The sequence below is a fragment of the Capricornis sumatraensis genome, chromosome 3, assembly GCF_032405125.1.
Source record: "Capricornis sumatraensis isolate serow.1 chromosome 3, serow.2, whole genome shotgun sequence".
NCBI lineage: Eukaryota > Metazoa > Chordata > Mammalia > Artiodactyla > Bovidae > Capricornis > Capricornis sumatraensis.
In genome coordinates, this window is record NC_091071.1 from 154,325,899 (window position 1) to 154,614,256 (window position 288,358).

Here is a 288,358-nt window from a genome sequence, read left to right on the forward strand (position 1 = left end):
GGTTTATGGCTCTCCTGTGCATGCTAAGTTTCTTCAGTTGTGTCTGACTCTTTGCAGCCCTATGGACAGTAGCATGCCAGGGTCCTCTGTCCATGGGATTCTCCAGGCAAGAATACTGGAGTGGGTTGCCATCCCCTCCTCCAGGGGATCTTCCTGACCCAGGGATTGAACCTGCATTTCTTATGTCTCCTGCATTGGCAGGTGTTTTCCTTACCACAAGCGCCACCTGGGAAGCCCCGTTATGGCTCTCCCAGGAATGCTTCAAAAAGGATTCCTGGAGATATCAAAATACAAGACTAACTCATTTACTTTTCAATAATAAAAAGTAGGTATAATTTATTTTTTGAAACTTCACTTAATTTGAACCCCTAATTCTATTGTTAATCCCTGTCAGTTTCCCTTATAATTACAATCTGCTAAAATTTCAAACAGGGGGTTGTGAATATCTTTTAAATTCTTTTACATTTTCAAGAGAGCTGTTATTCAAGCAGACTGAATTCCACCAACAGGAGGAAACATGGAGGCAAGGAGTCAAGCAGACCAGACATGGCGTGAGAATGTTATAGGGATAAACCCATAGGCTGGGATGCCATTCCTAAAACATACCTGATATCATTCCTGCATCCTGTGTCTGAGTGATCCTAAGCACAGTTTTTAGAATTCTTTGCAACCCAGGCGGCTGTGACTGTTCGATTATCCTGGGCACCATATATAAAACTTATTTCTCATTCTTTTTTGGGGGGGATGGGAGAATTTGTGAGATAAAAGACAAAGTCACAGCCAGCTGGATCAAATACATTTCTGAATACTCACTAAGCAGGTGGCCCAGAAATCCTGTTCTGAAAAATCCCTTAGACACAAATTTTCCAAATGAAAAAGCTAAGTTTCACAAGGGTGTGCCTTGACAAACACCAATATAATTGATGACAACCATAAATAGCATGTTTCAATGGCATCACCATGTATACCAGCCCACCCATCAATCAGAAGCATGCATCTGCATTTTAAAATGTGCTTATAATTGCTTATTATTCAAGTTTACCGTTAGGAAAGCACTCTTGGTCCTATATACTGTGAGTAATTGAGTCTCTACTATATCTTGTTAAATGATTTGCATGATCTAGACCCCGAGGTCCTACCATGACAGTTTCCTCTTTTCCCACTACTGGCTATTCACAGCGTCCAAAGACATGACAGAGGCCCCAACTGTGACACCCTGGATCACTGCCAGGCCCCAGGCATTGAGGCCACGCTTGCTGCAATTCTCTTTGGCTAAGTTAGACACATACTAAAATGGATACAAGGATCCCAAAGAAATTGCATTGCAGGACACTTAAACGAAGGCAAGTGAACACAAGGTGGACAAGGGAAAGCTTTCAAAACCTTGAAATTGAATTTGGAGTCACTAATACAGCTGGGAAATGATAGCACTGAATGTCTCAAGGTCACTGGTGACAGAGAAGGGGACTTTATTTCAAAGAAATTGCCCTGCCTGCCTAGATAAAAAGGAGAGACATATACACAGCAAAGAAAAGGAACAGCTGCTACAGAGCCGTAGCAAGAGGGAGGCTGCAAAACAAATTATCAGTGGGGAAGGGAATGAAGAACACCACACATTTCTGCCATCCTTGGGCCAGAATAGCTCTCCTGTCTCACTCACAGGACAAAAAGTAGGCTGGCTCCAAATGTCTGTTTAGACCCAGTAGAGCCATTTGCAAGAACGGGAAAAGCTGGAAGATAACATGATGTTTTCCACTGCGCCAAATCAGTGGCTGTAATACACCTGCTGCTGCTGGCTCATAAAGTCTGAAGTGTGTTTTCAGCCATTTTGGACCACACGGTTCCCACAGTCAGAGGCTCCTCCCCAGAAACACCATTTTCTGCTACCTGCGGATCAGACATCTAGCAACTTCCAGACAACAATATAAACAGACCGAAAGCTTCCTTGCTTCTGGAGGGGATATAGATGATACTGCAGAGCCAAGATTTTCTCCTATGCTTTCTGCTGGAAATTTTACAGTTGTAGGCTTCCCATTAAGTCTATGATGTGTTTTGAGTTCATTTTTTTTTTGTCTGTGGTGTAAGACATGGTTCCCACTTTGAATTTTCATATGGAACTCCCATCATTCCAGCACCGTTTGCTGAAAAGACTATCCTTTCTCCAATAAATTGCTTTTTCAACTTTGAAAAGAATCAATTAGCCTCTATGTGTTCATGTCTGGTTTTGGACTCTATTGCATTCCACTGACCTATACCTTTATCCTTTTGCCATTAACTCATTGGCTTGATGACTGTAGTTTATAGCAAGTCTTGAAATCAAGTAATGTGAGTGATTCAACTTTGTTCTTTTTCAGAACTGTTTCGACTGTTTTATTGCCTTTGCCTTTCCAAATGCATTTTGAAATCATTTTGTTGATTTCCACAAAAAAATTTCTACTGGGATTTCTTTACTGGAATTATATTGAATTTATACATTATTATTATTAGAAATTGCTTCATGAATTCAGTTCAGTTCAGTCACTCATTCGTGTCCAAATCTTTGTGACCCCATGGACTCCAGCACACCAGGCCTCCCTGTCCATCAGTAACTCCCAGAGAGTTCCTCAAACTCATGTCCATTGAGTCAGTAATGCCATCCAACCATCTCATCCTCTGTCATCCCCTTTTCCTCTCAACTTCAATCTTTCCCAGCATCAGGGTCTTTTCAAATGTGTCAGTTCTTTGGACCAGTGGCCAAAGTATTGAAGTTTTAGCTTCAACATCATCCTTCCGATGAATATTCAGGACTGATTTCCTTTAGGAAATCCAAGTCCAAGCGATTCTCAAGAGTCTTCTCCAACGCACAGCTCAAAAGCATCAATTCTTTGGCACTCAGCTTTCTTCATAGTCCAACTCTCACATCCATACATGATTACTGGAAAAACCATAGCCTTGACTAGACAGATCTTTGCGGGCAAAGTAATGTCTCTGCTTTTTAATATGCTGTCTAGGTTGGTCATAGCTTTTTCTCCAAGGAGCAAACATCTTTTAATTTCATGGCTGCAGTCACCATCTGCAGTGATTTTGGAGCCCCCCAAAATAAAATCATTAACCTATGGAATGTGTGTCTCTCTAAATAAATCCACTTCTCACCTATCAGTTTATCTCTCAATGAATTCTTTCTGTGATGAGACATTGAGAACCTGAGGCTCAAGGTTCACTGGCAGTTGAATCTTCCATCATCTTGGACCCAGTTGGTTCTAACCAGTTTTTGTCATATCATATTTTGAGACCAGGTGTGTGATCATAATTAAAAGACAGTGAGTTCAAGTTCCCAGTCTGGATTTTAATTGGGTTCAAGTCTCAACCTGAGGTGTGTGGTTTCATCACCACACATAATATTAGCTGACTCTTTGAATTAAGAAAAAATATTTTAAAATTATAGCTAGCCACTCCTTAGAAACTGTCACAGGTGCCTTGCCACCATGCTTATGTTCTGTTAAAGCAAACTTAGCATCTAGTTCAGGGGCAAAGTAGAGGAAGAAGATATCAGATGCAGATATAATTATATGGGACAAAGTCATCAAAAAAGGAGAAAGCATAAACTAGGCATATGCCTAAGGGAATGGGCGGAAGAAGAGTAATAGGGACTCTGAGCAAGCAGATAAAAAGGAAGATCATTGTGCTGTTGACTGCTCATTATAAAATCCCAGCAGGACCTAAAGGGAATGATTGTGTCTGAATTTGTTAAGAGGAAGATGGTTTAATGGACAGTAAATTACGGAATTACTGGGAAAGGTAATCTGAACAGGAATAAGGTCAAAGATCTAAAATTAAAGTTTCCTGCAGGCTCCCACACAGAGTTAAAATTCCATTAAAAGAAATCCTGTTACAAGAATATTTTTCATATTAAACCATGCTTCATGATCTTGTTTTATGAAACTAGATCTTATTTGCTTGAAAAAAATCAGTTGCCTGTCTTTAGCTAACTAAATTCTTATTACCACTTGAGAGCAGGTGAGCTCTCTCAGAAAATCTTGAGCTTATACACACTGGATGGTCCCATACTTTCATGCCAATTTTTCTATTTTTTTTTTATTATTACTCTGTATTTTATCTTAGCACTGCAAGGGCACTCTGACCTCTTAATCCCTTGAGGGCTACAATTAACCAGAAACACTCTTGACTGAAAAAGGAATTGAATGGGAACTCTTCACAGGTCTTCGGTCAATCACTTAAGAAAATCTATTTCATTTAAGTCATTCCTGGAAATTTTTGTATTACTTAATCATGTTGTACACCCTTTTGCTTCTCTCTCATGATGCAAAGACACACATGTTAATGTGAAAGAAGCATATCCACTTACTAAAGAAATAAAATTTTTTAAATGACAAATGTCTTAGTTGTAATATTAATACTGATTTCTTGTTCTTTCTTTATGACACCTAAGTAACATATTTACATTCATAAATTATTGAAATTTCTATATGATTAGCAATAAAAGGTCCTTTTTAGGGGAAAAAAAAGTCTTCCCAATGGAAAGCAAAAGTTTTGCCTTAAAAGTGTAAAAAATACACTCCCTTAGCAAAGTGAGATAGCAAGTCCATCGTGTTGGACAGAACACTGGACCAGACTCATAGGCTCAACGCTTGTTGGTTACTTATAAGTTGTATAATATTGGGTGAGTCATTGACTATTTCTGGGCCTTGGATATCTTTGTGACATGAAATAGAGATAATAATAATGATTACCTCATGCAATTGTGGGACTTCCCCGGTGGTGTTAGTGGTAAAGGACCCACCTGACAATGCAGGAGACTTAAGAGATGTGAGTTCGATCCCTGGGTTGGGAAGATCCTCTGGAGGAGTGCATGGCAACCCACTCCAGTATTTCTTACCTGGAGAATTCCATGAACAGAGAAGCTTAGGAGGCTACAGTCCACAGGGTCGCAGAGTTGGGCATGACTGAAGTGACCTAGCACACATGCAAGCGACTGCAGTCGTGATTAAATGGAATAATGGGTGGAAAGGTCTTGGTAAATACTCTAACACTCTGTAACTGTAGTCTGTCTGTGTGTGATTGTTTATAAAATTTTAGGTCTGCTCGGTTTTACCCTCAAATCCCCATCCAGACTATACTGATGCCTTCATGCTGGCATATTTTCTACAACAGCTGTAATTAGGTTATTAGGAGTTGTCATTCCTCCTACCCAGTGAGAATGACTGGCTGTGTGTAGCCCCTCAAACCCTCCAGGGAGGGGGAGTCAAGGGGCTGGGTGGATGGTGAGAGACATTGGCCCCGTAGTACATCACGTCCTCCATCTCAGGCCGTGACAGCGTTCAACTCCAAAGAACATCAAGCCAACTATTTCTTTCATCTTCAGGGCAAGATGTTGGCTGCCTTAAGATCACAGATGTTATTTATAGGGTTGAGAGCAAAAATGATCAGACACACTAATATGTTTTCATCAGCTTTTGAAAGAGACCCTTCCATCCACACCTTCCTCTTCCAAAATATACCCCCTGGTTATGTACCAAAACATGCCATTAAAGAATAAGTTTTTCTTTTTGCTGACAAACAAAATCAGATGCTAATCAATAGGAATTCAGTTGGCAGAGACTGTCTTGCTCATCAGTGAAATTACATCTGGAGCTTGTTGGCTTGATGGTAAGAAACCCTTCTGAGAGAATGAAAGCTAAAATGAAAAAAATATGTGCTCTGTCACTTATCATAGGAAAATGTAAACAACCGTAACATTCAATCAATCAAGCAAACAAACAAAAAAACCCTCAGTTGTTAGGGTGTTACAAATCAATTTTATCATTCTGTGCCCCCTTCCAATAAAATATGAGTAAATAAAATATAATAGATTTGTTTATTCAAAATTTAAATGTTCTTCACTGGTGATTACTCTCAAGAATAGTTGAAGCTCAGATAGGTCTGTCCTGTTGTGTTTGTGACCACCTGTTTCACTCAGAACTAACCCTTTCAGTCATATTCAAAAAAGTTACCATTCTAGTTCTGTAGCTATTGTCTACCCTTTAAAGGAAACACACAAAACATTAGCATTTCCTAACAATAAGTCTCCCTAGATGGCCTCAGGAAGGTAGAACAGCGTCATCCATCAGTGAAGATCCATCTGTCAATTTGTAGTTCTAGGGTGGTTTCGACAGTTTTGTGATTAACCAAACTCTTAACACTTGAAAAGGATATTGCTTCCCTATTCTTCTTGCCACCAAATGTTGTGAAGACAACAGAGTGAGAAAAACAAACAAGCATAAGCACAGTCTATAATAGGATCATGATTAAACAGGATATAGTAGTAGTTCTCTGGAGAAGGCAGAGGCACCCACTCCAGTGCTCTTGCCTGGAGAATCCCACGGGCGGAGAAGCCTGGTAGGCTGCAGTCCATGGGGTCGCTAAGAGTCAGACACGACTGAGCGACTTCACTTTCACTTTCCACTTTCATGCATTGGAGAAGGAAATGGCAACCCACTCCAGTATTCTTGCCTGGAGAATCCAAGGGACGGGGGAGCCTGGTGGGCTGCCGTCTATAGGGTTGCACAGGGTCGGACACAACTGAAGCGACTTAGCAGCAGCAGCAGCAGTAGTATTTCTCCCAGAAATATTCCTAACATCACTATAAAGTGTGTTTTGTTTCCTTCAGATAAATAACCAGAAGTGGTACTGCTGGACAGTACCACAGTTCTATACAAGTTCTGTTTTTAATTTCTTGAGGAACCTCCAAAATGATTTCCATAATGACATTATCAATTTGCAGGCCCACCAATGGGGTACAAGTATTCCTTTTAATCCACATCCTCACCAACACTTGCTATGTATTGTCTCTTTGATAATTGCCATCATAACAGGTATATGGTGATAACTCATTGTGGTTTTGTTTTGCATTTCCCTGAGGATTAGTGATGTTGAGCATCTTTTCATGTACCTATTGGCTCTATATATCCTTTTTGGAAAAAATGTCTATTCAGTCTCTTTTTGCATTTATTAATTGTTTTGTTTTTCGTTACCAAGCTGTATGAGTTCTTTGTATATTTTGGATATTAACTCATTGTAGGATGTGCAATGCAACGTGCTCAGTCACTCAGTCATGTCCACCTCTTTGTGGCCCTGTGGACTATAGCTCACCAGGCTCCTCTGTCCATGTTCCAGGCAAGAATACTGGAGTAGGTTGCAATGTCCGACTTCAGGGGATCTTCTCGACCCAGGGATCAAACCCATGTCTCTTACATCTCCTTCAACTGGCAGATGGATTCTTTACCACTAGTGCCACCTATGTGGTTTGCCAATATTTTCTTCCATTTCACGGTCGTCTTTTCATTTTGTTGAGACTTCCTCTGTTGAACAGAAGCTCTTTAGTTTGATGAGCCATTATCTCAAAGAAATATCTGTATGGAATTCTCCAGGCAAGAATACTGTAGTAGATCTCCATCCCCTTCTCCAGGGGTTACTCCCTATTCAGGGATCGAACCCAGGTCTCCTGCATGGTAGGCAAATTCACTACTATCTGAGTCACCAGGGAAGCCCATGTATATATATACATTCAACCTTAAAAAAGAAGGAAATTCTGTCATTTGTTACAAGGTGGATGAACTTGGAAGGCATTACACTAATTAAAATAAGCCAGGGAGAGAAAGGTAAATACTTCATGATATCATTTATATATGAAATCCAAAATAAAGAATGTATAGAAACAGAGCGTAGAAAAGTGGTTGCTAAGGACTGGGGTTTGGGGGAAATAGAGGAAGTTTGGTAAAAGGTAAAGGATACAAACTTTCATCTCTAAGATAATAATGGCCTGAGGATCTAAAGAAAACATGACAATAATCGATAGCACCATCATATAATTGAAATTTGCTAACAGAGTAGAACTTAATATTCTCACTAAAAAAAGGTAAATAGGTAAATATCTGAGGTGACTGATGTGTTTATAAACTCACCATGGGTTTATTTATTTCACCATATATACCTATATAAAAGCATCATATTTCATGCTTTATATATATTACAATTTTACTTGTCAATTATATCTCAATAAAGCTGAGAAAAAGAAAACTGCTTTCAGTTTGTCAAGCTTTAAAATAGAATGTTGAATGCTCTGGGCTCCATCCTTCCTTCCCCCCTTCCTTCCTTTCTCTCTCCATCCTTCCCTCCCTCTCTACCTATCTTCCCTCATCCTTTCTTCTTGTCTTTCTTCTTCCTAGCTGAAGGGTCGCCCAATGCTTTCACATATGTCAGTTTACCTTACCTTCACAGATGTCCTAAGAGATAGGACCACTAGAATGATATTTGGGTATTACAAATAAGATTAGTGATCTTTTTTCAAGATGAACCGTTTTATAGTTGACACATCTGATGTTCGAACCCAAATTTCCTGACAACAAATGCGAGATCTTTTTTTCAGCATTTCTGACCACTCAATTGTTAGGTCTTTCCATGTGGCTCGGCCTTCCCTTGTGGCTCAGGTGATAAAGAATTCACCTGCAATACGGGAGACCTGGGTTCAACCCCTGGGTTGGGAACATCCCCTGGAGAAGGGAATGGCTACCCACTCCAGTATTCTGGTCTGGAGAATTCCATTGTCTGTATGATTCATGGGGTTGAAAAGAGTTGGACACAAATGAGTCACTTTCATACATGTGTCCCTGTGGCTCAAATAGTAAAAAATCTGCTGTAATGTGAAAGACTAGGGTTCAATCCCTGGGTCAGGAAAATACCCTGGAGAAGGGAATGGCAACCCATTCCAGTATTCTTGCCTGGAGAATTTCAAGGACAGATAAGCCTGGGGGGCTATAGTCCATAAATCCCAATTGCTATTTAATTTAGATATTAAATGTCTGTCTATTAGTCAATCCAACCCTTACGGATGCATTGGGTAGAATCAGTTTAAGTGTGAAAATCTAAGCAAGCAAAAAAGGATATTGAAAACAGTTTCAAAATTCTGGGAGAACTACTAAAAATATCAACAAGAATAAGCATTTTCTAGCTTAATCTTTCATATAAATAGATGCTACTGCTGACAGTGTTTCTTCCAGAGCTGGACTTCCCACTGTCAGCAAGATGCATGCTGAGATATTTACAGTGATCATGTTTTACATCACACCATCTACATCCTCCCTGGCTTTCTCAGCATTTTCTGAGCAGGATGGGATAAAAAGCTGGTATCATGTAGCTATGACCTCAAAAGCCCCAGGCTGGGCATTGTCAATATGGCATGTTTTCCAGCATTTGGTTCTTTGAATCCGTGCCTTGACAACTATACAGATTGCTATGCACTGGTTTGTGTAATTTAGCACCTCTTCATATTAAACTTATAGACAAGGACAGAGGACACACGTTAAAACTGAGTTTCCAACCGTCCTCACTCTGCACAGTCAGTATTGATTATCTCCTTGCCTGTAATAAGCCAAGAAGGACCACCACTATGGCTGGCCTGAATGCCCCAGTGATTTAGATTCACTGCAACACCACCAAGCTGTGTGTGTGTGTGCCCATTACTGCTTTCAAGTGTTGGGGGAGGTTATCAATACTTTCAAGAATCTGAACTTCAAGTATATAAAAAACACTTCTTAGGAAGGAGAAACAGCGAAAAGGAAAGAGAAACTAAAGGGGCTTACCAGCATGAGCAGAGATGGTTAGGTTTGCACAGAAGTTAAACAATTAGAAAATGAGTCTTACAAAGTCTGATATCCCTCTTGGACCATTCATTTCCATTCTCCTCTCTGCCTTTGCTTCACTTAAAGTTCTTCTTCAAAGGCTCTCACCTGTTCAGTCTCTCAAAAACCTCTGCTTAGCAATAAGTTAAGTTAAGTCGCTCTGTCGTGTCCGACTCTTTGCGACCCCACCAGGCTCCTCCATCCATGGGATTCTCCAGGCAAGAATATTGGAGTGGGTTGCCATTTCCTTCTCCAGGGGATCTTCCCAACCCAGGGATCAAACCCAGGTCTCCTGTATTAGAGGCAGACTCTTTAACCTCTGAGCCACCAGGGAAGCTATACTGAAATTCACCATCAATAGTGAGTTAGCCAGGAGCCACAGGCTGCCTTTCTTATCTCCAGACTGATGGCGAAGCAAATTTATCTTTGTGCTTTGCATTGAATGCAACCTCCACTCTGCAAATCTTGATGATTCCTTCTGTGCTTCCAATGCCTTGTTTGTGTTCCTTTCATAGCATTCATTTGCCCTGGATATGTTATACAAGCTGTTGCTTACATTTCTGTCTGCCCCCCACTCTTAGTTCATAACGTTCCTAAGGCAATGACTGTGACCTTTCAGAAAATTGAGCTTGGTATATTTGGACATTAATGTAGACATAATGTATCTCTATTGCAAAGAAATAGAGGAAAACAACAGAATGGGAAAGACTAGAGATCTCTTTAAGAAAATTAGAGATACCAAGGGAATATTTCATGCAAAGATGGGCTCGATAAAGGACAGAAATGGTATGGACCTAAAAGAAGCAGAAGATTTTAAGAAGAGGTGGCAAGAATACACAGAATGACTGTACAAAAAAGATTTTGAAGACCAAGATAATCACAACGGTGTGATCATTCACCTAGAGCCATGCATCCTGGAATGTGAAGTCAAGTGGACCTTAGGAAGCATCACTATGAACAAAGCTAGTGGAAGTGATGGAATTCCAGTTGAGCTATTTCAAATCCTGAAAGATGATGCTGTGGAAGTGCTGCACTCAATATGCCAGCAAATTTGGGAAACTCAGCAGTGATCACAGGACTGGAAAAGGTCCATTTTCATTCCAGTCCCAAAGAAAGGCAATGCCAAAGAATGCTCAAACTACCACACAATTGCACTCATCTCACACGCTAGTAAAATAATGCTCAAAATTCTCCAAGCCAGGCTTCATTAATACATGAACCGTGAACTTCCAGATATTCAAACTGGTTTTAGAAAAGGCAGAAGAACCAGAGATCAAATTGCCAACATCCGCTGGATCATGGAAAAAGCAAGAGAGTTACAGAAAAACATCTATTTCTGCTTTATTGACTATGCCAAAGCCTTTGACTGTGTGGATCACAATAAACTGTGGATAATTCTGAAAGAGATGGGAATACCAGACTACCTGACCTGCCTCTTGAGAAACCTGTATGCAGGTCAGGAAGCAACAATTAGAACTGGACATGGAACAACAGACTGGTTCCAAATAGGAAAAGGAATACATCAAGGCTGTATACTGTCACCGTGCTTATTTAACTTATATGCAGAGTACATCATGAGAAACACTGGACTGGAAGAAGCACAAGCTGGAATCAAGATTGCCGAGAGAAATATCAGTAACTTCAGATATGCAGATGACACTACCCTTATGGCAGAAAGTGAAGAGGAGCTAAAAAGCCTCTTGATGAGAGTGAAAGAGGAGAGTGAAAAAGTTGGCTGAAAGCTCAACATTCAGAAAACAAAGATCATGGTATCTGGTCCCATCACTTCATGGTAAATAGATGGGGAAACAGTGTCAGACTTTATTTTTGGGGACTCCAAAATCACTGCAGATGGTGATTGCAGCCATGAAATTAAAAGACACTTACTCCTTGGAAGGAAAGTTATGACCAACCTAGATAGCACATTCAAAAGCAGAGACATTACTTTGCCAACAAAGGTCCGTCTAGTCAAGGCTATGGTTTTTCCAGTGGTCAAGTATGGATGTGAGAGTTAGACTGTGAAGAAAGCTGAGCACTGAGGAATTGCTGCTTTTAAACTGTGGTGTTGGAGAAGCCTCTTGAGAGTCCCTTGGACTGCAAGGAGATCCAACCAGTCCATTCTGAAGGAGATCAGCCCTGGGTGTTCATTGGAAGGACTGATGTTGAAGCTGAAACTCCAGTACTTTGGCCACCTCATGCGAAGCATTGACTCATTGGAAAAGACTCTGATGCTGGGAGGGATTGGGGGCAGGAGGAAAAGGGGACGAGAGAGGATGAGATGGCTGGATGGCATCACCAACTCGATGGACGTGAGTTTGAGTGAACTCGGGGAGATGGTGATGGACAGGGAGGCCTGCCGTGCTGCGATTCATGGGGTGGCAAACAGTCAGACACGACTGAGTGAGTGAACTGAACTGAACTGAATGTATCTCTGAAATCTCGAACAGGGGTTCTTAACAAGGCAATTCAGTCCTCTGAGCTGCAGATAAAGACGGGGGCATTAGCCATATCTGGAAACATTTTTGGTTGCCACAACTTTCAGGGGAGGAATCCTAGTATCAACTAGATAGTAGAGGGCAGGGCTACTGTTAAATGTGCTATAATGCACAGGATAGCTCCGCTCTAGAAAGAAGTATCAAGCTTGAAATATCAATAGTGCTGAGGTTGAAAACCCTCGCTAACCAAGCAAACTATTATCCCCAAATAAATCTATATATGTGCCTTCAAATGGGTTGTTTTTCTTAGGTAGACCTGACCAATATATCTGTCACAAGCAGCATCTTAACCCAACCCATAACATTTCCATCATACAATATCTTCTTTCCCCCATCTTAGTTCCTTTAATCTTTATAATCAGTTGTAAAGTTTACTAGGTAGATTTTATTCTCCTGATTTTAAGAAACTTGAGACTACTAACAGGTAATCTGTAAAGGTTTTGAATAGTGATGTTACAGAAGATGAAGGCGATGGCACCCCACTCCAGTACTCTTGCCTGGAAAATCCCACGGACGGAGGAGACTAGTAGGCTGCAATCCATGGCGTCGCGAAGAGTCAGACACGACTGAGCTACTTCACTTTCACTTTTCACTTTCATGCATTAGAAAAGGAAATAGCAACCCACTCCAGTGTTCTTGCCTGGAGAATCCCCGGGACGGGGGAGCCTGGTGGGCTGCCGTCTATGGGGTCTCACAGAGTCGGACATGACTGAAGTGACTTAGCGGTGGCAGCAGCAGCAGCAGCAGCAGCAGATGTTCCAGAGTCCTTTGTACTGCAAGATCAAACCAGTCAATCCTAAAGGAAATCAACTGTGAATATTCATCGGAAGGACTGATGCTGAACCTGAAGCTCCAATACTTTGGTCACCTGATGCGAAAAGCCAAATCATTGGAAAAGACCCTGATGCTGGGAAAGTTTGAAGGCAAAAGAAAAAGGTGGGTAGCAGAGGATGAGATGGTTAGACAGCATCACCAACTCAATGAAAGTGAATTTGAGCAAACTTTAGGAGATAGTGGAGGACAGAGAAACCTGGAGTGCTGCCATCCATGGGGTCACAAAGAGTCAGATACGACTTAGGCACTGAGCAACAGTGAAGGTTTCATAGCTAGGGAGCTGGCAGCAGAACTTGAATCTAGGACTTCTGACTCTGTAGTCATGAGAAAAAGAGTAAAGACACAAAGGCATAAAAATTCAGGGCATGTTGGGAGATCAGCCAGCAGCAAATGCTGCTAAATCCTAGGGTACAAGAAGGTGAAATCGCCCCTTAATCTAAAGCTGAACTGGTTTGAGGTCAGATGGTTGAGGCTCCTGAATTATTCTTAGTCATTTTGAATTTAACAGAAGTGGAGGGTTGGGAATAGATAGCAGAGTTGTTGGTTAGAAATTCTCCTTGGAAGGATCTGTCTGGCAATTGATGGGCTGCTTGGAGAAGGAATTATTTAGAAGGTACAGCAGTTTTTCCAGTCCCATTTGTGACCACAAGGGGTGAATGACAAGCAGCCATATACATCAACTCTTAAAAGTTGCTAGAAACTGTCACAGTCCACTCCAGAGAATGTCTATATGTTTAGAGGGCAAATAACCATCTTCCGGAAGTTTTTGTACACACTGTATCTGTGCTACCGCACACTGAACCAAAGACCCAAATCCTTGGACTTCACATTTAAGACCAATAACATAGACATATATAACCTATAGACTTACATGTGCCAAATGGAATTAAACTATTTCCAGAATTTGAAAGCAACCTGGAGAGACTTATTTCCACTTAAAATCCTTGAGCCTTTCTGAACAAAGTGACCCACTGCTGCCTCTGAGAGGATGAGGATTTAGAAAACATATTATAGGTGAAGGTTATCAGGGGGTTTGTTCTCAATAAATCTGAGCTTGGTTTTGAGTTTTGAGATGAAAAATATTCTAAGCAGCTAGAATTTCAGGGGGGCGTATACATGTTCTCAAAAGAATAATACACAAACATGGCTCAGGAGCCTCCCACCAGTAATACCTGGAGTGAAGTGTATTCTTCTTGAATGCATTTCTTCCTAACCTCTCACAGATGAAACAAAAGCCAGTGTCACCGGTGATCTATTTCTCATATAACTAGTGGTGACAGCTTGTTTTGCTTTTTTTTTTTTGGCCTTCTTTTTAAACATCAGACTAATCCATCATGAACAGCAACTCCTTTCATTGTATAGGCCTTTGAATTTCAGAATGCCTAATTTGTTTATTTAAATGAAAAAAGTTTCCGAAAGAAAGCAGAAAAGCTAAGAAAAGGTTTAGCTTCTCCCTGGCAGCCAAATATTCATTTTGCCTCTGGGATCTCCATTTTGAGAGCTGTCAAGGCAGAATTATTTTGTAAAAACCTCATTTAGAGGAAGGGTCTCTATTGAATGGCCAGAGGACTTTTCTGCAGGTCACAGCCATTCTGACCTTCCAGTTCTTTGGGCATTTTTACAGCACAGCATTTCTTCCCAAATCTCTTAATATTTGAGCAAATATTTACTTCATACATCATTGCTTTGGTTGTGGCATCTAGGATAGAACTGGAAATGATTTAGACAAAAGAGATGATACTCATCAATGAGTATGTGTCTCTCTTTTGAGTTACAAAAGATCTCAATTCTTTTTTCAAGTTTATTTTTAATTGGAGGATAATTGATTTACAGTGTTGTCTTGGTTCCTGCTCTACAAAAATGTGAATCAGCCATAAGTATACATATATCTCCTCCTTTGTGAACCTCCCTCCCACCCAGAGTACCAGAGGACTTGGAAGAAACTTAGATGTCCATCTACAAATGAATGGATAAAGAAGCTGTGGTACATATATACAATGGAATATTTTTCAGCCATTGAAAAGAATGAATTTGAGTCAGTTCAGTTCTAGTGAGGGTGATGAACCTAGAGTCTGTTATACAGAATGAGGTAAGTCAGAAAGAGAGAAAAAATGGTACTGATAAACCTATTCGCGGGGCAGGAATAGAGACACGGATATATAGAGAACAGCCTGCAGACACAACAGGGGAAGGAGAGGGTGAGGCAAACTGACAGAGTAGCACTGAGACAGATACATCACCATATGTGAAACACAGGGACTCTCAATTCTTTTATACAGTATTAGCCTGGAAGGGAGAAAATTCCTGAGGTAAGACTTGTCTTTTTGGACATGTCACAAGAATGTTCCAGAACACTGTACAGTTGAATCCCTGTCTGTGAGTACTTCCCTTTAGGAAAGCATTCTTTCTGTTTCAACACCAAACTTCAGAAAAACTTCTGTCAGGATATATCTGGCATACTGGGGAAAACCAAAACTAAACAGATCTGTGGATTATGTGTCAACAGTTAAGACTTCGCTGCTGCTGCTACTGCTAAGTAGCGTCAGTCATGTCTGACTCTGTGTGACCCCATAGACAGCAGCCCACCAGGCTCCCCCATCCCTGGGATTCTCCAGGCAAGAACACTGGAGTGGGTTGCCATTTCCTTCTCCAATGTATGAAAGTGAAAAGTGAAAGTGAAGTCGCTCCATCGTGTCCGACTCTTCACGACCCCATGGACTATAGCCTACCAGGCTCTTCTGTCCATGGGATTCTCCAGGCAAGAACACTGGAGTGGGTTGCCATTGCCTTCTCTGAATTAAGACTTTACTGAGTTCCTATTAAGAGCCATTCTCTGTAAAGATTATACTGAAATGTGACCTGCAGTTATACCGTCCTTAAGAAGTTTAGGAGTGTTGGAGGGCAACATGCAAATTTACTCAAAAAAATTGCAGAGGGATAAACAACAGTGTCTGATTAAGGGAGAGGAGATACTTGATGTGGGGATTAAGCGTGCTTTTATAACTTAGAGCAGAAGGAGGTAAATGAAGGTTGACAAGCTCAGAGAATACCTCCTTGAAGAGATAACACTTGAACTAGGTTTTAAGTCTTAGCATCTGAGTATATTACAGTGAGGAGATGTAATTTCAAATTTGGAGAGGAACACAAGCAAATAAAACGCTGAGAAGACATAGTAGTATTACACACTAAGAAAGTGGCAGTGTAGACAGGAAGTCTTTCAGACAAAATTCAGTTCAGTTCAGTCACTCAGTTGTGTCTGACTCTTTGAGACCCCATGGACTGCAGCATGACAAGATTCCATGTCCATCGCCAACACCCGGAGCTTACTCAAACTCATATCCATTGAGTTGGTGGTGCCATCCAACCATCTCATCCTCTGTTGTCCCCTTCTCCTCCTGCCTTCAGTCTTTCCCAGCATCAGGGTCTTTTCAGATGAATCTGTTCTTCACATCAGGTGGCCAAAGTATTGGAGTTTCAGCTTTAGCATAAGTCCTTCCAATGAATATTCAGGACTGATCTCCTTTAGGATGGGCTGGTTGGATCTCCTCTCAGTCCAAGGGATCAAGAGTCTTCCCCAACATCACAGTTCAAAAGCATCAATTCTTGTGCACTCAGCTGTCTTTACAGTCCAACTCTCACATCCATACATGACTATTAGAAAAACCATAGCCTTGACTAGATGGACCTTTGTTGGCAAAGTAATGTCTCTGCTTTTGAATATGCTATCTCGGTTGGTCATAATTTTTCTTCCAAGGAGTAAGCATCTTTTAATTTCATGGCTGCAGTCACCATCTGCAGTGATTTTGGAGCCCCCCAAATAGTCTGTCACTGTTTCCATTGTGTCCCCATCTATTTGCCATGAAGTGATGGGACCAGATGCCATGATCTTAGTTTTCTGAATGTTGAGCCTTAAGCCAAATTTGTCACTCTCTTCTTTCATTTTCATCAAGAGGCTCTTTAGTTCATCTTCGCTTTCTGCCATAGGGTGGTGTCATCTGCATATCTGAGGTTATTTTATTTATCCTGGCAGTCTTAATTCCAGTTTGTGCTTCCTCCAGTCCAGTGTTTCTCATGATGCATTCTGCATATAAGTTAAATAAGCAGGGTGACAATATACAGCCTTTGCACACTTCTTTCCCAACTTGGAACCAGTCTGTTGTTCTAGTCAAGTTCTAACTGTTGCTTCCTGACCTGCAAACAGATTTCTCAGAAGGCAGGTCAGCTGTTCCCATCTCCTGAAGAATTTTCCACAGTTCGTTGTGATCCACACAGTCAAAGGTTTTGGTGTAGCCAATAAAGCAGAAGTAGATATTTTTATGGAACTCTCTTGCTTTTTTGATGATCCAGCAGATGTTGGCAACTTGACCTCTGGTTCCTCTGCCTTTTCTAAATCTAGCTTGAACATCTGGAAGTTCACATTTCATGTACTGTTGAAGCCTGGCGGGGAGAATTTTGAGTATTATTTTGCTAGTGTGTGAGATGAGTGCAATTGTGAGGTAATTTGAGCTTTCTTTGGCATTGCCTTCTTTGGGATTGGAATGAAAATTGACCTTTTCCAGTCCTGTGGCCACTGCTGAGTTTTCCAAACTAGCTGGCATGTTGAGTGCAGCACTTTCACAGCATCATCTTTCAGGATTTGAAATAGCTCAATTGGAATTCTGTCACATCCACTAGCTTTGTTTGTAGTGATGTTTCCTAAGGCCCACTTGACTTTGCATTCTAGGATGTCTGGCTCTAGATGACTGATCACACCATCGTGGCTATCTTGGTCATGAAGATCTTTTTTGTATATTTCTTCTATGTATTCTTTCCACCTCTTCTTAATATCTTCTGCTTTTGTTAGGTCCATACCATTTCTGTCCTTTATTGAGCCCATCTTTGCATGAAATGTTCCCTTGGTGTCTCTAATTTTCTTGAAGAGATCTCTAGTCTTCCCCATTCTATTGTTTTCCTCTATTTCTTTGCATTGATCACTGAGGAAGGCTTTCTTATCTCTTCTTGCTATTCTTTGGAACTCTGCATTGAAATGGGTATATCTTTCCTTTTCTCCTTTGCTTTTTTTTCTGAAAAAACCTAGGGTTTAAGTATAGTAGAGTAGAATACAAGATTGCAGAATTTAGCAGGAACAAATTAAAGCCCCTTGAAATCTTAACAGAAAATTTGGACTTGATGTCACATGCAATCGAGTTATTGTAGATTTTTGGCAGGAAGATCCATGATGAAAACAGCACCGGTGTACAAAGTTGATTTGGCAGGGCATCGGTTGGGAGATAGGTTAGAGAAGGGAAGATATACAGCACTTGTACAATGACTTGTGCTCATATTCATTGAAGAGGAAGAAGGAAGGCAGGGATAACCTGAGATCCCTATTGAAGCCTTGGTGACTGATTGAGGGTCAAAGGGTTGAGCATCATTGAAGATGACTCCAAAACTAGAGGTTGGACTATTATAATCCATGGAAGGAGCTCTTCCACAGGTTCAGAAAAAAAGCTCCTGTCTCTCCCCAGAAGAGATCTCCTTCAGTCTTAACCTAAAGAGAATGGGGAATGAAGAAAAAAATCAAATGCAAAAACTAGCTATGTCTCAAAACTGTTGGAAGACTAAAAGGTTGTTTCTGAAGAATAAGTCCTTTCAAACAGAATACATTATTGATTTTAGTTCTTTTTTAAAATTCTGTTATAGCAATGTTGGTATATATAATTTTTGAGAAATAAGATCAGTTTAGAGATAAAACACAGCACTTCATTCTTAATGCTTCCTATTGTTGTAATAGAGCTCTTGCCTGCATAGGAACCAAACCTCTTCCTTGGTCTATGTTGTCATAGCCTCCTTCCACCTCTTATATCCTTATAATGGGCTTCCACAGTGGCTCAGATGGTAAAGAATCCACTTGCAATGCAGGAGACCTGGGTTCAGTTCCTGGGTGGGGAAGATCCCTTGAGAAGGAAATGGCTATCAACTCCAATACTCTTCTGGCCACAAACACCAAACCCTCTTTCACACAGTGCACGGAGAACTGAACAGGCTTCCTTTGCAACTACCCTCACAACTCATCCTACCAAGGATCCTTACATCTACTTTCAACTGGGACAATCTACTGATGTTGTTGTTCATTGCTCAGTCATGTCCGACTCTTTGCGACCCCAAGGACTGTAGTCATCCAGGCTCCTCTCTCCATTGGGAATTCTCCAGGCAAGAATACCAGAGTGGGTTGTTATGCCCTCCTCCAGGGGATCTTCCCAACCCTGGATGCAAACCCAGGTCTCCTGCATTGTGGGCAGATTCTCTACCATCTGAGCCCCTGGGGAAGCCCAAGAATACTGGAGTGGGTAGCCTATCCCTTCTCCAGGGGATCTTCCCAACCCAGCAATCCAACTGGGGCCTCTTGCATTACAGGCAGATTCTTTACTGGCTAAGTTACCTCAGAAGCCCCAGGTGGCGCTAGCGGTAAAGAATCCGCCTGCCAGTGCAGGAGACAAAAGAGACAGGTTTGATCCCTGGGTGGGGAAGATCCCCTGGAGTGGGAAATGGAGACGTTCTTCATTATTCTCGCCTGGAAAATTCCGTGGACAAAGAAGCCTGGCGGGCTACATACATAGGGCCACAAAGAGTCAGGCACAAATAAACTGCTGAGGATACACACAATCTACTGCCAGTTAACTAGAAAGTAAGCTAACATACAATCAGTGTCTTGCTGTGCTTTGTCTCAATTCTTTTCACTCTAATCCAAGGAAATCATCTGCATGAAGTTGTTTAGTCTCTAAATCGTATCTTTCGCAACCCCAGGAATGGGAATAAAATGCTTGGAACTGACTACTCTGGCCTCTTGGGCTGCATAAGGCAGTAGAAGGTAAATTTGGATATAAATATAACTTTATACACATAACAGGCTGCATTCAAATATTTACATGCCTCTCCTAATTGCTTATATTTATTGTGTTGCTGAAACTGCATGTCTATCCCATTGTTCAAACACCTTCACATAGGACCTTTTAATGGAATACCGTGATTGCAGTGAGTTGTAATTTATGAACTTTCCAATCAAATTAATGACTTTCCTAATAGGAGAGGAAGATGAGCAGAAGCAAATAGCATAGAGGAAGAGCCCTATGTTTGGTGCAGAGATTGAACCCATGAGAAGCTGGAATACTCACGGTAATTCTGATTTTATTGATGGTGTTCTCACCTGTATCTCTTGCTTTAGCAATTCTCTCTTTCCTGATTTAATCCAAGAGAAAACTGCCCTTAAATATGTGGGCAAAATTTAATCTGTAGACATTGTAGCTAAGCTTCTTCCTTGTGGAAATGCCCTTTGCCCAAATGAATCTCATTTTCAGCTGCTGAGTGCCAAAGCCTGGCTGCTATAGCAGAGAAGCTCAGAACATGATCTCAGGCCAGTTGGGAAGATTACTGAAGTCTGAATTCTGTCTTTGCTATTTCTCAGGTTTGGGATTTTAGTAAAATCACTTAATAGTTTCAATTTGATTTTTCTGTAGCATTAAGATAGTAATAATTACTTGGTTGCTGTGAGAATTAAATAGGAATATAAGTAAAGAATGTACACAACATCCAATACATATTTAGCACTGAATAAAATATTACAACTTATCATTGCGCCCTGTGACCTCTCTGAACCTGAGTAACATCTTTATCATGATAAATGCAAATATCTTAAGTTTGTTCTGGAAAAAAGAAAACACATGTTATTTTCCAACAAAGTCCCTCTTATTACTGTATCTATGTTGACTAATAATAGAATCAATCTCCCAGCTGATTTCAGGTTAAGAATTATTGAATATTTTAATAGATTTTCTTTTTAGTCCCGACCCACCCACCAATCCCCACCCATCCTCCAACCTACTTAATCAATTCTCTGTCACAGCCAGTTTTTCCTTAAAAAAAAAAAAAAAAAAAAAGTGGTTTATGTTTCCTTTAAGATTTTGTGAAACCATGAACCTCTCCAAAGAATGATGTATCTAAGTGTACAAAATTTCATAGGCCATTTTTAGGATTAACAGACTCCCCAGATCTCATGTAGGCACCTTCTAGATGTCTCGGGTCTCTAGGTTGGGAACCCCAGGCCCAAAATATTTTTTTTCAGTCTAGATGACCCTTTCCTTTTTTCTCACCTTCACTCTAGTTTCAACCCTCAGCATCTGTTGCCTACATACAACTTGATCTCCAGACTCCTCTGTGTTATTCCTCCTAGCCAGGCACCATACTGCTTCTTGAATCTTTTGTCTCTAAAATGACATTTTGTCACTCAAATTGTTTAAAAAAATTTTTTTTAGATTTTTGATACACAGCGGTCCTCAAAACTTTACTATGGATAATGAACTGAAGAGATTCTGAATATGGACCTGGCATGGATTCCTGTGATTTACATCAAACAAATGCGTAGTGATTCGAACACTAGTAGTCCCAGATCACACTCTGAGAAACATGATCCAAGATGATCTCTTGGGGCTAATCTCATTCATCATTTGTTTAAGCTTCCACTGTACTTTTCCTAACTGAGTATGTTTAGAACTCATCCTTTGTTTTCAGTCTACCAAACTCTACTTCCACAACTTTGCTGAAAACTGTTTATTCTCTATTGCTTCTCTCTTCTATGGGTTCTTTAATCATCATTTCCCCTATTAAAAATGTATTCACACCCTATCCCAATGCACCATTAGAGCACATGGTAGACTCTCCCTGAATTATTGTCAATTGTACGCAAGTTGGGCTTGGAGAATGGCATGGAGTAAAGGATATTCAAGCCCTAAGATCTAGGATTCTTTTGGATCCTCCGTTTAAAAAATGTAAGATATCACAAAAATTGCTTGCATCTCTTTGAGAAAAAAAAAAAGATAATGCCTTCTTTCCCTGGTAGCTCAGATGGTAAAGAATCTGCCTGCAATCTGGGAGACCTGGGTTCAGTCCTTGGGTAAGGAAGGTCCCCTGCAGAAGGAAATGGCAATGCACTCCAGTACTCTTGCCTGGAAAATCCCACAGACAGAGGAAACTGGAGGGCTACAGTCCATGTGGTCACAAAAAAAGTAGGACACAACTTAGAGGCTAAATAGCATATGTGCAGAAGCCTTTTTAAAATTGTAAACTTTACCAAAAGGTGTCCCTTTTGAGCTTCTGGATTTAGTTTTGTAAAAGAAAAACCAGCTGGTAATAGAATGACAGTTCTTCATTTACTTGTACTAATCAATTTAGATTCATGAAGTCAGAGGATATTTTAAGTGCTTCATGTACCATCCATTTCCTTCCTGCTACATCAACCAAGTTATGGATCTTACCTCTCCTCTTGAGATTTCCCCTTTATTTGCATAGAATTTTCCCTTTCCTTAGAAAAGTAAAGCCTAGCATAATCTACTCTTTATCACAAAATTTATTGAAATACAGACATAGTGTGTAACTACCCTCCCAACTCCCCAAACTACAAAATAAAATGGAATTGATTAGTGATTGACTTCAAAGTGAGTAATTGAGCTTTAATGGGTTTATAAAAGGGATTGAAATCAAGGCAATAAATTAAAAGCAAAATAAAAGAGTAAACAAGAAAGGATGTTTTACAACTTGGTTCCATTACAGTCCATGCTAACCAGATTAAAAAGTAATTGCCATGTCAAGAAAAATTATAGTGGCCTCTGCAAAATGAAAGAGCAGTGGCTTCTTTTTGTGTAGGGTGTAAAACAGACAGAATGGAAAGGAAAGGAGTGCAAGGCTTGGGGAGAGTGTAGACTACTTTTTCCTGATGGTCATTAATTATGCTTTCAATATCTGAAATCTCTTCATAGAAACAGACATTATCATCAGCATATGCTAATGAGCAGATGGATTTCAACTGAACTCTTGTATGTCTTCTATTATCTTTGTATTGCCTATCAGGGTATACTTATGACTGTGTGGTTTATATTTTAAAGTCCCTAAATCAATGACATTGAAAAGACAGAATATTCTCAATAATTTATGAGGCTTTTTTTAACAGACAGTTTTTTTTTTATTATTATTAAAGAGGGTTACATATTATCTGAAATAAGAAGCACTGATGATTGGAGACTCAAAAGCCACCATAAAATAGAGAGATTTCACAAGTAAATTGGATGTAGTTATGTGTCTACAAGCCTTGATGATACGTCATGGGGCACTTAGGGAATTGAATGCCCAAGACCACAGCTCATTATCTCTGAGAATTCATGGCTGGCTGGTGAGAAGCCTAAAGAGTGGCAAAGGGCAGATGTAGCAGCAATTTTTTAAAATAACTGTCACTAAAATCTCCACAGCCTGAGAACCTATTCTCAAATACATCTGAAAAGATATAAGCACCAAGATTCAAGATGGAGAGTATCCATTGATCAATCTGATAAGCAAAACTATGTGACTTGAAGTGTATATAGGGGATTGTGTGTGTGCAAGGTCAATGGCAAAGAATTGGAATTAGCCAAACTTCTCCACAGACACATCTATCCATTACTTGGGACTTCCAAGTTAGACTGGGAACACTTGTGTGAGATTCCTGGAAAAGTCAAGGTACTCTAATGAAGAATCTATTATGAGATAATATGAACGCTTTCCAAGAGTGCAAAGATCAGCTCTCCAAGAGCTGGAGAATCTTGACCACTAACAAAGTCTTATGAATCACATAGAGATTGATTACGTCAGTAAGAAAGGAGAACAGATCTGTTTGTATTATTATTATTTACTAAATGAGGACTAACATTAGCATGTATTGTGAATTTACTTTAAGAAGCTGTAATCTTGGCTAGATTGAGTTTAATAAAATAATTAGGCAGATGTTTAGATAATGACACAGATTAATCACCCCCTGAAAGATTGGTCATTATTGACATTTAATATCTTTTTTATAATCCTTCTTTGAGTAGATCTGCGATTAAATTTAAAAGATCAACTGTTACTCCAATGTCATACGATAGAGATTTCTTTTTCTTGTATTTGTATTTAAATAATTTAATGTGTTTAATATATTTTCCTCTCTTCAAGCTCTATTTATAAAGCCCATGACCACAAAAGAAAAGGCATGGTTCAAATTGATTTAAAAACTTGGAAAGAATTTTATGTCAAGTTGAAGAATTGTTTATCTTTATTTCCATAATGCACTTGTTTCTAGTTTGAGTTGTTTTAATCAAATTTATTCAGTCAAAGTTAGCCCAGTTCCTTAAATTATTACAGGATTCAAAATACATATGTATGTACATTTTTAATTTTGTAGATACTACAAAACATTGATTTAGAAAAAGACCAATGATTTAATTAAAAATGAAATAATATAGGACCTAGTAGGAAAAAAAAAATGAATGGTTCTTAAACATGTTAAGATATTCATTAAATTCACCAAAGATAAAATAAAAGCAAAATAAAACTACGCTGGGTGGGATATTTTCACATATCTCAGTGACAAAAAAATCCAAAAGTTTTATAGCATGCTTAGTTTGAAAACTGTGGGAGAACAGAAGTATTTGGCCATATCTAGAAAAAAAGAAATCAGTGTGAAAGCTTTATGGAGTTTATACCATAGATATTTTCATGCATGAGTAATAAATATTTTGAGGGTAATTCATTGTGTAATGGTTATTATTGGCAAAAAACAGAAACAACAGTAATGTCCATCAAGAGAGTACTGATAAAATAAATAATGGTAAATTCATATATTGGACTACTATGCAACTATGCAAAAGAGATAAAAAGGAAATCAATCTCCAAGATAGATTGATAAAAATAAAATTAGCAATGTGAAGAATGGCTTATATAGGAAGATATCTTTTGTGTACAAATGAGTAGAAATAAAACTGTATCTTCATATCTGCATGTATGTACCTAGAAACCCTGAAAGGATATACATACATTCATTGCAGATACATGGACAGGTAGAAGAAGTAAGATATGCTTGAGAGTTCTAGTACAGTGTATTTTAAATGACAGCAACAAATCATTTTGCTGTTTTGCTTATGATAATTGAAAGACAAATAAATCTTAACTTCTTAACTTAGGAACTGTTAGGTTTTGGTACTTTGCTAATTCAAACTTAGATTCTTCACCTGATTCAAAGTGTACTTAATTTGACTCAATGGAATATTACTCAGCCATTAAAAAGAATACATTTGAATCAGTTCTAATGAGGTAGATGAAACTGGAGCCTAATATACGGAGTGAAGTAAGCCAGAAAGAAAAATACCAATACAGTATACTAATGCATATGTATGGAATTTTGAAAGATGGTAATGATAACCCTATATGTGAGACAGCAAAAGAGACACAGATGTATAGAACAGTCTTTTGGACTCTGTGGGAAAGGGTGAGGGTGGGATGATTTGGGAGAATGGCATTGAAACGTGTTTATATCATATGTGAAATGAATCACCAGTCCAGGTTCGATGCATGAGACAGGGTGTTCGGGGCTGGTGCACTGGGATGACCCAGAGGGATGGGATGGGGAGGGAGGTGGGAGGGGGTTCAGAATGGGGAACACATGTACACCTGTGGCGGATTCATGTCAATGTATGGCAAAACCACTACAATATTGTAAAGTAATTAACCTCCAATTAAAATAAATAAATTGATATTTAAAAAAATTTTGACTAATTCATTGCTGGTCCTAAAGATTGCTCTAGGAATCTAAATTCCAGCCCTTTCTTAGTCTTTCATGAAGTCAACTTATTGTTCTTTAAAGACCCAGACATACATAATTCTATACGGTACAGTGTATGTTCAGTTGCTCAGTCATATCCAACTCTTTGCTACCCTATGGACTGCAGCCCACCAGGCTCCTCTGTCCATGGGATTTTCCAGGCAAGAATACAGGAATGGGTTGCCGTTTTCTCTTCCAGAGGATCTTCCCAACCCAGGGATTGAATTCATGTCTCCAGTGTCTCTTGAATTGGCAGGTGGATTCTTTACTCAGTGAGCCACCAAGGAAGCCCATATATAGTAGACACCTACTTTTTTGTGAGGGTATGTTCAGGAGGCCATATTGAATCCCCAGCTTCGCAAGTGTAGAACAGTCTGCCTTGTTCTGGGACTTTCTCCTGCGTCACATTTCCACTAATATCTCCTGCATTCTACACATATCCCTACTCCACAAAATAATTATCTTTACAATTTCTGATAAACATTCATCTCTCCCATGATGATCACTTCTTAGTTTAAACTAGTCCCTGAGGTATAACCTCCCAGTACCCTCTACTTTTCCTTTCTAATATTTGCACTTCCCAAGTTATTTCTGTGGTTATCTCCTTAATGCTAATCCTTGGCCCCCAAATGTAAATTCTATGAGGTCAGAGAATATCTCTGTTTTGTCTCTTCAGCAACCTCTAGGCTTAGCACAAAGTCATTCAATCAATATGTGTCAAATTAGTGAAACTGTTATAAATGCACCCAACTGAAATTTTTATTATAAATAAAGTTATTATTTTTATTGTTAGCTACTACATAACAATGCATGGAAGGCAACAAAGTGTAGTATGAGGTTGCATTTCAGGAAGATCTGAGTTACTTCAAGTTAGCATTGACATTAGTACTTAATCCTTAGGCAATTCGAATTTCCTAATCCTCAGTTGTTTTTTCTATAAAATAAAAAAATAAAAGCAGTGATAGTAGCCATAGAGTTATTTTGAGGATTGAATGAAATCAAGAAGGCAAAAAACAGCACAATGTCTGTCCCAAGGCAAGAATTTGACTATATGATCCGTTATGGTTATTATTATCGTTCTTGAGCTTAAGAGTTTGGCAACTAATGCTCTGTTGTTTATTAAATATTTATTAAATTCCCAGGGATATTTATTAAATTCATATGATTTAAATTTATGGCACAAAAAACTGAAAAAAAACTTTTTGGGCCTTTGACTCCCTTCCCAAACAATCAAAACCGAGAGTTGCTGTTGTTGTTTAGTCACTAAGTCATGTCTGATTTTTTTGTGATCCCATGGACTATAGCCCACCAGGCTCCTCTGTCTATGATATTTACTGGAGTGAATTGCCAGTTAAAGATCTTCCCAACCCAGGGATCGAAACTGAATCTCCTACACTGGAAGACAGAGTCTTTGGCACTGAGTCACCAGGGAAACCCCTAAAACAAGAGTATTAAGTCTATATATTAAGTGCATACATATAAAGGATTGGGCTTTCCTGGTGCTTAGAGGTTAAAGTGTCTGCCTGGAATGCGAGAGACCCTGGTTCGATCCCTGGGTCAGGAAGATCCCCTGGAGAAGGAAATGGCAACCCACTCCAGTACTCTTGCCAGGAGAATCCCATGGAGGGAGGAGCCTGGTAGGCTACAGTCCATGGAGTCACAAAGAGTCGGACACGACTGAAAGACTTCACTTTCTTTCTTTCTTTCTTTCTTTCTTTCTTTCTTTCTTTCTATAAAGGATTGACTGTAACTCACTGATATTCTCTGAATTATCTAGCAATTAATTGAAGATTATATGTGATTCTAAATGAATATTTTCAACATCTAGGGTGAGAATTTTCTATGGTGAAAAAGTTATTCCTCTATAAGGGATTAATTCCACATATTTCCTTTATTAAAGGTAAAGTATAATATTTCAGAAATAAGTATTCAATAGAGTTCTCCAATAGAGTAAATTAAAGTGAACTGTAATTTTACTATTAATATTTGCATTGACCCTTTCCAGGAACTCATAAACACTATGTTAAGAAAAGAAATAGAACTCAGCCCCAAATTTTTGTCTTCCCAGGTGATACAGTGGTAAAGAATCTGTCTGCCAGGGCAGGAGATGCAAGAGACATGGGTTCATTCTTGCAGTTCAGTTCAGTTAATTTCAGTCACTCAGTCATGTCCGACTCTTTGCAACCCCATGGATTGCAGCACACCAGGCCTCTCTGTCCATCACCAACTCCCATAGTATACTCAAACTCATTCCCATTGAGTCGGTGATAATATCCAACCATTTCATCCTCTGTCGTCCCCTTCTCCTCCCACCTTCAATCTTTCCCAGCATTAGGGTCTTTTCAAATGAATCAGCTCTTTGCATCAGGTGGCCAAAGTATTGGAGTTTCATCTTCAACATCAGTCCTTCCAATGAATTTTTAGGACTGATTTCCTTTAGGATGAACTGGTTGGATCTCCTTGCAGTCCAAGGGACTCTCAACAGTCTTCTCCAACACCACAGTTCAAAAGCATCAATTATTCGGTGCTCATCCTTCTTTATGGTCCAACTCTCACATCCATACATGACCACCAGAAAAACAGTAGCGTTGACTAGATGGATCTTTGTAGACAAAGTAATGTCTCTGCTTTTTAATATGTTATCTAGGTTTGTCATAACTTTTCTTCCAAAGAGTAAGCGTCTTTTAATTTCATGGCTGCAATCACCATCTGCAGTGATTTTGGAGCCCTCCAAAATAAAGTCTGCCACGGTTTCTCCATCTATCTGCCATGAAGTGATGGGACCAGATGCCAAGAGCTTTGTTTTCTGAATGTTGAGCTTCAAGCCAACTTTTTCACTCTCCTCTTTCACTTTCATCAAGAGGCTCTTTAGTTCTTCATTTTCTGCCAAATGGCTGATGTCATCTGTGTATCTGAGGTTATTGATATTTATCCCAGCAATCTTGATTCAAGTTTGTGCTTCATCCAGCCCAGTGTTTCTCATGATGTACTCTGAATATAAGTTAAATAGGCAGGATGACAATATATGGTCTTGAGGTACTTCTTTTCCTATTGGGAACCAGTCTGTTGTTCCATGTCCAGTTCTAACTGTTGCTTCTTGACCTGCATACAGATTTCTCAAGAGGCAGGTCAGGTGGTCTGGTATTCCCATCTCTTTCAGAATTTTCCACAGTTTATTGTGATCCACACAGTCAAAAGCTTTGCCATAGTCAATAAAGCAGAAGTAGATGTTTTTCTGGAACTCTCTTGCCTTTTTGATGATCCAGTGGATGATGGCAATTTGATCTCTGGTTCCTCTGCCTTTTCTAAATCCAGCTTGAACATCTGGAAGTTCACAGTTCACGTACTGTTGAGGCCTGGCTTGGAGAATTTTGAGCAATATTTTACTAGCATGTGAGATGAGTGCAACTGCATGGTAATTTGAGCATTCTTTGGCATTGCCTTTTTTTGGGATTGGAATGAAAAGTGACCTTTACCAGTCCTGTGGCTACTGCTGAGTTTTCCAAATTTGCTGGCATATTGAGTGCAGCACTTTCACAGCATCATCTTTTAAGATTTAAAATAACTCAACTGGAATTCCATCACCTCCACTAGCTTTGTTCATAATGATGCTTCCTAAGACCCACTTGACTTCACATTCCATGATGTATGGCTCTAGGTGAGTGATCACACCATTGTGATTATCTTGGTCATGAAGATCTTTTTTGTACAGTCATTCTGTGTATACTTGCCACTCTTCTTAATATCTTCTGCTTCTGTTAGGTCCATACCATTTCTGTCCTTTATTGTGCCCATCTTTGCATGAAATGTTCCCTTGGTATCTCTAATTTTCTTGAAGAGGTCTCTAGTCTTTACCATTCTGTTGTTTTCCTCTATTTCTTTGCATTGATCACTAAGGAAGGCTTTCTTATCTCTCCTTGCTATTCTTTGGAACTCTGCATTCAAATGGGTATATCCCATTTGAATATTTCCTTTACTCCTTTGTTTTTTGCTTCTCTTCTTGGGTCAGGAAAAGACCCTGGAGAGGAAATGGTAATCCACTCCAATACTTTTGCCTGGCGAATTCCACAGACAGTGGAGCCTGGCAGACTACAGTCCATAGGGTTGCTAAGAGCCGGACATGACTGATCACAGCGATCACATTTTTTGTGTGAGTCTGTGAATTTTCTTTTGTATGCATTCTTCCTCAAAAGCCAAACCTAACCACAACTGCAAATGTGTTAAGAGAAGATGTGAAGTAGTGGTTAAAATCAGAAGCTGGATTCAGGACATTTAATCCCAGCTCTACCCACCACTTTCTAACTGCGTGGGCTGAGCAAGTTTTTTTAAAACCACACTGCCCTTCAGTCTCTTTGCCTGCAACAGGGAGTTAAACGAAGATCTTTGGATTGCTGATTATATGAGGCAAAGCACCTAAAAGACTACCTGATAAAGAAATGCTAAGTGCAGGCTCTTATTTCCATGTGAGAAGTCTTATCACTTCCCTATTTCTGTAGATTAGACTTCAAAGCCACATTTATACATCCAGGAATTACAATCCAGACCTGAACACAGTTCTTTTTAATTTTTTTAAGTAATTTTATCTATTTTTTAATGGTTGCATTGGGTGTTTGTTGCTGCATGGGCTTTTCTCTAGCTGCAACAAGCAGGAGCTACTCTCTAGTGCTCAGGCCTCTCATTGTGATGGCTTCCCTTGTCGCAGAGCACGGACTCTAGGGTGCAAGGACTTCAGTAACTGAGGTACACAGGCTCTGTAGTTGTGGCTTCCAAGCTCTAGAGCTCAGGCTCAACAGTTGTGGCACAGGGGCTTAGCTGCTCAGCATGTGGGATCTTCCCAAATCACAATCAGAAATGGAACCTGTGTCTTCTGCATTGGCAAGTGGATTCTTTGCCACTGAGCCACCAGGGAAGCCCAAACAGTTCTTTCATCTCTAAGATTCACATTTGTATTTTGTTTGTTCATTTTTTTACACCAATTGTTCCTTAGTCTAACCGATGTATTCTCATCCTGGGCAATACTGCATTAAAGTTGCAAAATTTGAGTCTTTGGAAGGAACCAAAAATTAGTAGCTATTAAAATGGTTTGTGACCTTTGGAAGAGTCATTGTATCATCAGCAGATAACAGTATATCAGAGCTACAGATATACAGTATTAAAATTTCATGTTGTTGTGCTTAGTCATTCAGTTGTTTCTGGCCCTTTGTGACCCAATGGACTGTAGCCTGCCAGGCTCCTCTGTCCATGGAGATTCTCTAGGCAAGAACACTGGAGTGGGTAGCCCATCCCTTCTGCAGAGGATTTTCTGGACCCAGAGATGGAACCAGGGAATCTCCTGCATTGCAGGAGGATTCTTTACCAGCTGAGCTACCAGGGAAGTCTTAAAATTTCATGGATGGGAGCAATTGAAGGAAAAATGTCTAAAAAAGCTGTTTAGGGGGATGAAAATGAAGACAAGCTGAGAAATACTACACTAAGGGTAGAATGGGGTCACCTATTTCAGAATTTCATGCCATGCCTGATGAAAGGTACATGCCTGCCTCTGCTATCCGCATCTCCTCACCTTAGAAAGTCTAGGGTGAGGCCACGGAAGTCTGCATGAACACCAACCTCAGCTTGAGGACTCCCCCCACCCCCAGTCTGTTCCAGGTCCTCTGAACTCCTCCAGCTCCCACACAGCCCTGGATCATGCCTGCCCTTCTTCCTGTCTGCTGTTTGGTGCTCTCCTCTCTCAGTGGATGTTCCAATGAAGGCAGCATCACCTGGAAGTGCTGTGATAGGACCACATGCTCTAGTGTCACCGTTCAGTATTACGTGGGTTTCATTACTTTTAAAAGGGTGACAGATAGGATTTCAAGGCATGTACCCTGGAAAGGAAGTCACCCCCGGAAGATCAGACGAACGATGTAAAACAACTGCTTCTGCTGGTTCCCTTTTGTTCTCCCTCAAGAGTGAACTAAAATCATTTTTATAACCAGCTTTTCAAACTATTCAGTTGAAAATATTTAAGAAAGTTACATCTGTGAAAAAGAATGTGGGGCCTTTATAAAGAAGAGCACCAACGTTGCAGGGAGGGCCAGGGGGTCAAATCTGCAGGGAATATACAAGCTGTGACAAAGGTTCTTCCTGGAGACAAATCTGAGGCTGGGTCCCAGGAGACTGGGTTTAAGTCATGGGTTGGCTGCCAGCAGCTGAGAACCTTGGGCAAGGTCCCTTAACCTCAGGTGGCCTCAATTTCCTCTTCTGTGAAGTAGGGAATTGGAGTGGAAGGTTTCTGAAGTCCCAAGTAGATCTAAATTCTCTTTTCATTCAAATTAATCATCATAGGCCACCAGGCAGGTAAATTCCTGGCGGGAAAGGGAGAGCTGAGCAATTAACCAGAAAGGGAGAAGATATTCTTGGTAGCAAACTACAAAATTAATAGCAGGTTTTTTTCTTCTTTTGAGTTTTCACAGAATGGGAGAATGCAAGAACAGAGAATTGCAGGAAGCATTGGGATAAGGGGAAGAAAAGGCTACCCCTGAACCTAGTTGGGGACCCAAGTGGGTAGCGGGGAAGCTGAGACACATATTTGGGCCAGAGGGCTGGAAGAGGCCAAACTCAACTGTAGTTCACAGCAATGCATAGTCTGTATGAAAGTTTGGAAGGTTTTTTTTTTTTTTTTCCTCTATCTACCCTTGTTGGAGAGCTCAAAATGTTTCTCCACTGTGGTTAGAGCAGCTCTCAAGCATCCCTGAAGCCAAATCCCATGTTTAAAAATTAAAGAATAAATTAATTTAAAATATCATGTATGTATGCACACATATACACATTCATATTTCTATAGTTATATCCATGAATATACCTATGTAAGGAGGGCATGTCAACCCACTCCAGTATTCTTGCCTGAAGAATCCCCAGGGACAGAGGAGCCTAGCAGGCTACAGTCCATGGGGTCACAAAGAGTTGGACACAACTGAGTGACTAAGCACAGCATATAGCCATGTGTTAGGAAAGACTATGCTTTCCTTAGAGAGCAGATATACTTTTCCCTTGTGAAATGCAAAACTGATCATTCTTGCTTCTGGGCTTTATCAACAGAAAATGGGAACCAGTATTCATATCTCACCTTCAACAGTGTGGTTCTCTAGGCCCTGCACATCTACATTCTGATTCCACCCGCTCCTCCCCGCACCACCCCATCTTCCCTTCCCTAATCCTAGCCCTCTGCTGGGGCCCTAGCCCCGTCCCAGCACAGTTGCCCTTCCACCTGCCACCTGTAAGGGAGCATGTTAAAAGCTATTCGCCTATTCCCTTTGGGGATATTTGTTTATGATATTGTTTAGTAACATAACCCATTTTCTGTAATTGCTTCTCCTGCCACTTCTAGCCAGAACTGTCTACTCATTTCCACTTCATGCCTTCCTATTTGTATTTCTCCTCTGTTCATGGAATTTCCCAGGGAAGAATACTGGAATGGGTTGCCATTTCCTTCTTTCTCTAGGGGATCTTCCCGACCCCGGGATTGAACCTGTGTCTCTTATGTTTCCTGCATTGGCAGGCGGGTTCTTTACCATTTGTGCCACCTGAGAAGGACCCAAAGTCATTTGTATTTAGCGATCCATGATTTTTATCCACTTATATTTTCCCATTTTACAGTAAAGATCCTTATTAGACATCAAAAATCACTGGTGAAATAAGGTAGAGAATCGATAGTCAAAATTGAAAAACATATTTTAACTTTTCATGAAGAAAATTTCAGATATAAATAAAAATAGAATTCCCATGTACCCAATCTCATATTCCTCAATTAGGAATTCATGTCCAATCTTGCCTTGTCTATAGACAACCATTACAGAATGTTGCCCCACTGCACTGTTTTGAAGCAAATCTCATTTGTCATTCCATTTCATTTGTAAATGGCTTGGTAAAAATCTCTAAAAGAGAAGGATTTTCTAAAAATAAAATTTTAAACAGGAAGTATAAATTGACTATGGAGAGGACAGACAAATCAGGAGTTTGGGATTAACATATATGCACTACTATATGTAAAAGAAATAAACAAAAATCTACTATATAGCCCAGGAAATATATTCAGTATCTTGCAATTACTTATAATGGAAAAGAAAAAGACTATATATACATGCATATGCATATATGTATAACTGAATCACTTTGCCATACATCTGAAACTAACACAAAATTATAAATTAACTATCTATACTTTATTTATTGAATGCTTCCCATATGCCATGCCTTAAATATTAATTTATCTAATAAATTTAATGTCATGTAAAAAGAACAGGGACTATTATTGGATGGGGCTTTTGGCTCAAAACTAGTGATTTCAGAGCCATGAACAAAAACACCAATAAACTCAAGATAAGAAGAAAATTTCTAGTAAATTACTTGCTTACGAAACTGGGGAATAATAAGATTATGCTAAGCAATGATTAATAACACTTGAAATTTGGTTTGTAACAGGTAGAGAAAATTTGACTACCTTAATAGCATCAAAACTTGTCCTCAAACCACAGTGCCACACAACAACAGGGCTTCCCAGATGGCACAGTGGTAAAGAATCCAATCACCCTGCCGGTGCAGGAGATGCAGGAGACTCGGGTTCCATCCCTGGGTCAGGAAGATCCCCTGGAGTAGGAAATGACAACCCACTCTAGTATTCTTGCCCAGAAAATCCCATGGACAAAGGAGCCTGGCTGGCTACAGTCCATGGGGTCACAAAGCATCAGACACAACTGAGCACACACACATATATACACAACTGTACACACACTAGCAGACCAAAGTTAAAAAGACTGACAATGTAAAATTCTGGTGAATAAGAAACAGTCCTTCCTTAGATTGCTGGTGTGAAGGTAAAATGGTAAAAGCATCTTGAAAACCTGCTTGGTGGGGTCCTATAAAGTTAAACATAACACCTACCCCACAGCCCAACAGTTGCACTCTTAGGTTTTTACTCAAGAGAAGTAAAATCATGTCTATGATGAGAATTGTTCAAGAATGCTCAGATAAGACTTTTCGAAATAAAAGAAACCTGAAAACACCTCAAAGGCCCATCAATTGCAGGATGTATAACATATCCATACCATGGAATTCTACTTAATAATAAAAAGGAAAAACCACTGATACATGTTGAATAACAAAGGGATAGTTACTCAGATAGCCCTCAGATAAATTTGTCAAAATTCATCAAGCTATATACTTAAGATTTATGCATTTTAAAAACTTATAAACCATACTATAAATGACAATAAAAAATAACTTCAAGAGAAAACTAGCTTATTTGGAAGAATACATCGATTTAGGGCACAAGGTAGAAAGTGAACACTTATTTTCCTTTCACTCTATCTTTTACTTCCTGTCCCATGTGAGACATTGGTGTCAGTGCACCCCGACTTTAGAAAAAAGAGGAAAATTGCTCCACAAAATGAAATGAGCATTCAGGAGGGAGAAAACAAGAGAGGAAAGAGAAGAGGAGAGATGGAGCCCAAAGCCAGGTTTATGGGCTGAAAATACACCTTCTTGGCACCGCTTGATGTTTAATAAAATTTACTAAACAGGAAGATCTTTGGAAGTGACTTTATTATTGTTCTAGAGACCAATAGTGAGTCTAGATTTCACTCAATAATGAGGAAGAAAAACAGCTCACGAGGAAAGCAGAGTCCTAGAGGCAGAGGAGACAGGAGCATATACATAAAGAACAAGTACAGGGTTTCAGGCTTCCTGGGCTGTGCAACTGATCAGAGCAATTTGAGCTATAACTCAGGTGATGTGGAGGCCTCCCAGAGGAGATGTGGGTTAATGCATGACACCTAATTGTGCCTAGCTTTTCTTATGTCTTTGAATTATGCTTTTTTTTGTGGTCTTCAATCATGTTCTTCAAGGGTTTCAATTATTTTAATAGAGTTACTTTTTAAGAAGAAGTTATGCTTGATAAGGATTACATATATGTCAGATTCTCTAAATAATTCCCTATCATAGCATCAAACATCATAATCAAAGCTGCAATTCCCCAAAGCATAAAGATTCCACTAACTAAAAGCTAAATGCCTAGAAAAAAAAAAAAAGATATCTTTGTATTGGTGTCATTAAATCCAAATCAATAAAGTCTCAGTATACAAACTGTACAACATACTGTTTTTAGATTCTATAGATTATCTGACTTGAATAAGCTTGAGTAGAGATGCTCACTGGAGTAAGATCAAAAGCAATAATGAGAAAAGGGGCCTCAAGAAAATCACATTGGTCAAACCAATATGTATTTACTATGGCTCTTGTCTTTGAGCACAGAAGAGAATTGAGAGTTTTTTCAACTTTGTTAAATTGTGTATACTCAGTATGCAAAAAGTTGTACCTATTTAATACATTTTGAGGTGCTTAGATATATGCATAGACTTGTAATACCATCACTGCAAACAAGGTAAAAGACATGCCTATCTCCTCCAAAAGATTTCTTGTCTTCCCTTTCATTGTATGTGTGTGTGTGTGTATGTGTGCATGTAAGAACACTTGGTGGGAGATCTACCAAAGTAACAAGTTTTTATTAAAAACAATTTTTGGCAATAAGTTTATTTTTAATTTGAAATTAAACATAAGAACTATTTAAAAACAGAAGTCATGTCTTTTTTCCTTTCTGTCCTGCGTGTTATGCGTGCGTGCTAAGTCACTTCAGTCATGTCCAACTCCTTGTGATCCTATGCACTATAGCCCACCACACTTCTCTGTCCGTGGGATTCTCCAGGCAAGAATACTGGAGACGGTTGCCATTTCCTCCTTCAGAGGATCTTCCACACTCAGGGATGGAACCCACATCTCTTACATCTCCTGCAATGTCAGGCAAGTTCTTTACCACTAGCACCATCTGGGGAGCCCTTTCTGTCTTAACAATCAAATAAAGAGGTGATGGAATTTCAGTGGAGCTATTTCAAATCCTAAAAGATGACGCGGTGAAAGTGTTGCACTCAATATGCCAGCAAATTTGGAAAACTCAGCAGTGGCCACATGACTGGAAAAGATCAGTTTTCATCCCAATCCCAAAGAAAGGCAATGCCAAAGAATACTCAAACTACTGCACAATTGCATTCATCTCACATGCTAGTAAAGTAATGCTCAAAATTCTTCAAGCCAGGCTTCAGCAATACGTGAATTGTGAACTCCCTGATGTTCAAGCTGGTTTTAGAAAAGGCTAAGGAACCAGAGATCAAATTGCTAACATCTGCTGGATCATGGAAAAAGCAAGAGAGTTCCAGAAAAACATCTATTTCTGCTTTATTGACTATGCCAAAGCCTTTGACTGTGTGGATCACAATAAACTGTGGAAAATTCTTCAAGAGATGGGAATACCAGACCACCTGACCTGCCTCTTGAGAAACCTATACGCAGGTCAGGAAGCAACAGTTAGAACTGGACATGGAACAACAGACTGGTTCCAAACAGGAAAAGGAGTACGTCAAGGCTGTACATTGTCACCCTGCTTATTTAACTTATATGCAGAGTACATCATGAGAAACGCTGGGCTGGAAGAAGCACAAGCTGGTATCAAGATTGTCAGGAGAAATATCAATAACCTCAGCTATGCAGATGACACCAAACTTATGGCAGAAAGTGAAGAGGAACTAAAAAGCCTCTTGATGAAAGTGAAAGAGGAGAGTGAAAAAGTTGGCTTAAAGCTCAACATTCAGAAAACGAAGATCATGGCATCTGGTCCCATCACTTCATGGCAAATAGATGGGGAAACAGTGGAAACAGTGGCTGACTTTATTTTTTTGGGCTCCAGAATCACTGCAGATGGTGACTGCAGCCATGAAATTTAAAGATGCTTACTCCTTGGAAAGAAAGTTATGACCACCCTAGATAGCATATTCAAAAGCAGAGACATTACTTTGCTGACTAAGGTCCGTCTAGTCAAGGCTACAGTTTTTCCAGTAGTCATGTATGGATGTGAGAGTTGGACTGTGAAGAAAGCCGAGCACCGAAGAATTGATGCTTTTGAACTGTGGTGTTGGAGAAGACTCTTGAGGGTCCCTTGGACTGCAAGGAGATCCAACCAGTCCATTCTGAAGGGGGTCAGCCCTGGGTGTTCTTTGGAAAGAATGATGCTAAAGCTGAAACTCCAGTACTTTGGCCAGCTCATGCGAAGAGTTGACTCATTGGAAAAGACTGTGATGCTGGGAGGGATTGAGGGCAGGAGGAAAAGGGGACGACAGAGGATGAGATGGCTGGATGGCATCACCAACTCGATGGACATGAGTTTTAGTGAGCTCCAGGAGTTGGTGATGGACAGGGAGGCCTCAGTTCAGTTCAGTTCAGTTCAGTCACTCAGTCGTGTTCGACTCTTTGCAACCCCAAGAATCGCAGCATGCCAGGCCTCCTCCCTGTTCATCACCATCTCCCGGAGTTCACTCAGACTCATGTCCATCGAGTCCGTGATGCCATCCAGCCATCTTATTCTCGGTCGCCCCTTCTCCTCCTGCTCCCAATCCCTCCCAGCATCAGAGTCTTTTCCAATGAGTCAACTCTTCGCATGAGCTGGCCAAAGTACTGGAGTTTCAGCTTTAGCATCATTCCTTCCAAAGAAATCCCAGGGTTGATCTCCTTCAGAATGGACTGGTTGGATCTCCTTGCAGTCCAAGGGACTCTCAAGAGACTTCTCCAACACCACAGTTCAAAAAGCCTGGAGTGCTGCAATTCATGGGGTCACAAAGAGTCAGACACAACTGAGTGACTGAACTGAACTGATTGACTGGAAAACATAATATTTGAACCTCACTGGGGTTTTAACCACTGGCTCTAGAGCAGATTTCTAGAACTTACTCCTGTTGCATAATTCCAACTTTGTACCCTTTGGACAATTCTATTTCCCTCTCCCCCATCTCCTGACAATCATTCTTGTACTCTCTGCTTCTATGAGTTTGGTGATTTTAAAATATCCCATACAAGCAGAATCATCTTCATGTTTTCTTTAAAATTGTTGGCTTTATATTTCTTCTCCTGGACTCGTTTCATTTTTTAGCTTCCTATAGACTGATACCATAAGAAAGCCTGGTTTAGTTCTGAATCTCTCATTGAAAGCATTTGCACTCATCTAATTAATTGACCCAGTGAGTGCTACCCACACAGCAGGACAACTCTCACTTTTCTCTTAGATAATTGCACAGTGCCACCACGACACTGTTGAGTTTATCATTCACAAGATTATGGATTAAGGGGTGGAAATTCTCAATGAAAGATGATTTATACACTCAGAACCCACCTTTATTTATAGCACTTGAAAACACAAAGAAATGCAAAAAAAATTTTTTTTCATGTTCACTGTTGCCATTCACTGACCTGCTGGTTAGATCCTCCTATAAAGGAACCATTTATGAAGGAGAGACCAGGAGCCCATGGGAGTTTTATGTCAGAAGGAGCCTCATCAGCCTTTTATACTTATACTGAAGGGCATATTAACAACAGTAAATCTTGGCCTCAATGACTTCATGGCTTCACAATAAAATAGTGTAAAAGATTTTTTCAGAAGGCAAATAAAAACTGATCAGAGACCATGAAAGGCAGCCTCCACCACCACATTTTTATTGTTTTAAGCTCTTTTCTTGGCATGTCAACCATTAATGAAATGAACGCATTTCAAATATTAGACAATTCTATTTGCACCAAAGAGTCCCCTCTTACATAAAACTGAAATTGAGATCATCTTATGTTTAATAGAAACAGACATGTATTTAAAATGAGAAGTGCTGGAAGTGGAAAACCTATAAAAATGGATTTTATTTTTATAGGAAATAGAAGTAGTAGAAAGTCATTTTAAAAGAAATTACCTAATTGATGGGAGTCTGGGTTATTTTATTCACTTCTTTACACTTACATGAATTGTCCAATTTTCCTCCAATAAATATTTTACTTTCACAGTAAGAAAAAAGAAATGTCAAAGAATGGGCAAATTATGATACATTTATTTAATTAATATGCGGAGTTGCAGCGATGGGGTTTACTGCAGGCATCGGATCTGTCTTCTCCTCTGGTTGGGAGGAAGCCTAACAAAACATCCCTAAAAGATAAAGACTAGTCCGCTCTGGAACCTGTTTGAGCCTCAGTTTCCTCATACATAAAACAGGGGAAATGAGAGTACCAGTGTGGTAGGACTGTCAGGATTGAATGACGACCTATGAAAAGCATTTAGCACGAGACTTGACACAAAGCAAACACCCATCATAGCTCAGTTCTTATGAGTAGTTCTACCAATAAGTCTAAGCACTTCCCTGGTGGCTCAGATGGTAAAGACTCTGCCTGCGATGCAGGAGACCTGAGTTGGATCCCTGCGTTGGGAAGATCCCCCAGAGAAGGGAATGGCAACCCACTCCAGTATCCTTGCCTGGAGAATTCCATGGGCAGAGGAGCCTGGTGGGCTATAGTCCAGGGGGTCACAGAAGGTTGGACACCACTAAGTGACTAACACTTTCAAAATTTGTTTTTTCTTCCTGCTTTAGTTTAGAGCACTTTTTTTTTTTTTTTCTGTTTTTAGGTGGTGTGTTTTGTTTTGTTTTGTTTTCACTTGTTACTTTATATTGGAGTATAGCTAATCACCAATGATATGATCGTTTCAGGTGGGCAGCAGAGGGACTCAGCCATACATATACATGGACCCATTGTCCCCCAAACTCCCTTTCCATCCAGGCTACCACATAACATTGAGCAGAGTTCCCTGTGCTATACGGTAGATCCTTGTTGGTTATCCATTCTAAAAATAGCAGTGTGTACATGTCTAAACTCCTTAACTATCCCTTTTTCCCATCCTTCCCCGCTGGGAACCATAAGTTCACAGAGCAGATTTCTATCTTGAATGTTTGTCAATAGCTAATCTCATTGCAACTTTTTTGTAGGATATGAAATTCTTTGCTTAATAGAGTTTTATTGGGCTTCCTTGGTGGCTAAATTGGTAAAGAATCCACCTGCAATGTGGGAGACCTGGGTTTGATCCCTGGGTTCAATATAAGAATTGTATTGAATACAAGAAAACACATGCATACACACAAATATACACCCAGCACACAATTTTGTGTAAAAGTTCAGTGATTTCATTTGGGAAGTCCAAGTCTGGAAGGAGGTGGTTGAGAGATCAAAGACAATTGACTAAACAACAACCACCAAGGGGGCTGATCAAGGACTGTATGAATGGAAGCTTCCTATACCTTGGGTGGGGTGTCTCAGGTCAGGGCAGGTCAGCAAGACAGACAATAAGTGCATGTGCATGAAGCAGAGGAAAGTGGGGAGAAATAACCCCAGTGATGTGGATGACTACAGAAGATGCTCAAGATCTTCCCTGGGGAGCTGCACACACAACTGGTCCAGGCCTGGAGAAGATGAAGGAGGAGATTCAGGAGGAAGCACAGTTGTGAATATTGGTGTTGGTCTTTGCCAACAAGGTAGACCAACAACAGGTCACAATATCCAAGGACTTTAACAGCACCTGACAGCTTACATTGACCTCTAAGAGCCATGGTTACTGCTTCACATCCATCTTCCCAACCTTAAGCACATTTTTCTTGAGGTCTGTCCTAACCCAGATACTCTGGGAATGGGGTTCTTGGATACAAGTTTCTAGTTAGCTAAGCTGGCAGCATAAAAAACCACCCCAGGTGGCCTTCTTTGTAGATGTAGATCCTTGTAGATCCAATGTTAATTTTGATCCAAGTTCAGTTGATTTCTAAAACCATTGGCTCTAGATTTAATTGACAGGATAGAAGGATGATTTTCTTTGTTTTTCACAGTGATAATCTCAGACCCAATGAAATCGATCACATCTCTAAACCTCAGCAGAGAATTTCAGTGCAGGTATGACTGAAGGACAGTCAGTCACTCATGCCCCCACAGCTGTTCAGTTCAGTTCAGTCGCTCAGTCATGTCCAACTCTGCGACCGCATTGACTGCAGCACACCAGGCCTCCCTGTCCATCACCAACTCCTGGAGTCCACTCAAACTCGTGTCCATTGAGTCGGTGATGCCATCCGCAATCTCATCCTCCATCGCCCCCTTCTCCTCCTGCCCTCAATCTTTCCCAGCATTAGGGTCTTTTCAAATGAGTCAGCTCTTCACATCAGGTGGCCAGAGTATTGGAGTTTCAGCTTCAGCATCAGTCCTTCCAATGAATATTCAGGACTGATCTCCTTTAGGATGGACTGGTTGGATCTCCTTTTTGTCCAAGGGACTCTCAAGAGTCTTCCCCAACACCACAGTTCAAAAGCATCAATTCTTTGGCGCTCAGCTTTCTTTATAGTCCAACTCTCACATCCATCCATGACTGCTGGAAAACCCATAGCCTTGATTAGAGGGACCTTTGTTGGTAAAGTAATGTCTCTGCTTTTGAATATGCTATCTCGGTTGGTCATAACTTTTCTTCCAAGGAGTAAGCGTCTTTTAATTTCATGGCTGCAGTCACCATCTGCAGTGATTTTGGAGCCCCCAGAAATAAAGTTAGCCATGGTTTCCACTGTTTCCCCATCTATTTGCCATGAAGTGATAGGACCAGATGCCATGATCTTCATTTTCTGAATGTTGAACTTTAAGCGAACTTTTTTACTCCCCTCTTTCACTTTCATCAAGAGGCTCTTTATCCACACTGATTTTCAAACAAATCACCAGAGGTGATCACCGGTCCCACAACAGTTTCTCAGCTCTATGTCTAAGGAAGGCATCAAGAATGTACATTTACACCAAGTCCCAGGTGATGCTGATGCTAATACTGATGCTGATCCAGGAACCCCACCTGAAAAACCACCACTCCCAGTGATAGTTCAGAACCATGTTCTGCTTCTTTAGGGAAATTCCCAAAATTCAGATAATTATGCCCACTCCACATCACTGAGTCAAGTATCTCCATTAGGAGAAGTGGGTGCGTATTTTCTTTTTTGAAAAAGTTTTACAAATGACTGTGATATGCACATTTATTTTAAAATTAAAATTTTGGAACTTTTTTAGAGCTTATTTTCAACATGTTAATAGCTGTTCTCGGAAAGAAAGGAAGCTTCTGTAACCAGATATGGTGTGAAACATAGAATTCAAAGGTGTTAAGCTGTTTTCTATGCAGAACAAATATATAGCTGCTACTTACATAGCAGTTGGTGATATCAGGCACTCTGCATTAACTAACTGAAACAGCAACCTCATGTAGAAAGTACAGTTATTTTTATTCCCATTTTGCAGATGAGGACACTGAGGTGTGAAGAGGCTAATAACATGCCCTAGGTAATAGCTAATAAGTAGGTAAGCCAGGATAAAATTCAGGATAAAACTCAGAGTTAAATCTTGACACCATGCTATAAAAATTTACCCAAGCTCTTAGACACAAAAAGTACCTCGGTAATCTCCATGAATAATAGGTAGTCTTTTCCAAACTTGTTTAATTGTAGATCATTTCCCCATGCCCTTTTTGTTCTGGAGAAGTTTTCAGAACCAGTGCTCCTGGAAAGCATTCTAGGAAGCATTGCTTTACCAATTTTAATATTTATTCTTGGATTAAACTAGATTATTTAAGTGTTAGTCATTCAGGCAAAAACACTTCAGTGTTGAATAAAACTTATCTACCTAATAACTAGGCTCTGGTGAGGAGCCATTAGCTAATATTATGAGCTACAATGAAAGCATCAGCCTATGAAAATCATGAAGTTTTTTGCATTTCACTGCATCTTGGTTATGTGGTTCCAGGCTTGGTCCCAGAAATAAATGTGCCTTTTCAAAGCTGAGAATCTGACTTGTTTTTATCTCAAGGACATTATGAATCATATAACTCCTTGTGATTTGCCCCTAGATTTTGCTACTGAAAGATAGCTTCCACTCTTACAAGCATGTAAGGCACTTATTATTAGCAATAATTAATACTAAAACAAAGACCTTTTAAATCAGAGACCGAAATTTTCTAGTAAATGACCTTGGTAACTGAGCAGGGAATGGGGATTGGAGAGTGGTGGGAAGACAGGGTTGGTAGAAATTTTATCTCAAAAAACAAAATTAAAATTATAAAAGTTTATGCTGTCTAAATTTGACATACTTAGACACTATGCACTGATTTATTAAACAAAACCCAAAGGTTATGCTGATGATCTACTTGGCATTTTATTCTGATAACATTATATGATAGCTTAGTAAGACATCTTTCACATTTGACTTTCATAGTAAGATGTAGAAGGTCGTTTCTGCAGAAATATTCAAGAGCTTCATCGATTTTCCCAAGGGCCTTTCTTAATCCTTTGATATTCAAATCTTTCGCTTTTGAAGTGTACACCAGTGATGTCTTCCTCATCCACTTCTCCTTATTTAGTTGTTAACTAACCTAACTCTGCCAGACTCTCATTTGCCACTGGCTTGTAATTCGAGAGGTTATCTATTCTGACTTTCACCTACTTCCTGAAGTCCTGCATCTTTTTTCAAGATTTGTAAATTCACTACACAAAGCACTCTGTTTTCATTGAACGATTGCAATCATCAGGAAGAGATGAGGATTCACCTGGTGAGGGTAGATGCTAGGGGTAAACAAAGAGACCCTTTTTCAGAGTGGGCACTCATTAGTGAATATCTTCAGGCATAATCTGCTTTCCTTATGCAACTCTTTGTTAATGAAAGGGGACTTCGTGAATGAATGTAGATCATAACAACCCCTTGCATGTAAAATTTCATCATATGTATGTTTGTGTTTTGACTTCATCCATGTCTTCATTTATGACCTGACTCTTGTATTCCTTTTATATTTCTCAATCGATTCTAATTTATGTTATTTTGTTCTGCTTTTTTTGTGTGTCTTTGTAAGTAAAAGCATGGCACTTTTCAGAAGAGGTGAAAGTGGAATAAGAGGACTAAGTAAGTAAATATTACACGTTTTATATAATCTCTTCCTTCACACTGTTATTTAGAGCCACATTTCCAAGGGTTTTGACTGACACCCTTCACATCGTGATGCCTTTGAACCGTGACATAGTAACCAGGCACCATTCAAGTTTTATATACCCAGTTAAACTTCGTGACACTTGGTTTAAGAGCCTGAACTCTCATCCTTCTGCTTCTGTTTTCCAAATATTTACATAGATCTTTATATTATTTAAATGCGAGCTAGGTCCAGCTGTCAGCAGTTGGACAGCCATATCTAGAGGAAATGAAGTATAAAATGATTTATTCTGGCTCTTTGTCCAAAAGACAAGTGAGAAACATTTGAACAAATACATGTAATCCTCACAGCTAATTATGATTTTTCTCATTGCTATTTTAATTATTTTTTTAAATCCACATTTTCTTTCATCCCTCATGGCAGTTTCATTGTCATTAAAAGTACTGCTCTTTTGTGTGTATTCTCTATTCATATTCATGAGGTCAAGACCATTCAACCCACAATAATTGAGCAGTCTGATTGGCTGAATGTCCCACAGTGGTTGAGAGTGATACTGATTAACAAAAGGCACCAACGCCTCTGCCATGATAGGAAGTATAATTATGTGGGACCCTAAATGGGGACTCCAATCATTTGACAATGCCCATTGGACTCACATAATATTAGTACATTATCTATCATCTTACTAAGATTGAGTAGTATTTAATTATTCCCTTTTAATGGGGATTATCCCCAATAAATATGTCTCATACCTATAAATCCATCTTTTCTGGGTTTTCTAGAAAGTGTGTTTTTTATTGAGTATAGAAGTCAGACATTAGTATATCTAAAATGGCTATTATCAAAATTGGTAAAATATTTTCAGGAACATCACAGTACATATGACAGTGCTGAATTTCATATAGACTGTTTTACTGCAGGCTAGTGACTAGGACTGTCTTTTTTTCTCATGGTTTCTTGCTTTGAGCTCCAAGGGAGATTCCTTCTTCTTCTTTTGATACCTTGGAGCCATGTAATCTTTTTGGTACAACATTTAACTTCTCTGGATTTCTGATTCCTTATCTGTAAAATGGGAGAGTTTGGGGAAAATGGTTCTGAAGACTTTTCCCAGCTTTAGAACCCTGTGATTTCATATAAATGAATGGCTATTATACTTCATGAATGGGATTTTGTCAGGATATCACAGCCTGCATGGTAACTGATACAGTAGAATTCAAAGTGGAATCTGTGAACATCAGAGGCATATAAAACCATGTCCTTGAGTGTGAGAAAAACTGTTTAAAACATTATTTATTTGCATCTAAAAAAATTATCTTTAAATATTTTCTATTATGTATTTATGTTATATATACACTGAGAGTAATGAGAACAATATATTTCAAACACTGTACTAAGGGCTTTAAAATTATTAATTTTATGTAATCCTTAGAGGATTCCATGAGGTGGACACTCTTACCATTCTGATTTTACTTATGAGAAAATTGAGACACAAAGATTGTGAAAATTGCCCAAGATTATACAGAGTTGAAATATTCGAACTGAAATGTGAACTCAGGTATGAGTTAACCTCCTACCCAGCTACCATGCAGTATTAGTTATAAAATACAAAATAAACAGACAAATAAATCAATTCTTCTACTCTAGGAGGTATGAGACTCTAAGATGACTGCACACACACCTCCCCCCACTATTATCCCTGATCGCTCTATTCTCAGGTTGCATAATCCTCTCTCCCTGAGGGTCAGACCTGTGACTTAATTTTAAGGAAAGAAAAGGCCAAAGGTGAGGATTTGCCACTTCTAAGATTTCATTGGTGGCCAGGAGGAGACACCCCATGTCCGAGGTCAGGGGCAGCCTGGAGAAGCCACCTCGCGCCCGAGGCCAGGGGCGGTGACCCTGAGGAGCCATCCTGCGCCCGAGGCCAGGGGCAGCAGCTGGGAGGAGCCACCCATGCCTGAGGCGAGGGCCTGTGGCCGGGAGGAGCAACCCGAGGAGCAGTGGCTGAGCAGGCACAGGAGGGCCTAGAGGAGCTATCCCACATTGAAGGTCAGGAATGGCGGCAGTAAGGAGATACCCCTCATCCAAGGTAAGGAGCAGCTGTGCTTTGCTGGAGCAGCCATGAAGAGATACCCCATGCCCAAGGTAAGAGAAACCCAAGTAAGATGGTAGGTGTTGCGAGAGGGCATCAGAGGGCAGACACACTCAAACCATACTCACAGAAAACTAGTCAATCTAATCACACTAGGACCACAGCCTTGTCTAACTCAAGGAAACCAAGCCATACCTGCGGGGCCACCCAAGATGAGTGGGTCATGGTGGAGAGGCCTGACAGAAAGTGGTCCACTGGAGAAGGGAATGGCAGCCACTTCAGTATTCTTGCCTTGAGAACCCCATGAACAGTATGAAAAGGCAAAATGATAGCATACCAAAAGAGGAACTCCCCAGGTCATTAGGTGCCCAATATGCTACTGGAGATCAGGGGAGAAATAACTCCAGAAAGAATGAAGGGATGGAGCAAAAGCAAAAACAATACCCATTTGTGGATGTGACTGGTGATAGAAGCAAGATCTGATGCTGTAAAGAGCAATATTGCATAGGAATCTGGAATGTCAGGTCCATGAATCAAGGCAAATTGGAAGTGGTCAAACAAGAGATGGCAAGAGTGAACGTCGACATTCTAGGAATCAACGCACTAAAATGGACTGGAATGGGTGAATTTAACTCAGATGACCATTATGTCTACTACTGCAGGCGGGAATCCCTCAGAAGAAATAGAGTAGCCATCATGGTCAACAAAAGACTCCGAAATGCAGTACCTGGATGCAATCTCAAAAACGACAGAATGATCTCTGTTCATCTACAAGGCAAACCATTCAATATCACAGTTATCCAAGCCTATGCCCCAACCAGTAACACTGAAGAAGCTGAAGTTGAATGGTTTTATGAAGACCTACAAGACCTTTTAGAACTAACACCCAAAAAAGATGTCCCTTTCATTATAGGGGACTGGAATGCAAAAGTAGGAAGTCAAGAAACACCTGGAGTAACAGGCAAATTGGCCTTGGAAAGTGGAATGAAGCAGGGCAAAGACTAATAGAGTTTTGCCAAGAAAATGCACTGGTCATAGCAAACACCCTCTTCCAACAACACAAGAGAAGACTCTACACATGGACATCACCAGATGGTCAAACCAAAATCAGATTGATTATATTCTTTGCAGCCAAAGATGGAGAAGCTCTATACAGTCAACAAAAACGAGACCAGGAGCTGACTGTGGCTCAGATCATGAACTCCTTATTGCCAAATTCAGACTCAAATTGAAGAAAGTAAGGAAAACCACTAGACCATTCAGGTATGACCTCAAGCAAATCCCTTATGATTATACAGTGGAAGTGAGAAATAGATTTAAAGGCCTAGATCTGATAGATAGAGTGCCTGATGTACTATGGAATGAGGTTCGTGACATTGTACAAGAGACAGGGATCAAGACCATCCCCATGGAAAAGAAATGCAAAAAAGCAAAATGGCTGTCTGGGGAGGCCTCACAAATAGCTATGAAAAGAAGAGAGGTGAAAAGCAAGGGAGAAAAGGAAAGATATAAGCATCTGAATGCAGAGTTCCAGAGAATAGCAAGAAGAGATAAGAAAGCCTTCTTCAGTGATCAGTGCAAGAAAACAGAGGAAAACAACAGAATGGGAAAGACTAGAGATCTCTTCTGGAAAATTAGAAATGCCAAGGGAACATTTCATGCAAAGATGGGCTCGATAAAGGACAGAAATGGTATGGACCTAACAGAAGCAGAAGATATTAAGAAGAGGTGGCAAGAATACACAGAAGAACTGTACAAAAATGATCTTCATGACCCAGATAATCATGATGATGTGATCACTAATCTAGAGCCAAACATCTTGGAATGTGAAGTCAAGTGGGCCTTCAAAAGCATCACTATGAACAAAGCTAGTGGAGGTGATGGAATTCCAGTTGAGCTGTTTCAAATCCTGAAAGATGATGCTGTGAAAGTGCTGCACTCAATATGCCAGCAAATTTGGAAAGCTCAGGAGTGGCCACAGGACTGGAAAAGGTCAGTTTTCATTCCAATTCCAAAGAAAGGCAATGCCAAAGAATGCTCAAACTACTGCACAATTGCACTCATCTCACATGCTAGTAAAGTAATGCTCAAAATCCTCCAAGCCAGGCTTCAGCAATATGTGAACTGTGAACTCCCTGATGTTCAAGCTGATTTTAGAAAAGGCAGAGGAACCAGAGATCAAATTGCCAACATCTGCTGGATCATGGAAAAGGCAAGAAAGTTCCAGAAAAACATCTATTTCTGCTTTATTGACTATGCCAAAGCTTTTGACTGTGTGGATCACAATAAACTGTGGAAAATTCTGAAAGAGATGGGAATACCAGAGCACCTAACCTGCCTCTTGAGAAATTTGTACTCAGGTCAGGAAGCAACAGTTAGAACTGGACGTGGAACAACAGACTGTTTCCAAATAGGAAAAGGAGTACATGAAGGCTGTATATTATCACCCTGCTTATTTAACTTATATGCAGAGTACATCATGAGAAAAGCTGGACTGGAAGAAACACAAGCTGGAATCAAGATTGCCAGGAGAAATATTAGTCACCTAAGATATGCAGATGACACCACCCTTATGGCAGAAAGTGAAGAGGAACTAAAAAGCCTCTTGATGAAAGTGAAAGAGGAGAGCGAAAAAGTTGGCTGAAAGCTCAACATTCAGAAAATGAAGATCGTGGCATCTGGTCTCATCACTTCATGGGAAATAGATGGGGAAACAGTGGAAGACTTTATTTTTGGGGGCTCCAAAATCACTGCAGATGGTGATTGCAGCCATGAAATTAAAAGACGCGTACTCCTTGGAAGAAAAGTTCAGACCACCCTAGATAGTATATTCAAAAGCAGAGACATTACTTTGCCAAAAAAGGTCCATCTAGTCAAGGCTATGGTTTTTCCTGTAGTCATGTATGGATGTGAGAGTTGGACTGTGAAGAAGGCTGAGTGCCGAAGAATTGATGCTTTTGAACTGTGGTGTTGGAGAAGACTCTTGAGGGTCCCTTGGACTTCAAGGAGATCCAACCAGTCCATTCTGAAGGAGATCAACCCTAGGATTTCTTTGGAAGGAATGATGCTAAAGCTGAAACCCAGTACTTTGGCCATCTCATGTGAAGAGTGGACTCATTGGAAAAGATTCTGATGCTGGGAGGGATTGGGGGCAGGAGAAGAAGGGGACGACAGAGGATGAGATGGCTGGATGGCATCACCGACTCGATGGATGTGAGTCTGAGTGAACTCCGGGAGATGGTGATAGACAGGGAGGCCTGGCGTGCTGCAATTCTAGGGTCGCAAAGAGTTGGACACGACTGAGTGACTGAACTGAACTGAACCTAAGATTTCATTTGCCAACAGATTTGCTCTAACAGATTCTCCCCTTTGGTGGCTCTGAAGAAGCAGACTGCCATGCAGTGAGCTGCCTACGGAGAGGGTCACGTGTCAGGGAACCAGAGGTGGGGGTGGAGGGTTCTAGGAGCTGAGAGTGACTTCCAGCCAATAGCTAGAAAAAAAGTGAAACTCTCCTTCCTACAACCACAAGAAATCAAATGCCTCCAATAAAATCACACGAGTGAGAAAGTGGATTTTTCCCCACACTAGTCTTGAATGAGACCATAGCCCCATCTGAGATTTCAGTTGTTGCCTTGCACAGGACCCAGACTCCTGACTCACAGAAACTGAGATAATAAATGTATATTTTTTAAATGTTTAAGTGTGTGCCAATTTGTTACACAGCAATAGAAACCTTTTACAGGAAAAACCTGCTCATGTTTTTAGCCTAAAATTTTCCTGAACTAAAGAACTGAGTTTGCAATATTAAAGGACTTTACAAGCAAGATTCATAAGATACTTGCATAGACATATTCTTATAAAATGACTGAATCTCGGGGATAAAGAGATAGTTTTACACTTTTTATGGAGAGAGAACAAATTACTTTAAAAAAATAAAGGCTTATCACAGACCATACAACAGGTTCCCACTAGCTATTTTACATGTACACACAGTAGTGTATACACGTCAATGCTATTCTCTCAATGCGTCCCACCCTTTCCTTCCACCTCTGTGTTCTCTTTGTCTGTGTCTCGATTCCTGCCTTGCAGATGGATGAGGGGCTGGGGCTGGATGGCTCAAGAGGGAGGGATACATGTATGCATATAGCTGATTCACATTTCTGTACAGGAGAGACTAAACATTGTAAAGCAATTATACTCCAGTTAAAAAAATACTAATACAGGCTTTACCTGGCACCACACTCTAAAGGCCACACTACCATCTAGCTCACTCAGGTACACTATTCCCAGCCAATATCTGAGTATTGGCATCAATAATACAGAATATCAGAGAGAGCTGTGAGGGCTTTCTTCCCTATATGCTGAGCTGTCTCATCAGGAGGAAAAAGGCTCAGGCATTTATTTATTAAAAGATGTACTTAGAGAAATAATTTTTTAATAAATGGTGCCAGCATATTATCTATGTAGAAGCAAATTAAATTATACCCCAATCAGACACTGTAAAATAGTACATCCTAGACATTTGTATGACTGAGAAAGACATATTGAGATATACACCATGATGGCTACTTGTAACTTCAAAGAAGCAGGCATAGAGAAGGCGGAATAGAATAGATTGCCTTTGTATGTCTTTAAATGGCATGAAATAACTCATTAACATAAGTATATTTCAATTTAGTTTGAAATATATTTAGTAAAAGTTTAAAATAAAAAAGAACAAGGTTTATTTTGCTTCCTTGCTTAAAAAAACACATACATGTTTCTCCTTTCATTTTGTGCTTGGTGTTTTAATTCACTTCATTAGAATTTGAAGATTGCAAAAGGAGTTCCTGGTTATGGAAACAAGTCAGTCTATACAAAGATGATCTCTTCTTTTTCTCAGTCTGCTTACTGACAATTCTCCTTGTTTCATTGTCATTGGAAACTCTTCAGCATATATTTTTCTAACTTTATATCCACACAAGCATAGAGCATAGTGGGGGAAAAATATTTGGAAAGTAAGGCGTAGGAACTTAATGCGCTCATTACTGCTGGATATCCCTGCTTCTTAATCCTTTCAGTGGATGGAGCTAAGAATTAAGAGTTGTAAATTACGAATTCATATTGATACTTTCAGATGAAGTGCTATAAGATCCTTTCTTATCTCTTCATCCACATGTATATCTCCTTCTGCAGTTAGAATGCTGACTTCTAATAACATCAATGCATTTATTTATTTGCTTTGTTCTATAATACATGAGAAATTGTTTCATATTTACAACACCAATACTATTATCAAAACAAACCTTCTAACTAAAGTTCAAGGTTTCTTTGCAATTCTTTTTAACCTTAGACTATAACCTATTAAGGGTATACAATTAGATTATTGTGTGTAAACATCTATTTGGATTAATTATTTTATCTGTGTGATTATATTATCAGTTTGAAATATAGTTAGCTTCATTTATTTCTGCAAACATTAAATTTTAGAGTTGGCCCTTTTATCTTTTTTATTTACTGTGATTTTCGAGCATGTAAAACATTTGCACATTTTGAAGGTCAAAACTATATTAAAAACATATGCTGAAGATATCTCACTACAATCCCTGGTCATTCTTCCATGTGACTACTTACTCCCATAGATGAAACCATTTTTAGTCAGAATCTGAATTATCCAACCTATGTTTCCTTTAGCAAAAATAAAAGCCCACATGTACACATACAAAATTATTGATTTTTTTTCTGTTTTTTTTTTCTTGTATAAAACATAGCATAATAGGTGTTTTATTTTGTACTTTGTTCTTTTATTTGACAATTTGTTCTGGAAATCATTCCATATCAGTTCACAATGGCTTTCCTCATTTTCACAACATCATGATGCACCATAGATAATAGATGTTCATATAGTGATACATTTTATCTGAATTCAAACAGAGATAAATTTTAAAGTCCTAGCTGGAAAGAGAGAGAAAATGAAATATCAGAATAGTTAGCAAGTATAGTTATACTGCCGGTGCACAAGGAATGAATATACTAGTGGGAACCACAGGATTTGTGACCTAGAGACATGAGTTTTTATGCCTACAGTTCTTAGGTCTGTTTGAGGCAGAGAGTTGAAACTTAGCATCCCCTCCTCATATAATAAGGTCAAGATCCTCATAGAACTGTACTCTTTATAAAAGGATAGACCAGAGAAAAGTTACTCATTGGCTTAGATGGACAACCAGAAACTTTATGTTTGCCTAGACATTATACACTCTTGTTCTTTGATAAGCCTTAAGTGAAGAATTTAACTTAAAAATTGATACTTGAACAGTAATAGCCAAGGTAGATCCTAGGAGAAGTAATATAAAACTCATTCTTAAGATATAATTCCCCAAAAAGGTCACAAAGGATATTCCCAGAGGAAGGTTATGCTATGATAAAAGTAATTACAAAACCTGCTCAATAAATAGCAGGACTAGAATCTAATGAACTTCAGATAATAGAACAAAAATTGAAAGGGAGTATCAAATAAGGATATTTAAAATGACTGAAGGCAGAAAAGAGTCAAGAGTCTAAAAATGTATGAGTATCATAAACAAAATACCAGTAGAAAAAGAGCCAAATGATACTTTTAGATATAAAAATCTGAAGTCCTTGAAATGAAAAATTTAGTAAATAGGTTGAACATAATGATACAAAGAGTGAAAACTGGAAAAATAAATATAATTACACAGAATGAAGTTCAGAGAAATAAAGAAATAAAAATTATAAAAAAGAAGATATATGTAGGATCCATTAGTGGCATTTCTGAAAAAAAGAGAGCAAAGATAATTTTTAAAAAAGGTAATTTTCAAAGATAAGAATGAAACATTTCCAAAACTGATCCAAGAAATTAATTCTTAAATTAAGGAAACAAAATAATTTGCTCGAAGGACAAATGAATAGTAATCCATACCTTGACTTCTAGTAACACTCCAAAATACCAAAGGTAAAGGTCAATCTTAGAAGCAATGATAAAGAACGTGTGTGTGTGTGTGTGTGTGTGTGCGTGTGTGTGAGTTAGTCAGGTATGTCCAATTCTTCACAACCCCATGGACTGTAGCCCACCAGGCTCCTCTGTCCATGGAATTCCGCAGGTGAGAATACTGCACTGGGTGCCATTCCCTTCTCCAGCGGATCTTCCCCACCCAGGGATCAAACCCAGGTCTCTTGCAATGCAGTCAGATTTGATACTGTCTGAGCCACCAGGGAAACCCATAAAGAAGATAGACTACCTTCAAATAATAACTGAAGAATGACTTGAAAGAAAAAGCATTATCAGTTTTCAAAGCATTTTAAGAGATGCAGAAAAGCAATACATCATGCTAAAAAATATTATAAGAAAATTCCAAACTGATATGCCTCTAATAACACAGGCTCAAAAAAGTAAAGCAAAAATTGAGAGAGTCATGAGAGGAGATTGACAAATCCACACTCACAATGGGACATTTTAACATAACTATTTTAGTAATGCTGCTGCTGATAAGTCACTTCAGTCATGTCTGATGCTGTGCAAACCCATAGACGACAGCCCACCAGGCTCCCCCGTCCCTGGGATTCTCCAGGCAAGAACACTGGAGTGGGTTGCCATTTCTTTCTCCAATGCATGAAAGTGAAAAGTCGTTCAGTCGTGCCAGGCTCTTAGCGACCCCATGGACTGCAGCCCACCAGGCTCCTCCATCCATGGGATTTTCCAGGCAAAAGAGTACTGGAGTGGGGTGCCATTTCTTTATCCAATGCATGAAAATGAAAAGTGAGAGTGAAGTCGTTCAGTCATGCCAGACTCTTAGCGACCCCACCAGGCTCCTCCGCCCATGGGATTTTCCAGGCAAAAGATCAGACACGACTGAAGCGCCTTAGCAGCAGCAAAGGTAAATTAAATATTGGTATTATTTAATAATACAATCTGTAAGCCTGTCAATAAATATTTATGAATACTGCTCCTAAAAATTAGAGAACATGTATTTTTAAAGAACATTTGGAACATATCAAAAAATTGAACGCACATTATACCACAAAGGAAATCTAAAAAAATATTGAAGAATTCATACCTTAGAGACTACCATGCTCTCTCAAAAGCAGTAAAAAATAAATGAGAGAGAAAGAGAGAGAGCGATCCTTGAATAGAAGTTTACCAAGATAGAGAAGAGGTAGGGAAGACTTGGAGAGCAAAACTATTCGAGGCCTAGAGAAAAGCTTAGTGGATCTCCTTAAAGTGACAGGGAGACCAGTGCAGCTGGAATTCACTAGTGAAGGAGGAAAGGCAGAGTATCGCATCGCTGAAAAGATCATTAGAAACGAGACTAAACACCTGCTTGCAAATCTTTTTTTTCTAATGAAGCAAAATTTGGGGTTTTATCTGAAAACAATGGAAAGGCACTAAGAGATTTAAGAAAGGAGGCAGACATGACTTGATTTGGATGAGGAAAACTTGTTTTTTTATGCTGCAGGGAAATTGGATGAAATCAGCTAAGAATGGAGGTCAGAGATCAGTTAGGACCCAAAGTCATATTTCAGGCAAGAGATGATGGGGCTTTGGACTAGGATGGGAGCAAGATGGAGTGAAAATAAAAAGGGATAGATTAATGTGAGAGATATTTAGGAGATATTTACAGGATTCAGCCTTCCATATTCATAGTAGGAGAAAGGGCCAGAAGTGTCCAATTTGTTGAAATGAATACCAAAAAAGAAGACCGCCAGATGTAGTGTTCCACAAACAGGGTGAAATTTTTCTTGCTTCTGGGCCCTTTGTTTGGAACACTGAACTTCTTGCTTTTCTTTTAAATATACCACTCATCTCCTGCAAGACCCAGAGGATGTCTGATTTCTTCCATTAATAGTAATTTATATTCCTACAGCATAATCTGTCCTTTACAGTTTCTCTTAATTGTTGCAGGAATAGACTCAAGCCTGAAGGTCTACTAATGAGACAAGATGCTTAGCAATGTGAACCTGGGAAGCTGAGTGTTGATTCACAGTAAGCACTAAGACATTTCCCAAACATACCAGAGTTGTTCTGTTACTTAAGTCTAGCAACAAGGCGCACATATACCCGCAGTCTCCAGAAACACTGAGAGGGGACCAGAGACTATAAAACCCCTATTAAAATGACAAAGAGCTTCTCAAAGGACCTATGGGTTTCTTTCCCTAAGTGGTAGTAGCAGCAGCTTCTGGGCACCTTCAATTGAAAGCTGCCCTCTCACTTGCTCTGTGCAGTAGCCATCTGTGCATACTTAATTAATTTGTTTACCCATATTAAAAGAGCTCATATTCTTTTTGTGTCTTTTGACATTTTAAGGCTTCAGCTGGTGTTAAAAGAACTGCTGAGGGATTTATTCATGTGCAATCAAATCCTTGGAACTGCCTGCAACTTTAAACCATTTGGATCTCTACCTATTTATCCAACTGATTCGTGATTCTTCTTTCTCCTTCCATGTCTATTAAGTTTGATAGTCTCTCTCTCTCTCTTTTTTTCTTTTTTTGTTGTTGATTATAGTTACCTTTATGTTGCTTCTTTTTTGTGATAACAGGGAGTGATTCATTAATTGGAAAGCATCATGCCTGGGCTCAAATCTCTCCCAGTGGTTTTCCATCATACTTAGAATGATAATGATGGGTTATAAGACCCTGGGTTTCCCTGGTGGCTCAGTGGTAAAGAACACACCTGCCAGCGTAGGAGATGTGTTTTTGATCTCCGGGTCAGGAAGATTCCCTGGAAAAGGAAATGGCAACCCACGCAAGTATTCTTGCCCGGGAAATCCCATGGACAGAGGAGTCTGGCAGGGTGCAGTCCATGGAGTCGCAAAAGAGTCAGACATGACTTAGTAACTAAAACAACAACATAAGACGCTACCTAATCTGACCTTTGACCATGTCGTGAAGCTCATTTTCCTCTTAACTTTCCGTACTCTAGCCAGGTTGCTTACCTTCCTGGAACACAACAAACACATACACCCCTCAGGCCTTTGTAATTTCTGTCCCCTTTTCGTGGAGACTCTTCTTCCAGTATTGACATGGATGGCTATAGTGAATATCCCAGATGTCCACTAATCTCTGGTTCTCTTTTACTTCCAGATACACAAAGGGTTACTTTGATGATAGACCCATGACTTGTGAACAGAAGAGGCATGTTACGTTTAAGTAAAGGCTTTGGTTGAATTTAGTTGTGCTGCTTGACTCTCCAGCCTTCTGCCCTCTCGTCATGGTCAGAAAGGCCACCTATTCTAGGTGGCACTGCTACAAGACGGCAGAGCCCATCAGCCAGGATGACCTCATGATGGCTACAGAATCCTCAACAACCCAAGCTGGACATCACTGTGGGTGAGAGACAAATTCTCCTTTGTTGTTTTAAATCACTGAACAAGTCCTTTGCTGTTTTAAACCACCACTGAAGTTCTGTGTTGGTTGGCTACTCCAACATAACCAAAACTTCCCTGATTGGTAGATCTCATTTAAGTCTTTGCTTAAAGATCATCTGGTCAAAAGATCTTTTTATCCAAAATACTGGACTTCTCTCTGTTTCTCTCTGTGTATCAACTTGGCTTTATTTTTCTTCACTAGATCTATTTTCCTCTAGAAAATAGAATGGAAGGTCTGTGAAGGTAGGGAATTTGATATGCTCATTGATGTATTTGTATTTGCTCATTGATTAACATTAAGAATAGTCCCAGGAACATAGTAGATAATTGATAGTTATTTGTTGAATACATGAATATTTGTTGTAAAAAGTAAAATATTACAGATAAGTTGAATTTAGAAAGTAAACATGTAATTCCTTCTCCCAGAAATAATTACTATTTTTTATAGTTTTTTTTCTAAATCATGTCCCATTTGTATACTAACTCATGTCTAACTGCATGGAATATACTGTTTATTTTTTAAATTAAAATGGAATATGCCTTCCTACATAAATTCTTCTGAAACTTGTTTTCCCATATAACAATTACTCATGGATGGTTTAAGACAATGTTTAAAGATTTCTCACTCTTCTAAACTACTCAACAGAATTCACCTTCTTAATAACTATTAGTTTCCCAAGTTTCTGAAGCCTATTATTCATCTATTTCAAATAAAATCTGTTGCATTCCTACCTTTGCAGGATATGGATATTCAACTATAAGTAAAAAGACAAGATTCTTACATTCAAGGAGCCTATGTTAAAGTTGTAAGAGACAGAAAATAAGCACAAGTAAGTCAAAATATGAATACTTCAGGTGGTTGAAGCCCATCCAGGGACATAAAAATAAACATGGGAATGTGGTGGAGAGTGACTGAGGACAAAGATGGTCAGACAGTTTTCTGGAGGGACTTTTAAGCTCAGTTCAAAGGTGAATGGGAGCTAGCTCTATATATATTCAGGGAAGAGAGTTAGTTCCAAGCAAAAGGCACTTCCAGGTAGACTTGCCATGTCTGAGGAACAGAAAGGCCAGTCCAGCTAAAGTGTGGTTTGCGAGCAAAAGCATCACAGGGAGCAAGGTCAACAAAGAAAGCAGTGATAATGTGGTACTCATAGTGGAAATAAGTGAAAGTGTTTGTTGTTCAGTTGTGTTCGGCTCTTTGTGACCCCATGGACTATAGCCCGTCAGGCTCCTCTGTCCATGGGATTCTCCAGGCAAGACTACTGGAGCGGGTAGCCATTCCCTTCTCCAGGGGATCCTGTGTTGCAGGCAGATTCTTTGCCCTCTGAGCCACCAGGGAAGCCCAAAGCTTAGTTGATGAGTTGTGTCTGACTCTTTTGTGGCCCCCATAGACTGCAGCCTGACAGCCTCCTCTGTCTATAGTGGTACATATAGTAGGTGGTGGTAAAAAATATAACTGACATTCTTAGTTAACAGCAATACATACAATTTCAAGGTAAAATCCTACTAAATATTCAGAATGGGAAAAATTTCCCATTTGAGTCTCTACTTATAGCATGCCACAATATATATTGAATCCAAAGTCTGAACAGAACCTTAGAAGGTTTCAGCTCTTTTATAAGGCACCATTAAGGTGGCCATAAAATGTTTAGCCCTTAAAAATATTTTCTACAGCTCAGCAGTATGTCTGAGATAACTTTAAATGTTAATGAAATGTTTCATAAGTCCACTGTTTTTTAAGGCTGTTAGGGGTTTAAGGAACTTCTTAAATATCATCTCATAAAAAAAAAACTAACAAGATTAACTTACATGGAGAAACTACATCACAGCAGACCTAGTATATGACTCAAATTCAATCATTATTTTCTTCTGAAAAAGAGACAGGATTGATTCTACTCTGGCCTTAAGTGGGTACTTGAAAAGGTCTATTTTTTTTTTTTCTCAAATAAAAACATATCAGTGGGAATAAAATTCTTTATAGCCTATAATTCAGGAGTGAACTTTTATGGAACTCTTTGGCATTGTGGATATATGTCCAATGGAATCACATATAACTGAAGAATCTAGGTTGTTTAGTTCCTGGTGATCCATTAGGGTAAAATTTGGGGCAGTGGAAACCCTATTGCTAGACACATCCTTCTATTCAACTTTAAGCAGGGAAAGGGAAAGAAAAGCCGCACTTTCTCATAGATACATTTTTTGTTTGTTATTGTTAATTATTTATTTAATGTGCTTTTTAATTTCCTGTGATGACAATGTTCTGAAGTAACACTAAACAACTAAGGGAGGAGGTATAGAAGTTTAACCCAGAACACTGAAGCAGAGTAGCTGCTTCAGGAAAGTCAAATACACTTACCTTGAATTGCAGGAGAACCGGATTCGATCCCTGGATCGGGAAGATCTCCTGGAGAAGGGAATGGTAACCCATTCCAATGTTCTTGCCTGGAGAATCCCATGGACAGAGGAGTCTGGCAGGCCAGAATCAATGGGGTCGCAAAGAATCTGATACAACTGAGCAACTAAAGCACACACGCAAATTCATAAAATCTTTCATTTCTCTGGGAAAAGTTTATGTGGATTTGCCTTGTTTAATTAACTTCCTTTAGTACACATTACCCCTTTCACACTGGGAGATGTATGTGAGTTAAATCAGGGCAGCATGACAGTAGTTTCTTCAATGCTGAAAAAGCAAATTGCTCCATTCAATTACCCAATTCCTTTCTTGCTGGGCCAATACACACAATCAAGTTAAAACTTACAGGAGACGTAAATGTCATTCCTTCTTCCCCAAAGGATATTCTGACTAAGAACTCTTATTTCCCTTTTGGTTTGGTTTGGTTTTGCTGCTCACATTGAAGTAATGAAGGCGACATTCATCGTCCCTTGCCATTTAATAGAGGTAATAATTGCTAGCCAGCATGGACTGTGATGCTGAAACCAAGAAAAAGCCTTTTCAATCATGGCTCCTGCATTTCAATCCAAGCCCCCGCTGTAGAACACTGGAGAACAAGGTGTAAATCAGTTTAAAAACATAGTTCTGCATTCAAAGCATTGTGGTTTACAGCTCTCAAATGACCTCCATCTATCTTCCTTAGCTGTAGAGGTGTATAATTGAACTAAAGAGAGCCTTGAGTAATGAGGTTGAGAGTGGCAGCTCCGTTGCTGTGGCTTAATAGTGTAACTGCCGCATGGTTTTTTATCTCCTAAAATGTAACAAAATAGTCCAGGAGGCCTGATTCTTCAGGGTGACACTTGCCGAGAGTCTATATTTTAAAATAAAAATAGGTTTTTTATAAGCCCCAAACTATAAATCTCTCTGTACAAGAGAGTTCCCCAAATACAATTATGTAAGCCATTCTCTGCTGGAGCAGAGACTGACATGAATACATGCAATAAGCTATACTTCCTTTTGTGGGGAAATCATTTTTAAGCTTTTATTTTTCTTATGCAACAAATGGCTCCTTCTTGGGGGATTGGAGAATGATAACATTCTCATGTTATGTACTGCTGGGAGCTATAGCCAAAAGACACATGTTATTTCAAGTTTTCTTTTTAAGAAAATTTTATTTGGTTTAATCAGGGAAACTCAGGAGATACTGCTCTTAGAGAATCATTTTTTCCAAGGAACAGTTCACTTGCAAATGTATATATATATTTTCTTTTCAGTATATATATTTTACATGCATTTATCAGGACCCAACCATACACAAATTACTGTGTGAGTGGTTTAACAGAGCCTAAAAACTGAACAAAGACATAACTACCTCCTCATGGACTCCTCTGGAAGTATATTATTGACTGAACATTAAGAATGAGCTTATTAACATAGTCATTTCATATGCATCCATGGATACCATGGATGACTTCAGGGGTTCTGAAATGTCTGTTGTCCCCACAAACTAGACCCTAAAAACTGAAAGAAAAAAAAACCAACAACAAAACTGTTTGCTGACTATGCTTGAAATTCTATCAGTTGGATATTCAATCCAATTGTACAAGATATTCCTGGCTAACATGCAAACTTCACTAGCAGGAGTAAATCATTAAATAATAGTAACAGCAACAACTAATATTTGCTGGTAGCTTACAATGTTCTGTAGAGTTCTAAGTATGGTATATCATGAACTCTTTTAGTCCTCAAAACAACCTATTACTTATCATTTTACAAATGCAAAGAAACTGAAGCAAGATCAGAGAAGTTAATTTGCCCAAAGTTGTAATTAATGTAAGGCAGAGCCAAGATGGTCTGACTTCAGCATCCTTGGTCCTAATCAGTCTATTGGTGTGGACAAAATGATCAGTTATATTAGTCGGAAGAGACAAGGAGAACTCGGAGCGTTGAGAGCAATGATGCTGGCACTGTACAGAGACTTCCTTCAGCACTTAAAACTCAGTCTGAGTAATATCACCTGGTAATATCACCAAATTTTCCTTGAAACTAATACCATGTCATTTACACCATTGTATACTTTGTTGCTCATTCATGTCCAACTCTTTGTGACCCCATCGACTATAGCCCACCATGCTCCGCAACGCGCTCCTCTAAGGGATCTTCCCAACCCAGGAATCTAACCCAGGTCTCCTGCATCACAGACAGATACTTTACCTTTTGAGCCACCAGTGTGTCACAGAAAGCTGTTGAGGTCAAAATTATTTTTATAATGATACATGTTATTTACATTTTCACTTTGTTGATATTTCAGTGATGATACAAAAGCAAATGGTGGCTCAAATGGCTGACAACTCACCATGAATGAAGGCAATGGAACCAAACATTGAATTCTTCTCCAACACACATTTGCAATAAAAATGCGCCAGTTTCACTATGGACTGACCTTAGTGAAGCAGTGAAAATTATTACTATTATTTTTAATATTGACCATAAGTCCATGTACTTTTAAAATAGTTTCTGTAATAAATGGGGAATATGCATAAAACACTTCTGCTGAGTAACCAAAGTTCTATGGTTGCCTTAAGGAGAAACACTCACATGATTATGTAAGTTACAAGTGAAACTAGCCATTTTTTTCATAGAATACTTTTTTCACTTGAAAGAACTACAAACACATCAACTTGGATACCGTAGATATGTTATCTAAAATGAACACCAAGGAAAGTAACTGACAAGATTTGATGCCAATGACAACATTTGAGATTTTAAGTGAAAATTAAAACGCTGGAAAAACTTGTGTTGGCCTTTGGGAGCTTCTCAGTTTCCTAAGAGTTGAAGACTTTTCTGGGGAGCTCAGTGGTGGGATCAACAAATGTGACTTTTTAGTATTGCAAAATAGAACATGTCAACAACTAGAAGATGTGCTTACATATGTATCCCAAAGTTCATGGCAGCACTGTTTACAATATCTAGAACATGGAAGCAACCTAGATATCCATCAGCAGATAAATGCATAAAGAAGTTGTAGCAACTATACACAATGAAACATTCAGTTCAGTTCAGTCGCTCAGTCGTGTCCGACTCTTTGTGACCCCACGAATCGTAGCACGCCAGGCCTCCCTGTCCATCACCAACTCCCAGAGTTCACTCAAACTTATGACCATCAAGTCGGTGATGCCATCCAATCATCTCATTCTCTGTCGTCCCCTTCTTCTGCCCTCAATCTTTCCCAGCATCAGAGTCTTTTCAAATGAGTCAGCTCTTTGCATCACGTGGCCAAAGTATTGGAGTATCAGCTTCAACACCAGTCCTTCCAATGAACACCCAGGACTGATCTCCTATAGGATAGACTGGTGGGATCTCCTTGAAGTCCAAGGAACTCTCAAGAGTCTTCTCCAACACCACAGTTCAAAAGCATCAATTCTTTGGTGCTCAGCTTTCTTCACAGTCCAACTCTTACATCCATACATGACTACTGGAAAAACCATAGCCTCGACTAGACGGACCTTTGTTGACCTAATGTCTCTGCTTTTGAATGTGCTATCTAGGTTGGTCATAACATTCCTTCCAAGGAGTAAGCGTCTTTTATTTTTATGGCTGCAGTCACCATCTGCAGTGATTTTGGAGCTCCCCAAAATATAATCTGACATTGTTTCCACTGTTTCCCCATCTATTTCCCATGAAGTGATGGGACAAGATGCCATGATTTTCGTTTCTGAATGTTGAGCTTTAAGCCAACTTTTTCACTCTCCTCTTTCACTTTCATCAAGAGGCTTTTTAGTTCCTCTTCACTTTCTGCCATAAGGGTGGTGTCATCTGCATATCTGAGGTGACTGCTATTTCTCCTGGCAATCTTGATTCCAGCTTGTGCTTCCTCCAGCCCAGCGTTTCTCATGATGTACTCTGCATATAAGTTAAATAAGCAGGGTGATAATATACAGCCTTGACATACTCATTTTCCTGTTTGGAACCAGTCTGTTGTTCCATGTCCAGTTCTAACTGTTGCTTCCTTTTCTGCATACAGGTTTCTCAAGAGGCAGATCAGGTGGTCTGGTATTCCCATTTCTTTCAGAATTTTCCACAGCTTATTGTGATCCAAACAGTGACAGCAGAGGAGGCAATGGCACCCCACTCCAGTACTCTTACCTGGAAAATCCCTTGGAATGAGGAACCTGAAAGGCTGCAGTCCATGGGGTCGCTGAGGGTCAGACACGACTGAGCGACTTCACTTTCAATTTTCACTTTCATGCATTGGAGAAGGAAATGGCAACCCACTCCAGTGTTCTTGCCTGGAGAATCCCAGGGATGGGGGAGCCTGGTGGGCTGCCATCTACGGGGTTGCACAGAGTCGGACGACTGAAGTGACTTAGCAGCAGCAGCATACAGTCAAAGGCTTTGGCATAGTCAATAAAACAGAAATAGATGTTTTTCTGGAACTCTCTTGCTTTTTTGATGATCCAGTGGATAGAAACATTACTCAGCCATAAAAATGAATGCATTTGAGTCAATTCTAACGAGGTGGATGAACCTAGAGTCTATTATACAGAATGAAGTAGGTCAGAAAGAGAAAGACAAGTAACATATGTTAATGCATATATAGGGAATCTAGAAAGATGGTACTGATGAACCAATCTGCAAGGCAGCAATGGGAACACAGATCTAGAGAACTCATGGATACAGTAGGGGAAGGAGAGATTTGAGACAATAGCACTGAAACACATGCATTACCACGTATAAAAGTACTAGGTTGGTGCAAAAATAATTTTGGTTTTGCATTGTTGAACTTTGCCTTTTGATTTTGGAACACATTCTTAAATAAGTTTGGTTATATTATTTTAAAAAGATGTCCTTAACTCATTGGTCCATTTCTTCTAGGTTATCAGTGCATAATATTATATGAATGATGTTACAAAGCCATGCACAATAAGCATGAGTCATACAGAATCATACAATGTATGACATTAAAGAATCATTCATGGGTGAGAGATCCATGAATGGTAGGTCTCTGATGTAACACAGTATGAATAGCGCATGGATATGATTTCAAATTCCACACTGAAACTAATCTTGAAGAAACCATCATCTGTTGAGTTTGACTAATGTGTAAAAAAAGAAATTCACAAGTGTTCAAAAAATCCATTAAAATGCTTCTCCCTTTTCCAACTACATATCAACATGAGGCTGAGTTTTCTTCATATGCCTCAATCAAAACAACATATTGCAACACATTACAGAAGCATATATAAAAATCCAGCTATCTTCTATCTAGTCAGACTTCTAAGAGGTTTTCAAAAATGTACAACAACGCTGTTATTTTTCAGTTGGGGGGAACATAGTTATAGATGTCATATCTATATAGTTACAAATTGAACCATGAACTTCCAAATGTTCAAGCTGGTTTTAGAAAACGCAGAGGAACTAGAGATCAAATTGACAACATCTGCTGGATCACAGAAAAAGCAAGAGAGTTCCAGAAAAACATCTATTTCTGCTTTATTGACTATGCCAAAGCCTTTGACTGTGTGGATCACAATAAACTGTGGAAAATTCTGAAAGAGATGGGAGTACCAGACCACCTGATCTGCTTCTTGAGAAACCTATATGCAGGTCAGGAAGCAACAGTTAGAACTGGACATGGAACAATAGACTGGTTCCAAATAGAAAAAGGAGTACGTCAAGGCTGTATATTGTCACCCTGCTTATTTAACTTCTGTGAAGAGTACATCATGAGAAACGCTGGGCTGGAAGAAGCACAAGCTGGAATCAAGATTGCCGGGAGAAATATCAATCACCTCAGATATGCAGATGACACCACTCTTATGGCAGAAAATGAAGAGGAACTAAAAAGCCTCTTGATGAAGGTGAAAGAGGAGAGTGAAAAAGTTGGCTTAAAGCTCAACATTCAGAAAACGAAGATCATGGCATCTTGTCCCATCACTTCATGGCAAATAGATGGGGAAACAGTGGAAACAGTGTCAAACTTTATTTTTTCAGGCTCCAAAATCACTACAGATGGTGATTGCAGCCATGAAATTAAAAGACACTTACTCCTTGGAAGAAAAGTTATGACCAACCTAGGTAGCATATTCAAAAGCAAAGACATTACTTTGCCAGCAAAGGTCTGTCTAGTCAAGGCTATGGTTTATCCAGTAACCATATATGGATGTGAGAGTTGGACTGTGAAGAGAGCTGAGCGCCGAAGAATTGATGCTTTTGAACTGTGGTGTTGGAGAAGACTCTTGAGAGTCCCTTGGACTGCAAGGAGATCCAAGCAGTCTATTCTAGAGATCAGTCCTGGGTGTTCTTTGGAAGGAATGATGCTAAAGCTGAAACTCCAGTACTTTGGCCACCTTATGTGAAGAGTTGACTCATTGGAAAAGACTCTGATGCTGGGAGGGATTGGGGACAGGAGCAAAAGGGGACGACAAAGGATGAGATGGTTGGATGGCATCACCAACTTGATGAACATGAGTCTGAGTGAACTCTTTGAGTTGGTGATGGACAGGGAGGCCTGGCGTGCTGCAATTCATGGGGTCGCAAAGAGTTGAACATGACTGAGCGACTGAACTGAACTGAATAATTTTATTGTTACTTTTAAGTGAATTATTAGTAAGTAAATAAATTTTGTTTTCTGTTTTAATTTTGAAGACAGTAAATATCAACAGATGTAATCTACATAAAAGTCCTTTGAAAATAGCAATATTTTTTTAAGAATATAAAAGAATCCAGAGACCAAAAAGTTTTAGAACCACCAGAGCATCTTTTAGGATGGATTTGGCTTCTGACAATAGAATGTCCAAGTGACAGCAGCTCAATGGATAGAAAATATTATTCTCTTTGAAGAGTTTGAGCCAACTGTGAGAGTTTAGAGGGAACAGACCTGCACACAAGCTTGTCCCCTCAACTTCTGATATCCACTGCAGGTTTGAAGGGTTCCTAAAACCACCCTTAGTTTCAATAATTCACTAGAAGAACTCACAAAACAGACTAAAGTATAATATTCACAGTTTATAATAAAAGAAAGCCAGGTGAAAATCAGCCAAGGCAGGTCCAAAAAGTGGAGATTTCAGACATCCTCTCCCCATGGAGTCAAGGACAGTGATAACTTCTCCTGGCCACTGTGTGAAAACACCTACATATTACTACTAATTAGGTGAAGCTCACCCAAGGCTCAATTTGCAGAGTTTTCAACAGGACCCAATCATTCACTGCCCATGTGGCTGGTTTTCACTATCCAACCATTCCAGAGATCAGGTTGATACATTTCATCTCTGGTCCACTCAGAGGTAGAGCTGATACCACAATCTTGACCCAAAACCCCCATTGTATACCACATTATTATACAGCTAAAAATCAAAGCCCTCAGACAAAGAGAGATACTTAAAGCAAGCATGACAGGACTGGTTCAGCATGTTAGTGATTGTCTCAAGGACCCAGGGTCTGATGTTTACTCTACCGTCACCAATGTGTTGGCTTTTTCTAGTTCTTGTCACTTGGCTGGTACATAGCAGCCCCAATCAGGGGTTTTGTCCTCTCATAGCACTTAAAGGGATCCAGGAATGTGCGTGGGAGGTGTGAGAAGAGGAAAAACATCCCCAGAAGCCTCCCAGTAGTGGTGAGAATGATGCCCTCGGAGCTTCAGAGTGCACCTGAGAAATGCTTCCAATGCTTCTGATGTCATTTCCTGGGGAAGCAGGGGAGTGATGGTTGACCTGGAATGATCATGACTCCTCTCCCACTGAATTCATTGCACTCACAGCAAAATCAGTAATTCAAAGCGAGAGATTTGCATACAAATCTCCTCAGGGACTTTGTTAAAATGCAGATTCTGATCCAATAGGTTTGGGATGGAGCCTAAGCTTCTACATTTCTTAAAAGCTTCCCCATAATTATAACGACTGCTCTTTTGGTAGCAGGGAATTAGGAGACAGTGCTTGCTACAGAGAGGCTCATGCAAGGATACAGTGTGGCTCCCATATGAACAGATTTGTCCCTTGAACCACTACTCCATGGATTAAACTAGACCATAGAGTTATAGATGATAGAATTTCATATCTATCTATAATAGTCACTATAAAGAAGGCTGAGCACCAAAGAATCGATGTTCCCGATTTCTGGTGCTGGAGGACTCTTGAGAGTCCCTTGGACAGCAAGATCAAACCAGTCAATCCTAAAGGGAATCAATCCTGAATATTCATTGGAAGGACTGTTGCTGAAGCTGAGGCTCCAATACTTTGGCCACCTGGTGCAGAGTCAACTCATTGGAAAAGAACCTGATGCTGAGAAAGATTGAAGGCAAGGGAAGAGGGAGACAGGATGAGATGGTTAGATAGCATCATGGGCTCAATGGATATGAATTTGAGTAGACTCCAGGGGATAATTAAGGACAGAGGACCCTGGTGTGCTACAGTCCACAAGGTCACAGAGAGTCAGACGTGAATCAGCAACTGAACAACATCATGAATGTTATAGATAGAATTTAGAGGTTTTTATGTACCGAGATTTTACACTTGCTCATTTAATCTTCCTAACAATTACATGAAGCAGATATTCTTTTGATCCCTACTACCTATCTGAAAAAATAAACATTGAAAAAGTTTTGATAAATAATTCTCAGTAAGGCTTGAAATAAGGCTTGAAACCAAATCTTTTGGCATCCAAATCCTAAATGCTATAACACTAGAATATCGGCAGTCACTCTTATCGAACAGGTTTAAAAACAAGTGGACATACCTGAGATTTCATAGTTAGTGACAGAGATGATCCTTGATCTCTACCCTATTCCCATGGTCCTCCTTCAGTCCCCCCACAATCCCTATCTTTCATGCAGTTTATCAGCCTAACTCCTACTATAACACACAAAAGGATTCTAGTATCAGTTCAGTTCAGTTCAGTCGCTCAGTCATGTCTGACTCTTTGCGACCCCATGAACCGCAGCACACCAGGCTTCTCTGTCCATCACCAACTCCCAGAGTCCACCCAAACCCATGTCCGTCAAGTTGGTAATGCCATCCAACCATCTCATCCTCTGTCGTTCCCTTCTCCTCCAGCCCTCAATCTTTCCCAGCATCAGGGTCTTTTCAAATGAGTTAGCTCTTTGCATCAGGTGGCCAAAGCATTGGAGTTTCAGCTTCAACATAAGTCCTTCCAATGAACACCCAGAACTGATCTTTAGGATGAACTGGTTGGATCTCCTTGCAGTCCAAGGGACTCTCATGAGTCTTCTCCAACACCACGGTCAAAAGCATCAATTCTTCGGTGCTCAGCTTTCTTTGTAGTCCAACTCTTATATCCATACATGACCACAGGAAAAACCATAGCCTTGACTAGACGTACCTTTGTTGGCAAAGTAATGTCTCTGATTTTGAATATGCTGTCTAGGTTGGTCATAACTTTCCTTCCAAGGAGTAAGCGTCTTTTAATTTCATGGCTGCAGTCACCATCTGCAGTGATTCTGGAGCCCAGAAAAATAAAGTCTGACACTGTTTCCACTGTTTCTCCATCTATTTGCCATGAAGTGATGGGACCAGATGCCATGATCTTAGTTTTCTGAATGTTGAGCTTTAAGCCAACTTTTTCACTCTCCTCTTTCACTTTCATCAAGAGGCTTTTTGGTTCCTCTTCATTTTCTGCCATAAGGGTGGTGTCATCTGGATATCTGAGGTGATTGATATTTCTCCCAGCAATCTTGATTCCAGCTTGTGCTTCCTCCAGCCCAGCATTTCTCATGATATCTACCTTCTATTTGAAATAAAACATATTTTTTTCTAAACTGCATATCCCATATATTTATCTTTTAAATATAATTTGACTTCTTTCTATACCTTCCCATCATGTTTCTGAACCTGACAGAAATTGCAATTCCTTTAAGAAATATGTGTTCTAAGAAATTGAACACAAATAAGTGCCCATGGCATGGGCTTTGGGTTTTTCAGTTGATTTGTCTGCACTTGTTCCCTTTTATTCATTTGCTCATTCCTTCTTTCCACAAGTATATGCTGAATAGCCTCTGTGTGCTGAACATCATTCTAGATGTAGACAATATGGATACATCTTAAAACAGTTTTTAAAATCAGTAGAATAAAAAAAATATATTTTATTGAAAAATTTGTCACTGTTTTGAGGATGGTTCCCCACCCTTTTAGACATAATCACTTTTTTCATAGACTTCAACCAAGGAATAACCTACAGGGAGGGCTACATCAACTATAGCTTCAACAATCTTTCCTCAGACACTGATTCGTACAAAAACTAGGCAAAATGGACAAGGAAAGAAAGGGTGTGGTCTTTCTCAAGGACACAACTATGTATGAAGCTGCTTATTGCAGCATCCTTCTCTAAAAGCAACATATGCAAAAAATGACTAGTAGCTTGTATGTCTAATGATAGTGAAATGCTTAAGTAAATGATAGCATATCACCTTGATTGGCTTTCATATTATAAAATAATTACAAAGAATAATGATGAAATCTAACAGCATTATGAAAAATATTTAAGACATGAAAAGTATGGCAGGTGGTTAAGATATATAATACTAGGTGGTAAGCATTATATTATTTTCTATATTGTTGCATATTGTTTGATGTAGTTCAAAACAAAAATGGAGAAAAATTAACTAATGAACTGAAAAGCAGATATGGTTTGCTAAAGCTCTATTGTCTAGAGAATTCATCCTACCATCCCCATCCCCACTAAGACTGTCTTAATTCCAGCCTTACTACATCTTACCTAGGTTATTGTAACAGTTCCTTTACTCATCCATGTGTTCAATTAAAAAAAAAAATTGACCAGGCTCTGGAGCTACAGAAATGGAAGACTTGTACCTACCCCAAATTATGTAGACTAGGTTTTAGACACTGTTGCTTAATCTCCCAGCCTCTGACTTCTATCCTGCCTCTAGGAATGATCTTTCTAAAATACCACTTTGATCATGTTTAGAATCCCTTACAGGTTAGCCATTGCCTGTGCATAAAGTCCAAAGTCCTCTGTGTAATGTATACCACCCTTGTCATATGATTGCTCCTTGCTTTAGTTAAATCTGTTGCTTCTGTTCTCCATCCCAACCTAAGTACCACGTCCACTAAACGTCATGCCATTCAATGAGTGCAAAGGACTACCATCTGCTCACTCACACTTGCACTGCTCTTCATTTTCACTCAGAAGACTTCAGAGCCCTTACTCACCAGGTCAGCTATAATTCAGCTCCAGAATTCACCCCAAGCTGAGTCTTCTAGGATGCCTCCCTCCCTCCAGACTGGGTCAGCTGTTCCTCTCCCCCAGTATTTTTCTCATTAGTAAACCAATACCAACCAATATCATTGTGATTATTATTCTGTGCTCCATTTATCTACTAATTAATGCTCATCTTTGGGTCAGGGACAGTATGCCTCATTTCAGACAGTGTAATGACTACACAGGGATTTTGGAATCATAAAGCTTAGGTTTGTATCCCAGCCATCTGGTTACTCTAAAATAACTGAGTTACTGTGTGTGATTAAATAAGATAATATAGGTACAACATATAGGGTTCACTCAACACATTTAAGCTATTATTATTTCTATTGCTTTTTAATCCTTCTTCTGTCTCCATGGTAAATAACAAATACTCAATGAACAATTGATGAATGAAAGTGTGAATGAAGTAAATAGTTACATCCTAATTTGGGGATGATTGCTTTTGATCTGGACATTTTGACTGCTGCCTTTGTCCTTTGAAAAATACCTGGAAAGGGCATCCCAAAGAGAAGGAGCCATTGAAAAGGAAAAGATTATAAGAGAGGAGAATGATCAAGGGAAAGAGATACTGGGTGGAGATTCACAAGTTGGGGCAAGAAGGAAAAAAAAATGGAAGAGGATAATTGGAAGGTAATTTAGACTTCTGAAGCTCGCTAATTATAGTGTTGTCATTTCCTATTTGCAGTAGAAATTTGTGGAATTATCTGTACAGCACTGCCCTCTCTGCCCCTTTCTTCTTCCAGGAAATGTCTGTCTCTAATCTCTGACCAAACTGGTTTGAGATGGGTTCCTGACCCAGGCTGAGTCAATGAGCCCAGAGTTGTAGCATATAACATCCATGACTATATGGGTCAGTGTATTCATGCAGACTGGAGACACATAGGCTGCCATTCTGGGAGGACAGAGAGAAGAATCAGATAACCCTGACATTCAAGGAATTGTTTCTCATCGTTTCAGATACACATGTTCCCATGAACCCTGTCACTCAGGCAGTCTATGAAATAAGCAAGCCTGAATCCTTCCACTGACTTCTTTTTGGTTATACTGGTTGAGTTTCGATTTCTGTCACATGCACTCAAAAAACTAATAACTAAATTTTGTCTATTTGGGTTCATTTATGCCTCCATATATCTTCTGTTCTACTCACTCTAAACTACTCTGCATACCCTTAGAAAAATAGCTCATGCATTTTCATGTGCCTTTGCCCTCTTCTAAACTGCTATTTCAGTTCAGAATTATTTTTCTATGAAGATCCTTTCTTTCCCCAAGGCTGAAGTCCAATACCACCTACTGAACTAAGCCTTCCTTATCACACTTCTCATAGCACACACCCCTCTGTGCTGCAGGCAAAGGATTCCATTCTTGCCCAAAGAGGAACAGATACAGCAGTGGGGTTGGCCAGGTGTCATGTGATGCACATACTTAAGCAGAACAAAAAAGTATACACCAAGTCCAAAACAGAAAAAAAAAAAAATCCCAAAGACCTTTGCCCAGCACAGGCTCACAGGCAGCAAGAACTCTGTATCTCTGTAAGGAAATGATCCAGTTCAGTTCAGTTCAGTCGCTCAGTCATGTTCGACTCTTTGTGACCCCATAACTGCAGCACACCAGGCCTCCCTGTCTATCACCAACTCCCAGAGTTCACTCAGATTCACGTCCATCGAGTCAGTGATGCCATCCAGCCATCTCATCCTCTGTCGTCCCCTTCTCCTCCTGCCCCCAATCCCTCCCAGCATCACAGTCTTTTCCAAGGAGTCCACTCTTCACATGAGGTGGCCAAAGTACTGGAGTTTCAGCTTTAGCATCATTCCTTCCAAAGAAATCCCAGGGCTGATCTCCTTCAGATGGACTGGTTGGATCTCCTTGCAGTCCAAGGGACTCTCAAGAGTCTTCTCCAACACCACAGTTCAAAAGCATCAATACTTCGGCACTCAGCCTTCTTCACAGTCCAACTCTCACATCCATACATGACCACTGGAAAAACCATAGCCTGGACTAGATGGACCTTAGTCGGCAAAGTAATATCTCTGCTTTTGAATATACTATCTAGGTTGGTCATAACTTTTCTTCCAAGGAGTAAGCATCTTTTAATTTTATGGCTGCAGTCACCATCTGCAGTGATTTTGGAGCCCCCAAAAATAAAGTCTAACACTGTTTCCACTGTTTCCCCTTCTATTTCCTATGAAGTTATGGGACCAGATGCCATGATCTTCGTTTTCTGAATATCGAGCTTTAGGCCAACTATTTCACTCTCCACTTTCACTTTCATCAAAAGGCTTTTTAGTTGCTCTTCACTTTGTGCCATAAAGGTGGTATCATCCGCATATCTGAGGTTATTGATATTTCTCCAGCAATCTTGATTCCAGTTTGTGTTTCTTCCAGTCCAGTGTTTCTCATGATGTACTCTGCATACAAGTTAAATAAGCAGGGTGACAATTTACAGCCTTGACATACTCCTTTTCCTGTTTGGAACCAGTCTGTTGTTCCATGTCCAGTTGCAACCCGAGGAGTGGTGGCTGCACGGGCATAGGAGGGCCTAGAGGAGCTATCCCACGTTGAAAGTCAGGAAGGGAGGCAATAAGGAGATACCCCTTGTCCAAGGTAAGGAGCAGCAGCTGTGCTTTGCTGGAGCAGCCTTGAAGAGATACCCCACGCCCAAGGTAAGACAAACCCAAGTAAGATGGTAGGTGTTGCAAGAGGGCATCAGAGGGCAGACACACTGAAACCATACTCACAGAAAATTAGTCAATCTAATCACACTAGGACCACAGCCTTGTCTAACTCGATGAAACCAGGCCATGCCCCTGGGGCAACCCAAGACGGGCGGGTCATGGTGGAGAGGTCTGACAGAATGTGGTCCACCAGAGAAGGGAATGGCAAGCCACTTCAGTATTCTTGCCTTGAGAACCCCATGAACAGTATGAAAAGGCAAAATGATAGGATACTGAAAGAGGAACTCCTCAGGTCAGTAGGTGCCCAATATGCTACTGGAGATCAGTGGAGAAATAACTCCAGAAAGAATGAAGAGATGAAGCCAAAGCAAAAAACAATACACAGCTGTGGATGTGACTGGTGATAGAAGCAAGGTCCGATGCTGTAAAGAGCAATATTGCATAGGAACCTGGAATGTCAGGTCCATGAATCAAGCAAATTGGAAGTGGTCAAACAAGAGATGGCAAGAGTGAATGTCGACATTCTAGGAATCAGCACACTAAAATGGACTGGAATGGGTGAATTTAACTCAGATGATCATTATGTCTACTACTGCAGGCAGGAATCCCTCAGAAGAAATGGAGTAGCCATCATGGTCAGCAAGACTCCGAAATTCAGTACCTGGATGCAATCTCAAAAACGACAGAATGATCTCTGTTCATCTACAAGGCAAATCACTCAATATCACAGTTATCCAAGGCTATGCCCCAGCCAGTAACGCTGAAGAAGCTGAAGTTGAATGGTTCTATGAAGACCTATAAGACCTTTTAGAACTAACACCCCCAAAAGATGTTCTTTTCATTATAGGGGACTGGAATGCAAAAGTAAGAAGTCAAGAAACACCTGGAGTAACAGGCACATTTGGCCTTGGAAAGTGGAATGAAGCAGGGCAAAGACTAATAGAGTTTTGCCAAGAAAATGCACTGGTCACAGCAAACACCCTCTTCCAACAACACAAGAGAAGACTCTACACATGGACATCACCAGATGGTCAACACTGAAATCAGATTGATTATATTCTTTGCAGCCAAAGATGGAGAAACTCTATACAGTCAACAAAAACAAGACCAGGAGCTGACTGTGGCTCAGATCATGAACTCCTTATTACCAAATTCAGACTCAAATTGAAGAAAGTAAGGAAAACCACTAGACCATTCAGGTATGACCTCAATCAAATCCCTTATGATTGTACAGTGGAAGTGAGAAACAGATTTAAGGGCCTAGATCTGATAGATAGAGTGCCTGATGAACTATGGAATGAGGTTCGTGACATTGTACAGGAGACAGGGATCAAGATCATCCCCATGGAAAAGAAATGCAAAAAAGCAAAATGGCTGTCTGGGGAGGCCTTACAAATAGCTGTGAAAAGAAGAGAAGCGAAAAGCAAAGGAGGAAAGGAAAGATATAAGCATCTGAATGCAGAGTTCCAGAGAATAGCAAGAAGAGATAAGAAAGCCTTCCTCAGTGATCAATGCAAAGAAATAGAGGAAAAGAACAGGATGGGAAAGATGAGAGATCTCTTCAAGAAAATTAGAGATACCAAGGGAACATTTCATGCAAAGATGGTCTTGATAAAGGACAGAAATTGTCTGGATCTAACAGAAGCAGAAGATATTAAGGAGAGGTGGCAAGTATACACAGAAGAACTGTACAAAAAAGATCTTCACGACCCAGATAATCATGACGGTGTGATCACTAATCTAAAGGCAGACATCTTGGAATGTGAAGTCAAATGGGCCTTGGAAAGCATTGCTATGAACAAAGCTAGTGGAGGTGATGGAATTCCAGTTGAGCTGTTTCAAATCCTGAAAGATGATGCTGTGAAAGTGCTGCACTCAATATGCCAGCAAATTTGGAAAACTCAGCAGTGGCCACAGGACTGGAAAAGGTCAGTTTTCATTGCAATTCCAAAGAAAGGCAATGCCAAAGAATGCTCAAACTACCGCACAATTGCACTCATCTCACATGCTAGTAAAGTATTGCTCAAAATTCTCCAAACCAGGCTTCAGCAATACGTGAACTGTGAACTTCCCGATGTTCAAGCTGGTTTTAGAAAAGGCAGAGGATCCAGAGATCAAATTGCCAACATCCGATGGATCATGGAAAAAGCAAAAGAGTTCCAGAAAAATACCTATTTCTGCTTTATTGACTATGCCAAAGCCTTTGACTGTGTGGATCACAATAAACTGTGGAAAATTCTGAAATGATCAAGAATGATCTGAGTGAGTCAAGGCATATTCTCCTGTAACCATTGTTGTTGCTGTTCAGTCACTCAGTTGTGTCGAACTCTTTGTGACTCCATGGACTGCAGCATTCCAGGCTTCCCCATCTTCTTTGCTCCAACTCATGTCCATTGAGTCGGTGAAGCCATCCAACCATCTCATCCTCTGTTCCCCACCCTCCTTCTCCTCCTGCCCTCAATCTGCGACCATGCAGGGTCTGATAGGACTGCATGTCTGCACCTGCATTTTCCAACATGGATTCTATGGCTTAAGACATGATATTCATAGGAAGCAATCCCACAGCAGCCATGAAATGCAACCAGCCTCTGGGCTGTACATTCTAAGTGAAACTTTTTGTACAGGACAGTAGAGGCTTTTAATTTTTTTTTTTTTTTTCAAAAGCACCTACCTTTATGGACTTCTACTCTTTTTCTAATTACCTCTCTTTTCCTGGCAAACCTTGATAATCTAATATAGCAGTCCTCAGAAGAGCCACAAAAATTATCATTAAAATTGATTAACAGCAGTCATTTCCCACGTCCCAGGGAAAATTGTTTATAGATATCATCTTTTCCATTTTGAGTATTCCTCCACAACTTGGCCTAGAACCTTTGGTACCTGGTCTCATTGGTCCCTACTAGAGTGTAGTTTACTGTGATGTCTGATTTACTGCAGACATATTTATTTTGTAATATAAACTTGATTACCACATGGAGTTCTTTAAAAATCCCATTACTTTGGGTGGCTGTGCCAACTGAAATTGTTCGAAACACAGTCTTGGTGGAGGCTATTTTAGCTGTTGTTCATTTCATTTAGCTTTCTAAATATTTGTATGTTTTACAGGAATTGCCCCAGTGCTAAGGGAGAATCAAAGTAGTGGAAAAATTATAATCTGAAAGATTTTTCTTCTCCAATACTTTGACCACCTGATGCTAAGAGCTGACTCATTGGAAAAGACTCTGATGCTGGGAAAGATTCAAGGTAAAAGGAGAAGGGGGCAGCAGAGGGATGAGGTAGTTAGATAGCATCAGCAACTCAATGGACATGAGTTTTAGCAAACCCCGAGAGATAGTGGAGGACAGAGGAGCCTGGTGGGCTACAGTCCACGAGGTCACAAAGATTCGGATACAACTTAAGCACTGAATAACAACAGATTTCTCTGCAAGTCTTCTGACTTTAAATCCTCTTCTGTTTCCTCCAGCTGCCTCTAGCAGGAGCTTGAGAAAAAGATCTAGAAAGGAACTGCCCTTCTTCCAAAGCAACTCCATCACCTTCCACAGTCAAATCTCTGCTCCTTACTGGGATGGCCTTATTCACAACCAGGTAATCATTGGATGTGGTGATGTCATACAGTGCAAACTGAAGGGAGTGATTCTGCAGAAACAACTTACTCTAAGAGAAGAACAGATTTTTTTTCGAGAAGGTAAGAAGCTTTGTATCTTAAGAAGCCACATCAGGTCACGTAGGAAAGACACATTTCAGGACCAGAAAAGTCAGAGGAGTATGCAAGGCAGGAATTGTCCCACTGAATGAGCTGAATGAACTAGGTATTCCAATATCTTGTAAGAGAGCAAGACCACCGTTGGTGTATCCAGGGAATTGGGGGCACAAACAAGGAAACAAGTGGACTCTCGTTAGCAAATGCTGTAAATGCTTCAGTAATTTGAGCTCTGAAAGTGTCCTGCAAACTTTCCACTATAGCCAGAGCCCTTTCTTCAAGTCAAATCCTAGGAAATGATGCAACCAGAGCTATTTTACGTGAATCAAGAGGTGATGACTTAAAGTTTCTCTTTTGGTTTATTTTATGTGGTCAGCATGACTAGTGTGTTAACCTTACCACAGAGTGCCCAGATATTTCATTAAATATTATTTCTGCATGTGTCTGAAATGGTATTTCTGGATGAGGTTAGCAATTGTGTCAGTAGACTGAGTAAAGCAAATTGTTCTCCCCATATGGGTGTGCTTCATCTACTGAAGCCCTGAATAGAACAGAAAAGGGGAGGTAAGAGGATTCTTTCTCTTTCTGCCTGACGGTCTTTAAGCTGAGATATAGGTCTTCTCCTGTCTTCATACTGAGACTCAGACTGGAACTTAGACCATCAGATCTCATGGTTATCAAATGTTTAGTCTCCGACTGGATGTATACTCCAGCTCGCTGACTGAATATTTTGGAATCTCTCGGCCTCCATCATCATGTGAGCTGATTCCTTATAATCAATCACTTATCACTTGGTTCTGTTTCCCTAGAGAATCCAGACTAATATATCCCCCTAATCTTCCTCCCCATTTCCTCCCCTACTCAACCTCCCCAGGAGCTAGTTATGAGCGTATTCAGGCAGATTTCTGCATGGAAGCTCTAGCCAAAGAAATGTGATAAATTCCTAGAATATATACCCGTCCTTCATGTAAAAGCAGCTTCTGGCATGAGGATTACACTACGATTTACTGAACTTGGTTCATCTATCTCCCTGGATTACCTTTGACTGCCTGTCAACCCTGGAAATTATTTACCTCCCCTGAGTTTAGACTAATCCTTAGTTTTCTCCCTTTCATTGCCACACTGCTTATTCACCTGTCACATGGCAACTATATTTCTTTTAGCTTCAGGGAGTCTACTTGCTTTGAACCTACTGGGCAGATTATAGGGTCTGAGTATCTTCATTTCTGGGAATTCCACAGCCTCCTTGTAGCCATTGGAGAAATCTGGTCAACAGATTTCAGCTTTTCAATTTGGTTTGTCTTGCATGTTTCTTTAAGTCTGAACCTATCACTATATAAACATAAGCAGAGAAGTTATGGGTTCACAGCATAATTTTCCCAGTACGGCTCTCCAAGGGAGAATCCAGGTGGTCACCATAAAGACCAGAAGTCAGGGGTGTAGAAGGAGAGTTTTCATTTCTTGGTGATATTGGGGGATAGGAAGTGAGTGTTGGACTCTGTTGTCAAAACATAACCTTGTTCATCAGTCTTGACCTTCCTTACCTCTGGCACCCAGCTCAAGCCATCACAAGGTTCTGTCAGTTCTACCAACTCAATGTCTCTCCAACTCCCCAACTTTTCTCTCTTTGCTACTATAGGGAAATCACACCTCACTTGAGGATTAGGATCTAAATGGTTGAGGCTTGATGTAAGTCATGTAGAGTTAGGATTACTTTGGATAATTGCTCAGGAAGACACCCCCATGGAGAAAGACATACTGCCTCTCAGCAAATTCAACACAGTTCATTTTGTCTCTAGTGTTGAAACAAATTGTTGTTTCTTCAATTAACCAGTAGACGAAGACATTGATTTGTATTTAGGGGCTGCGTTGGGTGAACAGACATACATATATGAACACCAGAATGGCATTTAACATGATGAGCTGTCTGGGCTTTCTCTGGTGGGTACATACTCCTTCTATGGGATGAATGAGTAGAACTGCTACTATTTCTTTTTTTTAAATGCTATTTTTCAAGACTTCGCTGGCGGTCCAGTGAGCAAGAATCCACAGGACTGCGGTTTGATCACTGGTTCGGGAACAAAGATCCCACATGTTGCAATGCCATGCACTGCAACTCCTGAGCCCACGCACTTCCGCATGCTGCAACTGAGACGCTATACAGCCAAATAAATAAAGAAATAGATACTCTTTTTTCAAAAAGTGCCATTTCTCTGTGTCTGACTTTTTCTCCAATTCCCTCCTCTCACTTTGTCACTTCAAGCGTATCGTTGAACTCCATTAAACACATGACAGCACTGAACTGTGTTTATTTTAAGGCACCCACATCTCTTCACTGAATGACAATGAAAGTCTTCCAAGTAGACTCTCATCCTCCAATAGTAATTTTCCTCAAAACGTTCACCACGTTGCAGTCAAAGTGATACTCAAAAGCACAGATGTGACCGTGACTCACTCTCACTTCCCTGCATAAAATTTTTTGACTGCTTTCTCAGTGTTCTCAGAATAAACATGACTTCTCAAGCATGACATCAGAGCCCATTACTATCTTCTCCCGGTTCTTAGCATGTCTCTTCTCTCAGCACCCTTCCACCTATCCTGCTGCTGCTTCCAATGAAATTGAACTACCTGCACTTGTAAAAGGGTAACACTTCCCCTTACCTCTGGGCCTTTGCACATGCCTTCCGCCTCTACCTTTGCCTAACTAACTTCTTCTCATCCTGGAGAGTCATAGACAACATCTCACCTGGAACCTTTTCACATACCTATAGTACTGCCGTCTCTCCTACTAGCTAAGCTCCTAACGTTTCTTTCTCTCTGTCTCTCTCTTTGATTTTTTGGCTGCCCTGTATGGCATGTGGAACTTCCCAAGCCTGGAGAAACAGGGATCAAACACATGCCCCCTGCAGGGGAAGCTCAAAGTCCTAATCACTGAGCCACTGGGGAAGTTTCTAATCCATGGCTGGCCACTCAAGGTCCCCAGCAAAAGCAATCACTTCTTATTTTTAATACTCTAAGGAAAGTGAGAGACTTAGAAACTGCTTTGTTCCATGGGGCCATGTTGTTGGTTTGCTTTCCTGTAATGCCAGCTCATTTACAACTCAACAACAATAATTATTTTAATTACAACAGCAATAAAAACAATGATATTTGCAGTGTACATGCCAGGCCTCTTTTAAGATATCTATATTGGTATGCAATAAATATATTCATTTATACGTATGCATGTGTCTATCTGGGAAAAGGAAATGGCAAACCACTCCAGAATTCTTGCCTGGAGAGACCCATGGACAGTGGAGACTGGCAGGCTATAATCTCTGGGGTTGCAAGAGGTCGGACAGAACTTAGCAACTAAACCACCACCACCATGTGTTTATATATTTTATACATTAAATCTATCTGTATTTACTCTTTTAATAGGCACAGAATTGCTATTATATTCTCATTTAACGGATAAGGAACCTGGGTCACAGTCGATGAATTAACTTGCCTAGTAGAGACAGAGAGCACACAAACTGCTTTTCAGTAAATCCAATGCAGTCAGTCTTCCTTCCAGTACTGGAAGAAACTGAAAAAATCAGGATGTTCACCCAGGATGTCTGGTTCAAGAACATGCTCAAGCATTGTGCACTTGGCATCTCTCATTTGTTTGAACTAAATTCTAGTAGAGATTTCAATTTGCTATTCTTTCCAATTGATGGTTACCACCTACCCTGCTCAGTGGAAGTCCATGCTGCCTTGAAAAGAGAAAATATTGGGGGGAAAAAAGCTTTAACTTTAAAAGACTTATTATACAAGCACAAATAAATTGCTCCACATGCACCCCCAGCCCAGTCACCACTGTGTTTACAGTAACCAGGGGCCTTTTTACCCCAACAGTCTCTCTTTTAAAAAATTGTTGAATTCCACCCACGAACCATGCTGCACATTTCCCTGGACTCCCCTGGTCCAGGCATTATGCTATTTGTATTCATTAAAACTGATTAAGGTTTTCTTCATATTTATCACCGGTTTGACTTCCATAGCTGAGGCTTACTCTGCTATCAGCAGGATTTCTCTTTTCCTTTGGAAATTTTCAAAGTGAAAATGCAAGAACACAAATGAATTCTGGCAGCTAGAAGTCCTTAATTTAGTGTGTGGGTTCCAGTGAGAGGAGAGGAGCTATATTTTAGGATAAAACAATTAGATAACCCTGAATTAAACCTATGGTATACTCATCACATTCTTTTCTTGGATTCATGTGCAATGTAAATGCACTTGACGTGATCCAATTATATCTTAAGTTCCTGGTTGCCAACGCTAATCGAATAACAGAAGTGCAATACACCAGTCATATTTACAAAAGTTGTGTAGAGCTATTAAGCCCAGAAAGGGCATCTTACCTCTAATTGTGCATTATGGGCCATGTGGCCCCTACAAATCATAAGGAGTAATCATTAAAATGTTAAAACACAATTATGAGTTCAACAAAAGGTAGGGACTCTCCATTACATTTTATTAATATTGAAGGAGCAAGAAGAGCATGAATGGACCCAGGCCATAGCATCTTTTTTTTTTTCTGGTCTGTTGTGTGACTCCAACCTCAGGACCCTTACTTACTCTGATTACCAAATACCTATCTGAACAGTTTCACTACAGAGAAAGGCATCCTTCTTGGGATTTTTCTGTTAGAGTAAGTAGAAGACTTCAGTTTAAGAAGAGTATTATGTGTATATTCAGGGCCTTTCAATTTCACCTCTCAGCAAACTGCCCACTTTGGCTGGAGACAACGGTTGTCACCTGAAGTTTGAGATGTGCTTGCCCTATACAGGGACACAGGGTTGCTATTAGGGCTTCCCTGATGGCTCAGACAGTAAAGAATCCACCTGCGACCTGGGAGACCCAGGTTCAGTCCCTGGGTCAGGAGGATCCCCTGGAGAAGGGACTGACAATTCACTTCAGTATTCTTGCCTGAGAATTCCACGAACAGAGCTACAGTCCATGTGGTCACAAAGAGTCAGACACGACTGAGCAACTAACACTTTCACTTTTTAAAATTTTTTCCATGGTTGGTTGTTACTAATACTTATAAGGATGTCTTGAAGGCTGTTTCTCTTCAGCACTCTGCTACCAAACATGCCTCAAGGAAAAGAGAAATCTGACAGCAAACTGTCACTTTCTGGAGTCCATGTAATGCTTTGCTTGGGTTTGTATATAAAGACAGACACAGGCACAGTGTTGCTTTTCTCAGAAGTGAATTCTTCCTTTAGCTTGCACTTCTTCACTAGAGGGAACTTTCTTTTTCTCCCGATGATGCTTCCTGAATGACTTAGATTCCAAGAAATTGAAGCTCTATAATTTGGAAATAAATCCTTCCCGTCTTTCAGACTTGGCAGTAATCTTACCTTTCTGTCCCTTAAGCACCTGGCTATTATAAATTCTCGTTAATCTGATACTCTCTCTCCTCTGTTGGAACTTATTCACTTTTCAGGTATTTGCATCTTCTCTTTCCAACTAGACCATGAACTCCTTGAAGGTAAGGACTGGTGTGTTTTGCATCCCCACAGTGCCTAAGCTCAGCACCTAACATATCACAGGCCCCTTACCTTTTGATGAATGAATTTGCTAGGAATTCATTAGTCAGGAAGAGCTACTGGCTGAACCAAATGTAAGCTCCAACTTGGAGCCACTGTGTCTTAGATTAGGGCTTCTCACACTTGACTCTGCACATCGATCACCTGGGGATTCTGTTAGAAAGTAACTTCTGATTCCTCGGACTATGATAGTGCCTGAGATTCTGTGTTTAGCAGGGGATGCCAATGCTGTTGTTTTGAGGATCTCACTTTCTGTAGCAAGATCTTAGACATGAAAATTAGGCATGAATAAATCATTTAGAAACCATTTCTTTGCTTTCTATGCTTTTTCAAAGGCACACATGGATCACATTTCTGGTTGATGTGAAGCTATGCCACTTAGAGACTTTTAGAAATATTCAATAACCAATAAAAGGTCTTCTATACAATAATAATAGCTAGTGCAGCAGGGTAATTCACCAAGGTATAATTTGCATCTGTTCCCCTTTGTTTTTCATTCATTTGTTCTGAGCAGGTAGTCAAGCTCATTCAAATTCTTTACCTCTGAGACTTTGAGAAGCAGAGGGTGGGAGAGTCAGGGCTGCTGAAGGCAACCCTTCCTGTCTCTTTTGAAATCTGAGTGATTGAAAAGATCTTTGGGGAGGGGGAAGGGAGGAAGAAGTCTGAATGATTGATAAGACCTTTGGGGACTGGGAGGAAAGGAAGAAAGAAAAACAAGAAGAAACTTGCCCCCAGAGTTGAGAAAAAGAAGGAAAACTGTATATCTCATAAATTTAAGAACTACCTGGGAAATGTGACAGACTAGCTACAAGTGGCACCAAGGGGGCAAGACACCAGGTGCGGGGCTCCCACTTAGCCGGGAGCCTGCGCTGTGGGATGCCTGGAAGCCACAGTTTTCTGGGATTACTTGGGCTCTGAAAATGGGCATCTCAGTAACAGCCAGAGTAGATTAATGCCTGGAAGGGCCTCCAAAGCTTTGGAACTGCATAACGGCACCATCACACAAAAACGCTGAATTCAATAATTGGCTAAAAATGTCAAAAAGGAAAAAAAAAAAAAAAAAAGGAAGAGGCTCATAATAATGTTTGGGCCTACATGACTTAGTCTCAAATGGTAAACAAGTGCGTAAACACATTTCTTGTTAACCTAGCAGATGAAGTTAGGAACGGGTTTAATTTGATCTTAAAGAAATAGATCAGGGAGATGTTTTTCCTTTAACCAAGTGTGTAAAGCAAAATTCATCCTTGATGAAACATCTATTGAGTGATGATTTAAAGATGAGATGAAATCATGTCACCTCACCACACCCCCACCCCCCGCCCCAGCAAACACAAACCTTCCTCAGTCAGCTTTCAACTCTCCAAAGGCTTCTTATTCCATTCAGAATAAAATCTGAATTCTTTTCCATGAACTACAATGCTCTGTGCTCTACATTTGCACCATCCAGGATGGGAGCCTTGGCCACATTTGGCACCTGAGCACTTTGAAATGTGGCTGGTCTAAAATGGGATGTGCTGTAAGTGGAAAATGCCCAGCAGGTTTCAAAGAGGAAGGAAGGAAAGAAGGAAGGAGGGAGGGAGGAAGGAGAATATATTCATACATTTCTGGATAATATCTTCTACAGTGATTATGCGTTGCAATGATGTGTTGGATATATTAGGATCATTTCTCCTGTTTGTTTTTAATTTTTAAAAATGGAGCTGATAGAAAACATAACATTGTATATATAGCTCAGATTTTACTTCTGTTGTATCACACTCTTCTCCAGGCCCCACCCTCCCTGGACCTCCCTCCCACTTCTCGCTCCTTGGTTTCCCTGCAGGCATCTGCCAGCAGAGACAGGGCAGAGGTGTGGTTCGTTGTGTCTAGAAGCTGTTCCCCACAGATTCCTGCCTGGCTTTCTCATTTTATTCAGCTAGAGATCTGCTCAGAAGTCACCTCTTCAGGGAGATGTTTCCTCACCATTCGATCTAAGCCAACTCATATCCTTCTCAATGTCCTGGACCTTCTTTGCTTTCTGCACACAGCCTTATAAATATTACCACTTGTTTCCGGTCTCACCCGACTAGGATGTGAGTGTCCGTTAACCTGCAGTTACTAGGAAAGTGCCTGGTGTGTAGTGGGTACATGATAAATATTTCCTCAGTAGTGATTAAGTAGTGATTCAAAGTGAGCCCTTGCAATAGACTAGTCATTTTGCCCATAGCTTTAAGTGCTTTTTTTGTACTTAATTCTCACAGTCTGACCATCTTGTTGTTGTTCACTCGTTGAGTTATATCAGACTCTTTGCCACCCCATGGACCTCCAGCACCCCAGACTTCCCTGTCCTTCACTATCTTCCAGAGTTTACTCAAACTTGTGTCCATTGAGTTGATGATGCCAACCAATCATCTCATCCTCTTTCTCCCCCTTCTCCTTCTGCCCATAATCTTTCCCAGCATCAGGGTCTTTTCTAATGAGTCTGCTCTTTGCATCGGGTGGGCAAAGTATTAGAGCTTCAGCATCAGTTCTTCCGATGAATATTTAGGGTTGCTTTCATTTAGGATTGACTGGTTTGATCTCCTTGCTGTCCAGAAGACTCTCAAGAATCTTCCCTAGCACCAGAGTTTGAAAACATCAATTCTTCAGCACTCAGCCTGTTGCAGGAAGAGGGACCCCTTCCAGGGCCCAAAACTGGGCTCTTGTCTAACACTCAGAAATGAATTGTCCGAGGAGACACATGTGCTGACAAAGCAAGAGATTTTATTGGGAAAGGGCACCCGGGTGGAGAGCAGTAGGGTAAGGAAACCCAGGAGAACTGCTCTGCTGCCTGGCCTGCAGTCTCGGGTTTTGTGGTGATGGGATTAGTTTCCGGGTGGTCTTTGGCCAATCATTCTAATTCAGAGTCTTTCCTGGTGGCTCACACATCGCTCAGCCAAGATGGATGCTAGCAAGAGGGATTCTGGAAAGTGGACGGACACGCAGTGTCTCCTTTAGACCTTTCCCAAACTCTTCCGGTTGGTGGTGGCTCATTAGTTCTGTATTCCTTATCAGGATCTCCTGTCACAAAACAACTCACGCAAATGGTTACTATGGTGCCTGGCCAGGGTGGGCAGTTTCAATCAGCGTGCTTCCCCTAACAAGCCTTCTTTATGGTCCAACTCTCACATCTGTACATGACTACTGGAAAAACCATAGCTTTGACTATACCAACCTCTGTTAGCAAAGTGATGTCTCTGCTTTTTAATATGCTGTCTAGGTTTGCCGTAGCTTTTCTTCCATGGAGCAACTGTCTAACCATAAGTAAATACCATTTCAATCCTAATTTTATGAACAGAAAAACAGGCTTCGCAAAGTGAATAATAATAGTTTAGTGTGTCCCAAACACTTTACATGGATTTGTTTCTTAAGTCCTGAGAGGTGGGCACTATTATTTTCTATTTTTACAGGAGGGAATCAAGGCATGGTTGGATAAGTAACTTGCCTGAGATTAATAATCAGCATGCGGCAGGACTGAGAGATAAATCCAGGCAGATCTCCTCCAAGAACCCAAGCTCTTCTGCTCCAGGCCAAGTTCACACATCAGTGAGTGCAAAGCATCTCTGACTAGCCTCCTGCTCTCTACCCTGGATACAGACATAATGTAACCTAGTAGGACTCCATGGGGTCTTCCCCAGGGCAGACCCCTCTCCCATATCCTCTGCTTTATCTCCTCTCTGAAGTACCTAGATAACAGTATTTGATGCAGATTTCTTGAGTTGTTTTGCAAATATGATCACCCCCCTACTCAGTGGAACGTGTTAACTATTTAATGACTATGAACACATAGCTCCTGTAGCACAGGCCTCCTGGAGCCTAAGGACGGATAAATTTCACCCCTGTGACACCACCCTCTTCCCTCATCATCAGTCAGTTCAGTTCTGTCACTCAATCGTGTCCAACTCTTTGTGAACCTATGGACTACAGCACACCAGGCTTCCCTGTCCATCACCAACTCCCAGACCTTGATCAAACACATGTTCATTGAGTCGGTGATGCCATCCAACCATCTCATCCTCTGTCCTCCCCTTCTCCTCTCACCTTCAATCTTTCCCAGCATCAGAGTCTTTTCCAATGGGTCAGTTCTTTGCATCAGGTGGCCAAAGTACTAGAGTTTCAGCTTCAGCATCAGTTCTTCCAATGAATATTCAGGACTGATTTCCTTTAGAATGGACTGGTTGGATCTCCTTGCAGTCCAAGGGACTCTCAAGAGTCTTCTCCAACACCACAGTTCAAAAGCATCAGTTCTTTCTTTATAGTATTCAGCTTTCTTTATAGTTCAAACATTCACATCCATACATGACTACTGGAAAAACCATCATTTTGACTAGATAGACCATTGTTGGCAATGTCTCTGCTTTTGAATATGCTGTCTAGGTTGGTCATCGCTTTTCTTCCAAGGAGCAAGCGTCTTGTAATTTCATGGCTGCAATCACCATCTACAGTGACTGTGGAGCCCAAGAAAATAAGGTCTCTCACTGTTTCCTCTGTTTCCCCATCTATTTGCCATTAAGTGATGGGACCAGATGCCATGATCTAAGTTTTTTAGAGAATTGTGCATGATCTGATCATGCACCCAACAACGCCCCCTCCCTCACCTGGCTTTTAAAAATGTTTTACAAAAACCATTCTGAGAGCTCAAGGCCTTTTGAATGGCCATGTCATATCCTTGCATGGCCTTGCGATATCCTTTCTCTGCTCCAAACATCAGTGTTTCAAATTGTTTGGTGTCACTTTGCACCAGGCACACAAAACTTTCATTAACAATGATCACCTTCTGGCACTTCTACCAATGCTTACCCCTGCTTAAACACTTTTTCAATTATCCAAATTCACTACCTAAAAAACTGAAGATCTAATTGAAAGAAAGCATGACAGTGTTAGTCGCTCAGGCATTTCCAACTCTTTGAGACCCCATGGCCTGCCATCTTCCTCTGTCCATGGGATTTTCCAGGCAAGGATACTGGAATGGGTTGCTGGTCCCTTCTCCAGGGGATCTTCCTGACCCAGGGATCAAACAGGGGTCTCCTGCATTGCAGGCAGATTCTTTATGGTCTGAGCCACCAAGGAAGTTCAAAGACCTGGTTCAGTTCAGTTCAGTTCATTTCAGTCGCTCAGTCGTGTCCAACTCTTTGCGACCCCATGAATTGCAGCATGCCAGGCCTCCCTGTCTATCACCAACTCTCGGAGTTCATTCAGATTCATGTCCATCGAGTCAGTGATGCCATCCAACCATCTCATCCTCTGTCGTCCTTTTCTCCTCCTGCCCCCAATCCCTCCCAGCATCAGAGTCTTTTCCAATGAGTCAACTCTTCGCATGAGGTGGCCAAAGTACTGGAGTTTCAGCTTTAGCATCATTCTTTCCAAAGAAATCCCAGGGCTGATCTCCTTCAGAATGTACTGGTTGGATCTCCTTGCAGTCCAAGGGACTCTCAAGAGTCTTCTCCAACACCACAGTTCAAAAGCATCAATTCTTCAGCGTTCAGCTTTCTTCACAGTCCAACTCTCATATCCATACATGACTACTAGAAAAACCATAGCCTTGACTAGTCCTGGTTAGGCTCCTCAAAACTTAAATATGCTTCCCTGTGCTTTCTCTTTTGGGGAGTACCACTAATTTACCTAATTTTCCAATGCTAAAACCTCAGGCATTTGTGGCTTATTTCTCTCACTTGTTGCTCTTCCTTGGATAATTTACTCTTCCCAATGTTTTGTTTTTCTGTCTTTCTTTCAATCCCTACTGCCACTCACCAGGTTCAGGATTTTGTCAATGCAGATCTGGGCTTTGGGTAAAAATGTGTTAATTTTTCTGCTTGTTGCCACTCTCTCCTCTTTAAACTCATTCTGATGAATGATGGAAATGTGATGGAAATGAATGATAGAAATTAGAATTAAAAGATTTCCACCCGTTGCTGTCTTTTTAAAAGTTTTGAGTGTGTTCCTACTGCCTGAAGGATAAAGTCCTTTGAAGTTCATCCATTCAATGTCATTCAATGTCATCCCCAGTTAGGGCTAACCTGTTTTTCAAACTTTATCTCCCACTACCACCATATCTGACCTTCTTCTGCAATCTGGCTGCTTTATTCCCTGTCAGAAAAACATCCTTTGTATCTTCCCACCTTTGCACTATTATTCTTGGTGTCTTCTACTCAACGTCCATTTCACATTCTTTAATACATTCTAACTCGAATCAAACTCTTCTATACAGCTTTCTCTGGGCATCTCAGTTTGAAATGTCATCCCTTCCTTAAGCTCCTTTACCAAATAATGTTTGTCTAATTTACTCATGAAATTTCTCAGATTAAACTTAGATTCTTTGCATTGAAGTTTTAATTCCAATTCCATTGCCAAGCATCTCATGCCACGTGTCCAGTTAATGTTCCAATAAAAATAATTTTGGAATTATCTATGTTAATAGGGAGCATTCAATATCAGAAGAGTTTCTGAATGAAAGATCATATTTAAGTTTGAGAAACTGGCATTTTTTTTTACCTTGGAGATGCTTTGATTTTGTGTGATGGTTTATTCATGAGATGTTCCCTTTCTCTCTATCTCCTTCTGTAACAAGATTGGAATCAGAGTGATCTTATTAATAAATTGTTTTTTCTTCACTCTAATAAAACTGAAAAGAAGTTAGTGGATTTCTTATAGAATATTTTTCCATTGTTTCCTTTTTCACTTTCATACAAATGAAAGTTCTGAAAGCTAAACATTGCAACATTTTGTTTACTTGTAGAAGCAAAAGAGTTTAGAAACCAAATTGTCCAACTTCCTAATTTCACACACACACACAAAAGTGAAGATTAGACACAAAGCCCATGGCCAATTCAGAATCTGAACCCAGATTTTCTGAATCCCAGGACATACTCTATTTTACCTTATATGTGTGCTAAGTCACTTCAGTCATGTCTGACTCTTTGCAATCCTATAGACTGTAGCCTGCCAGGCTCCTCTGTCTGTGGAATTCTCCAGGCAAGAATACTGGAGTGGGTTGCCCTCCTCCAAGGGACCTTCCTGACCCAGGGATCGAACCTGTGTCTCCTGCATCTCCTGCACTGACAGGATAGTTCTTCAGCATTAGCACCACCTGGGAAGCGTGTATTCTACTTTTCACTTCTCACCTGGAAGACTCCATCTAATGATTGATGGATCATCTAAATTCATCTTATAGACATATTTTGTTTTGGACCTCTGATTGTAATCTTGCAACATTGATCATTTGCAGTCAGTATACAATTTATACAGGCTACAACAAATTTCCACATACATTATTGAATGAAATACTCACAACTGTGTTGTCAGCTAGTTTAAAAGCAGAAGTGAGATGGGCATCAGATGTGGCTATTTAAGAAGTCCCTTTAGAACAAATGTATTTCTTCTTGACTCCTTGATCAACAAAATGCATCAGGTATCTATTTTGTGGGGATATTACTTGCCCACAACTCTCTGAGACAAAATAACGATGCTACAATGACAGGGTATGTATGTAAAATGTCAAATTGTGGTTCTGTACATCAGTAGAAAAGGAAGTTAGGTGCTGGCATTTATTGTAAGCTTCTTCATAGAGGGGAGATTTAGGCTGTACCTTGGAGCCCCAGCAGGATTTATATAACAGTGATGCCCAAATGGAATGTGTGCATTCATTCTTTTTTTCGTATAAAATCTGTACTTCATAAAGCATTCTGATATTCTTTAGCCCATTTAATCCTTTTGAGATCCTGACCCTTAAAATGAACAGTTCTCTTGGGGTTAAGAGAGACATTGTAATCTCTGAGTATTAGCTATTCTATAGAAAATTCTGTCGACTGCTGGCTTCCTCTATTAAGGTGAAATTAAATTCTCAAAAAGTAGGGCATGGATGGGGGAAGAAGGGATTGGCTATGCTCATTGTAGCCCAGGGTCCCTTGGCTCAACTTTGTCATTCTAATGAGGCAGTCACCTTCTAAAGGCAGTAGGTTTAAGCCATGGAATGAAGCCTGCTATTGTTACCTGTATATACTAAACTCATGTTACATTACCAAAGTGCTGGGTCAACAATCAGAAATGAGTTCCTTCATCTTTTATTAATGTGAAACTTGTCTTGTCCTTGGCTAGAAATGCCAGGATGAGGCATCATTTTGCAAGATGTCGATTTTATGAGTTAGATTTTTGGAAAGGACTTTCAAAAAGTTTATGGCAGAATAAACAACCTTTCCAAAACTGGATAGGGCTTCCCTGATGGCTCAAACAGTAAAGCGTCTGCCTGCAATGCAGGAGACCTGGGTTTGATCTCTGGGTCAGGAAGATCCCCTGGAGAAGGAAATGGCAACCCACTCAAGTACTGTTGCCTGGAAAATCCCATGGATGCAGGAGCCTGGTAAGCTATAGTCCATGTGGTCGCAAAGAGTCAGACATGACTGAGTGACTTCATTTTCACTTTTTTTCTAAAACTGGAAGAGCATCAGACTAGTCTAGAAATGGTTACCTGACACTTCTGGGGCTGCTCCTATTGACATAGCTATCAAATGGCTAGCTATAGGGCTGGTTTCTATGGTTGCAGAGCGAAAGATGCATTTTCTATTATGTTTTTCTAGCACAATGTCTTTCTAGCAAGAAGAACAGCCAAGCCTGTTGGAGAAATTTCAAATAGCAAATCCTGACATAGAGCCAGGTATTGAGAATGGGTTGGAAAACAGAACCACAAAGCTGCACATGCATGGGTATGGGATTCAGAAGAGAATGGATCAGGTGTCTGGTGAGCAGGTGGCCTGAGCCAACTTGGATGTCCTGGAGCAGAAGAGCCTGCACAGGATGAAGAATAAGCCCAGGTCCTTGGATTAGTAATGGTTGCCTTAGCCAGGCTCAGAAGTCATGACGTGAACGGCAAAGGAGCACTTCTCTATAGGCTGATCCTTGGAAAACAGTCATGAAAAAAGTCAGTTCTTGGCTGTAGGAGGGCTGAGTGAAGCAGAGAACAGATAAATGAGAGAGACCTCATCACCTACTGATGATGGGTCACAATAGTCAATTTGTTTATTGAGAAAAACACACTTTGTACCCTTTCTCTATGGACTGCTTTCACTTCCAGCCCAGACCTACTACACAGGTGTGATTAAAATTTGGTGGCCCATCTTATTCAGAGAAACACCCATACTATGGCCAGTCTTCAATGACTTCATGTCAGGATTTCCCAAATGGCTAGTGATATTCCAGACTTGAGCTAAGAATGTGGTTCCAGGGGGAAATTTAAGGACTGTATTACTTAGTACATTGGAATTGAAATTTACTAAATAGGACATCAGTGCCTTGTAAGAGTTAACAAAATCTCCCCAGTGCCTTGCTTAGTTATACCGGAATAATAAGGCTACCTATCCCTTTTAATAAACGGAATGCTAAGATTATGATGTAACAAGACATCAAAGCCCTACTGTACAGTCACACCCTGATAATAGTTTTGCTTCTTTATTAACACTGCTTTGAGATTGAGGGCAATAACATTCTTGAGAAACATTGATGGACATTTTTGAGATTGTGTTAAAGTAGCCAACACATTCATATCACCTCAACAGTGTTAGAATTTTCATTACAAGAAAAAAAAAGCTAATCACTGGGAAACTATACATGATATCTAAAGAGAATGTTCTTATTATTTCCTTTTTCATGTTACAAATGTATGAGAAATGTCCTTTAAGGGCAAACTATTGACCTAAGTTATAATTTAGATTTCTAGGGCTCTGGGGAGCTGTCTTTCAGGCAAGACAAATCACAGTGCTTTTCATTTCCTTTTTTTGGTACATCAGCCAAATATACTGAACACCCATTGTGTGCAAAGGCTTGTGTTCTGCCAATGACTTCCTTTGCTTAGAAACAAAAAATAATCCATAAATGGGCTTCCCAGGTGGTGCTAGTGGTAAAGGACCCTCCTGCCAATACTGGAGACACTAGAGATGTGAGTTTGATCCCTGAGTTGGGAAGATCCCCTGGAGAAGGGCATGGCAATCCACTCTAGTATTCTTGGCTGGAAAATTCCACGGGCAGAGGAGCCTGGCAGGCTACAGACCATGAGTCCACATAAGAACCAGACATGACCAAGCAGCTGAACAATTGTAAATAAGAAAGGTATAAAAATGACGGTAAGCAGCCGCACACAGGGCTCACTAGGCCACTGTACTGCAGGGCATGGGGGCACTGAAGTGGTAGGGATGGAAGGTCATGCCACATTGCTGCCATCTATGTGGCACCTAGAACTGATGACACATACTTTGGACCAGAGAAATATCAAAGATTAAAAAAAAAAGAGAAACTGTCCTTGACTGAACAGCTGACCCTAAATATGATCTGTTCCACAGGAGAAATGACCCTCTTCCACCAAAGCCCCTTTGTATTTGTACTCCGGAGGGAGTCACACATTTACTCTGTTCTCAGTGTCCTTGCTAACCCTGGTTGTATCCTTCACCCCTGCAACAGTGTGTGTTGGGGGGGCATGGCCATACAACTTTATAAGAAGTAAACTGTTATATACTGAGGACCATTTAGAATTTAGAGTCAGACAGAGTTAGTGAAAACCCTGGATACATTTCTAACCTAGAGGAAATTGAGCAAGTTTCTTAACCCCTCTGTGTCTCAGTGTTCTCATCTGTAAGATGGGAACACCAACAGCTATCACATAGCATTATTATGAGGACTTAATGAGAAGCTACATGGATCAGAGGTAGCCTGGCATATACTAAATTATCATTGTGTGTGTGTGTGTGTGTGCTCAATTGTGTCCGATGCTTTGTGATCCCCTGGACTATAGCCCACCAGGCTCCTCTGTCCATGGAATTCTCCAGGCAAGAATACTGGAGTGGGTTGCCATTCTCTTCTCCAGGGGAATCTTCCCAATCCAGGGATCAAACCGTCATCTCTTCCTTCTCCTGCACTGGCAAGTGAATTCTTTACCACTGCACCACTTGAAAAGCCTAATTATCATTAAAGGATAGCTATTATTTATTGACTCTTTGAAGGGAAAATATGCTTGAAAGCCATACTTGTCAACTTAGAAATGAATTTATAGCAAACAGCCCCCACTTTTTTTTTTTTGGTTTTGATACTTAGGTGCATGCTGAGTCTCTTCAGTTGGGTCTGACTCTTTGTGACACTATGGCACCGGGCCCTCAGTTCATGGGATTTTCCAGGCTAGAATGCTGGGGTGGGTTGTCATGCTCTCCTCCAAGGGATCTTCCTGACCCAGTGTCCTGCAACACATGCAGATTCTTTACTGTGGAACCACTTGGTTTTGAGGACACTGTCAAATACACCTGTGAGAATGAATATGCAAACAGACCATAGCCAGATTATATATAAATATAGAGCTCTGACCTACAACCCGCAGTGACTAGACAGGAAAGCAACCATTCTATAGTATTCAGTCCAAGAAGCCAAACTATCATCTGGAACAACTAGTCCACAGAGCGCAACAAGAGTCCCTGTAACCATCAGCTCAAAAATGAAACAGGGCACACAAAGCCAGTGCACTGGGACAACCCTGAGGGGTGGGATGGGGAAGGAGATGGGAGCGGGGTTCAGGATGGGGCACACATGTACACCCATGGCTGATTCACGTCAGTGTATGGCAAAAAAACACTACAGTATTTTAAAGTAACTAGCCTCCAACTAAAATAAATAAATTAAATAAATTTTTAAAAAGTTCAATCTTAATGAATAATTAACAGCTTCCCTAACTTTTGCCCCACCCTCTAACTTAGAGCCAACTGGAAAAAGCGAAATATGTACCTCTAACCAACCATGTGGAACTTCCTGTTTCTAGTCTGCTGGCCTCTGACTTCCTCAGGCCAACAGCCTCCAGGCAGGGCACATCTGAAGCCTTCTCTTTTGTCTTGTTCACTCTAAAGCTTCCCCACTCCTCTGCTTGCCTTTGAGTCTGCCAGACGGAAGAGGTGGTGACAGACTCCCTTGCTATGCAAACTCTGAATAGATAGCCTTACTTTTTCTCATCCGAGTGGTCTTCACTTATTTCCACACACCTCTCACACCACAGAGCTAGACTGTCATAATCACGGCTAGCAACTGAATCTGCTCTGGGCTCATGTCTACCACCCCAATGTCTAGCACAGTGTCTGATTCACAAAGATGTGAATGGATGAGCAGAAAGTCCTCTCTTCAAAACCAGTAAGATGGCCTCCAGCATACAAGTGAAGGAAATGAAAAGTGTGAAAAAGGACGGGCTTTTCATATTCGAGGAGGTCATTTAGGTAAAAAGAATCTGGGGAAGATGCAGCTCTTCCGTGATGTGACCATTCAGTTTTGCTCTAATCACTAAGTTCTGGGAGCCATGTGGGTCCCTTATCCATAACAATAAGACAACAGTAATGCCCACTTGTGAGGGATTTCTGAGGCTTTAATGAGATCTGGTGCATCAAAGAACTTGAATGAGTGTCTGAAGAATGAAGGTAGCTTGCTTTTCTCTTGTATCCTAATGTCCTGTTGACATTTGTTACTATATGTATAGACTGTTGATCCTTGAACAACGTGGGTTTGAACTGTGCAAGTCTGCTTATACATGGATTTTTTCAATAAAGAACTACAGCACAACACTATCCAAGGTTGGTTGAATCTCAGAACTATGGATATGGAGGGCTAAGTGGAAAGATACACTTGGCTATACTCTTTCAGCAGTGTGGAGGGTGGTTTTCCAACCCCCACATTGTTTAAGGGTCAATTGCAAAATTTTTAAAATACATAGCTTGAAAAAACACGACAAGCCATTCTTAATTTGGCAATGCTGTATATACATTGATTACTTTTTTGAGATATACAAAGTAACATTTTATTTGAATATTCCATATTGGGTGTATATTATTAATTCAACAATAAACAACATTAACATTATGGAACTAGACTTTTGACATATAAGAGACAGAATTATCTAATGTGGATTTGAACATAATTTATTTATTTCAGTTCAGTTCAATTGCTTAGTCGTGTCCCACTCTTTGCAACCCCATGAAATGTAGCACACCAGGCCTCCCTGACCATCACCAAACCCTGGAGTTCACTCAAACTCATGTTCATTGAGTTGGTAATGCCATCCAACCATCTCATCCTCTGTCGTCCCCTTCTCCTCCTGCCCTCAATCTTTCCCAGCATCAGGGTCTTTTCAAATGAGTCAGCTCTTTGCATCAGGTGGCCAAAGTATTGGAGTCTCAGCTTCAACATGAGTCCCTCCGATGAACAACCAGGACTGATCTCCTTCAGGATGGACTGATTGCATCTCCTTGCAGTCCAAGGGACTCTCAAGAGTCTTCTCCAACATCACAATTCAAAAGCATTAATTCTTCGATGCTCAGCTTTCATTATAGTCCAGCTCTCACATCAATACATGACCACTGGAAAAACCATAGCCTTGAGTAGACGGACCTTTGTTGACAAAGTAATGTCTCTGCTTTTTAATATGCTGTCTAGGTTGGTCATAACTTTCCTTCCAAGGAGTAAGCATCTTTTAATTCGTGGCTGCAATAACCATCTGCAGTGATTTTGGAGCTCCCCAAAATAAAGTCTGACACTTTCCATTGTTTCCCCATCTATTTGCCATGAAGTGATGGGACCAGATGCCATGATCTTAGTTTTCTGAATGTTGAGCTTTAAGCCAACTTTTTCACTCTCCTCTTTCACTTTCACCAAGAGGATCTTTAGTTCTTCTTCACTTTCTGCCATAAGGGTGGTGTCATCTGCATATCTGAGGTGATTGATATTTCTCCCAGCAATCTTGATTCCAGCTTGTGCTTCTTCCAGCCCAGTGTTTTTCATGATATACTCTGCATAATTTATTTAGTTAGCAAATGTTTGTTGTGAACCTCTATTTGCAAAGCATCATAGTAGGCATATAAAGTTATAAAAGAGACTGGCCCCTGCCATGGAGAAAATTCTTTTAAAATTTTCTCATGAAAGCAACTCGAGTCTTGAATGAGGAAAGTGGTAACCGATATGCCGCTGAGTGCAAAGTGACGAAAGATTGCTTCCTATAGTGATAAGGAGGGAAGATTTCATATAGGAAGACATGAGTTTGTGTGCGAGGTTGATTAGGGCTTTTAATACAGAAATAAGGAAAGAGTGCTAAAAAGAGGGTGAGAGAAAGAGTTCAGAACAAGCAGGAATGTGCAACAGACTCCTTTGTTATATACTTCAAAATACTAGCACCTCCTACCTCATAGCATTTATTACAACTGTAATGAATTTACTATTTGAGCATCTTTTAAAATGTCTCCTTGTAAAACATAAGCTTTATAAGTACAGGGACTATGTATGCCCTTTTCACTAGTATATACTTAGTATCTACACAGTTTTGGAAGTATAACTGATTCTCAATACAAACTAGTCAAATGGAAATGGAAGGTACTTGTGAATGGCTAAAATGTAGGGTTAATTTACAGAAACATAAGTGACCCCCTCACTTACAACTTAATTTTGATTCTGGGTAACAAATGGCAACTTCCTTTAAAATAAATGAAAGTTAAACTCAACGCATGTAGGGGTGTTTTAAATGGAATAGTTACAAATTGAGGTATGCTAATATAATAGTCTTTCATTTTTTATCAACCTGTATGCAGGCCAAGAAGCAACTGTTAGAACTGGACATAGAAAAACAGATTGATTCAAAACTGGGAAAGGGGTACATCAAGGCTGTATATTGTCACCCTGCTTATTAAACTTATATGCAGAGTACATCATGAGAAATGCTGGGCTAGATGAAGCACAAGCTGCAATCAAGATTGCCAAGAGAAATATCAAACCCTCAGATATACAGATGACACCACCCTTATGGCAGGAAGAGGAACTAAAGAGCCTCTTAATGAAGGTGAAAGAGGAGAGTGGAAAAGCTGGCTTAAAACTCAACATACAAAAAACTAAGATTATGACATCTGGCCCCATCACTTCATGGCAAATAGATGAGGAAACAGAGGAAACAGTGAGAGACTTTATTTTCTTGGGCTCCAAAATCACTGTGGACAGTGACTGCAGCCATGAAATTAAAAGACGCTTGTTCCTTTGAGAAAAGCTATCACAAACCTATACAGCATATTAAAAAACAGAGACATCAGTTGCCAACAAAGGTCTGTCTAGTCAAAACTATGGTTTTTCCAGTGGTCATATATGGATGTGAGAGCTGGACTCTAAAGAAAGTTGAGCACCGAAGAATTGATGCTTTTGAACTGTGGTGCTGAGAAGACTCCTGAGAGTCTCTTGAACTGCAAGGAGATCAAGTCAGTCAATCCTAAATGAATCAATCCTAAATATTCATGGAAGGACTGGTGCTGAAGCTGAAGCTGCAATACTTTGGCCAACTGATGCAAAGAGCCGACTCATTTGAAAAGACCCTAATGCTGGGAAAAATTGAGGCAGGAGAAGAAGGGGATGACAGAAGATGAGATGTTTGGATGGAATCACGAACTCAGTGGATATGAGATTGAGCAAGGTCCTGGAGATGGTGAAGAACAGGGAAGCCTGGCATGCTGCAGTCCATGGGATGGCAAAGACTCAGACATGACTGAGTGACTGAACAACAACAACTTTTTATTAATGAACTCAGCTTAGTTTTGGAGCCCATGTTTCTGCTTGCTCAGTCACTCAGTTGTGTCTGACTCTTTGTGATTCTATGGACTGTAGCCCACCAGACTCCTCTGTCCATGGGATTTCCCAGGCAAGAATACTAGAGTGGATTGCCTGTTGCTTCTCCAGGGGATTTTCCTGACCCAGGAATCAAGCTGTATTTCTTGCATTTCCTGCAGTGACAGGTGGATTCTTTACCACTAGCACCACCTGGGAAGCCCCATGTGTCTGCTTTGGAATGGTAAAAAAATACTGCCCATTCAGGGTAATTGAGTTCATTTCTGATTTGACACCCAGCCTCTGCTGGAATCCCATGGACAGAGGAGCCTGGCTGACACCTTGGCTGCAGGAGAAGGCCCAGAGCACAGATTCACTCATCCTTGTGCTACCACCCAATTCCCCCTGGCTCCCACTGACCTCCAGGTGAGGTGTACTTCACCTTTCCTGACCTTTGGATGGCAGCCTCTGTTGTCAACACCCTAGTGTTGGTGGCTGGTGCAGCACATGAATTATTTTGGTGTGATCTCGACTTGAAAGTGCTTGTTGATGCTGCTGTATTCTTTAGGCTTAGTCTGGTCCTCCAGCCAAATGTTAGCTTTGGACTGTCCCTCATGCTACCTCTGTCCTGTGCTAGGACAGTGGAGAAAGTTTATGGCATCCTGTGGAATCTTGCTTCTCTGCCACGATGAGCATGGCAACCTTGAGTTAAGGCAACAGACTGTCATGATGTAAGCAGGATGGATCATTTAGCTACAACATGAGGGCAAGCTACATAGAGTTAACCAGACCCACAGACAATTTTGTGAGAAAAGGAAATAAAAGATGTTTTAAATTTATGTATTACCACAACATAACTTAACCTGCCCTGACATATTACAGTGTACTATCCAAGTCTTTTATTTTCTGTATTTTTTTTTGCTTCAACATGTGGCACCTTGCTGACCTGGAAAGACTGCCCCTTCCAGGGTAGCCAGTTCCTAGAGATGTAGACAAATCACCCACGAGCATCTTTTCAAATGCAAATCAGCTAATCCAAAACCCAGTTCCCAACTACCTCCTTTATTGGCTCTTATAGGCAGAACCACTATCCATCTGCCCTAATCACCCCAGGGTCAGCTGCTAAACAACTAGGAACAGATTCTATTCCCCAGAGCATGCTGAATTCATTTCAACTAGCCAATACTAAGCCCTGCTTGCTTACCCTGCTTCACCAGTTCCTGTTTATGGAACCCACATGAAAGTCTAGGACCCACAATTCTCCTCCCTTTCTGAACAACCACAGTTCTTTATCCTGCGCACTCCCCCAGCCATGGAGCGGCATGCCACAGTTTCTAGGAAACTGTAAGTAACAAATTAACTTTTCAGCGGCAATCATTTTCTTATCTGTTGGCCATACTCTATCTTGTTTTGTGTTAGTAACTATATTTGAAAACATAGAATGACTATTTTCACCAATAGGATGGTGAGCAACTTGACTGTAGACACACAGCATACTTTTCTTTAATTCAGTGTTTGTCATATAATAGGTTCTCAATAACTACATATTGCATGAACTAATGGCAATAATATAATCAATATGTTCAATATATTTTCTTCAAGGTAGGAGCATAGCAATGATAAAACCTTTAGGAATGCCCACATTTGAAGGTGGTTGGGGGAAAGCAAAGGTAAAATGCTATGAAGAAAACTATTATATCGTAGAGTCACAGATGCCAGACAAAGAATTTTAACAAGAAATGGTGATAAACATGCAGAGATGTTAAGGCGGGTGGTAACGAAACATAATAGCAATAGTGAACATAAGTGTTGAGTATTATGGGTACTTTGAGGCAACAATGATGGACTCATCATCATCATCCTGTCCCATGGTCAATTTGGAAATAAAGAAACATTGCCTTTGGTAGTTAAATTTTAAGATCAATATGTAATGGATCATATTATAAGCATGCAAATTAAAATGTTTAAGTGGCAGACAGACAACAGACAGATGAAAACAAATAAATGCACTATTACAAATTGTGAAAATTGCTCTGGAGGAAAATGTGCAGATTGATATGACAGTGTCATAAAAGACTAAATTTAGATTGATGTCAAAGAAGTTTCCTGAAGTGACATTAAAGCTGAGGCCTAAAGAACTAACTATAACTCAATTGAATATATTAACATATCTAACAAGCGAAGTTGGGTGTACTCAGCCATGGGAACACAGAGATGAAGAGTCACAGAGGAGAGGTCTTAGTCTCCAGACTTGGGGTGTGGCCACAGCCATCACTCGCATGCTGGCAGATGCAGCTTTCCCCTGGAAAGGTTTCCACTCTTAACCCTTAGCCTCAGCCATTAAACCTGAGCTTCAGCCATCAGACTTTAAATTCATCTACCACCCCCTATTTTGAATCCATGCCAAAACTTCTGATTATAATTTGGCTTCCCATGTGGGTCTGTTTAGGGCAGAAGGATGCACAGATCATGTGAAACTTGAGTTATTTCTGATTCCTAATGGTAGGTTCTCAAGGCTAATTAATGAAATCAGTTCTGATTGTGATTTGGCTTTGTATGGAAATGACAATGGGGAGAAAATGATAGAAACAGATATTTTGTTTCCTCTGCCTATTGAGTGTGTCACTGCAGACAAACAAACTGGTGTTCAGATTCCTCCCTGAAACTCAGGATCATGGAAATGAGCTTCAGTCAAACAGCACTTTGGGTCCTCATTCTCAAGAGATCCCTGAAGCCTCATAATAGTCAAAGAGCCTTCAAAGTGGGAAAATTGACCTTGGGACACAAGTGACCTACTTGAGAAGTCCTATCTCTCATGATGACAGCTATTTCCACCTTTCCACCACTCAATTCTTCTACTACCAGGAAAACAATGGGGGTAAAAATCAAATTATGTATGCTCAGATAGTTAGTTGTTTGGCATTACAGAAGCTACAATAGAGATTTGATGAAAATTTATCACCTATTAAGATGCTTTCAAGGCTCTTAGATGAGATATAAACTAAGGTCATTCTAGCCTCTGAATGAATGAATGAATAATGATGTGTTTTGACTCAAGATGTTTCCTCCCTTCTGATGACTGAGACTGTCTAGGTGCTAACATTCTCATTCCATCAGATGAGGTCATTCCCACATCCTTAGGATATGTTCTTCATATAAATGGACTTCATCAAGGATCATCCACACATCTCTCAGAAATATTCTGACACATCAGGATCCCAGCAGAGAATATAGCTTGGATCCAAGCTACCCTGCACACTACACAGTAGATCCCAGTTCACTTCAGTCACTCAGTCATGTCTGACTCTTTCCGACCCCATGGACTGCACCATGCCAGGCTTCCCTGTCCATCACCAACTCCCGGAGCTTGCTCAGACTCATCACCATCCATTGAGTCAGTGATGCCATCCAACCATCTCATCCTCTGTCCTCCTCTTCTCCTCCTGCCTTCAATCTTTCCCAGCATCAGAGTCTTTACCAATGAGTCAGTTCTTTGAATCAGGTGGCCAAAGTATTGGAGCTTCAGCTTCAACATCAGTCCTTCCAATGAATATTCAGGACTAATTTCCTTTAGGTGGACTGGTTTGATCTCCTTGCAGTCCAAGGGACTCTCAAGAGTCTTATCCAACACCACAGTTCAAAAGCATAAATTCTTCGGTGCTCACCTTTCTTTATGGTCCAACTCTTATATTCATACATAACTACTGGAAAACCCATAGCTTTGGCTAGATGGAACTTTGTTGATAAAGTAATGATTCCAGGAGCAAGGCTAAATAGAAAAGTTTAAGATCTAAGTAAGAAAGTAGCTCAGTCATGTCCAACCGTTTGCAATTCCATCAACTGTGGTCTGCCAGGCTCCTCTACCATGGAATTCTCCAGGCAAGAATACTGGAGTGGGTAGCCATTCCCTTCTCCAGGGGATCTTCTTGACCCAGGAATCAAGCCCAAGACTCCTGAATTGCAGGCAGATTCTTTACCGTCTTAGTCACCACGCAAGCTTGATGGTAATTACAGAATGTATAGAAGAAGAGGCAAGGCTGGATAACAGAGACTAAGGAATTAGGACATTGAGAAGTTGGTTGAACGCACATGTAAGTGGTAAGAAGCAGAAAATTGCTGAATGGTCAGTTTGATATCTGGGAAAAAAATTGAAAGTTGAAATGAAAATTTCCTTTTTTTCGCTGGAATGTCCAAGTGGTGGATGGTTCCCGTGGATGTTGGCAGATGGTGCAGACCACTGAATTTCACTTTCCTAGAGTAAAATTCCTAGGGCTTGGCAGCATTACACTATGTCCATCCCTGATTCAGTAAGTGATAGCTTTTATTACTGAAAGTGCTCTGTCTTATAACGTATAAATGGTAAAACAGCAGCATACATAATGCAAATAGATGGGTGAAATTAATCTCATATGGCACGTGAAGAGGCAAGAGATGCCAACACAAATCACCACTCCAGAGCCCTGACGTCTTGCTGCCCTTGGAATCAGTGACACAGATTTTGTTACAGGTGAAACTGCAACCTAACAAGATCCTTCTGGTGGGTTTGGTCACTAAGTCCTCTTGGATGATCTATTCATAACACACGATGCTGAATTCTATGTGCTGAGTAGTCACCTCCGAATAAAGGATATTTTAATGATTCCCATCAATTTTTAAAGTTCCATTCAAGCGGATAAATACATGGCTATATATTTGACTCTTTTCCTTTCTCTGCTGCTGCTGCTAAGTCGCTTCAGTCATGTCCGACTCTGTGCGACCCCATAGACGGCAGCCCACCAGGCTCCCCTGTCCCTGGGATTCTCCAGGCAGGAACACTGGAATGGGTTGTCATTTCCTTCTCCAATGCATGAAAGTGAAAAGTGAAAGAGAAGTCGCTCAGTCGTGTCCGACTCTTAGCGACCCCACGGACTGCAGCCCACCAGGCTCCTCCGTCCGTGGGATTTTCCAGGCAAGAGTACTGGAGTGGGGTGCCATTGCTTCCAGTTACATGTGCTTTAATTTTCTTTCTGGGGGTCCCGGAGGCTGCTCTCCAGGCGGAGGCGCTAGTCTGGGCTCTCCTGCAGCGGGCCCCCCACGGCAGCCCTGGAAGGGCCGTGTCCTCCTCCAGGCCGCCGGTGCCTTCCACGAGCTCCTCGTAGGCGATCTTCTCGGCGAATGGCCGCGGCCCGAGCAGCTCCACCATGTCGGCCCGCTCCTTTATACAGCACTGGTGACCCTCCAGTTTTGAGTTTAAGTTTATGTAGTAGAGATATGAAATTGACTACAGGTTAAGAAGTTATTTACGTTTAGTAGTAGTAGTAGTAATGATAATGATAAAGGCTTACATTTGTAGAATGCTTACAATGTGCAAAGTAGCTGTCTAAATGCTCCAGGTGCATTACCTTCCCTCCACCCTTCCAAAACCAATGAAGAGGTACCTTTATTTCCATTTTAAGATAAGAAGCTAAATCTTCACTCTGGGAGTAATGTATGTGTAGAAATAGAAATCTGAATCCAAGCCTATCAGACCTCAGAGTCTGGTTCTTGATGTAATATTGCTCTTCTTTTCTTGACAAAATGAGAGCAAATATCTCCAGTATTATTGTTTAGCTTTAGGTCCCATTCTTGAGAAAACAGAACCATTTAAAATCTGCTAGGCTTAATCAATAAATATTTCTTGAACCTCTAATATGTATTCAGCAAAAAGAAAAAGTATAAGAAATGATCAAATAAGTCAGATTTCTTACTGCTAAGCCACTGCAGAAGTCCAAACTTGTATTACATGAAGTAAAAACTATGAATAAGGGCTCAACAATTATATTCCTGCCAAATTAGTTTTTTCCCTAAATTAGAAGTAACTTCAGGCATAGGTAAAATAAAATTCTGTGTCTTAAAAAGCAGAAAGCCTTGCTGGTCATCAAGTTGGTGTAAATCCAAGCAGTGATTCACAGTGAATAGCTGATCAACAAGAATTTTCTTAAGTAACTTTCCAGGTACTGCAAATTGAGACATCCTTTGGCTACCATGACAAATAAGGCAGAATTGAGTAAATGGCTGGCATGTGACACAAAGGTGGCCATGCACATTTTGTCAAAACCCTACCATTCAGCAGCAAAACCCCCAGGCTGAAGAATCTGAATGAATACAACAAAGGGTGAACCCACTCCTGCAAGAGCAACTGTGATCCCATCTCAGCTGGAGTTCATTAGATTTAAGGACGAAAACAGTCATATTTTCTGAAACACACAGTAACAAGAAAAGCCTAATTAGAGAGCAAAGGGTAGAAGTTTAGCAGCTCTAATAAATATGATGTGCTGAATGCATTATCTATTTGGCAGAAAACAAATTATGGAGTCATCTGCAGTATTCAGACATTCTAATTTGTGGCAGCCCATTTGAGGGAATGCTTTAACCCAGCATCCTGAGATCATAAAGCACATTTTAACAAGTGCAATCATATACTTCTGGAATGGAGAGAGACCTTTAAGGAATGAGTATTTTCTGGAATATATTGAGGCCGTTTTAAAGATTAATTACTATGAATGTGTATAAAACATAAATACTATTCCAGGAATTTGATATTACAAATGATGGGGGAAACATCTCTTTATATTTTTCTCCTGAAATACATGGAAAATGGTTCATTGGAACATTGTTTATTGGACTCGTTTGATATTTGATCCGTGTTGCTTAAAAATCCTTCATTTGTTTTTTGTTGAGCTCAGAAACCCAATGGTCAGTTCTCCGATCCCATTCTTTCCCTAACTCTCCCCACCAATTAGGCTTCCACAGCAGTGTCCTAATTTATGGTACTGTATGGATGTGAGAGTTGAGCTATAAAGAAAGCTGAGCACTGAAGAACCGATGCTTTTGAACTGTGGTGTTGGAAAAGACTCTTGAGAGTCCCTTGGACTGCAAAGAGATACAACCAGTCCATCCTAAAGGAGATCAGTCTTGGGAGTTCATTGGTAGGACTGATGTTGACGCTGACACTCCGATACTTTGGCCACCTGATGCGAAGAGCTGACTCATTTGAAAAGACCCTGATGCTGGGAAAGATTGAGGACAGAAGGAGAAGGGGACGACAGAGAATGACATGGTTGGATGGCATCACTGACTCAATGGACATGGGTTTGGGTGGATTCTGGGAGTTGGTGATGGACAGGGAGGCCTGGCGTGCTGCAGTTCATGGGGTCTCAAATAGTCTAATACGACTGAGTGACTGAACTGAACTGAATGCTCCTTCTGGTGTTGAACTGAACAGTTTTAGCACTGGCTTCTTGTCTCTATCTGAAAAAAAAAAAAAAAAACTTTCCGCAGATCCTGGTTTGTTCTCATGGGTCAGGCCTAGTATCTCTTCTGCAGGGATGTCCTCTCTGACCACTCTTTAGTGAACTTTGCCACAAGACTCTTCTGCTCCTATTTGCTTCATGGCACTTATGACTATCTGAAATTAACTCACTAGTTTATTTATCCCCTGTCTCTCCTATTAGGAGGTGTGTTCCATTGAGCAGTGACCTTGTCTTGCTCATCATCTTTGATCTCCACTGTCAAAAACAGGACATGGCAGATGGTAGGTGCCCACCATATTAATATAAATATGAATTAGTGAGTGAAAAAATGAAATGAAATGTAGGTAAATTTTAGTCTAGGAATGTGAAAAATAATATAATTTCACAGATGTGTTTTTTCACAAGACGTATTTTTGTTCATAATTTGCTTAGGAAACATTACTTAATAGTATCAGTGCACCAAGTAATATTTTCTTATGTATAATTGCAAAAAACTTGCCTTTGACTGGCTTAAAAACAAATAATATCTTCTTGTGTATAATTGTAACAACTTGCTTTCACAGGTTTAAAAACCCACTGCAAGTTCATCTTTTTCTTGCCAGTGGAAAATAAGGTCCAGATTGGCCCCCCTTGTTCCAGCCACGGCACATCAGAGACAAAACCAAAGTTTGGATTCAATAAGTTGATTTCCAAACCCTGCATTTGTCTTCCCACAATTTTCCCTGGTTGGAAATACACAAAACGGATGATAATGAAGAAATAGTCATGCAATATCTCAGTGACTCGTTAATAAGGATAGTTAGTAAATTTGCCTTGAGGTATCAGTTTTTAAAAAGTATTGGTTTTTTATTCTTTTTGTAAACAAAGTGAACATTCTCTTGCCCTCTATTACAATATATGCAAATTAAAAAATTGATTCCCATTGTAATAGTTTTTATCAAATTAACAAAATGACTTTCAGTGAGTGAAAGACAGTCAAGTGTTCACATTAAAGTATAATTACTGGGCAGTTCATTGTTTACACAATTGCTATAAATTGAGACATTCCACTAAATATGTGCTTGGTATACAAATCACATTTGTCTAAGTTACATATAAAATATGCTATTTCCCATCGTATTATGCTGCCTTTGTGATTACAGAGAGAGTCAAATAATGAACTACTTCTCATACATATAAAGCCAACTTCAGTTGCTTATTGGAAATGCTAGTAAGTTGGTCATTTTTCTTCATACTGCCCACAACATTTCAATCACACAGGTACCTAGTGACAAGCATTTTACCAATAGTTATAGGAAGTCTCTGGAATATTTATCTCATGCCAAGACAAAAGACTAACATGAGTTGTCATTTTTATTGACTTCACAAAGGTCAATAAAAATCATTACATGCTTAAAAGTTTCAGTCCCTTTGGAAGTCCAAGAAAATAGACTCAATTTGTTTTGTCTTAGCCCTTTACCTCCTTGATTATACCTGATACTGGCAAATCCTTTCTCAGCATATATACTCCTACCTGCTTTTAGCTCTAGTCAAGGTTCATATTCCATCTTGCATTCAGTTCAGTTCAGTTGCTCAGTTGTGTCCAGCTCTTTGTGACCCCATGAACTGAAGCACACCAGGCCTCCCTGTCCATTGGCAACTGCCAGAGTTTATTCAAACCCATGTCCATTGAGTCGGTGATGCCATCCAACCATCTCATCCTCTGTCATCCCCTTCTCCTCCTGCCTTCAATCTTTCCCAACATCAGGGTCTTTTCCAATGAGTCAGTTTTTCGCATCAGGTGGCTAAAGTATTGGAGTTGCAGCTTCAGCATCAGTCCTTCCAATGAATATTCAGGACTGATTTCCTTTAGGATGGACTGGTTGGATTGCTTGCATTAAGGGGAGCATATTCATGGAGAAGGTTTAGGTTTTGCTCATTTTAGCACACCCTGTGGTCTGAGGCCATAGCTGCATGCAATTGATTTGACTGTTTTAGCTTCATGGAACCTCTAACAACTTAACATAAACAGTTAGCAATTGGGCAATTTACTATCTTCCCAATAATAATAATATAGACACTTAAATCCATTATGCATGTGTGGATGTAGCTAACGGCTTTGTCTACACCATGATTCTTGGATTCCATCACATATTTCCTCAAACAGTACATCAAATACTCTAGATTTCATAAAGATAGTCTTGTTTAAAAAAATCACAAACAATGCACAAAGAATAAATTAATACTTAAGGAAAACCATTAAAATTTAGCAGAAATTTTAAAAATTATGTAAAATAAGGTTGCATTGTATGTAATCAAATATACATCTATAATTTTATCAATGAAAGCATAGCATTCATGTATGTCTACACAATAACTTGTTTAAGCATTCTGTTTTTAAACATTAAATTGTCACCATGTTTTCTGTTGTTTCTATTTCACTTTCATAAACAATGCTGCAAAAGCATTCTGAGAGATATATGTTTCAGCATATCCACAGTTACTTACCTTGTGTTATTTTAAAATGAGATATGGTGCACATAATCAAAGAATTTATGTGACCTAGAAGTAAAAGAGGTATTACATTGTAATTATGATCTTTTCAGTGATTAGGAATTTTAGCTAATAATAGTAACAGTAGCAATTATTATTTTTCCTGTTGCTATTATTTTCATTTTTTGAACACTCAGGTGCCAAGTACTATGCTAAGTACTTTAAAACAAAACCTAACTTAATACTTATAATACTTTCATGAAGTAGGTATGGTTATCAATAATTTCTGAAAAAGAATTAGCAAAAGCAATCTGAATACATCACAGGCTTTAAGTAAGCCATCTTAGTATCAAAATATTGCTTTTATCTCTTCAGTTGTTGACATTGTCTATATTGTACATAGCCACGTATACAAACTTTAAATTATGGAAAATTCAAATATAGACTGGTCTCCGTTTTTCACCTTTGCTTATGTCCAGACTTTTTGTCACATAACTTTGTAGTACTCTCCCCCCTTGTCTGTATGACTTGCTGAAGCCAATAGAATGAAGCTATTTTTAACCCTAGTCCTCAACAGGCTTAATATGTTTCATTTGCCTTCTTGCACTTCTATCAGGAATAAGACATTCCTGACTATCCTGTTGAAGAATGAGACTTCTAACTCAAAATGAGTCACCTCAATGCTTCAGCCATGGCCATCCTAGGTCAGACAGCTGATCAACAGCAGACATATGAGTAAGCCCAGCCAAGATGGGCAATGCCACCTAGACAATCCACAGTTGATCCCAGAAGTGTAAGCAACATAGATTTGCTATTATCTGCTACTGGGAAGTTATGTGGTCACTCGTTATGATGTACTATTAAAATATCTAACTGATACACTTAGCAAAATAGAGATAATAATATAACACATCACCATATATCAATCACTCAGCTTCAGCATTTATCTATAGATGGCCCATCTTGTTTCATATACACCTCACATCCATCTTAATATTTTGAACCAAATGTCAGACGTATACTTTCAACCATAATGCTTCAGTCTGTATCTGTAAAAGATATTCTTTTCAAATATATATATAACCAAATGCCATATCACATCAAAATAATAATAATCTGTTAATATAATCAAATATCCAGTGAGAATTACAAATTTTTGCTGATAACAGTTTTTATAGTTGCAGTGTTTGAGTCAGGATACACATCTTTAACCTGTTATGTCTGTTAAATGTGTTTTAATCTATAAGTTTCTCCAACTTTTTTCTTTGCATTTTATTTGTGAAAGAAACTAGGTCATTTGCTCTTTAAAATTCCCACATTCTGCATTTTGTTGATCATATTCCCTTGGTGTTATTTACCATGCTCCTGGTCCTCTTTTATTTCCCATAACTGGTAAATTTTTAATTAAAGTATAGTAGATTTGCAATATTATGTTAGCTTCATGTGTCCAGCATAGTGATTCAGTATTTTTACAAATTATACTCCATGAAAATTATATGATAATGGCTATAATTCCCTGTGCTGTGCAATATATCCTCGTTGCTTATCTATTTTATGCATAGTAGTCTGTGTCTCTTAATTCCATATCCCTAATTTCCCCCTTCCTCCTTCCCTCACCCTTTTGGTAACCAATAGTTTGCTTTCTGTATCTGTGAGTCTGTTTCTATTTTACATACACAATAATTGAATTATTTTTTAGGTTCCAGATATAAGTGCTATCATACAATATTTGTCTTTCTCTGTCTAACTTATTTCACTAATCATAATATTCTCTTAGGTTCACCACATTGCTGCAAATGGCAGAAGTTTTTATTGTTAAGTAATATTTCATTATATTTATATATTATATATATGCTATATATGTACATTATATAATTATATATATATATACATTAAGCACATATATATATGCTTAGTTGCTCAGTCCTGTCCGATTCTCTGCAATCCCATGGACTGTAGCCCACCAGACTCCCCTGCCCATGGGGATTCTCCAGGCAAGAATACTGGCGTGGGTTGCCATTTCCTTCTCCAGGGATCGTCCTAACCCAGAGATCGAACCCAGGTCTCTCACACTGCAGGTGGATTCTTTACCATCTGAGCCGCCAGGGAAGTATACATATATCACATCATCTTTATTCATGGATTTGTTGATGGAAATTTGGATTGCATCCATACCTTAGCTACTATAAATAGTGTTGCTATGAACATTGGAGTACATGTATCTTTTTGAATTTATTTATTTATTCCCAGGTACTTTCCAGGTATATTTCTAGGTGCTCTCATTTATTTCCAGGTACATACCTAGAAATAGAATTGTGGGATCATATGGTAGTCCTAATTTTAGTTTTTTTCAGAAAACTTCATACTGTTTCCCACACTGACTGCACAAATTTACATTCCCAGTAACAATGTACAAGTGTTCCCTTTTCTGCGCATCCTCTCCAACATTCATTATTAGTAGACTCTTTGATGATAGCCATTCTGACAGGTGTGAAGTGATATCTCATTTTTGATTTGCATTTCTCTAATAATTAGCGATGCTGAGAATCTTTTCATGTACCTGCTGGCCATCTGTATGTCTTCTTTGGAAAAATCTCTATTCAGGTCTTCTGCCCAATTTTTTTTTTTATTGGATTGTTTGCTTTTTCGATATTGAGTTTTATGAGCTGTTTATATATTTTTGATATTAACCCCTTGTTGGTCATATCATTTGCAAGTATTTTCTCCCATTCCATCCCATTTCACGTTGTTCTGTTGATTGTTTCCTTTGCTGTGCAAAAACTTTAATTTTAATTAGGTCCTATTTGTTTATTTTTGCTTTTATTTATTTTGCCTTGTGAAGCAGATCCAAAAAAGGTGTTGTCAGAGGGTGGTGTGTTTCTGTTTTGTTCTAGAACTTTTATGATTTGATGTCTTACATTTAGGTCTTTAATCCATCATCAGCTGGTAATTTGATCTAAGGATTCAGCTAGTCTCAAATTTCCTTTTTAGGCAACAATATTTCAGAGTTGGTTATAAATTTATTTTATATCACATGGGGAGCTTATGTCTGGTTCTCTCTTTCTGAGGTGTGAATACTAAGGAAGGGGTTCAGGTGTTACAGGTTATCTATCCTTTTAAGAATCTCCATCATCATTTCATCTAACAGTCTTAGTAGCTTTTAATAGTTATCTAATCTATTATTTCATTCAGAGATGTCAGTGGTGATATTTTAATTGTATTATCCCTTATGCATTTATTACCTAAAATTTGTCTGTGAAAAAGAACTTTATCTCCAGGACTAGTTAGATATTCTAGGGTACAGATTGCATAGATTTTATTCTTCTCTTTGATTGACCAGTTTTCAGAAGAATAAATTGGTTCCTACAAATTCTCTAAATATGATTAATGAGTTTTAGTGCTTTTGAGAATCGTAATTAACTCAGTGTTGTTAGCTTATTTTGCATATTTCAACCCATCAGAATTACATAGGCATTTTTTTAAAAGGAGGAAAATTTTATAAGCATTATGTCTTAATTCTTCTATATCACCACTTCTAATATGATTTGACTTCAATCAAGCGTATCTTTAAAGAATATCATAAGTAGGACTACTAATTCTATTTTCCTATTTTTTAGCTGTAAAAGTATATTCATTCTGCTGTCAATCAGTTTTCTGGATATGCATTGTGAGTAGCAATGTCTTCTCTTGGGGATATTTTAAAAAATTATCTATTCAGAGAACTTGTTAATTGACTTAATATTTATTGAGTGCTATATAATTCAGACATCATCACCATGGCATGTCACACAAGGGAAGATTTTGTTTTTTTCTTTTTATTTAGAAATCTATTTGGGCATTATAATTTTAAAGAAAGTGCTAGGGAGAAGATCAGAAATGATGTATGTGTTTTTGTATGTGTGTGATTCCAGTGAATAGAAGCAATTGATTTACAATATGACTTTAGACCCCTTTAAGATATTATGACCCCAAGGTCAAAGAACTCTAAAATTTCCAAAATGTGGTCCTGGCAAAATTTAATTTATTGCTAAAGTGGTGAAATTTAATTTATTACTAAAAGGAGGCAAAATAGAGGACTAAGCTACTTTTTACATCTCCTTCTATCAGGAAAAAAAGTATGGTAAGTAGAAACTGGCTGTTTATTTTTTTCTTTATTTTTAACTTAAGTATAGTTAATTTTAGTGAAGCTCCCTGTTGGCTCAGACAGGGAAGAATCTGCCTAAAACAGCAGGAGACCCAAATTTGATCCCCTGGAGAAGAGAATGGCAACCCACTCCAGTATTCTTGCCTGGAGAATTCTATGGACAGAAGAGCCTGGCGACCTACAGCCCATGGAATCTCAAAGAGTCAGACATGGCTGAGCAACTAACACTTCACTTCGTAGTTAATTTACAATGTTGTGTTAGTTTCAAGTGTTAGGCAAAAAAATATAGACAGATAGATATATTCTTTTTCAGATTCATTTCTACTATAGGTTATTCAGTTCAGTTCAGTTCAGTCGCTCAGTTGTTGTCTGACTCTTTGCAATCCCATGTATTTCAACATGCCAGGCTTCCCTGTCTATCACCAAGCCCCGGAGCTTCCTCAAACTCATGTCCATCGAGTCAGTGATGCCCCTCCAACCATCTCATCCTCTGTCATCCCTTTCTCTTCCTGCTTTCAGTCTTTCCCAGCATCAGGGTCTTTTCCAATGAGTCAGTTCTTTATCACAAGATATTAAGTATAGTTCCCTGTGCTATACAGAAGGCCCTTGTTGGTTACCTATTTTATATATAGTAGTGTGTGTCTGTTAATCCCCAAATCCTAATTTGTTCCTCGCCCTGCTATCCCCCTCAGTAAATTTGTCTTCTGTGTCCCAGTCTAGCGTCTGTTTTGTAAGGAAGTTCACTTGTATCATTTTGTTTTACATCTCACATATAAGTGATGTTGTAGGATGTTTGTCTTTGACTTACTTAACTTGGTGTGATGATCTCTAGGTCCATCCATATATTGCTTCAAATGGCATTTTCCCATCCCTTTTCATGGCTGAGTAGCATTCCATTGTGTATATGTAAGTATACATACCACATCTTCTTTACCCATTCATGTGTTGATGGACATTTAGGTTGTTTCCATGTCTTGGCTATTGTCTAGTTCTTAAAATGCAACTTACCACCCTCTCCTATATCAGGATACTCTCCTAATGTGTCTAGTTTCATTTTCAATCCTTTACCTTTCCTATTTTGTAGGGACATTTAGCTAACAGGATCAGTTTATACCAATTCATTTACCAGTGTGCCATTTTGGTCTGAAAAGCATTTTGTTTCCTCTCGGTAAAGTGTAGCTCATTTAACTCTATACTAAACTTGTCATGAGACTGAAATGATTCAATTTTCCTTTGGGGATTATAGGCAGACATTTACATAAACAATATGTATTTATTGTAGAAATATTGGAAAATACTAAATAAAGAGCACACAGAATAAAAATCATACCACTCTGAGTTACTGCTCTTATCACACTGAGGTTTTCTTTCCTGTTCTTTTTCTAATGTAATATAGTTTTTGACCGTCTATCTTAATTAATTACTAATATTAGATGACAAATAGAATTTGAAGCTTTGCTAGTAGTCAGTAATACTTCCTCCTTCACATATAATTACAAGGCTGTCTGATGATAAAACCTAAAATGTGTCGTATGGATACAGAGGGAAGATCTGGGGATATAGGTAGAAATTTCAGAAAGTATAGTTTGGATCCATCTTAAGTGAACTTGGCTTTTCTAACATTTTAAGATCACAAATAACTGGTATGCTCTGCCAACTTGTACTGATTTGTGAAAAAGAATTGTTAACTTTTAAGAAATTTTAAAGCAAGGAGACTGCCCTCAGACTGCCATTAACACTGACTGTGGTGGAGGTATTCACACTCTGGAAACTGCTGAACGCTATAACCAGAGCTTCCTACTCTATCTCCAGCATATCCTCACTTACAGAGCTTAGGAAAGTAATGTATATGACTGAATCTGACCAGGTATATAAGCAGGAGTGGTCCAGACTGTGGCAAACTGGAGAGTTCTTTCCACGTTTCCATGTGCAAAAGTGTTCTTCAATCTCACAATTTTGTGGGAAAACCCAGAAACATGGACTTTTTAAAAGCGTGAAATGCTCTGAACTTTAAAACACTCTTACAGAGAGGGAAAAAATTATCATTGATAGCTAAATACAAACTATGGGCCACCAGTTTTCAAATCTTGATGACAAATTGTGGTTTCTTTTATCTGGCTATATTCTAGCACAGGATGAGTGTTCTCTTGTCAGGCATGGTAAAGAGAGGATTCTGGCTTTGAATAGGGATTGACTGCATGATCTGTCCATTTCTTTCCACTGAGAAGGTCCTTCCCAAATCAGAACCTCCATTACTTTATGACTCTACACTTTGAAATGACTTTTATTTTGTGGGGGCAGCAATCACTTACAGCCACACGATATTTAATTGTGGCTATGTCAAACTGCCAGCTTTTGCATCAAAGGATGCTAAAATTCTGGGAGGTTTGGAGACTTTTGATATTATAGAATCTTAAAATATCAGGGCTGGTAGGGGCTTGATAAATCAATCAGCCTGAGGATTATTAACCCAGAATCCATGACTAAGACTGGATGGTAGTTGTGAATCCCTTGAAGTTTTCTAAGAAAAAGGTCCATGGATTTTACCCACCACTTAAGTATCTATGATTCCCCAAATGAGTGAGAACCATCCATGTATCAGGCTTCTCCAATCATTCAACAAATATTTATTGAGTGCTAGATATTTGTGAGATTCTATGAATAAAAGTTAGCAAGCAAGCAAATAGACACCATTATCTCAATTTAAAGCATAAAAGAGAAGACACACAACTAAATAAGCGATTATAATAAACCATGACTATCCTATAGCAAAAGAAGTAAACTGGGTAACTATGTTTGCCTGGGAGGAGTTGGGTGAAGTGTTGTCAGAATGGAGGATTGAAAGAAGTAATATTTAAGTTAATATTGGGAGGATGAATAGTAACTAACTGATTGAAGAGGTGATAATCCCCCCCAAATAGGTAAGAATCAGAGGATATATATTATGCTTTCACTTAAGAAACTGAGACCCAGCAAATCTTTCTTAAGTGAACAGAATCAAGTAGATAGCAAAGAAAAATTCAACAGTAAGTGTATTAAAAAACAATGACATCACTTTGCCAACAAAGGTCCACATAGTCAAAGCCACAGTTTTTCCAGTAGTCATATATGGATAAGATAATTGTACCATAAAGAAGGCTGAGCACCAAAGAATTGATGCTATCGAACTGTGGTATTGGAGAAGACTCCTGAGAGTCCCTTGGACAGCAAGGAGATCAAACCAGTCAACCCTAAAGGAAATGAACCCTGAGTATTCATTGAAAGGACTGACGCTGAAGCTGAAGCTTCAATACTTTGGCCACCTGATGCAAAGAGCCGACTCATTGGAAAAGCTCTTGATGCTGGGAAAGATTGAGGGCAGGAGGAGAGGAGGGTGACAGAGAATGAGATGATTGGATGGCATCATCGACTCAATGGACATGAGTCTGAAAAAACTTCAGGAGATAGTGAAGGACAGGGAAGCCTGGCGTGCTACAATCTGTGGGTTCACAAAGAGTCAGACATGACTGAGTGACTGGACAACAACAAACCAAATAATGAAAACAGAGGCCCCTCTGTTGTAGAACACTGACGATGCTCATTTTCTTCTCACCAGGGCTTATCCACTTATGTTGGCAATTGGGAATGAAATGTCCCAACATCATGAGGGAGATCAATCAACCCAATGGGGCCAGTTTTTTCATAGATTATGGTTTGACTGATCTGGCCTCTACTTTGCTATTGAAATTGTTCCTGCCCCTTACTTGAGGCTTACTCTTACCCATCATGCATTTAAGCAAGAGATATGGAACTTAGCGGACCCTACCTTTATGGTCCCAAATCCTTTCCTTATGTAACCAAGTAGGATCCTACAGGGACTTCCCGGAACAGGCCTCCTCATGACCTCCACCAGCCTCCTGTTTGTAGAAAAGCTTTAGTGTCCCACACTTCCCTTATGCCTCAAAAGTCTGGTTCAAGAATTAATATGGAATCTAAAATATGCCACAAATTAACTTAGCTCTCTGTATAGAATGTATCCAGTTCAATATATGTATTGAATACTGGGTTTGTTACTGGGAAACATTATTTGTGTAATCTGCAATTCTAAAGGACTTTTGAGGTGAGTACTTTGCTCAGTCTTCTTGACATTTTTCTGCACATCAGGTCTTTTCAGCCCTGTTTTTAAAAAATGCAGTCATAGAAATATTCAGTCTCTATTCTTTTTGTTCTTCCTCATGACACAAACTATATGTTACCCCCAAACCGTTAGGGTACTCACTCTTAAGGAAATAAATATTGATAATAATAGTACCTGTATGTTACATAAAAGTTTTTCTGTTGTCTTTTAGATCATTGGTTACTAAGCATCCAGAGACTCTAAAGAAATGCTTTATTCACCTTCCCCCAAAACTAGCTAAATGTTTGGTAACAGCCTAATTTTGGGTGCTCATGTAACTTATCCCAACTGGGACTGTTTTCAAAATGAGAGCAGGGGAGGGACTATGGAAAATTACACTGGTCAAGAGGTATAAATCAGAATACATACTCACTTTACCCTTAACTCTAGGCAAATGAGACAGAGAGGTCCTTAATTAACTTTCTGAAAGCTGTATGAGGGGGAATCCAAGAATAATCATGATGCTTTTTTTCCTTGTTTTTTCCCCGCCTGGTGAGATAAAGGAACTCACACACTGTTGTTGAATGGTAGCCCTCAGAACTGTTGAATGTGACCTGGTTAGGGAAAAGGGTCTTCACAGATATTAAGTTTCTTGAGATGAGATCATTCTGGATTATCCAGATGGACCCTAAATCCAATAAATGTCCTTATAAGAGACAGAAAGGGAAATGACACTAGCAGAGGAGAAATACATGTGAAGAGAGAGGCAAATATTGGAATTATGCAGCCATGAGCCAAGTATACCTGGAGCTACCAGAAGCTGGAAGAGGAAAGGAAAGAGTCTCCCCTAGAATTTTTGGAGGGAACATGGCATTACTGACACTTGATTTTAGAATTCTGCTTTCAGACTATCAGAGAATAAGTTTCTGTTGTTTTAAGCCATCAAGTTTGGGGGACTTTGTCACAACCACCTTAGAAAACTAACACACAGGCCCATCCTAAAATAAAGCACAGAAGAATGCTTGGAAGATTAATGTTCATTGAAGTCTGGGGTTACAGAGCTTGGTGCCTGCCCCATGCCTCATCAAGGAGAGGAAGAGAAAGCTGCAGTCAGAGCAGTCTGCGCTTTCCACTTTCACAGAGGGCAGGCCAAGGATCATGCTGTCTTTGGACTAAGTGAAGACTTCTAAGGAAAACCAGGTTAGACTTGTAAGGAAAGGGCCATTGGCAAGAGACTGCAACCCCAGGCATGTTCTGTTAGGGCCAAGGCTGAGGAAGTATGTTAGCATTTACTGCTGTGTAACAAATTATCCCCCAAATTAAGAGTATAAAGAAGCAAATTAATATCTCACAAAATTTCTAAGGCTCGGGGTTTCTTTGAGGTTGCACTGGAGTTATCAGCTGGGGTTACCATTATCAGAAGTCTTGACTGGTCTTTAGGATCTATATTCATCCTCTTTCACATGGCGGGAGCTTCCCTGTTGGCTCAGCTGGTAAAGAACCTGCTTGCCAATGCAGGGGACACAAGAGATGCAGATTTAATCCCTCTGTCAGGAAGATCCCCTGGAGAGGGAAAAGGCAACCTGGTCCTATTCTTGCCTAGAAAATTCCATAAACAGAGGAGCCTGGCAGGCTGTAGTCACTGGGGTCGCAAAATAGTCAGATGTGACAGAGCACACACACACACATTCATCCTCACCCACGTGGCTGTCAGAAGGCAACTTCAATGCCTCCGCTTATTGGCCTTGCCATAGAGTTGCTTCATCTTGGGAGGTGACTTTCCTTGAGGCAAGTCATGAGACAGAGGAAAAGACCAAGATGGAAGCTGCAGTGCGTTTTATAACCTAATCTTGGAAGTGATGTAACGTTATTTGTCTTGTGTTCCATAGTAACCCTGGTACAGTGTGGTAGGAGGCTCCCCAAGGGAGTGGGGATCACTGGAACACATCTGACTAGCTATCAAGGGTAGAGTTGTAAGAACCCAGGGAGAATGGTCTGTGGGCATCAGGGATTGGTGTAGTCAATGGCCAAGAGAGAATTAGAGATGGTACCTGCTAAGTAAAAGAGCCTCCACTTTTCTCTTTAAAGTCTTAGTCCTGCTATTCCCCTCCCTGAGAAAGTCAAAAGCAGCAGAGATAGTTGAAAAGAAGGTAAATCAAAGAAAAAACAGTCCAAAAATGCCCTTTACTTAGATGTTCAGCAGAAATAAACTGATGGGTAAGTAGAATGAATGTGATGAGAAGGTGAAGTTTTGTTTGCTTTGTTTACTTTATTATGTAAAAGTAGGGAAGAAGGCATAATGAGTCCAGTTTCAGTGGCTGTTCACCTTTTGCTCCACTTCTCTTGTTCCTGGACATTTTCTCTTTCCCTTGTCGTATTCATATTCTCTCATCCTCTACAATGTCTTCTATAGAGACATCTATGTTTTCTGATAAACAACCCAAAAGTCTTCCTCTCTTCTGAACTTATGGTAAGTTTCAGTAGAGCCTGGAGCCCAAACCCGAGGCCCTCATGCTTACCTCTTCCATTATCTGGAGGGTCCCAATTAATGTCATTGTTTACTGTCCAGGTTCTAAAAAAGGAACAGGAGAAAGAAAAGGACAAGTCAGATGATGGATGTCAGCAGGCAGGTTCAGATGCAGCCTCCTTGGACTAGGGAGGGAGGTTATGGGCAACCTGTGCTTAGGCCCAGTGAGAGTTGGACTATAAAGAAAGCTGAGTGCCGAAGAATTGCTGCTTTTGAACTGTGGTGTTGGAGAAGACTCTGAGAGTCCCTTGGACTGCAAGGAGATCAAACCAGTCATTCCTAAAGGAAATCAACCCTGCATATTCATTGGAAGAACTGATGCTGAAGCTGAAGCTCCAATACTTTGGCCACCTGATGCAAAGAACTGACTCATTGGAAAAGACCCTGATGCTGAGAAAGATTGAAGGCAGGAGGAAAAAGGGAGGACAGAGGATGAGATGGTTGGATAACATAACCGACTCAATGGATATGAGTTTGAGCAAGCTCCAGGAGTTGGTAATGGACAGGGAAGCCTGGCATGCTGCAGTCTGTGGGTTCGCAAAGAGTTGGATATGACTGAGTAACTAAACTGACTGTGCTTAGGCTTGTCCAATACACAGTAGTGCTGAAAAGCCTGGGAGAAATTTCTTATTCAATGTGCCAAGATAAATCAGAATAGGCTGAACAATGAAAAGAATTACAAATGAAAGACAAGAGTGGGTGTTCATCCCAGATCTGCTCCTAGTTTGCAATGTCACCTAGGTCAAGTCATGTCGTCTCTCTGGTCTCCACCGTCTTCTTTTGCAAAAATCAGCAGGTGAAATTGACAAGTGAATTCTAAAGTTCATCTCAAACAACATCTTTAGATCTTTTTATTACCATTGCTATTATTATTGTTACTATTAATGCTGTGTGCTTAGTCACTCAGTTGTGTCCGACTCTTTGCGACCCCATGGATGTGGCCTGCCAGGCTCCTCTGCCCATGGGGATTCTCAAGGCAGGAATACTGGGTGGGTTGCCATGCCCTTCTCCTGGGGGTCTTTCCAACCAGGTCAAACCCAGGTCAAACCCAGATCTCCCGCATTGTAGGCAGATTCTTTACCATCTGAGCCACCAGGGAAGCAACTACAAATATTATCATTATACTAAGAAGCCTTTTTAATATTTTTTCCTAATCACTGTTATGGAACATATTTGTTGAGCTGCTGTATGTCTATCTATCAGTGCTTATACATAAAAATGAGCAAGGATTTTCAGTCCCCAAGAACTAAAATTTTCCCTTTTAGGGATATCACCCCCATCAAGAATGTATGATCTAGAATTTATAAGGTAGAATAAAGTAGAAACTAAGGCAAAAATTAATTTTTCACATTAATAATTTGAAAAAATAGAGACCAAGAAGATTATGAAACTGTTCAGTCAAATAAAGTGAGGTTCTATTTTTATTGCTAAGTGAAAAAAGTGAGTATAAGATGCAGCAACATGTATGATGATACAACCCCATTTATATAAAAACAAAATTTTAAAACACTGTGGTTTTATATACCTTCTTATGTGTGTTCTTCTGTCTAACTTTCTAAGTGAAAGGTATCATGTCACATACCAGCTCTGTGACCTTGAGCAAGCTTCATATCATCTCTGTGCTTCAGGTTGTCCATTCTCCCCCATTAGTGAAGAGAAATAGTAATGGTAAATGCTTTCTGGGATTTTGTGAAGATGTATAATTCGATCTAGGTCAATAGTTCAGATTATATCTGGAACTTGGTCAGTGCTTTAGGTTTTGGTATTATTCTTTTCTCTATATTTAATGAATAGAAAAAAAGTCTGGAAAGGTATTTGCCAAACTATGTATGGCAATCATCTCAGGACAGAAGGGGATGATTGGGTAGAGAGCTAAATGTTCGATGTCACCTTTTACCCTGCAAAAACAGAATTGTTAAACTATAAATTCAGAAAATATATTCATGTGATACATAATTTTAAAATATAAAAATAAAATATTTGCTCTAAAGACATGTCCTCTCAGTGATAACCTTCTATAAATCTTTCTTCTAATACTTACTGGACCTTTATTGCCACTTATCATCCATCTGCTGATACTAGCCCTTGTTTTATAATCTTGTACCATGAGTTTTCTAAGTAAAAGTTTTGTCTTTCCAAGTAAATTCTTAGCTACTTCAATGCCAGCACTTATCTCTCACCTCTGTAACCCCACCATGATAAGTGCAATGTGGCAAATATAGTCAATATCTAGGTTAATTTATGAGCCACCTCTTAAATCCAGACATACAGAATAGACCGACTCGTTTTAACTCAGTTTAGGCACTAAATCCTCAAGTTTGCTTTACCATACTGGCTTCTCCGAGTCTCTAACAGAATCCCTACTGCAACAATCTAGCTTCTAGGTCTCCATTAACAGTAATAGTCACAGTTAACTTTTCGATAGTTCCTATAAGTATCAGCCAATGTTCTAGTTTAGTTGTTCTAAAACTTGTTGTTCTTCAGCCCCCTTTACATTCTTCTTTGAAAGGATACCAAAGAGCTTTTGTTTATGCAGGTCACATCTATCATCATTTGCAATATTATAAATTAAACCTGAGAAAACTTCAAAATATCCATTTGACAATGAAAGTATTCGTCACTCAGCCATGTCCTACTCTTTGTGATCCCATGGGCTGTACCCTGCCATTCTCCTCTGTTCGTGGGATTCTCCAGGCCAGAATACTGGAGTGGCTTGCCATGTCCTTCTCCAGGGCATCTTCCTGGCCCAGGAGTCGAACCTGGGTCTCCAGTTCTGCAGGCAGGTTTTTTTTTAATTGTCTAAGCCACCAACTTCCAGATAAAATGATGATAAACATGTCACATTTATATTTTAATAAAATAATATATCTTTAAGACAAAAAATAGATTTCTATAAATCTCTTTGATGTCTTAATAGAACACATCTGGGTTTTTCCATCTTTTCCTACATTCAGTCCATTGAGACATCACATGGCTTCTTAAAAACTGTACTGTACACTCATGAAAAAATAACAGGGAAGAGGCATATATCATCCTAATACTGTTATAAAAATAAAAAGAGAGTTAAAATGTAAATATTTCTTAACATTATTATGAAAATAGTTTTGAGCTTGCAGATTTCTGAAAAAATCTCAGGGACACCAGGGAGTCCCCAGGCCATGATTGAAAAGATCACAATGGCTATTCTAATTTAATCCTCAAAAATATTCTGAAAAGTGAATAATATAATTTCTTGCACAGACAAGGATAGTAATGCTCAGGATGGTCAGGGAAGTTGCCTCAAGTTTATTGTAATTAGTATGTGGAAGAGTCAGGATTGGAGACCAGACTGAAACCCTTAACCACTAGGCTAAATGGCCTTTATTGTAGCCTGTGCCTACCTGCAGGTCCTGCTACACTAACCATATTGAAATTAGTGATTGCCTTTGTCTGTCTTACTCACTTAACAGTTTATTATCTGTCTACTTATCTGTCTCCCTACTTTAAAGTCACCATTCATAATTCATCTTTGTATCTCTTTTCCTGACAGTTTCAAGTAATATAAGTTCAGTGAATGGATGAGTAAAAGCATGAGCTTTTTTACATTCACACAAGTAATATATGGACTGAAAGATAACTTCTTCAATGGTGATCCCAATCCCTACTACTGCCCCAACTATGTGACACATGATTTCTTGTCTTAAAGTTAGGAGCAGATGTAGGTAGGCTAGCCTGTGCAGTAGTTTCTAGAGTAAGTGGTGCTGGAAATGCAGTCAGAGAAAGGAGAGATGGAAGGCTGTTTCAATACCCTGCCTATGATTCAGAAATACACCAATTTATTTGAAGTTCACATTCTTAGCAGAATATCATTTGCTTTTTCAGTATCTCAGTATTTGTCAGATGGCTCCAAATTATACATCATCTTATGTTTAGAAGGTCTGTTCCTGACTTTCAGTTCAACTCCATAAATATCTGTGGGTCCTTTGTGCATTCAGGTGTGAACATCAATTATTTAATAGAACCAGAACTTCAGGAGTAGGAAAGACAATCCTTGAGCTCATATATCTGACAGTACTTCATTATAGTCAACCTCATTCAAATGCCAGTGTTAGGGAACAAACACTTTGTTTATACTTTATGGTGGATTGATTATTGAGAGTGATATCTTGTACATCACCACAAATATGGGGGTCTGATGCCAACCATAGGGTGAAACATGGGGCTTCATGGATTGGAGTTTTATTTTATTTTATTTTATTTGTGTTTTGCTTTGTTTATTTTTTCTGTTTTTTCAGTTCAGTTCAGTCACTCAGTCATGTCCGACTCTTTGCAACCCCATGAACCACAGCATGCCAGGCCTCCCTGGCTGAACTCCCGGAGTTCACCCAAACTCATGTCCATTGAGTCGGTGATACCATCCAACCATCTCATCGTCGGTCATCCCCTTCTCCTCCCGCCCTCAATCTTTCCCAGCATCAGGGTCTTTTCAAATGAGTCAGCTCTCTGCATCAGGTGGCCAAAGTATTGGAGTTTCAGCTTCAACATCAATCTTTCCAATGAACACCCAGGACTGATCTCCTTTAGGATGGATTGGTTGGATCTCCTTGCAGTCCACATGGGTTGGAGTTTTAATCACGAGAACCACATTTTAGCTCAGCCATTGTTTTACCTTCCCACTCTCATGTTTTCTATAAGAACATGTGAGTGTGTAAAACTGACAAACAGGAGAAGGAAGAGAAAGAGGAGGAACATTACTTTAAATCAAATAAGCTACCAAATAATTTACTTCTCCATGTTATTCTCAAAGAATATGCTGAGTCCTCTCCTGTCAAATTCTTATTCTCACTGCAAGCACCCTGAGTCTTTTTTAAATCTAAGTCATGTAGATTTAGACCTGTAAGTACTCCAGGATTAGCAGGAGTTTTATTAATCTCATCCTTCTGACAAGGAAGGAGCCCAAAGGAACCAGAGTCCAAGGTGATAAACTTTGGCTAGATAAAGGTGGATCAGCCAAACTCAGAGGATCTAGCAGGTCCAAAAGTTGCCATAACTGTAGTTCTGACAATCTTTCCAGCCCATACACTCTCATACAATCTCAGGACAGAATTGAAGCCAACAAGGCAAATGTCCCTCCCACAGAGAAAATCCCTCTTTGTGGGAGCAATTGCCCTCAGTACATATAGCCAGATGATTTACTTCCATCTGCACCACTTTTATCACCTCCTGCTCTGCAAAAGATGAAATGCTGACCACAGTCCATTTAGGGTAAGCAGAAACATCCTCTAAGCAGAGACGAAAAAGTGGAGCCTCCGGATGATCACCTACTAGGGAAAGTCACCCTAAAAATACAACTCATGACAAAAAGATGGAGAGTAACGTGATGCAGAGATATGGTAAACAGAAACAACCAACTAGAAATAAATGACTTGGAAAAGCATTATTTGATGAGAAAGTGTTGTTAAATATTAATAAGAAAAAAATGTGTAAATGATTTCTGCTTTATGATGGTAATTCACTTAAATTTATATAATCCAAGAAGACAGAAAAATAAGTGGATATTTTCATAGGAAATGGTCATTTGACAAAAATGCACATTACTTATATTTTTACCTTCTGCTAAGATACAAGACATACAGTCATACTTTGCTGAACAGTTTTGTTCTGAGCAATGTGTTTTGGAACAGAGAATGTATGTGATGAGTAATATGACCTTTTATACCCTATTATCTGTCTCTTTTAAAGTTCAACAGATGTATTACCACAATTAAATATTTCCACCTAAAATACCAATTTGGGGGGAAATTACCATATTCATTATGAAACCTTACCACTTTCTAATTTCTCTTGTCTGGAAAGATCTGAGCATCCTATGTTTCTGATATGGCCCAGAATTTTGAGCCGTTGGACCCCTCCTTCCAGCAGGAGGTATTTCAATAGAGCACTCTTGGCTGTCTGTCAAACTATACACTCAGACGACATCCAAACACCCCAACTTCTGATGATTTTCCTACTCTTCCATTTCAAACCTCACCCCTCACATTGGACTTAATGCTTATCCCTGCCATCCTAACCATGATTCTGCTGCTGTGTTGCCTCAGTGAGTCAATCAAGATGCTGAAGCATAAAGAACAAAATGACTCTGACTGATTTCAGTAAAAAAAAAAAAAAAAAAAATCAATGTATACTGAGTAGCTTACAGAATCTCTGAGATGTCTGAAGGTCTGGAGATGATGTAGGGAAATCTAATGTCTAAAATCATGGTGCAGAACTAGTCTGGTGAAGACAATTCTGCTACTCCCAGCACTGAATAAAGGATGCTCCTGTTACAAGTCAATGTGGCTGAGCCTATGAATAATTTCCACCACTGCCATGTCCCATCACTATTCAGTAAGTGTCAGGGCAGCTGGGCAAAAAGGTTTCTGACCAATCATAAGATGGGGTATCTTGACCACTTGATTTTGGGGGTTTCCCCAAGGCTCATATGGCCACGTACTATGTGCTACGTGCTAAGTCACATCAGTCGTGTCTGACTCTTTGTAACCCGATGGACCGTAGCCCTCCCAGGCTCCTCTGTTTACGAGATTCTCTGAGAGACAATACTGGAGTGGGCTGCCATTTCCTTCTCCACATATGGCCACACCCTCTAGTAAATGCCCATACTAGCAACAGAAGCAAGAGACACTGGATCCCAATGCATTATTCTTAAAAGAGGGACGTTTGGACCAGACAAGGGCTCAAGGAGACATTAATAAACTAGTTTCTGGTCTTTTTTCTCCATTCTTCTTTTCTCTAGGTTTCCCTTTACTTTTATCTCATTTTCTTTTTATACCAATTAATCATAGTTGTGCTATTAAGTAATGGTGGACTTCAGCTTCTGTAACTTAATCAAGACAACAGACCTACCAGTCCTTTCATTAGGATTTCATTTCAAGACACATCCCCACCATCACACAGCTCTTCTGCTGAAGCGACACTAATGAATCATAGTGTTGGAACCTTGTTTCTTCTTGGCAGAGTTTGAGTTTGAAGGTGATAAACCTCTGCATTTTATTACCCCAATCCCCATGGCGGCAGCAAAACCTTGGAAGCACTGGTTAAGAGAGATTTATGGATTTCCTGAATGACTGCATCTGGTTTCTTAGAATGGCTTTTTTCTCTAGATTAGTTTTAAAGAATCAAAATATAATGCCTACATACATACAACTGATGAACCAAGGAAACAGGGGCAACAAGAGAAAATAAGCAGATAAGCCCAAATCAACTCTTTTAGGACTTTTTAGTTGCAAGTAACAGAAACCCAACTCAAAACAAGTTAAGCAAAAATAGGAGTTTGTTGATTTACATGATCTGGAAAGAATATGGGTGAACAGGCATGTCTGAACCCAGGGACTCAGGTGATATTTCCAGATTGTCTTCTGCCTCACAGGTTTGCTGCTTGCTGTGGCTGGTTTCAGGACGTCCCATGTGTGTTGTGGATATTGGGGGAAGTGTGGCCACAGAAGCCTTAGGTTTACATTATCCCAGCTTAGTTACTCCACAGGGAAAGGGGAATTCCCAAGATCTGTCTAGAAAATCTCGGGGAAGGACTGATTGGTTTGGAGTAGGTCACATGCTCATCCTTGGACTTATCCCTAAGGTCAGGGCGAAGAGTCATTTTGATTGGTCTAACTTGTGTGATATTCTTATATCTGTGGCCCGGGAATGGGAATATATAATTGGAAGCCTCACTCTAACTACCTAGTGGAGGGAAAGAGTGTTCCTTCTGAAAGGAGCATCATCCAATGAAACAAGATTCAGTTCTAAAAGATAGGGGGTAATGAAGAGTGACACAATGAAACACCAAGATGTCTGCTCAGTGGTGTGTTGGTAAAACTTTACCTACCATCCTCCTCTCCCACAGAAGAAGCCCTGACTTGTAGTATTTGCCAATCTCTGTTGAGTGAACATTGCTACCTTAGCTAGAGTCAAGCTACCCATGTGACCTCACTGGATGTAGAGTTGGGAAGATAATCACAACAGCATGCCATTTTAGTTTTTCCCCTAAACAGATACAACCTAAGTAAGTAACCCCAAGAGGCTAAATCATAGGACAATGCAGTAAAGTAATTGGGAGCAACAAGTTTGAGCATTTTTTTACCTTTGTTTTTGATATAATCTATTTAATTGCAAGTTTATATAATTCATTAGATTTGCCATGTTCGACAACTGGTTCACAGATTTCCTGAAAATTTAACACGTGGCCATGCAAGCTGGCTGCAGTACGGCACGTGAGATTAAAAGAAAATTAATCCTCCATTCATCACACCCTCCCTTTCCCTCTTGGTGTCCATATGTCTGTTCTCTGTCTGTGTCCCTATTTCTGATTTGTAAATAAGTTAATCTATGCCATTTTTCTGGTGACTGAGACAGTAAAGAATCTGCCAGCAGTTCAGGAGACCTGGGTTTCACCCCTGGGCTGGGAAGATCCCCTGGAGGAGGACATGGCAACCCATTCCAGTATTCTTGCCTGGAGAATCCCCATGGACAGAGAAGCCTGGAGGGCTACAGTCCATGGGGTCACAAAGAGTCAGACACAACTGAGCGACTAAGCATTCGCACATACTATTTTTCTAGATTCACATAGATATGTAAATATGTGATATTTATGTTTTACTTTCTGATTGGGATTGACATATATACACTGCTGTTTATAAAACAGATAGCTGATGAGAACCTTCTGAATAGCACTGGGAACTCTACTCAACGCTCTATGGTGGCAAACAGGGGGTATAAGTATACGAATAGCTGATTTACTTGCTGAATATCAGAAACTAACACAACATTGTAAAGCAACTAAACGTCAACAAAAAATAAATTAAAATCTTTTTAAAAGCAAAACTAGTCAAAATATGATGTCAAATTAATTGAAATTGTCACACACACACAAGGATAGAGGCGGTCACAGTTAATATACATAACGAATACTCTACCCAAGATAACCCTGAAGTTCCTTCCTTCCTTCTCCCCTTTCTCCTTCCTTCCCTTCTTCTTGCCTTCCTTCCAGACTTATTGATGGCTTACTATGTGTCTAGCACCTTATCAGAGATGGAGTTGTAATGTGGTGTGTAAATACAAGTACCACCATAACAGACCAGATGAACATATGTACATATGTCTTATACATCTGAAATGTTGCCATTATTAAAAATATTATGTGTCTTATAATTCTCACCATCTGTAGGATGTGTATTTCTTATTGCACAGATGGCTTATCTTGAATTATCCATAAATTTCCTTAAAGCAAGAAGAGTTGTTTCCTATTTTGGGTCATATGGCCTGAATTTCAAAAACCCTTCCCCAGAAATTATTATACACTGGCAAAGACATCTGGTCACTTACCTGGTATATATAAGACTCCCCACGAAGTCCACTCCGACGCATGGTCCCATATGCCAGATTTGACAAAATAGTTCTTGCTAAGCCAGGAGGTACCTGGTGGACTGCTTGAATCTTCCCACGTCCTGTATGCTCTAATTTCCTCAACTTCTTCCCATTTACTCAGAAGTCACTTGCTCTGGCCTCACAGCAGCCTAAATCTACGCTTTCTTGCTTCATTTGTTCATAAATAAGCACAGTGATTTTTTTTTTTTTTGGTTCTTTTACATGATGTCCTCAAATGCTCTTCTAACCGCAAGTTTATTCCATTATCTAGAGTTATTTTCCTGCTATGCATTCCTGTTTCTGATTTCTAGATAGACCTTTGGAGAAGCAGTGGGTTCTCAGTTCCAGCTGAAGTGTGCGTGCTAAATTCCTTCAGTCAGGTCCACTCTTTGGGACCCCATGGACTGTAGCCCCCAGGCTCCTCTGTCCGTGAGATTTCCCAGCAAGAATACTGGAGTGAGTTGCCACTTCCTCTTCTAGGAGATCTTCTTGATCCAGGGATCAAACCTGCAACTCTTATGTCTCCAGCATTGGCAGGCAGGTTCTTTACCATTTTTTACCACTAGCACCACCTGGGAAGACTGGCTGAAGCAACTGAGCCCAAAGATTAAAGACAAGTTCTGGTTTTCTGTGTGTTTCTTTTCTAAGAATCTTAAAGTAAAACAAAGGAATTATAAAGCTCTCTCAAAACTTTGCATCCCCCCGCCCCCGCCCCCACAATAGGCTTCTCTGGTGGCTCAGCTAGTAAAGAATTCACCTGCAATGTAGGAGACCTAGGTTCAACCCCTGGGTTGGGAAGATCCCCTGGAGAAGGGAATAGTTACCCACACCAGTATTCTGGCCTGGAGAATTCCATGGACTGTATAGTCCGTGGGGTTGCAAAGAGTCCGACATGACTGAGCGACTTTCACTTTTCTTTTTCCTCCCATAGAGTAGGATTTCTGGACTTACTGTATAGCTAAACAATTTATCTCAAGAGCTGGTTGAGAATTCCCATCTTTTCCAGGGAAATAAGGATAGCAAAGATGTCTGAACCTCTCAAGATCTAGACCCCAAGACCTAAAGGACCCTAGGTCTCCACAATGGGGTAGAGATTTGAGGCCTGATTGATGTCCCAGGACAAAAATTACACCTTCATGTGTGGATACAAAAATTTTTTTGCATGCTTATTTTATGCTCATCTTCACAAAAGGGTAGAAATGGAAACATGTTTGAGTGGATAAAACTAGAGGGCACATTTGTTATCAAGGAATAATGAATATCAAAATGAACTTCCAAGGCCCATCACGCAATCAATAGATCTCTACTTTTCCTTCCCTTCATATTTTCAGTTTATAGTAGCAATAAATACATTGGTGCATGAAATTTACTAGAGTCTAATGATCAGCTGGCAGTTCTGACCAGGAGCTGAACTGCGTAACCTCATCCCTTCCCCACTGTCATCAACCCAGACAATGCCGCAAGCTTGGTTATTAGTCCTCAAATGACATTTAATTATAGTTCTAATTGAAGGTCTCACGGTTATTCTTCTAAATTGAGGTATGCTCTGTGAGGTCTTTGTAAAATGATTCAAAATCCATTAAGCAGTTGAACCTTGCATCTGTGCTTTTGGTTTATCTCTCTGGGTAACAGAAACTGCTTGGCTTAGATTTCATTTTCTAAACCTTTTCCTTCAAACTTAGGAAGTAACTGAACTATGTCCTTCATTGCTGAACCCCAAATGCATCAGAAAAAACATCATCTGCTGAAAGGTATTTTCTACAGAGAGAGTCAAGTGTACATGTAGCATATGTGCAAAGAGATGTTCATTCTGCATCCTGTTTGGATTCTAATCAGACACAAGAGTGAAGAGTCTGACATATGGTTATGAAGCTGATCAAACAATGTTTTGGATGTTGCATATTTATTATTGCTCATCATAGTATCATATTGGATATTTATTGTTCCATATTTATCATTGCTCATCATAGTATCACATACTTTCTTTTCTATCTTTCATTTTCTCATAAATTCTTTTTAATAACTACTTCTTAAGCATAGTGACCATTTTTCCTTAATAAAATTGTTTTTATGCTCTTATTTTGCATAATCCACATTTTTGTGCTCTTTTTGATGAAAGTTTCTGATATAAAAATTGACTACCTGTGTCTTGTGTTTCACTTCAACTTGTCAGCTTTAGACACACCAAATTATTTATACAAAATGATACATTTTTAATGTATTTTTTCTCTGTAAGCTCCATGGGGAAAAAAGGAAGTTATCTATCTTTTTACTAACGAGTTCTTATTATCTAACATGGGTTTGACACTCAGTTCAGTTCAGTCACTTAGTCGTGTCCGACTCTTTGTGACCCATGGATTGCAGCACACCAGGCCTCCCTGTCCATCACCAACTCCCAGAGTTCACTCAAACTCATGTCCATCGAGTCGGTGATGCCATCCAGCCATCTCATCCTCTGTCATCCCCTGCTCCTCCTGCCCCCAATCCCTCCCAGCATCAGAGTCCTTTCCAATGAGTCAACTCTTCGCATGAGGTGGCCAAAGTATTGGAGTTTCAGCTTTAACATCTAGCCACTCAAATACTTGCTGAATGACATTTGGCTGAATGCATATAGGTTTGATATTTTGTAATTATGTTGACCTGCTATATATTTATTTATGGTGTCCAATCAGTCAGGATAATCAGCGCCAGTTTTTATGTCATTTCTTCTATACATATATTTTATCTGCTCTATTGAAGATGAATTTTAAGATAAATGGAGGCTAAGATAGAAAATAAAGTGATTCTACTTAAAATATTGTGAAAGAAAAAGAATGTGGTTTCCTTGGCAGAGAATTTACACTTCAAAGGATGAGTTTTCACATTTAAAAGAAGAAAATTTTGCACCTGCAGCCTCCCTTTTGTTTGACTCTTTATAAAACATTCAAATGATTTTTTTCACCACTTACTCTGATGATGGACAAGTCTCAGCTTTCTAAACCTGTCAAGTGGGGTCAAGAGTCATATCTCTTCCATAGCGTTATTGGGAAGATAAAGTGAAATCAGGGTTTCCCTGCTGGCTCAGACAGTCAAAGAATCTGCCTGCAATGTGGGAGATCCGAGTTCGATCCTGGGTGGGGAAGATCCCTTGGAGAAGGGCATGACAGTCCACTCCAATACTCTTGCCTGAAGAATCCCATGGACAGAGGAGCTTGGTGGGCTACAGTCTAGAGCGTCGCAAACAGTCAGACATGACTCAGTGACTAACACACACACAAAGTGAAATCAGAGACTTGATTCTTTCTACCTGGGCCAACCACATAGGAAGGACTCCCCACAAAGCAGCTACTGTTTTGCTTCTCTCTCCTACTTCCTGCTCGGCAGCACTCGCTTCCTGACCTGGCATGATCGACAATCATGGCAGACTGTGGACCGATGAAAGTGGTTCCCTGTATCGCTGGTTGGAGGTAAGAATAGCGGATGATCTGCGGTGAAACAGAAAACTTATAGCCTCAAATCAAGAGAGGAAGGTTTCCTTTTACCTATTGGCAGCAATACCTGGGCAATTTCAGGCACCTTGAAAGTGTGTTGATTCTAATGGAATCTCCAAGTAGCTATCTTTTTTTTTTTCTTTTTAACTCACTGTTATAAAAGAATGTGAAACCCTAATTAGCCCGGGGAATTCAGCACTTTTGGAATGACGCAGTTAGTTCTTGCTCCAGCCTCTGCATCTGCCATCGCACAGACAGGATTCCAGCAGCATCCGTCCAGAGAGGCTGCAAGATCTTAGCTCCCCACTTTGACAGCGTTGCTGACAGTTTACAAAGCCAAGGAGCCCAGAGGAGCAAAATGGAAAAGATTATTTGAAATCTGCTTCTGTGATCAGCAGAGACTTCACAGGAGGAAGGGCATCTTGTCCTTCCCCAATCCCACATAAACATTCCAGCAGGTACACAGGAGAAGGACGTGTAATTTCCTCCTGGCCTTGTCAGATCCCTGTTGTCTCTGCTTCTGACGGCTTTGGTCTCGTGGCTTAAGGAAAACGAAGCTTAACACTTTCCCTGTAAATCAGGAAAGCAACTGGTGCCCCTGAGGAGCTGAGCAAAGGTGAGATTAAATTGTAACCCAGAGGCTTTATAAAATAAACTGAGAGGGTCATTTACAACAGTGACATTTTTCATCTCTAGGAGGATTATGCCTACGGGTCCTGCCAGAAGGACCACGTGACAATCTACTTTGTGTCAGATCAACACTGAGACCACAGAATAGTTGATCGCCTCTTGTTAATTTGAATGAAGTGACCAACCATTTGCCATAGAATTATTTCCCTTGTCTAAATAAACAAAATCTTAGAGACCTGGTTATATTTAGATATCAGAGATGAAAAGATAGACTTTGGTTCTTCATTCTGTTTTCATTGTCCTTGGATAGAGGAGGCCACGGAGGGTAGTACACATCTTAGGATTTGAACTCAAAAACCTGCTCTTGAGATGCACATTTACTTATAAATGTGTGATTTTAGATATGTTACTTAAGTTCACTGAGTCTCTGCCTCTTCATCTGTAAAATAAAAATGGCAACTGCCCTTACTACCAACACCCCAGATTGCTGTGAAATGAAAGTAGTGCAGGAAATCTGGGACTGAAAGTAGAAAGCAAGTAGATTATCACTGCTGCTATTAAGAGTGAAAATTAAACTATCTTCTTTAAGTAACATATAAACATTTAAATTAGTATTTGTTGATCAACTTTGAATAACAGATAGTTTTCAGACTCAGAGAAATAATAGTATGAATTTTAATTTCATCACATATAGCTGAATGACACAGGGTACGTGATCTAACATTTCGGGGGTCTCGGCTTCATCATCTGTAAAGTGGGACAATAATAGTGACAGAGTTGTGATGAATAATAGTGACAGAGTCATGGGGGTTCAGTGATGATACACATATAGGCATCTGGGCTGAAATCAGTTCTCTTTGCCTGTTACCTAAATGACACTGATGTGGGCCCATAAGATAGTGCCAGTGTTACAAAGAACAGCTGTGTTGCAAACGTGAAAACAGATAACAGTTCTCCTGATTCAGACTCTGAAATACCATTTTTCCCTCTTCCACTTACCCCTCCTTCAAAACTAAATGCTAAGTGCTTATCCTTGGCAATCACAACTGAACAAAAAAATCTAAGCCATAACAGTGGACCAGGGGACCAGCAGGGAAAAATTAGGAAATTTTTCTAAAAAGTTCAACATGCTTCCAAAATGCTAAAAAGATATGGCCAGGCTGAGAAGCTCAACTCCATCAGTAATTGTAGGACATAAGTAAATACTCACACACCATAAAATAGCTTTGTTATTCCAATAGATATTATGGACTCTTTGTTGTATGATGATGTGGGGAAAAAAATTCAGTCATTTTTATCTGGACATCATCCTCTGTTTTGTTTTCTGTATTTTCAGGTTCTGGAAAGACAAAGCATTTTCATGTAGCTTTGCTCTCTGACATATTGATATAAAGACTGCATCAGGGCTATTCCCCAAATTCAATTTCTGAGCTCATTCACATTTACTCCTAATAAATTTAGATAATTCAATTACTTGTGCTGTTTTTAAATGGCAGGCTGAAGTAATTTGCTTAATTCCAATTTTGATTATTCTTTTTATTTAGAGGCAAATTTGTGGAAAATCTATCGCATCAGTGCTGGTTGTGGGGAGAGGGGGAGGTGGTTAAACCATTAATGAGATTAAATCAATTGGCTTTTAGATACTTTTCTTGTTGGTATGCAACAAATTAGACCATTTTGGCACAGGAAGGTTTGGCCTTGCCTACATGGACAATCATCTGTGACCCTGCTCTTAAAACTTTCTGCTGATCTTGAGTGCTCTTAGTAAATCTCTGTTAGTGTTTATAAAGTATTTAACTCTCTCTTTTTAGAATTCCCTTATTAGCCTCTGCTGGTCTAGCCTATAGTATTTAGATTTGGGGTCAGTGATGATTGCCAAAGCAGAGAAGTTAGTGATTAGTTCTGAGGGAGGAGGTAGGCAGAAAAATGAAATTTCTATCAGAATTTCAAGAATTTGAAATGTTTGAAAGGGCAGTGCATAGAAACTCCCAGCCCTGTAGGTCATCTTAGGTGGGATGGAAAGATTGAATCAGTGCTGACAGCACTTTTTACCTCCTTTGGAAACCACAAGAGTGTTTTGGACTTTTAAAAGCACCATTTTACAAAGCATAAGAAACTGCTAAGGTAAGAAAGGAGAGTCTTTTCTGTAAGAGTTCTGATTATTTTCCAGTCTTAAACTTAGGAATAATGGCATAGGAATTAAAAATTCTCATTTAGCGTTTGCATGAGTATGGTTTAGATTAACAAAATTTGTGACTTAAATGGCTAATTTTCATTAGAACCTGATGGTGTGATGACAGCCAAGATAAGGATGACCTTGAAGGCAAACTTGTATGTATGTTGTCTTTTGACTATTCTTTCACCTATAAAAGAAACTTATTTTTTTACTGTTTCCAGATCTTTCATTGTTCTGTGCTTTTGAATTGACAGTAAAAAATGTCACTTAGGATGCAAAATCTTCTTAAAAAAGAAATCATAGCTATGTACTTGGCTTCTGGGGTTGAAAGATAATAATGATACCCCTACTAGTGGTGGAAATAGTTGTGATGGTAGTTAACACAGAGCGCTTGCTACATGCCAACACCCCAGAAAGAAATTTCAGCTGGCTCTGGAGCTGACTTTGAAGCCTCTCACAAAGTTTGGGCTTGGCTGGGCTGAAGTTGTTACTCAAGGTTGAGAGGAAAGAGAAAACAGACAGAAACCACTATCACTGAACACTGGCAGTAGACACACAGGCCAGCCCATTCCCACTGCTTTACAGACATGGTCATATTTTATTCTTACAACATCCTAGAAGGTAAGTACTCTAGATCACAAATCCCAACCACAGTCCTGAAATCCAAAAGATTCTGAAGCACAAAAGGGTTTTATTGGTTCTGTGGTCAACTCATTTGACAGCAAGATCTAACCTGAGTTGATGTAAGGCTGATTTACAGTCTTTATTCCAGTTGGTGTGAATATCCAAATATTTCACTGTAGATTCAGCATAATTAGAGGCTGTCTGTGCAAACTCAGTGAGCATCTATGTAAAATACAGTATGTGAGCATCACGAACTATCTATCATCTTAAAATTCTGACATCTGAAATACTTCTGGCTCAAAGATTTTGGAACGGGACTGTGAACCTAATTTATAGATGATAAAATTGAGGTTTTGAGAGGAGATTTAGAAAACTTCACAAGGTCAAAGAGCTTTGGTGTACACAGTTATTTCCCCAATAAAACATATGCAGACCAAGCAATTACTGGTGGAACTGGGGGCAACTGGTGAGGGTGAGGGTCATGTGGGGACAAAGTTAGGGACTTACTTTTGTTTCCTAAAGCTTAACCACTGCTCTGACTGTAACCAAAGATTATAAATGGAACAACACAAAACAAACATAATCAACTCCAGTGGCATGATCTGTGATAGCAAGGAGTGGATTATAAATCCTGCTTGAACACTTCCGTAACCATCACTGCTGGGTCTGGACAGTTTTCATCACTCAATGAGAGCCATTTCCCTGTAACTTATACTCGTTCATCCTAGTTTTAGCATCTGAAGGACAGGGATAAGGAAAGAGATGACTCTGAGTTATTTGATAAAAGATTTTTTTTTATTTAAAGGATTAGAAAACCTACACAAAATAGCTTTCTGAGTGGGGGTGAAGAGGGGTTCTTAAAAGTATACAGGATCATCTTGGCTAACCTGATTCTGGACTTTCATAAGCTGGAATAACATCAATTGTTTTTGTCTTCATCACTTTCTCTGTGCTTCACTCTTATCTCTTCTCCCTAAACATTTGGTTCTTATTTTTACAGGCTGGATTCATCCAACAGACTCCAGTAACACTGACTTGCCATTAAGCCAACTCTGATCTTGAAGTCAGTTCCACTGTCCACAGCCATCTGACTAGAGTCTCTTTCTTTGGGTTTTTGAGAAAGGTAATCTTAAACATGTGACCCCTGACACAACTGGTTGGATCCAAGAGAACAGGGTCTTCATATGTAAATGTAGCCTCCAAGTTAGCCTTACTCAGCAGGTGTGTATTTCTGGTATAAGTGCCGATAGGAAGAGGGGACCAGGGCTAAATCGTGCCCTAAATTACATTTCCAGTATTTGTGCCAGGCATTCTCCTGGAGACTTTGCCTTCTCTAGCACATTAATTTTTTTTTTTTTTTTCTAGAACAACACAACACAAATTCACTCCTCTTTCACTTTACAGATCTCAGCTGTCTCATCCCACCTAGGTGCTTGCCGGTCTGAAGCACCTCTTTCATGTAGCATGTTCTCTACCAGTTACTCTCCAGCTGTCCAGTGCTGCAGAAACAGTTAATATAAACTTCAAAAATCATGTTTTAACCCTAAATGGAGCATCTTCAGTTATGACAAAATACATTTATGTTTTCCAATCATGAAAAGCTTCAGATTCTACAAATGATTTCTGAGTAGGTATCAATTCCATTTGTAGACATTTATAGATGATCTTTGGGCTTCCCTGTTGGCCCAGATGATAAAGAATCCACCTGCAATGCAGTGTACCTGAGTTCAGTCCCTGGGTTGGAAAGATCCCTGGAAGAAGGCATGACAACTCACTCCAGTATTCTTGCCTGAAGAATCCCCATGGACAGAGGAGCCTGGCAGGATACAGTCTATGTGGTTGCAAAGAGTCAGACATGACTGAGCAACTAAGCACAGCATATAGATGATCTTTACAAAATTTTACATTCATTTTTTAAAAAATAATAAAATTTCTGATGTATTATGACAAAATACAAGTGAACTATTTTATGATAAGAAAAAAATCCTCAAAGTCTATTTTATTCTCTTGCTTAGACCACATTCAGACATCTGCATTACCACAAAAAAAAAAGATCACAATAAAAAGATGTGTATTTTGCTTTAACTTTTTGAATGGGTCACAGGCAGGTGCTTGCTGTTACTGAGGCTTTGCTACTTCTGGGTCATATAAAGAAGCTTATGTGAAAAAGAAATGATTGTTTTGGTGTCATCTTACTCTGGCTTACTCTAGAGGTGAATGAAGTCTTAAGAACAGAAAAAAAAAAAAAAAATCACTTAAATGGCCTTGAAAACCCATCTCAAAGAGCTTGCAATTTGTTACCAGGCATTCTCTTGGCTCTCTTGCTAAAAGCTTTTCTCTCATTCACTTGTTTATTCCTCCAAAGCTTAGTTTGTCATTTAAATCAAAATGATTTAGATGAAGTACTTGATCCGTGAGAATAAATTCACATGTTTTCTCCTGCATAGAATATCTTATTTTTTAAGGTGATAAACTTAAAAATATGTTCAGTTCAATACCTGTGCTTCTCATTTCTCTTTCTAGATGATAGCGCGATGTTATGTCATCTGCTGGTAAATCACTGCAGCATTTCATTCCAGAGGTGACAGGATTTTTAATGGTCCAGAAAATGACAACACGTATATCAATCCCTGCGCATCTCACCTGCACTCAGGTACAAGGCAGTGCGGCCTCTTCACTGACTTTTCTCCTCTTTTTCCCTAATGAGTTTGGAAGGAACTGTTTTGGGTTTCTTTGCTTAAGATTCCTATTGTCTTACCTTAAGGAGCCGAAAGAGATGAAAGGTCAAAATTACAATAAGTATATTTACTTATGGATGTGTGAGACTTGGCAGATTATGCTGTGAGTTAGCAATTATTACCTAGTAAAAATGGTTATAGTATTGAATTAATGTGGATCGAAGAAACTCTGTAGCATATAAGGCCAGCACAAAATACTTCTCATAAATTTAACATGTTCAATTTAATTTTTAAACATTCTTGGAATTAACATGACTGCCTGTCAAGGTATCTGGAATTGGGGAAGTTGGTGAAGTTGCTTGATTCAGCAAGAATCCTCTTGTGTGTTGAACTATCAAAACATCCATGCAACTAAAGCCATGTTTAATACCATACTATATTTGCCTGATAAATAGCAGGGATCAATCAAGTTTAAGTGCCCTATATTGGTGAATATTTTATAAAGAAAAGAATTCAGTAAGAGACATCCATGTTCTGTATGTAGATATGACCAAGAAAATATTATGAAAAGTTAAAAAGAGAAAGAGAAAAGTACAGCTATCTTTCCCCGGTTATTCCATATCCACAAATTTCATAAACGTAAAAAAAAAGAGCATGTGTTCTTGCATGTACTGTCCACTTTAAATAGAAAAAAACATAGGGAACAACATATGATATATTCAATAACAGCAGATGAAAAAATAGGTTCTGGTATATCCACATAATGGGAAAATATGCAGTATGAGAGAAACATGATGATGTAAAAAATACTTGATGGTGTGATTTAGTAAGTGATGAAAGTAGGTTTGTAGAGTATTATGTTATATTTTAGCATTTTAGTAGAGACAATATATGTACTCTATAATTTTTATGCATGAGTATATGTGTAAGTACAGTTATAAAGAGATATTTCCTAAAATGTTAACAGCAGAGATCTCTGGATGGTGAGATTATCAGTGATGGCCCCTTTCTTTTTGTTTCTGGTATGTATATTTTCCAAAAGGAGAATGACATATTTCTTGTGTAAATAAGTTGAAAAAATTAAAATCAGGAACAAAGCAATAAATGCATTATCATCAAACAAAGGAAGAACACAAACCAAAATGCTAATCATGGTTATTCCTAGGAAATGGATCATGAATGCTTTTATTTTTCTCTTTCACTCATTTATGTTATCAAAGTTCTCCATAATAAATATACATCGGCTTAGAAAAAAGTTAAAGAAGATGTGGATAGTCTGTATTTCTCTGTTCTCAGTGACTTAAATTAGCAACCCATGATAATCATAAAAATAATAAGCAGGATTAACTGTAAGATGTAATAAGGAGTTTGCTTAGAGGATATCAATTACCATGGGAAGAAATATTTCAGCACTTGCTTTGGAGCTAAGCCTTCCCTGAAGTCTCAAATAACAAAAGATAGTTTCTTTTTTTAATGTGACTTTTACTTCTTGAGCCATGGTTCACACACCCATGACTCATGTGGTCTCACGTTGGGAGAAAAACTGATATGAGTTATGTGAGGTGAAAGCTAAAAAGAAAACAAGATATAGCTATTGACCTTGAGGAGGTTACACTTTGTTGAGGCAAAATTTGACTACAGAAATGATTAGGGTTTTATGTGTGGCTTATGGAAATTAGTTATGTTAGGAGGGCATAATTAGACAGCATTTCAAAGTAACAACTAAACAAGGACATATAAATATAGCAGAGACCAGAGTGAGGAAGAGAGGAGGGTCCCATGCTACCTTAAGGAAGCTCACTGCACTGCTTAAATCCATTGTAAGCAGGTCAATAATCAACTTTCGCTGACTTAATGTCATACCCAAGAGAATAGGAGATGGGATGTGATTAGGTTCAGAACTATGGAAAATATGCCAAGATTCACACTAATGTGAACGCACTTCTGTCCTCTATAAAATAAACATTTGCTGAATACCACCTTTCATCACTTTTAATCTGGAAACTAGAGGCAATATGCCAACTAAAACAATAAGGGCTTCCCTGGTGGTTCAGATGGTAAAAAAATCTGCTTGCAATACGGAAGACCCAGGTTTGATCCCTGGGTCAGGATGATCCCCTGGAGAAGGGAATGGCAACACACCCCAGTATTCCTGCCTGAAGAATTTCATGGACAGAGGAGCCTGGTGGGGTACAGTCTACAGGGTCGCAAGGCATCAGAGAGGACTGAGCCACTAACACTTTCACTTTCATCACTATCACAGACTCATGTCGCTATGCTTTCATTTAAAGAATTTTTCAAAATTAGTCCAAAAATAATAATGGATAAATGCAGAACTGAATTCTGAAATGCATATATAGCAAAGACCAAAGCAAGGAAGAGAGGAGGGCCCCACGCTACCTTAAGCAAAATTAAGCAAAATTTAATTGAGTGACTACTAGGTGTTCACATGGTCCTAGGCTCTGATAGAACAAAGTGTCTAGCCTTGCAGAGCTCACATTCCAGTGTCTGTATGTGGTAAGGTATGTATGAAAACAAAGATGTGTTTATGGTATATGCTTTATGTGATAAGTACAATGGAAGAAATGAGATAGGATGAGGAGAATGAGATCATGGTGGGAAACAGGAATATGATCACCTGGAATGGTGATTTTAAGCAGAGATCTGAAGAAAATGAGGAACAAGATGATCAGATATCTTAGAGTATTCTAAGCAGGGGGAACAGCAAGAAAGAGGTCCCTGAGATGGAGGTGTGCTTCATGGGTTCCAGGAATGCTTATGTGATAGGAGTTGAGTGACTAAGGGATAAAAAACAGGAGATGATTCAGGAGGTGAGGAGAATAGAATTGGCCTTCATGCTGAAGGGTTGTGAAGGCCTTAGATGTTAAGCAGAAGAATGACTGGATCTGACTTGGATTTCAGGAGGGTTGCTCTAGGAATTACGCGGTGGGTAGACAGTAATGAGTACAAGGGTGAAGACAAGGCTGGAGGAGGAAACCCAGTTCAGTTCAGTTCAGTTCAGTCGCTCAGTCGTGTCCAACTCTTTGCGACCCCATGAATCGCAGCACGCCAGGCCTCCCTGTCCATCACCAACTCCCGGAGTTCACTCAGACTCACGTCCATTGAGTCCGTGATGCCATCCAGCCATCTCATCCTCTGTCGTCCCCTTCTCCTTCTGCCCCCAATCGCTCCCAGCATCAGAGTCTTTTCCAGTGAGTCAACTCTCCACATGAGGTGGCCAAAGGACTGGAGTTTCAGCTTTAGCATCATTCCCTCCAAGGAAATCCCAGGGCTGATCTCCTTCAGAATGGACTGGTTGGATCTCCTTGCAGTCCAAGGGACTCTCAAGAGTCTTCTCCAACACCACAGTTCAAAAGCATCAATTCTTCGGCGCTCAGCCTTCCTCACAGTCCAACTCTCACATCCATACATGACCACAGGAAAAACCATAGCCTTGACTAGGCGGACCTTTGTTGGCAAAGTAATGTCTCTGCTTTTGAATATGCTATCTAGGTTGGTCATAACTTTTCTTCCAAGGAGTAAGCATCTTTTAATTTCATGGCTGCAATCACCATCTGCAGTGATTTTGGAGCCTCACAAAATAAAGTCTGACACTGTTTCCACTGTTTCCCCATCTATTTCCCATGAAGTGATGGGACTGGATGCCATGATCTTCCTTTTCTGAATGTTGAGCTTTAAGCCAACTTTTTCACTCTCCTCTTTCACTTTCATCAAGAGGCTTTTAAGTTCCTTTTCACTTTCTGCCATAAGGGTGGTGTCTTCTGCATATCTGAGGTGATTGATATTTCTCCTGGCAATCTTGATCCCAGCTTGTGCTTCCTCCAGCCCAGCGTTCCTCATGATGTACTCTGCAAATAAGTTAAATAAGCAAGGTGACAATATACAGCCTTGACTTACTCCTTTTCCTATTTGGAACCAGTCTGTTGTTCCATGTCCAGTTCTAACTGTTGCTTCCTGGCCTGCATACAGATTTCTCAAGAGGCAGGTCAGGTGGTCTGGTATTCCCATCTCTTGAAGAATTGTCCACAGTTTATTGTGATCCACACAGTCAAAGGCTTTGGCATAGTCAATGAAGCAGAAATAGATGTCTTTCTGGAACTCTCTTGCTTTTTCCATGATCCAGCGGATGTTGTCAATTTGATCCTTGGTTCCTCTGCCTTTTCTAAAACCAGCTTGAACATCAGGGAGTTCACGTTCATGTATTGCTGAAGCCTGACTTGGAGAATTTCGAGCATTACTTTACTAGCGTGTGAGATGAGTGCAATTGTGTGGTAGTTTCAGCATTCTTTTGCATTCCCTTTCTTTGGGATTGGAATGAAAACTGACCTTTTCCAGTGCTGTGGCCACTGCTGAGTTTTCCAAATTTGCTGGCATATTGAGTGCAGCACTTTCACAGCATCATCTTTCAGGATTTGAAACAGCTCAACTGGAATTCCATCACCTCCAGTTAGGAGGCTCTTATAAAGTTCTGGACAAGAAATGTTGAAAGCCTAGACCATGGCAATAACAGGGAGAAAAGTGAGAAGAGGCTTGAATCTGGATAAGTTTGGGGGATTTGCCAGTATATGTGGGATGTTAGAGGTGCTTCTCTGGAGAAGGCAATGGCACCCCACTCTAGTACTCTTGCCTGGAAAATTCCATGGACAGAGGAGCCTGGTAGGCTGCAATCAATGGGGTCACTAAGAGTTAGACATGACTGAGTGACTTCACTTTCACTTTTCACTTTCATGCATTGGAGAAGGAAATGGCAACCCACTCCAATGCTCTTGCCTGGAGAATCCCAGGGACAGGGGAGCCTGGTGGGCTGCCGTCTCTGGGGTCGCACAGAGTCAGACACGACTGAAGAGACTTAGCAGAGGGGCTTCTCAGGTGGCACTAGTGGTAAAGAACCTGCCTGCCAATGCAGGAGACGAAAGAGATGCAGGTTTTGATCCCTGGGTCAGGAAGACTCCCTGAAGAAGGGAATGGCAACCCACTCCTGTATTCTTGCCTGGAGAATGCCATCGACAGAGGAGCCTAGTGGGCTATGGTGCACAGAGTTGAACACGACTGAAATGACTTATACGCAGGCACATGGGATGTTAGAAAGAGTCAAGGGTGCCTAGAAGGGTATTGGTCTAAACAATTGAGAACTTGGGCTGCCAGGTATTCAGGTGAGATGGGGAGAAAGAAATTTTGTGTGACTTCTTAAAATGAAGCTAAAGACTTTAAAGGCATTTTCCAGCTTGTGACAACTGGGTTGCTCTCTAAAGTTCACATTCAAGGGTACTGTTCTTAGACTCTGGGAAGAGGGGTCCTTGCCCAAGGCTCTGCTCTGGTTTTCCTTCAGAGAAAACCCTACCCTTCCCCATGGGGTAAGTGGTCCATGAAGCCAAGGGGATATACCCATCCAGAGTCCACCCTTCTTCTAGAATATGCTCCAGGTAACCAGAACTCCCAAATTCTCTGCTCAGTGGCCCCAAGCCCACTATCAGGGCTGATGTGAGCTTCTTCCCATGGCCCTCCCTCTGGAGCAGACCACACTCTGGTACACACCCCTCTAAACCACTGGTTCGTGTTTGCAACGTGTTTGGACAGAACTGGGTCTCCACATAAGTAGCCATGAGCTCCTCAAGATGCAGCTAGAGTCTGGGATGAGAAGAAGAGGTCAGGAAAGCGGGCTGATTGCCACAAGTTGGGGCAGAGTTTGCTCTTCTTGCCCTACCAGCTTAGAACTCAGAGTCAGCTTTCTAGATTATAATGGTATAGAAACAGAACTGATTTTCTTAACAGTCCATGAACTTGATTTAAAATATAGATTTCAATATTTTTACTGCATATGCATGCCACTATGTAGGTGTGGGAAACTTACAAATAGGATTAAGCAGGGTCCTTGTCTTTAAAGGTGTTCCTGGGTCAGTCCTCTGTCTTACCAGACATTGTGAAGCCTCCTGTCTTGGGAAACACCCTGAGCATGTTGACACCTCCATGTAATAATTGCCTGACTTCCTTCTCTGGTTGTCTCACCAGCCTGTGAGCTCCTGAAGGGCAGGAAGTATGCTTTAGCCCTCCTTAACTCTGTGGAATATGATAGAATGACAAGCTGATGGGTAATGTTTACAGGGGAAAGGAAGGGCAGGTAGGCTAGGAAAGAATATAGGAAAGAAACAATCTGATTATCAAAGACCTAGTAGAAGAGATTAGACAGGATAGTGTCACCCATAACTGGAGGGACACAATGATGCATGCTCCAGATAAACTATGTGAAATTCTAGGGCAGCTCAGCAGTGAACATGGTCCTTTAATGCTTCCTACTGGAGTGGTTCAGTGGCCAGACCATACAACTGACCTAGGAAGAGTCAGGTAACCTACCTGTGCTGGTCCTCCATCTGTAAAATGGGGCTCATCCTGCCTCACAGAGGTGTCAAGAGGATACATGAGATAATATATGCAGAAACTCTTTTACTTTTTTAGAAGAAAGACACTATATAAACCTAAGGTATTATTATCATTCATTTTAACTTTGGAATAGCATCATCCTGTCATTTTTGATTCCATAATTACAATACATCAGGTAAGCATGGATTTTAAAATCAAGGGAGCACTGTACAATGAAGGGAGACATGAAAACTTTGTCACATGAGAACAGCCCTGACAACTTCAAAAGTGCCTTAGGGCTGCATCTATTTCCATATTAATGCAAGCCACATACATCATTAAAGAGAAATGCACACATGTAGTAGTGGCTAGACTGTATCTCTCATTTGACAGATACACAAAAATCATCTGTTCTGGCTTTGTAGGAATGAGTAACCACTAGCAACAAGCTTTCCTTCTTGAGACAAGGGAGTGAAAGTGCTTTTGGTTTGAAGCTGTGAACCACTACTGGCCAGCTGGGACAATCAGAGTTCCCTGATTCTAAAGCAAAATTTGAAATCTCACAATACTTAACATCTAGTTTCCTTTTAGATAACCACGCAGCCTGGTCTTGAAGTCTTTTTTTTTTTTTTTTAAAATATGGCAATTCTTAGAAGCTCTAAATTCTAGGTACTGCAAATTTAATACCTTTTTCTAAAGAAAATATTTTATTTTTATTTTTATTTATTTTGGACATGGACCATTTTTAAAGTCTTTAGTGAGTTTGTTTCAAATATTGCTTCTATTTATCTTCAGGTTTTTGGTCACCAGGCATATGGGGTCTTAAATCCACGACCAGGGGTTAAACCTGCACCCCCTGCATTGGAAAGTGAAGTCTTAGCTACTGGACAACCAGGGAAATTCCTAAAGAAAACATTTTAGACAGTTTTGGTCAACAATGTTTTTTGTTTTTTTAAATTTTTGTTTGCCTTTGTCCCTACAAATGGGCTTCCCTGGTGGCTCAGACAGTAAAGAATCTGCCTACATTGCAGGAGACCTGGGTCCCCACAAAAGCCCAAATATTTCTGTTAAGTGGGATAAAAGTAAGCTCTCTAGTGTCACAATTGGGAGACCTTAGTTCTACATTGAATGATCTCAGCCTTATTTCCCCACCATGTCAAAAGCAAGGATGGGACTGAAGTCCTGCGGTCCTCTGGCTTGGTCAACAGAAAAGGACAACACCCTGTTTAAGACATATGGGTTGATGGTGTAGGGACTAGAAGAAAGATAACCTTTCCAGCTGCCTTTCAGTCCTTCTCATCCTTACTCAACTATGTTTTGTGTGTCTGAAGTTAATTCTTGGAATGACATCAACTTAAACGATATAGGAGAAGATGTCAATTGCTTCTTGCCCTGGTTTAAACCAAGGAGTGTTATACAGCTTTAATTAACAGTGAGATGTCATTGTTTCGGCTGGAGATCAAGGTATAGACCCCGAGGTACCATTTTGGCATTCATTGCAGAGACTGTACGGTGAGGTCACCTCTGATATTACTTAGGCAAGACAGTGATGCTGAGCTGAAGTATATGTGGGAAGTGAGATGAGAGCACTCTTCAGAAGTCAGTGTCTTCACAAGGATTCTTGGTACCTGCTCTGCTCTGTGAGTTGAGCCCAAGATGTTACAATTGGCCCTGTCATGCCTCTGTCTCTCTTTCTGCTGAGCCCTGTGGGTCAGAGGCCACCTGTTCTTGAATTCAAGCACTGGATATATAATGTGCATTGAGCATCTTGCTATCAGAGCTCCAGTGGCTCAGGAACAAATGTTTCCCTTGGCCTAATTGGTGGGGAAAAACGTTATTCCACAGTGAGTCTGCTGAAGATATATATGGAGCAGAAAGCCTGTGGATTTTATCCTTCAATTTCCCCCCTTAGTTTCTTATTTACAAAATTCAGCAACAGGGTTCCCAGGTGGCTCAATGGTAAAGAATCTGCTTGCCAAGGCAGGAGCTGCAGGAGTCACAGGTTTGTTCCCTGGGTCAGGAAGATCCTTTGGAGGTGGAAATGGCAACCCACTCAAGTATTCTTGCCTGGAAAATTCCTTGGACAGAGGAGGCTGGTAGGCTATAGTTCATGAGGTCACAAAGAGCTGGATACAACTAAGCTTGCAAACAAGGAAGCTTTGCATTTTGAAGGAGAGATAACGGGGGAATTTGTGCTAATTTGGATTTCTTTTATAGATGACCCCAGAAAATGCTCTTGATTAGAAAATGGTATTAGTAATAGAAACAACTCTTCAGTTTTCCCCATATGGGAAGATCAGTGTAAAAAAAAAAAAATCTGATGGTACAGTCTAGGTATTCTCCACTGATCTAGATATGAGATCCATTAAACTCATTACATGCCAGACATGGTGAAAGGAATGTTTACAGGCATTTTTTCACTCACTTCTTATAATCTTGTGCTGTAGCCTCCATGATAGGTATGAAAACTCAGATGAGGAGTTCATAAATGCCACAAAAGGGATTAGAAAGTAGGACTTTTTATTCCAAGGTCAACATACCCTTTCCAATATATACATGCTGTCTGGAACAAATCATAATTCACTCTAGAGATGTCTCACTTTAAAACAGAAATTTTCCCCAGAAACTGGAGACCAGGTAGGAAGGGGTGGTAAGAAGGGGAAGAGGCTTAAATCCTAAATGAAACCCAAATATATCTCGACAGCCTTGAGACCAGTCTCTGTCCATTGACGCATCACCCAGGACAACACACATCTGATCTCAGCAGTCTTGACAAAGAGTCTAAATCTTTATATTTGGTTTTCTTGAAAGAGCTGTGCATGCTAAGTCGCTTCAGTCGTGTCTGACTCTGTACAACCTTGTGGACTGTAGCCCACCAGGATTCTCTGTCCATGGGGATTCTCCAGGCAAGAATACTAGAGTGGGTTGCCCTGACCTCTTCCAGGAGATCTTCCCAACCCAGGGATCAAACTTGCATCTCTTACATCTCCTGCATTGGCAGGCAAGTTCTTCACCACTAACATCACCTGGGAAGCCCGAAAGAGCTACATATGAGCTTAAATAGCACGTGACACAGTGAAACATCCTAAAATTCCTAAGGACACATCCTTCTGCTAAGAGGCTGACACAGAAGCTTCTTTTTGCATGTGTTTGTCTATGTCAGTTTCTCTATGTGTGCATTTCTTTGTGTCTGTCTTTCTTTCTTCCTCTGATTCCACCATCATGCCACTCGCCCCTCCTGTTTTCCCACCCAGCCATTTCACTCATGTAATCCACTCCAGCTCATGACCCCTGGCTTCCTGCAGAGCCCCCAGGGAAGTCCTGTGAACGCTATTAATCTCGTGGAGAAAAGGCCCTGGAATTTTAGTGAATCAAACTCTCCATCTCATTATATAGGTTAATAAGCTCCTAGAGCATGTTCAGATCCTATGAAATATTAACGACCTGACACAGAAGTTGTAGGCTGAGGATATCTGATGCTTTGAGCAGTAGGAGCCTTTGCCAATTGAACATCCATCAGAAATTAAAGCAAAGCATTTTTAAATGTATAATAAAAATCAGTGGGAAAATATTTGATTACTAAATGTCTGATATAGGAAGCAAGTTGTGGACAGAAAATGCATTGCCATTTAAAAAAAAGATAGATGTCTAAATATACACGTGAACTTCCTCCTAGGGAATAAATGGCGTGTGTTGGTTATACAGAACAAAACAGAAAGTCAAACTGGAAGTCAAGTAGTAAGTTGTAAGGTTAACGTTTAGTGACAGCCGGTCTTTGCAGTGTCTGATAGGCAGTAGGTAATATAAATAGCAATTACCTTCCAGTTCAGATTTTGGTAGAAATCAGGTATCTTTTTGAGAGTGCAGCTCTAAAGCAAGGCTCCCACAGAAGCTTTCAAACAATAGAGAGGTTTGAACACAAAACAAAAGTTCTTTCAACACAGATTTCGATAGTATGGGTTCCTTGAAAATCAAGGTAGATTTAGTGTTTATACCCTAGTGTCCGGCACCAACCTCTTGAGTTAAAAATAGCAACCCTGAGCACTGAAGAAATCAAAGCATTTCTCTCTTTTCTTAACGGGCTTTTCTTTTCTTCTTTTTAAATTCTTCTTTTTAACTCAATTGCTGCAGTATTGCCATCTGAGGAGGGCTACCTTAACTGGTCCATGTAGAGTAAGACAGAAGCTGAAGCTTTCTGGCAAATTCAAAACTATGCAATCTATTTACGAGTGTACCATCACTTTGCCCAGATAAGCCCTGCACAGCCAGGTATCCTCCCTACTTACAAATTCCTGAAAGAATTCTCCAAAGGACTTTCCTGGCCAGGGTTTTCAGAGCCGAGGTCAAAAGCCACCGGTTTCCTGCCATTTACATAGCCTCTCTGTCAAGTCAAAATTCTTACTTTTGGGGGAATTATTTGAAGACTTTCATGACTATGCAGGCTCCCTGTACATTTGAGAAGATCCAAGATTGTTAGATGTTAACAATATCTAGTCAAGGCTATGGTTTTTCCTGTGGTCATGTATGGATGTGAGAGTTGGACTGTGAAGAAGGCTAAGAGCTGAAGAATTGCTGCTTTTGAACTGTGGTGTTGGAGAAGACTCTTGAGAGTCCCTTGGACTGCAAGGAGATCCAACCAGTCCATTCTGAAGGAGATCAGCCCTGGGATTACCTTGGAAGGAATGATGCTAAAGCTGAAACTCCAGTACCTTGGCCACCTCATGTGAAGAGTTGACTCATTGGAAAAGACTCTGATGCTGGGAGGGATTGGGGGCAGAAGGAGAAGGGGACGACAGAGGATGAGATGGCTGGATGGCATCACCGACTCGATGGATGTGAGTCTGAGTGAACTCCGGGAGTTGGTGATGGACAGGGAGGCCTGGCGTGCTGCGATTCATGGGATTGCAAAGAGTCAGACACGACTGAGTGACTGAACTGAACTGAACTGAACAATATCTTTCTTCTTATGCAGATTTTAGAAAATGACTGAGTTCCAGAATAAAAAGTTTCAAGAAAAGATGACAATAAATTATAGTACATCAAGCAGATTATTAAGCCATCAGCTTAATAATCCTGGGGCTCTAGATCCCCAGGTCAGGGAAAAAGAGTCATGACACTGTAGACTAATGGCAGGGTCCATAGTTCATAGGCTGACTGCATGATCTATGTTTGCAGGTAGGGAGAGCCATGTAACACAGTGCTAGGCAATGGAATGCAGGCAGAAGTATCATGGGCAATGCCAGAAGGTCTGAAAGATTTTTCTTTCTTAATAAAAGACAGTATAACTTGCATCTGCCTTTTGTCCCTGCTATGAATACAGATTCTGTGCCCAGAGACACAGCAACCATTTAGAGACCATGAGGGAAGTTTCAAGACAATGATAGACATGCCACCTCTGACATCATAGAACTAACACCAGCAGCTATCTCCTTCCAGGTACTTTATTAGGTAATAAGCAAAAGATGCTATTTTCATTAAAAGAAAAAAGTCATAACTATATGTGGTGATGGTTGTTAACTTACTCTGGTAATCATTTAGAAATATGTATGTCCCATCATTTTATTGTACACCTAAAACTAATACAGTGTTACATGTCAGTTATATTTCAATAATATATAAAAGATATATATATATATATTTTAATAAAGAAAGAAAACAATCCCTATCTATCTGATCTACTCTGTGATGGTTTTCTACTTTTTGATCCAAACTCATTCCTAGAATGGATACAGTGCTCTGCCTAATACTTAGCAAGACGCATTACAACCAGCAACTTGGAGTGAAAACACAGGAAACTAGCTTAATAAAAATCATTCTGAAACATGCTACACCCACATCAGTTGGTTTCCTGAACTTTAGAACCACATACCACACTACCTGGGATTCCCAGGTGGCAGAGTGGTTAAGAATCTGCCTGCCAATCAGGAGCTGCAGAAGATTCATGTTCAACCCCTTGGTCAGGAAGATCCCCTGGAGAGGGATGTGACAACCCACTCCAGTATTCTTTCCTGGGAAATCCCCTCAATAAGAGGATCCTGGAAGGCTATAGTCCATAGAGTGGCAAAGAGTCAGACATGACTAAGCATGCGTGTACCAGGTAAACAGGTAACCAGGTAACCACCACACTACCTAAGGGGTATCACTCAGCACATCAAACACTTTTTGCACCAAACAGAATCCTTTTTTATCCTTAACTCTGCCCCTTTGAGTTTCTAATTTCAATTAATGGTGCCATAGTCCCCAACTGTTGTACCACACTCAGCTGTGCTCACCACACTCAGTTGGGCTTAAGCAGAGCTTTAAGGTCTTCATCAGAGACCGATAACCTTCCAGAATATTTTCTTTTTAAATCTGGAGACCAGTCACATAATAAGCAGAGAAAAAAATCCAGTAACTTGTATGACTTGTGGTTCTCTCATATCCCAGACTCAAGCATCAAAAAGAAAAAAGGAAGAAAGAAGCACCCACCCCATGCTGTCTGGCTCACCCTGGTACCACTGCCCACTTGGCTTCAGTAAGAGGAAACCTAGAGAGGGCAGGGAAGATGGGGAAAAATTATTTCTCAACAAGGAGCTATGTGGGAACCCAAATATTAAGTATATGTTGTTGTGCTTTGTTTTATTCCAAAGAACACAGCTTAATTCTATGCACAAAGGACATTCATATAAGTCCCTCCCTAATTAGGACTCGTCATTTGGAAGTGGTTGAGACTCAATTCCTAACAGCTATTGCAAATAAGGAAAATGCTTTGGTTTACCTAAATGATTCATGGCAAAGGTGGGAGCAGAGCTGGCCCTAGGGCTGACTGGAACCAGGCATCAACATACCTAGAACGGGCTCTCCAGGCCCCATCGTTCTCTCAGGGCAGCAAGACTGCTTCACACCACAACTCTGGGTCACCAACTTCTCAACTCAAGCCTGGAGAGGGAAGGGAGACTCTCACCCCACCAGTTCAATCAAATCCCAAGAAAAATGCAGTAGGAGTTTTCGGGGGTCTTTGAGGCTAATCTCTGTACTCATGAAGAACTGTTTGAAACTACTTGGTTTCTAAGATATTCAATATACTGAAGGAATGAAGTATTTTTTCTTTAATCTTTTAAGTTCAAACTATACATCTTATTATTCTATCTATAAGCCTAATAAATTTTTAAGGGGTACTTTACAGTTTGGGCAGTTAAGTTCCTTTAAATGGTCTAAACCACATTTAAGAATGTGATAGATATGATTTTCTTTTTAAGTACTTCAAATGCTTGGCTAACAAGCAAAACTTTCCCAAGGACCTAAGCAGTTCTTATAAATCTAATAAATTAAAGTTTTAAATATCATGACCCTAAAGTTCTCTTAAATCTTCCAATACTGTTTACAAACTCAGCCAACTTCTCTTGGCAATTCCAACTTTAAAGCGTTAGTCTGAAGTCAACCACTTAATTAGAAATTTAAACTAGAATCACATGGCTAATTACAAGGGTGAATAGGCCAGAATCTCTTAAACTTTAAAAACACTTCACAGATATTGAGGTTCTATTAGCAGACATATTGGGATTGTCTTAAATTCAACACAGAAATGTCAGAAGTGTGGATTTTACTTACTTCATCTTCTCTGTAGGTAATTCTGAAAACGTCCAAGTTTGGAAAACACTTACCTGATAAGAAAGCAGTTTTATAATTCCTGGCAAGTCAGAGTTACCTTCTCACTGGTTGGTCTTTCTCATTAATGAGAGGTTTAAGTCCACAATGAGTTTAGAAGCTAAAAACTATGAGTCCTTGCTTTCCTTTCTCAAAGTCAGTGATCCAGGGATGGTAAACCCAGGCTCCACAGATGGGATCCATTTAGCTAACAGAGCCTCCTGAGGAGCGCTAAATGCTTAATTAATTCATTTGTAAATTTCTTCACCTGTTTTCACCAGATTTGAATCCAGGGATTTAGTAATCTCTCACCTAGACTGTTTCATCCCTTGAATGGATTCAGCTAATCTATGTAGGATTTCATTTCTGTCATGCTTGCTGATGGGCTACAGCTGGGAAGGCCATTTAACAACAGAAAGAAGGAGAGTTTTGGCTGATTTGGTCCCATGCTCATCCACTGAGCCTCTTAATTTCACGGCTGCAATCACCATCTGCAGTGATTTTGGAGCCCCAAAAACTAAAGTCAGCCACTGTTTCCACTGTTTCCCCATCTATTTGCCATGAAGTGATGGGACCGGATGCCATGATCTTAGTTTTCTGAATGTTGAACTTTAAGCCAACTTTTTTACTTTCCTCTTTCACTTTCCTCAAGAGGCTCTTCAGTTCTTCTTCACTTTCTGCCATAAGGGTGGTGTCATCTGCATATCTGAGGTGACTGTTATTTCTCCCGGTAATCTTGATTCCAGCTTGTGCTTCCTCCAGCTCAGCGTTTCTCATGATGTACTCTGTATATAAATTAAATAAGCAGGGTGACAACATACAGCCTTGACGTACTCCTTTTCCAATTTGGAACCAGTCTGTTGTTCCATGTCCAGTTCTAACTGTTGCTTCTTGACCTGCATACAGATTTCTCAGGAGGCAGATCAGGTGGTCTGGTATTCCCATCTCTTCCAGAATTTTCCACAGTTTATTGTGATCCATATAGTCAAAGGCTTTGGCATAATAAAGCAGAAATAGATGTCTTTCTGGAACTCTCTTGCTTTTTCTATGATCCAGCGGATGCTGGCAATTTGATCTCTGGTTCCTCTGCCTTTTCTAAAACCAGCTTGAACATCTGGAAGTTCATGGTTCACGTATTGCTGAAGCACAGCTTGGAGAATTTTACACATTACTTTACTAGTGTGTGAGATGCGTGCAATTGTGTGGTAGTTTGAGCATTCTTTGGCATTGCCTTTCTTTGGGATTGGAATGAAAACTGACCTTTTCCAGTGCTGTGGCCACTGCTGAGTTTTCCACATTTGCTGGCATATTGAGTGCAGCACTTTCACAGCATCATCTTCCAGGATTTGAAACAGCTCAACTGGAATTCCATCACCTTCACCAGTTTTGTTCATAGGGATGCTTTTGAAGGCCCACTTGATTTCACATTCCAGGATGTTGGGCTCTAGGTGAGTGATCACACCATCATGATTATCTGGGTCATAAAGATCTTTTTTGTACAGTTCTGTGTATTCTTGCCACCTCTTCTTAATACCTTCTGCTTCTGTTAGGTCCATACCATTTCTGTCCTTTATTGAGCTCATCTTTGCATGAAATGTTCCCTTAGTATCTCTAATTTTCTTGAAGAGATCTCTAGTCTTTCCCATTCTATTGTTTTCCTCTACTTCTTTGCATTGATCACCGAGGAAGTCTTTCTTATCTCTCCTTGCTATTCTTTGGAACTCTGCATTCAACTGGGTATATCTTTCCTTTTCCCCTTTGCTTTTTGCTTCCCTTCTCTTCACAGCTACTTGCAAGGCCTCCTCAGACAGCCAGTTTGCTTTTTTGCATTTCTTTTTCTTGAGGATGCTCTTGATTCCTGTCTCCTGTACAATGTCACGAACCTCCATCCATAGTTCATCAGGGACTCTGTCTATCAGATCTAGTCCCTTAAATCTATTTCTCACTTCCACTTTATAGTCATAAGGGATTTGATTTAGGTCATACCTGAATAGTGCAGTAGTTTTCTCCATTTTCTTCAATTTCAGTCTGAATATGGCAATAAGGAGTTCATGATCTGAGCCACAGTCAGCTCCCGGTCTTTCTTTTGCTGAGTGTGTAGAGCTTCTCCATTTGGCTGCAAAGAATATAATCAATCTGATTTCGGTGTTGACCATCTAGTGATGTCCATGTGTAGAGTCGTCTCTTGTGTTGTTGGAAGAGGGTGTTTGCTATGACCAGGGTGTTCTCTTGGCAGAACTCTATTAGCCTTTGCCCTGCTTCATTCTGTATTCCAACGCCAAATTTGCCTGTTAATTAAAAGACGGTTAGTCCTTGGAAGGAAAGTTATGAGCAACCTAGACAGCATATTAAAAAGCAGAGACATTACTTTGCCAACAGAAGTCCATTTAGTCAAGGCTATGGCTTTTCCAGTGCTCATGGATGTGAGAGCTGGACTATAAAGAAAGCTGAGCACAGAAGAACTGATGCTCTTGAACTGTTGTGTTAAGACTCTTGAGAGTCCCTTGGACTGCAAGGAGATCCAACCAGTCCATCCTAAAGGAGATCAGTCCTGTGTGTTCATTGGAAGGACTGATGTTGAAGCTGAAACTCCAATACTTTGGCCACCTGATGTGAAGAGCTGATTCACTGGAAAAGACCCTGATGCTGGGAAAGATTGAGGGCAGGAGGAGAAGGGGACGACAGAGGATGAGATGGTTGGATGGCACCAATGGACGTGGGTTTGGGTGGACTCTGGGAGTTGGTGATGGATAGGGAGGCCTGACATGCTGCGTTTTGTAGGGTCACAAAGAGTTAGACATGACTGAGGAATTGAACTGAACTGAACATTCACTGAGCCAAGTGTGGTGAACATCTTTTTAAGCGCCTTTTGTTTGCGAGTCCACAGAGAGGGTAGTGAGAGAGTAGTGAAATCACTGCTTACGGAACCCCAAGTGGCTCCTGCAATGGTTCCCCTCTACCCACCCTACTCACCCATTCCCCAAAGTGTTACAATCTGCAGGCAGTGTTAATTTTCTCAGAGGCAGACCTAGATTGCATGCTCCTCTCTGAAATCCTCCCATTGACCTTGATCATCAACACTTGTGGATCTCAGTGGCACCCAAGGCCTCCAGTGACGTGGCTGCTGGGCCCCTTTTCAGCCTCATCTCTTGCCATGTTTCCTGCCATTTCTTATCTTTCAATCCTTCTGACAGATACAAATTATTATATTACCTAAAATTTACTAATTTAGGCTTCCCTGGTGGCTCAGTAGTAAAGAATCTGCCTGCCAATGCAGGAGACATATCCAGACTGGTAAGATTCCCTGGAGAAGGAAATGGCAACGCACTCCAGTATTCTTGCCTGGGAAATCCCACAGACAGGGGAGTCTGGCAGGCTACAGTCCATGGAGTTGCAAAGAGTTGGACATGACTTAGCGACTAAACAATAACAACAATTTACTGATTTACAAGGCTCTACAAAGCCTATGAGCTCTTACGCCTTTCTTCTTCATATATTCCAGTCCCTCCACCTACAAACCCAGCTTTTCCTGCCAAGTATGCTATTAAACTTCCATTCACACTTCTGGACTCATTCCCTTGACACCTCTCTTCCCTCTTCAGGGGCCCACAGCATCTCCATGCTCCATTATAACACTCATCACAATACTGGCAATTATTCGTCAGCATATCAACTTGCTAATTAGACCACCCTTTCCTTAAACACAGGAATATATCTTATTTTTCTTTGTATCACTAGCAACTTCCACAATACCTTGTATATAGGTGATCACAATCAAGACCTCCATTGTGAAGCCTCTGGAACTAATTTAATTGTGAAATGTGAGAAGAATTAATACATGTTATCAGTTCAGTTCAGCCGCACAGTTGTCTCTGACTTTTTGTGACCCTATGGACTGCAGCACACCAGGCTTCGCTGTCCCTTACTATCTCGCAAAGTTTGCTCAAACTCAAATCCATTGAGTTGGCGATGCCATCCAAACATTCTCATCCTCTGTCACCCTCTTCTCCTCCTGCCCTCCATCTTTCTCGGCATCAGGTCTTTTCCAGTGAGTCATCTCTTTGCATCAGGTGGCCAAAGCATTGGGGTTTCAGCTTCATCATCAGTTCTTCCAATGAATATTCAGGGTTGATTTCCTTTTCAATTGACTGGTTTGATTTCCTTGCAGAGTAAGAGATTCTCAAGAGTCTTCTCCAGCACCACATTTCGAAAGCATAAATTCTGCATTGCTCAGCCTTCTTTATGGCCCATGTTATACTGCACAACCAAAGCTCATGACTCTATATGTGTGCCTGCAAGACAGACGAAGAGAATTTAGGAACTATAGTTAAATCAATGAATGACCACAGAACTGACAGAAATCCATCAAGGACTTAAGAATTAAAATCCTTAAAGGCACAAGCAAGTTGGGGCATGAAATATTCAATGCCTTTTAATTTTTATATACAATTTATTATTTAGATAGGTGGTATAGCAAACTGACAAAATATTTATTCTGTTAAAAAAATACGCTTAGGAGAAAAATTACACTCGAGTTCCAAATGATGTATCATATTTAATATAACTTTTATTGAACTATTATTCACTTGAACTATTGAACTATAATTTCAATAGTTGAACTATTATTCACTGCTTTCATTTGTTTTCACTGAAAGTTGTTGTTTATAAGTTTTCCACAAATGTAAGGCAAATACGTAAAATGAATGAACAGAGGTCAGATATCACATAGTCAGGCCACCCAAGACGGCTGTTTTCTTGCTCACTGTACACCCCCTGCTTGACCAGGACCTGCTTCTCCTACACCCTGCTCATATGATTGACTTTCCTACATACTTGCCTCAGGCTCTAGCTAGTGATTCTTCTAATCCAGGGGGAGGTGAGGACCATGCCCCTCTGCTGGTTTCCCTGGTTACTGATGAACCAACCTGAGGTCAGTTCCCCCTATAACTGGTAATTTCCCCTTTCCCTCCCCTCCCCACACCAGCAAAGACTCTCCAGCATGTTCTGTCCCTCATCCACTGCACGTGGCGGGGAGTTACTCCAGGAACGCACTTCAAATGTGTAAGATTCTCCATCCATTAAACCTTGATGTCTCTGTTTCTGACTCTGGGCTCTTTTCTTCAGGTTTAAAGCTGGGCAAGTACGGGCCTTTTAACTCCCATCTAAACAATAAAATTGTTTCTGCTTAGTCACTAAGTCTAAGTCGTGTCTGACTCTTGCGACCTCATGGTCTGTAGCCTCCTAGGCTCCTCTGTCCATGGGATTTTCCAGGCAAAACTACTGGAGTCAGTGGACATATCATCCTCCAGGGGATCTTCCTGACCCAGGGATCAAACCTGCATCCCTCCTGCATTGGCAGGCAGATTCTTTTTCACTAAGCCACTTGGGAAGCCAAATAATATTAATAGCAAATACTTAAACGGTGCTTACTATGGGCCAGGTGTTATTCATCATATATTAGTTAACTTACTCCTAACCGAAATCCCAGAAGATAGGTGCTACTAATTTTCCTCCTTTTAAGGAGTGAGAATGTAAGGTATAGAAAGGTTATGTAATTCGCTTGTGCCTCTAAATAGACAGCTTACCAGTTTCAACACTTGGTGCTCTGTCATGAGATGGAACCAGGTAAAAACAAACCAGGAAATGAAGACAAAAATAGAAAGAATGGATGGGGGAATCCAGGAAAAGAAGCTTCTAAGGAATAAGACCTTTTCATGATGGTATTTATTAATATTGCTTGCTGTCTGTGGTCTTATTTGGATGAACATGGTCAGTTTGATGAGAGTACTCACGCAGGTGCTAATGAGGGAGGACCAGATCTTCCTTAACATTTGACCAGACCCATTCACAGCAGCCCATGTAGGGTAGCTGTCTTCTAGAGGGTTTGCCAAAAGCACAATTAGCAATCCCAACCACTCTCTCCTGAACAGGAGGATTTTTATTAGCTTTAACTGGATCAACTGGTTTTAGCTGGGATATATTACACCAGCAGAGACCAGCTTCCAGCCTGTAGTGCCCTTGGCTGAGCATCAGTATCCCTCCAAACACTTATCTTGTCATGTCATTGCTGCGCTGTCACAGAGTCCTGCATCTCTTCACCAGGGTCAGAATAAGAGGGGATGTCAGAGCATGAATGGATCCCTGGTTTCTGACTCTAGCAACTTCTGTCTGTTTCTTTGTTTGAGTCAGTTGTGTAGCTTCTACAGAGCTGACAGACTGTCACTCAAACTGATCACTCTTTCTGTGGTCAGTCCAAGCTTGTGACACAATTGTTAGCAAGCAAGACAGGAACAGTAAAGTCGCTCTTGGCTCGGCTTCTGGCGTCAGGACTCTTTGGGATGGGTCCCTACACTTGCGACATCAGTTGGCACCAGGAACTGAAACGTGAGGCAGGGAATTAAGATTTTAGAAAATGAAGAGAGAGCTTGGGGAACAATGCCTTCCTGTTTTAATCATGTGCTGGCCCGTGGCCCTGTTGTCTCTTTAGTTTGAGAAACAAGTCTATTTCCCTGGTTACAAATGCAGGGTGGATATGCCTTTATGGGTTGTTAGGATGAAGAATGCTGTGTGTGTGTTGTTGTTGTGTTTGAAGGAGGTTGTACAGATTTCTGTAATTAATAAATGCCACAAACTGATAACTGTACTATTATAAGTTGCCCCCTTTCTTGCTCTTGGACATATTCCCTTATATTTCTTAATTATAGGTCCACTTTGAGAGTATATTGCTTGTAAGACTTACTGAGCAATTTTGTGCAAATATCTTATTCTCTTGCCCTTAGTTACTTCACATATAAAATAAAGGGTTTGTGGCAAATTGTCTTCATGATTCTTCTAGCTTCACAGTTCTACAATTTGAGATAATCAATAAATGCATGCTGATTGGTTAGAAATGTCTTCCATTTGCAAAACATTCACCATCCAAGGACTAATTTGTTTAGAAATAACCCTCTCCAGGGGAAGAAAGAAATGTGTCACACTATTTGTGATAAGCTGTTTGCTGATGTTTCTCTGGCTAGATCCTAACACCAAATCAATTGCCACTAAATGTTGCAGATGAAGCATAAAGTAAGAAGATAACTCCTCTGTTAAAGGGAGCATATAGGTATCTTCCCAGGTGGCACAGTCGTAAAGAACCTGCCTGTCAATGTGGGAGACACAGGAGACGCAGGTTCGATCCCTGGGTCAGGAAGATCCTGTGGAAAAGGAAATGGAAACCCACTCCAGTACTCTTGCCTGGAAAATTCCATGGAGAGAGGAGCCTGGTGGGCTACAGTCCATGAGGTTGCAAAGAGTCAGACATGACTGAGCACGCACTCATGCGTAGGGATGGAGAAGGGGTCGCCCCACTTTCACCCATCTGTGCCCGTTCACTTCTACTGGAGCATCTAAGATAGTCACTGGACAGTCCATCACTAGATGTCTCCCCTCTGGAATGGGTGAGTGTTCTCGAACTGCATCCTCTCCTTTAGTTTTCTGATGAACTCAGATTCAAAGTTAATCCTCTGATCAATAGAGACATTTAGCAAAAGCTGCAATGACTTACAAAAATGGCACCATGGTGTGTCTATCCTTTCTTGGCCATTGTGATGTGATTACTTTGCCTTATTAAAGAAGTGATTCTGACTCTGACCGAGTTGATTCCAGGGACAGAAACAAAGTGCACAGCATTCTTCTGGAGCCTGAGCCACTGCCTTCGCTAGTTTGGCTGCCTTCTCTCCCCCGGACTTCTGCTTTATACACTTCCCACAGCTCTGACACCTCTATTCAATCTGTCTTGTCATTCTTGGCTAATAAAACTGGCCTTATGCCAAGTCAACCATCCTCTCAAATCCGAGGTGTCCCATCTCATCATGTTTTCCTTTTATCACTTAATAAAATGCAGTACTGTCCGACCAATTTTGTGTGTTTCTTTGTTCTGTCCTACAAATACAAACCTCTTCCAACTTAAGAACGGACCATTTTCTCAACTATGATATTACTTCTCACTTTCCTACAGCTAAGGAAGATTCTAAAAAGAGATTTTTTTTTTTAGTTGTGTGGCTCTTTATTCCCTTTGAATATATTCAGTCACTAAGAGAAGAATTCTTCTTTATAAACCCATCAATTTGCTTAAGAACCTCATCTTCCACTGGGACACCCTGTGTCTTATTAGGAGTATTTCAGTTTGCACTAAAAACCAGATGTTCAGCTTCTCACTCTGCTTCCTCCATTACCTTCTGAGCCAGGAACTCTGTACTGTTGAGTCCCTTTTGCCATAATACCCACTGGATTTTTAAGATTAGATTTGCATACATACATATGTATAAAATGTTAAATATGAAATCATGTACAATGTTTTGTGGGGTTTGTTTTTGTTGAATTTAGCGCACGTTTTTTGTTCTTTTTCATTTTCCTCAGTCCCCTCTGTTATTCTCACCACATCTTTCCCTTCCACCCTGCTCCTGTATCTTGTTGAAACCACATATACAGATCCTTTTATATTTCTTCAAGTTTATGTAGTTATACAAATATGAATGTACATATAGCAATATAGCAGAAATTAAGGCTGTATTAGCCAAGGTCTCAGCAGAAAATAGATGGCAATTCTCAATTAAGATCATTCAAAGAGAATCTAATAATGGGATTACTTTAAAAAGTACAGAGTATCAAAAATCTGTATTGATAATTTATACTGATTGGAGCTATACCTTAGGGCCGTTAACATCCCTAAGACAAAGGAACAGGGGGAGTAGTGTTCAGAAATTACAGGAAAGTCATAAAGAAAGGGCTGTCTTGAGAGAAGCTGTGATATTCAGAGATTCAGCCAGTCCGGACTTCTGCCTCCTGCCAGGAATTCTGATTGGCTGACAGGAAGTTATCAGTTTCAGAGAACCCAATGGTCTGGTCCATAAAGATCAGCCTCTCAGGGTGCAGATCAGAGTGGAAAAGGTTAAGAGTTGATGTGAACGGGAGGAATGGAGACTCCCATTTAGGATTGTCTTTGTTGCTATTATTTGTTTCTAAAAATGAGATTATGTTATTCATACTTGGCTACATTCACCTTTCTCCACAACACTTAGCAGATATCCTTCCAAATTATGTATCGTAGCTTCCATTTATTCTTTTTAATGGCTGCATAAGAGTTTGTGATGTGGAAAGTTCCAAATGCATTCAAACTTTTGCCATAATGAACAATGTTGGAATATGTGTGTAAATATGTGTTTGCATGTATATATGGATGTCATGTATGCATGTATGTGTGGGGGTGTGTGTATATATATATATATATATATATATATATATATATATATATAGTGAGAGAGAGAGCTTTTCACAGGCTTTAACTTTTCACATTAGCAAAGTACATGAGTCCCCTTTCCCCTTCATCCACTCTGGAAGTAGGTGTCAGTCTTTTTAATTCTTACTAGTCTGAACATAGAGCAATGCCTTATTTTACTCTCTATCTGGTATGTTCCTAACTGCACTTGAATATGTTTTCATATGTTTGTTGGCTATTTAGGGAGACAATGGGATTTTCTAACCCATGGGCTCTTTGCTGGTAGCCCTTTCTAGGACTGTGACTCTCTTTCTGATATTTGTGCTCAGATGGCCATATCTGTCTCCACCTCTGTTCACCTCTGTGGACCAGATTTGCCAGTGATCAAATTTTTATTTGTCTACATACTTTGCTTTCTGTCTGTTGATGTTAGCCTTCTCTCTGCTGTCCATAAGCAAAGATGAGGAGTTTATTCTCTTTGGTGTGGGGACTGATACTCCAGTTGGACTTTGACCTAAAAATATTTGTCTTCCTTTAAGCATCATACAGATGATCCCTGAAGTAGTAGCTCTAAGGCATTGCTTCAGTTCAGTTCAGTCGCTCAGTTGTGTCTGACTGTTTGCAACCTCATGAATCGCAGCACGCCAGGCCTGCCTGTCCATCACCAACTCCAGGAGTTCACTCAAACTCACGTCCATCGAGTCGGTGATGCCATCCAGCCATCTCATCCTCTGTTGTCCCCTTTTTGTCCTGCCCTCAATCCCTGCCAGCTTCAGAGTCGTTTCCAGTGAGTCAACTCTTCGCATGAGGTGGCCAGAGTACTGGAGTTTCAGCTTTAGCATCATTTCTTCCAAAGAACACCCAGGACTGATCTCCTTTAGAATGGACTGGTTGGATCTCCTTGCAGTCCAAGGGACTCTCAAGGGTCTTCTCCAACATCACGGTTTAAAGGCATCAACTCTTCGGCACTCAGCTTTCTTCACAGTCCAACTCTCACATCTATACATGACCACTGGAAAAACCACAGCCTTGACTAGATGGACCTTTGTTGGCAAAGTAATGTCTCTACTTTTTAATATGCTGTCTAGGTTGGTCATAACTTTCCTTCCGAGGAGTAAGCGTCTTTTAATTTCATGGCTGTAATCACCATCTGGAGTGATTTTGGAGCTCAAAAAAATAAAGTCTGACACTGTTTCCACTATTTCCCCATCTATTTCCCATGAAGTGATGGGACCAGATGCCATGATCTTCGTTTTCTGAATGTTGAGCTTTAAGCCAACTATTTCACTCTTCTCTTTCACTTTCCTCAAGAGGCTTTTTAGTTCCTCTTCACTTTCTGCCATAAGGATGATGTCATCTGCATATCTGAGGCATTGCTTACTTACAGCCATTTCTCTTTGTCGGCTGTGATATGACTTAATAGCATTGAAGCTTCACTCATTTGAAATGAATCCTAAAGAATAGAAGGGAACCAATACTCTGTGGCCACCTGTTGTGCCGACTGCTGTGCCTGTGTCACCTCACTTATCCTACCCAGAACCTTGAGAGAGATCAAGGCATAATGAATACGAATGTGAATCCAAATCAGATGAAGATCTTGTTAAAATTCAGATTCCAAATCAGTGGGAGGGCCTGAGAATCTGCATCTCCAGAAACTCCCTGGGGTGCAGAGGCTGCAGACCCAGGGACCCCCATTTAGAGTAGACAGAAGACAGATGATAGAAGCATCAGTAGATTGAGCAGCCTACAGGTACACTGCTGCTGCTGCTGCTGCTGCTGCTGCTGCTGCTGCTAAGTCACTTCAGTCATGTCCAACTCTGTGTGACCCCAGAGATGGCAGCCCACCAGGCTCCCCCCTCCCTGGGATTCTCCAGGTAAGAACACTGGAGTGGGTTGCCATTTCCTTCTCCAACGCGTGAAAGTGAAGTTGCTCAGTTGTGTCCGAATCTTAGCGACCCCATGGACTGCAGCCTACCAGGCTCCTCCATCCATGGGATTTTCCAGGCAAGAGTACTGAGGTGGGGTGCCATTGCCTTCTCTGACAAGTAAACTAAGCTACTGTATAACTGATAAGTAGAGAACAATAGTAAAACACAGTCTGCCTCGTCCAAAGCTTCTGAAATCAAGCTGACCCATCAGAAACCTTGTGTGGATGGCAACAGTTCACTTGTCTTTCTTCTAGAAGATTCTAAATTCCTCTAGGGTAGAGGCTGTTTTGCTTGTTTCAGTGCCCCTGGTCTTGCATGGTGTCTGGCACACAGATATTTGCCAAACAATGAGTGGCAGATTAAGCAAAAATGTGTGGGACCTGCAATAGACCTGCCAACTTCAAACTCAACTGTGCACATCAGAGGCAGCAGAAAAGAAACTTCTAACACCTGGGCCCAGAGCAGAGAACCCCTGTGCTGGAGCTCTCCCAATGGAGAGCATCACTTTGCTCTGAGTATCTTTCCTAACTACTTCCCCACTCAGTAAATCACTGAGAAACTAAGACCATGAAGTAGTTCCTGGCCATTGACCAGCAACACAGGAAAAGATCATCCTCTTGGGGATAAAAGTAGGCAAGGCAAGCCAAGGTGAGGTGTTGTCTAGAAGAGTTTCATTTGGGTATCCTTCCCTGGTGGCTCAGATGGTAAAGAATCTGCCTACCATGCAGGAAACTTGGGTTTGATCCATGGGTCAGGAAGATCCCCTGGAGAAAAGAATGGCTACACACTCCGATATTCTTGCCTGGAGAATCCGATGGACAGAGGGGCCTGACAGGCTGCAGTCCATGGGGTCACAAAGAGTTGGACATGATGGGTGACTAACATTGTGCCTCTGAGCACCTCTGAGTACAGATTTAGTAAAGCAGACAGAGCCTTGGCTTCACGAAGCTCACAGAGAAGCTTTTATAGCAAAGCCAAGAACAGGATAACAAAATAATAACAACCACTTACAAGACCACGCCAGGTCTTGTGTAAGGACCTGGCCCCTCATATACATTATCTCATTGTATTTAATCGTCACAGCATCTTCCCTGCGGTGGACGCCTTCCTCAGTGTGAAGATGAAACAGTGACACACAGGGATGGTAAGTAACTTGAGCAAGTCAAACGGGTAGTTAGGCCAGAATCAGGATTTACATTAAAGTCCATCCAATTCATTCTGGTTTTCATTCAACAAGAATTAATTCCATGCCTGTTCTGGGCTTGGTAACACACTGTGTGTACAAAGCAAGTCTTCTACTACACTTGGATAGTTTTCCTTTCTTCCCTTATTTTTGGAATCAAAGTAAAGTATCTCAGGTTGATTCCATCTACATATTTAAATTAAAGAGAGATAGAGAAAGACACTAATTGGATATCTCATATCCCCCAACCACATTATTCCTGAGTTAAAAATATATATATATATATATATATATATATTACCTCATTTGAACCAACTTACCTGGATAAAGGGGCTTCCCAGGTGGCTTTAGTAGTAAAAAACCCGCCTGGAGATGCAAGAGACAAGAGACGTGGGTTTTATCCCTGGATTTGATCCCTGGAGGAGGCATGGCAACCTACTCCACTATCCTTGCCTGGAGAATCTCATGGACAGGGAAGCCTGGCTGTCTACAGTCCATGGGGCTGCAGAGTTGGACACAACTGAAGTGACTCAGCACACTCACATGCATGTGGGTAAAACTAGAATTGCCAACTCCTTCACAAAGAGGTGGACACCATATCTGTGTGTGTGTTCGAGAATTTTCTGGGAGCTTTTAAGAAACTTTATTTGGTAATAATATAACGCATACTGAATAAGTGAAGAAATTTCAGTCCTTATCTATATTAGTACAAGAACTCAAAAGCTGTGTAGCTGTGTAGGAACACACCCTCTCTCCCCCTCCCAGAACACCCTCAGGGTAGGCTGCAGAGGAAGGGTAAACTATTAACTTCCAGTGAAAGGAAGCTTAAATTACAATGCCAGCCCTGTACGGTGCAAAATTTGCTGGTTGCCTTCCTAGAGAACAATCCCCATTGGCTGAGTCCAGCTGGGAAATTGGGAGCAGCGGTGCAGGAAGCCTCACTCAGCATTCTGGATCCTTTATAACCTTCTGCTTTGTGAACCACAGGCTCAGACACTGAAGCAGCAGACCTCGCTGAGGCCACGCCCACGTCCTTCTCTTATCTTTTCCCCAATGTGGCCGAGTAACCACGGCGACCGGGAGGACCTGACCGTGGGAGGAACAATGCTAACTGAATGTTTGTTCTGTCACTGTGTTCCACTGGGTGGCAAAGAGCTTTACAATCAATATAGTCAGGGACATCATGTCAATGTATTCTGAAGGCAGCTCACGGGAAGAGAAGGCGATGCTCCTGACTCAGGACGACCCGTGAATCTGTCCAGGAATCATCCAGCTGAGAAAACAATCTGCCTTTCAAGTCACTGATAAATTCTTTCCACTTAATCTTTATTTATGGAACAGTGTTAATGAGCTGTGACTATCTCATGTAATTATCTTAAAACAGAATTGGTACTGAATGCTGATAAAGGCAATCTCAAGAGACAATGGTAGGTTTTGTTAGTTTCAAGTATATTATTTACACTAAACAGAGATGAATATGGTAAAATAAGAATTTGTTGACACTGTCATCCATGCTCCAGATTGAAACTAGAAGTTAAAATGATGATATAGGAACTTCCTACATGCTCTAGGTGACTTGCAGTTGCTTTTTGTGTTTCCAGATTGCATTTTTTTTTTTAATTTGGAGGATTTTTAAATTAACTCTATCCAAGTAATTTGTCAGTAAAATACTTATTGCGGATATGCCATCTTCAGTTGTGAACAATACACAAAAATACAAGACAGGATCCTATCTCCCAATGAAGAAATTATAATTTACTTGGGGTGTGTGGAATATGTGTGTAAATCTTAATCAGAGATACTTAGTTACCTTATCTGGGCAATAACTTTTACCCTTGACTCCCATCAAGACCTGAGAACATTCTCATCATTTGCAGATAACTAGAAAGAGGAACCGAGAAGGCAATGGCAACCCACTCCAGTATTCTTGCCTGGAAAATCCCATGGACGGAGGAGCCTGGTAGGCTGCAGTCCATGGGGTCGCTAAGAGTTGGACATGACTGAGCGACTTCACTTTCAGTTTTCACTTTCATGCATTGGAGAAGGAAATGGCAACCCACTCCAATGTTCTTGTCTGGAGAATCCTGGGGATGGCGGAGCCTGGTGGGCTGCCATCTCTGGGGTCAGACTGAGTCAGACACAACTGAAGTGACTTAGCAGCAGCAACAGAAAGAGGAAAATCTCCATTTCTCTGGGAACATTCAGTTTTTATATATTACTTGATTTTTTTCATTTGGAAATCATGGCAGAATTAAGTTGCACAGAGGTCTCAATAGGTCATAATAATGGGTTAAAACTAACAAGGATGACTTTAACAGGCAGTTCTGTGTTTCAGGCTTCCCTTGTGGCTGAGCTGGTAAAGAATCCACCAGCAATGCAAGAGACCTGGGTTCAATGCCTGTGTTCAATCCCTGGGTTGGGAAGATTCCCTGGAGAAGGGAAAGGCTACCCACTCCAGTATTCTGGCCTGGAGAATTCCATGGATACAGTCCATGTGGTCGCAAAGAGTCAGACAGAACCGAATGACTTTCACTTTCTGTGTTCCAGAGGATTGATGAGATTCCAGGCTCTGTGAAACCAGAGATGGAGCGTGTCTATTTATCAAGGATCCATTTCTCTAGCACCCAGCCCAGTGTTTCTGACAGAGTTAACACTAATAAACTTTTGCTGCATAAATGAACTTGTCCAAGTTACACAGTCAGTGAGTAAGATTTCACAATGGTTGATTTTGATGCAAAGGAAATATTTAACAAGGTGGAAATGCCTGAAAAAGTCTCACTAAGGAGAAAGACTTGGTTAAAAAACAGGCTTTCAGTTCACTCTAGAGTATTTTTCCATTAATAGGTTGGCCTACTCTGGATTGAAACCTATTACTGAGTAATAAAACTAACTTTGTGGTTCAGGATGGGCATTTCTAGTGTGGAAGAGAAGGGAAAGAAAGGAGGCATGGATGCATCTAAGGTGGAAAGGAAGGGGAAAGAATTTCTCTACACTTTTATTTCTACCATACAAGCATAGATGGTGTGTATACACAAAGCATATAAATGTTATATATTGCAATATTGTATGTGTGTTAGTTGTTTAGTCATGTCCGACTCTTTGTGACCCCATGGACTGTAGCCCGCCAGGCTCCTCTGTCCATGGAATTTCCCAAGCAAGAATACTGGAGTGGGTAGCCATTGCCTGCTCCAGAGATCTTTGCAACCCAGGGATTGAACCCGAATGTCCCACATTGCAGGCAGATTTAGTGATAACCAAAATATTTGGAGCAGTGTTTCTCAAGAAAGGAATTTGATGGTGGGTTAAGAAAGAGGGAAGAGTTTAGATGGAGTGGCACTAATGGTAAAGAACACGTCTGCCAATGCAGAAGTCATAAGAGACCCGGGTTTGATCCCTGGATCAGGAAGATCCCCTGGAGAAGGGAATGGAAACCCATTCCACTATTCTTGCCTGGAGAATTCCATGAACAGAGGAGCCTGGCGGGCTGCAGTCCATGGGGTCACAAAGAGTTGGATGCGACTGAGCTAATAACACTTTCACTTTTATAGGGAGAATAGGTTAGGCCAATAATGTGGAAACTACAAGTAATTTGGTCTGGCTACAGGACAGGGTGCCTGCAAGAGGGCAGGGAAGGCTGAGGCTAGAGGAGCAGGCAGGACACAGCTACAAAGAGGATTCTACTCAGGTAAGGAAAATGTAGTTTATGCTGAAGGAATACTCATCAGAACAGGTAAAAGAAAGCTACTGAGAGTGACCAGGAGAGTGGGAAGATAGGGAAGAAACATTGCAGAAGTCAACTCCCCACCACAGTTAAACACAGTAATAATGAACAAGAAGATCGTATTTGGTAGGGAAGATGTCAGTGATTTTTTTTTCTCTTATTTTTTGGGATGGGGAGCACTAAGATCTTGGGCTTCCCTCTTGACAGTGGTAAAGAATCCACCTGCCAATGCAGGAGATGCAAGAGACATGGGTTTGATCCCTGGGGTCAGGAAGATTCCCTGGAGAAGGAAATGGCAACCCACTCCAGTATTCTTGCCTGGAAAATCCCATGGACAGAGAAGCCTGGTGGACTACAGCCCATGGGGTTGCAAAAGAGTCAGACATGGCTTAGCAACTAAACAACAACAATAGCTAAGACCTTCAAATAAGAAATACATTTCCCATGGCAACTCATAAATCAAACAAACTTTTCATGAAAATTTTTATTAGCAATAACAGTATATATTGTTACCATGTGCAAGGTACTCTGGCACCGTTTTTTCTTCTGTTGTGTTCTGTTTATTTTTAAAATTCTAGTTGAGGTCTGCTAAGTTGATGTCCCACAGAAGTAATGGCTGGTGACGAATAATTTGAAAATGACTGCATCAGATCACTGTGACTGTGGAATATGGTAACCATGACAGATCCACATCTAAAGATAGTAAGTAACGTTTTCTGTTCTATTTTTATATGTCCTGAAAGCTAGGTTTGACTTTGCAAAGCCCAGATGATAACACTTACATATGTATGTAAATAAGTTAAAGTAAGAATTCTACTCAGTCCGGTCTCCACTTCAGTCTCAGACCCTTTCTAGAAATGTGCTTTAAAAAAACATTCATACTGGTAGTTGTAAAACTGCTTTGTGAAACTTCTTGTTTCACAAGGAATAGTACCCAATCACAAATATTTTGAGGAACTGTGGAGGTGCTGGGAGGGAAAGGAGAGTAGAGTGTCTAGATTAAAATACTTCATTTGGGGGACTTCCCAGCTGGTCCAGTGGTGAAGATTCCATGTTTCCACTGCAGGGGTAGTGGAATTGATCCCTGGTCAGAGAAGCAAGATCCCACATGTTGTGTAACCAAAAAAATAAGTAAATAGGGCCAAAATTCTAGAAATATATTATAAATAAATTAAAGACTTCATTTTAGATAATGAAAACCAAAAGCAATCCCCACATTTCAAAGAAAATCATGAATGACTTTTCTCTGTCTTAGAAAGGAATTCCTTTATGGCTCAGCTGGTAAAGAATCTGCCTGCAATGTAGGAGACCTGTGTTGGATCCCCAGGTTGGGAAGATCCCCTGGAGAAGGGAAAAGCGACCCACTGCAGTATTCTGGCCTGGAGAATTCCATGGACTGTATAGTCCGTGGGGTCACAGAGAGTTGGACATGACTGAGAGACTTTCACACTTTCTAAAATCACTTCTTGAAATAAATTAGACGAGATGGAGATGATTCAGCACTTCAGTTCTCCATAAACTTTTTGTGGGTTGGATAGGGCAGACCTGGATTCAACAGATAATAGAAATCTTTCAGCTGACTTCTAGAAACAAAAGGATTATCTGATACATCATTGCTTCTGAAAAACATGCCAACAAAACACATCTAACTGGGAGGCTTTTTCCACTGTAGCCAGGCACTTCTGTCCCCTTATGTTAGTCCTATGTTTACCCAGTGACAGGTTTGTTCTTGCTGAAGCCAGTTGCATTGGTATTACTGTTAGAGTGGAGTTCCTTTTTTATTTTTCCCCACTCTTTGATTCCATAAGGAGGGAATTTTTTTCCCTTCCACACTCTCCAAACATCTCTCCTCTTCTTCATTCATTGTGCCCTTTGGGAAGTAGAGTAATTTACAAATGGAAAAATTGGGAGGAAAAGTGCTGGTTGGCTCAACTTTACTTTTCTCTCTTGGATCAACATACCTAGTTCTGCCCTTGAAGGACCTCAGTGTCTGTGAGGGAAGGTTCTTGGGGCTTCTTGGGGCTATGTAGTTGTGTCTTCACCTAATAGCTGCACCATCAATGAGGCTACTGTCTAGAGTTTAGTCCTTCATCCTGGCTTATATCATTATGAAAGTGATATTCTGACCTCAATATTTGCTCTTGGTTTTATTTTCAACTTATTTGGAAACTAGATAGGAAGGAGGGATGCTAATTATTGAGTCTACTTTTGTATACTCCTGTAATTTTAATTACATTATTTAGTTCAACATTACTTAAATAGATGAAATGTAATTTGTATTGTTTCAATTAAGTTGAATATGTTGAAAAGACTTGACAAAGGTAAGTCACCTAACAAATGCTACTGACTTAAGTATGAGCATGACAACTGTAAAAGATCATTTAAAATTATAAAAATCTAGAGTTCTTTATTCATATTACTCCTCTAGTGTCTTACAGTTATTTTTTTTCAATCTGAACAAACTGAAACTGGAACTCATGTGCTATGCTTTTAATGATGTACTTTTTACAAGACAAACCAAACACAGAATTCCAGCCTGCTTACCCAAATGGAAAGGAAAAAGCCTTGACCTTTCATTAAAAAAAAAAAGAAGAAGAAGACAAGAGTTGCACATGTATGAGTCAAACAACATGTTTATCTTTTTTAAAAATAATTTTTATCTTTAATATTCTTAAACAATATATATTTTGCACCAGGAAACTTCTATAGTTTTTGTTTAAAAGCTAGAGATGTTTTTTTTGGGGGGAAGGCTTTGAGAATATAGCAAAAGCTATAGATCTCTTTCTGCCATAGAGATTATATACACACAAAGTCATAGCTCACGGATCTCATGAATCCTGCCTTTGATTGAGTTCCTTGAAAAACCTCCCATCTCTAGGTGTTATTGACGGCTAGACTAATATTTGCCAATGTTGCAGGATAACCATCAAATAAAATAAATGTGATCTAAAGCCAAAGAATTAGAAATTTGACACCTACTTTATTTTGGACTCATCTGCCTATATATCTAGAGGACTATTTGAAGGTCAGGCACCACATTTAAAAGGATACTCAAAAGCTAGAATTTACTTAGAAAAAAAAAAATGTCTAAGATAATGCAGGATGCAGAAACTATGCCACATGACTACTGGCTGGGAAGGTTTATTATAAGGAAAAATTACTTAGGGATGAAGTATCCATGTTGACAGCGGACTGGGTTGAAGGCATGCACTATTCTGTATTGTTGCAGCAGGTTAGAACATGCAGCAAGACAACTAGCTACTCTCAGGCAGGTGGGGACTTTGTGTGAGAATCCCTCCTGTTGGAGGAAGGAGTGATTAATAAACTAATCAACAAGCATTGATAAAGAGCCTACTATCTGCTCATGATTTTAGATTGCCTATCTCTTCGATGAGGTATAATTGTGTTTTAAATCATTCTCTAGAGTTCTGAAAAACTGAATGTACAATGTTATAAAAAATTGCTTTTTCACTTGCATAGTTAAGTTATATATTATTCTCCATTTTTTTAAGTTATGTAAGTATTTCAGTCAAAGGCTTCTATAATATTGCATTGATTTTCTAGGTATTGTGTTCTTGATTTGTCTATTCAAAAGAATTTCTTGATTTTTCCCCGTTTTCTGGTCAATTCTTAAGCATAATGATAAAACTGGTTTTACTTTGCTTTAGACGTTCACCAGTCTTTTGATCTGCACAGTAACCTTTTTTTTCCCTCCCACTGTAACCCCATTTTCATGGAAATATTGCTGTACAGAAGAGGGGATTTATTCTTATTTTTACTATTTTAATTTTCCAGTGGAAATTGGATAATACCAAATGCTTCCCCTACCCCTCCCTCCTCTTTTTCTCTTGTCTCTTACCCTGTCTTTCCCTCTTTCCCTGTAACTTGTGCCCAAATTCTTCCAGTATAACTGTTTAATCAGTTTTTCAGAGTTCAGTATAAAATGAAAATCCAGAACCCCTTGTTCAAAAATGATTAAGAATTTCGATATGGAAGCAAGAGAGCATTAAACCAAGCTCAGAGTATTAAACCAAGAGTTCAGTATAAAATGAAAATCCAGAACCCCTTGTTCAAACATGATTAAGAATTTCAAGATGGAAGCAAGAGAGCATTAAACCAAGCTCAGAGTATTAAACCAAGAGTTCAGTATAAAATGAAAATCCAGAACCCCTTGTTCAAAAATGATTAAGAATTTTGAGATGGAAGTAAAAGAGCATTAAACCAAGCTCAGAGTATTAAACCAAGAGTTCAGTATAAAATGAAAATCCAGAACCCCTTGTTCAAAAATGATTAAGAATTTCGAGATGGAAGTAAAAGAGCATTAAGCCAAGCTCAGAGTATTAAACCAAGCATGTGCACATGCTGTTCATCCATGAAGCCAGCCCCATTTATAATTACAAGTCATTTGTTGAGTGACTTCTATATTCTAGGCACTGGGAAAGCTAACATCCATTGTCTCATTTAATCTTCCCTGAAATATTGTAATCTTAATTTTGTGAAGAAGAACACAGAGAGTTACTGGAGGGAGAGTTTTATAAGGTCATAAGCATATGAAGTGGAGTTTGGGGATTAGAACTCAGAGCCCCTCTCAATAGAGAATTAGGAGAGATGGAGAGAAAATGTGAACAGCTGAAACCATCAGTTCCCTCAAAGTTTTAGCAAATAGCTGTTCTGCATGCATAAAATCAGAGCATGTTAATTTCCAGGGAATCAAACAAAAATACAAAGATGGACCCATACGTTTTAGGCATATGCAATAAAGCAGAGAATGATATAACACGAAGATGGTGTTTTTATCACTCATAAAATAATCTTGGTGTAGTAAGAATTCTGCTACTGAGGAAAGGTCAAAAGTCCATTCCATCAATGCATTCTGTCAAACAGGTCTACTCTCCCCAGCTCAGCAATGGCATCCAGACTATTCCAGTCCTCCTGCCTACCTCCTTCCTCCCAGAAAGATTTGGCTACTCGTAAGAGTCACTCCTGCCAGCTCCCTAAGCCCCCTTTTCCTTACTACAGAGGAAAAGCAACTCACTGGATTGGTGGGTAAAACATCAGTCCACATATGGGAGCTGGAGTCCATTTATCTAAAGGCCATACACACTGGAGACTGATTCTCTTTGTTCCACACCTGTCCTGGACAACTGGTGATCTTAGATATTTATTTCTTTCCAGACTAAAACTCTCCTTGCATGAACTCTTTCTTGAGGTGCACAGTTGAAGCAAGCCTTGTGGCTACACATGTGAAATAATATTTTCCTATCAACATTATCAGTAATAAAACAAATTAAAAAATCTTAATCTCTTGATCTTTATCATCTACTTATGAATGCTATTGTACTAGAGAAAAGGAAAGAATAGTACTTTTTGTCTTCCCAGTGATTCCCTTTCTACATACACACATATATACTCATACAAACATTCCTCTTTCCCAAACTCTTAAAAAATATTGCTTTATTCAGATCTGTCACTCAGAACTGCTGGATACAAAATTTCTTCTGCAGCAATTGGTCCATTCTGTTACGAAGAGTCCTAAATCAGAGAGACTTGGGTTTCTGGACTGAGCTCTTTCATTAATGGGTTATCAGGCTTCTCACAAAGTACTCCCTATCTGTGAGCCTCCATTTTTTCATCTGTAATAAAAAGTGGCATCTGGTGATCTGGAGAGTTTTTTTCCACCCCCGGCATTCTCTGAATCACTCATTCAAGGTCAGAGTCTCAGAATCTTTAAAGATGGCAGCCCACAGGATCCCATAGCAAATTAATCTGAACTGATACAATTATGTGACAGGAATGGAAGAGAAGACTTCAGCTAGCATGTACACTTAGCAAATGTCATTGGAACATAAAGTTATCTGAACAGGAATGACTTGAAGGGTGCAGACTTAGGGCAGCACACATGAATGACGTTGTGATGATTCAGGAGGAAGATATTTTGATAAAGACTGTACACACTGCTATTTTTTAAATGGATAACCAACAAGGACTTATTGTATAGCACGGGGAACTCTGCTCAATAGTCTGTAACAAGCTAATTTGAAAAAGAGTGTGGTTGTTGTTCACTTGCTAACTCGTGTCTGACTCTTCGTGACCCAAGGAATACAGTATGCCAGACTTCCCTATTCTTCACTATCTCCCAGAGTTTGCTCAGATTTATGCCCATTGAGTCAGTGATGCTATCTAACCATCTCATCCTCTGTTGCCCCCCTCTCCTTTTGCCTTCAATCTTTCCCAGCATCAAGGTCTTTCCTAACAAGTCAGCTCTTTGCATCGGGTGACTAAAGTATTGGAGCTTCAGCTTCAACATCAGTCCTTCCAGTGAATAGTCAGGGTTGATTTCCTTTAGGATTGACTGGTTTGATCGCCTTTCTGTCCAGGGGATTCTCAAAATTCTTCTTACATGTATATATAAAATTGAACCACTTTGTGGTACACCTGAAATTAATGCAACATTGTTAATCACCTATTGGTGGTGGTCGCTAAATCGTTCCTGTCCAACTCTCTGTGACCCTATGGACTATCGCCTGCCAGGCTCCTCTGTCCATGGGATTCTTCAGGCAATAATACTAGAGGGGATTGCCACTTCCTCATCCAGGGAATCTTCTCAACTCAGGGATCAAACCCAGGTCTCCTGCATTGCAGGCAGATTCTTTATCTACTGTACCACTAGGGAAGCCCTAATCAACTGTATTCCAACATCCAAAATAAAAATAAAATAATTTTTTTTATTCCAATATCCAAAATAAAAAGTTTAAAAAAAGACTGGATTTTATTGAGTTTCCAACATCGCACAACATATGCGATCAATTAGGTTTTCAGGTCCAGTAATGCTATTTTCTTTGAAAAGATTAATTAATCACTTTAATCACCCACTTTTTAGATATTTTGTGGATGGCAGGCATGTTTCTACACCTTGGATTAAATTCATGAACAAGATAGAGTCTCTTATAAGGAGTATGTATATTCTAGAGAAAATAGAGTAGAACCCAAGAAGGAGAAAGGGCAGAGCAGAGGCTGGGAAACAGAGAGAAGCTTGGCTGAAGTTTAATGAATGTGAACAGTGTGATGGTTAATTTATGTGTCAACTTCACTGGGTCACAGGGTGCCCAGATGTTTGGTCAAACATTATTTTGGGTGTTTCTGTGAGGGTGCTCAGAGATGAGATCAAGATTTAATTAATCTATGGACCATAAATAAAGCATACTGTCCTCCAAAACGTGGATATGTGGAAGCTAAATAGCTTCAGTCATGTTCGATTCTCTGCAATGCCATGGATTGTAGCCCACCTGTCTTCACTATCCATGGGACTCTCCAGGCAAGAATACTGGAGTGGGTTGCCATGCCCTTCTCCAAGGGATCTTACCCAGGGATCAAATCTGGGTCTTCTACATTGCAAGCAGATTATTTGCCATCTGAGCCACCAGGGAAGCCCCCCAGTGTGTGGATAAGCTGCATCTAATCAACTGAAGATCTGAACAGAACAAGTCTGGCATCTTCTACACAACAAAGAACTCTTCAGAAGACTGCCTTTATCTGCAACATCAGTTCTTTTTGGGTCTGCAGCAGTTGGCTTTTGAACTCAGATTAGAACATCACTTTTCCTGGTCTCCAGCCTGATGGTCCTCGCTACATATTTTAGGCTTGTCAGCCTCCACAACTGAGTAAACCAATTCCATATACTAAATATCTTTCTCTATAAACAGACATCCTATTGGTTCCATTTCTCTGGAGAACTCTGACACATAAAGGGACAATAAAAATGAGGTGGAGAGATAGGGGCTGTGCCAAATGGGTCTTTTTGGACACGGTTTGGAATTTGTATTTTAAATAAAGGGTTAAATTATTAAGGGTTGGCATTGGAGGGTTTTTAGCAGAGGAATGTTAATATCTTGTGTACACTGAGCTCATTCAAACTGCTGTGTGGAGAGTGCAAGCATTGAGGGAGGCAAGCATGAAAGTGGGGAGACTGGAGACAGAGTTACTACAAACATCCAGGCAGAGGATGATGGTATATTTAATGGTTAGGCAGATTCTTTGGAATTAATCAGAAATTGCTCATATTCTGGAAATATTCAGGACTGAGTTCTGACAGGACTTTATATTTTGGATTTTACATTTTCAAATTTGAAAAACAAAGGATATTTTCTGCTGTCACAAGAATACATAAACAGCAGATAAGGAATTTGTGACTCTGGCCCAGAAAGAATGAAAGTCACTATGTAACAATATACTAGAGAAAACAAAATTAAAGTTTGTGCTTATTAATACAAAGTAGAGCTGCTACTGCTACTGCTATTGCTAAGTCGCTTCAGTCGTGTCCAACTCTGTGCGACCCCATAGATGGCAGCCCACCAGGCTCCTCCATCCCTGGGATTCTCCAGGCAAGAATACTGGAGTGGGTTGCCATTTCCTTCTCCAATGCATGAAAGTGGAAAGTGAAAGGGAAGTTACTCAGTCGTGTCTGACTCCTAGCGACCCCATGGACTGCAGCCCACCAGGCTCCTCCGTCCGTGGGACTTTCCAGGCAAGAGTACTGGAGTGGGGTGCCATTGCCTTCTCCAAGCTAAGGATAATCAAAAAGCCCATGACTAGTCCTCGTACCTTTGATAACACCTGTGACCCAATTTCATCATCTACAGAATAAGTACACAGCAGACAAAGTTGTTGTAAAGATTAATACTTGCATTGGGCTTCCCTGATGACTCAACGGGTAAAAAATTCACCTGTGATGCAGGAGACCTGGGTTTGATCCCTGGGTTGGGAAAATCCCCTAGAGTAGGAAATGGCAACCCAGTCCAGTAGTCTTACATGGAAAATCTCATGGACAGAGTATCCTGGCAGGTTACAATCCAAAAGGTCACAAAGAGATGGACATGACTGAACAACTAAACACAGCACACACAGGACTTAAAAAACTCCAGGCATGCAGTGATCATCATGTATGTCTCACTTGTTACTATTATTGCTATCATCATCATCACCATCATCAATAGCCATAATTGGTAAAAATCTGGGTAAAGTCCACCTAAGAATCAAAACTCAAGCACTGTCCCAAAGTAAGCAAGAGTTCTCTGGGTTAATTCTGAGCACACATTAAAGAAAAAGCTTATGTGAACAGCACAGACATACTCATACTGAACACCATTTTCCCAGAAATAAATAGGTCAGCCATCATTGACTCCTATACACACAAAAAACAAGGTAAGCAAGTTCTCAAGTAGGCTGGAGAACCCTTAACCCTTAGACACGATTCTGATAAAAAAAAAAAAAAAAGAATTACTTAGAATAATGATAGTAAAACCAATCAAGTACCTATGGTGTGCAATGCACTAGCCTCTTTACATTCATACATACTCATTTACTTTATTGATAATTTAATTTTAGTAAGGACCCAACAGGATTCTGCATCAGAAATGAAGAAACCAGGCTTAAAGAAGTTGCGTATCTTACACAAGATCTCATGCTAGTAAATGAAAGACTCACACTTTTATTTCAAAATCCATGCTTTACATATAAGGTTGGAAAGAATGGAAATAACTTATAAAGAGAACAAGAAACCTCATTTCTTGGTTAACAGGAGAGAAAAAGCCTTATCTGCTGTGCTCCTTCAAATAAAGATTGAAAATATGAAATACAGCCTCTGACTTTGTGCTTCACTGGCCAGAAAAGCTGCCATAAACTAAGGCAAGAGCCCTCAGACATTTATTCTGCCTCAGAGGTTCCATCACCCTTCCTCCCTTCCTCTCCTCACTTCCCAAATAACAACCACAAAGAAAAATAAACTGTCAAATCACACCTCCACCCCTCAAGCACACTCAGATGTACACTCCTGACCCATTTGGTGGAGTGGAGGTGTCACTTTGGGGAGTAGGGGAGTAGTCGGAAGGAAGGAGGGCAGGGAGACTTAATTAGACTCTGTTAATCACCCAACTAGGTGCTTTGTCTTTTTTCAGGGGATACTTATATCCACAAAGAGCTTTTACTTGATACAACAAAGATGGAGCATAATCACAACCCCGTGGGAGCTGGAAAGACCTTTCCCCTTTGTGATCAAGAAATGTTTGGTTGAATTTGGAGCAAGAGGGTGAGATCAGTATCTTTCACTCCCTTCTGAATGTGGTAAGAGGAACTGGGCAATGGTGATTTTAAGACGGTACAACATCCTTTGATTTGTTACGTGGTACCTTTGGGCATTCAGCTAGAAACGTGGCTGTAGGACATGTGAGCATGCGTCTTCACAGGCAGGTCTGCTGGGAACTCCCACTGGGGGCGTGCAGGGTACCAGGTCAGTCTTTATTTGCCTGGGCATGGCATTTGGGAAATATCATACACCCTCTCACAGTCCCCAGTTAATTGAAGCAGAAACAAATTGTTCCAGGGCTACTCCAGCCCTATTCCTCCTTCCCTTTAGACCTTTTGACATGAACCTCAGATAATTCATATATAGTCACATTAACGTTTAAGGAGCATTACCTTGGATCATTAAGGGACAAACTGGGGTCTGTTAGAGTGGGCATAACTTCCAGCAATAGGGTAGTGAAAGATGCAAAAATTCTTCATCAGCTATAATCTGTGAGGGGCCAAGAAAAACACCAACTCCTATTCCACCTCCGCCCAAGAATGTGGTGGACTAAAATTACTGATTTGTCAGTAATAAATAAATTGGCTCACTAACCATTGAATAAAACAATATGCAGGTGAACAGAGAAACAATCTTATATATACCACTCTTCTAAAGATGGTTTGAACCATTGGTACCAGAGAAGCAAATTACCTAACAAACAAAATCATCACCTTTCTTCTTCCCCCAGGAAACCAGCAGGATGGTTTTAAATGTTAGTATCAACACCTCTGATGCTCCACTCTACATGGTTTCTAAAACATTCATGATTATTACATAACAAAATCAGTACCACAAAATAGGAAACACAGCAGATTATTATAGTTTTCCAGATTAGTGTATGTTTTATGATGGGGTAAGTAGAAAAGAAGGAAAGGAGGTTTCTAGGTGTGGATGATGGAAGGAAGGGCAAACCTCAGGGCAATGTCTCTCTGAACAGATGTAGGTAGGATGATATCAGTACATGCAAGCATTTTATAAGACACTGATACACACTCTATCTCATCTTACTCATACTGAAGACTTATAGCCATTATCTTTATGGATCCCACCATTTTACCAACAAAGGAAATAAACAAGGAGAGGTGAACTGACTTGCCTAAGTTGACAAAATTAATAAATAGTGAAGTCACTCCTCACAACCAGTTAAATAAGCAAAACGAGAGTATTTTACACTGTACAGCAAGAGGAAGTGGTGTGTCTGACTCTGCCACTGTAAGGATTGTAGCCCACCAGGCTCCTCTGTCCACAGAATTTTCCAGGCAAGAATACTGGAGTGGGTTGCCATTTGCTACTCAAGGAGATCAGGAATTGAACCTACATTTCTTGGATCTATCTGCCTTGGCAGGTGGATTCCTTACCAACTCTGCCACCTAGGAAGCCCTCAAGAGGAAGTGAAGGAAAGTAGAAAGTAGACCAGGAAAGAGAATAAAGGAAAGGAAGGAAGAAGGGAGGAAGGAGAAAAAGGGAAGATAGAAGGAAAATTGTTCTTTATTGTAATTTTAAAACAATTTTTTAATTGCACTTTTCTGACATTTTGACTAGTCATTTTATCTCCCTTGCCTTCTAAAATGATCTTTTGCAACTCAGTTCTACTTCTTGTCATTGTTACTTGACATAAAAATATTTTTAGGAACTCTAATTACTAATTACACAGGAGAAGAAAATAAAATTCCAAAGGCTTTGATAAATGTGCACATTTAGCTCAATTGGTAAAGAATCCACCTGCAATGCAGGAGACCCCAGTTTGATTCCTGGGTCAGGAAGATCTGCTGGAGAAGGGATAGGCTACTCACTCCAGCACTCTTGGGCTTCCCTTGTGGTTCTGCCTGCAATGTGGGAGACCTGGGTTTGATCCCTGGGTTGGGAAGATCCTCTGGAGAAGGGAAAGGCTACCCATAGTATTCTGGCCTGGAGAATTCCATGGACTATCCACTCCCCTGGTGGCTCAGAGGTTAAAGCGTCTGCCTCCAATGCAGGAGACCGGGGTTTGAACCCTGGGTCAGGAAGATCCCCTGGAGAAGGAAATGGCAATCCACTCCAGTATTCTTGCCTGGAGAATCCCATGGATGGAGAAGCCTAGTAGGTTACAGTCCACGGGGTCGCAAAGAGTCGGACACTACTGAGGAAACTTCACTTTCACATTTTAACTAAACTTACGATGCACTCAAATTCAAAGTGCTTTCCAAAATCTCATTTCTGCCACAGCTTGTAATTTTAACCAGTGTAAGGCTGTTTATCTCAAAATTTTGATTGCATTTTTAATTGGGGTATAGTTGCTTTATCTTGTTAGTTTCTGCTGCTCCACAAAGTGAATCAGCTACATGTATACATTTATCCCCTCCGTCTGGTAACTCCCTCCCACCCTCTCATCCCACCCATCTAGGTCACCACAGAGCTGAGCTCCCTGTGTTATACAGCAGGTTCCCACTAGCTATCGATTTTACCCATGATGGTGTGTATATATCAATCCCAATCTCCCAGCCCATTCACCCTCAATTCCCCCCTGTATCCAGCCTGTTCTTTACAGCTGTGCCTCTCTTCCTGCCCTGCAAATAGGTTCACCTGTACCATTTTCTAGATTCCATATGTATAAGTTAATATATGATATTTGTTTTATCTTTGTAACTTACTTCACTCTGTATGACAGTCTCTAGATCTATCCACAATAAGACCTAATTAAACTTAAAAGTTTTTGCACAGCAAAGGAAACCAGAAGATTAAAAGACAACCCTCAGACTGGAAGAAAATATTTGCAAACAAGGCGAGCGACGGGGATTAATCTGCAAAATATACAAAGAGCTCATGAAACTCAATATCAAAAACAAACAACCTAATTAAAAAAAATAATTTGAAGACTTAAACAGATATTTCTCTAAGGAAGATATACAGATGGCCAAGAGGCACATGGAAAGATACTCAGCACCAATAATTTTTAGAGAAATGACTGGATTTTATCTTAATTGATTTTGAGGTTCATGTCCTCACAGTGGTAATTCAGGATCTGACCTGAAGAGGGAGAAACATATGTATGAACTTCCAAAGAAATCCCAGGGCTGATCTCCTTCAGAATGGACTGGTTGGATCTCCTTGCAATCTAAGGGACTCTCAAGAGTCTTCTCCAACACTACAGTTCAAAAGCATCAATTCTTCGGCACTCAGCCTTCTTCACAGTCCAACTCTCACATCCATACATGACTACTGGAAAAGACATAGCCTTGACTAGACGGACCTTAGTCGGCAAAGTAATGTCTCTGCTTTTGAATATGCTATCTAGTTTGGTGATAACTTTTCTTCCAAAGAGTAAGCGTCTTTTAATTTCATGGCTGCAGTCACCATCTGCAGTGATTTTGGAGCCCAAAAAAAGAAAAGTCTGACACTGTTTCCACTGTTTCCCCATCTATTTGCCATGAAATGATGGGACCAGATGCCATGATCTTTGTTTTCTGAATGTTGAGCTTTAAGCCTACTTTTTCACTCTCCTTTTTCACTTTGATCAAGAGGCTTTTTAGTTCCTCTTCACTTTCTGCCATAAGGGCGGTGTCATCTGCATATCTGAGGTTATTGATATTTCTCCCAGCAGTCTTGATTCCAGCTTATGTTTCTTCCAGTCCAGCGTTTCTCATGATGTACTCTGGATAGAAGTTAAATAAGCAGGGTGACAATATACAGCCTTGACACACTCCTTTTCCTATTTGGAACCAGTCTGTTGTTCCATGTCCAGTTCTAACTGTTGCTTCTTGACCTGCATACAGATTTCTCAAGAGGCAGGTCAGGTGGTCTGTCCTCAGCACCTGGCAAAAAGGCTCGGCATTGTATTAGTTGCTAAAAGTAAATAACTTAATCTTTGCAGCTTTATACCTGGTAGAATGCCCATTTTACAGAGGAGAAAACAGATTCCCCAAGTTAAAGTCACTTGCCCAAAGCAACACAGAATACAATGGAACCCTGATCGAAACCTGAAACCTGTGGCTTTGCTGTGTAATGGGTAAAGTACAAAAATTACATCTTGATGAAGGGAATGAACAAAGAATCAGATGAATAAAAGAATATGTATTTTACCCCAAGGTCAGCCACTGTAGTAAAGCCATCAAGGAAAAAATCTGTGCCAGTTTGATATCTCAATTGTTTGCTAGAATCATTTGAAAGGAGGTGAAGCTGCCAGAGGGAATCACCATGAGAGATACTGACAGGGACCCACAAGAGGAGCGTTGCTTTCTTAACTTCTGCTACATCAAAGTGCCTCCAAAGAATGCAGGGACTCCATCTCATGCTCTGTCCCACCAGGGCAAGTGGCCAGCTGCCAAGCTGCTATAAATCTGCTTTTTAATTTAACCTTCTACTTCTTCTCTTGGCCTTACCATTGGGATTGCTGCACAAACAAGTAAACCACAAGGATCCCCTCTGTGATTATTATCACAGGAAGAAATTCAGAGGATGAAATAGAAAAGACAAAAGCAACAGTGGGGGCAGGGGAAAGGCTTGTTTCAGGATTCCAGGAGGGTCTTTATAAATAATTGAGAGAAAGAAACAGGCTAAACTGAAAATAAACGTAGCATACAAAATTATCAGTGTTACTCTACGAGGAAAATGTTTAAATACAGCCAGAATCCTTGGAACATAACCAGAGGACTCCTGTTGTCTCCGATGCAATTCACAATAAATGGCTCCTGTGACTCCAACGTGCCAATTAAACAGTTTGTCTTTGCCTCAACCTTAATTTGGCAGACAGTTCTGTTGTAAATCTGTGTACTGGGATGGAGGAAAGTTGTTTCTCAGCTGCACCCCCCAGAGTTTACTCTTTGCTCAACACAAAATGTAAATATGTCATTGCGTTGACTGGAGTCAAATGAAAGATGCCAAATAGAACGAAATATTCAAGTCCCAGATTAATTACTGCTTGAAATGTTCTAATTTACTGCCCATATTTTGTGCATCAGAAGAAGCAAAGGGATCTGTGGCCCTTGCAGCTGCTGAGCTACTTCAAAACTTAGAAGGGAGAAGTCTGGGCACTCAATGGAGTTGTCCTTTGGTCAAGATCACATTTCTAGAAAATGCCTTTTCTGAAAACTAGACGATGTCCATTAAGAGGTAACAGGCTATTGTGTTCTAAGTACAAAATTCAGTAGCCACTGACGTAATTTAATCTTTCAAAGGTCAGAATCATATTTAAATGTATTTTCTAACGTGTTTGTTTTTCTATTTATTGACTTGGGGATTAGCTATAAGAAACTTAAATGGCTACCAGCTAGCTGGAATTAGGTTGGCAGATTTGGGGGGATAGTTCCACTGTAAGAAGCTAAAAAAAAATCTCTAGAACTCAGAGGTCCTTATTCTGTACTGTAGGTAATGATGATTCCCTTACTAAAAGAAAAACTGGATAACTTCCACCAGACCACCTAAGCGTAGCAGCTGCAGTGAATGCTAGCAGACAGTCAGCTTAAATGGTTTGAGCCCTCTTACACTATTGGACTGAATCTCAAATCTCTATGCAATCTGTTCTCATCCATAACCTAAAGGCCTGGTTTGGGACAGACATGAGGGAGGATAATCTTGAAGGAGGAAATAGAACAGTCTCCGTCTTGAAACCTGAACTACATTTTGGGCAGGACTGTGGACTTTGAGCTATATGCCCAGTATCTATGGAAATGACATACCAACTGGAAAACCAGCACCCCCCACCCCCAAGGAAGAGCCCCAGGGCTCTCCATGTCTGAAAGAATACTCTAATTATCTGTGTGACTGAATAGAATCATACATTCTATTATGCTTATTGGGGTATGACCACAAGCCTATTGATAATTGTCCCTGTTAACTACCTAGGCGTAAGGCTTATGAATCACAGGTTAACTTGGATTGTATCTTTCTTTTTCCTTTGTTCAGACTAGTTTCAGTGAATTTTGGGGAGGTAGGTTTGGGCACGTTCGCTTAAGGTATATAAGGTTTTCACAAAAACTGGTCGGGGTCCTTGGCTAAGAGGAGACTCTGTCTTGGGCCGCCCATGTAATAAACTGCACTCCACTATCTGCATTGTCCTTCTGAATGAGTTTGTTTCTTGGAACACATGGCTACAACAATCTAAACTAGGCCTTACTTGTAGTTTAATTCAACATTCTAAAATCATTCTTTAGGTAGGTCGCCATCTGCTTGGGAAATAGATGAAAAGTGACAATAATAGGTGAGCTGCACCAGACAATACTACTTATATAATTCCCTCTGCTTTAAATAAATTTTTATTTTTGAAAAGTTATATTTTTGCAGAAAACTTGCAAAGACAGTAGAGAGTTCCTGTACATCCCTCAGCCAGTTTATCTTGAAGTCTAGTTAATAATCATAAATCAGTGTTATTTCTTTCTTTCTAATGTAGCACAGTTATGAATGATAAACTGATAAACTGGCTGAGGAATATACAGCAACTCGGTACTATCTTTGTATGTGTTCTGCAAAAATATAATTTTTCAAAAATAAAAATTGAATTTTCCACTTATATCCTTTTTCTGTTCCAGGTTCCCATCTTGGATGTTTCATTGCTTTTATTGGTCTTGTCTCCTTCATCTCCTCTGGGCTGTGACAGTCTCATCTTTCCGTATCTATTGTTTGGAAGTTAGTCTCTAAATCCAGTTCAAAGTTGAGGGGAGGGGAGATGACTAAATTTTATCTCTTGGAGTAGGGGGTATCCATGCACATTATTTTGAATTCTTCTATAAGGCAGATTCATCTTTTCCCACTCACTTATTTATGTATTCAATTATTTATTTATATCACTATAGACTCATGTATATTTATTTTATACATTGGGTTTTTTTTTTTTTTTCTCATGTATATTTATTTTGTACTTTGGGTTATATTTCCACACTTGGGTATTTTATTTTCTTGCTCAAATTTCAGCTTTGGGCTTTGGGAGCTCTTTCAACTGGCTCTTGTGTGGCTTGATCTGCCCCTACCCTTTAACTTTTTTTTAGTACTTCCTTGCTTTCTGGTCCTACAAGTTACTCCAGGATCATCTTATATTTTCCCTGTCCCAACCCTAGAATCAGTCATATCTCCATGAAACTTTGGTTTCATTTATTAAAGAACAGAATTTTGAAAGCAAGATCTGGGTGCTGTATGTGCATACTCATTGCTATTGGGATATTGTTGCTTCCAGCTAACAGAACTAGGTCATATATGTGTATATTCCAAGGCATGCTGTGCTGTGCTTAGTCTCTCAGTCATGTCTGATTCTCTGCAACCCCATGGACTGTAGCCCACCAAGCTCCTCTGTCCATGTGGATATTCCAGGCAAGAATACTGGGGTGGGTTGCCATGCCCACCTCCAGGGGATCTTCCTAACCCAGAGAGTAAACCCAGGTCTCCCACAATGCAGGAGGATTCTTTCCATCTGAGCCACCAGGGAAGCCCAAGAATACTGGGTTGGGTAGCCTATCCCTTCTACAGGGGATTTTCCTGACCCAGGAATCGAACCAGGGTCTCCTGCATTGCAGGCAGATTCTTTACCAGCTGAGCTACCAGGGAAGCCCTATATCAAGGCATATGTGTACTCATATCTCTAACAGTTCCTGTATCTATTCATCTGCTTATGAAAGTGAAAGTCACTCAGTCTGTGTCTGACTCTTTGCGTCCCCATAACTATACAGTCCATGGGATTGTCCAGGCCAGAATACTGGAGTGGGTAGCCTTTCCCTTCTCCAGGGGATCTTCCCAACCCAGGGATCTAACCCAGGTCTCCAGCATTGCAGGCAGATTCTTTACCAGCTGATCCACAAGGGAAGCTCTCATCTGCTTATATATTAAGTCAAACACGAGTCTGTGCTGATGTCCCAGATCCTGAAGCTAATACCACATGGTATATTCTGAGAGTCTCTGATTTTGCTCATCTGTAACTTCCCTCTATCAATTATCCATTTATGTGTTCAGTCTCTGTACATGTGTAAAGCATTTCAGAATCGCTAACCCATATCACCAGAAGGAACAAATTTACCAGCTAGAAACCAGTGTATCCTTACAGTTCCTAGTTAAACCTCTGCTTCTCAGAGTCACTTAAGTCAGCTCCTTTATCTCCCCCTTCTTCTATAAAGTTATGTCATGCATTTGTAATCCAGTGAGATTTATATGCCATGGTCTAAACACCATTCTGGTTGTTGGTGAGTAGAGGGAGATGGGAGAGTTTGTCTTTGTTTTCTTTAGCTGCATACATTAAAGTTCACACTTCGTGATTTGCAGTTCTGTTGCATTGAGGGAATTATTTTCTTTTCCTTTTGTTTTAATTAATTATTTTAATTGGAGGATAATTACTTTACAATATTGTCATGGTTTTTGCCATACATCAGTATGAACCAGCCACAGGTATACATGTGTCTCCCCGTCCTGAACCCCCCCACCTACCTCCCTCCCCACTGTATCCCTCTGGGTTGTCCCAGAGTACTGGCTTTGGGTGTCCTGCTTCATGCATCGAACTTGCACTGGTCATCCATTTTACATATGGTTATATTCATGTTTCAATGCTATTCTCTCAAATCATCCCACCCTTATCTTCTCCCACTGAGTCCAAAAGTCTATTCTTTACATCTGCGTCTCTGGCTGCTCTGCACGTAGGATCATCATTATCATCTTTCTAAATTCTATATATATGCACTAATATACAGTTTTTGTGTTTCTCTTTCTGACTTACTTAACTCTGTATAACAGGCTCCAGTTTCATCCACTTCATTAGAACTGACTCAAACATGTTCCTTTTTATAGTTGAGTAATATTCCATTGTGTATATGTACAACAACCTCCCTATCCATGCATCTACCAATGGGCATCTAGGTTGCTTCCATGTCACAGCTACTGTAAGTAGTACTGCAATGAACATTGAGGTACATGTTTCTCTTTCAACTCTGGTTTCATTGGTGTGGATGTCCAGCAGTAGGACTGCTGGGTCATATGGCAGTTCTGTTCCCAGTTTTTTAAGGAATCTCCATGCTATTCTCCATAGCAGCTGTACCAGTTTAAAACAGATTCAAGCTTCTACAATGAGCCAGGACAGTAGGGGTAGGTTTTGAGAAATATTCTTAACTTGTTGGAGACCTGCCCCATCATCCTTATTACAATACCAAGGAGAACTTAACATCCCATCCAGGAGTGCTGTGAAAATACACATTCATGTTGGTATACCACTCAAGAGGAAGGCAAAAGAGGAGAAGCTAAAAATACTGAACAAACATTAGGAGCTGAAGTGTGTTACATAAGATGCTACAGAAAAATCCAAACAAGCTTTTTGGCCAACTCAACAGTATCCCAGAAGAACATGACATTACTTTTTTTTATTATTAAACTTTATATTTTGTATTGAAGCTTAGTTGGTTAACAGTGTTGTGATAGTTTCAGATGGACAGCAAAGGGACTCAGCCAGACATACATGTGTTGTTGTTCAGTCAATCTCTCATGTCCAGCTCTTTGCAACCCCATGGACTGCAGCATGCCAGGCTTCCCTGTCCTTCACTGTCTCCCAGAGTTTGCTCAGAAACTCATGTCCATTGAGTCAATGATGCCATCCAACCATCTCATCCTCTGTTGTCCCCTTCTCTTCATACATGCAATTATTATTTATTAAATAAGTTTCATGTGTCAAGGTGAAGGGCACAGAGTGTAAAGACAGTCACTGAAGCAAACTTCCATGTTTTCACCTATCAACCAAGCACTCTAGGTTGTTCTCTGAGAACTAACTCCCCAGAAAACACCTCCAGGTGCTTCGTAAGCCGATCCCTCTCTTCCAAGTGTGCCTATCCAGGGTGCATGATCATGCTCCATGTCTTGTGCATTTTTCACTCACACTGTTCCATACCTTCCTGCTTTGGATGTGCTAAACCTCCTGCCTGAAGATCCTTGCTTCTGTTTTAAGTTTTGGCCACAAGTCTTGTGGGATCTTAACTCCCAGATCAGGGATCAAACCCACACCTCCTGCATTGGAAGGCAAAGTCTCAACCACTGGACTGCCAGGGAAGTCCCAATGAGTATTTATTGAAAGATTATTTTGTGCCAGGCTTTATATTATGTTCTCTTGGGGAACACAAAGATGTATGAGTCACATTCCTACCCTTGGGACCTTGTAATCCAGAAGGGAACCCAAGGCATATCCATAAAATCTAAGGTACTGGATTTGCCTAAAAGTAGAGAAGCCAAGGGCACATATGAGCAATGGTTGGGATGTCCACAAGATAAGGGAGGGACCATGAAGAAGGAAGGCTTGCTGACAATATTGGACATTTTGCTTACAAGGCAGGGTAACCAATGAGGTGAGGCTTGCATAACAGACTGAAGAAGTTGGATATTTTCTGTAGCCAGTGATGAAATATCAGAGGTTGTTAAGCATAAAACTTAACTGTGAATTTCACTCTCTTAGTAGAATAAATCAGGAAATACTAAATATTATATATGAATATGCTACTAACATCTTCAGTTCAGTTCAGTTCAGTTCAGTCACTCAGTCATGTCCGACTCTTTGCAGCCCCATGAACTGCAGCACGCCAGGCTTCCCTGTCCATCACCAACTCCTACAGTCCACCCAAACTCATGTCCATCAAGTCGATGATGCCATCCAACCATCTTATCCTCTGTCGTCCCCTTCTCCTCCTGCCCTCAATCTTTCCCAGCATCAGGGTCTTTTCCAATGAGTCAGCTCTTCGCATCAGGTGGCCAAAGTATTGGAGTTTCAGCCTCAACATCAGTCCTTCCAATGAACACCCAGGACTGATCTCCGTCTTAACCTTGGCAATTAGAACACAAACTTCTTGAGGGAATGATTTTTGGACTTCTATTTTTTAAATCCTCCATAATACATATTGAATTATAGCTAAATGGTGGCTTCTGAATTAATGAATCTTGAAATTCAGCAATGATAATAAGAATAATAACTGCTGATATGTATTGAATACTTATACTGTATACCACATACTGTGTGCTGACAGTACTGCTTTTAGACCTGGGCATCCCAGGTGGTAAAACATCGATGGGGCAAGTGCAGGGGTGCTGTCAGAGCCTGCACCAATCCCTAACCCCTAAACCACCCACATTCCTGCCTTCATGCTCATTCTCTGGGTACCAAGTAAGACCCAGAAATGAACTGCTCAGATGGTCTATACACACATCAAGGTCCAGCTTGGCCCTCTTCGCTAGATTCCTTCTCCTGAAGCTGAGAGGCAGCCGAGGGGAAACTTTGCTTTTTGGTGGGGGTGGGTGACCAATAGGACAAAGGGCAACTAGCAGTGGAGTGGGAAGGGACAGCTCCATGGGTATTACCTTGAGCCTCACAAATACATTACCAACAGGTCAAGTGCTCAAATTATCACACTTAATCCTTAAAACAGTCCTATAAGGTGTCCACATTATACAGATGAGCAGTAGAGAGGTCAGGCAGCTTGTTTAAGGGAACAAGGCATATAAACAGAGGAAGATGGGATGCAAGCCCTGATCTCTTTAGCTGTGAACTTGAGGCTTTAACCATTACACTACACTGTGCCGTCTTGTCCAGGGCCGCCATGTTGCATGACTCCATTTCCTGTGGTTTTCAACGAGTGGAATTCTGGAGCGGGTCACTGCACAACCAGCGTGTCTGAACCAGAGAGCCTGGCTGTGAAAAGAGCAATCGCTGATTCACAGCATTCAGCCTATTCACCGTGCTTAGCCTCGTTTCTCACCTGCCACTCTGGCCCCTCTTCTCTTTTGGATTTGTCCTCAGCCAGCAGCGTGAGCTCCAGTATTCACAGCATCTGCGCTTCTCAGCTCTCTAATGCACATGCGTGTACTTTAGACTCCATGTGTCTTTCAATCATGAGGTTTAAAATGGGTAAGCTCATTCTCGGCAAATGGCAGGTATGCCTCTCCAGGTGGGAGGGCATGACATTTCTGCCGCGTGCCACCTCCTCCCCACCCCCAACTCCCCCACAAAGGAGTATTTTAATAGAAGGTTAATGGAGGGCACGCAGAACAAAAAGAAAACGCTGTCATCATTATTCCACGTTGTACTCTAATAGAGGTCAGCTCTCTCGAATTTTTTCCCCCTATCCATCCTTAAAATGAATTATTTAGCCTATGAAAACAAAACTAGTTTATTTATGATGACAGAGAAGCTGTAAATGTGCTCCTGATCTGTGCATTGACTAATTAGATTAATTAAGCCAGCATGCATTTCAGAACAGGCAGGCAGGTGGCAAATAACATTTGAGATGATTTATATGATATATTCCATCAAGCTCACAGTTGATAAATAATATCACATTCATTCCATTAAGATATCGAAGTGGAAAAAGAAAATAGTGCATTTTTGGCTCTGGGCTGTTATGGAAAGAACAACTCTTGAGGTTACTACACTGGACCTTATTTACTCTGCTCAAAACAAGGAGTGCGGGTGGAAAAAGCCAAATCTCAAACCCAAGTTTGTCTCCTTGGTCCCTTTCATTATGCAAAGGTACTACTTTGCCTGGCAGTAGAATTGAATTTTTGGAATAGAGATGAGATTTGAATGTCAATTAAGCCGTTACTGCTTGCTACTAACTTTTGCTAGAAGCTCCCATACTCTGGTCCTGTACTAATCAGCCAGCTTCCAGTGTGTACTCTCGGTAAATGAGTGTGAAATTGGCTGAATAGAAAATCTTTCCTTCTGTGGTCTTCAAACTTCAGCGTGCCTAAGAATCACTGGGAATGTTTGTACAAGTGCAGACTCGGGCCCTACTCCCTGTAGGTCTGGATGGAGCTAGTAATCTGTATACCTTTAATCAACACCTTGGATATGGATATAACCCCATTCTAACAAGCTCATGTGCAAGAACTGAATCCTGGAATGTGACCTGTGGTTTTTCTGGATTCTCAAGTTCATTGAATATATTAGACTCACTTAGAGTTGTCAGCATTTCTCAGCATATAGTCAAAGGACCATTTGCATTAGAATTTCCTAAAGAGGCATGGTGAGAATTCAGATTCCTGGGCTTCACTTAAAACCTACTGAATTTGAATTTGTAAGAGTTTTACAAGAGAGTATGCATGTTAGCAAACTACCCAGGTGACTCTGATGCATACTAAAATTTAAGAACTACTGCCTTGGAGAAATGCTTGATGTAGGTCTAACAAAAATTGGCAGTCTCCTCCCTGTAGTCATGGGTTTGCTTAAAAGATGGAGATGTATGTCTTTCTCTGTCTGGCTCAGTAACCTCTCTAAGAATAGTCTTAGACCTAAACAGAAGGTAGTGCTGGAATTGTCTGCTCTCCAGGGTTACCTTTTGGTTTTCTAACCCTTTTTCGTTTATGCCCTGAGGGGCTCTGCAGAACTGCTACCATCTTGATGAGGACAATTCTGGAGTTGCCTCTAGGTCACTGGGAATGCTGCAGGTAAATGGGAGGTCCCCTTAGCTACTGTCCCTGGGATATAGTGGTGTGTCATGCAGGTGCCATGGCAAAGACTAATAGCAGAAATTGCCACGTGAGACAGACCCCAATCAAAAACTGACATCCTCCCCAGCCCAGGGAGAGATGATAAGCCTTCCTATTACAGCAGAATGGCAGGCAAAGAGGCAGAAGAGAAATAAGCAGCAGCCCAGTAACCCAGGAAAGGCACAGCCCATACTTTGCAAGCATATCAGACAAAGCAAAGCCTTTATCAAAGGCCTATAATAAATCTTTATTTAACCTTTGTGATATCAGCTAATGAGAGAGAGAAAATCTGAAAAGTGTAACAGATTTAAGATGTTATCATCTGAGACCAGGGCAGACAAGGATGGGATGGATAAATGAGAACGTTGGAACCTAGGAGGAGAGGACTTTGCTCAAGACCAGAGCACACTGACTAAAATCATCATTCGCTCTACGGTGAGAAGGACAGGAAACTGACTTCAGAGCTTCTTTTATATGCTTAATGATTCTTGGAATAATTTATTTTTCCCGTTGCTGTATATTGTTTTCTCCTTCCATTGTGTAGATTCAATCAATAAATCTTTTTTTTCTTAGTCCCCAAAGAAAGACTCTTGTCTATGTATATAGGGATCCTTGTTATTCAGTTGTGTCCGATTCTTTGTGATCCCATGGACTGCAGCATCCAGGGCTTCCCTGTCTTCCACTATCACCTGAGGTTTGCTCAAACTCATATCTATTGAGTTGGTGATGCCATCCAACCATCTCATCCTCTGTCGTCCCCTTCTCTTCCTGCCTTCAATCTTTCCCAGCATCAGGGTCTTTTCCAATGAGTCAGCTCTTCACATCAGGCTGCAAAAGTACTGGAGCTTCAGCTTCAGCATCAATCCTTCCAATGAATATTCAGGGTTGATTGCCTTTAGGACTGACTAGTTTGACCTCCTTGCACTCCAAGGGACTCTCAAAAGTCTTCTCCAACATCACAGTTCGATGCTGTGCTCAGCCTTCTTTAAGTGCTCAGCCTTCTTTAAGGTCCAACTCTCACATCTTTATATGACTACTGGAAAAATATAGGGGCCTTAGATGGATAAATCCTCCTTGATGGATACAGAGGAGATCCCAGTTCGCAGAGTGCACAAAGCCTTGTCCGCAACATTCCTCTGGAGCATCTTTCTGAATGAGTGAGCTACATCTTTGTAAAAGGATGATATCATTCAACTCTGCAAAAGTACATCCTGGTGTTATGCTGTGCTTAGTTGCTCAGTCATGTCTGACTCTTTGTAACCCCATGGACTGTAGGCCGCTAGGCTTCTCTGTCCATGGAATCCTCCAGGCAAGAATACTGGAGTGGGTTGCTATGCCTTCTGGGGGATCTTCCCAACCCAAGGATCAAACCCAGGTCTTTCACATTGCAGATGGATTCTTTACCATCTGGGCCACCAGGGAAGCCCAAGAATACTGGAGTGGGTATCCTATGCCTTCTCCAGGGGATCTTCACAACCCAAGAATTGAACCAGGGTCTCCTGCATTGCAGGCAGATTCTTTACCAGCTGAGCTACCAATGCCAAACCTCAAAAATCATTTTGTTAAGATGGTCTTTCTTAAACTATAATTCCCAGATTATATGCAGGTAAACAGTTTTCCTTCATAATGAAGTTTCTGTTAGCAATCAGTTCCTGAGTGGTCTGCTCTGCTGTATCTCCTTATAACAGTGGTTTGCTTTACCTTAGACCATCTGACAGCAGAGGCAAATGAAATCAGTAACAAGCCCAGTTGGGGTTTTGGTATTTATTTTTCTATCAAGGGCACATGATTTTGTCATATCTTCTCATTTGCTAATCTCAATAGGCTCCCATCTCCTTATGACTTTGTGTATGTTTTAAGTTTTATGTTCTTCCTGTTTCTAAGATTCTAAGATGACTCTTAAATGTCTGATAATAAAAGATGCAGAAGTTAGATTTATTTAAAAGTAAGGAGAAAATGTCAACTCTGGCTATAGAAAGTGCATTGCTAATCCAAAGGCCATTCATTCTTACTATGATTGAATATTAAATTTAGCTATAAACTTCCTCAAAGCCAAAGCAAATATGAATGTAAGATGTGTTACGTAATTCTTATTATTTATAGAAAATATCTAGCAATCATCTAAGGTGTGTTTGTGTGCTAATTCACTTTAGCCGTGTCCGACTTTTTGCGACCCTATGGACAATAGCCCTCCAGGCTTTTCTGTCCATGGATTGTCCAGGCAAGAATATTGGAGTAGGTTGCCATGCCCTCCTCCAGGGGATCTTCCCAACCCAGGGATCAAACGCACATCTCTTATATCTCTGCATTGCACGTGAATTCTTTACCACTAGCACTATCCAGGAAGCCCTATTTAAGTTATAAAACTATTTTTAATCAACTTTATTGAGGTATTATTTATATACAGTAAGTTCACCTATTTAAAGTGTCACTTCAACAAATGTTTGTAATTATGTATGTAATCATTATCACTGTCTCTAGAAGCTCCATCATCCTAAACTGTTCCTTCTGTCTCTTTGCTTTGCCAGCAATCTCTTCTCCTAACCCTTGGCTCTGGAAACTGTTCTGCTTTCTATCACTGTGTTTTTTCATTTTCTACTCAGTTCAGTTCAATCGCTCAGTCACGTTCGACTCTTTGTGACCCCATGGACTGCAGCACGCTAGTCCTCCCTGTCCATCACCAACTCCTGGAGTCCACTCAAACTCATGTCCATTGAGTCAGTGATGCCATCCAACCCTCTCATCCTCTGTCGTCCCCTTCTCCTCCTGCCCTAAATCTTTCCCAGCATCAGGGTCTTTTTCAATGAGTCATTTCTTCACATCAGGTGGCCAAAATATTAGAGTTTCAGCTTCAGCATCTGTCACTCCTATGAATATTCAGGACTGATTTCCTTTAGGATGGACTTATTGGATCTCCTTGCTGTCCAAAGGACCCTCAAGAGTCTTCTCCAACTTCACAGTTCAAAGGCATCAATTCTTTGGCACTCAGCTTTCTTTATAGTCCAACTCTCATATCCATCCATGACTACTGGAAAAACCATAGCCTTGACTAGACGGACCTTTGTTGGCAAAGTAATGTCTCTGCTTTTGAATATGCTATCTAGGTTGGTCATAATTTTTCTTCCAGAAGCAAGCATATTTTAATTTCATGGCTGCAGTGCCATCTGCAGTGATTTTGGAGCCCCCCCCCAAAATAAAGTCTGTCATTGTTTCCACTGTTTCCCCATCTACTTGCCATGAGGTGATAGGACCGAATGCCATGATCTTAGTTTTCTGAATGTTGAGCTTTAAGCCTACTTTTTCACTCTCCTCTTTCACTTTCATCAAGAGGCTCTTTAGTTCTTCTTTGCTTTCTGCCATAAGGGTGGTGTCATCTGCTTATCTGAGGTTATTGATATTTCTCCCGGCAATCTTGATTCCGGCTTGTGCTTTATCCAGCCCAGTGTTTCTCATGATGTACTCTGTATATAAGTTAAATAAGCAGGGTGACCATATAAAGCCTTGCGGTACTCCTTTTCCTATTTGGAACCAATCTGTTGTTCCATGTCCAGTTCTAAATGTTGCTTCCTGATCTGCATACAGGTTTCTCAAGAGGTAGACCAGGTGGTCTGGTATTCTCATCTCTTTAACATTTCATGCAAAGATGGGCACAATAAAGGACAGAAATGATATGGACCTAACAGAAGCAGAAGATATTAAGAAGAGGTAGCAAGAATACACAGAAGAACTGTACAAAAAAATGATGTTTATGACCCAGATAATCACCACGGTATAGTCACTCACCTAGAGCCAGACATCCTGGAATGTGGAGTCAAGTGGGCCTTAAGCAGCATCACTATGAACAAAGCTAGTGGAGGTGATGGAATTGCAGGCGAGCATTTTTCACAATATCATGTAAATGGATTTATACAGTATACGGTCTTTTATATCTGTTTTTTTCAAGTAATGTAATGCTTTTGAGCATTATAGATGGACAAATCACATTATTTCACTCATTCATTAGTTGATGTAGAATTTTTTCCCAATTTTTGGCCATTACCAATAAAGCCACTGTGCTTCCCTGGTGCCTCAGATGGTAAAGAATCTGTCTGCATGGTGGGAGACCTGGGTTTGATCCCTGGGTTGAGAAGATCTCCTGGAGAAGGGAACAGCTTCTCACTCCAGTATTCTTGCCTGGAGAATTCTGTGAACAGAAAAGCCTGGCAGGCCACCGTTCATGGGATCACAAAGAGTTGGACACAAGTGAGCAACTTTCACTTAAGAAAATAAAACCACTAGGAATTTTCATGAACAGGTAACTGTGTAGACAGACACTTTCACTTCTCTTGGGTAAATATCTAGGAGTTGCTCCACACCTTTGATACGCTTGGTATTGTCAGGTTTTTTAGCTATTCCAGTGGATGTTGGTTGGTATCACCTTGGTTTTCATTTGCATTTCCCTAATGACTAACAAGAGTGAGCATCTTTTTGTATGCTTATTTGCCATTCAGATATCTTTGGTAGTTTCTGCTCAAATTTTGGCACACTTCTTATCAAGTTGTCTGCCTTCTTATTTTAAAGTTGTGAAAGTTCTATGTATTCTGTAATTTATATATATTCTTGATTCAGTTCTTCATCAGGTATATGTTATGCAAACATTTCTTCCCAGTCTTATTACTTGCCTTTTTACTTCCTTTACAGTGTCTTTTGAAGAATAAGTGTTTTAATTTTGATAAAGTCAACTTATCAATTTTATTTTAGTTCACACTTTTTGTATGTCTAAGAAACATTACCTAGTCCAAGACACAAAGATTTTCCCTATGTATTTTCTAGAAATTTTATGTCAGTCCAACCTACTTTTTCCCCTTATTGTTTCCCTTCTGTTTTCTCTCAATTTCAGTTTATTCTTACTATTTGAATGAAAGGGAACAGTGTTAGAATTAAGGAAATCTCAATAAAGCATGGACTTGAGCTAATAATAATGATCTATGTTGGTTCATTCATTATACAAAGATACCATACAATCTTGTCAATTTTTATGCAAATTTAAAACTGTTCTAAACACAGAGTTGATCTTTTGAAAAAAGAACAGTGTTTTCTGAACAGTGGACATGTCTGAAACACCTGGGTTACACAGATATTCCTGTTTCTCAGTTTTTCTTAGCTCCAGTTATGTTTGCCTTCACATGTTTGAAGACAAATAGAAACAGTGGGATGAAGAATTACCATTGTGTATTGCCCTACAGAGATGCAGCCTGGTGAGAAGAATGTGGTGGAAGAGCATGGTACATGCCAGATGGCAGCCCATGATTTATGATAATTTCCTTGTTTATTTTTTAAAGCAACCAACTTCCCTATAAAAGAGCCAAAAATTATATCATTTCTTTCTCTTTTTAGCTTATTAATTCTTCAAAGCTGTAAACCAAGCCTTCTCATTCTTTTTTGCAGCACAAAGTACCTTGTACTCAGTAAATAGCTCGGTTTGAATGAATGCCATAAATAAAGGCATTGATGAACATACAGCAGTCTGTGCATCTAACATAAGAAAATATGTAATAGTCAACTTAGATTCTCATCAATTAAACATAACAAATGCTTGTTACATCCCCTAAAAAATTAACTGTTGTTAAAATTACTAAGGCAATTAAGTCTACATCATGAATTCATCATAATGAAAGAGCTTCTCTACCCAGAAGAAAATAAAAGGTTTTTCAGTTCAACGAGCAAAAAAAAAACCCATATTTTTAAAGATTACTTTTCATCTTTTTGACATCCTTGTCACTCAAAGTCAGAAAACTTGATTTAGGGGTTTCAAACTCTGTCACTTAGAACAAATTTCATGCTGTGGATGTCTATGCAGAATTTCAGTGGTAATGTTTTCCTGGCCAAGTTATTGCAGCCTTCATAAGAGAATTTTCAGCAGAGACTCTGGCAGGTTCTAAATGTAGAAGATTGAATATTGATGTAATGTCAAAAGAGTTCCATAATTAAAGGTGTTTCTTTTTAGCATATCCCTCCATCTATTCATTAATTCAACAAATATTTATTGGGCACCACCTATATGTCAGACACTGCACGAGCAAGGCTTTTCTCTTTCCTGAATCAGATAGTAGCAACTGAAAAAATGAATGAGCACCTTAATGAATAAGCGATGCCTCCATATTACTGCACTGCTTCAGAGCCCATTGAGGGTGATTAATGTCAAGGGAAAGATTGAAAAGTATCTCCAAACTTACTGATTTAGAAAAGCTTCTTTTCCTTTCATGATCTCCACTCCTACAATTTTCAACCTAGAAAGGGAGCTGAGTAATCTTCTGCACTCTTGCCTTGTTCTCTTGTCTTTCAGTCACCTCCTCCAAACACCAAAAGGGCTTTCCCTTCCTGTCTGTTAGGAACTGCTCTTATGTCATATCCATCTTTTGGGGGACATGAGACAGGCTGGTCTGTTTTTTATTGTTTTTTTTTCTATTGGTTTTCTCCTTTAAACTTATGTAGAATAGAATGTACAGAAACTAAATAGTATAATGAAACCTCATGTATCCATCACATAATCCCCCCAAAACCATGAACCCAAGGCCAGTTCCATCTACACCTTCATCCACTACCCCATCCTTGTACTATTTTGCAGCAGATCCCCAGCACCTGATATTGTCAGTTGTACCCTGGACTTGATAACAGAAAGATTAGACGAAGACTTCAAATTTCTGAAGGAGAAAGGAAAGTGCAAAGTGGTTCCAATAAAAATTATTTGCGTACAGTACGATAACCTGAAAAGTGAAAAGGTTAATAAATCACCTCCTTTGAAGGGAAATGGCTGAATACAGCCCTGGGAATGTCAAGGTCTAGGGACCAGAGAGCAGTCTGAACTTCTTGTTTTTGATCTGTTTCTATCTCTTATCCTTGCATTTCTCTCTTTATTGGCTTAGTTTATCCTCAAACATACTCACTCTTGCCTGGCGGCTCAGTTGGTAAAGTATCCACCTGCCAAAGCAGGAGAGCTGGATTCAGTCCCTCAGTTGGGAAGATCCCCTGGAGAAAGGACTGGCAACTCACTCCAGTATTCTTGCCTGGAGGAGCCTAGTGGGCTACAGTCCGTGGGGTCGCAAAGAATCGGAAACGACTGAGAGACTAACACTCCCCATGTGGAAGGGACCATATGACTATAGGAGCCATCTCTGAACTTACACATTAATAAGCCCATGACTCTGGAGGGAAAGACAGAGTCATCCCTGACAATTTCAGTCTAAAAAACCCAAGGGGGTATCCTCAATGGTCCCAGATGAAATTATGTGCTTTTTCCTTGACCTGTCTGTCACTGAGTTCAGAGGAATAGGATACTCTGATGCAGCTTTGGCCACACCTACTTCTCCTTCACTGGTATTAACAGGGTGGGTACAGAAGAAAGGAAGGAGGCACAAAGACTGTATCTTAAGAAGGAAAGGGACCTGCCATTTATTGGGTTTCTAAAATGTGATAGGAGATACCATATTTTTTTATAAACTAAGAATTCCTAAAAGATAAATATAATTATCTGCCTTTATCATCTTTAGAAACATTCATTTTTATTTATTTTATGTCTTTATTTAATGCCATGCATAGCATGCAAGATCTTAGCTCCCAGACCAAGGATCGAAGCTGTGCCCCTGCATCAGGAGCGCAGAGTCTTAACCACTGAACCACCAGGAAAGTAGCTATTTGCATTTTTGAATGAAAGAAGGAAAATTCAGGAATTATGCAGCTTGCCCAAACTTTGGCTCTTTTTGGTATACCCATGTCTACCACTCGTGCTATTCCTGAGTTATGTGTTTTAAAGTATGTGATGAGCACACATTGAGTCAAGAGGATGTTTCAAGAGAGAAGAGATTTTGATGGCTGTGAAACTTAGACCCAGGAGGCAATATAAAACCATATGACCTTAAGCAATTTACTTACCTTCTTCTCCATGCCTCAATTTTCTACTGCATAAAGTCATTGTAATAATAACCACGTAGGTTGCAAAGACTGAGAAAAGAGATGCATGTAAAGTATCTCATACAGTGCCTGGCTTAACATATGAAATAAGTAAATGTTTGCAATTATTAGTAGTGTAACTACAGCCCAGTGCTCAAGATGAGTACAAAGAAATGATTATCAAAAGCAAAAAGAACTCTGGGGTCACCAGATGTGATAAATTTCCATGACTGTGAAATGCAAACACTGCATTTTTATTATTTCTCAAAAGGTAAGACCCGAAATATATAAGGACGTTTTTATTATTTTCTATTATCAATTGCATGCACTTTCCCTCAAATCTGGGAGTCTACTGGAAGTTCAACAAGGGAGGATAACAAGGTTACTTACTAAAAAGGGAAAAAGTGAAAAGCACAAAAAACCTCACTGACCTAGAAAGAGAGATGTTAGAGTGGTTTTGTCAAATTAGGGTAGATATCATTTCCCTTTTCTGGTTCTTGTTTAAAAGGGAAGCCGATAAAATTACCTTAAAGAGGAAAATCGTCCCAATGAATGGTTTTAGCCTTTTAAATCTAACATCTAATGATGTGACAACAGCATCTCTATTTGCTGAAGACCAGAGAACTGCCACTGCTGTTACAGCTGGAAAAGTTTGGCAGTGAAAATAGAAAGAAAATTCTCAATGAATACCACCCTAGGAATATATTCAATCTTCTAGATAAAACTGTCTCTGCCTCCATTTGCAGCTTGCCAAACATGATTCTTGTCATGAAAGATACAATTCACTCTAGAAGGGATTGTGATAGAATGGCTCAAAGAAATTTAAGTCAATGGAATACAGAAATTTCAAACAGTTCCATTGTGAGGTTTCTGGAACTAACAAATATCTGGTGACAGGAAGATGTGGATGGTCTTAGGTATATATGGCACCTTTCCTAGCTGCAGATACTTGTGCTGTCCCATGGAGGAGAGTGAAAAACTCAACATTCAGAAAACGAGGATCATGGCATCTGGTCCCATTACTTTATGACAAATATAAGGGGAAAAGGGGGGAACAGTCACAGATTTTATTTTCTTGAGCTCTAAAATCACTGTGGATGGTGACTGCAGCCATGAAATTAAAAGATGTTTGCTTTTTGGAAGGAAAGCTATGACAAACATAGACAGCATATTAAAAACCAGAGACAGTCACTTTGCCAACAAATATCCATTGAAACTATGGTTTTTCCAGTAGTCGTATATGGATGTTAGAGTTGGATCATAAAGAAAGCTGAGCTCCAATACTTTGGCCACCTGGTGGGTAGAGACAACTCATTGGAAAAGACCCTGATGCTTGGAAAGACTTGAGGGCAGAAGGAGAAGGGGGTGACAGAGGATGAAATGGTTAGATAGCATTGCCGACTCAATGGACATGAGTTTGAGCAAACTCATGGAGATAGTGAAGGACAGGGAAGGCTGGCATCCTGCAGTTCATGAGGTTGCAAAGAGTCGGACATGACTTAGTGACTGAACAACAGCAACAAATCCTATGGAACTGAATTTGTTTTATCTCTGATCTTGGCCAGATTGAGTCATGAAAATTTACTCAACAACCTGAACCATAAAAACAGAAAATCTGATAGGGATGGTCAGGTAAAGCAGAATGTTTTTTATTTCCTACTACTATCCCTTCTTTTTGTCATCTAGTGAAGGTAATGAAGAGGAGATCTGTAATCCACAGAGGCACCCATTAGCAAAGGCATTCTCTGTTTTCATAGTGTTGTTTGTTAAGGCACTTCAGTCATGTCATGCTCTTTGTGACCTCATGGACTATAGTCAGAAGGCCACCAGGATCTTCTGACCATGGGATTCTCCAGGCAAGAACACTGGAGTGGGTTGCCATTTCCTTCTCCAGGAGATCTCCCTGACACAGGGATTGAACCCAGGTCTCCTACATTGCAGGCAGATTCTTTACCTTCTGAGCCATAAGGGAAGCCTGGAAGAATTATTAATATTTTTCCAAATCTGTGATTCTAAAAGGAACAAGTTCCTTTAAAACTCTATAGGGTGAGCAGGTAGGTCTTGATTCCATGCTGACTTTTAGTGCTTCACAGATAATGAGGAATTTCCATACAAAGTACTGCCATCCAGAAGGAAAAATCCTGGGATCAGTCTGATTTTGACCTAATCCCTCACCTCTCTGGTTATTCTCAGTTCTTTCACTCCTGTTTCTATTCTGATACCAGGCTGTTTATCTCCAATTTGAGCCTTGGCAGTGGTGATGTCCACACTGGGGGGCCAGATGATTTCTTTTGCCTCTCAAATTTTCTCTGATCTTGGCAATAACCTAACTCTGAGTTGCCTGGGCAAACTGCTCTACACTTCCCACTCTTCCCTACATTTCAAATCTTTTTGAGCTCATGGCCCATTGAGTGGTCAAGTGTTAAACATGACTAAATAATATTAGGTTTAGCTACAAATTGGTAAGGCCAAGCATGTACTTTTTTATAGTTCTTTTATTCAATAATGGCATTACTAACAATTTCTTTAAATTTTTTATTATGGAAAATATCAAAAGTACATAAAAGTAGAATGGGATAATGAACTCCCTTGCACCATTGGACAGTTTCACAATTACTTTTTAAGTTTATGACTATAAAAATAGTTGCATAACTAGCAAATTACTTCAATGCCTTACAATTACATTTTGACTAAAGCCACATTTGCAACTTGGCAACGTTGGCAGCCCTGCCTTTCAAGATCGTGTCCTGCCTTGCTCAGTTATAATGGACCATTCCTCCTAGCAGATTTAGCCTGAACTGCTTAAGCAAATCTACCAAAGATATTGTGTGTTTGCTCTGTTTCTTAAAAATAGAAGGTGATTTAAAAGGTCATAAAAATGTTCATTCATGAGGTCAGTGCATGTAGTTATCCTTTTTGTCTCTGATAGCAATTTGGCAGGAGAGCATGTTTATTGCCTCTGATCTCAACCATAAAAAGGCCAGGGAGGTAACACAAACCATGCCAACCTCCCTTCATAATTAATTATACAGCCCATCCATGAGCTTATCTAAACATATTTAGAAGCCATTTCTATTTCTAGCCTGTACAAGTTCTGAAGGAGCCTGGTAGAGGCCTTGGAGGAAGCAGTTAAAACAGGAGGTGGTGGGACTGATAAACACACATTTTACCCTGCTAAACACAATTTTGGTGAAGTGGAATTCAAAATTGCACAGCAGAATTAGCAGTTCCGCCAGTACGACTTTCTCTTTATTACTAACGAGCTTATAACCTCAACCAATAAATCCTCACACAGTCAAGGGTAAGTACATCTTCAAAAATACTGAAGTTACTATCAGGTATTTTATAACTCATAGCATAATCCAGACTTGCTGGAGATAGCATATGTATATATAAGAGCTCTTCCTGTCTTTAGCTCCAATAACCTTAGTCTGGACATTTATCTTTACTAACTTAAAGGTGAATTTTATGTATGTGTAAATCATACATACATATCACATACATATATCATATAAAAGTGTGTATATACAGATTTTTAAGGTAAAATCAGACATACTTGCTGGGTTGTGTTGCCACTTGAGGTTAAAAAATATTTTTTCTAAAAGATCATTTTGATGTGGGTCACTTTCAATGTCTTGATTTAATTTGTCACAGTATTGCTTCTGTTTTATTGTTTCTGGTTTTTTGGCCAAGAGGCATCGTAGCTTCCAGACCAACGATCAGACCCACATCTCCTGCATGGGAAGGTGAAGTCTTAACCACTATACTGCCAGGGAAGTCCCTAAAATATGGTTCTGAAGATGATGTTTTTGCATCTTCTAAAAGGCTCATTGGTTTTAGGGAACTTTCCTGTTGGTTTAGATGGTAAAGAATCTATCTGCAATGCAGGAGACCAAAGTTCGATGCCCGGGTAGGGAAGATCCCCTGGAGAAGAGAACAGCTACCCACTCCAGTATTCTTGCCTTAAAATATGGTTCTGAAGATGATGTATTTGCATTTTCTAAAAGGCTCATTAGTTTTACAAGCAAAACCTTTGGTGCTGCCCCAGAAGTTGGTCTGTGTTCCCTTCTTTACCTCAGCCTTTTCTCCATGTATCACATACCCTTCTTTAGTAGGATGTGGTGGAGGAGTAAAGGGCTGTCAGGAGATAAAACTGGGGTGACTGAAGGCATAGTTCAGTGAAGTCTGAGTCCAAGAAGAAGAGCCTACCGTATTGTCAATAAATTATGAAGGATATCAGATAAAAAGAACAAATATCGATGCATTCTGTGTGATTACATTTTGTATTGAATAGTTAGAAAAAGTAAAAGATAAGACTAATAATGTCTTATTTCGAAGACAAATTTCACATTCTACAAACTTCCCCAAATCAAAAATATATTCATTACAACTTGTGTTTATGTTATTGTCACTTAAAAGTACTATTTTCATAGATGCATCAAAATAACTGTCACTTGTCCCCAGGTTTAGTCTGGAACCATGTGAGCTTGAAAAAGGGCCTCCCAGGTAGCTCAGTAGTAAACAATCTACCTGCAAATGCTGGTTCAATCCCTGGGTGCAGAAGATCCCCTGGAGAAGGAAATAGCAAGCCAATCCAGTATTCTTGCCTGGAAAATCCCATGGACAAGGAGCCTGGTGAGCTATATAGTCCATGGGGTCACAAAAGAGTTGAGCATGACTTAGCAATTAAACAACAATAACAATGTGAATTTGAATGGGATTGGAAGGCAGCCTTCGAACCAAATGCAAAGTTTTGTTTAGTTAACAGATGCTTTTCCTTGAACAGTGCTTGATTTTCTTAGCTGACTCAGTGAATTCCTCTCTGGGAAGCCAAAGGCTTCCTTACAGTCTGGAGAAGTGTGGATTGTCTGGCCAGGTGTTAACTGGGGTGCAATCAGTTAGACAAAAGACAAAACTGAATGGCAAGGAAGGTCAGTTTGCAGCTTGATCAGAGAGGGGACTGTGACTCTGAAGCTGTCAAGCACACTCTAAGGCTGAGACTCTATGCCCCTAGGGAAAGAGGAACAGAGGGCTATGTTCCTTGGTCCACTCCCGGAGAACCACTGTGACCAACATAAGCATCTGATGGCAGTATGCTGTAAGGCATTGTCTCACTCTTGTTTGGGAAGGGCTTAGCAAAAGCCCTTTGCCTGAAATGTTCTCATTTCCAAAACAATCCCTCCCCATTCAGTAGATTTCAACTCTTGCCCAGAGAAGCCATTGTCAGTGTGGGCCAGGTTTCTTTAATCTAAGCATGCACAGAACCCAGGTTATAGACCATTTACTTTGCTCATAAATTACTTTGCTCATTATTTGTAAATGCTTCAGCATACACAGTGCATTTGTGTGTCTTAGTTTTTACCTTAAATATGCTTCATTCATAGCTGAATGACCTTAATATAAAACACCTTCACTCAAGGTGTGATTTTTGTTGTTGTTCAGTAGCTGTCATGTCCGACTCTTTGTGACCCCATGGACTGCTCCTCTGTCCTCCACTATCTCTTGGAGTTTGCTCAAATTCATGCCCATTGAGTTGGTGATGGTTCTCATCCTCTGCCGCCCTCTTCTCCTTTTGCCTTCAGTCTTAGCCAGCATCAGAGTCTTTTAAATTTCTACACTCCAGGGGCAGCTACACGAAGTTGACAAGTATCTCTAATTCACCAAAGGGCTTGATGTTCAGCACATTACATTTCTCATTGGTTTAATGAGTAGTATTTTTTAAATGCGGATTGGCTAGAAATCTCATACACCTTCTCCTGCCTCTGCAGAAATAGGATGAAGAATTGAGAGGCTGCAGTAGCATAAACTTTTCAGAAGTGTGTCACATTTAGGCATCCATCTCATTCAGGATCAGGATGCTTACAGAGGCTGTTGACACCTGAATCCTGCTGTTGAAATGCTGTCACATTAATTCCAAGTGGACTTTTAATACAGCATCTAAGAGTCTTGCGGCTCAAAATGTAGTCTGGGAACAGCAGTGTCAGCCACACATGAGAGCTAGCTGGAAATGTAGACTTTCAGGACCTTTCCTTGAAATTAATGAAATTAAAAGATGCTTGCTCCTTGGAAGAAAAGCTATGACCAACCTAGACAGCATATTAAAAAACAGAGACATTACTTTGCCAACAAAGGTCCATCTAGTCAAGGCTATGGTTTTTCCAATAGTCCTGGATGGATGTGAGAGTTGGACTATAAAGAAAGCTGAGCACCTAAGAATTGATGCTTCTGAACTGTGGAGTTGGAGAAGACTCTTGAGAGTCCCTTAGACTGCAAGGAGATCCAACCAGTCCATCCTAAAGGAAATCAATCCTGAGTGTTCACTGAAAGGACTGATGTTGAAGCTGAAACTCCAATATTTTGGCCACCTGATGAAAAGAGCTGATTTATTTGAAAATACCCCAATGCTGGGAAAGATTGAAGGCAGGAGGAGAAGGGGACGACAGAAGATGAGATGGTTGGATGGCATCACCAACTCAATAGACATGAGTTTGGGTAAACTCCAGGAGCTGGTGATGGACAGGGAGGTCTGCTGTGCTGCGGTCCATGGGGGTCACAAAGAATCCAACACGACTGAGCGACTAAACTGAACTGAACAGGCCCTTTCCCAGACCTACTGCACGTGAACAAAATCCCCAGTGATCTCTCTGCCCATTGACGACTGAGAAGCTCTGCTCACATTTAAGGACCAAAGGTTGGGACTTCATGAACCTTACAGACGAGGTCGTATGAATTCATTTGTGTTTCTTTATGAATGCCAGTTTACAACTCTTAGTGTGACAGGATTCCATTTGAGGCTTTCTGTCACTGTAGCTGACATGTAGTAGGGAGGAGGTAAGTGGGGAGAATGCAATCTCCACCAAAATTAATTTTTGGAGCCCACCTTCACCTACCATAAATAACTTTATCACTGCAAACCAGCAAATTGACCTGGGTCAGTCTATAGCCCTCTCTTTCCAGTCTGTCTCTGTTTACAATGTTACATTCCATGTGTGACTATTTAGTTAATGTGTGTCTCCCTTAGGCTCCAAAGGGCATAAGCAGGTTTCATTTCTTCTGTAGTGAAGTGTCTACCCTTGCTACTAGTAGACACTCAATAAATATCGTTGAAGCAACAGAAGGTTTATGATGTTTCTTAGCAGGCAGGGAAAATACATTTAAGCTCTTATGGGCTTTTCAACTTTGAACTGGCACTTGGGTGCTGAATGAATAACTTCCAATGCAATTTGCCACCCAAAATCCAAACAAACATTTCCCAAATTCCCATCTTCTATATCTCTAGTTCCAGTACAGTGAAGTTCAGGGTTTGGTGAGTTATTTTTAAAAGTGTTTCCTTTTCTTTTTAAATGTTTTTGCTTATCTTTATTTGGTTGCAGCTTGCTAATCAGGTATGTACATGTTTAACCATCACAGAATGAATAACCATGGTGTTAAAAGGAACGTTGATAAATTGTTTCCTGACTTCAGTACAATGTTCTGCACTCAGAGTGGCAGACAGCCATTTCATCAGAAAGCAAGGAAATCCAGCCAGTGGTGACATATGTACGCCTTTCCTCACTTCAGTCATGTGAAATAGAGAATTTTATCAGAAATATATAATCAATTTAAGCTTATTTTATGCAAATTATACCCTATTAAGGAAGCTTGTAAGCAAGATCTCTGAAAACAAGATTCTGCAGGATTTTTGGCACTGCTGTGACAGACAGAACTAAATGCCAGCAGACTTGCATATTTAAAATACTTAATGATGGAGAGAAAATATACAATTAACTATCTTGGTGAGAAAAAAAACTGTCAGATAATTTATTTTAAACTCTTTTGGAAAATTGTTACATAAAACATTTCTAAATAAGAGCAATTGATCTATCTAATAATAGAAACTGGAACTTTACCAAAATGGTGGCAACTTAAGATTTATATGGAGTTCCAATACAAACAATAGATGAAATAACTTGTACCTATAATACACAATTGATTGTTCATGAATCTATTCGGCCATAAAAATGGCTTGGCAGCCCATATTTGCAAATTAATAGCTTCTATGTCTATTATTTGAGGAAAGTCAAATATCCTTAGTGTTATAGCCGTGCCTGGAAAGGTTATTTTTCAAAGAATGGTGCTGTGGTTTCATATGGTGTGATGATTAATTTTCTGTGTCAATTTGACTGGACCACAGGGTATCCAGACATTTGATCAAATAATGTTCTGGGTATGTGTATGAGAGTGTTTCTGGATGAGATGACATTTGAATTGAGTAGAGCAGATTGCCCTCCCTCATGCAGATGGGTCTCAACCAATCACTGAAAATCTAAATAGAAGGAAAAGACTGAGTGAGGGGGAACTTTGCCCGCCTGATGACTTGAGCTGGGACATCAGTCTTCCTCATCCTCAGCTGAAACTTGCACCAGTGGCTCTGGCAGTTCTTAACCTTTTAAACTCAGGCTGGAAATACACCAGCAGTTCTCCTGTGTCTCCAATTTGAGGACTACAGATGTTGGGACTTCTCAATCTCCATAATTATGTGAGCCAATTCCTTACATTCCCTCTCTCTCTCCCTCTCTCGCTCTCTCTCTGTATATTACATGTATTATATATATATTTTATCTATCTATACATATGAATTTTAGATGTATACATTATATGCATATATATCTGGATTATATCTATATATATGGGCTTTATATGTATATGTTAAATTATATATAAACATATATATAACATATATAAACATATATGATATATAAAACTATCTTATATGTTATGTTATATATAATATATATTATATATTCACTATATATGCATGTTATATATTTGTGTGTTATATATTTATATGTTTACATATAAGTACAATGTATGTGCATAAAACCCCTATAAATTTTTGTTGTAGTTATAACACACATACATATAAAATCCACATATATATATGGGCTTACTGGTGGCTCAGTGGTAAAGAATCTACCTGCAATGCAGGAGACACAGTGGTCCAGGAAGACCCCCTGGAGAAAGGCATGGCAACCCACTCCAGTATTCTTGCCTAGAGAATCCCATGGACAGAGCAGCTTGGTGGGCTTCAGGCCACAGGGTCTCAGAGTTGGACATGACTGAAGCAACTTAGCAAGCATGCACATATATATATATATATATATATATATATTATGTAAATATATATATATATATATATATATATATATATATATATATATATATATATATCCTATTGGTTCTGTTTTTCTACATATGGCTTATTCCAAGATAGTTCTTACATAAAAGGGCTACTTTTATCATTATTTTATTTTGGGGGTTGGAAATTTCTTCTTGTTTTCAAAACCAGACACATGAGAAGAGAAATGTGCAGGATAGAGATCCATGTACTGTAATAATATGTGTATAAAGTGATTGAAATGGTTAAGGAATACTGTATTATGAAAATGTAACATTTTTCTTAGACTTTCACCTTCACATAGGGAACTTACCTTACATTTGAAAAGTATGAAGCTATAAGGTTTTATTACTTAGAGATATTTATGCACATAGGTCCCTGAAATGGAAAAGCACACATTTTATCACCTTGCTCCCATAATTCCATACTGTTGAATAGATTTAGTATTTTTGAAATGAATTAAGACCACACGTAGGCAATTTAAGCCCCAAAGCTTGTGATTTCAATAGGAATGAGAAGAATAAAACGGTGATGGAGAGATTTTGCATAACACTAGGCATGCGCCCTTACTCTGAAAGAGTGGATGTGTAACACGGAAGTATAATTTAGACTAAGAGTGCGGAAAGAAAGTGAAATGCTGGAGAGCAGAAAGGGAGCTTTTCATTTTCTGGAGCCCAGGTCTTTCTCTTCCTAAAGTGGAGGTGGTCCATGGTATAGGTCATCTCTCGGGACCATAGGGGTAGAAAAGGCCATCTTAAACCTGATTCCCTCAATTCATTACTTCTGAGCTTGCAAATGCCGTAACAAAAGAGGTTGCTCAAGCTTTTGCCCCAGACTTACTTGCCTAAAGAGAAGACGGTTCAGTTATTCTACTGTTATGTCAATTTACATAACAGAGCTTCACAGCCGCACAGACCAACAGGAATGGAAACTAGTCTCGCTTTTTCTCCTTTGCACATATTTCCATTCTTCATGTCCTGGGATAGCACCCCTGCTCTTTTGAGATATTACAGATAAAAATAATGACAAAATAAGTCTTTCCAAAACTTCAAATGGAACTACACTACATAACTTGTATTTTCAGGGCAGCAGAGTAGACTTAGAGAAAGAAAACCTAGGTTCTAACCTTATCCTTTTAATTTTGATAAATATTCATAAAATGCCATCTGTGCAAGATATCAGCATAAACATATAGCTTACATAAATGTTGATACGAAAGACAACAAAGAGGTCAAAGGAGAGAAAGTGCATGGAAATAATTATAACACAACGAGATATTTACAGCCACATACTAGATCACAGGTGGTTTTAAGAAGAAAACCATCATTTCTGTTTGAGTCAGGAAAGGCTTTGCTAAAGAAGCAGGCATGTTAACAAGTCTTTCTAAACCCTGCATTTACACTGAATGTGAAGCTGATATTTGGTTGTTGAAGCGTTTGTTCTTCAGGTCTTCAACTTTTCATAGTCTTTCAGATTTCTCTTTCCTCCAAGTATTCCAGGGCTGATCGTTTTTCTTTTTCTCTCATGACTATTCTTTCTTTTCGAAGCTTTCAGTCAACCTTAATTCTGCCTACCATACCAAAGATTATAACTGCATGCCTTTTCTAAAATGTTGACCTGTTTTGTCACATGTCAAATTTTTTACAGATAAGCAAAATGAAAGCAATCAAATTATGCAAATACAAACAAACTTTGTTTTTTATCCATTTTAAAGCAGTTTCCCGCCCCCCCCCCCAATTTTTTTTGCTTGGCCTTCCCCCTCCCTAACATTTGTCTCAACCTCACAGGTTAATCTTTATTCCTATCCAGTTCTAATTATTTTCCTCTTTATCATATAATCACACACACACATAGTCACACCTTTACAATTCCCTCATTGTAAAAAGTTAGATTATATAGTTTCTCTATCTTGTCCTTATCATTCAAAAGTACTATAGAAATTCCTCTGTCTCCTAGCAGAGCTCCAAATCATCCTTTTTAACGCTATAAAATATTCCATTGTGTAAATGCACAATGATTTTGTCAGTCATTCCAATAAACACAAGGATTTTACCTCAAGAATTTTGCTGCAATAAATGTTGACATCCATATATCCTTGGATGTTTTTCTTTCTTTGATCTGGATTCCTAGGATTAGAATTATTAGGTCAACACACATACACATACATCATTTTAATAGATATTTCCAAGCAGGTTGCTTTCAAAAAATGTTTTAATTCACACCACCAATGTGTGAGAAAATATTCTTTCTGTATTCCTGTCAGTAACATATGTTTATAATTTTTTCAGTCTCTAGGAATTGCTTTCTTCTTTTTTTCACTCTGTTTAAAATTGAATATGTAAAACATTTACATGATTCTAAGGTCAAAGCAATATAACTGATAACATTCAGAGAAGCCACATTTCTATCACTGTCTGCTCCATTCCGTTGCTTACTTCCCCACAGGTAATAGTTTTTATTCCTCTTTAATTAATTCTTTAGTATTTCCTTTTCAAATATTTGCAGTTTTATTTACACATTTAACCCCTTTTCTTCCACAAAAAATTCATATAGCATATACATTTTTCTGTACTTTGTGTTTTCCCTTAAATTATACCCTGGTTCTCATGCTACATGAGTATGTAAAGAACATCTTCCTTCTTTTTTATAGCTACATGATATTACATTGTCTGAATGCACCATAGCTTATTCAACCAGTGACCAGTTGATGAACATTGGTGTTGATTTCTATCTTTTGCGACTATAAAAAAAGTGCCACACTGAATAATCTTGAGCATAAGTCATCTCATATTCTTGCACTGCATTTTTAAGCTAGATTCCTAGGAGAGAGATTTCTGAGAAAAAGATTGCTGTACAGTCGCTACGGCATGTCCAACTCTTCATGATCCCATGAACTGCAGCACACCAGATAAATGCATATATAATTTTTAGAGATGTTACCAAAAGCCCATCTATAGGGGGTGCACAAGTTTTCATTCCTACAAAATATGAGAGTGACTGTTTCCCCATAGCCTTACCAAAATTTTCTATTTCCAAATGTTTATATTTCTATCAAACTGACATATGAGAAATGACTATATAATTTAATTTGGACTTTACCAGTTATGAGCAAGATTAAAGACCTTTCCTGTGAATTCTTTGTTTATATGTTTGATTCATTTTTCTGTTGGGTTATTATTCTTCCCCCTCTTCAATTATAGTAGCTATTTATATTTTAGTGATAATAACCCTTTGTATAAATTCAAATGTTTTTATTTTTTTTTTACTTTGCCTATCATGATTTTAATCATCCAATTTTAAAAATGTAACTGGATCTAATTATTTTAAATGTTTATGGATTTTGAGTCATGGTTGGTAAGTATTCCTACTTCCAGTTTTTAAATGATTCATCCATACTTTCAAGAGCTGTATATTTAGATTTTTGCATTTATATCTCTATTCAATTTGGAATTTATCCTTGTACATGGAATGAAGTAGAGAACTAATTGTATCTTTTTCAAATATCTCAATACCATTAATTTAAAAGTTCAACTTTCCCCTAAAGATATGAACATCATTTTTGCATGAGTGTTAAGTCACTTTAGTTGTGTCAGACTCTTTGTGACCCTATGGACTGTAGACCACCAGCCTCCTCTGTCCTTGGGATTCTCCAGGCAAGAATATTGGAGTGAGTTGCCATGCCCTCCTCCAGGGGATCTTCCCAACCTAAGAATCAAACCCTCATCTCTTACATCTCCTACACCGTCCAGTGTATTCTTCACCGTAGTGCCACCTGGAAAACCTGAATACCATTTTTAACAGATACCAAATTTCCATTTGTACAGGCTAAATTCTACACTCTATGCCATTCATCAATCAGACACAAATGTCATACTCACAATAAAGGGTTTATAACAGCATCCCCACCACTGACATCCTTACTTTGAAAGGTTCTTCTGCCACTATCTTTGCTTGTTTGTTTTTCATGTAAAGTTTAAAATCAACTTGGCTAGCATCATTTAAAAATGCCTTAGTGTTTTTATTGGGATTATATTAAATTTACAAAACAAATAAAGAAGGATTAATATCTTTATGATACTGAGTCTTTTTATCTAAGAGCATTACAAGATTTTCCATTTGCTCAGATCTGTTTGGGGTCTTTCAGGAATATTAGAGGTTTTTCTAATTTAACTTTTGGAAATCTTGTAAATTTTTATGACTAGGTATCCCATTTTCTTTGTTGCAATTTTCATTTGGGTCTTCTATTACATCATCTAATTTTTATATATACAAAGCTAAATTGATTTCTATGTACTAATGCTATATCCTGCTTTTCTATTACATTCTTTTGTCTGTAATAGTTTTCCTATTATTCTCCTGCGTTCTCCAGATAATTCATTTCAAAATTTTGCCTCTTCCTTTCCAATTCTTATGCATCCAATTTCCTTCTCATCTAGCTTCTAAAGTCATGAATTAGGGTAGGACATATTTGGGGAAGGTAGGTAGCATTTTAGAAATTCTGCCTACTACAATCCATGCTCCAGTTGCCAAAGATTCACATAGCTTCTAAATGCAAAATATATTTACAGCCTCTCAAGGTTTCCAAGGGTCTCATCCGATAATAGTGTCACTCAGAATCTTAAAAAATCTCGTTAAAGCTCATCAACTCAAAGTGCTAAATCTCATCATCTCAATCATCTACATCAAGTGCGGTTAAGGCCTTGACCTCAATTTATCTTCTTCTATGAACCTACAGAATTTTAAAAAATGAGTTATTCACACCTAACATATAAAGGTAGGGCAGGAATAAGATAATAGTTACAGATAGTCAGATTCAAAAAGGGGTCAGTGGAAAATAAAAAGTAATCACTAGTGCAAAGCAGTTTTGAAATTCAGTCTGTCCAACTTTTTTAGCTGTCTAGATTTCTGTGACTCTCAGTTCTAACCCCTGTGCCCTGGGCTTCACCCTCTAAACCCTGGTTTTGCCCTTAGACCCATCCTTCCTTTTTTCATGCTATTTAAACTGAGTTTTATCAATCTGCCTCCAATCAGGAGATCGTCAGGTCTGAGAACCTTTGAAATTTCCCTGTGCCTTTCAGTCCAACCTGGCTGTATTTCTGCTGATACAAAATTCTCAAGAGACTTGTGGGTATGAATTTCATGGATGTTCACTCCACTAGAGGAAAGGTCCTTCCACAGATCATCTGTGGATAATCTCTTCTCTATTTTTAGTTTCTACTGAGATGGCTGAGAGACAATGTCCTTAAGCTTCCCAGGGCCCTTTCATTTGATGGAGAAGATCAACAACCTCAATCTCCTGCTCCTGAGTACTCTGAGCTTTTGGTCTTTCAGAGTTTCAATAAAAAGTTTCAGTGAAATGTTGTATAGCCACATCCTTGGCTTTTTCTCAAGCCATGCTTTTGGAAGCAATTTCTTAATTTTAGCTTCATCTACCATATGGAAAAATTGATAATTTCCCAAATCATCAATCCCTGGTTCTTAAAGTCACAAGCCACACATGTCAGAGAGAGTTCACAAAATTCATAGAAATTCCAAGATGATTTGGCCTTGGAAAATATTTAAACCTGTGATTCTCAACGGGAGGACATTGTTCCCAGGGAATATTTGACACTTCCTAAATATATGTGTTGGAGAAGGCAATGGCACCCCACTCCAGTACTCTTGCCTGGAAAATCCCATGGACGGAGGAGCCTGCTAAGCTGCAGTCCATGGGGTTGCTAAGAGTCAGACACGACTGAGCAACTTCACTTTCACTTTTCACTTTCATGCATTGGAGAAGGAAATGGCAGCCCACTCCAGTGTTCTTGCCTGGAGAATCCCAGGGAAGGGGGAGCCTGGTGGGCTGCTGTCTATGGGGTTGCACAGAGTCAGACATGACTGAAGCTACTTAGCAGCAGCAAATATATGTGTAGCCTTCCTTGGTGGCTTAGGGATAAAAAAATCCATCCACCAATGCAGGGGACATGGGTTTGATCCCTGGGTCAGGAAGATCACCCAGAGAAGGAAATGGCAAATCACCCCAGTATTCTTGCCTGGAGAATCCCATAGACAGAGGAGCCTGGCAGGCTACAGTCCATGGGGTCTCAAAAGAGTCAGACATGACTTAACAACTTACAACAAGAAGTATATGTGTGGTCCTCATAATGCAAGGGAGGAAGGAATGGGTGCTCCTGGTTTCTAGTCGGCAGAGGCTGAGGATGCTACCAAATATCTTACAATGCACAAGAAAGCTCTCTCCCCTCAACACAAATTATCCGGCCCTAAATGTGGAATAATGCTGAAGCTGGAAAATCCTGATGTAAACAGACCCCTTTATTATTTTTTAATTCTTTTTTTAAACTGACAGAATCTTCTATTTATATAAATTTTTGGCCTGATATTTTTTATTGAGGTATAGTTGATTTATAGTGTTGTGTTAATTACTGCTGTACAGCAAAGTTATTTCAGTTATACCTATATAAACATTATTTTTATATTCTCTTCCATTATGGTTTATCCTAGGATATTGAATATAGTTCTCTGGGCTATACAGTACTATTCTGTTGTTCATCCATCCATATATAAAAGCTTACATCAGTGTCCCTCTTTCTTATCTGCACATTTCCCCTTCCCACACATGCCTCTAGAGCTACTGTTTCACTGAATCTTAAATGCTTCCTCCGTTTCCTAATCCTTTGTAGCATCACTTTGTCTTCTTACCTGACTTTTTGAATTCCTCCCGTCCTGTGTACTTTTGGTAACACATTTCTTACTTCATATGGCCTTTTTTTTGAGGGTTGGGGAGGGGGGGAGGACAATGACAACACTAAAAGAGTAAAGCTTAAAATTTTTTGTTTTCTAATAGTACATGTATTTGTTTCATTGCCCAGTGTCTTACCACTTGTCTTTTCTGAATGTGTCTCTGTCAATAACTCATCTCTATGAAAGAAGAGATGTTTTATTTATTTAAATTCCTAAGAATCCTTCATATGTCAGGAGTTCAGTAAGTACTGCTGGTGGAGGGGGATGAACTGTTGAAATCCTGCTGTGATGAAAATCTTCGTTCCCTTTGGGATTCTCTGAACCAGCAGCTTGACAAACCCCTTTATTTTAATGTTGAAAGTACATAGGTCCAGAGAGGTAAATGATCAGCCCAAGTCACAAAGCTCTACTGTGGCAGAGTCAGAATTAGAACCCAGTATCTGGTCTTTCTGTTACCCTGCCTTTGTAACTATAGAGCCCTCAATTGACATTTGGCACATGCGCAAGCCACTCATTCTAGATATTTCTAAAATGTTTTTCTCAATTAGGAAATTAATTAAAAAGATAACATTTCAAAATGAAGAGTAAAAACAGTACTTCACATCAGCTAGAGAACAACACTCATATTGCGAATGAACAACACTCTTACAATTCTTCTTCAAATGTGTGGACTTTCAGGTTAACGTTAGAGATCTTGAGCTGATTTTCCATTCTGTCAGCCTCTCACCTTACACTTTAGTTTCATCAAGTTAGACAACCCACATTCACAGTTAGGGGCTGTTTAAAATGTCAAACAGTTCCACATATTCAAATAAAACATAGACCCAGAAGCTACAGACGTGTGTGTGCGTGTGTGTGTGTGTGTGTGTGTGTGTGTTTGGGGGGGCGGGCACAGTCTACTTTGCACCAAAGCTTATTATTATCCAAAGATGGAAGGTTAAATATTTCACCTTGGAAAATAATGACAAGTGGATTTTGAATCCCCTCTTTGTTGTGTTTTCCATTCCCTGTTCTTGCATATATGGACTGTGTGTGTGTATGTGTTTCCAGAATCCCAAATTGGGTGTTTGGGCACTGAATTTTTTTTTTTAATTTAGAAAACAGACAAACTATTAATGATTAAGCCCTTTACACCATAATGCTGGCATTTGGAGAAATTTTGATATTTATAATACAACTTAAATGAATGATAAGCCAGACTTGAAGACTGGTCTATCCTAGATATTAAATATGACTGAGATGCACAATTTATACACTCATAGAACATGAATTAGAATCATAACCGGTTTGATTAGCATTACATTTTTTAAAGTTTGTGCTTTTTATTTTTCTCAACAATCAGAATACACTAGGGTGGAAAGGCAAAGGACTGATCTGACTGCCCATTTCTGCTCAGAGTTCAGTAGTGCTTTCTCTAAGAAGAGGCCACTTTGAGAATAAGGGACTTGTTCATCTACCTGCTGGGACCACCAATAGCAGAGGACCCCTATCTGTCAGCCCTCTGCCTCAAGGTAAAGGTAATGACTCCTTCCAAGGGCAGTGTATATCCAACGTCTGATCTACATGGTTATAAAGACTTTGCTTAGATTTAACGACAATTGTGAGAGCTATCTCTGGGCTTTCCCAGTGGCTCAGTAGCAAACAATCCACCTGCAATGCAGGAGACATGGGTTCAATCCCTGTGTTGGGAAGATCCCCTGGAGAAGGGCATGACAACCCACTCCAATATTCTTACCTAGGAAATTTCATGGACAGAGGAGCCTGGTGGGCTATGGTCCACGGAGGTTGCAAAGAGTCTTCTGTCATGGATATGACTGAAGCGACTAAGCATGCAGCACACACAAGAGCCATCTCTGGTCCTCCAGAATACTCCAGAAAGTCAGCTGAAGTCATCAATGGCACTCTTACCTTCTGCCTCTGCCTGACCCCACTTCTTCCCCTTTTGTATCATAGATGCCAATCCCCATAACACTCCTTCATAAACACAGTGAATGATAATGTCCCCATCCTCCCCAAGACTGCTTCCTGGGTTCTCCGAAGTGGCAACGTGTACTTGGGAATTGTTTTTTTCCTATGTTCCTTTTTATCAATACTGGGTCCAGAGCATCTTTGATAGGATATATAATTGTATTCTTTTGACATATTTTTCGGTGCTGAACAGAACAAAACAGAGTTTTCTGCCCCATAAGTAGTGGACTAAGACTAGTTAGGCTCTGGAATTGACCCCCTGGTGGTCAAGCACCTGGATTGTACCTCTAACCTTGTCCAAGTTATGATTTTCTGCACTCTTAAGGAGAAAGAATACAGCAACCACTTCAGTATTCTTGCCTGGAGAATCCCATGGACAGAGGAGCCTGGAGGGCTACAGTCCAGAGGGTCACAAAGAGTTGGGCATGACTGAAGTGAATTAGCACTCAGGTGGCACAGTTGGTTAAGAATCTGCCTGCCAATACAGGAGATGCTAGAGACTCGAGCTCAGTCCCTGGGTTGGGAGGATCTCCTGGAGAAGGAAATAGCAACCCACTCCAGTATCCTTGCCTGAAAAATTCCATAGGCAGAGGAACTTGGCGGGCTACATTCCATGGAGTCACACAGCATTGGACATGATTGAGCACACATAACCAACAACCATAGTATTTGGAGGTGGATAAAACGAAATAGAACACCTAAAGGCACATAGCACAAAGGAAGCTCTCAGTGGATATTTGCTCTGTTTTCTCTAATGTCTCTTCCTACTTGGCAAGAGCTGGTTCACACACTCTGACATCAATGGTCTTAGTAACTAAAGCACAATATCTGTTGCCATGCCACTGATACTATATGGCATCCAATAGTATCCTTTGATAAAGGGATACTCATACTCATGCTACTTTTTCTCCAAACAAAATATTTGTCATTAAATTTTATAAGCTTGTCAACCATATTGTTACTGGAACAGTGCTTTGCTTTTGTTTCTTTTACTTTTTGCCAACAAGGAGAGAAATTCTTAGCGGCGTTTTCTCAGCCTTCAGAAATAAAATGTGTCCATTGGTTAGTGGAAAGCATGATTTAATGGTTGTTCTGCAAAAAATATTGATAAAACTTGTAGTGTGTTGATCATACTTCAGCATGATTTGAAAAGCTGATGGCCCTATGCCACTATTTGACAAAGTTTTATATCAGCAAACAAGTGCTGACATCTCAAAGGAAAATGGAAGGTCAGTCCAACAAAACCAGATTTTCAGACATCCCGTGTCCTTATTTGCACTTTGCTTTTAGAGCTCATGACAATTCATCATGTTTAGAAATTCAGTTATCTCAGCACATGCAGCATCACGTTCTATATTCTCGTCTAAGCCCTGTTCACTATTTGTATTTACGATGTTATTCAAAGTTGTAGTACTTGCTTCACTATTTCCATCACTATTTTCAGGCTTCAGCTAACAACTTTCGAGCCACTGATCCATTTCTGTGACTCAAGAATATAAACACCTTAGAAAAGGAAGAATGAATTGTGGAAATCTAACAAATGAAAACAAATATATGCAAATGAGGTGAGAATGAGTTAGACAAAGTAAACCACACCCTGTTTATTGAATGAACCAGCAGGGAGGAAAAGGCCACTGCAGTCTTGGTAGAATAAGCTGAATCTTTCAGAATATAATCATTAACTGTGCCTTTCAGATTCAGCAATGTCTGTGAATCAATCATTTGTTGGCATTTCCTCTGAAGCCATCACACTGCATTCCGACCATATATGATGGACTTCTGCATCCACAGAGACCAACAAACCACACTCTGAGATCCTTGTTCTACCAGAGCAGCTTCTGTAGCACTCCCCAGGTGAAGGCGCTGGTATCCATCTTGCCCAAAGTCAGGCGTTCCAGAGAAGGATCACATTTGCTCTTTGAGTTGTAGTTATGACAATGTACAGCTGAAACTCCTTATTCTTTGTGGAAACGTTCAATAGTACACAAGACAGAATACAGGGCATCAATCGCCATCAATCGCTATTTGCAGCAATTAGTTTAATTTGTTAAGTGAATCCAATACTTTTCCTTACATTTCTGACTTGTTCACAAAATATAATAGGTGGCTGTAAGAATCTGTGTAAAATTTAGCTATACTCAAAAGGATTCTTCCCAAAATTAGGGATGTCTGGGCTAAAGCTTTGTGCACCTCAAGGATCCTGAATTCTGACTCCTATTCTGCAAATCATATTAATAATATATGATTGCTGTTGTTTCGTTGCTAAGTCGTGTCTGACTCTTTGCAACCTCATGTGTAGCCCACCAGTCTCCTCTGTCCATGGAATCTTCCAGGCAAGAATACTGACGTGGGTTGCCATTTCCTTCCCCAGGGGATCTTCCCAAGCCAGTGATGCCAAGCAGGGGCCTGTGGGACTCCTGGACATGGAGCCCATTTTTGTCTGCCATTCCTTGCAGGTAATACTCCAGCCTCTATGACCTTCTCCAAGTTCCAAAGGGCAGAAGAACTAAAAGTCTCTCAATAGTGCCCAACTCTTTGAGATTCCATAGACTATAGCTAGTCAGGCTTCTCTGTCCATGGGATTCTCCAGACAAGAATACTTTAGTGGGTAGCCATTCCCTTCTCCCGGAGATCTTCCCCACCCAGGTATTGAACTCAGGTCTCACACATTGCAGACAGATTTTTTACCATCTAGAAATATTAACAACGGCATCCCACTCCAGTACTCTCGCCTGGAAAATCCCATGGACAGAGGAGCCTGGTAGGCTGCAGTCCATGGGGTCGCTAAGAATCAGACACGACTGAGTGACTTCACTTTGACTTTTCACTTTCATGCATTGGAGAAAGAAATGGCAACCCACTCCAATGTTCTTGCCTGGAGAATCCCAGGGATGGGGGAGCCTGGTGGGTAGCCGTCTATGGAGTTGCACAGGGTCGGACACGACTGAAGTGACTTAGCAGCAGCAGTAGCTTCTTTTTAATCTTATTTGCTCCTGCTTTATTAGCAAGGAATAGATGTAGTTTTCTGGTGAAAAAGCAGATGTCAGAGAATAAAAATGAAGCATTCACAGAAGAATCTTTCTATGAAACCAAGATCCCAAGAATGTTCAAATACATTAATTTATGGCTACTTTCAATTCTAAATATAATAGCCCAAACTCATGGCTATTGAAATAAAAGTTAATGCCTAAAATGGCAATATGGTTTCTCTTTTCCTCTCATCAGTTTAGTTCCTTCTTGTTCTCATACCTGATAGGAGGGGAAATTTTTGGCCCCTAACACTATACCACATGAGATCAAAGTGAGTAAGAGGTTGGTTTGTCCATCTAATGCATGCTAGGAGCCACTGCTGATGGTCTCCCCATTTTAAAACCAGAGAGTAGATACTTGTGAGGGACCTGGTAGACACTAGTCACAGAAGGACAAATACTGCATGATTCCTATTCGGACATCTAAAATAGTCATAGAGATAGAAATCAACAATAGAATGGAGGCTATCAGGGCATAGTGGGAGGAAGTATGAGGAGTGCTGTTCAATGTGTAAAAAGTTATAGTTATACAAGAGGAGTCAGTTCCAGAGACCTGCTGTACAACATAGCACCTGTCGTCAACAGTAAGGTACTGTGTACGCAAAGGTTTGCTGAAAGGGTAGATCTCATGTCAAGTGTCAAGTTGTTCTCACCACGAAAACAAAGCAGAGAGACACAGAGAAACTTTTGGAGGTTAATGATTTGTTTATTACCTGGATTGTGTGTAAGTGTATACATATGCCCAAACTCACCAGATGGCATATATTATTTATGCATTTTTTGTTTACCAGTTATACCTCAATAAACTTGGGGAAAAAAAAAAGATGGGGAGGGACTACCTGGGTGGTCCAGCATCTAAGACTCCATGCTCTCAATGCAGGGTGCCCAGGTTCGATCCCTGATCAAGGAACTAAAAGATCCCTCATGCAGCTACTAAGATGCAGCATAGCCAAATTAATTAATTAATTAAAAAATACAGGGAGATGGGTAGACAAGAACGTGCATTCTCTGGATGTAATCTTGTAGGATCCTGGAAGGTTGGATCAAGGTTACAGGGCCTGAGAATTAGAAAAAGCAAGCAGGAGCGGGTCAGGACAGATGGGACTCCAAGCTTCCCTAGAGTAAAGATGAACTGTGTTTGGAGTGAAGAGGGAGACCAGATGAGTGTCAGGGTGGCAACTGTGGATACTTCTTTAGATGCTGTGCTCATAATCAAGTAACAGAGCTGTGATCTTGCTGGAAAGGATCCTGATCACATGGTGCTCAGTGGTGGAGAGGCAGGTTCCACTCACTGAGATGCACCATGTTTTTGAGGAAGCACCATTTTGGGGAGACCGATCTCCTGGTTTCTCCACCCCACCTGTGCTGGATGAGACCCAGCTTTAGGTGCCTCAGCTTCCCCTCAAGCACCTGGTTCTGGTCACACTGGAGGCTGGAAATGCACTTCACACATCACAGCCCATGTTTTCCAAGGAGATTTTCACCTAAGGCTGGAAGGTAGCTTTTTTTTTTTTAATTGAATGTGTCTGTATCAACAGTGGAGACATTTAAAAAATTGCATACCTAGAAGAGAAAATAAAATTTCTTCCCAGAGCAAACATTTAAAGCATGTAATACAACTAAACGATGTTTAAACATGTTTATGTGAGAGGCAGAAAAAAGATATCATTCTTTCTTTAGCAGGAGTATAGAAAGGAAAATTCACTTTCTGGTTATAAAGACTTCTCCTCCAAGCCTCAATTTATAAAGTTGGAATGGGAATAACTCTCCTTGTGTCACATAAACCAGAACATTTTTAAGAGGAGGCATAGAAAAAATAAAAGAGAAAATGACTTCCATCTCTATTGGCATGTGTGTTTTCTTAAAAACAGTCTTCACTCTGGTATGCAAGTGTCATTATATCTGCTCAGGATGACAAATTTCATTTTAGCTTCCTTATCTCATCATATATTCATATAGTGTTAACAAGTCATTGCTACTCCAACTTGATAGAGACAGCCACAAAAAATTCAAAATAATCATAAAAATCAAGGAACTATGGTGTTGCAGTATTTATAGCCCTGACAGGTACCCTGCTGCTTTGAATGAGGTCTCTTACATGTGCCATCTATGCCTCTAGCTACACCTGGCACAAACAGCTCATGTTCTAAACTCTCAAGCCATGGGTGGATGGCAACTGACATCAGCTCAGTGATAGTGGGACTCCCCCTGCCTGCCTCACTCACACCCTCCTTTCTTTTCCCACTTGTATCTTGGATTACTTTGTTTTTTAATGAAGTATTATTGATTTACAATTTCATATCAGTTTTAGGTATACAGTAGAGTGATTCATATACATATAGGTATATGTATTCTTTTTCAGATTCCTTTCCATTATAGGTTATGACAAGATATTGATAATTGTTCCCTGTGCTACACAGTAGTTCCCTGTTGCTTATCAATTCTGTATATAGTAGTGTATATCTATTAATCCCAAACTCCTACTAATTTCTCCTTCTCCCATTTTTTCCTTTCGTAACCATAAGCTTGTTTTCTACACACATTTCTTTTGTTTCAATGCACATATAAGAAATTATCAAGTGCCAAATAGTTTTAGAAATGCTAGGGCAGAAAAAGAGCATCAGTGGAGAAACACCTTTATGTGGGAATTCAAAAGTGTCAGCTAAGGGCAGACCATGCTCTTGCTGAGGCTGACTTTTGTGTTAATGTGAGTGTGTGCATGTACATGTGTGTGAGAGAGAGAAAAAAGAGAAAACAAGAAGAAGGAGTATTGGTCGAGACTGAAAACAAAAGGAAAATTGCTTGCAGAAGCAGAAATCAGAACTGATGGAACTTGAAATGGTACAAGGGCAACCAGAACGAGTCTACTAATTAGTTACTAGAGTCAGGTAGAAAAGGATTAAATAGAGGAAAACTTTCCAGGCTGATAAAAAATGTCCAGAGAAAACAAGTCAGAGACATGGTTATTCTCACAGGGAAATATGGGCATGGAAAGTCAAAATATTACTTAAAGGACAATACAGTTTGAACTGAGAGAAGATACTGGAAAGCCTACATAGAAAGCAATGCCTTTTGCTTCTGACCAGGAGAATGAAAAGAAACCCAAGGAAGTTGAAAGATAACAGGAACGAGAAGAGTGAGAGAGGAGATTCTGGAGACATCTCTACCTGTGCTGAAGGCCCAGATAGGAAGACGTCAGGAAATAAAACACTGGAAATTGAGGTAAGTTGAATTCATGAATAGCATCATGACAGAAATATATACCTACCAAGACACACGTGCCCCAACATTATTCAGTTCAGTTCAGTTACTCAGTCGTGTCCGACTCTTTGAGACTCCATGAACTGCAGCACACCAGGCCTCCCTGTCCATCACCAACTCCCGGAGTTTACCCAAACTCATGTCCATTGAGTCGGTGACACCATCTAACCATCTCATCCTCTGTCATCCCCTTTTCCTCCTGCCCTCAATCTTTCCCAGCATCAGAGTCTTTTCCAATGAGTCAGCTCTTCACATCAGGTGGCCAAAATACTGGAGTTTCAGCTTCAACATCAGTCCTTCCAATGAACACCCAGGACTGATTTCCTTTAGGATGGACTGGTTGGATCTCCTTTCAGTCCAAGGGACTCTCAAGCATCTTCTCCAACATCACAGTTCAAAAGCATCAATTCTTCTGTGCTCAGCTTTCTTTATAGTCCAACTCTCACATTCATACATGACTTTATTGCATCCTGGAAAAATATGGTTCTTCCCACCAACCTCTCTTCAACCATGTGTGTTATTTTAAAAACCCACTAGGCTTGTAGGAGGCCAGGTAAAAAGAAGAGATGAAGTCAATTCCCTTTCCAATTTCTCTTAATTTTGAAAAATGTTTCCACGATCTGCTTTTTAGAGGAGAAACTCCTGAATCCTCCAGGGGTCATTTAGCTGCAAAAAGCAGGGGGCCTTCGCTGCTGGGTGCTCTGGGCCTGTTTCACCACCTCCCTACCTGTGTGGCTCCATGTTTGGAATATCTTTTGTTCTGTTCCAGCCACATTGGAAAGTCCCAGCAATTGCAAGCCCAAATTAGAGCCTAATGGATGTGGGGATATTAGAAGCAGAACAATAAGAAGAAATAGTACACTGCTAGTCAAACCACAGTGGCCAGATTAGCTTCCATAATTAATTGTAAATAAACAAAGCTGTATCACTGTTTAATATTCCATGGATTATAGGACTGTTATTAGATATCCACAGCCCAGATACCCTGGTAAAATGTTATGTTAACACTACAGGTTATTCCACATCAGCTTATCAGTGGGTTGGAACCATTTGGGCCAGAAGCCCCCGAGGTGGGATGTCTTTCAAGTCATAGCCTGAATTTCATTGCCCCAGATATTTCAGCTTCTGTCCCCACTGTCAAGTCAATAAGCATAAAACCCATGTGGCCAGTCATTCTCACTGTCCAATTACTTAACCTAATTTATCTTCTATAAATTTCACTCAGTAGGTTGAGTCTTAGGTTTTCCACCTTTCTGCCCATCCCATCCTCTACTCTTGATGTTTGTACAGTTAGTCAGTTGGATAGATGAAGTATTTGAGGAATAGTGCAAAAACTGCTTCTGTTTTTCATAATTGTTTTCCTTTGGCATAAACATGTTCAGTCTATTTTTTAAAAATCTTCATCTAATTTAGCTGATCTGTGCTCCTGTAACACTGTTAGTCCCCATCTTTTCAAAGGAGATCCATCTAATACCCAGTCATGTAGAAATCTTTTATGTGACAACGCAGAGGAGCATTCCTGAATGTCCACTGCAATGTTATTTTCATTGCTAGTTTCTTCATGTTAGTGGTGACTCCTTTGATCATCTTTTTGTTGTTGTGGTTTAGTCACTAAGTCATGTCTGACTTTTCTGTGACGCCACGGACTGTATCCTGCCAGGTCCCTCTGTCCATGGGTTTTCCCAGGCAAGAATACTGGAGTGGGTAGCCATTTTCTTCTCCAGGGTAGCTTCTTGATCCTGGGATTGAACCCACATCTCCTGCTTTGCAGGTGGATTCTTTACTGCTGAAGCACTGGGAAAGCGCCATCTTTATGTTACCAGTCAGAGAAAATGAAGTCACCAGTTCTTTGTGGCTCCTTCAAAGGCTAGATGCTGTCAGGACAGAGCTTGTTTCTCAGTTTTCCAGCTTTCTTTCTCCGCGGCTCTATCCTGCAAAACCTTATATTCTAGGATTTTTATTTTAAAACGAAAGATACAAGCTCTGCAAATGCTCAAGCATCAGCTTTGATAGCACTGTGGGAGCACATTAAGGAAGTGTTATAAAGCAGGAGACATATATCCTTTTATGTGTTGCGTATAATAAGGTTTACTGATTAGTCTAACTCACTGAGGCGAATCACTGCATAGTCTTAAAGGTCTGCTGTTCAGTGCACCATAATTAAATTAAAGTTAAAGTACTGTAATTATTTAGAACCAGAATGCCATTTTTTTTTGTACTGACTTTGTGAACTCATGGGCTCCAATGAATGCAGAGATAAAATAGCATAACACAAGTTGGCTATATATTATCTTGTCGATCTTCTATTTAGAATTAAATTACTCATAAGTTCAGAGGTTAGTAAGAAACAGGAGAAATATCCTCTATATAATAGTAGCTTTATGTTGGCTGAATTGAAATATAAATGGAGAGTATTAATGTGATTATTTACACACGGTATGCAAGTCTAAATATGCACGTGCATACATAATGTTGTACTCAAATGGTCACCTCACCTTTACTGATGGCCTTTTCATGACAGGAACTATGCTATATATATGAGGAGGGCATGACAACCAACTCCAGTATTCTTGCCTGGAAAATCCTATGGACAGAGTAGCCTGGTGGGCTCTGGTTCATAGGGTCTCAAAGAGTTAGAAATGACAGAAGTGACTGTGCACACACACACACAGCATGCAGAGATGATATAATCTCAATTTGGGTAACTCAGAGATGATGGAAATCCTAGCATGACCGAATGGAGCTCATTTATGATGCCGCCTCATCATTACCCCCATTTCATCCCAGTCTAGTCTTTCCCAACATTTTCAACCTGGTGAATGACCTCACTCTCTATTCAGCTGCAGAAGCCAGAAACCTAGGAATTACCCTTGACTCCTACGCTCCCCTCACCCCCATGTTCAGTTCATTATTCAGTCCTATCCATTTTTATCTTCTATGCATGTTTCTTTTCCTTAATTCTGACACCCATATTATAAAACTAGACCAAAACTATATCATACCTCCTCTGGGTTGTAGTGATAACTCTGACTTGCCTTCCATCTTTCACCCTTCTCCATGAAGTGTTCTTAAAGCAAATATATTGATACTACTTCCCTGCTTAAAACATATCCTTGGATCTCTACAGCCCTTAAGAAAAAAAAAAAGTCTTTAATGTAACTCATGAAATCCAACCTGATTTTGTCCCCTCTGTCTCTTCAGGCTCACGTTGCATCCTCTCTACTTCTCCCCAGTCCTTCTGCCAGACTGACTTCCCTCTGCTGCTTGAATGTATGTTCTATGCTGTTATCTCCCTCAGGACCTTTGCACATGCTGCTTACTAAGACTGATTGGACCATTCTTCCTTCATCCCCTTTTGCCTAGTTAATACCTAGAAATACAATCTTGCTATTACTTCCTCAGAGGAGCCTTCCTTGATCCCATCCCTGTTGTACGCTCTTATAGCATACTCTTTTAACTCTATCAGTTCAATTCAGTTCAGTCGCTCAGTTGTGTCCAACTCTTTGAGACCCCATGAACCTCAGCACGCCAGGCTTCCCTGTCCATCACTAACTTCCGGAGTTCACCCAAACCCATGTCCACTGAGTCGAAAGTACTTAGTTTATGAACATACATTTACACAAGTGGTCCTCTGGTTTATTAGTTATCACTCTTCAGTTCAGTTTGGTTAAGTTGCTCAGTCGTGTCCAACTCTTTGCGACCCCATAAATCGCAGCACGCCAGGCCTCCCTGTCCATCACCATCTCCCGGAGTTCACTCAAACTCATGTCCATCGAGTCTGTGATGCCATCCAGCCATCTCATCCTCTGTTGTCCCCTTCTCCTCCTGCCCCCAATTCCTCCCAGCATCAGAGTCTTTTCCAGTGAGTCAACTCTTCTCACGAGGTGGCCAAAGTACTGGAGTTTCAGCTTCAGCATCATTCCTTCCAAAAAACACCCAGGGCTTATTTCCTTCAGAATGGACTGGTTGGATCTCCTTGCAGTCCAAGGGACTCTCAAGAGTCTTCTCCAACACCACAGTTCAAAAGCATCAATTCTTCAGTGCTCAGCTTTCTTCACAGTCCAACTCTCACATCCATACATGAACGAAATTGAGCTGAGGCATGTACTAAAACTTGCCTATCCAGGTAGTAGTCAAACTCCCCACAAGGGGGCGTGCATAATCATAGTTGTGTAACCTATAAAAATGAATCATCGGTGGTTCTTGAGTACCATTCAAAGATAGATCAATTTGGCATCCACAATAATAGAACAGCATTTAATGTACTCAAATATATTTTAATCATCAAAGAAACAGCACATTTGTAACGTAAAACAAAACTTAAAAATCTTTATTCCCGTCTGTCTCACTCTCCATTTCATTCACTTACCACAGCTGCTCTGGCACCCCACCTTCACATCTCCAAGCTCCCCCACATTCTGACAAACCCAGACATTGGAGACTTTCTTGTGTCTTTACCCCTCTCTTCTCTGGCTCAGCTTTTTACCATGTAGATAAATTTATCTGGGATCTCTGGCTGCTCTTTTCCCATCCCCCAGCTCTTCCAAACATCAGGAGCTAACCCAGCCAACCTAATTTTCACTTCCTTAGAGACTAAAAACATTTATTAACTAATGATATATTATTTAAAATTGCTATTATCACTCCCCCACCTACTGCTAGAAATTTATAATCTTATACTTGGCAAAAAAATTTTTAATTTTTTTTTTAAAAAACCTTTGCTTCCTATTTCCTAACTTGTGAAGTAAGCTTCATGAACTTTCATGCTTTGGAAAACCATAATTTGTCCCTCTTTGGGGTACTGGTTTCCCTGGTGGCTCAGACAGTAAAGAATTTGCCTGCAGTGCAGGAGACCCAGGTTCAATCCCTAGGTCAGAAAGATCCCCTGGAGAAAGACATGGCAACTCACTCCAGTATTCTTGCCTGGAGAATTCCATGGACAAAGGAGCTTGGCAGGCTACAATTCATGGTGTCGCAAAGACTCAGACACAACTGAGAGACTAACACTGGGGGCTTTGGAAGATGAGAGAAGGGGATACAGAACCTCTGCAGCCCTTTAATCATGTACTTTTTGGATAAAATGTGCCTGAATAGGACATTATATTCAAGAACTCTGGGGGTGAGAAAGCAACAGGAGGTATTTGACTCTAAGATAAGAAGTCAGGGAAGATGCCTACAGAACTGTTGATGGAAAGAAGGATGCTAAGTCCACCCAAGCTGTCATTTTGCTTCTTCTGGGCCATGGCATAGAGGTATCAGAGAGGAAGCTCTATAAGTGTAAGGATTAGTCGCTTAGTCATGTCTGACTCTTTGCAGTTCCATGGACTATAGCCTGCCAGGCTCCTCTGTCCATGGAATTTTCCAGGCAAAAAACTCAAGTGGGTTGTCATTCCCTTCTCCAGGGTATCTTCTCAACCCAGGGCTCAAACCCAGGTCTCTTGCATTGCCAGCAGATTCTTTACCATCTGAGCCACCAATAATTAATAAGGTTGTGGGAAATTGCTTTGGGGTAATAAATTCAAAATTGAGGATCCAAAATATTTATCACCGTCACTATACACAGATGAGCTACATATTTTCAGAAAGAAGAGATTGTCCCTTAATGAAACCTCCTCTAAGGGTCTGGTTGTCCTGGGCTCAGCCATGAAATTAAAAAAACACTTACTCCTTGGAAGAAAAGTTATGACAAACTTAGCATATTGAAAAGCAGAGACATTACTTTGCCGACAAAGTTCCATAGAGTCAAAGCTGTGGTTTTTCCAGTAGTCACGTATGGATGTGAGAGCTGGACCATAAACAAAGCTGAGTGCTGGAGAATTGATGCTTTTGAACTGTGGTGTTGGAAAAGACTCTTGAGAGTCCTTTGGATAGCAAGGAGATAAAACCAGTCAATCTTAAAGAAAATCAGTCCTGAATATTCATTGGAAGGACTGATGCTGAGGCTGAAGTTCCAATACTTTGGCCACCTGATGCAAAGAACTGACTCATTAGAAAAGACCCTGATGCTGGGAAAGATTGAAGGCAGGAGGAGAAGGGGACAACAGAGGATGAGATGGTTGGATGGCATTACCAACTCAATGGATGTGAGTTTGAGCAAGCTCCAGGAGTTGATGATGGACAGGGAAGCCTGGTGTGCTACAGTCCATGGGTTCACAAAAAGTCAGACATGACTGAGCAATTGAACTGAACTGAACTGAACTGAACTGAAACCCTCCAAGTAATGTAGATTTCAAAGGAGGCCATGCTTTTTGGAGTGAACACATTTAACGATTTTCTCATTTGATACTAATGAGATTCTTCAAACTAATTGCAGGCTTACAGAATTTTGAAAGAATTAAGAAAATAAACCATGGCAATGATCCCATGCTGGGGAAATTGAATACCATACATTTGGTCCCAGAAATCTTGTCTTAAATAGGGTAGTAACCAAAGTCTCATCAAATTAGTTAAAAAGGCATTTTAACAGAGAAATGCTCCTTCATAACAGAGTTTCACAGCTCTGCATATCTTGCAGACAGACCTGGCTACTGAAAAGATCAGTTAAATGCAAGTTACCACCGCTACATTTTTAATTTACATTTTCAGTGAAATTTCTGGTAAAATACTTACGGGGTGGCCTCCATTAGATCATGGACTTTCATTACCCAGAAAAGCCTAGGAAATATATCCTAGCAGTTCTCTAGTTTAATTATAGACTGTTCTACTCTCTACATAACCATAATGGTTTTTGACATGATACTTCTCTAGTACAATATATTTGAAATAAACAGCATATGTAATCTCGTTCCATTACAAACTCTCACATTAAAAAGTAAAATGATGCTATTCATCTTAACTTCCAGGCTTATTCTTCAAATTATTTTTCAAAGAAAAAGAGGTTGGGGGAGGGGGACAGAAAATGAAGGGAAGGAAACCTGCTAATGGTCTGAGATTAAATTTAACAGCTGTTGAGAGGACATTGCAGCAAATCTCTATAACTTAGTAGGGAGAGTCTATGTGGACAATTGTACAATCAATCGTTTTGTTCTTTAATAGGATGCGAGTGCCAAAAGATAAACTATTTGGGTTCAAAGGGCAGTGAATTCATTAAAATAAGTTCCTAATAAAAGTGATTCAATCTTTGTATTTAGCTTTTAATACAAAAAATTAATTAACATTTGCTTTATGAGACCTGACCTCCCCAGGGAAATATAATCAATTTTCCCAATACAGGGTGGATTCCACAGAAGACATAATTTCTTATTGTGGTGCAGATCAATCATGCACTGTAAACGATGTGCAAAACTATTAAACTCTAGGCTCCTTAGAAGCCTCTTGTCAACGCCATAGTATATAGATATACACTTAGAGTGGGGACTGTTTAATTATAATATTGATTAACTTATTGTAGCTCTTGGCATAACACATGGTGATGGTGTGCTATCCAGAAGGAATACAAGCCACCTGGAAACACATCTATGGTTTTGCAAATCTAATTTCACAAATTGTGTTAATTATAGCAGCATGATCAATGCCTCTACTGCAAAGATGGAAGACACATGAAGGTTCTTAGGTTGAGGACTATAACTCAACAACAAAGTCTAGATGATTTTAGTCCATTTTTAAATCTTTATGTTTGGTTCATTTGAATTATTCCTTTTTATTTTAGTGTGTCCTTGATTTTTTTTTATTGAGGTAAAATTCACATGACATGGAATTCACTATTTTAACCATTTTGAGTGTATAATATGGTATATAATATTATTTGTGATATTCTACAACCATCACCACTAATCCCCAAACATGTTTGTCACCCAAAAAAGATACAGTTTCTATTAAGCATATAAATGGAATCAGGCTTTTCCTATCTTTCTTCTTTCATTTGGAACACTGTCTTCAAGATTCATCCATGTTGTAGCATGTATCAGTATTTTATCCCTTTTATGGCTGAATAGTATTCCATTCTACAGATATAACAAATCCAAGGTCATGAACAAGTTGAATTTTTCTAGTTCCATGGGCTTTATATTTACTGTTCAAACCCCTAAATTTTAAAAAGAAAGCAAGAACTGTGGGTCAATTTAGTGCACATGATTCATTTCCATTTTGCATCCAGACATGTTTGATTTTTTTTAACTGAATGTTTCAACAGCAAACTCCTCAAGTGGAATTATAAACAGGAGAGGTAATTTTTTTTCAAAATATAAAAAGAAAGGAAAAGGAAGATATGAGATAAAAGCACATGAGATTCTTTATCAAGTTGGAGCTGACAAGATTTATACATTCAAGAAAAAGTTCAACTCTCCTGGTGATATCCATCCCACTTTTCCATTTATCCCTCATTTTGCCTAGTCATGTGTCTTTAACCAAATATCTACTCAATAGATATTTGTCAGATTATTATTATCATTGTAAATGATGGGAATGCCAGCTTAGTCTATAAATTACTCCATTCCCCTCTGGACATGAACAGAAGAACAACATTAAGGATATTATCATAAATCCTATCATAAATTAAAGACAACAACAGTGCTTTGAGTTTGTAAATCAATGAGACTCTCATTTAATGGCTTCTGTTTTCTTTATGAAGTGCAAAGTATCATTTGTGAAAGTGAAATAGATGGTGATGGGTCTAAAGTTCACACCAGATACTGCTCTCTGTGGATGACGTTTAATAATTACAACAGACCGTGAGACAACAGTTTTTAAATTCCCATTATACAGATAAGGGAATGGAGTCACAGAAAGACAATATTGATTAACTTGTCCCAGGTCTCACTTCTGGCAAGTGGTAAACAGGGATTTAGTCAGTCAGATCCGAGTTCGTGCCCTTAACCACTACACTAATCCTATTAAGTTGAGTTTATAATTATGAATTTATGGATGCAGATCTTTGTAATTGTGTGGGGTTTCTCCACCAAAGCTCTTCAGTCTAGATATGGGCACTGATGATATGGAGATCCAGATTTGGGATTTTGACAGGCAGATGTATTAGCGACATAAGAGGGTAGAGAGTAGGGTGAATAAGAAGAGAATGACTGCAGTGATGGACCCTAGACCCTGATTTGGGAAGAAAGGACAGGCAGGAGGTGATTGGGCAGTGGTGAGGAAGGATCTGCAGGTCTCAATAATACCTCAGATCTGGGACTGTGTGAGTAGCTAAGTGAGAGAGCTTTTGGGGTAAAAGATGGTGCTCAGGAAGCAGGGTCTTTGAGTGCAAGGTCGCACTTGTGGAACAATTTGGCCCTAGGTGTGAAAGTCTGAAGTCAGTTGCAAATGATCAGCTGGAAAGATTTCACAACTTGAGAGTCTATACTGTTGAACTGGATGTCCACATGGGTTGGAATCTGGTGAAGTGAAGGTGTCTGAGCAGTCAAGCCTTGAATCCATTCACTGTTAGTCTGCTCAGACCCTTTGTTTCCATCCATCCTAAAGACTTGTCCTTTGTCTTTGTGGCTTATTTAAGAGAGCTAACCTAAAATTAATCCTCACAGCATTCTTACAGTTGGGCTTCTGTGAATCCAAAAGATCTCATTTTTCAGCACTCTAATTCAGGGAGGAAAAAAAGAGATGCACAAAAGTTTATTCACGGTGTATTCTTATTTCCAAACATTTTCTTCTTGAGCTTGCCACCTGGAAGAGTTCTGACTTAAGGAGTAGGGATATGAGGGCTCTGAGGGTTTCTAGTCACAATTTTATTACAATCTGTTTGCTTTCTCTATGACCAGACTCAGGAGTCTCTATAGTAAGAAGCTTGGTAGGGAAAGCATGCTTTGAAGATTTTTCTTTCCCTCCCTCCCCAGCCTAGCCCAACATGCATTATTTGCTTAAAAGCCTAAGCCATTAGCCACAGCCCTCTCAGTAAATACCAATGGTTTGTCTTTCCCATAATTGTAAAGGACTAGCTCTGTGTTCTCCCTGGCATAGAGAGAAAGGGACTTGCCCTATAAAACTCAGTTCTCATGGAACCATGGCTGGATACTTGAGAAATTTCACGTCCTGGGAGAAACATCAGTTCAGCTAGTCTAAACGAAAAGCCTTGGCAAACATTTTCTGAAGCTCTGCCCTGCTCCATCATACCCTCACTTTGGAGACGTATCCAAGAATCCATACAGACCATGTGTGAGCCAGCAAGCCCTGAGGGGACTGGCAAACCTCCGCAGCCACACGCCAAGCTGACAGGAACCATCTGACAAGCAGGATGCACGTGTGCTCAAGAGACGAGAGCCATACGGTAAGAGCAAAGGAGGTGAGCATCACCCGTCACTCAGAGCCAAGATGACAAATTAGTCAGACCCAGGGTAACGTGGAGAAAAATGAGCCACGTCCCTGCAACCCACGAACTGTCTCCAGCATCCGCATACAACTTCCTCACCCATCACAGACAAACATTTCTACATAGCCTGACTGGGGAGGTGAGCTTTCAACAGACGGGGCTCCCCATTCCACCATCACTGGGATACCTGAGAAGTTTATCCCAGGGAAATAATTCACAAATCTTTTATCACTGACTGTCCTTGGGTGGTGGGGATTCCCTGGTGACTCAGACAGTAAAGAATCTGCCTGGAGTGCAGAAGACCCAGGTTTGATCCCTAGGTTGGGAAGATCCCCTGAAGATGGGCATGGCAACCCACTTTAGTATTCTTACCTGGAGAATTCCATGGACAGGGGAGGCTGGCGGGCTATAGTCCATGGGGTCACAGAGAACTGGACACGACTGAGAGACGAACATTTTCTACTTTGATCATTGGGTGGTAGATGTATAGGGAACTGGTATTTCCTTCTAATTTTCAAATTTTCTTTTTTTTCTAATAAGCATGCATATTATAAAAGAATTATAAGCTTATTTATCCTTGACTCCCCTTACCCCAAATAAGGACTTTTTAACGATTTTATGTATAAGTTAGGACAGACTGGAAATCACTTTTAGCAAAACCTGACTCAGGATTTCTGGCCAAAGAAGGTAGGCTTCTGCAGTGACATTTCATTCTATTGAAGTAGTGACCCTTCCTCCCAGAGAGGTCCCTCAGTGAACTGGAATGTTCTCAGCGCAGGGGAGAAACATGAGAGAGATTACAACATCAACTCTAACACCTGTCAGAAAAGTCTTACAGTATTCCTTGGGATATTTAGACACCTTGCCCTTTAAGGTGGAGAAGGCAATGGCACCCCACTGCAGTACTCTTGCCTGGAAAATCCCATGGACAGAGGAGCCTGGTAGGCTGCAGTCCATGGGGTCGCTGAGGGTTGGACACAACTGAGTGACTTCACTTTCACTTTTCACTTTCATGCATTGGAGAAAGAAATGGTAACCCACTCCAGTGTTCTTGCCTGGAGAATCCCAGGGACAGGGGAGCCTGGTGGGCTGCCATCTATGGGATCGCAGAGTCGGACACGACTGAAGTGACTTAGCACCAGCAGTCGCAGCAGCCCTTTAAGAAAGTGTTAGTTGTTCAGTCATATCTGACTCTTTGCAACACCATGCACTGTAGCCCACTAGGCTCCCCTGTCATGGAATTCTCTAGGCAAGAATACTGGAGTGGGTAGCCATTTCTTTCTCCAGGGATTCTTCCTGACCCAGGGATCGAACCTGGGTCTTCTACATTCCAGGCAGATTTTTTTTACCATCTCAGCCTCCAGGGTATAAACTAAACTGAATCAAATCCTTCTCCTTACTCCACCTCTATCAAATTAGCAATGCCCACCCCGCCATGTGTGAGACACCAGCTTTTGGGAGCCAAATTTTTGTTTATCATTTTATGCAATTCATTTCCCTAAGACTTGACCAATTTATCTATGCTCAGTACAGGAAACATTTCTATCTTCATATTGTGATTTGAGGTTGGATGCTCAGTAGCTTCAGTCGTGTCAGACTCTTTACAGCCCTATGGACTGTAGCCCACCAGGCTCCTCAGTCCATGGGATTCTCCAAGCAAGGATACTGGAGTGAGCAGTATCCTGGAGAAAATGCCTTTTCCAGGAAATCTTCCTGACCCAGGGATCCATCCCATGTCTCTTGTGACTCCTGCATTGAAGGTGGACTATTTAGAGCTGAGCCATCAGGGAAGGCCTTGAGGTTGGGGAGAAGATGAAAAAGATCTAGAAATAAAGTTTAGATAGACAAATACTTAAAGGAAGAAAAACATTCATTCAAGATGTATTCAAACTTCCTAAATCTAAAGTATTCTGAATGCAAATCATCTTCAATTCTGACATAATTAATATATGACCTGACCTCACCTTCCCTGCCCCCAGAAAAGAGATGCCAGGAGGAGGAGCAGGTGTGCATACAGGGAATGTAAACTCTTGGATATGGAAACTTTGAAAAAGTTTTAGTAGAATGAAACCTCTCAAGATTAGAAATGCACCCTTTGTATTAATTTAGTACAACTTGATAATCATCCTCCTTATCTCTGCCACAGGGGAGCTGTTTCTCTTTAAACTAGGACAAATTTACATAAATTAAAATCTTGCTTTGTTAAGCTTTGAGTTTCAGAGGGGAAGGAAGGGAGATCTATTAATAATCTACAATTCTTAGGCATCTACTGAGGGCTGGTACTGCGGGCTGGTGGTATTTGACTAGGGCATGTACCTAGCTTCATTTTTGTCAAAACCTCTGAGTTGGGAACACTGAGGTTCAGGGGCCAGTGACTTGCCCAAGGTCACTTAAGAGACAGGCTCAAACTTAAGGTCTATTTGAGTCCAAAGCCTGTAACCCCTTTCTCCTTTAGCAGTCTTAAGGATACTTAAGGGTATTTTCCCCATGAGTGCCAATAACTAGGATGATTGGAATTCTGAATCATGTGCATTTAGCCTTATGCAAAAAAGGAGATAATACAAGAAAAGTAAGGCCACTGCATATAACAAATTCATCGTAGTAGGTTTGCCTAGCCTGATGGCTGACACCTTCAATATGAAGTTCTCTTTTCAAATGCCACCAGTTATCTACTCTCTTATTTAAACATTTTAAAAACATTCTAAGTTATTTCTCTTTCAGCTATAATAACTTTTGAAAGGACTTTCTAGTATTGCTTAAACATGTAGGCTTTCTCCTTCAGAGCTCTAATGACTTCTATGTAAAACAACTTCATTCACATGCTCTGAACTTATTCCCCTTGCTCCCCATTTTCACTCGTTTAGAAAAGTCTAAGCCTGGTTTTCAAAGTGGCTTTTCCTAGTTTTTCATCTTTTGAAATTTAAATTTTTAATTTATGTCTTTGGTACCCCAGGCCTTCTCGTTTCCTAATTTATTTTTCACTTACTTCAAGCCATCAACATATCTCTGCCCTCGGGTTTGATTTATACTGCCTGGGAACATAATCCAATCATGAATCTTCCTTGGGAATGCCAACATGGCATAAGAGAGAGAGCTTACTTTAATGATGTTTTTAGAGTAGAAAACAAAAGGCAAAGAAATCAGTGGAACTTTAAAACACTATTAAGCAAACCCACTAAGCCTATAGGAACTTCAAAAACTTGGCTCTTCTCTAAATTCAAAACTGAAAGCAACAATCCTTTGAACTATGGCTCTTTGCTAGTCTCTCATTTTTATACACATAAATTGGTATTGACCAGTTGAAGTTATAAATGAAAGACCCAAAATAACCACCTTTTTCCCCACTCCAGATCCTATGTACATCTCCACTGAACCCAGGCACTTCTTGTTTTACCTGACCAGATGAACATATCCAGTCTTGTGTGCTATGCCTCACTGCTAACCAAACGCAAGTACCTTCTGAATCACATGGTGTTTGTGTTGGTTCTTCATCTTGTCAGTCACAGAACTCAATGGTGGTGATTCATCTAAGGAGAATATTTGTTAGTGGGAAGTTGTGGTACCTCCCAGTCACAAGCAAGCCTCATACAGGGGAGGAACCAGGGAGTCTCCAGGGGCATAAGTTGTAAGAATTCATAGATCTTCTAACCACCCCTCTATGTACTGGTTGAGATCCTAACTTTTTTATTTGGTGGAGTATAGCAGGTGCCTTCCCCCTCTCAGTTTAGGTAATTGGTGGGGGGCACAGTTGAAAGACACCAGGATATATCTACCCAAAGTCTAGATACTCAGTGGGGTTTGGTTGAAAAGATACTGAGAAATACCCACCTGGTTGAAAGAATCTGGATGAGGGAGGGAAAATACCAGGATTCCATTGAAAGACACCGAGGTGGCTCCATTGTAGAAAGATTACAAGTACCTAATTAGCTAGAGAAATTAAATCTTGCCTTAAATATTCTGGCCTCCCTGGTGGTACAGGTGGTAAAAAAAATCTGCCTGCAAAGCAAGAGACCTGGGTTTGATCCCTGGGTGGGTCAGGAAGATCCCCTGGAGAGTAAATGGCAACCCACCCCAGCATTCTTGCCTGGAAAATTCCATGGACAGAAGAGGCTGACAGGCTACAGTCCAAGAATTCCCAAAGAGCCAGGCATGACTGAGCAACTAACACTTGGCTTACCATAGCTCAGATTCAAAGACTCTCAGATTTGATGTCTCTTTTTTTCATAGTTAGATTCTCAGGAGAAACTATCTCATTAATCCAGCTGGGCCAGGTGAGTACCCCAAGTCCTTGAGTGTACTCATAGTCACCAATGGTCAAACCTTAGATCCTGGTAGCTATGCCTTGAGAAGGGAAAGTTACTGTACCTGGGAGGCTTCTCTAAGAAGTATCTTGTATGTGCAGGCTCCATGCCAATGCATTCACTGAATCTTCTGAGGCTCTCTGGAAGAGTGACTGTCCAGGAAATATCTGAGGTTTAATTTGTGAAGACTAAGTTAGTAAATACAAAATTAGCATGCATAATACCAATCAATAGAAAAATCTATTTTTATTTAATTAGCAAATATCAATAGTACATGTGCTGTGTACAAACACTATGCTATATAACATGGGTTTATTAAAAAGGAACTGTTCCCTGCCATCCAAACAAGTGTTTTTTTGCTATTGACTTGAAAATCTTAATTCATAGTCATTTATCTTTTCAACAAATATTTATTGAGCTCCTACTATATGATAGCCTCTGTCATGGTTCTAGGGGATTCAGTAGGGAAGACAGTGACAAAAATTTCTGTCCTCATGAAGCATTAATTATTAGATAAGAAAAGTCAGTCATGACTGAGAAATGGATCTAGGTCTTGGCCTTATTTCTTAATGGCTGAGGGGCACATTTCTGAATCTCTCTGTTGTTCAGTTTTTTCATTTTTAAACTGGGAATGATAATAGTAACTTCTCACAGTGTTGTCATAAAAGTGTATCTATCATGTACAAGAGCTTCTATCATTGCTATCATCATCTTCATTATGATCACTATCATTATGCAACTCTTCAAAAAGATTTTCAGCCCCTCTTACACTGAGGTCAATGCTAGCAATTATCCCTCCCTCTACCCAATTCCACCAAAAAGTTCTTTTTAACCAGAATGATAGAACTGAGCATAGGCGTTTTATGCACTTACTCATTGGGTGTTCAAGGGACTGTATTAGATGTTGGGTTCACCAATTGCAAATGCTGAGATCGAGTTTGGGATTTAAGATGTTTACTAGGGATCAACACCTGTGAAAATAAGAGAGAAGAAGCACAATTGAACAAAGAAAGCTGCTCAAGCCCAGGAAATTTGTGGCCAAACTCAGGATGTCCTGAAACTAGCACTGCCCATTAAAATGTCCCTATTTGAGACAGGATGGCTAATTTTTTGTATCTCCTTGTCTTTCCTGGTGGCTCAGACAATAAAGAACCTGCCTGTGATGCAGGAGACCTGTGTGTGATACCTGGGTCAGGAAGTTGCCCTGGAGAAGGGAATGGCTGCCCACTAAAGTATTTCTGCCTGGAGAATTCCATGGGCAGAGGAGCCTGGTGGGCCACAATCCATAGCGTCGCATAGAGTCGGACATGACTGAGCAACCAACACTTCCACTTTCCCTGGGATTAAGAACCATGTCCACTACTGTCCGGAGAAGGCAATGGCACCCCACTCCAATACTCTTCCCTGGAAAATCCAATGGACGGAGGAGCCTGGCTGCAGTCCATGGGGTCGCTAAGAGTCAGACATGACTGAACGTCTTCACTTTCACTTTTCACTTTCATGCATTGGAGAAGGAAATGGCAACCCACTCCAGTGTTCTTGCCTGGAGAATCCCGGGGACGGGGGAGCCTGGTGGGCTGCCGTCTATGGGGTCGCACAGAGTCGGACACGACTGAAGTGACTTAGCAGCAACAGCCACTACTGTCACTCACTAGAAATCTGCAGTATTTAGCCAGGATGTCTCCATGTCTACCACAGACTTAGTAAGGCTTGAATAAGGAAAAATAAACATGATATCAATCCCTAAAAAGTTACAGTTTAACCAAGGAAAGGCCATGTGGATAGTGGTAACAGAGAATGTGCTCAGACCAAGAGCTACTAAGACTTATGAGACTTCATTGAATAGAAAGATTACTTCTGGCTGAGATAAGAACACAAAATAATAGTGTTTAACTCTTTAGGCTAAGATGATGTGCAAAGATGAATTGAACAAGAAATTAAACTCTTGCATGATTAGTGTATTAGTAGTTCTCATTAATTAAATTGGATCACTTTAATTAAATTGACTTGAGAACATCTGACAGTCTGTATCAGTGCAACTCACAGTACAGTCCACACACTGTAATGGTCTAAAGACAAGTTGTTATCAGCTCTTAACTAAATAAGTACATAGAGTAAGAGTAAACACTTAGAAAAGCTTTTTTAGAAATTTCCCATCTATTAAATCTTAGAGTAAAAAACTTTGCATTTGTATTTTGCACATTTAGGGGTTTTTTAATAACTTATTTTCAGGGTAATTCATTTTATTGTACTTTCTCACTCCAGTATTCATGCTTGGAGAGTTCCATGGACCAGAGAGCCTAGCAAGCCACAGTCCATAGGGTCAGGAAGAGTTGGACATGACTGAAGTGACTGAGCACACACACAAAAGGGTTAGTCTGTAGTGGATTAGACTTTTAAAAAATAGATGCTTTTTCCCATGTAATTTAAGTCACTGGTCAACATCATTTATGTCTTATTTTCATACATGAATTTAATTTTCTAAAAATACGTTTTCTTAAATCTAAATTTATTAAATTATAAACCATGCCTTTTCTTATGTCATGATTATGAGCCTTAATTTGGGAGTAACAGTGTATCTCACTTAATAAATGAGTAAATCACCCTACAAAATGCCTAGAAAGAGAATTAATTTGTGGTATATATGTAGTATATATTAATTTGTGGTATACATAGACAGAGAATTAATTTGTGGTTCAGTACAGTTCAGTTCAATCACTCAGTCCTGTCCGACTCTTTGCGACCCCGTGAATCGAAACATGTCAGGCCTCCCTGTCCATCACCAGCTCCTGGAGTTCACTCAAACTCTTGTCCATCGAGTCAGTGATGCCATCCAGCCATCTCATCCTCTGTTGTCCCCTTCACCTCCTGGCCCCAATCCCTCCCACTATCAGACTATTTTCCAATGAGTCAACTCTTCGCATGAGGTGGCCAAAGTACTGGAGTTTCAGCTTCAGCATCATTCCTTCCAAAGAATAACCAGGGCTTATCTCCTTTAGAATGGACTGGTTGGATCTCCTTGCAGTCCAAGGGACTCTCAAGAGTCTTCTCCAATACCACAGTTCAAAAGCATCAATTCTTCGGCACTCAGCTTTCTTCACAGTCCAACTCTCACATCCATACATGACCACAGGAAAAACCATAGCCTTGACTAGACGGACTTTTGTTGGCAAACTAATGTCTCTGCTTTTCAATATGCTATCTAGGTTGGTCATAACTTTTCTTCCAAGGAGTAAGCATCTTTTAATTTCATGTCTGCAGTCACCATCTGCAGTGATTTTGGAGTCCCTCAAAAATAAAGTTTGACACTGTTTCCACTGTATCCCCATCCATTTCCCATGAAGTAATGGGACCAGATGCCATGATCTTCGTTTTCTTAATGTTGAGCTTTAAAGTCAACTTTCTCACTCTCCTCTTTCAATTTCAAGAAGCTTTTTAGTTCCTCTTCACTTTCTGCCATAAGGATAGTGTCATCTGCATATCTGAGGTTATTGACATTTCTCCCGGCAATCTTAAGTCCAGCTTGTGCTTCGTCCAGCCCAGCATTTCTCATAAGTTAAATAAGCAGGGTAACAATATACAGCCTTGACAGACTCCTTTCCCTATTTGGAACCAGTCTGTTGTTCCATGTCCAGTTCTAACTGTTGTTTCCTGACCTGCATACAGGTTTCTCAAGAGGCAGGTCAGGTGGTCTGGTATTCCCATCTCTTTCAGAATTTTCCACAGTTTATTGTGATCCACACAGTCAAAGGCTTTGGCATAATAAATAAAGCAGAAATAGATGTTTTTTTCTGGAACTCTCTTGCTTTTTCGATGATCCAGTGGATGTTGGCAATTTTATCTCTGGTTCCTCTGCCTTTTCTAAAACCAGCTTGAACATCTGGAAGTTCACGGTTCACATATTGCTGAAGCCTGGCTTGGAGAATTTTAAGCATTACTTTACTAGTGTGTGAGGTGAGTGCAATTGTGCACTCATAGTTTGAGCATTCTTTGGCATTGCCTTTCTTTGGGATTGGAATGAAAACTGACCTTTTCCAGTCCTATGGCCACTGCTGAGTTTTCCAAATTTGCTGGCATATTGAATGCAGCACTTTCACAGTATCATCTTTCAGGATTTGAAATAGCTCAACTGGAATTCCATCACCTCCACTAGCTTTGTTTGTAGTGATGCTTCCTAAGGCCCACTTGACTTCACATTCCAGGATGTCTGGCTCTAGGTGAGTGATCACACCATCGTGTTTATCTTGGTCGTGAAGATCTTTTTTGGTTTTTTTTGTTTGTTTTTTTTTTGGTTGTTTTTCCTTTTTTTTTTTTTTTGTATTTTTTTTTAATTTTAAAATCTTTAATTCTTACATGTGTTCCCAAACATGAACCCCCCTCCCACCTCCCTCCCCGTAACATCTCTGTGGGTCATCCCCATGCACCAGCCCCAAGCATGCTGTATCCTGCGTCAGACATAGACTGGCGATTCAGTTCTTACGTGATAGTATACATGATAGAATGCCATTCTCCCAAGTCATCCTACCCTCTCCCTCTCCCTCTGAGTCCAAAAGTCCGTTATACACAGCTGTGTCTTTTTTCCTGTCTTGCATACAGGGTCGTCATTGCCATCTTTCTAGATTCCATATATATGTGTTAGTATACTGTATTGGTGTTTTTCTTTCTGGCTTACTTCACTCTGTATAATCGGCTCCAGTTTCATCCATCTCATCAGAACTGATTCAAATGAATTCTTTTTAACGGCTGAGTAATACTCCATCGTGTATATGTACCACAGCTTTCTTATCCATTCATCTGCTGATGGACATCTAGGTTGTTTCCATGTCCTGGCTATTATAAACAATGCTGCAATGAACATTGGGGTACATGTGTCTCTTTCAATTCTGGTTTCCTCGGTGTGTATGCCCAGCAGTGGGATTGCTGGGTCATAAGGTAGTTCTATTTGCAATTTTAAAGGAATCTCCACACTGTTCTCCATAGTGGCTGTACTAGTTTGCATTCCCACCAACAGTGTAGGAGGGTTCCCTTTTCTCCACACCCTCTCCAGCATTTATTGCTTGCAGATTTTTGGATCACAGCCATTCTGACTGGTGTGAAGTGGTACCTCATTGTGGTTTTGATTTGCATTTCTCTGATAATGAGTGATGTTGAGCATCTTTTCATGTGTTTGTTAGCCATCCGTATGTCTTCTTTGGAGAAATGTCTATTTAGTTTTTTGGCCCATTTTTTGATTGGGTCGTTTATTTTTCTGGAATTGAGCTGCATAAGTTGCTTGTATATTTTTGAGATTAGTTGTTTGTCAGTTGCTTCATTTGCTATGATTTTCTCCCATTCAGAAGGGTGTCTTTCCACCTTGCTTATATTTTCCTTTGTTGTGCAGAAGCTTTTAATTTTAATTAGATCCCATTTGTTTATTTTTGCTTTTATTTCCAGAATTCTGGGAGGTGGATCATAGAGGATCCTGCTGTGATTTATGTCTGAGAGTGTTTTGCCTATGTTCTCCTCTAGGGGTTTTATAGTTTCTGGTCTTACATTTAGATCTTTAATCCATTTTGAGTTTATTTTTGTGTGCGGTGTTAGAAAGTGATCTAGTTTCATTCTTTTACAAGTGGTTGACCAGTTTTCCCAGCACCACTTGTTAAAGAGATTGTCTTTACTCCATTGTATATTCTTGCCTCCTTTGTCAAAGATAAGGTGTCCATATGTGTGTGGATTTATCTCTGGGCTTTGTATTTTGTTCCATTGATCTATATGTCTGTCTTTGTGCCAGTACCATACTTTCTTGATGACTGTGGCTTTGTAGTAGAACCTGAAGTCAGGCAAGTTGATTCCTCCAGTTCCATTCTTCTTTCTCAAGATTGCTTTGGCATTTCGAGGTTTTTTGTATTTCCATACAAATCTTGAAATTATTTGTCCTAGTTCTGTGAAAAATATGGCTGGTAGCTTGATAGGGATTGCATTGAATTTGTAAATTGCTTTGGGTAGTATACTCATTTTCACTATATTGATTCTTCCAATCCATGAACATGGTATATTTCTCCATCTATTAGTGTCCTCTTTGATTTCTTTCATCAGTGTTTTATAGTTTTCTATATATAGGTCTTTAGTTTCTTTGGGTAGATATATTCCTAAGTATTTTATTCTTTTCATTGCAATGGTGAATGGAATTGTTTCCTTAATTTCTTTTTCTACTTTCTCATTATTAGTGTATAGGAATGCAAGGGATTTCTGTGTGTTGATTTTATATCCTGCAACTTTACTATATTCATTGATGAGCTCTAGTAATTTTCTGGTGGAGTCTTTAGGGTTTTCCATGTAGAGGATCATGTCATCTGCAAACAGTGAGAGTTTTACTTCTTCTTTTCCAATTTGGATTCCTTTTATTTCTTTTTCTGCTCTGATTGCTGTGGCCAAAACTTCCAGAACTATGTTGAATAGTGGCGGTGAAAGTGGACACCCTTGTCTTGTTCCTGACTTTAGGGGAAATGCTTTCAATTTTTCACCATTGAGGATAATGTTTGCTGTGGGTTTGTCATATATAGCTTTTATTATGTTGAGGTATGTTCCTTCTATTCCTGCTTTCTGGAGAGTTTTTATCATAAATGGATGTTGAATTTTGTCAAAGGCCTTCTCTGCATCTATTGAGATAATCTTATGGTTTTTATTTTTCAATTTGTTAATGTGGTGAATTACATTGATTGATTTGTGGATATTGAAGAATCCTTGCATCCCTGGGATAAAGCCCATTTGGTCATGGTGTATGATCTTTTTAATGTGTTTTTGGATTCTGATTGCTAGAATTTTGTTGAGGATTTTTGCATCTATGTTCATCAGTGATATTGGCCTGTAGTTTTCTTTTTTTGTGACATCTTTGTCAGGTTTTGGTATTAGGGTGATGGTGGCCTCATAGAATGAGTTTGGAAGTTTACTTTCCTCTGCAATTTTCTGAAAGAGTTTGAGTAGGATAGGTGTTAGCTCTTCTCGAAATTTTTGGTAGAATTCAGCTGTGAAGCCGTGAAGATCTCTTTTGTATAGTTCTTCCATGTATTCTTGCCAACTCTTCTTCATATCTTCTGCTTCTGTTAGGTCCGTACCATTTCTGTCCTTTATCAAGCCCATCTTTGCATGAAATGTTCCCTTGGTATGTCTAATTTTCTTGAAGAGATCTCTAGCCTTTCCCATTCTCTTGTTTTCTTCTGTTTCTTTGCATTGATCGCTGAGGAAGGCTTTCTTATCTCTTCTTGCTATTCTTTGGAATTCTGCATTCAGATGCTTGTATCTTTCCTTTTCTCTGTTGCTTTTCACTTCTCTTCTTTTCACAGCTATTTGTAAGGTCTCCCCAGACAGCCATTTTGCTTTTTTACATTTCTTTTCCATGGGGATTGTCTTGATCCCTATCTCCTGTGCAATGCCACAAACCTTTGTCCATAGTTCATCAAGCACTCTATCAGATCTAGTCCCTTAAATCTATTTCTCACTTCCACTGTATAATCATAAGGGATTTGATTTAGTTCATACCTGAAGGGTCTAGTGGTTTTCCCTAATTTCTTCAATTGAAGTCTGAATTTGGCAATAAAGTGTTCATGATCTGAGCCACAATCAGCTCCTGGTCTTGTTTTTGTTGACTGTATAGAGCTTCTCCATCTTTGGCTGCAAAGAATATAATCAATCTGATTTCGGTGTAGACCATCTGGAGATGTCCATGTGTAGAGTCTTCTCTTGTTTTGTTGGAAGAGGGTATTTGCTATGACCTGTGCGTTCTCTTGGCAAAACTCTATTAGTCTTTACCCTGCTTCATTCCGCATTCCAAGGCCAAATTTGCTTGTTACTCCAGGTGTTTCTTGACTTCCTACTTTTTCATTCCAGTCCCCTATAATGAAGAGGACATCTCTTTTGGATGTTAGTTCTAAAAGGTCTTGTAGGTCTTCATAGAACCGTTCAACTTCAGCTTCTTCAGCATTACTGATTGGGGCATAGACTTGGATTACTGTGATATTGAATGGTTTGCCTTGGAAACAAACAGAGATCATTCTGTCATTTTTGAGATCGCATCCAAGTACTGCATTTTGGACTTTTCTGTTGACCATGATGGCCACTCCATTTCTTCTAAGGGATTCCTGCCTGCAGTAGCAGATACAATGGTCATCTGAGTTAAATTCACCCATTCCAGTCCATTTTAGGTCACTGATTCCTAGAATGTCGACATTCACTCTTGCCATCTCTTGTTTGACCACTTCCAATTTGCCTTGATTCATGGACCTGACATTCCAGGTTCCTATGCAATATTGCTCTTTACAGCATCAGACCTTGCTTCTATCACCAGTCACATCCACAACTGGGTATTGTTTTTGCTTTGGCTCCATTCCTTCATTCTTTCTGGAGTTATTTCTCCACTGATCTCCAGTAGCATATTGGGCACCTACTGACCTGGGGAGTTCCTCTTTCAGTATCCTATCATTTTGCCTTTTCATACTGTTCATGGAGTTCTCAAGGCAAGAATACTGAAGTGGTTTGCCATTTCCTTCTCCAGTGGACCACATTCTGTCAGACCTCTCCACCATGACCCACCCGTCTTGGGTGGCCCCACATGGCATGGCTTAGTTTTCATCGAGTTAGACAAGGCTGTGGTCCTAGTGTGATTAGATTGACTAGTTTTCTGTGAGTATGGTTTCAATGTGTCTGCCCTCTGATGCCCTCTCGCAACACCTACCATCTTTCTTGGGTTTCTCTTACCTTGGATGTGGGGTATATAATTTGTGGTATATACATATAATTTGTGACATATATATTAATTAATTAAAAAATATATGTATATACATACACACACACTACATATATATACACACTATATATATACTCCCACCTGGGAAGCCCATATGTGTGTGTACATATATAACTTATGTGTACATATATAATGTGTGTGTTTTTATATTTAGCACAGAGATTTTTAATATTTATTTATATTATAGAAGTATAATATCTATATAATACTACTATATAATACTACATATTATACATATGTAGATCTTAATTGTGCCACTCAGAATCTTCAATCTTGCATGCAGGATCTTTTTGTTGTAGCATGTGCAATCTTAAGTTCCAAAATTCAAACCTCAGTTGCAGCATGTGGGATCTAGTTCTCCAACCAGGAATTGAACCCAGACCCCCTGCACTGGGAACATGGAGTCTTAGCCACTGGACCACCAGGGAAATTTCAGCACAGAGATTCTTAACTGCTTGAAATCCCTGGAGTGAGAGGAATGTCATATGTATGATAATGAGATGACTGGTGGTTGGGGCGGGGAGTTCCCTTGATAGTTACAGGATGGGAGGCTGGTCGCCAGAAAGCCTATGATTAGGGAGTTGGAACCATTATCACCATCCCTGACCTCCATGGAGGGAAGAGGGACTAAAGATTTAATTAATCACCAATAGCCAATGATGTAATCAGTCTTGCCTACATAAGGAAACCCCCATAAAACCTCTTGAAGCATTTGAAGAATTTCTAGGTTGGTGAACACATGGAAGAGCTGGCAGTTTGGTCCCACATTCTCCCACCTCCACTCTGCTTTTTCATTTCTTCCATTTGGCTATTCCTAACTGTATCTTTTATAATAAATATGCAAACCTAAGTTAAGTGTTTTCCTGAGTTCTGTGAGTTATTTTATTGAATTAGAAAATTTGTGAACAAGGTGATCGGAACCTCTATATACATAGTAAACCAAGCAAATTCAGAGGATTCTGGACACCTCATTTGTAGCTGGCATCTGAAGAGGGGGCAATCTTGTAGGACTGAGCCCTTGACCTGTAAGTTTAGTGCTAACTCTGGGTACTTAGTGTCAGAAGTGATTTAAATTTCAGGACACCAAGTTGGAGTCAGAGAATCAGATAATTGGAGAATTTGTTTAGTATTAGAAAACAGCATGCATTTGGTGTCAGAAGTGATGTCAGAAAACAGATAAAGCTATTTTATGAGTCCAATTTTCTACTAACTTTTATTTAATTATGAGGTATTCATATGTATATGACATTAGCAGGATGAAATAAAACCAAATGAGAATGCAATAAATTCCCTAAAATAGCATTGGTAGAGAAATACATTTCTGATAAAATATTTACAATCCCCAAAATAAGTTATCAAGCATAAAGAAATATCATGATTTTAAAATTTTGTCCGCAGTACCCTCAAGCTGCAAAAGAAACATAAAGAAAAATGAACAGAGCAAAATGCACTGAGATGAGAAGTTGCTCTTTATACAGAGCCTGCCCCAAGGTATTTCACAGTAGACAGTTCTGCCATAATATCTGTTTCCCTGGATTTTATGGAAATTCCCAGCCATCATAAATTATTTGTGTTTATGTTAGCTAAAAGAAGGAAGATAATGCAAACATCATAAAACTATTGAATTAAAATCCAGCACACAGACAACATTAAGTTAGTGAGAATATATTTGTAAAAACAGATCCTATTTTTTTCCCCCAAAATAAAATATATTGGAGTAGGGGGTAAGATGGCAGTGTAAGAAGTCGCTAAGCTCACCTCTCCCAACAGACACATGAAATCTACAACTACATATAGGGTACCTCTTGCTGAGAATGACCTGAAGTCTATCAGAATGGTTCTCTGACAACCAAGGCTATAAAGAAAGAATCATAAGGAGTCTCGTAGAAAGTGAGGAGAAAGACATATCTGTAATATGTGAGTGATAAAACTAGATGAATTTCAGACCCAGAATCTAAGAAAGAGATCATTTAAAATAATCATTCTCTGACACTGAAGTTGTTGAAGTTTAATATCCAAAAAATCAAATTAACTATAATTACTGCAATTTGGATATTGATGACTTTTAAAATAAATATCCTCCCTCATTTTCTATTACTCATCCTTTAAAAGAATCTCTAACTTGTAAAATAAGTCAAAACCTTGGCTACTTTAATAAATCATTAGGTTTTTGTTGCCAGGATATGAAGTTTGTGTATTGAACTGAAAACAGAAAGAAAAAGGCCTGACATTAAACATTAGTTTATGGGTACCAAGTATTGGTTGATAAAGATCAATATTTAACCCTATAGGAAACATTGTATGAGTATATATGATAGACACTCAATAAATTAATTTCTTAATGTGCGACTGAACTAATTAATAAGTTAGTTAACATTCTTAAAAAGGAGATTCTCCTACAGAAATAATTTCTTTGGTAAAACTGTCCTCCAGCTTCATCTAATTTTCTTCAGGGATGAATCTTTGCTTACCAAGAAAGTCTTCAATTTACAGTTGGGTTTTTTGAATGAAACTAATCCCTATAACCTAGATCTTTTCCTGAGATCAAGTCTATCTTACAAAATAAATGAATAAACTGATATTTTGCATTTGTATTGGATTTTTATAAGTTTGGTGAAAATCAATTGATTTCCCAAGATCTGACCATAAGATAAAAGACAAAAGTTGCTCCGGAATAAACAAGTTAAAATCATGAGCTTTAGAGAACCTAAAGTAGAAATTCATTTATGAAATGCAACCTGGAGCAATCACCTGGACTTGTCTACTCCTCGTCTTCATCATCACTAGCATATTTTTCACACATACATGCACAGACACACACACTCCTGTTAGGATAATTCTGACCTGCTCACTTTCCCTCTGCTATTCCAGTTTAACCCCTAGAGAGATGATGTTAAAGCCAGAAATGCTTTACAATACTTTTCTAGGGAGAAGAACAGTGATAAACTCTAACTGCCTATTTGCCATTGTTGAGAGGAAAGCCAGAAAATATCTGATCAACACTTCTGCAGTGTTGCCCAGCTCTCTCACTTCTTTATGGGCAAATGGTTTACGTGTGTCATCCCCTGAATGTCATTTCAATCTTTAGGTTTACAGAAGTAATGATTTAGGACTTAAGTATATACTATCTTTTTAAAGATCCAGTAGGGTTGTAGATCTTAGAAAGGATAATTTATACTCACCGTACTCAGCCAATATTCAACTATCCCTTTATAACTTTTTCATAAAGAGTTTTCTTTGGGCAATACTTTAAGCATTATATAATTACTGAATAAAGGTAAACATCTCAATACCTGAGTTCAAGAAAATTTGCCAACCAAATTTTTTTTACACTAAAAATAATTTAAATTTTTTACACTAAAGTGTAACTCCAAGTAACTTTAGTGTTTTAGAGTAATTGGTGGTGAAAATCAGAGGAATTAGTTGGAATTTCCAAGAATATCAAGGAATTAAAAACCCAGATAAGCTCAGCATGTTGGTAATGGAGTGAAACTTAGGAATTAGTTGGTTTTGTTGTTCAGTCACTCAGTCATGTCCGACTCATTGTGACCCCAACAACCACAATACACCAGGCTTCCCTATCCTTCACTACCTCCCTGAATTTGCTCAAACTCATGTCCATTGACAGTGATGCCATCAAACCGTCTCATCCTCTGTTGTCCCTTTTTCCACCTGCCCTCAGTCATCAGTGCTGCACCTCAGGTATTTTGTCTGAGATTGATAAAGGGGGTAGAGAAGAAGTCTATCTGATGTTGGTCTATTTGATATCTAATTAGCCAGAACTACTCCGTAACCCTCCCTACAAGGAATCCTGGAAAATTGAGTTGAATTTTCTTTCCTTTTAAAACTAGACACATTGTTGAGCCAAACCAAATCAGAGCACAGTTAATAAAGAGAAAGGACAAAAGACTAGTGATATGGTGACTAGCGGTGTCTGCCCAGGCAAGCATGATTACTCCTATTTTCCTATGTTGTTGTTCAGTCACTAAGTTGTATCTAACTCTGTGACCTGGGGCTGCAAAAAGTCAAGCTTCCCTTCCTTCACTGTCTCCCAGAGTTTCCTCAAACTTATTTCCATTGGGTTGATAATGCCATCCAAACATCTCATCCTTAGTCCCCCTCTTCCCCTCCTGCCTTCAATCTTTCCCAGCATCAAAGTCTTTTCCAAGAGTAGGCTCTTCACATCATGTGACCAAAGTAGTGGAGCTTCAGCTTCAGCATCAGTCCTTCCAATAATATTCAGGTTGATTTCCTTTAGAATTTAGTGGTTTGATCTCCTTGCTGTCCAGAGGAGACTGAAATCTCAGGAGGCTAAATGTTACACAGTGTCACACAGCTGATAGGTAGATATCAGAGAAGGAAGCCAGACCTAGGTGGAATCTCAAACTTCATATATTTTCCAGTTTCTCTGGTAGGGAACAGACAAACAGGAAACAATATTTGAATATAGTTAGCGTGTCAAAGATTTAGAGAATTCAGATGAAAAATCTGTGGATTTGGTTCATGAAAAGAAAAACAGAATTCTAAAGTGCTTGTTTGTTCAATTTATTACTTCTACAAAATAAGCTCTAGGTTGGGGAATAAGCATGATTTTTCTCGGCCTCTGTTAGCATGTATGTTGTTTGGACCACAATGAGAATATATACTCCTAAAATTCTGGTCTCTCTGATGTTTTCATTGATTCTTTCTCTGATCCCTTATGTCATCCTTCTTCCCCCTCCTCTACATACTTCTCTTCTTCCTCATCTCCCTCTCCAGGTGCGTAACCACCATCACTTTCCTCCTATCAGGCACACACCCTTTTCAACACATCCTATATTCTGGGAATTTTCTGGATTAATTTTTTCTCATAAAGTCCAACAGAAAATGAAGAGGAGATGCAAAATTGACCCTCCATTTTAGCTGTGGGAAAGCTTCTTGTTGCTAGGAAACCAACAGTAGGTGCTAACCATCCTTCTCTAAATGAGGGCAGTTCCCAGCAGAATAATTCTTTTTGTGGAAGAACCTAGACCATGATTTCACTTCTTATCTCCAACTGGCTCTGTCCACATATATGCTTTTATTCTCCAATAACAAGCAGCAGGAATGATTAAAAATAATTTCAGAGATGTGAAATTGCACCTTTGAGGAAGATCAGAGGAGTGGTGTAACATAACATAGTCATAAGATTGAAGGGTTTCTTACTCTCTAAATACTCAGATCATTATTTCAGTGGGGGTGCTGTTCTGCATGGAGTAAAACTAGAAAATCGTTTAAACCATATTTGGGTTCAATATATGATGGAAGGATTACTGCTGGAAGTTTTTACATTTCAACAGATATAGGCATATGGATAGATGGAAGTATTTAAATATGATGTTGTCTGTACACAGCATGTCATTACTTAAACCATTAACAAGGCACATCCTACGAGCTGATTTTCTTATGTTTTTTCTGTCATTGACATATGTTGTAAGTTGTTTCCTCAAGTCTGGCCTGAAAGAAGCTAAACTTAGAGAGCTAGGATTATATCATTTAAAAGTGAGAGAACGGATAGTAGTTAAGAAAGAAGTGATTTATTCATTCATTGAACAATTAGTGGCATAGGAGTTACATGCCAGGCTCTTTCTAGATGTTGGAACAAAAAGGTCTAACCTCTCAGAGCTTGTGCTTTGGTGGGAGACATGATTTATAAACAAGATAATTAAGAAAAATATATGTTGGATAATGTTATACTAAGAAAAAAATAGAGCAAGACAGGGAGATATATGAAATGTCAGGGTAGGTGCTGAAAGGTGAATTTTAAATTAGAATCCAATGGAAGTAAGGGGGAGAAATATGTAAATGTCTGGGGGAAGAGCATTCTGGGCAGAGTGAACAGCAGTTGAAGGGCTCTGTGATAGGAGTGTACCTGACTTGTACACAAACTAGCAAGGAGGTCAATGAGGCTGCCAAAGAGGTGATGAGATTGGTAGAAATGAAATTGGAGAATTACAGTGTAGAGGATGTAGACGCAAGAAGATCTTATAAAGCTTTAGTTTATACCAAGAACTTGAGCATATTCCTCCGAAACAAACGTGTAACCAAAGAGTCAGCTATCACAGAACAATCATATGCTCTTCTACATATGCCAGTGTCCCTTGCAAGTGATTCATGTCGTGTGCCTTGCTCTGAGCAAAAGAGATGTTTATCACTTCCAGGTCAAGCCAGTAATGGACACTGTGCCTCCTTCATATCTCTCTGCTCTCCTACCATTGTCCTTTGAATTCTAGTGTTCCAGATGAAAAGGGATAGAACCATCTGATCCACATCAGACCTCACCTGGATGAAACATAAAGCTTTGCTACCAAGCCACTGAGGTTGTTAGTGTACATTTGTTTCTGCAGCAGGGTCTGGCCTCCCTGACTAATATATTGGTAGATATGGTATTATTCACTTCAGTTCAGTTCAGTCGCTCAGTCGTATCTGACTCTTTGTGACCCCATGGACTGCAGTATGCCAGGACTCCCTGTCTGTCACCAACTCACGGAGTTTACCCAAACTCATGTCCATTGAGTCAGTAATACCATCCAACCATCTCATCCTCTATCATCCTCTCCTCCTCCCGCCTTCAATCTTCCCCAGCATGAGGGTTTTTTCAAATGAGTCAGCTCTTCGCATCAGGTGGCCAAAGTATTGGAGCTTCAGCTTCAGCATCAGTCCTTCCAATGAATATTCAATACTGATTTCCTTTAGGATGTACTGATTGGATCCCCTTGCTGTCCAAGGGACTCTCAAGAGTCTTCTTCAACACCACAGTTCAAAAGCATCAATTCTTCGGCGCTCAGCTTTCTTTATAGTTCAACTCTCACATCCGTACATGGCCACAGGAAAAACCATAACTTTGACTAGATGACCTGTGCTGGCAAAGTAATGTCTCTGCTTTTTCCTATGCTGTCTATATAGGTCATAACTTTTCTTCCAAGGAGCAAGTGTCTTTTAATTTCATGGCTGTAATCACCATCTGCAGTGATTTTGGAGCCCCCAAAAATAAAGTCTGACACTGTTTCCACTGTTTCCCCATCTATTTCCCATGAAGTGGTGGGAACAGAAGCCATGATTTTAGTTTTCTGAATGTTGAGCTTTAAGCCAGCTTTTTCACTCTCCTCTTTTACTTTCATCAAGAGGCTTTTTAGATCCTCTTCACTTTCTGCCATAAAGGTGGTGTCATCTGCATATCTGAGGTGATTGATATTTCTCCCGGCAATCTTGATTCTAGCTTGTGCTTCATCCAGCCCAGCATTTCTCATGATGTACTCTGTATATTATTAGAACAGTTTGAGGCAGGGGACTGAGATTTTCTGCCTTCCATTTAACTCTAGCTGCCATGTCAGGAATAGTCTATGAAGCTGTGGAAAGCCAATGGAGGAGGGATGGGGTGAGGCAGGAGCTTGCAGCACTGGTCCAGGTGGAAAATAGTGGTGGCAGAGCAAGAGTTGTAGCAATAAAGTTAGCAAGAAGTGATCAAATTCTGCGTATACTGCTGATAGATTGTGAGGTGTGTGAGAGAGAAGAGACACAGAGGGTTTGAACTGAACAAGTGGAACAATGGAGTTGCTATCCACTGAGATGGAGAAGACTGGGAGAAGGGGAAAGACCAAGAACTCAATTTGAAATTAGAGATGTCTATTCAAGGTTACGGTTTTTCCAGTAGTCATGTACAGATGGGAGAGTTGGACCATAAAGAAAGCTGAGCACTGAAGAACTGATGCTTTCAAACTGTGGAGCTGGAGAAGACTCTTGAGAGTCCCTTGGACAGCAAGGAGATCAGGCCAGTCAATCCGAAAGGAAATCAACCTTGAACATTCACTGAAAGAACTGATGCTGAAGCTGAAGCTCCAATACTTTGGCCACCTGATGCGAAAAGCCAACTCATTGGAAAAGACCCTGATGCTGGGAAAGATAGAAGACAGGAGGAGAAGGGACAACAGGGCATGAGATGGTTGGATGGCATCACCGACTCAATAGACATGAGTCTGAGCAAACTCTGGCAGATGGTGAAGGACAGGGAAGCCTGGCATGCTAGGGTCCATGGGGTCACAAAGAGTCTGATACAACTGAGCCACTGAACAACAGCAATTCAACAAACAGACTGAATTCAGAATGTAGATGCCTACACATTCAAAGTGAGAATATGGAGTAGACATTTGGATGGAAGCATCTGAAGTTCCAGAGAGAACTTAGTGGTACATGTTGTGTTTGAAACTCACTGGCATATAGATTATTTCAGTCATGAGACTGGATAAGGTCCCCTGAGGAATGAGTATTATTGAAGAAAAAAGAAACTTAAAAGTATCATACACTGTGAAAAAGCATACAGATTCTAGAAATTATTTCTAGGGCAATTGCTGTTGAAAAGCTTTATCTAGAAAAGCAGGCAGATGCTATGCTGAAAAATACCTCAGCAAATCCTTTTCTCATCAGTATTCTGAAGCTGGGAAACAGGATTTACAGTGACAATACACTCAGAGCAGTGGGTTTTCACCTGTGAAGTAGAAGTTCTACAAAATGCTTATATGGGACAGAAGTGTCTGTGAGGAGAGAATGAAAGTAGTGTCTGCACATAAAGAAGAGCCATTACTGATTGGAATAGAAATCATGTGCTAAAATGATGCCATCTCTCACAGTCAGGCATCTTAGCACCTGAACCCTGACTATGCACCATTGGCCACCTCACTCTCATGCTGGTCACACAGCAGCATGGCAAGAAAGACCAGCAAGCTTCTTTCTAGTACCATCTCTAGAAGAAAACAAGTGATGTCTCCATTCTGATTTGATTCTATTTGCATATGAACTTTCCACCCTTCTTCTCAAGGTAAGGGATCTGAGTAGTCATTAGATTAAACAACACAAATATGTGTATGTGTTTGTAACTGTGTGTTTCAGAATAAACTCAGTGCTATAATTAATAAACTTATTACCTTATTCAGTTCAGTTCAGTTCAGTCACTCAGTCGTGTCCGACTCTTTGGGACCCCATGATTCTCAGCACCCCAGGCCTCCCTGTCCATCACCAACTCCAAGAGTTCACTCAGATTCACGTCCATCGAGTCAGTGATGCCATCCAGCCATCTCATCTTCTGTCGTCCCCTTCTCCTCCTGCCCTCAATCCCTCCCAGCATCAGAGTCTTTTCCAATGAGTCAACTCTTCACATGAGGTGGCCAAAGTATTGGAGTTTCAGCTTTAGCATCATTCTTTCCAAAGAAATCCCAGGGCTGATCTCCTTCAGAATGGACTGGTTGGATCTCCTTGCAGTCCAACGGACTCTCAATAGTCTTCTCCAACACCACAGTTCAAAAGCATCAATTCTTCAGTGCTCAGCTTTCTTCACAGTCCAACTCTCACATCCATACATGACCACAGGAAAAACCATAGCCTTGACTAGACAGACCTTTGTTGGCAAAGTAATGTCTCTGCTTTTCAATATGCTGTCTAGGTTGGTCATAACTTTTCTTCCAAAGAGTAAGCATCTTTTAATTTCATGGCTGCAATCATCATCTGCAGTGATTTTGGAGCCCCCCCATAATAAAGTCTGACACTGTTTCCACTGTTTCCCCATCTATTTCCCATGAAGTGATGGGACCAGATGCCATGATCTTTGTTTTCTGAATGTTGAGCTTTAAGCCAACTTTTTCACTCTCCTCTTTTACTTTCCTCAAGAGGCTTTTAAGTTCCTCTTCACTTTCTGCCATAAGGGTGGTGTCATCTGCATATCTGAGGTTATTAATATTTCTCCCAGCAATCTTGATTCCAGCTTGTGCTTCTTCCAGCCCAGCATTTCTCATGATTACCTTATTAGCTGAGTACAATTTGTTGTTGCTGTTCAGTCACTCAGTAGTTAAAAGGTTTATTTTAATCCTATCAAAATCCAATTTCATATTTGATAAGTAGCCTTCCATCAGTGGTTCTGATACAAAACTGCACCATCTTCTGGGGCCACAGAATTTTCCACTAAGACCTTCTACATCCAGGCAGGGAAGGCAAGAAGACAATGAAAGTGGAAATTTCACAGGAGTTTTCAAGGTGTTAGTCCTAGAAGGACTTCCAACCATATTTCACTGGCCTGAATTCAATCCATGGCCTCACCTAAACTCAAGGGCAGCTGGAAGAGGTCACCTAGCTGTGCATAGAAAGAAGAGGAATGGATTGGGTATCTAAACGTTCTCTGTGATTGGATTAAATGTTGCATTACTATCTGAAGTCTGACCCACATCTTGGGTAGATTTGTGAATCTGAACTCCAAATCCAACCCAGATCTGTAACAAAATAGACTCCGACAGAAGCCTCATTGAATTCAAGATTTTTCATCTCCATTTTCACTCTGTAATATTGAAATAATTTTTCTTTAGAATGTGATCTTGGAACTGGTGCAGACCTTTATTGACTTACTGTTATTAGACAATTAAACAAAGTTATTGAGTTTCTTTGATCAGACAATTTTGAGCACTGAATATCTAAAGGTAAATAATAAACAATCCCTGTCTTCAGTGAGGTAACAGTTGAATAGGAGGAATAAACATACAGAACAGCATTACAGGTCTCAGAGGAAGGTATGAAAAATTAACTTGAATTGGCATGGCAGATTTTGAAACAGAGCTCTGCAAAAATGTAAAAAAGGAGATGATGCTTAAAATGAAAGTTAGAAGATGATAGAGAATTCTCCAGGTGGAGAAGAAAAGGAAGAGAATTACAGAAGGAAATCACATAGCACATCAGAGTTGAGCTCCGAGGGAAAACCTGAAGAGGCAAGTTAGTGTGAGACTGGGAGGGGGCCTTAGATGCTGAACTAAGGAATTTAGACCTTCTACCACAAGCCAAGAGGATCCATAAAGAGATGAAAAGTGACCAGGTTCAATTTATAGCTTAAAAATACCATTTAGGCAAAGAGAGGCAATAGATTGGAGCTGAGAGGAGCAGAGACACCCAGAAGTTAGAAAGCTATTGCCATCACACTCACAGGGATGGAGAAAAGATAGGCTTGATACAGAAACCTACTTTGAAACATAAAATCAATAGGCCTTGATAACTTTGTAGACAGGGGTCAGGAAAGGAAGAGAGCGAGAGGGTGAAACCTAACGCATTTTCCTTTGTTTCCCTATTCACTGGCATGGTGCCTGGAACGTAGCGAATATTGCTTTGTTGTTTCCGCCCAAGGGAAGTGGTTTCAGAAGATTAAGAAGGTTTTTAGTTATAAAACAAATTCCTTTCTCAAAAGCTCTCTAATCCTGGAAATTTATTTAATAAGGGTTTAAAACCTTTCATTATAACACACTTTGTTGTTGAGGCTGCCGGGAAATGGGTACTCTTGAACATCCCCAGTGGGAGTGTATGTGGGTACAAGTCCAACTAAGGATGATTCGATAATACCTATTAAAATTACAAATGCATATACCCTTGGACCCAGAGATTCCATTTCTGGGAAATTCTCCTACATATAAATTTGTACATATTCAAAATGGCTTATGAAAGAGTTTGTCATTGTAGCCCTGTTTTTCACAGTAAAAGACTGAAACAATTCAATTTTTCCTAAATAGCAAGTTGATTGAATAACTTATGGTGTACTCATAAAATGAAATTCTGCAGGTATAAAAATAAAAAAGAATGTTTATTTTTATGTATTGACAAAGATCTTCAGAATGCATAAAATGAAGAGAGTAAAATGTGAACTCATGACCCAGATAAACACGATGGTGTGATCACTCACCTAGAGCCAGACATCCTGGAATATGAGGTCAAGTGGGCCTTACATAGCATCACTATGAACAAAGCTAGTGGAGGTGATGGAATTCCAGTTGAGCCATTTCATATCCTGAAAGATGATGCTGTGAACATGCTGCATTCCATATGCCAGCAAATTTGGAAAACTCAGCAGTGGTCACAGGACTGGAAAAGGTCAGTTTTCATTCCAATCCCAAAGAAAGGCAATAACAAAGGATAATCAAACTACTGCACAATTGCACTCATTTCACACACTAGTAAAGTAATGCTCAAAATTCTCCAAGCCAGGCTTCAGTAATACGTGAACAATGAACTTCCAGATGTTCAAGCTGGTTTTAGAAAAGGCAGAGGAACCAGAGATCAAATTGCCAACATCTGCTGGATCATGGAAAAAGCAAGAGAGTTCCAGAAAAACATCTATTTCTGCTTTATTGACTATGCCAAAGCCTTTGACTGTGTGGATCACAACAAACTGTGGAAAATTCTGAAAGAGATGGGAATACCAGACCACCTGACCTGCCTCTTGAGAAACCTGTATGCAGGTCAGGAAGCAACAGTTAGGACTGGACATGAAACAACAGACTGGTTCCAAATAGGAAAAGGAGTATGTCAAGGCTGTATATTGTCACTCTACTGATTTAATTTCTATGCAGAGTACATCATGAGAAACACTGGGCTGGATGAAGCACAAGCTGGAATCAAGATTGCCGGGAGAAATCAATCACCTCAGATATGCAGAAGACACCACCCTTATGGCAGAAAGTGAAGAGGAACTAAAAAGCCTCTTGAGGCAAGTAAAAGAAGGAGTGAAAAAGTTGGCTTAAAGCTCAACATTCAGAAAACTAAGATCATGGCATCTGGTCCCATCACTTCATGGCAAATAGATGGGGAAACAGTGGAAACAGTGTCAGACTTTGTTTTTTGGGGCTCCAAAATCACTGCAGATGGTGATTGCAGCCATGAAATAAAAAGACGCTTACTCCTTGGAAGGAAAATTATGACCAACCTAGATAGCATATTGAAAAGCAGAGACATTACTTTGCCAGCAAAGGTCTGTCTAGTCAAGGCTATGGTTTTTCCTGTGGTCATGTATGGATGTGAGAGTTGGACTGTGAGGAAGGCTGAGTGCCGAAGAATTGATGCTTTTGAACTGTGGTGTTGGAGAAGACTCTTGAGAGTCCCTTGGACTGCAAGGAGATCCAACCAGTCCATTCTAAAGGAGATCAGTCCTAGGTGTTATTTGGAAGGAATGATGCTAAAGCTGAAGCTCCAGTACTCTGGCCACCTCATGTGAAGAGTTGACTCATTGGTAAAGAGTCTGATGGTGGGAGGGATTGGGGGCAGGAAGAAAAGGGGACGACAGAGGATGAGATGGCTGGATGGCAACACCAACTGGATGGATGTGAGTTTGAGTGAACTCTGGGAGTTGGTGATGGACAGGGAGGCCTGGGGTGCTGCGAATCATGGGGTCACAAAGAGTCGGACACGACTGAGTGACTGAACTGAACTGAACTGAAGAATGATAACTAATAACCAGAAGACCACGTGAGTAAATGTATATTCATAAACTAAGTACTATCAACTCAATGGACATAGGTTTGGGTGAACTCCAGAAGTTAGTGAGGGACAGGGAGGCCTGGTGTGCTGCAATTTATGGGGTCCCAAAGAGTTGGACATGACTGAGCGACTGAACTGTCTGAACTGACTGATGAGGAGTAAAAGGAGAAGGAAATGGCTACCCACTCCAGTATTCTTGCCTGGAAAATCCCATGGACAGAGAAGCCTGACAGGCTACAGTCATGGGGTCACAAAGAACTGGACACGACTGAGTGACTTCACTTAAGGAGTAAAAGAGAGGATAAGAAATTATATTTATATTTGTCTTTTCTTTCATACTTATTTAAAATTCTGGACTGATGCAAAAGAGAAAAGTCTTTAAATCATATATATGCATTACCTATTCAAAAAATTGAAATAAAAATACTGTCTCCTTCTACAATTGTTTAAAATATAAAACACTCCCCCACTCCTCGCTTATTTACTGTTCACAATCTTAGATATTACATTGACCTAAATTTGCATCAATATGCACATAATATCAGATTTTTCATAAGACCAGAGGAGGAAGTGAATATAGAAGAAGCAGAGATGACAAATCCAGAGAACTCTGAATGCCTGAAGAACTAAAATAAAGGGGGTACCATAATAGAGACATGTATGGAAGAAAGTGGGTCACCAAACAGAACTCTTATCTGCTTTATAATATTGCAATATATTTAAAATACACACATACTTTGTTGGTTATTTATCACAAAGATGCTAGTTCTTTAAGGCTTTTTCACTGGCTATGACATGCCCATTTGTTAATCAGAAGTATAGGCAAAGCTTTCCAGAACTGAAATATTAATAAACCTGAGGTTTGTGGTTTCTCGAAATTTTCCTCTAGGTGTTTCATAAAAATTGGATCACATTTAAAAGTAAAGGTAAATTTGCCTGGACTCTGGCAATTTACCAGGTACAAGACCTTCATCTGAAGAATATTGATAGCTAAATCTGTTTGAAGGCTGGTGTTTGGCCAGTATCTGCAGACTCAAGAAAATTAATTATTCCTACCACATGAGCACAATTCCTCCAAGAAGCCATGGCCTATCTGAGTAACAGATTTTTCATGTTCAGGTCAGTTCAGTTAGGTTGCTTAATCGTGTCCAACTCTTCGTGACCCATGGACTGCAGCATGCCAGTCCTCCCTGTCCATCACCAACCCCCGGAGTCCACTCAAACTCATGTCCATTGAGTTGGTGATGCCATCCAACCATCTCATCCTCTGTTGTTCCCTTCTCTCACCTTCAATCTTTCCCAGCATCAGGGTCTTTTCAAATGAATCAGTTCTTCCCATCAGGTGGTCAAAGTGTTGGTGTTTTGGCTTCAACATCAGTCCTTCCAATGAATATTCAAGACTGATTTCCTTTAGAATGGACTAATTGGATCTCCTTGTGGTCCAAGAGACTCTCAAGAGTCTTCTCCAACCCCACAGTTCAAAAGCATCAATTCTTTGGCATTCAGCTTTCTTTATAGTCCAACTCTCACAACCATACATGACTATTGGAAAAACCATAGCCTTGACTAGACAGACCTTTGTTGGCAAAGTAATGTCTCTGCTTTTTAGTATGCTGTCTAGGTTGGTCATAACTTTCCTCCCAAGGAATGTCTTAATTTCATAGCTGCAGTCACCATCTGCAGTGATTTTGGAGCCAAAAAAAGTAAAGTCAGACACTGTTTCCACTGTTTCCCTATCTATTTGCCATGAAGTGATGGGACCAGATGCCATGATCTTAGTTTTCTGAATGTGAGTTTTTAAGCCAACTTTTTCACTCTCCTCTTTCACTTTCATCAAGAGGCTCTTTAGTTCTTCTTCACTTTCTGCCATAAGTGAGGTTACTGATTTTCCATACCTGAGGTTATTGATATTTCTCCCACCAATCTTGATTCCAGCTTGTGCTTCATCCAGTCCAGCATTTCTCATGATGTACTCTGCATATAAGTTAAATAAACAGGGTGACAGTATACAGGTTGATGTTCTCCTTTCCCGATTTGGAACCAGTCTGTTGTTTCATGTCCAGTTCTAACTGTGGCTTCTTGACTTGCATACAGATTTCTCTGGAGGCAGGTCAGTGATCTGGTATTCCCACTCTTCACAATTTGTTGGGATCCACAGAGTCAAAGGCTTTGGCATAGTCAGTAAAGCAGAAAAGGATGTTTTTCTGGAACTCTCTTGCTTTTTTGATGATCCAACAGATGCTGGATGTTTGATCTCTGGTTCCTCTGCCTTTTCTAAATCCAGTTTGAACATCTGGAAGTTCATGGTTCACATACTGTTGAGGCTTGGCTTAGAGAATTTTGAGCATTACTTTACTAGCATGTGAAATGAGTGCAATTGTGTGGTAGTTTGAGCATTCTTTGGCATTGCCTTTCTTTGGGATTGGAATGAAAACTGACCTTTTCCAGTCCTGTGACCACTGCTGAGTTTTACAAATTTGCTGGCATATTGAGTGCAGCACTTTCACAGCATCATCTTTTAGGATTTGAAATAGCTCAACTGGAATTCCATCACCTCTACTAGCTTTGTTTGTAATGATGCTATGTAAGGCCCACTTGACCTCACATTCCAGGATGTCTGGCTCTAGGTGAGTGATCACCCATCGTGGTTATCTGGGTCATGATGACCTTTTTTGTATAGTTCTTCTGTGTATTCTTGCCACCTCTTCTTAATATCTTCTGCTTCTGTTAGGTCCATACTATTTCTGTCCTTTATTGTGCCCATCTTTGCATGAAAAGTTCCCTTGGTGTCTCAAATGTTCTTGAAGAGATCTCTGGTCTTTATCATTCTATTGTTTCTTCTATTTCTTTGCATTGCACACTAAGGAAGGCTTTCTTATCTCTTCTTGCTATTCTTTGGAACTCTGCATTCAAATAGGTGTATCTTTCCTTTTCTCCTTTGCCTTTAGCTTCTCTTCTTTTCTTAGCTATTTGTAAGGCCTCCTCAAACAACCATTTTTCCTTTTTGCATTTGTTTTTCTTGGAGATGCTCTTGTAAAAGATTTGATTTAGGTCATACCTGAATGATCTAGTGGTTTTCCCTACTATCTTCAATTTAAGTCTGAATTTGGCAATAAGAAGTTCATGATCTGAGCCACAGTCAGCTCCTGGTCTTGTTTTTGCTGACAGTACAGAGCTTCTCCATCTTTGGCTGCAAAGAATATAGTTAATCTCTTTTCAGTGTTGACCATCTGGAGATGTCCATGTGTAGAGTCTTCTCATGTTGTTGGAAGAGGGTGTTTGCTATGACCAGTGCATTCTCTTGGCAAAACTCTATTAGCCTTTGCCCTGCTTCATTTTATACTCCAAGGCCAAATTTGCCTGTTACTCCAGGTATCTCTTGACATCCTACTTTTGCATTCCAGTCCCCTATAATAAAAAGGACATCTTTTGGGGGTGTTAGTTCTAGAAGGTCTTGTAGGTCTTCATAGAATCGTTCAACTTCAGCTTCTTCAACATTACTGGTCAGGGAGGGCATAGACTTGGATTACTCTGATATTGAATGGTTTCCCTTGGAAACGAACAGAGATCATTCTTTCATTTTTGAGATTGCATCCAAGTACTGCATTTCAGACTCTTTTGTTGACTCTGATGGCTACTCCATTTCTAAGGGATTCTTGCCCACAGTAGTAGATATAATAGTCATCTGAGTTAAATTCACCCATTCCAGTTCATTTTAGTTTGCTGATTCCTAAAATGTCCATGTTCACTCTTGCCATCTCCTGTTTGACCACTTCCAATTTGCCTTGAGTCAAGGACCTAGCATTCCAGGTTCCTATGCAATATTGCTCTTTACAGCATCAGACTTTACTTCCATCACAAGTCACATCCACAACTGGGTGTTGTTTTTGCTTTGGCTCCATCCCTTCATTCTTTCTAGAGTATTTCTCCACTGATCTCCAGTAGCATAGTGGGCACCTACCAACCTGGGGCTTTCATCTTTCAGTGTCCTATCTTTTTGCCTTTTCATACTGTTCATGGGGTTGTCAAGGCAAGAATACTGAGGTGGTTTGCCATTCCCTTCTCCAGTGGACCACGTTTTGTCAGAACTCTCCACCATGACCCATCCATCTTGGGCGGCCCTACTCAGCATGGCTCATGGTTTCAATGAGTTAGACAAGGCTGTGGTCCATGTGATCAAATTGGTTAGTTTTCTGTGATTGTGGTTTTCAGTCTGTCTGCCCTCTGATGGAGCAGGATAAGAGGCTTATAGAAGCTTCCTGATGGGAGAGACTGACTGAGGGGGAAACTGGGTCTTGTTCTGATGGGAGGGGCCGTGCTCAGTAAATCTTTAATCCAGTTTTCTATTGATGCTTGGGGCTCTGTTCCCTCCCTTTTATTTGACCTGAGGCCAAACTATGGTGGAGGTAATGAAGATAATGGTGACCTCCTTCGAAAGATCTCACGCACACATTGCTGCACTCAGTGCCCCCAACCCAGCAGCAGGCCACCTCTGACCCACGCCTCTGCCAGAGACTCCTGGAAACTCACAGTCTAGTCTGGCTCAGTCTTTTGTGGGGTCACTGCTCCTTTCTCCTGGGTCCTGGTGAGCACAGTTTGTTTGTGCCCTCCAAGAGTCTGTTTCCCCAGTCCTGTGTAAGTTTTTGTGGCTCTATGGTGGGGTTAATGGTGACTTCCTCCAAGAAGGCTTATACCATAGCCAGGTATGCTACACCTAGAGCCCCTGCCCCTGCAACAGTCCACTGCTGACCCATACCTCCTCAAGAGACACCCAAACACAGTTTTGTCTGTCTCTGTGGGCTGCCTGGGTTCTGGTGCACACAAGGTTTGTTTGAGCCCTCCGAGCATCTCTGGCAAGTATGAGGTTTGATTCTAAATGCGATTTTGCCCCTCATACCATCTTGCTGGGGCTTCTCCTTTGCCCTTGGACAGGGGATAATATCTCCTCAAAGTCGCTCCAGCACAGCGTAGCCACCGCTCCAGCACTGCACAGCACTTTTATATCACTTACATTCTTGAAGATTCCTCCATGATCCTAGAAGTCATTCTTTAAAAAATGCTTATATCTAGAGATGGATTCCATATCAGCAACTCAAAAGAATATTTATTCTCCCTAAAACCTAAGTTGCTTACTTTGTTCATTGGATAAGTAACTAAGTAGCATACAATCTAACAGGAAGTTGGAGACAGCTAGTAAAGGAAGAGTCTCTTAATTTGCCTCCTTACTACACCCAGAAAATCTCTGGAGACCATACCAAAATGGAAGACACTTGTTGATAATCTTGGATCAAAATCAACAACCTGGTACACCCTGCTAGTACAAATAGTACAACTAGTTTTAATTATGAAACTCAACTTTGCCATCTCTATCAGCATTCATTCTGCAATTAAGAAGAGAGCTTTTACCATTTATCCTTCAGCATATTTTTTTTTTTTCTTCCCTGCTGTCAGTGGTGCTCAGTCACTCAGTTGTGTCGGACTCTTTGTGTCTCCATGGACTGCAGCCTGCCAGACTTCTCTATCCATGGAATTTTCCAGGCAAGAATACTTGAGTGGGTTGCCATTTCCTTCTCCAGGCTGCTGTCAATAAGACCACTTATTATATCCTCTTTCCTCTACCACAAACTTCTCTGACCTTTCTCATGAATTTTTGGAAGACATGCTTGTCACCTCACAGAAGGGAGACTCTGGTATTATCTGTCCTCAGCACACACCCTCAGACCATGGGGAAAGAGAAACAGTGAACGTCATTCCCACAGATGGCCTGTTGAGAAACCAAAAACCTACGAACCTCGACTAATGACTGTACTCATGAAGTATGGCAGATTTTGAAACCTCCAGTTTCTCTTTTGCTGTTTCTGCTAGGAAGCCTCCCACCACCCATCTGCCCTTACTTTAGCTTGTACTGTTAATCAGGAGGAATTTCTGACCTGGGACACAGTGTAATTATCTTGAATTATTCTTTTCCTCAGAGAAATTAGACTCTTGTTCTGATGAAGGACAAGGATGAAAGGAGAAACAAAGCTTCCAGATTGTTGAGTTGCATTTGGCTCTTCTGAGTCTCAGAGACCTGTACCTACTCATGCTGATATATCTAGGTAATATCCCCAAGTAGGTCAAGTGAGCATTTTTTTTCCTGCTGTAAACCACTGTGAAGCTTCAGAAACTTTTTCTTAAATCTCTCATTCCTCCATGCTTCCTCACCATAGTTTTTTGGTTTTGTTTTTTTCTGCTTTATAAACTGTTTAGATTTCAATCAGTCTGGTCCACTGGAAGATGATTTTTTCAAACACAGAGACCACACCTTATGCATCTGTAGCCATCAGAAGCCACCATATATCCAAGGCATTGAGCAAGCAATAGGTTCTCATAAAATATCTGCTCCTATCCTCAGAGCCATACATCAGGAATCATTCATCCAATATTAGTATTTACAGCTGCAAAATAACTTAGAGATAATCAAGTCTTATAAAATTCCTTACTTTTAAGTCAGATATTTCTAATTATATTTTAAACATCCATCTCTTTTGTCAGTATTTTTGTAGCTTTAAATGTGACTGCAGTTTTATCTGTAACATTTATTTATTATATAGTTGTTCATATTAGAGGCTGTTTGACACTTTTTTTAAAAAAAATTGAAAATCTCTGGGATAGCAGACAATCCTTACTCCATTAGTTTATTTGGATGAGAAAGGAATATTAAAATTTCTTCCCTTAAGTTTATAGTAGCTGCTCCTGTGATTCTTAGTCTTATCAGGAAATCAATCAAACCATAAATTTGGTTTTACAAAAATTGTTTGAGGGAAGGAAATGCCCTGAAGGAAATGATAAGCAAAAGCATGGCTTACAGAGTGAGTTTTGCATCTATGAGGCCATTCATTAATGCAGCAAGTTATGATGAGCACGTACTACACATCAGGACTGTTCTTGCTTCTTTGGAACTTCCTACATGCCAAGAGAGACTGACATTAATAAAACATTAAACACATTTAGGCATAAATTAAACTTTTTAAATTAAACTGTACTTAACAGTTTGAGAGATTAACTAACACTCTCCATTCATTCTACTAAACGTTCTGACAAATGCTCATGCTAACTAATACTGATTACCCTGCCAGGATGGTCTCTTTCTTTTCTGTTCCTGTAAATTATGTCATATGCTTTCCAGGACTCAATTGTGTTTGTTCCAAAACCCACTGATGCCAGTTGCATAGTTCAGTTCAGCTGCTCAGTAGGGTCTGACTCTTTGTGACCCCAAGAATCACAGCACGCCAGGCCTCCCTGTCCATCATCAACTCCCAGAGTTTACTCAAACTCATGTCCATTGAGTCGGTGACGCCATCTAACCATCTCATCCTGTCATCCCCTACTTCCCCTGCCCTCAATCTTCCCCAGAATCAGGATCTTTTCCAATGAGTCAGCTGTTCGCATCAGGTGGCCAAAGTATTGGAGTTTCAGCTTCAACATCAGTCTTTCCAATGAACACCCAGGACTGATCTCCTTTAGGATGGACTGCTTGCATCTCCTTGCAGTCCAAGGGACTCTCAAGAGTCTTCTCCAGCACCACAGTTCAAAAGCATCAATTCTTCTGTGCTCAGCTTTCTTTTAGTCCAGCTTTCACATCCATACATGACCACAGGAAAAACCATAGCCTTGACTAGACAGACCTTTGTTGGCAAAGTAATGCCTCTGCTTTTTAATATGCTGTCTAGGTTGGTCATAACTTTCCTTCCAAGGAGTAAGCGTCTTTTTATTTCATGGCTGCAATCACTATCTGCAGTGATTTTGGAGCCCCCCAAAATAAAGTCTGACACTGTTTCCACTGTTTCCCCATCTATTTCCCATGAAGTGATGGGGCCAGATGCCATGATCTTCGTTTTCTGAATGTTGAGTTTTAAGCCAACTTTTTCATTCTCCTCTTTCACTTTCATCAAGAGGCTCTTTAGTTCTTCTTCACTTTCTGCCATAAGGGTGGTGTCTTCTGCATATCTGAGGTGATTTATATTTCTCCTGGCAATCTTGATTCCAGCTTGTGCTTCACCCAGCCCAGTGTTTCTCATGATGTACTCTGGATAGAAGTTAAATAAGCAGGGTGACAGTATACAGCCTTGACGTACTCCTTTTCCTATTTGGAACCAGTCTGTTGTTCCATGCCCAGTTCTAACTGTTACTTCCTGACCTGCATACAGGTTTCTCAAGAGGCAGGTCACGTGGTCTGGTATTCCCGTCTCTTTCAGAATTTTCCACAGTATATCATCATCCACACAATTAAAGGCTTTGGTATAGTCAATAAAGCAGAAATATATGTTTTTCTGGAACTCTCTTGCTTTATCGATGCTCCAGCGGATGTTGTCAATTTGATCTCTGGTTCTGGCTTTTCTAAAACCAGCTTGAACATCTGGAAGTTCATGGTTCACGTATTTCTGAACTGTGACCAGTAACACTGAAGAATGACGGGTAACACTGAAGAAGCTAAAGTTGAACAGTTCTATGAAGACCTAAAAAATCTTTTAGAACTAATATCCAAAAAAGATGTCCTTTTCATTATAGGGGACTGGAATGCAGAAGTAAGAAGTAAAGAAACATCTGGAATAACAGGTAAATTTGGCCTTGGAGTACAGAATGAAGCAGGGAAAAGGCTGCTAGGTTTTTAAAGAGAACACAATGGTCATAGAAAACACCTTCTTCCAACAACACAAGAGAAGACTCTACACATGGACATCACCAGATGGTCAACACTGAAATCAGATTGATTATATTCTTTTCAGCCAAAGATGGAGAATCTCGATACAGTCAGCAAAAGCAAGACTGGGAGCTGGCTGTGTCTCAGATCATGAACTCTTTATTGCCAAATTCAGACTTAAAGAAAGTGGGGAAAACCACTAGATCATTCAGGTATGAACTAAGTCAAATCCCTTATGATTTTACAGTGGAAGTGAGAAATAGATTTAAGGGACTAGATCTGATAGACAGAGTGCCTGATGAACTATGGATGGAGGTTCGTGACATTGTACAGGAGAAAGGGATCAAGACCATCCTCATGGAAAAGAAATGAAAACAAGCAGAATGTCTGTCTGAGGAGGCCTAACAAATAGCTGTGAAAAGAAGAGAAGTGAAAAGCAAAGGAGTAAAGGAAAGATATACCCATTTGAATCCAGAGTTCCAAAGAATAGCAAGAAGAGATAAGAAAGCCTTCCTCAGCTATCAATGCAAAGAAATAGAGCAAAACAACAGAATGGGAAAGACTAGAGATTTCTTCAAGAAAATTAGAGATACCTAGGGAACATTTCATGCAAAGATGGGCTCAATAAAGAACAGAAATGGTATGGACCTAACAGAAGCAGAAGATATTAAGAAGAGGTGGCAAGAATACACAGAACTATACAAAAAAGATCTTTATGACCCAGATAATCACGATGGTGTGATCACTCACCTATGGCCAGACATCCTGGAATGTGAAGTCAAGTGGGCCTTAGGAAGTATCACTACGAACAAAGCTAGTGGAGGTGATGGAATTCCAGTGGAGCTATTTCAAATCCTGAAAGACGATGCTGAAAAAGTGCTGCACTCAATATGTCAGCAAATTTGGGAAACTCAGCAGTGGCCACAGGACTGGAAAAGGTCAGTTTTCATTCTATTCCCAAAAGGAAATTCCAAAGAATGCCAGTTGCATAACTTATTGTAATTAAATACCTTTAGATATGTATCATACAAATTTATGAAACATGAGCATGAAAAGTGTGGTTTCCATGAGAACTATAGGAATGATATAGACATAAGCAGTAAGGACAAACTACTGAAAAGGTTATTAAGTTGAGTGTTCGTCAGGCAACTGTTAAAGACTGGGGAGAAAAACTTAAAATACAAAAGATTTACATTCCGATTCCCTGACACATGTCTTTTGCATGTGTGCTAAACCACTTCAGTCATGTTCAACTCTTTGTGACCCTATGGACTGTAGGCTGCCAGGCTCCTCTGTCCATGGGATTTTTCAGGCAAGAAAACTAGCCTGGGTTTCAGTTTCCTTCTCCAGTGTATCTTCCTGACTCAGGGATTAAACCTGCATCTGGTACATCTCCTCATTGGAATTGGCAGGCAGGTTCTTTACCACTAGGGCCACTTGGGAAGCCCTCACATATCTTTTAGTTCTCTTAAAAACCAAAGAAATAAACTGAAAGATGTAGATATTGCATTTTGTCTGTTATTGATACAAAAAATATGATGGATGACTTCAGTCAATAAACCTAAACTCAAACAGAAAAGTGAAATGTGAGAGTGAAGTCGCTCAGTAGTGTCCGATTCTTTGCAACCCCATGGGCTGTAGCCTACCAGGCTTCTCCATCCACGGGATTTTCCAGGGAAGAATTCTGGAGTGGGTTGCCATTTCCTTCTCCAGGAGATCTTCCCGACCCAGGGATTGAACCCAGCTCTCTTGCATTGTAGGCAGACACTTTACCGTCTGAGCCACCAGGGAAGTCCAAACTCAAACAGAAGACCTGCTCCTACATCATAAGATTGGGGAAAAGAGATGTACATTTACATTTTAATTTAAAGTAGAATATTTAAATATTTCCCTCCAATTCATGGCTTTAAGAGACTTGATTAACCAATTACCAGTCCTGGACAATTCAGACAAAAGTGCTTCCTCTGAGTATAAAGTGTTTGTCATGTATGTCCCCGAAGTTTAACTGGATATGTTTTCTCTTTGGCAGTTCCATCCAAAGAATAATCCAGTGTTCGGTGACTGGGGGAAATCTACTTGAAGATTTATAAGCAGTGAATAGCAAACTAATTATAAGAACTACATAAGATTTATAGCACACACAAAAAACTTTTGAAACTTTTCTTATAGTGTTTGCCATACTTACTGTTAATTTTTTATCACCTTTCAGAACTTAATGCAATGCAGGAAAGAGTTTATAAAACTTTATGAGTGCCTAAAAAGTTTATTTCTAATATCTTCTAGGATCAAACAGAGATCCTAACTCTGTTACTCTCTTAAGGATTTCATCCTTGAAAGTACTGTTATCTCTAATAATGTTAATTTTTCAAATAAAGAAATGATGGATGAATGTGTGTGCTCAGTCATGTCCAATTCTTTGCAACCCTAAGGAGTGTAGCCTACCAGACTCCTCTGTCCATGGGATTCTCCAGGCAAGAATACTGGAGTGGTTTGCAGGTCCTCTCCCAGGGGATCTTTCTGACTCAGGGATCAAACTGGCATCTCTTATGTCTCCTGCATTGGCAGGCGGTTTCTTTACCACTACTACCACCTGGGAAGCCTAAAATAAATAAATGGAAACATGCAATTTGTGATTTTTATTAATAACTGTTAAAATATTCTAGAAATATACATAGTATGCCAAGTAAACCTAATAATCACTTAAAGTTCTGATACCTGCTATAAAGGAAAATGCAATGTGAAAAGTTTTCCCTTAGCAGAAGAGCCCACATGGGGATCAGGATGTCCATGGAAGGCTTCCTTGAAGAGGTAGCATTAAATTACAGCTCAGGTGAAAGGAATAGCATGTGCAAAGGTCCTGAGGAGCAAGAAACTGACTGTGTAAAGAAACAATAATCTCTATGGGTTTCCCAGGTAATTCAAACAGTAAAGAATCTGTTTGCAATGATGGAGACCTAGGTTCAATGCCTGAGTCGGGAAGATCCCCTGGAAGAGGACATGGTAACCCATTCCAGTATTCTTGCCTGGAGAATCCCATGGATGGAGGAGCCTGCCAGGCTACAGCCCATGGGGTTGCAAAGAGTTGGACACAACTGAGCAACTAACACACACACAGTCTGTGTGGATCCAACTTGACAGGAACAGGAGACCACTGAGAGGCGAAAACAATGAGATGGAAGAGAAGGAAGATGAGTGTTTATAAAAGACTGAGGCAGAGATAGCTGAGAGCGGGTGAGGAAGCAAGATCTTCTCCTTAGTTGCTATAACATGTAGCCAGGTTCCCTTTCAACTACATGAGTATCCAGATAGTTACATGGTAGGAAAAAAAAAAAAAAATTGAGGTCAGATGAATTACTTCTTCTGTCAAAAATAAAAAATTCAGTTCAGTCCTATTTGCCGGAGTGGGGCTTCCCTGGTGGCTCAAATGGACAAGAATCTGCCTGCAATGCAGAAGACCTGGGTTCAATCCCTGGGTCAGGAAGATCCCCTGGAGAAGGGGTTGACTACCCGCTCCAATATTCTTGCTGGAGAATTCCATGGACAGAGAAGCCTGGTGGACTTGAGTCCATGGGGTGGCAAAGAGTCAGACACAGTTGAGAGACTAACACTTTTCACTTTCACTCTTGGACAACCTGAGTTATATACCAAGCACAACTCTTCTGCAATCAGATTATTTCTGCAGTTACCCCACTGTAATCCAACTCTCCCACTTGACACATACACAAATAAAATCATTCTTTTCAGCTACATCAAAACCATTTCCATTCTACACAGCTCCTGCTTTCACTAAAACAGTCCTCCACGTCACTGTTCCCCTCCCCCGCTCAGGTCCCTACCCCCACCACTTCCTGGCCCTCCTACCATTCCACCGAAAAAAAAAATTACCCAGGCCTCCAGCCAGGAAAAGTTGTTAAACCCTGTCCTCTGCAACTTCACAGCACATTTGCTTTAATACCAAAAGAGAATTCATCTTGGCCAATGAGAAACAAATGAATATGCAGTGATTCGCCACTTGCTGTAAAGCACTGCCAACAATTCCCACTGCTGTGTTCTCTTGTTTTTTACAATCAATTAAAAAGGTTCAGTTCATTAGGGGCATGTTTCTTTCCCCCTCCCGAAAATGGAAAGACGAAACGAGCAGCCCTCAGAAGTGGGCACAAACTCTTCTGAGAAATGCCCAGCAGACAGAGCTTCTTACAGTAACACTTGATTTTAATGGTCCTTTAATGCAGAATTGACAATGGAAACCCCCACTGAAGCCCTCACAGCAGCCTCAATCACCCTAAATAAAAATGACTGCGTTGTCAAAGATAGGTCATCACCAAGATATCAACCTCAAAGTCTAATCCAGCGGAGAGAGAGGGGGAAAAGAAACCCCCTCCCTGTGCTTCCGGCATAAATCCTCCCTTCATTCCTGCACCCTCTAATCCAGCCCCCCCCCCCATTTCCTTATTTAGATGAGCATCCCTTATGCAGTTACGGAATTACTCCTCCGCAGAGTCTCTATAGGTATCAGCTTTCTGAGAATTGGATTGTTCTTCCCAGAAACCAAAGGGAGCCTCACTGGTTTGAATGCTCGCTTGTGGGTGAGCCAAGGGGTTGGGGGAGGCAGGTCTCGACTAACCAGCAGGACATAGCTCACAGAAGTGCCTCACATCCACTCAGCACCAGCAGCAGATTGAAGGTAATGTTTTCAGAGGTTTTCAAGCTGCTGGGAAATTGTGGGTTTGAGAAAGGTTCTTTAAGCCTTTTGAAATTCAAATTTCATTTCAGCAAAGATGTTGAAATGGGAAGGAGAGGAATGGACAAAGGCCTGAGAGTTCACCCATTCATCACGGCCCCTGTTAGCTCCCCCTGCCCATGTCAAGGCATGTCCGATGGACAGTTGGGTTGCACTGCTAAAGCCCCACCGAGGGGCGGGTGAGGGGAGAAGTCACAGGGACTGGGAGAGCTGACATTAGGAACAGCCGGACTGAGAGACTGCAGTCGTGAGGCTGGGGGGTGGTACCAGGCTGCTCGGCAGAGAGAGCCAAGAACAAATTCGGGTAATGTTAACACTGTTTTCTTAAGCAAGGGAAGTGTAAGGAGCAGCAGTAGTATGGGAATCACGCAGGCCAAAGTCTAGGCGCTCTGCAGGCTTACCTCCTGGGGCATAACATAACTGTTCATGCTTGAAGACACTGGAGGAATAGCTGGCACCCAGTTAGTGCTAGGGAATAATAAGGTAGCAAGTGGGACCAGGCAGGACACTGAGAAAGTCACAAGGTAGGAATGTCCTTCAAGCTCAAATGAACAGGAGGTAAAAAGTCAAGTTGCTTAAGGTCTTTGTCCTTTAGACAAAGGGGTCGATGGGGAAGTACAGTATGTTATTAAAGACATGCACACTGATGGGGCTGCCATGGGCATCCCCAGATGGTCCAGTGGTGAGGACTCAGCGCTTTCACTGACAGGGGACACAGCTTCAATCGCTGGTCAGGGGAACTCAGATCCCACAAGCCGCACAACATGGGGCAGGGGGAAAGCATGCACCCTGAAATCACACAGCCCAGGGCTCTCATTCTTCCCCTGCCATCTGCAATTCAGTGGGACCCTCAGTGAATTACTTCTCTGTTAAATGGGACAAGTGGCAGCATCTAGGTCATCAGGATACCTGTGTTAAAAAAGATGACCCATGCAAAGCACTAAACTCATCATAAACACTTCAATTTTTTGTCTGTTAAGGGCAACCTGATGCCACCACCAATACTTCCCAAACACACAGGTTTCCAGAGTCTCCTATCCTCACAAGTGTGGCATGTTTTGAATATAGCTTTGAAGGTTCCCATGTACCTGCAGTGATACAAAGTTTCCTTGTTCCCTGTTGTCATTAATTTTTCCATTTAATTTATCATTTTCCAAATCCTTCTCAGGCTAGCTGTCACTTGATATTAGATGTTGACTGAGGGGAAAGTGGCTGCTCCAGATGAATGAGTTTTACCTTGGGATAAGCAGTAAGGCCATCTATAATGACTGATGGATCATCTGGGTTTGAGTCTGGTCAAATACACAGAGTTCCAAGATAAGGTGGAAATACCCCAGAATAGTCTTGTCCTGTCTCTGATTAAGCAGCATAAAGGGGAAGGAATTGATGGAGAAATATGATGTTTTTTATTAGAAGAGGAAGAAGAAATGAGAACACCATCCCTAATGTTCAAGAATGTGGCAATTTTCTTCCAGAAAGAGTATGGCTATGGAGCCTAAGGGACACAACAGTGTACCACGCAGCACTGCTTTCTCCCACATCCAAAATTACTAAAATTAAAAAGTCACACTCTTTAATACCAGCCTAAGAGAAGTGACAATTACAAAACTGAAGTATTTTGTAACTGCGTAATTATTTAACACGTACCTCCAAATAACTCAAGTTGTTTATAAAGAGGCTAAAAAACACCAAAGAGAAGATTTTACTCAAATGAAACCAGAGGGCTTAGCTGCTAATTTCTGACTCACTTCTCTGATGTGGCTTGGCAGTCCCTAGAATAAATCAATGCTAGATGACATCACGGACCGTATGGCATCCTTTATCAAAATCTTAACGCTTTACCATGCTTGGATTTCCCATTCCATGCACAGAGTATCTAAATCTCCTTTCAATAGCCATCTTGGAAATGGTCACCCACCCTCTAATTGTCACAAACTATATATTCTGAAAATCCAGTTAGAAAAGAAAGCAGAGAAGAAAGGAAAGAGACCTACTGTCCAGTTTTTAATCGAGAGCATCTATCCAATCAGTGACTCTGGATATCTTGGTTTTCCTCTGTGGAGCAGTACGTAGGGTTGGGGTAACAGACCTAGACTACAGGGACATGTCTTCCCATGCAAGTAGGAGGATGAGAGGTACGCATCACATTCATCCCCTTCACCTAGACGTGCGTGATCTGGTGTGCTCCCCTCTCCCTCCCAGCCTCTCAGCCCTGGGCTACAGTAGAGGAACTTCTGTGTGGTTACTCATCTACCACCCACTCTCCTCTCCAGTTCACACATGCCTTTCCTTCTGAGAGCAATCTGTTTCTTCTCATCACCTGAGTAAGTCCTGCTGATTTTTCAGATCTCAGCTTAGACATCACTTCCTCCAGAAACCTTGCCTGTCCCTCCAGCTAAGTGTCATTACACACCCTTCATAAGTGATGCTCTGGCAAAATATGCACCCTCTATCATAGCATCTATCATAAGTCTAGTAAGACTTTTGGCTGCAAGATATGAAAGTCAACTTAAAGGTAGATAGGCAATATACAGATTGTGTTATTTTACATAATCTAAAGGCAGGATTTTTTTAAAGTCATAACTATCCTTGATTTTACTGAGAGACCATGGAGGGGGTGGGAGACGGGGTTCCCAGGTAAAGACAGGATTGGAATCAGACCTTAGGAAAGGACTAGAACCAGAAATTGCTAGTTGATAGAATTCCTTCTCCCTCACATTTTTTGCTACTGTCTGTATATCTATTTCCTTCCTGTTGGTTTCTGCAAACCAACTTTCTCTGCTCTCTAGCCACAAGGAAGAATATAAGAGGTCATGGCTTTAGCCAACATGCAGAAAATTGAATGTCCCTGAATGACAATCCCAAATTTCTTCCATAATCCTTTTGACTCTATTTAAGTTAGGCATCTAACAGAAGGCCCATTATAGAGACAAGAGCAAGGGCTTTATGGGATAAACTATTACCCTCCCCCAAAATATATAGTACCATATTATTTGCAATTGCCTACTTTCTTGTCTATACCCTTGATTATTAGTAAGCTTTGCACAAGTAAGTCAATCTACCATGTCTGTCTTGTTCACAATTGTATTCTAATGAAATTGTGCCAGGCACATTAAAGATGCTCAGTTTGTGATAAAAAAGAAAGAAAGAGAGACCTGTATAATTCTCTCCATATCAATGGTTTTCTTCTTCTATCTCCCAAATCCATTTTGACCCTAGGCTCATGTACAAACAGTAGGTCAACCATTACCACACAATTTGGATGGTGATCTCCTAAATTCCTTGCATATTTTAGCCTCAATAAACTCTTCCTATTTCCTCCATAAACACTCCCAGGGACTTTATACTTTATATCTCCAAACCTGGAATAATAAAAAAAAAAATACAAATTATTTATATCTTATTATATTACACACATAGTAATAGGCATATCTCATCCTTTTTGTCTGATCTTATAACACTATATTTTTCCTAGTTAAAGCTAGGAAATATAGGAAAATCTTGTTCAAGATTACAGCTAAAATAATCTTAGTCCATCTAAATCCAAAACTTGATATCTTTCTACTTTCTAATCTTTTTGCTCATGCAGTCTACTAGGATGATATCTTCTCAAATCCAGTTACCATTGGTAAATATATTTCTGTGTTCCCTGAATCTAGCATATTTTACATTTCTTATAAGCATATTAAGTATATTCAATAAATATTTGTTGAGGAATGAAGAATCAATGAATGCTTAGGTGGTCTCTATTAGGATAAAAGATACATTAACCATGAGTGAAGTTTTTCTAAAGTCTAACAACTCTGTGTTCTTTGTATGCTAACAAAATTAACTCAGATGGAGACAATTACATTAGTAGTTCTACAAAGCTGACTTAGCCGGAGGACTAGCTTGTATCAGATAAAATCTCTAAGAAAAAAAAATATAAAAACTGCATACAAAATAAGACAAAGCAACATAAAACAGCAGTTAAGACTTTGGAAGAAAACCAACGTTTCTAAGGCTTAAGAGCACAGATATCAAAGAAAAGAAAATCTCAGAGAAAGGAGTCTAACACATTACAAAAACTTCCCCGAAGAGTCACTTATTAACTTTTTAAGAAAAGCCAAGCTATCCCACAAAGCTAGGGAGAAAAAAAAAAAAAAATGGCATTCGGGCCCTGCCAAGGAGAATGGGCTCTGGTTAGCATTCTTGGTTTTCAGTTAAGATTCCTGAATAGCAACATCCTAGGAATTAGAGAAAACTGAAAATAGAAAATTCTTCACAAAATTTGAATCTCAGCCTTGAAGTATCTCAATACTTAATTGTATCAAGGTGATCTCTGCATATGCTGACTTTCTATAAGAAATAAATGCTTTCTGGAGGCATAGGCATATATATATACATGGAAAAGTTATAATTAATCTCAAAAAGTGAGGGAAGAGCAGAAGTCAATCAAATAGACAGCAAATATACAACAGAAAAAAAAATAAAGAAAATTTATTTCAAAATATTAATAAAAATAATAAATCACCAGAAATATATATCAAGAAAAAAAAGAAAAAGAAGGCACAAATAATATCAGAATAGTAAAAGAAACATCATTATAGATCCTATGGAAATTTTTAAAAAACATTAAGAGGATATTTATGCACACAAATGTGAAGTCTTAAATAAAGTGTGAATATTTTTGACAATTTTTACCTAATAAAACTGACACACACCAAAACTAAAAATCTACACAGGCTACTTTAATTAAGTAAATTTATTTGATAATTTCAAAATTCACCTATAAATAAAACCAGAGATCTTGATGGCTTCATTAGTAAAATTCCTCAAATATTTAAAGAGGAATAATGTCAATATTAAATAAAGTCTTCTAGAAATAGAAGAATATTTTTTTTTAATCTTTCATAACTTTTCTAGAAAGTAAGATTAACCTTGGTGCCAAAACTTGAAAAGGACATTACCAGAGAGAAAAATTATAGGCAAATTTCTCTTGTGAATTTTGATATGGTAATTTAAAATAAATATTAGCCAATTGTACTCAGTAAAAATAAAATCAAGATAACACATTATTACCAAGTGAGATTTGTTACAGGATGAGTGTTTTTAAAGGATGAGTTAAAATTTAAAAATAAATCAAAGTAATTCACCATATTGGGCTTCCCAGGTGCCTCAGTGGCAAAGAATATGCCTGCATGCTGGAGATGTGGGTTCGTTCTCTGGATTGGGAAGCTCCCCTGGAGAAGGAAATGGCAACCCACTCCAATATTCTTGCCTTGAAAATTCCATGGACAGAAGAGCCTAGCAGGCTACAGTCCATGGGGTTGCAAAGAGTCAGACATGACTGAGTGACTAAACCACCATAATCATTCCTTGCTTGGCATCAATAAACATATATTAAACTGTGTTCAACATCATAAAACAGAGAATCACAGTGGCAAAAAAAAAAAGAAAAGAAAAATTTAAACTGACAATACCAAGTGTGGGAAAGTTTCCTGAGCGCTTAGAATTTTTATATCCTACTGATGACAACGTAGACTAGTACAACCATCTAGTTAAACTCTGACAAGCTCTACTAAAATTAAACCTATATATGACTTGTGGTTAGCAAGTTCACACGAATTCTACTGATTTGAATATAAATGTACACCAAAATACAAGTGCAAGAATATTTACAAAAGCATTATTCATAGTGCTTCAAGTCTGGAAATAACCAAAACAGTTATCAACAGTAGAATGGATAAATAAATTTTGGTGTAATAATTGTATAATGTGTCACTTCATATCCTCTGGGAAACAAACAGAGTTGGGAGTGCTCGATATTTATTAAGACTACAGTAATGCCCGTGGCATAGAAGAAGCAGAAGTAGGCAGGGTATATTTGGCAGGCAATGCAGGCTTAACATTTGTGGAAGTAAGGGAGAAATAAGAAAGTTTAGGAAGGGAGGAGCTTCAGACTAAGGTGTATCTCTGAGAAAGTCTGAGCCAGTTCAGTGAGAAGTTCTCAGGCAAATAATGTCTATGGAGCAGTCCCACAATGAACAGAAGTCCTCCAACCTAATTCCAGGCCCCTCCTACTATGCTCAGTCACTGGTTAGATACTGCCCATGGGTAGCATGTCCTAGGTTTGAATGCTGCAGCCAGTCCCAAAGGCACTGTGGCTGGAGTTGTTGTTGCTGTTTTTCAGTCACTCAACTGTGGCCAACTCTTTGAGACCCCATGGACTGCAGCATGCCAGACTTCCCTGTCCTTCACTCTCTCCCTGACTCTGCTCAAATTTATATCCATTGAGTCAGTGATGCCATCCAACCATCCTCTGTCATCCCCTTCTCCTCCTGCCCTCAATCTTGCCCAACATTAGGGTCTTTTCCCATGAGTCAGCTCTTTGTATCAGGTGGCCAAAGTATTGGAGCTTCAGCTTTAGCATCAGTCCTTCCAATGTATATTCAGGGTTGATTTCTTTTAGAATTGACTGGTTGGATCTCCTGGAAGTCCAAGGGACTCTCAAGAGTCTTCTCCAGCACCATGATTTGAAAGCATTAATTCTTCAGGGCTTAGCCTTCTTTATGATCCAACTCTCACATCCATACATGACTACTGGAAAAGCCATAGCTTTGACTATATGGACCTTTGTCAGCAAATTAATGTCTCTGCTTTTTAATATGCTATCTAGGTTTGTCATAGCTTTTTCCAATGAAGTGAAAGTGAAAGTGTTAGTCACTCAGTTGTGTCTGGCTCTTTGTGACCCCATGGACTGTCCATGGGATTCTCCAGGCAAGAGTACTGGAGTGGGTTGCCACTCCCTTTTCCAGGGAATCTTCCTGACCCAGGGATTGAGTCCAAGTCTCCGGCATTGCAGGCAGATTCTTTTACCATCTGAGTTACTAAGAAAGCCTGACATCTTTTAGTTTCATAGCTTCAGTCACTGTCCACAGTGATTTTGGAGCCCAAGAAAATAAAGTCTGTCAATGTTTCCATTTTTTCCCCATCTATTTGCCATGAAGTGACGGGACCAGATGCTATAATCTTAGTAACTGGAGGTCATTGGCTAACTGCACTTCTCAAGCCTGTGCTCACACCTCCGTGGATTCTATATAACAAAACACTGTAAAACCAACACAAATATACAAATTACTATGAAATACAACAACCTGGAAAGTTGTTTTTATGTTTGTAAGAACAAACATAATATTGAGCAAAAGAAGCCAGTCCCCCGAAGCACTTATTGGATGATTTCATATAGTCAGAACTCAAAAACAGTCAAAAATAATTTATGGTGGTTTTTGTCTTTGAGTTGCTAAGTCATGCTCAACTCCTTTGCAATCCCAGGGACTATAGCCTGCCAGGCTTCTCTCCCAGTGAAATTCTCTAGGCAAAAATAATGGAGTGGGTTGTCTTGTCCTTCTCCACAGGATCTTCCTGACCCAGGGATTGAATCTGCATCTCCTGCATTGCAGGTGGATTCTTTACCACTGAGCCACCAAGGAAACCCAGTTTATGGTGGTAGAGGTCAGAATATTGATTACCTTTGACCAGAGCAAATGAATAACTGGGACTGTTGTAGCCTATACATAACAATCTGGGTGATGGTTACACTTGTGTTAACTTTGTAAAAATTCATTGATCTACACAAAATGATTTGTGCCCCTTTCTGTATGTATTTATGTCACACTTCAGTAAAAACAGCTCACTTTGAAAAAAGTGGCATGGGAGGACAAAGGTATTAAGAGAAATAAATGTGATATATAAATCGAGGGAACAAAAGCCCGAGAGAATAATGGAACTGTAAAATGTAATGAAATATAAAGAGAATACAATATATTTATTTTGATATAAAAGACTCAAGCAATTTTGCCAAAATATTCTATAATTATTAAACTCCTATTATTAATGGGAAACAAGTGACATCTTGCTGCATTATTTATTTTCATAAACAGCTTTTGATGGGTAAATAGGTACTGTATTTTTATTCTGAAAAGTATTGTGCACACCAATATTAGCTTAACACAGCACTTCTCAGCTTTTTTCAGGCTGACACAAGTGAAAGCTTAGAAAAACTACCATTGTGGTATTCCCTTTAATTGAGCTTGCATAATTCTTTGCATAATAATTGATTACTCTTTACTCAAATTTCATCTTTATAAAGTGCTTTCCCACACTCAACGTGCAATTTCTTTTTTCCCTTGGCTAAACCATATGTAGTAATGGTCCCAAAATGACAAGAGAATGGGGAGAGAATTGGAAAAATACATGGACTACATGATTGCAAGTATAGGAGGTATTTTAGAACTCACAGGAAGTATCTAGACTCATGTAAACTAGGAAATACTCAATCAACGCAGAAACATTAGAACCTATCATGTGCTAGGTTTGAGGTGCTTTCTTGCTTCTGCCTGTCTCCATAAGCTAGATATGAATTAGCACAAATAGAACCAGTGTGCAGGAATGGAATAAGTACAGGACTGCAGATGCAGCTGAACTGAGTTTTGTTCATACCTCTGGTGTTAGATTTCTATGCTATGAAGGAAATGATTAAACTTAATGGCCTGCCAGGTCCTATGCTGTAAACTAAGGAGGTCAAACCATATGATCTCTAAGCTATGTTCTGGCAATTTTGCATCCTGGATTTTGATCTTACTTATACCTTTGTTAGTTGTTGTTGTTCAGTTGCTAAGTTGTATCCGATTCTTTGCAACCCCTTGGACTGCAGCATGCCAGGCTCCCCTGTCCTTCACTATCTCCCAGAATTTGCTTAAATTCATGTGCATTGAGTCAGCAATGCTATCTAATCATCTCATTCTCTGCTGCTCCCTTCTCCTTTTGCCTTCAATCTTTCTTAGCATGAGTCTTTTCCAATGAGTCAGCTCTTTGCAGCAGGTGGCCAAAGTATTGGGGCTTCAGCTTCAGCATCAGTCCTTCCAATGAATATTCAGGGTTGATTTCCTTTGGGATCAACTGGTTTGATCTCCTTGCAGTCAAAAAGACCCTCAAGAGTCTTCTCCAGCATCACATTTCAAAATCATCAGTTCTTCAACATTCAGCCTTCTTTATGGTCCAGCTCTCACATCCATACGTGACTTGTGGATAAACCATGACTTAGACTATACTGAACTTTGTGGGCAAAGTGATGCCTCTGCTTTGTAATACACTGCGTAGGTTTGTCATAGATTTCCTTCCAAGGAGCAAGTGTCTTAATTTAATGGCTGTAGTCACTGTCCAAAGTGATTTGGGAGCCCAAGAGAGTAAAATCTGTCACTGCTTTCACTTTTTCCTCTTCTATTAATATTTGCCCTGAAGTGATGGCACCAGATGCCATGATCTAAATTTTCTGAGTGTTGAGTTTTAAGGCCTGCTTTTTCACTTTCCTCTTTCACCCTCATCAAGAGGTTCTTTAGTTTCCTCTTCTCATTCTGTCATTAGAGTGGTATCATCTGCATATCTGAGGTCTCACCTAATTTATCTTCCTTTTCTTTTTAGCAAGATAGCTGTGGCAGATACTCTAATTGGTCTTCCCTTTCTTCCTTCTCCACTAAAATACCATTTTGTTCATGTATCTCCCCCTTCCCAGAAGGAGTCAAGAGAAAGTGAACCTATCCTAGCTTTAGCTATCATACTTAATTAGTTTAAACCATGGTGATAATAGCCTTCCTCTGTTCAGGGTTTGCTTTAGACATGGGCACATGGCAGAATGCTAGTCAATGAGACTGAGAGTTATCTGGTGAGAGGTACATAGCTAACCACAGCCTTTTCTCTTCTGGGCTTTCTTATCTGAATGTGATGTCTGGAACTGTGGCAGCCATCCTGCACCACTGAGGGAAGCCAGCCTGAGGTGAGGGACAAGCTGACACAGTGCAGAAGGCGGAGAGGCGCTGGCTCCCTGGGTTCTTGCTAATATCCCTGAGCTAAAGATTGTATTGCATCTTGATTCTGCCCTACCTCTGGGCTCCTTATTCTAGGAGACTGTATATTTACTTATTGTCAAAGGCAGTTTCATTATATTTTTTCTTACTTGCTCCCTAATTAGTACAATGGGTAATAATATTTATTATACAAAAGGGTTGTAAGGTTGAAGGATAATTTGCCTATGCCAGGACCTTGCAAATAACTTGTTATATTTATATTAATAAATGTATTACATATAATAGTATATAATATGCACCATGTATGCTCTAGATAATATATGCAACATATGATATACTGTATACACTACATATAATATGTGCTATGTACCATATATATGCGATGGGTGGATGCATGTTCAGTCATTTGAAGAATCAAGTTCCACTCTTTGCAACCCCATGGACTATAGCCCACCAGGCTTCTCTGTCCATGGAATTCTACAAGCAATACTGGAATGGGTAGTCATTCCCTTCAGAGGATCTTGCCAACCCAGGGATTGAACCAGGGGCTCCTGTGTCTCCTGCATTGGCAGGTGGATTCTTTATCACTAAGCGACCTGGGAAGCCCTATGTAGCATATGTAATATGTACTTTATAATGATATATATACTATATAGATGATACATTATATAAAATCATTAAATTTATAGTATTTAGTACACATAGTATGAATAGCAAGGAGAAATAAGAAAGCCTTCTTAAGTGAACAATGCAAAGAAATAGAGGAAAACAGTAGAATGGGAAAGACTAGAGATCTCTTCAAGAAAACTGGAGCTAGAAAGGGTACATTTCATGCAAAGATGGGCACAATAAGGTAAAAAAAAAAAAAAATGACAAAGACCTAACAGAAGCAGAAGAGATTAAGAAGAGGTGGCAAGAGTGCACAGAAAAAAAAAAATTTTTTTTAAAGATCTTAAAAAAATAAATAAATAAATAAAGATCTTAATGACCCAGGTAACCACTATGGTGTTCTCACTCACCTAGAGCCAGACATCCTGGAGTGTGAACAAAGCTAGAGGAGGTGATGGAATTCCAGTTGAGCTATTTCAAATTCTAAAAGATGATACTGTGAAAGTGCTGCACTCAATATGCCAGCAAATTTGGAAAACTCAGCAGTGGCCACAGGACTGGAAAAGTCAGTTTTCATTCCAATGCCAAAGAAAGGCAATGCTAAAGAATGCTCAAACTACCGCACAACTGCACCCATCTCCCTGCATTGGCAGGTGGATTCTTTACCAGTGAGCCACCACAGAAGCCCTTACTGTTGGGCAAAAGCATCTAATACAAAACCTACTTTATAATAGACTGTTGAATATCTCATGTAACTGATTGAATGCTCTACCGAAAGTGAAAAAGACAGAATGGTTGTATGGGTACAGAATGGGTTTAAGTGCTTTGGTTCTTTATCCTGAGATCACATGGCTGATCAGAAGCTTCAGCTCATGATTGTTGCCCGGCATCACTAGAAAGTCTTGTACAGAACATTGCTAGTCCTAGAAAGGAGCAAATTCAAAATTTAGCATATCATTTCTGCTAAATGAATATCACTTTCGCATCATTGCAAAGTTGGTAGGTCAAACCATCGTAGGTTGGAGACTCTGTTGTCTTCCCCTGAACCACACACTGGAACCTGAAGAGAAGCTGAAGAGATGCTTGACATCTGGCAAACTATACTTCATTATGTAAGAAGCTCTTGTATTCATGCTGAGAGGATGATTGCACAGGCTATTTGACTGGTATCTTATCTGAACTTCCATCACTCCTCTCTCTTGGCATTGTCTGTCTCTGTTGTCAGGAACAGGACAACACAGAGAGCCTCACAGCATCGAGTTTTGTTTCAAGGTCTTTGCGAATAAAATGAATAGGAGCATTTCCTTGGGGTGTGAATGGTATTAACCATAAGAATGGATGTTTAGACTTACAGATTGTACTGGGCCAGCACTGAGCACTGGATCCCAATGGGAAAGGAGCCTATGTGCATGCTCATTTCGTGTGCATTTGTGGTACTTATTGCCCTTTAATATGCAGGGACCTCTTCTTGTCTGTGTCTCAGAGTAGGCCTGTCTTCTGGGGTGGACAATGTTTTCATGCAAAGATGGTCTCGATAAAGGTCAAAAATGGTCTGGACCTAACAGAAGCAGAAGATATTAAGAAGAGGTAGCAAGAATACACAGAAGAACTGAACAAAAAAGATCTTCATGACCCAGATAATCATGATGGTGTGATCAGTCACCTAGAACCAGACATTCTGGAATGTGAAGTCAAGTGGGCCTTAGGAAGCATCACTACAAACAAAGCTAGTGGAGGTGATGGAATTCCAGTTGAGCTCTTTCAAATTCTAAAAGATGATGCTGTGAAAATGCTGTACTCAATATGCCAGCAAATTTGGAAAACTCAACAGTGGCCACAGGACTGGAAAAGTCAGTTTTCATTCCAATCCCAAAGAAAGGCAATGCCAAAGAATGCTCAAACTACTGCACAATTGCACTCATCTCACATGCTAACAAAGCAATGCTCAAAATTCTCCAAGCCAGGCTTCAACAGTACATGAACCGTGAACTTTCAGATGTTCAAGCTGGATTTAGAAAAGGCAGAGGAACCAGAGATCAAATTGCCAACATCCGCTGGATCATTGCAAAAGCAAGAGAGTTCCAGAAAAACATCTATTTCTACTTTATTGACTATGCCAAAGCCTTTGATTGTGTGGAGCACAACAAACTGTGGAAAATTCTTAAAAAGATGGGAATACCAGACCACCTAACCTGCTTCTTAAGAAATCTGTACGCAGGTCAAGAAGCAACAGTTAGAACTGGACATGGAACAACAGACTGGTTCCAAATAGGAAAAGGAGTACCTCAAGGCTGTATATTGTAACCCTGTTTATTTAACTTATATGCAGAGTACAATATGCTAAACGTCAGGCTGGATAAAACACAAGCTGGAATCACGATTGCAGGGAGAAATATCAGTAGCCTCATATATGCAGATGATACTACCCTGATGGAAGAAAACAAAGAGGAACTAAAGAGCCTCTTGATGAAAGTGAAAGAGGAGAGTGAAAAAGTTGGCTTAAAACTCAACAGAAAACTAAGATTATGGCTTCTGGTCCCACTTCATGGCAAATAGATGAGGAAATAGTGGAAACAGTGGCAGACTTAATATTTTTGGGCTCCAAAATCACTGCAGATGGTGACTGCAGTCATGAAATTAAAAAACACTTGCTCCTTGGAAGAAATGTTATAACCAACCTAGACAGCATATTAAAAAGCAGAGACATTACTTTGCCAACAAATGTCTGTCTAGTCAAAGCTCTGGTTTTTCCAGTAGTCATGGATGGATGTGAGAGTTGGACTATAAAGAAAGCTAAGCACCAAAGAATCAATGCTTTTGAACTGTGGTGTTGGAAAAGACTCTTGAGAGTCCCTTGGATTGCAAAGAGATCCAACCAGTCCATCCTAAAGGAAATCCATCCTGAATATTCATTGGAAGGACTGGATGCTGAAGTTGAAACTCCAGTACTTTGGCCACCTGATGTGAAAAACTGACTGATTGGAAAAGACCCTGAACCTGGGAAAGATTGAAGGTGGAAGAAGGGGATGACAGAGGATGAAATGGTTGGATGGCATCACTAACTCAATGGACATGAGTTTGGGTAAACTCCGGGGGTTAGTGATGGACAGGGAGGCTTGGTGTGCTACACTCCAAGAGGTCGCAAAGAGTCAGACACAACTAAGCAACTGAATTGAACTGAACTGAACTGAATGTTTTCACTTAGTTGAATCACCACCTTTATGATTTCCACTGTTTCTCTGTACCACTTGTTCTGTTACCCATTATATTAGTTTTCTATTGCTGAGGAACCTATTATCACAAACTTAGGGGCCTCAGCTAAGCTGAATTCTCTGCTCAGAGTCTCACAGGACTGAAATCAGGGTGTCATAGGTGTCTTTGTCTCATTAAAGGTTGGTGAACTCCTCCAAGCTTGTTCAGGTCATTGGAGGAATTCACTTTTTGTGATTATAGAACTGAGGTCCCCACTTTCTTATTGGCTGTTAACTGATATGCATTCTCAGCTTCTAGAGGCTGTTGCCACCTCCTGGTACATGGCCCTCTTCACGACATCATAGTTTCCTTCTTTAAGGCCAACAGGAGACTCCTCCTAATCTACTATGACACTGCAGACATGAATAACATAATGTAGTCTTGAGAGTGACTATCCCATCATGCTCAAGGGAAGAGGATATATAAAGAGCATATTCTCCAGGAGGTGGGACTCTTAGAGGTCACCCGAGAACTCTGCCAACCACATTTGTTTAGCATTTTTTTCTTTAAATCAACTCACTTTTTAAACTTGAACAGATTTGTAAAAATCTACACCATATACTTTTTGGCTTTACACCATGTATAGCTTATAACATATAGATTTTGGGTTTCCTTGGTGGCTCAGCTGGTAAAGAATATGCCTGTAATGTGGGAGACCTGGGTTTGATCCCTGGATTGGGAAGATCCCCTGGAGAAGGGAATGGCTACCCACTCTAGTATTCTGGCTTGGAAAATTTCACAGACTGTATAGTCCATGGGATCGCAAAGAGTTGGACACTACTGAGTGACTTTCACATACCATATATTTAATGTGCTGGGTTTGTGCGCATGTTTATATATGTCTTTATATTGGGGCTTCCCTGGTGGCTCAGACGGTAAAGAGTCTGCCTCCAGTGCAGGGGACCCGGGTTTGACCCCTGGAGAGGGAAGATTCCCTGGAGAAGGAAATGGCAACCCATTCCAGTATTCTTGCCTGGAAAATCCCATGGATGGAGGACCCTGGGGTCGCAGAGTCGCACATGACTGAGCAACTAACATACATAGACATTCACACACACACTAGTATAAATGTATAATGAAAATAAGAAGTTTTTATTAGTATATGCCCTAAAATTATGTCGTTTCCTTAAGACTCATGTGCCACATCGGGAAATAGTGCCCTTAGGAATAACAGTAAACAACCACTTGTTGAATATAGGATAATTAAAATAGTTTTAGAGTGAAGGACTTTGGTATCAATGAAACCAAATAATAAATTTACATTTCTACAACTGTGTAAATC